Here is a 215,590-nt window from a genome sequence, read left to right on the forward strand (position 1 = left end):
CAGGATTTGCCTCTGTACTCAGTGGATTGCAATGCTGTGTGGTAGTGTCACTTGCCAAATAAGATTTCCCCTTTAGCACATGCATAGCTTCTTTGAATGTCAATGGAAACTGCATGCATTCATTGCAGGGAGACCTGCAGTCGAGTCTTAAATGTAATATCGAATCCTACAGCCTATTGTGTCATATCTACATCTGAAAACACTTTGGCTGGAAAAGCAGTACTTTCTAGAAAGCACCTATACAACTGGGAAAAACCAGCAGGCCTCTAAATTCCTGTTTAAGGTTGTCACTGACTTTATTGAGACTGTTTTTAGAAAGCGTTTAAAATCTAGATGTCTAAAATTACATATGCAGCACCATATTCAGGCTACAAAACAGTGGGCTGATTTTAAGACATGATGGGCATTTATGCATTTTACTGTTTTCGGATCTCAGCGCTTCTGAAAAGCAAGTCATTTTTATTTACATGCTTTGAACATGGATTTAGTGACTTAACGTATCCAACACTGTAAATATAGAGGCTAGGTTATTTTTAGACTTCACAATGTGATACTGGGCAAAAGGACTTTTGAAACAGAGATTACTGGTTACAAAACTACAAACTTGGACCAACATTTTTCAGTAACTGTGTATTTCTTTTTATTCAGGACATTATTTGGGAAGACTGAGATAACAAGTTAAAGGCTGGTTGCAGATGATCCTCAGGGAACAGATCCTATACCTAGAGGTCAGTTTTCTCCAGTGAAGAGTTCTGAGGAAAATTCACCCTCAGAACAGATTGAATTTTATTTTAAAGTATATGTAAGAACGGAATTCAGGATTAGTTGTACATGGAAAATTAGTTTCTTATTTGGCCTCTGAAGAGAGATGAATTTACATCGGTCTTGTAGAAGAGCACATGTTATATTTTGGAAAATAAATATACAATACAAAAAAGACCAGAAGTTTTAAGGCAAAAGAGGTTAATTTCATTCAGACAATGAAGTACTTAAGAATCAAGCTTTTCTGCTGGCCTCTTCAATTTTGTGGTGAGAAATGAAATCCTTACGTAGTGGAGGTAGCAGAAATTAAGAAGTCATCTAAATAAACTTTCTGGTCACCTTCAGCTGACAATCATATGACCAAAGCAAGTGACGTTCCTGTTGCAACCATGCAATAGTTGCTGACATTATTGGTATTAAGTGTCAGTTAACATCCAGGCTTGTGAAGCAGGGACACCTGGATGCGTCTTAAAAGCTTTCAGAGACTATTTGTTTAATAAAGTAGCAGTATGACTATTTGCTAGTAAGGTGACACTTCTAAAGCTCTACCTCTGGCATTTGTGGAGGTTCTTCCCAAGGTGTTTTTGCATAGGCAGACTCAGTATTAGCAGAGAAGAAGTAGGGTCTCTTGGTTTTGTGTTTTCTCCAGAATCAGAAATGAGATGTAGACCCTATTTTTGAAGTTATAGTCTGGCTGAACTTGTTTTCCATTTGGTGTTTTCAGTATCAAAGCAGCTGAAGAGTTTCTGTCTTGTCACAGTTAATTTTGCTGAGGAAAAAGATATGCCTTTGCCCACTACCACAGCAGTCTCCATGTGAAAATGGAGATTCTTCTTTCAGAAACTAAAGCCCAACTTGAGAAAGATTCAACACTATTGTTGTCACCATAAAAAAGAAAAAAATCGATCAAATTTCATAGTTGGGCTTTTTTTTTCCTCTCTCACATGTAGGGAACCAATTTCTGCACTCAGTTAGTGGTGCAAATCATTAGCAACCATCTTTAGTTAATTTTCACTAAATGGTACTGATGATGTTGCTGTTCTACTTTGTGACATTTCCAGTGTTTGCATATTTCCTGGTGATCCCATTAACTTCTAAGTTAATTGGAATACTTCATGGCTGAAATGTAGAAAGCCTGTAGTTGAGCAGGTGTTCCTTTTGTAAAGTTAGCGTAGAAGTACTGAATTAGAAGTGTAATTTCTTTGTTGCTGTGTCATCAAGATGTGTCACGACCTTATCTTTCAAAAGTTTTAACATTGTTCCCAAACAACTTTAAAAGGCTCTGCTTGTCAGTACCTAACCTCATTACATGAAATTGAATACTGTATCATTAGCTTAAGCAAGTATAAACTTTAGAACTGTAACACACCCAGCTGAAGAAGTGTTACTATATTATACCCCCCAAATACATGTTTCAATTTGACCCCTGTGGAGTGCAAAATATTGCAGTAGATTTCCTTGTGTAGAGCACATCTACTATACTACTGTGCAGTTGTTTTGGGGGATAATTTCTAAGTTTGTGATTCATTCTTGGCATTTCTTCCATTTTTTCCTTTAGCTGTTATTAGAGTCATGCACAAAAGATCCGCCAGGGAGCAGATTGCCATAGTAAGTACGTGTTTTACAGTATTTTTGGCAGGTGTACAATAGGTTGGATACTATTCTTTACCAAGTATGAGCAACAGCATTGGAAGTAATACTTGCTGGATCACTATATCCAGATTACACCATGATGAGTCTGCCCCTTTAATTTTTTTTATAAAAACTAATTTACTGCGTCCAAATAATAGTGAATTCAAGTACGTAACTCTTAAACATGGAGAATCAAAGACCAAATTTTGATGCATAGTTCCATCTTTGCATAAATGGCTGCAAGAAAAAATATTTTAAAATAGAAGGAACATTTCACTCTTGAAACATACTTTAGTCCCTCTTAATGTTGTTGCTCTTATTTCTTTCTTCACAGATTCACTTAGTTTAGAAACAGTCCACGACTAATGGGCTTGTTAGATGATTAACAGAAAACAAAACTCCTACCATCTCATATTTTCCACTTTACAAGAGTCCAACCATGCCATAGATATTTTCCATTCTCAGTCTTGATATCCTACAGATGTGGAATTAAAACTCCTTACACTATATGGGAATGCATCATGGAATTGTACATGTGTTTTTTACTTTACTGAGTAATTTCTCCATTACTTTAGCTACACTGAATGTGGGCATTGCGCCCAGTGGAATAACACTTGCTGTACCAACACTTATATGCCTTAATTCAGATAAAGCTTATCTGTCAAATCAAATAGAAACTGCCAGCATTTGCAGATTATTTACTTTTCCAAATTCCTCTTTTGCTTAGGATAGTGAACAGAACTAAAAGGAACAAGACACTATTGAATGCAAAGGTCTGGAACTTCAAGTTGTCTTTATAGTTCCATCCCCCTCAAAAAATATACTGCAAGAATAAAAGTAATTGGTGCAGGACTTCGGGCTTTTTGAATGGAGAACTAGGAGTATAAAGTTTATTTCCTCAGAAGTGTGGACTCCCTTTCATCTGAACTCTGACAGATGCTATTCTTCAATGTCATTTCACTAGGAAAAAAAAATATGTATAATAGAGAGAGTACACACATAAATACAAAGGCTGAAAGTTTTTTTCCTAAGGAAATATTTATCTTGATGTTATGATATTTGGTTTGGAACAAATAGCCATGATCTGTAGCCATAGGAAAGAAGAGGCATGGATGAGCAATATCTGAGGGAGGACAGATACAATCTTTTTGCTTTTTTCCCTGTATTGTATTTACTGTTAGAAGTGAAATTAAAATAAACAGCTATATAATAACGTCATTATCCTACTTGAAAGTGGAAGATAACTTGGGCATGCATGGCAAGGAAGCTGGAAACACCAAAGTCTGCATGATTTTTGACAGTCCATATAATGCATTTTAATTATGCCAACTTCCTTCTCTTTCTCCAGTCTATGTTGTGCCACTTACTCTTAGTATCTTGAACGGAAATGGCTGATATCTTATATTGTGTCTGCAGTGGCTGGAGTTTGTGGACATGTATTCGCATAAACTTACTATACATTTGTTAGTTATCCTAAGGCTGTTCCTTGCTACTTTGCTTCTAAGGAAGATTCATTAGCAATGGGTGTATTGTTTTCCATTCATGTACTTTCTGTCTCTTTTTTCCAGAAGATTTCTGTTTCCAGGATTTAGCATTGCTAATTCATTAGAACAGATTTTTTCTTTAAGCTTTCTGTTTATAAAAATACTCTGCCAGCAAACTGATTTTATCTACGTTTATTATTATGCCAGCTGTTCAGAAGCAGAGGTTAACTGTTAACTCCGCTTTGTTGAGAAAGAAGTGGCAAGTTTGACAAGTTTTACTCACTCATTTTTAAATTAATCATGCAACTTCTTATTAAAGCAGTTTTCAAGGAGTCACGAAAGAAACTCTTACACCATCTACAGTGACATACTTTTTCATGTATGTCACGTTCTCCCCAGGTTAATGGAAGAGACTCCTGACATAAACATGCCTTCATTTGGTGCCTTTGAATATGGCTGTGCTATTCTTTTTCCTTTAGTGGCACAGTTGAGCACCTTGGTAGCAGCTGAGTGTATATTTTACATTACTGTTAGGACAGATACAAAAAAACATGGGCTCCTTAGTAACAGACATCATCAAGACCGTCTGAGTCTTAATTATTTAAGACTGAAGACATTGCCAGTGGTGATTTGGCAGTGGCTCATGGGGAAACTCAAAGATTCTGTTAATTTGGATGGGTTTTGTTTGCTTTATTATAGACTTTAAGTGAGACTAGAATGGTGACGTGGGAGAGGACAGGTGCTTCCATTATGATAAGACAAATGCAGACTCCCCTTTTATTTCTTCTGATTTTTTTAACTAATCCTTCTACTGCCCTTTGAGGTTAATCCCTATTCACTCTGCTATGGTTACTATCAGTAAACAACTCCAAAGCCTTACATTCTCTGTGATAGGATTGGTGAATTTTGTCTGGCAGACTGGGCCATAACTTGATCAGTCTCTTGAATTACTAGATTGTTTCTTCAAAGGATTTGGAGCTTCCTTGCTATTTCTTTTCTGAGCTGTAAGAATGTAATTGTGCTGGTTGTTAAGTACGTACTACTATTATAAATAGTTAGTGGATTATAGGTGAAAATAAGAGCCAGGAATGCCTGCGTTGTAGGCCATTGTTACCATTGTCTCAGCAGCCTTGGGCAATTCACGTGTTCTTTCATTGTCATATTTTCTTCCATTTGTAAAATGAGATAATGACATCTATCCACCCCATGGTGTTGAGGTCAGGAATAATTAGCTAGTATCTATATGGTAGTCATTAAATAGTGCTGTATGAATACCTCCTATATTGTCTTATTTAGCTCAAACTGTAATGTTTTATGGCATTTGAGTTCCGCTTCTGCTGCAATATATATGTGGGCTAGCTGATAATTACATTGTTTGGTGTCTGGTGTCCAGACTGATCTCCTTTAACTGTACCATATCTCCTCTATTGAAATAGAGGCCTTGTCAGGGAGAGCATATAGTATATTAGCTTATATGGTTTGTGTACCATTGCCCTCTATTGGACAGCACTAGACTTAGTTAAAGTGCTTATCTTGTTTTGGGCTTGAAAGTTGGACGCTGAAAGAATACACCAAACATTTCTTCAGGAATCTGAGTTTTGAAAAAGGCAATTGCTTTGTCAGCAGTTATGCACTTCAGGATCTTCCCCTTCCTCAGCCATTAACAAAAAGATAACTTTAGATATCGCTGTTCATGGATACTGATTTAGCAATTCAGCCAGCTAAATTTTGTGTCAGACTCATCTGTGTCTTCATCAACTAAGGAAACAGAAGCATCTAACAGCTACAGCCTAGCCCAACCAAACAACACAGCTCAAGTTTTGGAAAAACTTGAGAGAGAAGAAACATGATAATATTCTATAAGTATTAGTGTTTAGTGACAAATTGACCATCTTTTAGCAGAAAATAAATGAAATTCACTAGCCAGTTTAGTTATTGCCACTAAATACAGGATTGCATGGGGTCTTCACATTGCTGAGTGTCCGTAACATGCTAGTCTGCTTAACTCTTTTATAAAAGAGGATAAAAATAAATATAGTCTCTTTGATTTTATTTTTTTACTGGCGTGATGTGCCAGTATGACTTGGTCAGGGCATGAAGTCTCCAGTGGCAGAAAGACATAATGGAATAGCAAGTCGGTTTAGAATACTGCTTAGCACTGTTGCCTACTAACTTGTCTTAGCTCTGTTGTCTTGAAGTCCGCCAGCTGTCTTTCTGTCTGTGCTAGACATTGGATGACAGGGACCAGGGTCAGGTGTTCCAGAGATTGCACCAGGCCCTAAAATGCAGAGGGGAAATAGAAGCATGGAAACCTACCACGTCTGCTTCTCTGTTAATGCATGATTTCTTGGGTTTTTTTTTCCCTTTTTCTCTTTGCCTATCTCACATCTTCTGTGGTCTGTGAGCATTCTGTGTATATGTAGGTGAGTGTTCATTATAGTGCACTGCTTGTTTGGCTTAACTATGCTTTTTCAGGAGGTATATATGCTTTGCCAAAAAATACAATGCATCTCATACACACTATAGTGTCTGAAAGGGATATCATGAATAATGGCAAAAATTTAAAACAGGAGAAAGTAATAAATATCAAAGTAAGACACAATCAGTCAAATTAATATCTGGGAAAAAAGTTACAATGTGCCTTGGAAATGCCCTTAATCCTCACTGTAGTTGTGAACAGTCCTAAAGCACTTTCATGTTCTCTGCCCTCTGGTACACAGTTGATGGCAGAGCATTCAAAGGAGTAGAAACTATTATAAAGGTCACCAGGAAAAATAAAGCTACTGTTGCTACCGTCTGAATGTTATCCATCCAAACACCTACCAGCTGCCATCCAAACCTGTAGTTATACTGCTGTTCATTTGAGGTTAAATACAGAGGAGTCACATCTAACTCCAGTAATACACAACCAAAACACAGTGATTTGTATCTAATTCTGCCAGGGTAAATAGCAGCTTATTAAAACACAGGAAGAGATGACTAATGATCTGTTCCTCTGAGAAACCTTCATGTCGATTTTGAAGAAGTATCTACCTAAAGTTCAAGATCTTTATGGATACCAAAATAACAACAATCGTCTCTTCACTATCCTTGAATGGATTATCTGATTTCTTGACAGTCCCTGTCACAAGTACACAACTACCCAATCTGACTTCTGCAAACCTAGGTGAGTTTGGAGTGGTGCAAGTATGTGTCTGGGGTCTTGGGACTTCATTTCTCATACCAGATCAAGTCTGGCTAGATGAGGAGCAAATTCAGGTGCAGCACTGCATTAGCGTGATTATATAGCTTCTGAGACTGAGCTGGCATTGCACGCCCAGGCAGCATGGTTTCAGAGCTATTAAGTCCTCTCAGAATTCATTGTACCAGGATATACTATAACACAAAAACCACCTCAGGTCCAGAAACAGAGGCATGTATTCTGTTTCTTTGTTTGCTAAGTTGCCTTTTTATTTTACTATCTAGCTTAATGAAGAGTTGCTTTTAACTTAACCATGTACTTATCCTAATGTGACCAAAATTGAAATTTCACTTCCCATAATAGCTTCAGCCTTTTTAAAAAATAATTTACATGCCAGAGATTTTGCAATACTTGTACTGAAGAGATGATACCTGTATATGTAGAAAGAGAGAGAGAGAGAGAGGGAGATGTATAATCACTCATCTTCCAGCACCCTCCACACTGTCAAAAACTCTTTGGTCCTAATCTGCCCAAATATCCTGTAGACTTAGCATCCAGTCCACCTATTTTAGGCATTTATTTGGGGATGGAGTTAATTTCTTTTCAAGAATGCCTCTCCACATTGATTACACAGGGGGCCAAGACAGTAACTTGAGCCTCAACAGAGTCCCAACTGAGATAACTATCCATATTTCTGCACATTGAAAACAGCGAGTTCCTAACAGAAGATGGCGTTAGAAAATCTGATTAATGCTTCTTATTGTTTTGTCAATCACGTTTTTTAAAACGGCAGGCTTCAAAATACTACAGAACTGCTGACACCAGTTCAGTGCTTGTGAATTCATGACCGGTTGTGTGTTGTGTCCTGCACATTTCTATGTGAGGTGAAATCCTTGCCCTGCTGACATAAGTGGTAAATTAGTAAAGCTTCCATTGACTTAGCTGGGATCAGGATTTTGCTCCATGTGGTCAAAGGATTTTTGTTGCCTTGTTGTTCTGTTCTTGGTGTTTCTTTGAACTGCATTTTTTTCTCAGGGCATTCTTATTCAGGAGGTAAATTTATCCATTTCTACGCTGATCTTTTTATTTTACTTTACTACCACATGGAAAAACTCTTGGAGTTTTAAACTGCCAGAGGACGTAAAGAATGGTGGAGAACTCCCCAGAAATAGTGGAGAAAATAATTTTGAACTTTCACATAAGACATGAAATTATGTAGATCCATAGTGGGGAATTTCTTGAAAACTAGAAAAGTTACCTATTTGTTTCTCGTCTTTTAAAAAAATGGCACCTGAGACTATTCTTTTGTGCACGGAAGTAATTCACCAGAAAGCTTCAATTTAAGCTCTGTGTTCCAATATACAAACTATTTAATATGCAAGAGATTTGCATTTAACTGTAAATATTAACTGTCTTGAACAGACCTGAATGTCAGAGCAGCTGATGAGCACCTGATGAAAAATGCTGTGTGCTGTTTATGCTTATAAGCTTTTCTGTTAGAGAAAATTATTAGAAATACCATAGAGTTGAGCATATGCTGACTTTATGTTGATTCTTGTTTTCCAAAAATTACTGATTTTCTGAGATTAAACTCAAGTGCATCCATTAATATCAGGAAGTGATTGATTAAAACTGAGATGGGTTAGCAAATTGTTAACAATATTGAAAAGTGGCAATTGTTTTATAACTGTCATAGTCCCGTGAGGTTGTCCATGCTGGAAAAAGATACCAATGCATCCATTATTCTGATTCTGAATGCCATAAAGCTTCTTATTTTCCATTTTTGCCTTGGGCAAATTCTGCTTGTCTACAGCCTGCTTAAAATTATTGTTTACAACATACAAAATTATTTTTCCAGTAATTAGCATATCTTTCCTTAGGTTTCTTTATTTATAGGGAAAAAATAAGTCATGAACCTCTGCACTATTTAGACAAAATTGTCCTCAGGTTTTGGTTTATTTTAAAGATGAAAATAGTTCTAGGTATTATTAATAGCTAGGGTTTTATCAACACCTTCTTTTCTGTATGTGTCACTTATATTGTAACCTTCTAGCTGTATTTGGACTGTACCACAGCACAATATGTTCTCCTAGTTCTCCATTAACGTTTATTAATTAACCATTACCTTTCTTTCTCCAGGAAAAAAAAAAACCACCTTAGGCGTGCATGCACACAAACACTCCTGAGGTCATTTTGTTCTGAATATAAAATACTTGAGTCCTTTTTTTAGGATTGAAAATGTGTGAACAAACATCAAACACTTTACAGCATATTGAGTGCTGTTTCTGACTCAGCAGCAACACAAGACTTTTTTTTAAAATCTGATAATATATCCAGTGAACAATGTTCAGTTTGAGGAAAACCAGATACTGGCCTGGAAACATCCGCCTTTCTTTCTGGACTTAAAATTACTCATTACACTAAATATTCGTTCCACCAGACTCACATTCAGTAATTGAGCTGTCTGCCACACATTTTAAACGCTCTTAAATGTTGATGAATGCACCAGAAAATCTAGGGCATTTCAAGAAACCCAAAGTACATTCTCTGGAGGGTAAAACATCATACAGAACCAATAACTGTTCGCCTGTGTAGTGAGATTTTTAATCTGTTGCAAATTACTGAAGTCAAGGGAGTTACGTTAAACTGTGCATCTGGTTTACGCTTTCTTTCTTTACGATATATTTAAAAAGTTACCAAAGAAGAATGAAAATGTAACCATGAAAAGGAATAATACTGAGTCTCTTACAACCTTGTAAACCCTTTGTAGAGCAAAGCTATTAAAATGCTATTGTCAAGCTTTAACAGTTCCCCAAGTTTTACATGCATCAATCATTTTTCTTGTATTGGGGGCAAAATCCTGCTTGCTTTACAAACACAAAAACTACTTTGTGATTCATTTCACATAAACAGTGAAAATTTCATCTGGCTTTTCACAGAGAGATTGTACGTACTGTCCTTATTTCCTTAAGAGCTATTCACCCAAATAGCCTGAGTAGTGTAAAGACTGGGTTCACAATTTATTCTCAGTAGTTATTTCTTCTTTAAATAGTATGTTTCAATTAAGAATAAACAACAAGAGAATACAGCAGTGCAGCCCTTATGATCAAACCTACAGGAACTAAACAGAGGTTTAGATGCATGTAAGGTAGACAAGTAATTGTAGTAAGTAGATGTTAGGTGCAGGTTTTTACAGTGGGGATGAAAATGTTCAAATAAAAACTGCTCTGACCATATTACTTTACCTGGATAGATTGTGCTTCGCTGCGTTTCCTTCCTCTGCTTAGTCAGTATGAAAATGAAATTCTACTAAATTTGACAAGTTGCCATTTGACCTGATGTTGATTTAAGCTTCTAGAACCTCTTATCAGCACGAGGTCACCAACAGGCAAAGTCAATGAATCTAAAAATGGTGCAGAAAAAAGAGATTAGGCTTTACTTGGGTTCAGATTATTTAAACAGACAAACAAGAATTTAGGGAAAACAAAATTGTTTCTCATCCGATTGGTCAAATCACTTTATTAAATGATACAATTTACATCTCTGGCATGCACTCTCAAATAAAGTGTCCTTTGCAGTGAACAAAAAGTCTTTGGAAGTGAAAAGCCTTTTATAAAGATAATACAGTCGTTTGCTACTAGGCAGAAATGCAATGTGAATAGATATTTGGTTGTGTTAAAGCAAACCAAAATGAAAACAAGAGTTGTGAACATCATCATCTAACATAACTAAAGAAACTAAATTTTCAGTTATATTGTGTATTCAAATACTCTGCATATTAACAGAGACACCTCTGAGGGTGAACACAAAAACAACGTATTTAAAATATCAAGAGAATTTTTTCCTCACATTTACTGAGCAGATCTGTGCATTCAAAAACAAATGTAAGAAATACTTGCATTAATATATTCAGAACTCACACACAACAATCACAACTATTTGATAGAAAGATCCTTTGCTAGTGGAGGAATGGGGTGAAGAACAGAAAGTGAAAAATGCCATGTGGTTCTTCATAAAGCTCTGTATGCATTAATATTTCATTTCGGAGTCTGGACCTGCAGCTTCCATTGAAATCAGTACATTGTCTCAATCTGGTTTTAGCCTGATTTCCTTTGTAAACAAGGCTATGTGATCTGTCTGCATGCCTGTGTGTATGTCTGTCCTCCCATTAATAACTTTGAAAATGTTTATTTGTTTCATTTCTATGTGGCAGTGGAATAGATCTCAAAGACAATCCATTGCCCACAGACTTTGTAAAAATAGACAGCTGGGCGGAGGACAGATACGCTTACCAGTGTTGCTATTGAGGGAAATGCTGCAGTGTGAACTCATTCCTTATTAGATATGAGAGAATCCATATGGGAGAGAGAGCTAGTAAATCCTCAGCAGGAGGAGATAAAAATCTGTAGTAGATTATGTTAAACACCCAAGTTAATCTACGATAAGATACGAAGCCACATGAAACTCAATGTCAGTAATTCTCATGTTCACAGAAGTACTTAATGATTAATTCCTTCTTGTGAATAGAAGAAAATTATAAGGCTACACTTTGTTTTTGTTAGGACATTGACAGAAAGTCAGTGATTCTGTCTGAAACTGTCTGATTCTGCCATTCTTACATGTTTGTTGCATATTTGGGGGGGGGCAGTGTTAGAGCTTGATCCTTGAGTATGTTTTTCTGTATTGCTATGTGATCACAGCATTAAATCCTTTTTAATATCACTTTGTATTAGAGCTTTTTTGTAATATCAAAATTTAAAAATACTTTTGGCAATTTTTAATTGCATGTACCTTAAAATTAAGCACACATTTCCTTCTGGTAGATGTATGACCTTAGAATTCACAACATTAGTTTTGATGAGAATTCTAAAGTTAGGCATCCGATTCTGAGAATTAAAATAATTGTATTGGGTGAAAATATGCCTTACTGCAAACTCATTAATCTGGTTTCCAGTTTAACAATATAAAGGATACAGTTCAAAACAGAAACCTGAACATGACTTGGATACTGGGAATCATTTTATTATGGTAACATGGAGCACAGTTCAGCAAAATATGTAACCATTATATAATTTTCAGAATGTAGGCCTTCTGTGAAATACACATGCGCTAGTATTTATTGAATAGTTAAGGCCTTGATGACTTTGAATTATAAATTTCACTGAATTTCACTTTGAATTATAATTTCACTGAAACTAAGTGAAAACTTGACATGTACTTCCAAGGAGATAGGCCTGGATCCGAAGACAAGCCCTTAAGGCTAATGGGACTACCACAGCCCCATTGGTTTCAGTGGGAATATTCCCAGTCATGAGAAAAGGGGACATTATGGGACTCTGCAGAGAAAAATGTGGTTTTGCCTGTGTGGCAGGAAAACTTACTCTGATTATGTGCGTGTATGACTCTGAGGCGCAAAGCTCATTTTCAGGCATATCATGGCAGCCTTGTTCATGTAATTTTTCTAAATCATCTTTTCTTTGCAAATTCATAATTTGTGAAATAAATTTGTAAGGTGATCTAGCAATATGATCCTAGTTTAAAGGTTTACAACTCCCATGTCTTCATTTCCTGCTTGCTCAAAAGGATCAGTTGATTTCAGGGAGACTTCTGTTTGACTAGAGAATTACTGACAACTTAAGTTCATTAAGGGTATATTTTTCATGTAATTATTTGCTCTTGTGGGAAGTTCCAGCTCAACTGAGCCTGGGTTTAATTTTCCTCTTTCCTTTATACCAATTATATTTTATAATTGCTATAATGGAAAATTCTTTGCAGAAGGGCGTATTTTGTAACATATTCTTTCTTACTGCGTATATGTTTTAGTCCTTTCTAATCTAACCACTTTACTCACAGCTGACAACCTTATTGAAACTAAGGATAGTTAACAGTGCTTCTGCAGTAATTTTAGTTGGCTGTGCTTGTCAGATCCTTGAAGAAAGCCCCACAAAAGGACGAGGATGCAGAGCACTTTGTAAAACTTCGGGTATTCATTTAATGCTTTAACAACATCTAAACTACCCAATAAGCTTGGAATACATATATTTTTAGCCACAAATTTCTATTGTTTAAATAAGCTGTAAATGCAGGATATGTATCACCAGCAAAAATTATTTACCATCTCTTCAGATCCATCAAGATGATAGTTTAATTGTAACCAACCGTCCAAATATTTGCTACTCGTACTAGACTCATACCGTGTAACACATGTCATAAACCCTCTTTCACATACCAATTTCTATGTAGAACAGGTATTGTTCTTGATAAACAACTTGTCTATGTCTTCCAAACTGTGAATACAAATCAAAAGCTTTCTAAACATTGAGCTACCTAGATACTAAGAATAACTGCCCAGCCAGTCAGATTACCAGACACTGCAGCAGTAAACGTTCAGCAAGTAGTACATTTCGCAGAGAAATAAAGGCTGTTCAGCCTCTGAATTGTTTGATAGTTTATTACAAAATTAACTTGCAATCCAGTTTAAATACACTCTAAATACTTTCCTCATCCTTTTTGTTGTTCAATTATCATGGTACTGATTTCCATTAATAACACCTTTCTTCCTGTTGTGTTCAGATTATTTGATTAATTACAATATGTAAAACTTCATTGAAACTGTCTTGAAAACCATCTGAAATGGATGACTGCATAAGATTGCATATATCTACATGTTGCAGGGATTCAGGTACCATGACCACAGATGTATTTTAACTGTTACCACAGTAAAAACATTCATTGATTTACTTTCTTGCTCATTTAAAAAATGCAGTAAAGAAAACATATGGCAAATAAGCCAGTGCTTCCAAGTACTCCACTTCCATTGGAACTTTCCCAAGTCTGGTTATATCTAGTACCTTGGAACTCAGATGTCAAACATACCCAGAAAACCTGCAAGATCCTGTAAAAAACTTCTTGCCTTTAAAATGCCCTTATTTTACTTTTTTTTTTTTTCACATTAACGTAACTGCAAGCACTTGTACTGTCTCCATCTACACCCTTTCTAGATTTTTGTATCGAGTGCATTGGTTGCCCCACTTTCATCCCACCTCTCACCCCAAGAAACGTGTATTTTTGCCTTTTGACCAACAGAACAATCTGAGGTTAGGTGTAAAACTGAGTCTATTCTAGAGGCTGCTAGCCCTGCAGTCATGTGAAAACTGTGCTCCATTCAATTTTGCCTCCTCATTTCTTTAGTTCAGAGATTGTCAGGCCAGCAAGAAACTTTCCTTCTCCAACTCAAATCTAAGGCTTGTAAAGCTGGAAGAAAGGAAAATATGCCAGGCCCTTCAGCTGCTCATGTTGGACGCCTCCATCCCCTTGGCTGTGGATTGTAGTTTGACTCAGCTGTTGACAAGCAACAGTCAGACCTGGAATCCATGGACATTGTATCAGGATCTGTTCTGGACCGTTGACTGCAGTAAGCATACTGCAGCTGAGAGCCAGCCTGCGAGGTGGCACTTGGGGCAGACAGGGAGCTTTTGGGCGGTGATACAATACCCGATTGCTTCCCTCCCAATAAGGCTACACTACCACTTGGGGCTGGAGGCTCATAAGAAACTTTTTGTTTCCATTCATCTGGTGGCTCGGGAAGTGTTTTCCTGCGAGCAGCTGATACTACGTTAGCAGCAATGGATTCCTGCATATTTTGGGGCCCAAAAGCTTCATCCACTAGGCCAAGAGGGGATCTTGCTGCTGCTTCCCAGGGAGTCAGTCTCTTGCCAGGCCTGTCGGCTGCTGTGTCGGGCTTGCTGAAGTAATCAGGGGCAGGCTGAAATAGAAGAGGAGAAGTAGGAGACATGGCTCGAGAAATGAATGAAGGTCTCCCAGGAAGTGATAATGAGCGTCCACTCCTTCTTTCCTAGGAAAACAAAATACCAAATACAGTTACAGTTATAAAACAACAAAAAAGGAAGCCCCTTCTCTTCACGTCCAAACTGGAACGACAGACCCTGAAAGCACATGACATCCTGGCAATCCCTTTTTATGTCTATGGGTACTTTTTAATACTTTGCTTTAGTGGAAAGAGGGGAGGTATTAAAAAGGGGGCAGAAAAAGAAACAGGAACAAAGACAGAGCAAATTGAATTTTTGAGGAAAGTAAATAGACCAAAGACAGGCTTTTACTGAAAAGGTGCAATTACGTTAGCAACTGTGCAGCTTTTCCACTACTTAGCTAGTGTGCCTTGTTTGGAAAAGACCATTCTTAATAACAAAACAGGAAGTCATGTTGCGACAGTTCTGTGTGTGTTTACAAGATTCTTTCTAACATGCAGGCACAGCCTAATTTATTTGATAATAGGCTCTGTCTAGGACATCTGTCCGAGAACATATCTTTCGCAATCTCCTTTTAAGAAAGGCATTTCTTACTCTAAAATTATTAGACTTATCCTAGTTTTCAGTTTTCAGAGCACATAAATGAATACAAAAAATTAAAGACATTAATGCAGTCATTCACTTAATATCCTTACATGATGCTACTTAACCTGGCTTCTTTAAAAGCCAATGCCCTCAAAATTTCAGTACATTCCGACCCATTTATAGGAGCAATCCATTCATATTTGACAAATCCTAATCTTCTTAGTAATGCAGCACTTTGAAACAGAAACTGTGGTCATGAGAAGGTTCTGCTGCAACAGTCATTTGGCAGCGTATGAAACAGGTACAGCCTTTTCCCCAAGCCAGACATGTTCTTTGTGTTACACAGACAAATTACATTGTTCTTACTGATTAGTCTCTATACATGTGGTTCCTAAACTCATTGACTTACACCCATTGATTCATATCCTGAGGTTTAAATGCCTTTAATTCTGAAATCCGGTGTGAAATTCCAGGCTCTTTTGCCAGAGGCTTTGCTAGAATTTCATTCAAACAACATTGGCCTGTGTTACTTTTCCTAATTAGCTTCCAAAACTTAAAATAGTGTGAGCATGATCTAGATACCAGCCAATAGGTATCTGATCATACAAGGTATAGCTTATCTAGCAAAGATTCACATAGAAATGTCATGTTTCACAGGCTTTTCTGTCACGGGATCTTGACACATTTAAGGAACTTAAAAGACCTCTGCTTCACACAGGCTTTTAAGTTATGTTTTAATATCAGCCCTGTATATGAGAGATGGAAACTGAGAAAGAGACTACTGATTTCATTATTTTCAGTCAGTTTGGTGGTACTCAGTCTGAATCTCTTAAAAAAAGTGTAGAGTGACACACAGAGGTTATGTGATGAGAGTTGTGACAAGTTTCACAGCTAATGCTTTATAACAGGACTATCCTTTCACGTCTTAGCTATGACCAGCTATTCCCAGTTTGCAGTTCCAGTGGGGAAACTCCCCAACATTATTATTCCTACCCCCACATACTTATGGCAAATGTTCATGAGGTTCTACTTCTATCCAGAAAAAAATACTTCATTTTGGGCAACTTAGCTCAGTTAATTTTTAAGAATCCTCACTCAAACATTAAAATGTGGCTGATCAGATCATCACATATAGACAGATCCCAACTGACTACTCTAAGATGGTAGCATATACAAAGCAAGAATTATCCATTTGGAAGGTAAGTGAATAAAAGAAAATATAGAACTTTTTTCCCCACAGATGAAGTTATATAATGTCAAGAATGGATTTAAGTTTCTCCATGTCTTCACCTAATGGGAGGGATTTCTTTTTCTTACCTGGAAAATAAGGGTCCAGGTAATAGATTGTGCTTGGGGCCGATGGGTGGCAGACCAAGATAGGCCAGTCAGAATACTTCTCCTTTCTCTAATGTATTGCAGTTTCTTTCTTCACTGAATCCACAGAAAAGAGCTTATTCAGCAAGCCTGGTTAGTGCATTTTGTTTAAATTATCGGCAAAACTAAATTTTTTTAAAGTGCAAAATCAAAATAGGTATGCAAAATGAGATACAGTTGCTATTGGAAATTAATCTGATAACCTGAACCATGAAACTAAGAAGATAAGATTGTACAGAGGGATGAAAAAGTTGATCAGACAGGTTCACCTAGTTAGTCTACCTGTGTTAACTGCTCTCAGGAGGGTTCTAGAACTTTGTCTGTGCTGAGTAGACAGAAAATTTCACCTTTATTTAATGGAGAATCCAGTTCCAAGCCCCGTGAGTACTTTGTAGGATTCCAGAGATGCAGAGGGAAATGATACTGCTGAAGGAAGTGTTGCATAAAATATCTGACATTTCAGGACAGTTAGATAAAGGTAGTGTTTAGTCTGTCATGTCTAGAGAAAAACTCCAGAGTTCATCAAGTTGCAGAAGTATCTTTTTGGCCTAACCATTAGTGATAAAGCAGGAGCTAATTTTCTTTGACAGAGTTTAATCAGAGAATGATGAGTTATCAAGTGTATTTCACTATTTGTTTAACAAAACGGGCCATTCTACTATGTTATGAAGGTAGCAGTTTAACTTGTAAGAGCAGAAATAGTGTAGACAAAATTAAACATTCACATTATGGTGAGTTCTAAATTTTTTTAGTATAGGTGTTAGATCAGATTCAACAAAATCAAGATCATTAATGGAAAATAAGATATTATTCTATGATGATGGAAACTATTCTACGGATAGCTTTGCTATCATATAAGGCAAAGAAAGGGAACTGGCAGAGGAGAGCTAAAATGACCTCAGAGAAAAAGCCTCTGTATGAATCAAACGATACAGTATACAGGAACTAGCACAGAGTTTTGACAACCAGATTCGGCGATGAGTGTTTACTGGCTTGAGAATCTCCTTAATTGGAAGACCTCAATGAACAAGTGTTTGTACTTCAAATCATATCTATCCACAGCACCTCTAGTGTCATATAAATCATAAATTCAGCATGCAAGGGTGATGGTAGAAAAAGCAGAATCTCAAATACTGATAATCTGGAGAATATTATTATATCTTTTGAATTGATCCTTATGAAAAAAAATCAAATAATGCAAAATACTTTGGATATGGAAGATTTTAGTCTCATAGGCAAATAAAAATCTTTTCTCCATTTTGGTATGAGATTCTGCTTGGTTTATTAGCTTTTGTGCAGCATGGGTCTGTATTTGGCTAGAATGTTAGGCCTTGCAGGAAGATACGCAGTCAGCAAACTGGAACATCAGTAGTGCCTTGGGAATGAGCTTGGTTATACTAAAATTCTTTGTATTAATTTTTTGTTTTGTTTTTAACTTTGGTCAGGCTCTCAGGGATAAAATGACTAGGTAAGAGTCCAAATAGTTGATAATGTCTCCTAAGGTGAAGAATGTTTCATTATGTAAGGATGGCTTTCCTTGGCTCTGAATAGGATTACCCAGTGATCACTCTATTAGATGAAAACATCAGTGATGATAGATTTTTTCAATGGAATTCAATTTACAGACTGCCAGGTAACCTGCAGCGACTGTAACAATTTACCTGGCCAGTGAGAGATTGTGCCAACTTATCTGGAAAAAAATATTTCCTTAAAAGTTGATAAATATTCTCCTTTCCTACCTCAGAACCCCAAGATAAGAATAGTTATTTCAAGCCTTGTCCATTTTGCCAAAGTACTATTTGAAAGTACTGGCTTTCAATTTGCCAGAGTAGCTTATGCATTTTTTTCATTGGTCTCCTCGATCTTGCATATTTATGTACATTTCTAGACTTCATCTTAATAACCATCATCTGAGAGACTTCATTCTGACAGAAAAACAGACGAGGTTATCCAAAGAATGCCCCAGTGGACTGCTTTGTTAGGTGCCAAGTGTCTTGTTTGGAGACTAGATACATTGGGTACAGCGAACACATTCAGTAAGATCTGTATCACTGAAGAAAATCAATGATTACTTCCTTCTGGATGATTGTTCAACCCACATTCAAATCACAGCAACAAAGTTCCTGCTGCAAGATCAAACTGTCAAACTATGGTACTGTCAGCTGGATGATTCTCATCTGTAAGCAGTTCTTTAGCATACTTGGTCCTGTTTTGACGTTCCCAGATCATTCAAATTCTTCTCCTTTCCCACTTGGTGGCTTGTATTTAGATACAGTTCTGTTCTGATGATAGGCTGTTTTTTAACTTTAAAATTCTAAAATGTGAAATTGCATATCTATTTCCTCTAGATTTGGTAAAGTAAGGATTAATCTCTCCTTCCATGAAGGAAGGGCTGAACAGTGTGTGTTTTTAACTAAGAGTTAGCTTTTTGGATTGTGAGAGGGCAAAATCTGCAAGGGCAAATAGTGTTCCAGATGATTTACCTGGAAAAAGGCTGAAGTACTTTGTCCATTCTATAAGGGTCTGAACGAATTTGAGGAAAAAGTTAAGAGAGAGGCCCACTTACTTACTAATTTCCAGTTATAATGTTGTGTCTGGCTGTGTGACTTTTGATGGGGAGGAAGAGTGGACCAATAATTGTTGAAAGAAGAGGCTATTGATAGAAGGAGCTGGCTGAATTCTCTATATTTCCCAAAGAGAAGAAGTCATAACTATGCTGAAGGTGGGTAGAAGAGGGTTTGAAGACTCAGAAGATCCAAGAAGTTGAAAATGTATTTGGCTGAAGTGAGCCTTAGTTATTTTGAATTACAGTCTTCCTAAAATAAATAGCAGTTGTCATCATCATCTACATTCCCATAAGCTCAGAGAGAATGAAACAAAATTTTATATTAATTTTATTTTTAATAAATCTAGGAAAATTAAATATCAGTTTTGGCCTGAAACAATTCTACTAAGTTTTGTAAAGTGGCTGCAACTTGAAGCAGTTATAACCCGTTGGATTCAGGGGAATATTTTTCTAATTTTCATGTCTGTTTTACAGAAAAATACTGAATTTCTTTCATCACCCATGGAAGAAATATAGCAAATGCATCAGTATGCCATAATGCCTCCGTGTTTACCTTGAGGAGGAGGAATTTGGTCTCTAAGCCTACTGACTGCTAAGATTGTTATGGTAGTATCTGTTGTAATAAAAGCAATCCAACAGCACCCTGCACAGCAGATTTTTGTGCATTGCACAGTGACATACTCTTTCAATAATTTATTGAGTTAAAAAATACAGTATTTCTACCTACCCCAACCTTATTCTGAAATTGAATAATCTTTGGCTTCAGAAAATGTAACATCGCACATTTTTTCACACTCTGTGGTAAATAGGTTATAAGCACTTGTAGAAAAGCATGATTTTGCTAAAATATAAGTGTATCTCAAATGCAGGAACTGAGAGATGATCAATATTGCCTTGTTTTCATTGCAGTTAGTTTTTATTATTGGTAGTGGTGTTCCTAGACTGAAAGTCTAGGTCTGAACATTTCTAAATTCAAAGCAGATCTGTATTTGATAGTCATATACTGATTTCTGTCACTACTTTGGTGTTCAGCCTCTTCAAACTAACAAACACAAAGTGTGGAATTAAGGCAACATTTAGTCACTAGAATTCATCATTCATTTACTGGACAGCAGCAGCCAGACGTAGTGATACTTTCTATTATTTTCCCTTCGTGTTTAATTCTTGGAGATGATACATCTTTTGACGAGCATGTACTAAAAAGAATGCACAAACCCCAGATTATAAGTGAGACAGTGGGAAACATGAAGTGCACATAGAGAATAATTATTCTACCCTCTGTCTCCCTGAAGCTACAAGAAGATCCTAAAAAGAGGGGCAGAGATTTTCTATTCTTCTTCCCACAAATCGAGTGAGAAGGGAAAGAAGAGTGATATGCTACCAGAATTATTATATTATCACATACATTATATTATACATCCTATACAGTGATTAATTTGTTCTTTTCCATTGCCTCGTGTGAATGTTTTCAGAGGGAAAGATCTTTTCTACAATAGTTCTGGAAGGGAAAGTGATTCTTAGATGTCAAGAAGAGGAAAGGCAGTTCAGAGCTGTCCATCACCATCATAGAATCCTAACAGCAGCTGCTGACTGGCTCGGGTGTCTATGCAAAAAGAATAAACTTTAGGTTTAGGTTAACATTGATCTTAAAAATGCAAACTACTTATAAACTGGTCAATGAGCAGTTTATAAATGATGCACAAGATTCTTTGATATTTATAAGCTGTGTATTAATATAAACTAAAATGAATGTAATATTACTTCCTAAAGAAACTATTTCAGTATATAAGTAAATGAATGTAAACACAGTACTTACAAAAGGTGTATGCACATATAGATCTATTTAATGTAAGTAGAAGGAGTGCGAATGTGTACCTTTGATTCAATAATATCTAAATCAATAGGCCAGAAAAGTTGGTTATTTGGAACTTAACTGCTATTTCAAATTTCTTGGTAATTATGAAAAGCTGAAAGACAAAAAGAACAATACTTTGTTTCATAAAATAGTGCAAATTTTAAAGGCAAGAGTCAGAAAGATATTTTTCATTTTACAGACCAAATGGGAATGCAAAATACTACGTAGTGAAATGATTTCACAATAACTCTTTTTCCTTTCTCAGGTGGCACATCTCCTTAATAAGTGAAAACTGTTCATATGTTTACATGCTGAAAGTGCCTTTTCACTGGTTAAGGAGACGTATATTACGTTTTCGAAAAAAGTCAAGAGTTCTCTTTTCAAAAGTAGGTTGGACTCTTAATAGTCCAGTGAAACACTCTGCAACATAGACTCCCACCTGATTAAGTCACACGAAAAACATTGACCTAGGTGTCTAAGTCATTAAGGCAGTTTTATTTTTATCTTTTCATTATAGTCCTGGTCCTTAATCCCATATCAAAGCATGTTCAGTTCTGGGTTAACATTAGCGCCTGGCTAATGTTTACACAAAAAGGGGACAAAGGAGGAGGAAGTAGATAAAACAATTGTACTATCTCAAAAAATGACTCTGTCTTTATAAAAAGCCCAGAGTGATGCATTTTTCATTTTGCTTTCTATGGGCTTGTAATGGCTACTGCAGTTAGAGACCAAACCGCTGAGAAAATGGTAGGACAAAATCAGTAATACTTGATTTTTATGCCTTTTAATTCTTTCCTTCTTTCCATTTTTTTAAACGTAAAACAAGCACTTCAGATTTGTAAACTGAACTGTGTATAGAAGGGAGACATATTGTTAATCTTATTACAGCTTTTTTCATCCCAAACCATTTACAATTTAAACTTTATGTAATGAAAAAATAATTTCTCTCTGAAATGCTGCCAGCTCTGGAGTAAATGCTGCAGCTATTTTACAATATGAATACCAAAAATTTTGAAATAAAATGGAAAAATCATATTTATTTGAAACTCTGGAAATAATTTATAGCAGGCTAAAATAGGAATGCAACATTTTCATTAATGGGGATACTAATGGCTGGAGAGGCAGGGAATCTTACCTGTCTAACAATTAAAGCCTTGTCAGTGGCTGTACTGAGACCAGTAATAGATTAGAATCACATAGTTCATGTCTGATCCTAACTTCCTCAAAGCTGTCTTGTCAGGGCTTGCTTTCAAAAATTTATAGGGAATTTTAGAACTGGAACCTAATTTATTCTAAGTTTAGATTGTTTCTAACTGTGGTATTATTTCAGGTGAGAATAATCTTGTTTTCATCATTAGTATACAAACTAATGAAACAGTTACTGTCAACCATCTTACGTAAGCTTTGTGACAAATTCTGCTTTTGACAATAAAGTCCTTTTTAGTTGTCAAGTAATGGTAGAAGAGAAAAGTAAGATATTAGAATTAGGCCTTCACTACTGCAAAGTGCCTACATGGAAAAGAAACCTAAGAGTGCTGCTAACAACCTGTCACAAATTAGCTATTCAGTTAGCTCAGTTTGCACCTGTGTAAATGAAAAAATCAGTGCTTTCCATTATCATTTAATCTTTATCCATATACGATTATGAAAATACAATACAATTATGCCTATAAAAAGCAAATGGCTGAAGCTTTTTGGCCATAGGCATCTTAGCTTTCCTTGGAATAGTTTATTTCTTGTCAGGAAGAATATTTGCTGCCACCTTCTGGACTTTTATATTACACAGCTTAGAGAAAGGTCTTAGAAGATAAAACTTTGTGAATGAACATTTGAAAAACAAGTGCAAAGTTGGTCCTAGCTTCTGACCTCCTATTTTGTATGAACAATGAAAGGGTTTTAAGTTGATGTGAAGTAAAGGCTAATGATATTTTTTTCTAAAATCAAAGAAAATAAATACTAATTATATTGTAATACTTGAAGGTGGTGGCACTATTGTTGCTGAGCATATCCAAACTAAAAGATAAATTATCCAGTTCCTTATAATTTTCTTATCAAATCTTTCAAAGTGAAATTTTCAGTCTTATTTGTTTGTTTTTTTCTTATTTACCTCATCCCAAATGATCCAACCATTTCAGATGCATTTCAGCAAAATGAACCTATATAGTTCAACCATTTCAAAGAGTGAGAGTAGGGAAAAATGCATGTCAATGACAAAAAATTCTAGCGTCCTTTTCCTTGAAAAATGGTACCACTACATGCTTTAGAACTGGTTTGAGACTAATCTTTGTATCTGAAGTGTCTCGTATTTCCAAGCAAACTTGCCTATGTGTGTTCAAGCTGAGAGCCTTATATAGGCTCAATAGGAGCACCTTGCTTTTTACAGCTAGTTCCTGAGAATTCTGTTAGCAGCGATAATACTTTGCTAGGCAGGAGGATTTTATTCATAATTACAGGTCTAAGCTGCTGTAGGCTGTGATGTCTTTGGACACCACAGAGGAGAACAAGGAGACTGTCCTTGTGCTTTCTCTGCCTGTCTAAACTGCAGGCTATGCGTACCCCCGCAGGCAGGAGAAGTCACTGGGGTGTTCCACAGCTCCTGCGCTGGCTGCACAGCTGGGTTTTCATTCACAAAAAAGTAGTGCATGCAGGCGTATGGTGCATACCCATGTCTCTTCCCACCATCGGGTCCGGACCTGAGGCTGCACACTCACTGATCAGGACTGACATGCACTGCAGAGCACAGCTGCCCCTTGGCAGAGCCCAAGACCTCCTGTCTGGGCCCAAGCAGCCTCAAAGAGGAGAACGTCTGATTTGGGTACGGGGGACAAGAAGCAGACTTTCAACAAGGTAGAAGAAACAGACAAGGGAAGGTTAGAGAAGAGAGTGGACAAAGCAAACCCAGGAGCTGGTAATACTTGATACAGAAGGAAAATCTGTATTCAGCACGGGGCTGGAGAGTGATGAGACTAGGACCTGATGGCCAAGGTTCCTGAGCTTGGGTGAGAAGCTTGAGGAATGGAAAATTGACCTGCGTAGCTCGCAATGAGGCCACAATGAGGAGACCAGGAAAAGAAAAAGATGAAGAAATGGGGCAAGGAATGTACATTTGGGGAAAAGAACCTGTGCCCGCTACTGTATATTTTCCTCCAGAGTTCCAGGGAAATTTCTTCCCCAGAGGGATGGAGTTTGTCCTTCCACAGTCCCTCTGCTGTCAGAAGACTGTGAAGCCCTGTTGGAAACGTGTGTCATCCTCCCAGTGCTGATTCACAGGCAGAATGTCAACATGTGTTTGCTGCCAGTTACTGTAGCAGCATGATGGCAGTTGTCTATGGTGGTTTGAGCCATGCTGGAGGACCCTGTTGGTTACAGTACGCTACACAATAGTATTCCGGGGTTTGGTTTGTTGTTCTTAGAAAACCCTTGGGTCTTAAACGCACAAAGCTACCTTGAAGCAATGCTCGTGAAGTTGGAAGGTCAAGTGTTCAAAAGCTATGAAATGCAAGCATCATTGCCCAGTGCATGTGCATTTTGATAAAATTTTAGGATTTCTGCCCCATCCAGTGCCGTTTCACGGCTTCATTTAGGAAATACTAGGATTATATAGCAAAGGAGTATATTGTGCAAAAGGTGCTTTTACTTGTTGGATTTCATAGCTGGTCACTGAGGATTCCCTTTCTGAGCTTCCACCTGGAGACCTGTGATCTGTTAACACTCACAGACTGATGTTAAGGATCACATACTTTGATACAGTAACTAGTTCATATGCTACTGGACTCTGAAGATGCTAAGTGCCTTGAACTTGACACCCAAGGCTACTGACTGTCCTAGTATCAGTGCCGCAGCTTCATGCGTTATTTACTCATTTGTAGAATGCAGTAGCGTAAAAATGAACTGTGGCTTCTGAATGACGTAGATACTAACAAAAAAAATCTATGAGGAAATAATTCTGCATGAAGAGCACGCTTTGAAGAGTGTACATTAAGTAAGGAATGGTGCTAAGCACGGAACAATATCAAAACAAAACAGTAAAGAGCTATTCGTCAGATGAGCAGTACCATTCTGTGCCCTGAATTGAGTCTGGAGTCCTACAGAAAAAAAAAGCAGATGATGACATGATTACAGGTGTTTTGGCCACACAAACACCCAAGGGGGTTGGATTAAGCTGATAGAGGCAACATTAATTCCAAGTGCCTCATTTTGCAATCCAAACAGTAGTGTTTAACATTGTTTTTTCATAATTATATATATATAGTGTCAGGTGCTTGCTTCAGTACTGTTCCTGTAGCAGTACCAAGTCTGTCAAGTTTCTCTACCAAAACACCTCTCTGAAAGTAATCTTAGGATGAGAAGAGTTTATAATTTTGTACATCTGAAATGCTCATCAGCCAAACAAGCAGCAAGGAAGTATGCGGAAGCCTTTTCTGAAGAAACTTACAGCCCAGTTTGGTTTGTAAAAGATATTCAGGTAGCATGGCTAGGACTGGCAGAAATATCTGTACATATCTAAAACTGTTTACTTAACCAAAGAAAATTAAACTGCAGGCACAGTTTGAGGTTTTCTTGTCACCTGCTTAGGTTCCACTTTTAAGTTATAGGCCTGATGTGAGAAAATTACCAAGACTCTAGGAAGAAAATTAAGTGTACCCAGATGCCTATGCTTTGCTTTTGTCACAGTATAAAGCCACGTACCAACAACAACCTGCACAGTGAGACTATAAGAAGTACCGTTCTCACAGATCAAAGAAATAATCACTAGCAGTTATTGATGTTTTTTGGGAAAAAAAAGGGGGGGGGAGTTTCACAAAAACTTTCTTTGAAAAGTTGAAAATATTTGTCCATAGGTCGTTACTGTATGGAAACTTTTGCTTCTAATATAAATGTACTGAATTCTTTGCTTTGCAATCAGTTAAAACTCATACTGAAATCAACGAGTGTTGTGCTCCATGTCACCCTTTGTAGTCCAACATGTGTTACAGTGATTTGGAATGTATTTCATTTCTGTAATGTTCCTCCTTTTTTTCTGTTTGTTGTGCATTCTGTGATTTCTTAAATCAGTTAAAATCTATTGTTTCAGAGATAGATGGAAACATCAAGAAAAACACTCCATCTGTTCAGCAGTTTAGTCTTTACACCTATTTAGAAATGACCTGGTTACTTTCATAGCAGCTTATCTTTCAGTTGCCTGGAATTATGAGGGGACTCTCTGTTTTAAGGTGTCTGTCTTAAAGACATACAAAAGAATCAAGGATTCTTGTTTGGAAACAATGTTGTTATATTGATTACCCCACACAGGAAGCCTTCATCCAAATGGTCAATCTGTAAGCATGGTTCAGCAAGTTATTTTTCTCATAGCTGAGTTTCCTCAGCCTAAGAGAATGTGCAGTTATTATAACATACTACCACATAAGTTTGTACAGGTTTCACATCCACTGAAATTAAAAACAGTTTGTCAAGATCATTACAAACAGGAATAGATTTTTTCCTTTGAAAACTGCAGAGGATAACAGGAGACTTGATTAGCGTGCTATATAAAGAAAAAGTCTTTGCCTGCCTTACTCAAGGAAGCAAATGTTAAAACCATATCATCATATGGTTAGTGTTTGCTTGTAAAGGAAGAGTTCAAGTCTGCTTCTGTAGAGATCCTTCCAACGTAGTATTTCACTGAGCTTCAGGATTTTTCCTACTTTTTAAATCATTTGATAAAAAACCTGAAGTGCTTCCTGTCGTAAGCAACCAGCCTGAAGAGCACTTGTCAAACATAGCTCTCGAGTGACTCCAACTCCTCCCTTATGGAATCACATGCAAAGGTAATGTTTACTATAAAGTAAGAACGGTCATTGTCATGGGTACTATGAAGTTGTGACGGTGGCACCAAGCGTGCTATGAAATTATCAGGCTCACATATTTTCCAGGAAATCCACCGGCAGTGAGTAATTCAGAGCTTCTGAATCCACAGGTTTTTGAAGATCTTGTCAAGTTTCTTCTTTGTATAACCTTTCTATTTCAAGCTCAGGAGAGTAATTATAAAATAACATTATGCCAAGCTGTGTAATTAAGATTTGCACTTGCCATGCCGAACTGCCAAAGCGATCAGTGGAATCCTGGGTGTTAGACTTCAGGCAAAGAAAGTTGTATCATGTTTTGTTAAAAAGGCAAGACTGGAAGAGTGGATCTTTTTAGAACCAATCCTTTTTTATTCTTAAAGCTACAAAGTCTAGAAAAGGATCCTGGAAAAAGAGAGGAGAAAGATCTTGCAAATTGTTAGTTGCAAAAAGTGCTGTCATTTCACTGGTATCTCCCTACCTCATAGCGTACAGAGGATTCCCCGCAGAGATGCTGGAGCAGCAGAGCATGATGGTAAGGCTGGTCCTTTGCTGAGGTGTCATCCTGGATACTTGATAAACAGTGCTCCTCCCACATCACATCATCTGGTGTCAAGTTCTCTTTATAGTTGCTTATAATCTTTTATCAGAGTTCACCTTAGCACTTTTGAAAGCTCTCGTGTATAGGAGCTATCTGAGATAACATGTTTGTAGATCTGTTGTCTCTCAGAGCAATAGTCTATTGATAGGGCCTGCTTTTTTTTAAAGCTCACTTTTTTCTTTTTGCTGGGTATTAGCATTTTGGTTCTTTCATAATATCTTTTTGTAAATGGTGGAGGAAAAAAATCATGCCCAGTGACGTGAGCACTCTGTCATGCAAGAATAGTCTAGAAAATTTCAACAAAAGGCTGGAAATAGTCAGCCATCTCTGTGCAGAATAATTAAACCCTTCTTGCTGATTGTTTTCTTCTCTTGTACCTTCAGTATTTCACGATCCTCCGATAGGTATGTTATCCTGTGCAGTCTCTGCTTTTTTCCTGGAGTTTTCTCCCCACTGCTTGGCTCCCTCTAATTCTAGTAGTTTTTTCTCTCAAAATTGCTGCTCTGCCACTTAGCACTCATTTTCCTATCTGAACCACACACCAGCCCCTCACTTCCTAATTTTTGGAGCCTACTGATACCTCAACCTCTTAGTATTTCTTTACTTCAAATACAAATTTGTGTGAATTCTGAACATTCGTTTTAGTGTGGATAATAACAGCACTCTGCCAAAAAGAAAATAAACTCATTGCCACATGATTGCTGTGGTGACAGCAAAATGGGTCACTGCAGTTTTAGGGCTGATTTTGTGTCTCGACTCTTGAATGTCTCCTATAAAATAAAATTAGATATACAAAATAAATAAAATAAAACTAGGTATATAAAATTAGGGTCAGTGCAAGAAGACTTCAGACAAAATTTAACTGAAACCTCCTTTTGATGGCTGATCTCAAAATGGCATTGGCTTGATCTCAAAGTGAATTGTCAGTGTGTCTAGGAGAGAATTGGGCATTCCCTGCTGCAAGTCTTGACATGAGTGTATGGCAAAGTCCCACGCCATCGGCCAGGCGCTTTTGGAACCAAGCAGCTTATTGTCACTGGATATTGTCACATGTCGTAGGACACTGGCAAAATTATTTCTTCCATAAGAAAGCAGAAAGCAAAAGAATGAGGCTTACTTGTAAGAGATGGTTATGTTTACTCTGTAAGTGTTCCTACAGAAAAAAATCTTTGAAATATCTGTTTGTTTCATAATATGTTATCTTTTGCTGAGCAGGACCATGGTAAGAGTGGTTTCCCTAGGGAAGGGGGAAGAAGTTAAGCAGTTCTTTGTTCAAGAACTAAATTTTGTCTTTTATTTTTGCAACAGAAATTTTAAATTTTTCTCTAAAAGCTACTCATCTCCAAAGCAAAACTTTTCAATTCAGGTTTTGTAACAACAGGTTTATAACTGAATCAGAAATTGAAAGTATAGAAACCCTTGATTGAGGTAGCTGTTTTCATGAAAAGGCTGTCTAGAATGTGAGATCCAAACTGGTGCAGTAGAATACCTCCAGTACGTGCTATAATTAAATGTGCTAAAACCAACATAAAACACTTAAATTCCTCTTTTAATGTGAACATACTGGAAGTATTGTTATTAGGGGTGGCCTAAAAGTCACTGTTAAATATGCTTACATACTAAACATAACAACTGCATCTTGGTAGCCTTGTCATATTATATTAAAATAACACTAATTGCTTTTTCAGAAAAACATTTAGAAAAGCTCACTGCCCTTTCAAAGTGAAATTTCAGATGGCTCCTCTCTACACAAACCGTTCATTTTCTTGACATTTCAGCTATGTTTGACATCATCATTAGCTTTTAATTTGGACCCATGACAATGAACAGCTCAACTTCCCTCTAAATATCTGCTTCACAAGAGATTACATTTTGGATAAAACTGTTACTTTAAGTAGGCTAGTTCTCTGAAATATTAATAAGAATTACAGACTTACCTGATTAGTAAAGAGTCTTGAAGCCAAATTGGTTCCAAGCACTATGCATGTAGAATGATGTGTGTATATGAAATGGAATTCAGAGTTGGACTTTGAATGGGATTTTCAAAAGATCTTAGCTGAGTTAAGAGGACTAGTGTCACTGGGGCTTTTGCTTTTGACTCTTATTGGTGCTTTAAAAAATCCTTCTGTCATTGCTATAGGCCATATGAAATACTTGTATTTGAATAACAGCAAAAGATCCAAATGTGATCAAAATCCAAATTTTCAGCATAGGTGCACTTCCTTTTCTTTTGGACAAAGTAAAGAGAAGATAGGCTGATAGCTATATTTTATATTGCTATCACAGAAGCTGACTTTTTGCTTGTTGCTGTAAACTTGCATATGATTTAGTTGACTTCCTAAGTGAACTTTTGGGTTGTGCTGAAAATGGAAGAAATAGCAAAATGATTTTAAAGATGGCAATTATGCATTTCTGTCTTTCAGGTGAACTTAGTTCTAGACAGATGACTTGGGAAACTGAAATGTGCTGTTTCAGTCCACAGCTCTCCTCTAGCTCCTATTAACTTGACTTCTGTCTTTCTGGAGAGCTGATTTCCTTTGGATGAGAATATATCCTAGCTTTACCTCTTGTTTCTTCTGCTGATAATTAGAATAATAATGCTTATTATTTCTTACTTGGAAAGTGGTATGCCACGTAGGCATATATAAACCTAGAAGTTAGATTTCAGTAATCCACATATTTCACACAGGATGCTCAGTAGCTGGTGATGCATTCCAAAACTTACTGACCTGAGCCTGATATGAACTGGTGGCCGTGCTGTGTAAGCCAGTAGCCACATGCATCAACATCCACACTTGTGGTGGAAGTACAAAACTGCTAAAAATCTCTTCACGAAGGAAATATTCTTGGGATGGTAGGGTGAACAAGTACAGAAGTGTGATTATAACTTACAGATGTATTTTACAGGAGGTGACTGTAAGGAAAAACATGTAAGGCAGTATGAGGCTGATGATTGGATTTCTGTGTATCTCTCTAGCAGCACTACTTGTCTTTGGTAGGGTATCTTTATTCAAGCAGATACTAGTATCTTAAACTTCTACCTAAAATAGTATATGTAACTTCAGATAAAACTTTTAGTAGAGGGGAAGGAAGGAGGAAGGAAAGAGAAGGGGAAGGGGAAAGGGAAGGGGAGGGAAGTGGAGGGGAGGAAGGAGATTTCATATTAACAGGATAGCATAGAAAATAGATTTCCCCTACTGTCAGTGTGTACATGTAAGTGAAAGAAAAAAATAGCAACCAAACCAAAGAAAAAAACCCCAAACAGGCAGAGAGGAAAGGGACAAGTTTAATGATAGAAGAAAAATACAGATATTGACAGTGGAAAACAGATAGAAGGGACATCTCCAAAGGATTAAAATATTGCTACTTTCTATTTCCAGGTAAATGCGGTGTAATTCTTTCTTGAGTTTTCCAAACTTTTTTTTTTTTTTTTTTCAAAATTTCCCACCATTCTCCTGAATTTTAAGAGGGAGAGGGATCACTTGGCTATTTTCTTCTAATGCAGTCAGTATCCCAATCCAAAATTTAAAGGGGAGAGTAAGATTTTGGAGGTCCAAAATTCAAAGGATAGATTTTTATTGGCTTGATTAGACTTTGATTCCAGTCTGCTTTCTGCATGTACAACCAAATGCATTCTTCTCAATTTTGCAGTTTGAGTTACCATCATGGGACCAAAATAAGGAGATTTTGTTCATACTGGGGAATGTTTTCTTCATCAAGATAGATGGTTCTACTAAATCCCCTATGATATAAAAGAGCCATAACCTGGTCTGTAGCTAGCTGGATGGTAGTTTAAACAAATATATCAACAGATTCTGCCACCTTTATTCACAGACTGATGCTTTAATCTTTAGCTTCACACTTGGGGTGGATTTTGATACCCTTAGTTGTGTGAAACAACACCTTGTTTCAGACCTAGCACCACTGATGTTAACAGGACTGCTTACTGAGAAACATGCTAAACTATTCAAAGATAGCTCCTTAATTTCAGCAAGACTGTGTATTCACTGCAGTATTATACAGTAGGTTTCAAGACCACAGACTCCTAAGAGTTTTCTACAGTAGCAGTATTTCAATACTTAGTCCCCAATACGACAAGTAAAAGGTGAAAGTATAAGACCAGAGTAAAAAGATTTAAAGTGGGAAGAAGCACTGTAAAGCCCCAAGTGAAAATAATAAAATGTGTATGAGAGACCAATAGGAAGACATGGTCATATTTATGATTTACTGTTAAGTGCTAATTTCTGTGACATAAACTACTCTGGTTGCAAGAATCAGTACTCTTGAATATATGTATCCCTTCAGTTCTCAATCACTGTGCTTTCACAAGAAACTATTGCATTACATTGCAGCTGGAAAACCCAGCTCATCTCTCTGACTGTTCAATAATTTGGATTTACTGGCTTCTATCTTACTTGCTGGATTCAAGGCAAACGTTGGCTAAAAATATGTCTGCACTTGGGATGTCAAATTTCCCCAAAATGGGAAATCTTTAACAATTTTTCCAGCTGTCTTTCCACCTCTTTCAGTCTTCAGAACACTCCAGCATCTCTTACAGGACATTCTCTGTGAAATCACAGAGGCAATTCATGATTTTGGATCACAGCTGATCCACATAGCTTACAAACTAAGCCCCTGGCCGATCAACCAGATTCCTGTGGAAGGACCTTTGAGCCGGGACAGATTCTGTCTGAATTCAGCGGGGCTCTGTGCAGGCCAAAGGTCTATCCGGTTGTATTCTGCTAGTGATCAGTCAGAGTCTAATACTGTATCTATTTTATGCTATGTTAGTAATACATATTACTATTAATATCATTTAATAAGGCATGTCTTTTAAAAAACAAAGTCTTCAAATCCCTAGGTCATTAGGACATAGTTGGCGCGAGGGGCAGAAAGAAAGCTCTTCTCTATTCATTTGACATACCAGGAATATTGCTTACTGTGTTTCTGTTGTAGTAGTCCTAAAGCAAAAACTTAGTGTCCTGCTTACTTAATACAATGGTATCTATTCATTTCAGGATGTTATGTGTATAAAGCATCTGATAATGTGCATAAACGTGCTAAAATTTGTATCTATTTTGATTCCTTAAAAAAACTCAAATATTTTGGACCCAGATTTGAGGTGATACATCTGACGTTATTAAGTAAGCTAAGGAATACTATTGGCACTGTTTGTGTGCCAGGTTACCACTGCAAACAATTGATTGCAAGCAAAATGGACACTAAGTTTCAGCTACAAGGTTTACTCCTCAATAATTGATGGCTTCCACACCTGTGCAGTGACGCCAGCTTTCTTTGCTGAAAATTTTGGCCTCGGAGCAGTAAACAAAGAGGATGTGGTGGTTTCTGGCTTAGAAAGTGCAGAGTAACCTGTAGGTGAATATGATTCATTTACTGGGATAGAGGCATTTGACTGGAACGAAGGTTGTGAACTGTAGGCTGGCACAGAGTACACTGAAGATGCCCGGACGTTAGTAGGAGAGCCAGCGCTAGGTGGTCTTAAAGGTAGAGCTTGCTTTGAAGTGGACAGCTTCGATGTCTGCTTAATAGCAAGGCTTTCCTTAGTGCTAGGAGGTTGAAAAGTAAATAAAGATGCATCGAGTTGATAAGGTTGATGTTTCATAATATCCAAAGCATTGAGACTTTTCTTAGGTTTTCTTTTTGTAGTTTTGGTAGCAGCAGTGGACTTAGAGGAGGACTTGGTAGCAGCAGGAGGATAAGATGGGCAGTGGATGGGATTATAAGCAACAGGTGGAGGTGCTCGGACATTAGATGAATATTTCCAAGAAGCTGGTAAAGATGGAGTTGGAGATGAGGCTCGTGCCATGTTTGCCTGCACAGTCTCTGAATCTACCACATACTTCTCCATTCGAGAGTGCCTTCTGGCAAATAACTGTGCTCCTTTTCCACTCATAGCTGGTGGCATCTCAAAGGGTGGCTTTGTTCCTCCAGCACTTGGTGTGACTGGCGTTGTCTTGGGTGTATGGTTTGGACTCGCTAGGGTTGCCTGAGGCCCTTTGAAAGGACCAGCTAGGTTGAGAGTACTTGGGGGATGGGCAGGAGAATGAGGATACTGTGGAGATTTGAGTGGTGCAGGATATGCTGCCTGAGGTGAGGCTGGTGCTGGGAAAGAAGGAGCCTTGTTAGAAGCCACAGCTGGAGGTGACCAAACTGGTGAAACTGGAGTACCAGCAGTAGGAGAGACCTTGAGTGAAGGCTTTGGAGCAACAGGAGGAGGGGCCTTTTGTTTAGATGCTTGAGTCTGCATGAAATTGCAAGCTTCTGCTCCCAAACTGAGGTAGTCTTCTTCAGGTCCTGACTCAAAACCAGCTCCAGTACCTTTTTTGCCCTCTGCATTGTGTACAAGGGACAACAGGGCAGGATTAGGACTTACTTTGGGTGTTTCTTTGAAAGTGAACATAGGTTTTGAAGTGCTTCTTCTCTTTGCCTCTTGCAGTATCCCAGTTCTTTTGGCTGGCACTGCAATCCTTTCATCTCTGGATGCTATGTGTTCTGTTGGCTCAGTGGGTGACCACACAGTTGGGGCAGCTCTGCTGGCTACAGGAGCTGAAACAGGTCTGTATAAAGCCTCAGGTGGTGGGCTAACAGAGCAGTAAGGAGGTGGTGCTGGTATATCTGAAAGAGGACTAGTGACATTTCTTGTGGGTGAAAATGGTGCAGCTGCTCGGTTTTGAACCCCAGAAGGGAAGGGTTTAGCTGTTTTATTCAAAGATGCTGCTTTTTGAGCTTCAGAGGACTGAAAAGAGAGGTTTGTGTCTGGTGCTAAGCCAAAGCCATTTTGTTGTACCATTTTGCTATGATTCTGGCTCATGTCTATGTAGCTTTTGCTCACACAGGTCTGCTGTCTTGACATTTCTTCCTCTTTTGTTTGATAGACCGAAGAGCTTACTTTCTGGAAGTTCTCTGACATGGTGGCTTCCCTTCGTTGCTCTGTATGCGCTGTGCGTGCCTTCATCTCCTCTTGCTCAGCTGTAATCTGGTCCATCCTCTGCCGTCTCTTGGCAAACATGAGGGCCCCTTTACCTGTGCTCTCTGGAAGTGTCTGCATCTCGTCTCCACTTTTTGTCTTCTTTTCAACCTCAAGTAGACCACTGTCCCAGTCAAATGTCACGATCTTACCGTCGTTGTCAATGTCAGAGAAGAAATCTTCATCTATTTCTGACTCGCTTGTTGCAAGCAAACTCACTTCAAAAGTGTTTTCTTTGTCCCCCTCTTCACCTTCACCTTCTTCACCCTCGTCTTCGTCACGTTCTAACTCCCCAGTACCGTAGCTAACTAAAGTATATTTCCTCGCCCTTTGACGACGCTTCTTGAACATCAACACCCCCTTGGAATTGGGATTGGGAGCTGCTGTCAGCAGCAATGCAATACTTTTACATTTAGATTTGGCTTCTTTGACTTGCTTCTCTGACAGACTCTCACTTCGTCGGAGCCCTGTGGAAAGAATTGAAGTGCACATTTAATTGCATGCAGCCCAGAAAAATAAGAGGAGACTAATAACAAATAGTTCTGCATTTATCTATACTGAAATTTACCCACTGTTCCCTTCCCCCATATTAAAACATTTATTTTCTTTTGCATGGAGAGGTCATTATACTTAGGCTTTTCCCACAGTATCAACTGTGTTGTAAATTCCATACCCAGCATTCCTTAGAGTCACACCCATGCAAGTTCAAAGGCTGCATCACTTTCTTTAGGACTTTCTTAGTTCAACAGGAACATTACATGTGTCTTTATTTCTAGCGTCCTCGATTTTTATTCCCATAAGTAATCTCAGCAGCAACAGGCAGACGAGATTTTCTCATTTATTCAATTTCTGTGGTCTGGTATTTACCAAGTGTTTGACCACAGTTCCTAGGCTTACAGCAGACATTCCCAGCCAGCCAGGCCCATGGCTGCTTAACATCTGAGACCAAATGAAACTGAGTGTATTCTGTCTGATGGTGGCAGCAGCTTCTGCCATTTATGTGTTTATTTTACTCATATGCATCACAAAATGTGTATAGTTGATAAAAGTCGTTAGGCTTCTATGTATTAGCTATTTAAAAGCAAATATACATCCAAAAAGGCATACACAGAAACCATTAGTGTTAACTTTCAGCCCTGTGGAAGACATGGGAGTTTGGCCATGGTACTCAATGAAAGCAGGTTTCAGTCTTTTAACAAGCATTACTTGCCTGAATCATAATCGAAAATTATATAGGATATCACAGCTCCAGAATATTTATTTTGAAAATGTGGCAGGAATAAGTACACATTTAAAAACTGAATGGAGAAGGCTCAACTAACTTCTCAAGAGTATTTGCTAGCATATATCAATGATACATATTTCTTAAAGCATAAATTATTGGTTTTCATCGAGTCATGTGGAACAGGAATAGATGCAGCTGTAAAGCTGATAGATGCACTGTACATCAGCATGACTGCTGCCTTGTTATGTGACATGGAGCATGTCCCTCATGGGGCAACGCTAGTCAGGTGGTGTTCCTGTTTCTTTCCCTTCCTTATATTCTACCACCGCATCTCACGAATGACAGCCTCAATAGCTTCTCCCTTTAAAAAAGCTAGAATTTAAAGCTGTTACTGCCTACATCAATGGTCCCCTTCCACTTAATTTCAAAAGGAAAAAGCGTGCTTCTGATATATGAAAATAGAACAGTAAATTATTTAGTATCTTTTGCTAGTATAAATAAGCAAACTCATTAAAGAAAGCCATGTGACGTATTTTCTATTAATGATCCTTTTAGCCATGTCAGTAGATGGAGTCTGATACCTCTCCTATTAAAGACAATTGCAGTTTTGCCATTATGCCAGATGACAGCATGACTGGACCAATGGTTCTCACAAGAACCCATAAAAGAGAAAAGAGCATGGCACACAAACCAGCAATTTGTAATGTTTTATTATAAGAGGGCCAAATCACAAAATCCTCGGCTCAGTCCTTTGACAATCCAAATGCTTACAATAGTCACTGAAGACATTTTCCACAAGTGTGGGCTTTAGTGTTAGTAGAGTGCCTCTGCAAACAGAAATGGTCGCCCTTCAGCATGTAAGTTCTACACTTTCAAATAAGCTACTTGCATCAGCAGTGAGTGTTTTTCTAGGAAGGGGATTCAGCAGGTACCCATACAGTTCTGTGGAAAGAAAAAATTGAAACTTTTCATTTTGCTAGCGAATTTTTTCTTAATTCATCTGAATAGTTACTTAATCAATAGTTTCAAAAGATGGCAGAAGAAATGTTACCTGCTGAGGTGAATATAATCTCGTTACTATTTACAGAGAAAATTTCTGCTAAAGAGATCGAACACCTATAATAAATGTTCTTCTCTAGTTTAGACTTAAATGCTGCATTATAACTTCTAATTTTACAAAAAACATGCATAGTATTTGCTGCACACAGATTATTCCCCTGTGCTTGGCAATTTGTTTGTTCTAATATGTAGACAGGATTTTACAAATAATAATAATAATAATAATAAAAGCAAACATTTTTGTAGTTTATATCAGTGGTTCCTAAGGATAATGACCTGCCACTAGATTAGAAGGAATTGAGATTGTCATAGTTGAGATGGGAAAAGGACAGAATCTGTGTCCTACTTGAACGCAGAATTTATCATGTAAGATGTAGTTCATTGTTTGTACTTTTGCCTTATAAGAGAGGCACTGCAAGTAATTGTCTAAGAAAGACAGTCACAGTCCCACAGTTGGTTCTAACTTCACAGCCAAAATGTAAAGCATGTGCACTTTTCTTTTATGCTTCATTTAATATGCCAAAAATATGTGGATTGCATACAGACACTTAGGCATAAGTAACTGCTTAATCCACTTGCCAATAAGATACAAATGGTTATCATGCTAAAAATATGCTTACAGAGGAATTAGCAGTGGGTTAGCAGACTAATTCCAACACTGCATGTGAAATAGCTTGTTGCTACAGTATATCACTGCACACATTCAAGCACCTTTGACATACTGGTACTAAATCCCCAGACAGGATTCTTAACATTGTTGGGAAAGAGCAAGCAACCAACAGAAAGGTCCCAAATGAATAAAATAATAAATAAATAAACAAACAAATAAATAAACAAAACTTATCTACACTCAGTTAATTGATATTGGATCCAGTTGCAAGTTTGCTTTCATGTAAACTTCTTGGGCACATTTTGAAGCTGACTTCTGGGTATGGGAGTCAGAAGAAATAGCATGTTCACTTCACAGTCCAGAGAAGACTGACAAAACTGAAAGGATCATGTAACAGTTATACACATGCTAGTGTCTGTCAAAATCTCTTCTGCAGGCAATCTCAAGCTTTTCTGCTAGCCTTTTTTATTAACTTTTAAGAGCAGTGGTATGGCTTTGATTTTAGATGATGCAAATGACAACACAAAGTTTTTGCTATAAAAGGAGAAATCCACAGGATTCACTTAGACATGTGCAAGCAACTTGCTTTTTTGTTAATATTCTACAGATTGCCTCTGAATATACATTAGAAGACCAGCCAAATTCAGCCCTTTTTGGAGATGGAAGTATTTTTAGTTGGACAAAGTCATGAGTTAATTTCAAAGTGGAAGTCTACTAAGCAAAGTTATTCAGCACAGTTAAGGCATGGGTATACCCTTGGCTCATCACCAGGAGCATTGTATTACCCTGAAAAAATATATAAAGCAAGAACAGAAACATCGTTTAAAGAAAAAGACAGAGGTAAAGTTCGAAAACTACAGAAAAAAACTCTAAACTTTTTTTTCTAATGCAGTCTAAATTCTGTTTAAATGTTTATGTTTAAAGTTACAAAAGATACCCTCAGGCAGTGCAAATGATTAGATGGGACATACTTACTTGCGTGCCTCGCCCTGTGCTTGAGAGGTCTGTGATCCCTTTCCGAGTGCTGGTCGTCTTCTCCGTGCTCTGTGCCTTCTGATGAGATTGCAAAGGAGAGGAGGGAAGGAGGTGCTTCTGACTGCCCTCCTTCCACTTGAGAATCAACACACCCCCTTTCGGTTAAAGACCTGGGTGCTTCCTTCTCCCTGTCTGAACAGTCTAGGATCACCTCCACCCTGGGGAGAGATGGAGCTGCACCTTGGATCCTCTTGACCTCTTTGCCACTAGAAAACTGGACTACTTTGCTTGACCACTGGATGTTGCCCTCTTTCATGCCCAGGGGAATTGCGATTACAGGGCTAGTCCCATCTTGTTGTATACTGGGTCCTCTTCCTGACGGGGTACATTTTTCTGCCCCTAAGAGAGTCACAGTAGGAGCATTGGTGCCCTTGTGCGCGTCATTTGAGAGGGACAACTGCAGCTCAACCATAGTACCTGGCCTTCTTTCTTCAATCTTCCCTCTGAAAGCAGCCTCATCTGTCACGAGCACTTTGGAGGTGCCTATCACTTTAGGAGTAATTCTGTGGCTTTGTGTGGTCTCTTGTTTTGTTTCAGAAAAGTGTGTGTTGCTTTCTCCTGCTCCCTGGTGAGTCTCAGTGTGTATCTCTGTGATGCATAAATCTCCATGGGGTATCTCTTTCGCTGTGTTAATTTGCAGTGTAGTACTCTCCCTATAGTCCTCATTTTTTATGTTATCGTGCTTTCCATTTTCTCTTTCAGCACTCAAGGTTTCATTTATTCCATTGGAGGATCTGCACATACATAAACAAGTAATTCAAGAAATTAAGCTGCTGTAAGCACAGCAATTGTAAGTACAGTTACAAAAGCAGTTTCTGTGTAGTATTTTTCCCCTATATTAATTGTGGTACCTGATAGCAGGTCCATTTAAGTAGAAGAATTTTCCCAGAATGTAGAGGTCTTAAATTGAAGCATCTTTGCATCTTTCAAAATTCTTCAACTTAACGGTTCACTAAGAGGGAAATTACACTACTGTGGTAGAACTATGATCCTATTACCATCCTTCTGCAATGTGGAATTATATCATTCCTAACATCAGTATGCTTTCACAGACACATTTCTGTTAGAGTGTTTCCAGACAAATGCTGCTGAGACTTCTGGGACAATACTTCTTCATATTTCACATGTGCATGAGAAAATTAACTTTGCATGACACCAGAAGAGTGGTTAATTTTTGGCTCTGTGGCTACTGCTGCAACTGTTTTAGGCACCATCCTCACACGTAGTTCCTATCCCAAATAGTTTAGTCTCTAAGGAATAGATAAGTACAGGATGAGGATCAGAGGGAGGTGAATGAATACTTAAAATACACATTCAAAGAATTCCTGTGAGGATCATCATCCTTATATGTCATGGAATAATTAAAACATTCTGGGCCTATTCCAGTGATCCAGTGAAAAAGGGTAGTGAACCCATACAATATTTCCTAATTATTAAAAAAATGTATATTTCTGACTGGCAAATGTTACTTTGACTTCCTGAAGCCTACTGTATACCTCAGTGTACCTCCCTTTTTTAAACTATTCATTCTCCTAGCCCAGTTAGGCTGTTTTACCAGTGTTAGAATTCCTAGTGTACTCTCTAGCTTCTTCTTTCAGTACTCTGGGCCATACTGACTACTATTAATTCAACAAGAAACCTTTTCTGTACAGCAAGACTGCAGCATGTTATTAAGGCTTTCTGTTGACTAGAAAGTAGCAAAGCACTTTTTCAAATGAGGGAAGCGGTAGGTACCCTCAGTAAAGTATTAATATCAAGTATTATGGAGGTTTCTGAAATCAAAAGTGGGTCCCGGGTATTCTGAAACTTTGGAACCCCCTACAAAGAAAGGCTGGAAGAAGCAACAGAAGAATAAATCTGTCAGTGCACTGAAGAAACTTCAATATCACTTGCTTTCCTAGCCATGCAGCATACTGTTTGTAGCAGTCTGGGTCTGCCTCAAATAGCACGAAATGTGTAACATCCATTAAACCACATATGGAGCTACATAAAGGTCAGACAGATTTTAATTTAGGGAGCTCCTTGTGAGTGCTGCTGGATTCCATCATATTATGCTATTTGGATGATCAATTGTACTGCTCTTAAGTCCAGATAAATTGCAGAAATCTGTAAACATTTCCTTGTAAGATATGAGACTGGGGGCTGGGCCAGCTAAATGTTAGCCTTTATTGGTAGCTGAGTGATTGTGTGCATGTGTGAGAGAGAAAGATTTCCACCTTAAAAGGCCCTTGCTACTTATGGATATGCTTCTACTCTATATAGACATAAATGTGTATCCATGCGTCAAGAGGCAGAATATTGGGTCTGATCTCTTTTTTGTCATTTAAGATTCTGTTTTGTTAAATTGTTATTTTTGTTTCAGGTCTTTCCAGCTCACTGCAGGAACAACACCCCTGGTGTAATTCCGGGAAGGAAGCAGAACTCATGGAGGCGGCATGGCAGGGTTTGTCTCAGAGTCATGTTTTACTCCCTACACGGTGCATTTCATTTCGGTATGCACTGAACACACTCCCTACTTCCCCCTAGAAATTTTCTTTCTAGACTCAGCAGTAGCCCAAGAGTTGCTAATGCTGATGTAAAAAGGGCAGGCTAGCATTTCTGTTTCTGTCCCCACTCTCGATGTTTCCCGGATACATCTGTTCAGCATTTGTCGGGAAGGTCAGTAAGATGCTCCCCAACATGGCATCTGGAGAGTGCCTGCCCTGCAGGGTGTCTCTTTCCTCTGATCCTGTAAACCGAAGATTTTGTGGGCACTGCTGGTCAGTAACTGACTGTGGTTTACAGGGGATTGGGAAAACTTTTTGTAGACATCAAAGGCCAAGTAGCATTTTAAAAACTACTTTAAAAGCCTCATTTTCCTCCCAGTAAGCTTAGTAAGAGCAGAATTAGGCCAACAATGAATGCCTATGAAAATCTCATCCTTCACAGAAATAGCTCAGGAACAGTCAGAAGCTTCCCAAGGAGAAATATTCTTCCTTGCCAGCAAAAGATGCTTGGATGTAAAGATCACCACTGGAACACCACTTTAATTAGGCGTTATTCTTTCCTCATGATTTCCAGCGTTTTCTTGAGAGGGCTGCTAACAAGTGGCTACTCAGGAAAGGAAGGGTTTGCTTCTCATTGCTCTTAGAGGATGCTAAGACACTTCCTGGAAAATCCTCTTGGTGGTAGTGCTGAGGGGACTACTACCCACAAAGGAGGTGGCAGGGGAAGAGAAGTATTTCAGTTTATTCTCCCATACCCTGGAAGATACTGACAACTCCAGGGGCTGCGAGTTGGGGGAGATGAACTGGTGAGAAGAAATTCAAAGATTCTCACAGTGAATTCCTTTAGAACGTTTTAGTCACTTTCAGAGTGTTGAGCAACTGCAATTTGCTTAAAATTTCTAACAGACACACAGTTTCATTCCATGAAACACTGAATTATGTGGTCTAAGCACTCTGTTTTGGTTCTGATTTTCATGACATGTCTTGCCATTCACCGTGCATTCAAGCAGGGGCAATGGAGTGAATGGAAGATGTGCTGTCACTTTCAGCTAGAGTGTACTGTGGCCTTCAGACCAACTGAAATACCAGTTATAGAGCAGCAACAGGCAGGAGTCAAAGCATATGGAGCTATTTCTATGGCTGCAAAGAAGACAGCTGGTCAGCCACAAATATCATTTTTACAAGTGCAGTTCCAGTAGTCATGTTATGAATTAAAAACATAAGAATGCAGATATCACATGATGAGCATTCAAATGGTACTGCTGAACCAGAAGCAAGAGCTATGCACTATGGAGAAGGTAACCTGTAATCCTCAGCTATCACTGTTCCCCTGATCTCATCACATTGATCCATTACTCAGCCCAAGACAACATGCACAGACAGGCCATGCAAAATGTCTGTTATTAATAAAATGAATACTCCTTGAGAGCATCTTGTTTTGAAGGCAGATTGTAACTTTGAACTACTAGACACTTCAGGAAAGTTCCTTTGTGCAGGTTGCAGAAACCACAGAGGAATTTCACATGCTGTTTAGACATCCCTGGTAACCAGAGACAAGTGCCTTTGTTGCACCAGAGTCCTTTCGGCCTTTCCAGTGACACTGCTCTGTTAGCTGTTGTGATGAATCCTGACCCCTTCTGTCCTCCTGGTCCTGCCTGTGGGAGAGCAGACACAGGGAACTGCAGTAGCTCAGGGGGGAGCCATAATTCCTTACAAGGAGTGTGGAAGTCTCCGGTCTTTTCTTCCTCTTCTTACCCACACTGAAGGCAATTCAGAGTTCATCTTGTCTGAATTTGTGAAGTCTGGGGAGAATGTGCTTACTGTAGGTGGTTCTGAACTCAAGATTGCATGCATTACAGTGATGACAATTACAGAACAGTCATTAGAATAGAACGGACTGATGTGCAGTGAGCAGTAATGCTGGCTTGCTTGCAAATTTACATGAAGGTTCTCTACTCTAAGAAGCTCAAAGCATTTTCAAAGAAAACTGAAATTCACTATCACTATTCTATAAATGGGGAAGCTGAGACCCAGAGAGCTGTAAGTGACTTGCCCCACCTTCATCTAGTGAAGTGTTAACAGTTACAGAAATAGAATTCATGATTTCCAGACCCTCTCCCTCTCCTGTAACACATTTTGCCACCCAAGAAGACCATTTGCCATGTCATCATCAAGGCATATCTGCATAACACACTTTCTCCATCTATACAGCCTTTGCTTTTTGTAAGCCTCACTTCCCTATCTGTGGGGGATAACAACACTTCACTACTTCAAAGGGGTGGAAAGAACTTAAGACTCTGCAGTACGCAGATATGGTAGTGGACACCTTGCAAGTATTAAGAATACTTAATAAGAAATAAAATTGTTACATTTGGAGACTGTACTCTTAATTCTGTGTCTGAACTGTACTGTTCAAATTATATACATGAATTCCTTCAGATCAAATACTCTGTCTTCCCTCCCTTTTCCATACAGACAAGCAGAGTTACAGACATAAATAAGAGGACTATCAGAAGCTCACAGTATACGTCTGCAAAATGAGTACATTCAAAACCAGCATTTTCCACGTGGTTCACTGAACAGAATTGCACCAAAGCATTCTGAGTATTCCTGTACCTCTTGATAAGCATCTGCAGAACGTCAGTCAGGCTTTCCATCAGAACGATAACTTCAGCGTAGGTTAAGTCTCCACAAGGCTTGCCATTGATAGACACCACCTCATCTCCCTCACACAGTCCAGCCTTAGCTGCTTTGCTCTTGCTGCGAACCTACAATGAGTCAAAAACAAATTCCAAATTGCACAATTAGCGTTCATTTGAAAACAGCAGCAACCATGTCCTCAACTTACTATTGTCTGTACAAAAGAAAAAGGATCAGTATTATTGATCATAAATTTCTAGTAACACAAATTAATAACTTGTCCCAGTTGAGGTTAATACCGTTCTGGCCAGTATTAACAAATACAAAAACTTCGGCTGTACTGAGCTTGTGAGCTAGATGTCAAACAGGCTGGAATTTGTTTTAAAAAAAGGGAGACACAGAAGTTTGGGACAACAATCAATTGATCAGAGTTTAGCAGAAATGCAAAAAAATCTTACTTGTTTCTCCCAAAATGAAAGACTACTAGAGCTGAAATCTATGCCAAGATTTTAAAAGAAGAGCGTGTAACTTCAGGCTCCTCTGGGCAGAATGACAGTATCTACATGCTGTTAGAGCTGTAGGTACACAGACCTCTGGTATAGTGGACACTTTTCCTTAGATGCCCAACTGTAGGTTTAGTTGCCAAACTATAAACATTTGAATCACTGGAGATCCAAAATCCATGTTTAGTCATCTGAGTAAGTGCCCTGATTTATTAAAGTTAAGACACGCCTGTTATGGTTTAACCTTCCCCATTAAGAATTCATTCAAGAATCTTGTGCAGCTTGGTTTTTGGTGTTTCACTTCTTTTTCCCCTGGCAGCATGTTATAACTTACCATAGTCTTTGTATAACAAAAAGTAGACAGCTTTAACACCGCTCAAGGTATGCCATACAGTTGACTGCTATTTTTAAAGTACATATTTGGCAAACAGTGTGTTATACTAACCAGGATGCTTGCAGGAGTCTATTTTAGAATGACACATATACATAAAAGGGCTGTCCTTGGGTTCTTTGCTATCAATCTTCTACCTATTGGTGTGAGTACTTTGGCCTTATACAATATTCAGTTGGCGGGTCAATATGTTATCCTTATTATTTCTCATAGCATTTTCTTGAAAATTTTTAAAGAAGTAGTATAGTTGTACCACACTCAGAGCAGCAGAGTCAGTCCCCACTGACTCTAGGAAAGTTACTTCCGATATACACCAGATTTGAGGGTGCAACTGTCCCACAGACCCACGGAGTTATCCCCAATATACTGTTAGGCCACTGGTCTGGTACCTAAGATGCATTTCTGGAGACGACTTTGAAAAGTTTGTTGGAGTCAGGATGATATGTGGAATAAAGAGTGAGACTGCATGTTTTTCTGTGGCGGGGCCATATATCTTTGTTGTTTCAATTTATACATACCCATATGTCATATTATGGCTTTTAGAGCAGTGAAGAAACAGAAGCCTGGTGCATACAGAAGCCAGTTTCTACCTTGCAGAGTTAACATTGACAAATATGGAGTGGTATGCTGCTCTGTTTATCTCGCCTTAGGCAAGAGCATAAACATCCTTGTACTTTGGGAAGAAACGACAGTTTAAACAGTGTTTAGAACATTTTGCTTCATATATGCACTAGGATTTGGGTTGAGGTTTTGTTACCGTTTTTTTAAATAGGAGGGTATGCTATTAAAATTTTACAAGACATCTTGGGCCTGAATGTAAACATTTAGTGTGGATGCTAGGAAGAATTTAGAGTGAGTCTTTTTCAAAAAACACGTAAACAGCAATTACAGCAACATGTGAACTCTGAAATAGCATAATGTGATACCTAGATTGTGAGAAGAAAACTTGTTTCTGTTTCTTTATTAAGTGTCTGAGAATTTGGGGTCAGTTCTGTCATAGATTACCATTGCAGCTGCCTCAGGAGAGAAACTGTTACCCATTCTATAACTTCAGTGATTTCTGTCAAAAAGCAGAAGTACAAATGTACCATGTTAATAGGTCTACATCAGTTGCTAGACAGCTCAACCAGTTTCATAATTTTTTAAACAGACTCCTTGGTAGCATCAAAGAAAATAGACAAGGGCATTGAATTTCGTTTTAAAGTTCTTGAAAGGGACCTCTCAGTCCATTTTGCTACCTTGTGAATTGCTGAAAGATGACAGTTGTGAGATACTTGGACCTTCATGCAAAAACTCAGCCCCTTCTTTGACTAGTCACGCAGGAAAGAAATTACTGTGAGTCGCGATACCTCACTCTCTGGTAGCATTGCAGTTTATATGCACATTAGAGCAAATTTCCTGTCAGTATTATATTTCAAGGTTTATCTACATCAGTCACACCTTTAACATGATTTTGCCATTGCAGATTCACACTGCATGTGCTTTACGTATTAATGGTTCTCCTGACTCTATGTAGGCCTTTTTCCCAGCCTCCCCCAGAGGCACCTGTGCCTCCCGAATTTGAACAATGTCTATATAAAATCACCTCAGTATTATCCTTTTTTTTTTGGTGTTTCTGTTGGGGGAATAAAAGGGAGGAGAGAGCACTGACAAAAAATGAGCAAGGGCAGGTTGTATAGTAAATTATAGCAGAATGCTGCTAGGGTAGAAATATACCATCATCATTTGTGTTATTTTAGCCTCAGGATATCACCAGGTTACTCAGCAATATGTAGACTGCCTTGCCAGGCAAGCTGTAATTGTTTCTGGTTTTGTTTATTTGTCTTCACTGGAAACCCACAAAAATGAACAAATGATTTACTCATGTAAACCGAAACTTTTCAGATTTCTGGGGGGAAAAAAAGAACAAAAAAGAAAAAAAGAAAAGAAAAAAAAAGAAACCAACAAAAAAATCCCAAGAAGATTTGTGGAAAGCAGAATCTTCCTGGTGAAATATGAGTTTAGTGGACAGTTTTCTCTCAAAGGAAGTTTTGGCAGAAAGCCTTTGACGAGCCCACTGAGAAACAAAAGCTGCCTTTGTTAGCAGAAATACAACTTAGTCACACAGGGGACAGTAAGAAATCTTCATCCAGCCCTTGGGAACTTAAAGCAAGGCATATTTGGTTGTAAAGCAGAAGAGATTCTTCCACAACTAGTGATTGCTCTTGCCTTATGGCGCAGCCCAGGCTTCCTCAGTTACTCGTTTCTCCTATCTGCTTTGGGCTGGAGTTTTCTTTAGGAAGGAAAAGTGTTTTTTCCCATAAAATTTGTGAATGGGATCTCACTACTAGAAAAACATGTTTGTAAAGATTTTCTTAGTTTTTCAATGCTTGCAATACCGGTATAACACAGCGAAGCTGAGCCTGTACCACTAGTGCTGAACCCATCAGGACACCAGTTGCTCCTGGGGTATGTTGAAGAGCTTTAGCCCACTTTCCCCTGGTGCTGCCTGTATTGCTTTTCTGCTCCCCCTCAGTCAGGACTCTTCCTTTTTATTAATCAAGTTATATATCATGTGCTCCTTAGAATTCTTTGGTTTACTTCCAATCACAAAATTTCCAGTGAAATGGCAATGGAAATATTTACTCTGAATTCCAAAAGTTTTAAGGAAATCATTGTACAAGGTGTATTGGTATTGCAACAGTACTGACCGTAGTCAATGCTGTGCGTGCTCTGCCCATAAGGAGTTTTAGAATTCTAAATTTTTAACAGTATTAAACTGTTGTATATAAATAGTTGTACATAAAGACTTCAGGTTATTGAGCCATTTGTTATAATAGTCTCTAATTTCAGGTGTTTAGATCACCCTTGCTAGAGGGTGTGAAGAACAGTGCTGGATTACTTGGACAATTTATCCGAAGTACGTAATTTCTTTTTATTCCCAGATTACTCCTATATCCAGAATTTCCCGCTATCAGGAGTGCCCCTTGCTGCTTAAAATGCCAAGTGCTGAGCAATTCCTCATATCCACAGAGATGTTAATCTTAGGGGAAACTTCCTTTGTGAAGAACTTAGCCTGGATGCTCGCTGTTATCTGAGCACCGCGGAGGAGCCAGGACTCCCCTGTGAGCAGTGCAGCATGAGCCCGCACAAGCAGCAGCAGCACTGCTCCCCGGGACAGAAGGCCACGGGGGCTGGTGGAGGGCTCCTCAGCCCCTCACCTGGCACCTATTCACAAGCAGCTGCTGCAACGAGGGACTGAGGACTGTCCAGAGGCTCTTCAGGAGGGTCTGTGAAGACATGGGCTGGAAACTGTGAGTGAGTAAGGTCTGGGTGCCGTGATGCACTGGTGAGAGATCACATCCCAAAGGCACAGGTATGTGGGGGGAAAAGCGTGGGATAGTAACTTACTGTGGGTTGGTGGTAGCTGTGGGATGCTGCTGGGGCTGGAGTAGTCACGGGTGCCTGTAGCACATGGCAATTTCAGTTGGTTTCTTAACCAGTGAAAAGATGAATAAACTGAGGGAGACACAGTGGCTGTGTTCCTGCTAGTGTGGGGCAAAGGAGGGGTTTTGTAGAGAAAGCTAACGCTGAGTGCCCAGCCTTCGTGCTGTGTATACCATACTGTTTTTACTTTAAACTAGCTCTAGTCTCATCCTGTCGCCTGGAGACTCCTTGCCAGGTAGCAGGTATTAGATCTGCTCCTTTGATTTAATCTGAAAGCCGTTTAGTTTGTACAACCCAAAACTGTTCGTGCTGTGAAACAGCATATGGTAAATCAGGATAATAGGAAAACTTGTTTCAAAAAATGTAATCCTGATGAAGCTAAAAAGCTGAAGTAGATGCACCTGTTACTTGTGTCTGCAAGTGGACGCACAGACAGCAACTGGGGCTCAGCTTACCAGCTGATGATCTTGGTTGTGTGTCTGAGCCCTATAATAAGCAGATCAGAGGGTTGAGGTATGTTGAACCTGGTAACAAGGTCAATGAGTTGTAGTTCGAAGCGAGGCAAATGGACTTGAGGACACTCTGCAGTCCTGGTTCTCCAATTGCGCAACTAAGAGATTATTAGGATATTTCATAGTCTTGCTTTTACCAGTGACTTTTGGGAAGGATGACGTGTATCTTAATCTTATTCTGGCATGCTGCTAGGAGTACACACCTGTATCTGGGATGTGTGAGTGATGTGCTTCAGATGTAGCCTGACTGAGCAATCAGGTTCAATGATTGCTCAGCCTGACTGAGCAACCAATCTGAGAAAATGAGCAATCCGAGCATAAGCACAATCCGTTTAGCCTAAGCCTTTATCTATTAAAGTAAGACTTCTGTGGCTTTATAATATACATATATTTGCACAGCGATATTCTCAATTCAAAGCAAGCTTTCCAAACCATGAGTTATTCTCAGAACTATTTACTGATCCTTTTTCAGTTTGCCAGCAGCTATTAGACAACAGAACAGAAAATATTGCCACTGGATGTAGTGGAAATACACTTCCCTGCTATTTAAGGACCCTTGCTCATACAGACAGAGTAGTTTCTTTCATTGAGGGGTCACCTCTGGAAAAGCCTATTCAGTTGAATATCCTATCTGATTCCTGAAGCCTCTTCTGAACTGTTGTATGGCCCTCAAGGCTTGAAGCAGGTTTCAGTGAACGTTATTTACATATGTAAGTCCTCAGTGTTAGTCTTGAGTCTTTGGTGGCTGGCCTTGTGTTTTGTTATGATGAAACATGTTGCCCAAAATAGCATGGCTTACCAGGCAAAGGGGACTTTGTAGATCAGTTGTCTGTCTTAACTAAAGTAGTAAACAATAATAATGTCAGCTGCAAACTTTACCAGCAGTGACTTTGTGTTTTCTTTTAGACTGATGATTAAACATCAATAACAAAGGGTGAAGAGTGCTTAACAAGGATATGTCCTTTGACTACTGTTTTGCCCCTGTTGAATGATTTCCAACTTAAGGTTACCTTCTCAGACCCAACAATTAGCCAGCTTTTAAAGCAGTATTTTTTACTGCAGTAGCAAACTGTGCCCCTAGATGGCTTGCCATCGTCAATAATGCAGAACTGTGTTTAAGAAATATCTATGAAATAGTCTTTTTTAAATAATCATTAACCTTAATCTTGGGATTACAACCCTTATTCTGTATAGTCACTTCAGTCTCACCATTAACTAATAGAGTAGCTTTGTTTAAATGTGCCTGGTGTTGAGGTCTTTTAAATTTTTCCCCACCAAAGTGGTGACCTATTTTCTGTTTAGAAAAAAATAATTAGCCTAGGCCTTCCCATTATACAGAAATGGTGTAGTATTTTTTATTCTATAAGCAGGTTCTGTCTACCTGCTGCTTTACATGACTTTCTGCATGTAACATTAAGATTTTAGTATCTCTCTTCAGGGGTTGTCTGGCAGGTAACTGAGTAACCATTAGTGGTTTTTTAGTATGAGGAGGTTTCTAAAGGTTTTTTTTTTTCTTTCCCCAGGTTATGGCATGTGATCCTTACACTAGTTTGAGGTGGGAATATGCAGCTAGGTGGTAGGCACAGTTAAAACTTCTCACTTGGTGTCAGTACATTGTTTCACACTTGTAAGCACAAGTATCAGTTTTGTCTATTTGTGTTGAGAACTGTTTCTGGATAGAGAAGTATCTTGTGAATGAAATGACTGGTACAAGGCGGGTTTTAGTTTTCCAGAAGTACTGATTCCTTTACTGCTGGAAAAAATGCAGGTCTGAGCATAGAACAGGATGGCTGGTTTCTTAGATACAACTATTCTATTGTATTGTCAGAGAGATAAAAAGGGGGAAGAAGCAGAGATAATAGGTATCAGTATGCAGGAAAGGGGGAGTGGGGCTAGGAGAGTAGAGACACTGCCTTTTCTTTCTTTGTTCATACTAGTATTAGAGCAGCAAGTGGTTGATGCACTCTTTTCATAAGTAATAGTTTCCCTAAAAGAAACAACTTCCAATTCTAACTTTTGACACCCTGAATACAGATCTGATGTTTCTTAATCTAAATCTTTTTGGATACAGTCAGATATCTTAACTTTAACAGAAGGTAAAATTAAGTTAAAAATCCAAGTTAAATGTACTATGTACTAGAAATAACAAGGAATTCAACTGACTTGAATATGACCTAGTCTTGGCCGTCAAAGAGGTGGTGATTCAAAGTGATTCAGAAGACAAGGGGCAGTGATGAAGTGATCCAAAATCTAAGCAATTAAACAAAGTTGTATTCTGCTTGCTGACAAAGTGGCAAATAGTACTACATGTGGAAGTACACAAAGTGTATGTGGAACTCAGCTTTGCCACTTACTTAACTAAGTACAACATAGTATTGCCGCAATTAAAGGCCTGCCTGCTAGTTGCTGCAATAAATTTAGCTAGCTAATGTGTTTCTCTTAAATGTGTTTAAGGCCAGCATAAATAAGTTAATGTAATCAATACTTAGTTTAATTTTATCAGGCATTAGCTCATACTTTCCAGAAGTTACTTTTCTCATTAATTGATTAGCTAGGTGTTAGTCATGAAGTTCAGGATCAAGGATCAAAGATCAGTGTTTCCTGTAGACAGTATTTAAAAAAAAAACACAAAAAAGGCACTTCATCTCTTTTATTATAAACCCTACAGCAAAGGGTTTATAAACCCTAAAGCAAAGGCAGTGGCTAGTAAAAGTATTTAAATATATTTAAAAGTTATCTGTCAATCTAATAACATTAACAATGTACAATGCTTTATTATGAGCAGGAAGCAGAAGCACTGAGTGGCACAACTGTTAGTGTATTAGTGGGTTTAGTTATATGAAATTAGGGAATTAAAATGGAGTTAGAAATTAAGTGAATTCAGGCATGGTTTATAAATTGGGGCTCTAGGGCCCTGTTTTACAATGTTTATGCATGCAGGAGTTCTTTAGACAAAAAAGTAACCTTCAGTTAGTAAGCTTTTTGGTTTTTAGATACAAACGTCTGTACAGTAAGTTAAGCCTACCTCATAATGTGTTTGGGTGTTTTAGGAATCTCTGTAGATCCTTTAAATAGCTCAGAGACTTCAGGCTGGTAAACACTGGTCTTGCTAAGTCAAAATCCGGGGTCTCAGCTCACAACTTAGTGCAAACCAGCATTTGCCAGAGCTCCTCAGTCCAGAGCACCAGCCCTTCCACCGACAATGTTCTGAACCTTCCCAGGCAGGTGGTGGGACGTGTGTGAGGTACTGCAGAGTCACATAATCAATAGAGGTGACGCAGTGACAAACTCACATCCCTTCTTTTTGTTTTTTTTTAAACTCAGGTTTACAATGAGAACATCCAAATGTATTTCCATCTTAACACTTTCTTCCCCATCCCCAAGCTTTGCCATGACAAGTTATAGCATCATGGGCTGTATAAACGCAAGTCTTAAGAAAAAGGTGACCTGTTTCTCCTTTGCATGGACTTCATATAGATATTAGTATCCATCCAGAAATTCAGATATGAATTCTCTGTTCTCTGGCTATGTAGCCATCTATTAAAATATACAGTCAGTGACACAAGCCTTTTTGTGACCTTTCCAATCCATAAGGATCCAGTCTTTGACTTCCATCTCTAAACCTGCCACTATTTAAAATTGTATTTATAGTTTTAAATGTCTATGTTTTGTCTGCTTTATCTGAAAACAAACTGTCAGTTTCCAGCTTTAAATCAATACCTCTGGAAACAGATATGGCCTGTCAATTAGCCTGTAGATCCTGTTTCATACAAAGAATCAAGGCCTTTGCTGGAATAACTCTATTTAAGATGCTTTGAGCTACATCATGATTTGGAAGCTAAGTCATGACTGCAAGTGGTAGGCTGCATGCTTAAAATAGTGAGGCAATCTGAAGAAAAAAGGCAACACCACCCCCACCCCTCCCCAAAACCTGATAAAACCATAATAAAGTTAGACCACTTGTTTTACTGGTTGATAAATCTAGGCTTGTTGAAATTAGCATGTACTTCTGTGTTATTAATATCTATATGAACGTGCCATTCAGCTCTTGAGCTCGCTCTGGGTTTTCAAGCACATGGAATTAGTACCCATACAACAGTTTATCTGTTGTATAGACAGATTTAATGCGTAATAGCTTTAAGTTACATGGTTAACATGCAACTCCTATTCTAACTCCAGAATAACAATGCTATCTTCAGCAAGAAAGCAAAAGTCTCCACAGCTATTACCTTGCCAGATCTTCCACATACTTTGAGAGCAATGTTTTGAACACTACAATTAAATTTGTCTAAAATTCGTCTCTTTAATACTGTGTTTGTGAAGGTCATCGGTGACACCCGGCTATTGGAGATCAGGACGTGCTTCAGATAGACAGCTGGGAAAATCTAAGGTCAGAAAGTATTTCGTTTTCCTGGTCCACGTGTCAGGGTAACAAAACAGGGCAAGCTGCAGTTGGTTATCAGACCTTGTGCCCATACATGAGGAAAACTGAATGACCTTTGTGTTCTTAGTTTCCTCTTTGAATATGTATATAAAGAGAAAGTAGTTGTCAGAGATGAGCAGAAAGGAAAGAGTCATCAGATCTTCAGAAAGGGAATTTGAGCCACTCGCAGATTTAACTGAGTAATGGTAGCATAGTTTAGGAGTTCTTGAGAGGTTTTCAAAATGATATAATTAGGAAATGTTCTTACCTAGAACTCCAGTCTAGGGTTTGTGTCCACATAAATTCACTGGAAATACCAGGTTCTGGTCTAAACTGAAGGCCTGGCATTTTTGGCAGGCCACAGCTCAAGCTTAGGGATTAAATTTTAAGCAAGCTGGGTTATATACTATTGAGATAACACAGTGTCATAGACTGGAGTTTGAGTGGGATGACTTACCTGTGTAGGAGTATTCTGTATACAGACTCTCAAAATCCATGATGGCTATATACATTTTTCTCTTATAAAGGGCCTCTTTAGAGCTGGTATACCGAATTCTGGTCTGTTTTCATTAGCCATGGCTCTATTTGAGTATGAGTCTGCTGCAGGATGTGGCTTAAGCTGTTTGCATCCTTGCTGCCTGGAGATGAGTCTGCATCAGGCTGATACCAGTTCCCATCCCCTTCATACTGAATTTCTCCACCAGACAAGCTAGTTTCCTTCAGACTCGGTCACAGTAAAAGCCACAATGTAAAGCCTTCAGACAGGGCAAATTCATCAGGAGTGTGAGATCCAAGCCCTCCCTAGCTCCTCTGAATGTATGGGCATGCAATAAGCAGCCTTGCTCCTAGAGCATGTTAGATGCTAAAGCTTGAGTGCTGTGACTTTAGCTAGTACAAGTACAGATAGTATAAGTATAGTAAAATATAATTTTCTATATTTTACCTTTAAAGTCACTGTGTCCCATTCTTTGGAGAGCGTATGTAGAATTTGCACAGTAAGACTGGTAAGACCATGCAAATGTCTGTTAATTAATTGGGTTGAACAAAGATGCTTCTAAGCTATCTCCTGAATGCTTTTCCTGAGAGAGGAAGCTTTGAATAATGAAGTATCTTTGGCTTGCAAGGTAAGCACAGAAATATTTCCTGTCACCAAATTCTTCCCAGTAGCAGGATAATGATATTGGGAATTTGGCAGTTCAGCACACTCTTTTCTGCTTCTGGTCTTAAGGGAAGGCTCCTAGACACATCCACTGTTGTAGAAATGGCTTTCATGTCTGTCCGTAAAGCTAATTATATTTCTAAATGGGTTTTAAAATGAGAAAATACAACATTAGAGAGATCAAAGGAGAAATGAGTTAATACGTTCAGACATATTTTGTTACTTAATGTTCTTTAGTGTCTAATGCAATTCTTGAACTGTTGGATTAAATCTAAAAAGTCTTTCCAGAAGGTGAGGTAGGATGTTACTCTTTGAGTTCATGGAAGTACTACCATTGATTATCACCAAGATCACCGTTAGAAAAGTTGAACAGTGGTATAATACTATGGTAGCTTATGGCAAAATATGTGATATAGAATGTTAAGCTACATAAAGTGAAGGTACTTTTTAACTTCAAACCCCATTGATCTAGTTGCCTGAAAGGTTCTGGCTTTACTTACCAACTCACAGCTAAAGCAAAACTTTAATCATGGTTTAATCATGTAAAAGTTCATGGGACATTCTTGTAGAGGGGTGATGGTACCATCTAGTTATTGGTTTACTTATTGTTTAACTCTGTCTCCAGTCAGTCCTCCTGTTGCACTGTACATGTGAAATCACACTTCTTGAGCGCACTGGTTCAGTTTGGTAACTGTCATCTCCTCCTTCCCATAATGTTCTCTTCGTAATATATTCAACAAATGCAGTTTGGTACAACTTCTTGTACGTACTGTTGTGGGAGGGTTAAAGAACATGTTTGACCATTTACATATTGACGGAGCACTTGTGCCATTTGGAACCAGAGAGCAGACTGATCTCAGTGAAAAGAAAAGCCTGCTCAAATTCCCAAAAGCTTTGCCTAATGTACTAGTGTATCATCTTGCTAGTGGTTGCCTTTCTCTGGCAGAAATCCAAAGTTAGCAGCTGAAGAAGGGATGAGATAATGACCTCTGAAATATTGATCTGGTATGCTGGCGACGCAGCAAATTTCCCAATAGTGAGCTTGGGTACAGCACTTAAAGTCTGTTATTCATTTTGTACAACACATCTAGTGTATAGCCTGGGTATAGAATATCCTTTTTGGGGTGTACTACTGCATACTTGTAGTTGATGTGTCAAAACTAAAATGTTGTGCTGATTTTCTTTTTCACTAGTGCTGCTTCTGAATTGGTGAACATATGATAAGGAGAGGAATGGTGCTGTTGCCTCTCAATAGTGTGGCTGTGCATTGTCTGCTCTATTTCCATTCCCCTTTTCTTCTTGCCCTGCTTGAGTAGTGACTGGCTTTATGCTTCCCGGCTTATTTTTAAATCCTAATCAACTTAGATCTCTCCATGAACATTGTAGCTACATTTTCATTTCTTCTTTCCTACCGTACCCCTGTGCAGAGAGATAATTGAATTGTCAATGCTTCTTTGGGATTGAGAAAATAATGCATCTTTACTGAGTGCTTTCATATATAGGTAGCATCAAAAGTCTTTTAACTTCAGTATAGCTTATGGCTTGGAGAAAAGAATTTCTGTGATGATAAGGTTAAGGGAGAATAAGTAGAGAATAAAAATGTCTATATTATCTGCTGCTGAACAGTTTCAGGCAACACTGGAAGTACTACAATAGACAGTCCTTGTGGTAAGCACGTCCACTGCCTAATCTTGGGCTGAACTCTTGTCACCGCTACAGCAGTGGAACTGCTATGTACTTGCACTATTAGTATGGTCTTAAGACCATGCACTAGGTGTTTCCAGTAGAAAAAGTGGCACATTTCTTATACCAAAATTGCAATGAAAGGACAGGTAAATGAAAGGTAAAAAGCAAAAACTGCCATCTGAAAGTATTTATCTTCTGGTGGTGCTAAGATAATAATAGGGTATATGCACACTGTTACAAAGAGAACAGCATTTCTAGCCTAGACTCGTGGCTGCTGGTAGAAAGCAGCAAAGGTATGTGAGACATAACTGAAAACTTAAGCACTTTCAGACCTGCAATTCAGTTTCTTAAAAAAAAAGAAAAAAAAGAAAAAAAAAAGGACCGGATTCTTTTTCTGTTCTTCCTCATAAATGAGAGGGAAGGGGGAAAAAGTGGCCACATGCTTCCTCTTTGTTCTACTGTGAGATACATGAGATGAGGTATATTTTAGTCCATTCTGTTGAGTTTGTATCACATCATTCAGTGCTGTAAAATGAAGATGTATGGGCTAGCTGCAGAACTGGGAAGTGGGATAACTGTATGAGGAAGATACTGAACAGGTATGCCTGAACCATGCCAGCAACTGCCATCCTCTAGAAGAGGAGTTGCAGGTCCTTGGACGCAAATGGAGAGGAGGCAGAAACAGAGGGTGGGGTGCTGGAGTCAGGAGACTGTCTTCAGCTCTAAAATACATTCATCCGGCTTTAACTGTAAACTAGAACAAACTGAATACATACTGTTAAGTGGTTTAGGAATAAGCTGTTTTAAATTTCTCAGACAAAATCTGTGGTGCCATGGCAAGTCCTTTAGAAAAAGCATGTTATATCAACATGATTACAAGTTTCCCTGACAGTTAATCTTGTTGAGAGAGAACTCAAATATGCAGTCTTCCATAATCATTAATTGCATATTCCTGATTCTTTGAGTCACCATACTGACTCTTCCTTAAAATATAGTCAGAGCTGACATCAGAACATATAGTTACTTTTGTTTATCCTTTTAAAACTGACACAATACTTGATTTTTCTAGGCCTCTGACACAGAGCGCCATGTTCTCAGAGGCCTGTTGAGACCACTTCCCAAAATTCTGGATGTAACTTAAAGAACAAAAGCTCTTACTGCTTTTGCGGCATCGTCAAGTGTGAAATGTGCTGATGTGGACACTGTTTTCAGTTACAGGTGGCAGTGTGAAACTGAGGTTCCAGACTCAGACCAGGATTGGAGGAACAGCCCAAACTCGGGCATTTTTGCTGTGATGAGTAAGGACGTCAGCTGGCAGCTGATTCTTGGAGTGGGTTATGCTGGCAGAGCCCTAGGGCCTAATGTGGGGTTAGTAAGCATGCTTACTGTTTGCTGCATTTCAATAGTGGAAACTACAATAATGGGAGGACGAGTGTGTGGATCCAGGCTGTGCTATTTTGGCTAATAGTTTGTAATTTTAAGCTGTGAAATCAGTTAGGATAAAATTTGCACTGGCTTATTTATCCGTGCTGGGGGTTGGATGGGCCATCCCTCAGTCTTGACTGGAGTTTGAGTTATAGGCTCCAGAGCCAAGGCTACAATTGGCACTAGCACAGATACTGCGGTCAATGCTGAGAGGCCAACTTACCGTCTCTGGTTAAGGCAGAATTGTTGCCAAGTTAAGGACTTGTTTGGTTTGAGTTCTTCTAACTTGAGGGCAGTTTGAGGGTTTCAGTGCTACTCATTGCTTCTAACTCACTCCTATAATTCCGGGCAAAGGGACAGGAGGGCAGAGCAGAGTTCACACTGAGCAAGCTTGCATTCAGCCATCATTAAATGGGTCCCCAGTTTAATAGGTAGTTCCTTGCTTTGCCTGGACTGCTCTGGGCTTTTGTGAAGTTTGGAGTTGTCCTGAGGTTTGTCTCAGGAGAACTGAGGCAGGCCTATGAGTTTCAGCTGCAGCTAGTTTTCCTGTGCCTCAGACCTGTAAAATAAGCTACGTAATCTAGGATTCACTAAATTCTCAGAAGTTGTTTATGAATGAGGTTTGAGGCAGATTTTCAAGTCCCAGCTATGACTGATTACAGAGCATGCCAGTTTTCTGCTAGGACAACTTTTGGCTGCCCTTTGGCACAGACTTGAGCAATAGTAGAGGGTGCATCATCCCAAGAACGTCATTGGGAGCTTCAGACCACTTTTGGCATCTTCCTTGCTGTGGGTCAAAGGTAGCAAGGAAGAGAAGAGAGTCTATTTGAATAAGAGAATAGACTATTACCAGCTGGAAAGTTACCCAGCGCTGTGATAAGAACAGTGCTGAGATGTGAAAATCTTTCTGTCTTGGCGGGAGAATGGTGAGTTTGGAGGGAAAGAGTTTGCTGGAGATCTTTTTACTTTCCTCAGTTTAGTCCAAAGCATGTTTGTGTAATTTGGTGGTTTGGCCTGTGGCCTGCCTTTCAGACTAAGCAATGTTTAGGGGGGGGCACGAGGGGTGTGGGTTTTTTTTGGGGTGGCAGGGGTGGGGGGATGACTGGCTTCTTAATTAGTGGCATACAGGCCATAAATCCATCCTACTAGCAGGCAAATGAGCCACTCAGCTACTAGTGTGCACTTTGTCAAACCCACTCATTCCTAGCTTCATATCCTGTATCAATTACGCTGTCCTGTGTGGCTCCCCTGTCTCATTTTCGCCCCATTGGTCATCTGCCCAAATTCTCTTGAAGCGGGGAGATGGGGAACAGGCAGAGAGGGAAAGGAGGGAGGGTTCTCATTACAAATCTAGATATGAGACGACACATTTAATCCCCAGAGCAAAACTACTCCAGTGACAGTTAAAATGAAATCGTTATTCAGTCTCCTCAGTCCATTCCCTGAAATGGTATTGTGGATGACAATCCCTTAACATTATGTCATGAGTTTGCAAATATACAAGCATGGCATATGATCATCCTCCCAAAAGGAATAGCAAAGGCAGCAAGAAGAAACAAATGCCGTCTTGCAGGTTTCTGTTTCAGTGAGGGCTGTAGCTATCACTGTCAATGATGTCAAGGTTATACTGAAATGTGTGCCAAATCATGTATTTCTTGCTACTTGCCTCACTGCCGAGGCAGCAATTCAGTCAATGCCAGAAAGATCATGAGGTAACTAGAAGCTTTGCCTCACTTCCAATGGAGAAAGCAGTGGCACTGTGTTTATTATGAGAGCTTTCTCTGTGTACAATGCTCAGCACAACTGGGCCAGATCTCAAATTACAGTGTAGGGGGGCTTTTGGGACTGCATTAGCACAAATGAATCAGATTGTTCAAAGAAACCAAATAACACAAGCATCTGGTAAATGCAGCATCTAGATAATATACATTAAACAGTTATTGTATTATGCACAAATAAAGTGGCCAATGCCTAATCTTCAAAGGAAAGCACAAAGCTCCAAGTCATTGGAGAAGTATGAATCAAACATTGGCCCAAACTCAGCTGAGAGCTCAGTACAGGGACTGAGTTCCAGTTCCCATTATTTGCAGTCATCGTTAGCTGGACTGTTCAACTAAATAAAATTTACAGTTAGACCAAAGAAAATGGTCCTCTGTGAAAGCTGGTGGCTTTATTTACCAGGATTTCACATTAAACTCCACCATGTTGTTCTCTCTTGAACTATTTCTATTTCTTTCACTTCTCAAAATAAGTCAGCTAGACTCAAGCTTCTCTACTTCCCTGGAAAGTTCTCTACTGACCAAATTTCAGAATTGCCTATTTCACTGTTTCACCCAAATTTCACTGTTCCCTGACATTTCTCTACTTGCCCAATTCCTTATATCTTAGACAGTTTATGGACAAATTTATATTGGCTAATGGCTTTAGCCATGAAACAGAGTTTCAGAGAAATTTCCCTGGACTCACTATTTAAACAAACAAACAAACAAACAAAGCATGCAAACTCAGTTATCTGTCTTCTAATTTACTTAGCATCCCTCATGCTTAGGGTATGATGTTTTGAAACAACCTTTTAAAACTGAGGGCAGTATCAGGCCAACCCATCTTGGTGCTTAGAAGGGAAAGCTCTGCCAAACTGGGTGAATGTTTTGTGAACGCCAATATATAAGGTTCACGTAGAGGCCTTCCAGTGTTGCCTGGCTGCTGTCCTGGACAGCTCCTTTTTTGTGACTCATCGGGGAATTTGGATGTTCAGCAGCCTCACCTCTCCCTGGTGACTCAAATAAAGCTGGCCAGAAAAGCAGCAATGATGGCTCAGAGGGTGGATGTACACCAAGGCTATCCATGCCTACCAGGGGAGGTCAGCGGTCTGCTTCTGGTTTGCTCTCCCAACAGAGGAGACAAGGTTTCTGTGCTTGTGCTGGAGGCCCTAATGAGGGGGAAAATGGTAGCTGGCGACTCTCAAGAATCATAGAATCATAGAATCATAGAATCATTGAGGTTGGAAAAGACCTCTAAGATCATCGAGTCCAACCGTCAACCCAACACCACCATGCCCACTAAACCATGTCCCTAAGCGCCTCATCTACACGTCTTTTAAAAACCTCCAGGGATGGGGACTCCACCACTTCCCTGGGCAGCCTGTTCCAATGTTTCACCACTCTTTCAGTAAAGAAATTTTTCCTTACATCCAATCTAAACCTCCCCTGGCGCAACTTGAGGCCATTTCCTCTCGTCCTATCGCTTGTTACTTCGGAGAAAAGACCAACACCCACCTCGCTACAACCTCCTTTCAGGTAGTTGTAGAGAGCGATGAGGTCTCCCCTCAGCCTCCTTTTCTCCAGGCTGAACAACCCCAGTTCCCTCAGCCGCTCCTCATAAGACTTGTTCTCCAGACCCCTCACCAGCCTCGTTGCCCTTCTCTGGACACGCTCCAGCACCCCGACGTCCTTCTTGTAGTGAGGGGCCCAAAACTGAACACAGTATTCGAGGTGCGGCCTCACCAGGGCCGAGAGAGATGTTTCCAAAGCCTCCAGGGAACTAGGAGACAAAAGTATTTCCTCTGTGGGCTTTGCCACTCGCCTGATAACAACACTGAGCAAGTTATTTAGACCTGTGCTTTTAATCGAACAATTCAAGCCCATAATCTGCCATGAAGATTTCCTTATCTGAGTCACAATTTTTTTTAGGCTTAGAATATATTCAGAATTTACCTTAGTTTAATTTGATCAAGCTTTAAAATGGTCATAGTTGAATTGACGCAAACCGTCACAGAAAAGTCTTCCTTCTTTTTCAGTGGCTTAGTCTGAAATGGCTTTAACCAAAGATAATTATAAAATAAATAGGAATAAACAAGTCTGTTGCAAAGATTTGTCACCCCCTCAATCCTTTCTTGTGTAGGCAATCCTTGAACCCATTTGTCAATTTGTGCATGTTTCATAAAATTGACATGGAGATTAGTATTCATGAGCTGCCTTTCAGCTCTTAAATAAAATACTGTGTAAAGCTATGTATCAGAATTCCAGTGTGGGGCCAACTAGAGTAAAAATGAAGTATCTTGCAAGTAAAACATGAGACTTGCTCTGGAACTGAAGGCTGAAAGATCCTCTGTCAAGGTAGGCTAGAATCATATACCCATCTCCTCATTTGGATTACTCACTTGTATTTGTTAATTTGGAAATAACAGCACTTTCAACTTCATGTTAAATATGCTGCCAGGGGTATTATTACAGTGATGGAAGAATAACTTTTTTGGCATGGCAAATGGGTAGTTGTAGTCAGAACATTGAGGAAATGCTGTTTTACTCAGACTGTAACTGTGGAAGCTGAGCCAGATTTCTGGGTCCCAAGTCAATAGTCCGTCTGTGGCTGTTGCCCTTGCACAGTTGTGTCTCAGCAAGTCTGACCCAGAGGTGCTGAGCTCTGTTTAATACTCCTGGACTTAGTGCTCTGAAGAATTAGACCTCCTATTCTTACAGGCATGCTGGCAGAGTTGGCTTTTTCTATCCCTGACTTTAGTAAGAGCAAGTAGTCAGCATCTTCAAAAGCTGGACCAAGAGGACTTGTGTTCTCCCTGCCCTTTCCTTTCTGTGTATTCCCAAGAGGAGTGTCTCCCTGAGAACTGGAAAAACTGCTACACTGACGTGCAAGATTTCTGTTTGCTTGTTTTCATCTGTCCTTCTGTCCTCAGTGCAAGTGATGGGCTTAACTCAGGGTATCTTGCCCAGTCAGGCAGTCTGGGAAAGGCTGGCAGTTGCGTACAAGGGCAGGGGTGGGGAAAGAAAGGGTGTTATTTTTGCAGAGCTGTAAATCCAGCACCTTTCACCAGTGCTGCATTCTTTTTTTATTGCTTGTTTCTAAGAAGCTATTGCTGCAACAGCACTGGCTGCAAACAAAATCTCATTTGTTCAGGACAGGTTGTGCATTTTGCACACTTGTGGGACACTTGGAAATACAGAGCGCGCTTTCCAAAAGCTTCAGCTTGAAATGCAACAGTTTCCATGCTGCCTGGAGCTTCAGTGTCAGAGAGATTTCTATTTTTAGAGAGAGATTCTACTCGAAGAGCTATATAAGGCTGTGCTGGGGAGACCATTACTTTTTTATAATATATGAGAATACTTTTTACTCAGTGGGGGCGAAAAATTCTGTGTAAAACTGGAAAACACAAAGATACTCTGACTTAGATATCTTTTGCGGGGAGAGGGAACTGAGATGAGAACTGAAGACCCAGTATTTGGTTTTTAATATTCTAATTTCTCTCAAGTTCTTGAAACAATTGCTTTAGCCATTAAAAATGTCGGAGAAGGCTCTTTATCATGAGTGATGATGCAAGAGAGAAGAGATAGTTCCAAGCACGGTCTGGTGCCAAAAGACAGCTTACTTTGCCGACAGGTGACAACACTGGGAAAACCCAACAAATTACTGTCATGTCCTTCATGGGAAACTAGGTAAAGCTTGATGTTACAGATTCAGTCTTTCCAACTACAGTTTTCTTAGTTATCTTGAGTACAAAGTGCACCTAAACTGCTTGGGTTCTGCAGAAAAACAATCAGATGGAGTGGTCAGGTGGGCTAAGAATAGTAGTCACAGTTAATGGCAGAAGAACGGAGCAGTGTCTGAAATGCTGGCTTGCTAGGGAGCCACCTTCTGAAGCCTATTTTTTCCTCACATAGAATCATCCAGGAAACACATAACTTAATTACCCTTAATCCCTATTTTTGTATGAATAGATAGGAAAAAGGTCTGAACAGAATTGGTTAAACCTGTGTTGTCATTTAATTTTCTCAATGTCATTTCTGCTGCGGTTTTAAGAGGAACTGTTTGGCTTCTAGGTAATAATTTGTCTATGAAGCACAGGAGACTTTCTGGTCTGGTCAAACTTTCAGAGGCAGCCCAGGTAACATTGGTTTTAGCAGCTGTTGCCAATGTTAGCACAGCAGTTGGGGCCAGTATGGTTTTGCTTGGGTAAGGACTAGATGAGGTAACAGACCTAAATCAAGGACACTGGGTCCATTTCTGCTGTAGTCTGACACAGCTCCTGCGATGAATTCTACTTTGGAGGCAGGACTGAACTGATGCTGGTCTTAACTTGTCTTGGGTTTCTACTTCTGCTTTTATATTGTCTTGCTAGCTGTGACATAACCTGTTTGGCTTCCGGTGAATAAAATTATGAACAGCTAGACTATCTGAACTAGGGGTGAAAAACCACAGCAACTGGAAGTGATGTCTGCATTCCAGTACCATAAGGAAAGACAGCAGTCTTGTGTCATGCAGAAAATAAGACAGGGCAGACTAGTTGGTGGCAAAGCAGAAGCATGGGCAGCAATTGCCAAATAGTCTGAACTAGGGAAATTCCTTCATCCACCCAATGCACTGAACCAGGAATAGCAGGAGAAATAACACTCTCTACTTTGACGTTTGTTATTCAGAAGAAATAAAATTATTGGCATTGAAATGTGCATTTAGAATGCCTTTGAATACACTGACATACTAGTCCTGGCTTATTATTAAAAGTACGAGAAGCAGTTCAAGTATTTTGGGGAACTACCGCTCTAGCCAAACTACTGTGCACACGGGTACCTTTGCAGATTTATTGGTGAAATCAGCTTTATATGCTAACTATATTGCTTTCGAATATAGGGCAGGAACAGAACAATTGGATGGCACTACTGGCAGTGTGGGCATTTGTTATGCTGTAAGTACAGGGACTGCAGCTAAAGGAAATAAATTAGAAAGAGATCTGTTAGCTGAAGAGGAGGAGGTGAACTGTACCAGCTCCGTGTGCTTTTAAACAAAGCAACACTGCCCCGTAGCGGCAAATGGGCAAGAACGTGAGTGCTTTTTTTGGTGCAAACGTGCCAGAACAGTGTGCTGTTACTTCGTCATTAGAACATCTAGGAGCGGGATGCGAGCTGTAAAAATTTTAAGATAATTGCAGGAATTGTAAGGGATTAATCATGATAAACTTAAGGAACTTGGTCATAACTCTACAATATGGTTCTGCTAAAGGCCTTTATCAATGTCACGTTCATTCCTGGGGTAGCCCCACAAAAAACAGCTCCTCACCCTTCCCAGTCTGTGTCGAAGCAACTAACTCGGCTTTGAGCCGAAACTTTCTTCTCCCTTTCTCCTATGAAGTGCCTCTATACCTTCCCTTGCCTCACTGAGGAAGCACCCAAGAAATCTTCCCATGGCAGTCCCCTCTTCCTTCCTAAATGTCATCAGTACTGCTGGCTTACTCTGCAGCAAAGACATGTTCCTAATTTGATCCACTTCGCAGCTGTCTGAGGCAGGAATCCCAGGCTGCCTCTCGCCAGTTCCTAAACAGTTTCCTTCTGGGATTAAACAAATCTCTACGCTGTTTCCCGAACAAGTAACTGGTTGAAGTTTTAGAGGTTAATTCTGACTTTTGTTGGCTATGCATTCAGATGGCAATGAACTTCATCCTTGTCATTTTTATTAATAAACCTAGCAATTTTATGATATTGAAAATACATTTGTTAAAATGTTGTACATCCGGTCAGTCAGTTGCCGTAATGTATTCTCAATTAACTTTTTCAGCGTGATTTCCACTGAAAGTTTCATGCTCTATATGTAAGATACTGTTCTGCACTTGCATTTGTCTTCATTTTGTTAGCTGTTGTACAGAAGGAGATTAGAACTGGTAATTGCTAAATAAATAAAAACTTCCATTTGATCAGCACTAACTGTTTAATAATGACATAAATCTATTACATACAACATTTCCATTTGTAAAATGTAAATACAAACACATTAATATACAGTTGCGTAGTCCAAAGCAATAATAAAGGGCTATAAGCTCCAAGGTTAACTTTTGGACCAGAGAAAGGGAAGTCTTAATTGAGGTAAGCTCTCTTTTTGTTTGTTTACAGCAAGGTATATAAACTTGTGTCGCGTGAGCTTTTCCCGTACATCGGTTGGGTATGTTGAAGAAAAAAGTTGAAAGAGCTGAAAACCAAGGAGACATGACTTCAGACCTAAAATTTTAGTCATCATCAATTGATCATCTAAAATGGTGAGTACAAGGATACATATTTGATCATTCAAATTGGCTTATCTAATTTATTTGCAAAGTCTTATTTTATATTAACTTCAAAATTTGATTGAATGCCATTAGAAACTGACTCTGCAATTTTTTTCTTTAACTTCATTCTAATGTCTATCTCTCATGCACCTCTAGATAAGCATGCTTCTATTTTCAGTGCATAGTATCCTCCAGTCATGTCAGACAATAACATATTCTGCAAATTAAAAAGAAAAAAGTCTTTAAAGGATATAGTGAGCAAGGTGGAAAGCCCAAGCTGTTCTTTAAGAGTCTCTGAAAAAAGCAGCATCTTCTTACTGAAATGCTGCTGTAGGAGACAGATAAGATTAAGCAACACCATTATGCTGTAAACAAACACCATCAGTCTGTAAGTCGTGATTGTACAATGATTTCATCGGCCTCCTCTACATAGCTGAAGATTAACTCAGCAGCACAAAATGCGTGATGTTACAGAAAACAGCTCTGGTGTGTGTGTGTTTGGGTAAGCCTGAATTTAGTTAAGGATAAGGATTTGTTTGAAAAGCCGCTAACTTCCAAAATATTTATAAACATATTACTAATCCTGGAGTCCTTTTGTGTAGCTGTTTTAGAAACGTATTTGCCATCGTACTTGTTCTGAGAGTCCAAAACAAGAAGTGAAACAAACTGGGTAAAAGAAATGAGACTGAGGGAAAATGCTAAATAATTATTTTTCTATCAGAGTACTTCTAAGTTCGGAAAAAGCAACTGTCTAGGCAATGCTTGTACTTCTTTTATTATTTATTCAATAGTACGATATTTAAGATACTAGAATGGTGTGAACAATGTAATGTGGGCAGATGAGCATTTAAAAAAAATAAAAAAAGAAAAAAACCGAGGGTGGTGGTTAATATACAGTCCCCAGTAGGAGTTGTGTATATCCTGTTGCCCAGGAAGGTGAAGCTCAAAACTTTCCACGGTCACCGTGAATTAGCTAGCCCCGGTATCAAGGAAGACTACTCAGTTTTTATGAGGCCAGCCTTGTAAGTGTGTTACTCGAGCATTTTATACTTGTTAGTCTTGCTACAACCAGGCTGTAACAGCTCCCTTTCACTTCTCAAGTATTCACCCTTTCAAAATTCTTGTCTCAGACTAAATAAAGATTTCTGATAATTTCTTGAATAGTATGAAAATTTCTTTCAAGCAGAGCAGAAGAGTCTTTGGGGTTTGTATCTTGGATTATTTTTTCCCCACACCCTCCCCTCCAGTGTCTGACTTCAATATTATCTTTAATGACTTCCTTTTGGTAATGTGTGTTTGTATGTGATCATATGTGTTTGTCATTAAAACTATATTTGTAAACATTATATATCGTGAACACCAGGTAAATGTGGGAATTTGTTGGCTTTTCACCCCACTATTCTTGCTTTCCTGTGATATGGAAAAAAAATATGGTAAACATTATATGGGATTGTCATAAAGTATACATCTAAAACGATAGATGACACTATTAAAATTCTACTTTAACTAGTTTAACTTCTATGTCTAGCTTTATAAAGTTGGTGTGGATTTTTTAAGTATGGTAACCATTCTTTTCTTTTTAATACGGTGGTCATATTCCTTTGAAGAAAAAATATACATCAGAACTGTACACACAGAGGATCAAAATTTCCTTATATAGAGGAAGATATTTTTTTATTCTGAGAACTATGTTAGAAACCATTCAGTAGTGTGTCAGCAGAAATAGCTGGCTATTGTCTGTGTGGCACAATCCTCAGGGTGGGGAGTTTCCTCTATATGTCTTTCAGAGCACCAAGATAATAATGGTAATAACAGTTGTGTGTAGGTGATCATGGCCATGGCCATGGTGGCTTCGGCCACAATAGGGTCACTGTGTATGACAGTAAATCTTTTTTAAAAAGTGTCAGTGTATAGAATTCCATGTTAGAGGTCTGGATGCAAACTATATGTATGCTGTAACTGACAGGAGGACAATAACTGATCTCGACTGGGCTCTTTAGGAGGCCTTGTGTCAAAATAGAAAGTAGTTGAAGTAGCTGATAGTGATGATGAAAATAGCTGAAACTGTCATTCACCAGCCACATGTACAGCTAAGACAGAGTAATGTCTAGGGAAGAGGCCATGCATTTTACTAAGACAGTAAAAGCAGTTTCTGGAAAGGGAGGAAAGACTGATAGCTACCTAGCAGGGAATGGGCAGCGTTCAATATGAGTCCGTAAAGATGGTTTTCCAAACACAGTCTGAACATGGCTGCTTAAGAAGCAGCATCAGTGAGGACTCTTACAGAATACAGCGTATGATAGTTGCTTACAATGAAATCTATTTTTAAAGGAATGCACAAAAGCAACCCTCAGTGTAGAGTACTTCCTGAGGATTATTAATTGGCTGGTGTTAGCTGCCTGTCTTCCTCATCAGTTTCTCTTGGCAAGTTACTGTGATCCCCAGAACATCTTAAGCTGCAGTGTGACACTACTGCAGTGTGAATTACACTATTGGAATAGACATGATGATATTGTCACCAGCTGCTATCTTGAGATAAAAATATACTTGCCATTTTCACCTTGTTACTGCCCTTGTTACTGTTGTTATACTTCTCATGAGCTCAGTGACCTAAGTACCATTACCTTATGCCATTGCATCTTAAATACATCAAATATTTATATACAAGTCACGTCTTTTTCAGTGCAGTCTATGCTGTGCTGAAAATCCCCCTGTATACTAAACACAGTTGAAAAGCTGCTTGCACTTTTAAAATCTGGATCTATATATCATGTGGATCACCACCAGAAGGCCCAAATACCTCTTTGAACAAGCTAGCTTACGTATTAAAAGTAGGATGGTGGAATTCGATATTGCCATTGAACCTCGAGTTATTTTACCTTATAGGAAGGTGAAATATTACAGTGTTTTAGTGGGTTTTGAAGAGCTTGTCCAGAGCTGGAGCATGTGCTTTCCATTGTACTCTATGGACACACCCGAAGTCTTGGTTTCAGATGTTGGCATCTGATTAGTTGTCTAGGTACCTTTACAGTCGAAGATGACTACATCTCGCTTTAAGTAAACACCCATGTTTCATCAAATGAATGTATTGACTAGATCTTCATTTACTGTTAGGTCTGAAGTCAGGGTGGGGTTTTAAACATTAAATGTTACTGAAGATCCAAGACACTACATGTCTCAATTTCTTGATAATTACTGACTTTTTTTACTCCTGTTGCTTGGGTGCACACATATACTGTGCCCTTTGTACAAAGCAGTATAATGTAGTTCAAACATTTTACTTTAATGAGATAATAACAAAGACCTTCACTCTAATTGCATGTTATTTTAACGGAAAGCTTTACTACTAGTACAAAGTTTAATTCTCCTTAAGAAGCAGGCGAGACTACTACTTTCTTATTACAGGTTTTCCAAGTCAGGTTATGTTACAGTTGGCTTGTTAAGATAAGTTAAGTTGTTCCCTAATGGCTTTGCTCTCATCTCAAGCAGTAGAGGGCAGTGAATCCACTACACAGAAAAATAAAAATGTCTGATCATAGGACAATTATTATTCTCTTTCCTTACAATCACGCTTCCTAGTCATTCCCTATCAGAAATGGCCACTGTAGGGCACACACAAAGTAAATTACAAATCTGTGTAGGTATTGTGATGATTTTTTTTTTACTTAATAGACCCAATACAGGCACAATTCAATAAACTATGATTATTTTTTAAGCAGCTGTTACTTGCAGACCAGAGTACTGTTTGCTACCCTGCATATGTAGTTTAAAACCATCCCATGAATTTTTAGTTGTTGTCTTGGTATGTTGCAAAAGGGAACAGAGAAACAAGGCAGAGGGAAAAAGAAAGGGAGATAACGCCAAAATTAAAACTCAGGGAAAGTAGTACTGAGGACATAAAAATATATTATCTGCAGCTACAGTTCTGGGTGGCTTTTTTGTAATTTTCCATATATGAATATTTTTTGACAGACATGAAATATGAACACTAAAAGCTGTGTGTTACGGGGGGGTTAAAAAAAACCCCAAACCCAATCTATCAAAAAACCCAGAAAGCTTCAGACTTTTCCTCATGAAAACACAGATATTCTCCCCAAAACTACTGAGTTTAAAACTCAGTTTTCCAAAGAGGAATATTTTGATATGAAATATTCCAGCAGCTATATTAAAAGCCATCCTAAAATAATTTCTGATGGAAGTATAGCACATTCATATTGCACATTAAAAGTATTGCTACTTATTCAGTCAGTACCATTTTCACATTTCTTAATACTATTTTTACAGTCTCTTTAGACTAACAGTAAGAATCAGAAGTTTGATCTAGCTGAGATAGGGACATTTTATCTTTTTTTTTTTTGTTCTCGCTATGTCCATTCTGATACAGCATTTTTTGTGTTTCTCTGTCTTCTCACATGTTATTTGATGTGGGGACATAAGGATTTTCACCAAATCTCTCTAGGCAGGAAAAAATCCCCATGGGATTGAAAATTGGCTGTTATCATTAATGACAGATCTCCTGTGAGTTTCTGTATTTCCTTACACAAAGCATACCACGCTTTATTGCAACAAGATTCCGTCTTTGATTAGAAGACTATTAATGTTGTGCTCATAGACACCAGGGAAGGATTTTTCTTACAAGCCTTTCAAGGCATTTATCATTATTGTCTGGCTGCACTTTGCAAGGTTAGACCCTTTAGAAAACAGTATGTTTTTTTTTTTAAAAGTAACATTCTAGATTCAAACAGTGTTATAGGCTTATGTCATGGATCCTCTTCTATGACTTTTTTCATTAATCGTTCAGTGAAGCAAGAGTATACACATGAAGTTGGCTAATGAGAGCCCACTGGGTGTGATTGTTGGCATTATAAAAGAGCCGCATTCAAAATGAACTGGAAAACGGAAGACAAAAAGTGAAATGATATAATTCATTAGGGTAGTGCAAACTGCTCTACTTGGGAAAGAGAATTTATAAAAACAAGAAGTGTCTTGCTGACACCAGTTCAGCTGCAAAGGTTCTGGAGGACGTTTAGTGTGTTTCTAAACTAAATAAGGGAAGACTGGGGCGGGAGGTAGGTGGTAGGGTTTTTTGTTGTTTGTTGGGTTTTTTTCCTTAAGGAAAGAGGGAAACATGATCCTGGGCCATATTAATAGGATAGCTCAATCTGTAGAACATGGGAGGTAATTATTCATCTTTATTTGGTGCTGTGAGTACTCTGTCAAGTTCAGAAAGATGTGGGCAAATTGGAAAGGGTCCAAAGTAGATCAGCAAGTATGCTAGAAGAGTTAGAAAGCATGACCTTTGAGGAAGCTGTGGAGGAATTTAGTGTATTCAGTCTTTCTCTTTTGGAGAAAAAAAAAAAAAAGAGATGTGAGGGAGGACATAACCTCTTCACAGCAGGAAACTATTATAAAGAAGGCAATACAATTGTTTGTTCTTGTTTGTAGGCTAAAACCAGCAAGAAATCAACTTTACAGCAAAGAAAATTTAAGCTTACATATTCAATATTTCTGAGGACGATGAAGGACTTCATTAAATTAGGGGTCCTGGAAACTCTTTCACTGGAGAATTTAAGAAGAGTTTAAGCAAATTTCTGTCAGGAATTGCCTAGGCTTATTTAATCCTCAGGGCTAGAAGCTGGTTTTCAGTGGTTCTCAAGTGAATTTTTACTCTGGCTCCAAGTTGTAATTCATGATGACTGAGGTTTTGATAAAGTCCAATTGCAAGAGGTCATAAGCGTAGTTGGTAGATATGGGGTGGTTTTGGCTCAAATCAGTGAAGTATGTAATCTCTCAAGGTGCAAGCAGCCCCACGCATCTATGATCAATGCTAGCAACCATCTAAATAACCTTATGGGAAGGGGGAAAAAACAGCCAGGAGGCCAGTCTACAGGACCTTACCGAATCTGTAGTTGCCACAGTAACTGGAAAGGCCCATACAAACATGTCTTGAATTGAACTCTAAACACAGCCTTGTTTCGTCTTAGAGATATTTTTGAGAGAAAGAGTGCCTATAACATGAATCCTTGAAAATGACAGCCAAAGCAGGACCATTTCACCCGTGTCTGAGAAAATAGCATAATAGAAGATAAATGCATTCCTTTCTAGAACAACTTAGCACAGAGCTCCTTAGACTCCATAAGGTCCAGACTGATTTTACAGAAGAGGGCAGCAGCCACAGAAGAGAGTGTATTATATGATCTCTCCCATTCTTTTTGAGTCAATGCAGGAAGCTATATTCTGTGCCAGAGAGGACTCTGCAGTCATCTTGAAAAGGTTACTGCACTTGCATTAGCAAGCCTGTTGGTGACTATAACAAGGTCTGGTTGTGAAAAATAAGACTCATATAGCTCCCAGTGCCTTTATCAGTACCTTTCATCTAGACTCATGTGGCAAAATTGATTTCAGATCACTTCTGCTATTGGGAATGTAATTACCTTCTAAAGTATGGCTAAGATGAGTTAAGTGGCAGAATGATTCAATGAACAAGTGCTTCATTTCTTTCCTGACCCAAGTCCATATCTAATATAGAGAATCTGGCGTGATTTTGACGTCAGCCTAATCCCCTGCAGATGCTTGTTCACCTTGCATTTGGAGAATACTTCAGCATTATGAGTCATCTCTATTGAAGAGGCCCTACACACTAAAAGAGCAGATCAAGGCTGAAATATTGAGGAGAAAACAGGCACACACAAAAAAACTTTTGGGAAGTCTCTTCTTGTTACTGTATTTGTGTAGTGAGATGTAAGAAGAAACCAAAACACTTCCTGGCACGGGTAACGCAAGGTCATTAACTATGTCATTTAGCACTGCTGTCTGTTCACTTGATCGATTACTAGACTTGCTCTGAGAAACATTGTGTCACAACAGCAGCACTGGCTTCCTATTTAGACTGTCTAGTACCAAAATGGCATGAGATTTTATAAAAGACTAATGATACTTGTAGGTAGTCATTGCATATGTATAAACTATAGCTTCGGCTCTGAGGAATAAGTTCAGGAATGTTATGTACTGCCCCTCAAGTATATACAGATACATGTGGACCATGAAATGCTAAATTCTTTCCCTACAATTACTTATGACTAATGTAGAGATTTATGCTTCATCCAGCTCTGTTCTTCAGGTTTTCCTTAAACTCCTGTTAGGGAAAGGTAACAGAATCTATGTATTTAGAAGCAGCATAGCATATAAGACAAGGGAGGGGGAAAATTGGCTACATACAAGATACATTCTTATAAGGCACCACACCATCTTTTAACATTTACTTGTAGTCCAGCTGGGTATTTGTTATTAAAATGTCTTCTCAAAATCTCTTGTAATAAACCAAGTAGAAATCTTACTTAGATGGCTAACTTACTTAGATGAAGTTGGCTTAATTATGTCAGTTGTTGTTACAAAGACTGCAACAGTTTCAAACATGATGCATAAAACCTGAAACTACTAGCACTTGAAGATACACCCAAAACCAGTAGTGGAAGGGAAACTCAGTTTCCTGGCCAATTCTGACAGCTTTCTTCTCTCCCTCTGGGCATGATGGTACCTTTGCATTCAGTGATATCACCTTCAGAAGACCCTAGTTATCTTTTCTTATCAGAGAATCCTCTTGCTCTGTGATTATTCTGAATTATTCCTTGCCTTATGGTACATTACAAAAAGAGGAAATACCTGAAGGCATGCTATGCTGTATGGATTACATAGCCTTCACAAGGCTCATCTGCTCAAATTCACATCCTGAGGAAGATGAGGAAATCATCAGCTAAGTTGAACACACACAAGGCACTGGAGCTTGCTATTTCTGACTGTTACTGTTAATGATCTTCATCAGGTTCAAGGCCCTTAGACTTCTTTCTTCTATACCCCTGCTTCTCATTTTTCTGTAACTCAAAATTCATGACGACCCATGCCAGCCACCTGACTTTCTGCAAATATCTTTGTTTCTTGCCAAGCCTCCCCTTACGTACAAAATGGCAATTACTCAGTCATTTTTCAGTACCTATTTTTACTCAGCAACATGGGGTGAGGGAGGAGGGGCTGCTTTTAACCCAAATTCTAGGCAAAATGATTTAGTTGAGATTTTTGAGCTCCTCTCTCCACACCCTGTTGTTCAACTTGAGCTCAGAAAATTATTCCAGTCTCAAACGCTGTGTATCACAAGAAACAAATACTATCTGAAGAGGTTGCCTGTACCCTCTGTAATTCTGCAGTTCCTAGCGTAGCTCTCGCTGGAGTTCCTTCTAGGGATGATTTTCTACTGTGGAGGAAAATTTTAAAGGTGTAGGAAAGGGTGCTAGCTTCGTTCTTTATTTCTGTGGGAAATGGGGGAGGGCATGAGGATAATGGCATCTAATTTTTTTCCATGCATGCCTACATGCAATGTGCACGTATCCTGGCCTTGCAGAAGCAAATGAGTAAGTTGAGAGAAATGTCATGAAGGCAGTCACCCTGTCATCAAACGTGAAATAAGTTGGCATGCAGAAACTTTTCCATTCAAAGTATTAAGAGTTTTTAATTATAAATTATTTCAATAATGTTCAAAGGAAATATAAGAGGTTCAAGCCAGTTTTGACTACCCTGTGCTTAGAAGAGCTGAGAGTGAGTTCTTCAGGTTCTGAACTGAAAAATTTTTCCATTTTCTTCTGGAACAACATTTGCTCTCTGCACCTCATTCTTGTCTGTTTTCACACTCATTTGAGATGAAGTGAGAAACCTTAAACACAGATATTAAGAAGTTTTCTTACAATTTATCACCCTGAATAAGAAGCATCTGGTTCTGAGTGAACTAAATTTATGGGAGAAATCAGAAATGAGATGACATCTTAGAGCAGGGCTATATCTTAACATAAACAAATAACTCATATTTCTTTTGGAACTTTGCTGTCCCAAGCCAGATATGAGAACAAACAAGACATTAGTTATATTTCCCAGTATGAAAGTCCCTTAAAACAGTCTACTGGGAAAAGTGGGTCTGAAAACCACTGGCATTGTCTCAGCCTAAGCTATTGGGGTTATGATGAATTAAAAAGGATAACATTCTAATTTTAGCAGAGTTTTAAGTAGACTTGTGAGAACTCAGAAGAGGATTGAGCTTGCTTACTCATATGGAAACGACTGTTAGTTGTGGGTTTTTTTCCTTCGATTAGATGCATATTGATTAGGACATTGTCACACATCCCATGGTCTTTTCTGCAGGATAAGGAGATGATCAAAGAAGAGCAAAAGGCAGCTATTATCCCTTTCTACCTCTCAGTACAGCCTGAGAGAGATGAGTTGCAAGTGCAGTTCCGGCAGGGAGCTTGGCAGCCATCATGATGATCCTGCGGACAGTTTCCTTGCATGTTATGTGTTCCTCCACAGCAGATTGCACCCAATAAGTAAATGAGCCCTCCTACCCCATTCCCTCATCAGGAATTTATGTCAGAGTGTTAGAATGTAAAGGATAATAAGCTGGATTTGACATGCAGCTGGAAAAGGCATTGGCTGTGGAAGCTATATGCAATGTAGAAACCCAAGAAAAGGCAGGGCAAAAGAAATATCTTTTCACTTACCATCTACGTAATGGCAACCATTGTCAACCATCTATAGAAAAATGTCCCTTTACTTAGATTTTGCTCGCCAGATCAAGCATTTCCCTTACTTTCCACTTAAGGCATCTCTAGCTATATTTTGTTGAATCAGCAGTATTTCCTTTGTTTAAAAGAAATGAGTCAACCCCATAACAAAACATTCCTCACTGTTTTCCCTTCTTCTGTTTAGCTGAAATGTGCAGGCTTGTTCTGCAAGCACAGACTTCAGCATTTCCAAAAGCTAAAGGTCAGCCTGAAATCTCACAGCATACTTACTGTACAAAAGCCAAGCAAGGAAATGTTCAAAAAGTCTTTGGAGAGCATTATCCTAACATATAAACTTACAGTCCCTCCAATCCCATGTGCCTCATGGCCTGTATTTTTTCTTTTTTACAAAGGATGTTATTAATATGAATTTCTTCGTATCCTGGAATCTCCAAATAAAACAGATTTAAGAGATCATTTTTCCAATTCTTCCTTTTTCCACAAAGAACGGGGATACCACCTTTTAGGTGAACCTACATTGGCTGTTTTAAACAGGTTGGATTGTTGTTTTTATTTAATGGTGAAGTTAGTTATTTTTCCCTTAGACTGTATTTTGTGCTCAGATACCTTCTTTTGTGATGCATTCTTAAGGTAAACAGACTAGGTATTGAATACATACTTTAATATTCTATAGTTAGAGTGGATGGTCTTAGCAGCGCTACCTGTCCTTTGTAAATCTGTTATCAGGGAACACACTGGGATCTCCCTTGTCTCGAATAGGTGACTTACCCTGATGATAAAGATATTTATTGACTTTTTTGCCTGCTTATCACTGCTTAAAGCTATCAGGGAGAGTTCCTCTCTGAAGTAGGTATAGAAAAATATAAGTGCATGGACACCCACACACATTTTCAGATTACTACAATTGCTGCTGAAAAGAAAATGCTTCCAACAAATCTGCTTATAATTGGACCTGACTCAGTGCTGATTATTCCAAAGCTGGCTATAAAAATAGATACTAATTCCAATCAGAATTACTCATATTCTGCTGTGAGAGAGTGTGACTTACTCTTTACTATCTGTAATATTCAACAAAAAGTTGAAAGTAGTTGTGCAAACTGATAAAAGAAATACATTCTTTCAGTAGGAAAATTGTACTGAATGCATCTCAGTAGTACTTGGACAAGGTTTAGTGAAATGGGAAATTGAACAAGAGAAAGATTCCCGGGAAACTGTTGTCTAAATATGTCACAAACAAATGGGATTTTGTTTGTTTGGAAGCCTTGTTCCTCGTGGTGCACTAAAGCTAAACAGCAGGAGGTGAATCTGTAAATCATGTCAAGGAGTAAAGCAAGTTGGAAAACTTTAAAGTCATTGTGTACAAAAGTCCTCATTAGCTCACTAGTGGTTTTTCGTTGTTTTTGTTTTTTTCTCTCCAGTTAAATCAGATATAAACAGACATGCAGTATGGGCAAAAGCTTGCAATGGCTACATTGGCAACAGAATCCGCCCCGTATACAGCAGTTTCACGTTCCGTTTAGAGACTACAAACTCTTCTTTCCAAACTTTTGTATAAGCTTCCATTCTGATAATTTTCTATGCTAAAACAATTGTAGTTAACGCTACTTGTTGCCTGCATTTTCATAGGTAACTCTGCCCTTTTGGTACTCAGCATTAGAAACAGCAGCGCTGTAAGATCCTCTGAAAGGATTGTACCGATTTATATCCTCAGCAGTGCTCGACAGTTTGTGTGTGCAAGGGACTTCCGAGCTTCAGCTCAAGCTCCAGGCCTTTGAGTTTCCATCATCACTACTGTAAAAGATAAACGTATGATTGACAACCAGACCATGCTGGCCCGGATCTGGGATGTAGCACTCGTGTAAATCCACAAGGAGCTAAGACTCAGCCAGACACCAGGCTGCCAGACAGCAGGCCTCATTCTAGTTCTCTTTGATGTAAAATCACTAGCTGAACTCTGTAGAAAGTGATACGTGTATAAGATTAAGGCAATAATTTTTAATGCTTTACATCTACATTACACTTTTAAAGTTTAACAAGACTCAGTTTTTTTATCTCTTTTTTTCTCTGATGGTGAACCAGAGTTTCCTCTGCAAGGCTAAGGTTATTAACTCTTACCATTTTAGCATCATTATATCATTCTTACCTACTCACTAGAGTCTCCTGCTGCTAGAAAGTCCTTTGCTCAGCTCTATTTTCCTCTTTTTCCATGTTTATCTTTTATGTGGGTACATTCATTGCCAAGATATCGTTATCTATTTGCATATTCAACATGATATCTTTTTTTATTATTATTTTAACCTATGTCTCCTAGAAACAAAAAAAGAAAACAATCATGTCTATGTGTGGTCCAGAAGATGGGAGAAAATTACTGCCAGGTCTCTGAGCACAGAGTCTTTATACTAGCTTGGATTTATTCTAGCTTGGACTAGGTCTACACAAAAAGTGTTGCTGTCATAACTATTTTGGATAAGATTATTGCAAAAAAAAACCAAAAAGCATGTTTCCTCCTTGAGGTAAGCACACTAGGAAACCCCGATATAGATGTCGCTATATTGTCCTAAAATTTCTTTCAGTGGCATAGTTTGAGCACCTTACAGAAGGTGCCACTATGCTACAGAGAAACTTGGGAGATATTCATTGGCACAGTTATGCTGAAATAGCTGTGGGGGCAGAGCTCTTCTGCTTTAGAGAGTCCTTAAATTTAGTGGCTGTTTACTGTCTCCTAGTCCTGGTAAAAGCAGGGCTTTCTCTGAGTTTCCTAGTCCAGAAAGGTCAGCAATGTCACTGCCCCTTTGCTGAAGATAGGAAGGAGTGAGATGACCCAGGCCTTGATCCTATATTATATGGACAAAAGAAAGATCGTGGTTCCCACACAGAAAGTAGTAATGCCATGCAATCATCTGCTTCGGTGCTTACGCACAGGTGGAAAAGAGGGTCAACACCTAGATCTAACTGCAGCCCCTATTGTAAATTTCCTTTCTAGACCCCATTAGCACCTAGACAAGAACAGTTTTGCAATTCTGCATGTTCATTCACCTCTGGCCTTCTCAGAACTTCCTTTGTAAATCACTGATTTTTCCCTAGATGGTTCTGCAGGCAAAACTGCCAGGGACTTGCCAAGGACTTGCTGTTTAGAACCTGTTTAGGTGAATAGCGAGCCAAGAAGAGCAAGTTCTGTGGGACATGCAAAACGAAAAATTGCCACATTAGCTGACCAATTTAGACTTCAGGACTGGGCCCAGAAGGGCAGGAGAAAGTAAACTTAAGCTTATAATTTCTTAAAGAAACTGTAAATTGGAAGTGAGATAGAAAAGAAGCTGAGGTTATTTTAAGCTGCACACTCTGCTAAAGAAATACATTGTTTGGTGGCATAGAGCTCTGTACATGAATCCAGCTCTGAACATTAAAGAGAGATGATAGAACCTTCCTGCTGTTGTTCTGGTGAACAGTCTATGTGAAATAACCATTGTGATTCTTTACAGTTTATTTTTTCCACATCTTCATTTCTAAATCCTAAACTCATGGCAGTGGTAACAAAGCATCTGTACCTGACTGGCTCCAGATTTTAACTGCAGAAACCTACCTTTTCCGTTGTTGTGGTCACTGGGACTCAGCATTTCCCCAATGGTCTGTGTGTGTACTTTTTATTCTGTCCTGTTCTTTCTCTAGTATATACAGAAGTTTAACACTTGAAATCGCTTTAGCAGATTAAATTTAGGACTCAAGTTATGACTCTCTGACAAAAGGTAAAAAAAGAGCGGTGTGTTTTAGATGCTGAGAGGATGTGCTCTTTGGACAAGTGTAACAAATACCGCCGGCATTAAGTTGTAGGGTCTCATATGGTCATATGAAATCATTCGGTTTTGTGGCAATAGAATCCATATAAAGAAATTTTGACTTCTGTTGGCTCTATTTTATGTTTCACTGTGTTCACAGGAATGTAATTGTGTACTGGCTGACAGTTATATGTGCTGTGGTTCGGCCAACTATATCAGCATGAATCTAATTCTAAGCAGATAGCCTTTGTGTTAATTAATGCTTGTGTATTTATACAAATTATGTGCTTGAGCACTCCGCTGGGTTATGACTATTGTTAGTGCATGTCATATGCTACTTCTGGCTGAGAAGGTAGATAGGAATCAGTATTTATGAGTTGTAGATTCAGCCCCAAAAGATCTGAAAAACAAACCTTCCAACTTTTTTGAGAAAACTGGTCTTTCATATGCATATGCACAGCATAACACTCCATGTTTTGTTGATTGCTTATTTTTATTTCCACAGTACATGCACGTATATTGTTGTATGTGTATTCTGCAATTGCTGTTGTGTAGCCTGTGCAAAGATGCTTGTTCTATGAACATAACATGCTAATGTTTAAGAAATCAAATATGACAAATTAATACTAGTAGCTTTATCTTTTACAGATGTTTAGAAGAGGAAGGTAGATGTGATACTTGTCCTTCATTTAATTATGAACTCTTAAGTATGTAGCTTTTATAGCTTCACATTTCAAAGTCACAAGCATGGCTGCGAAAACTTAAGTTTTGCCTTCTGTGTATATGTCCATGTAAACAGCTTACATGCTTGGAAATTCATGTTGAATTTGAATGAACTAAAACAAACCTCCTTGCAAAACTCCATTAAAATTGCTCTGTTTCACTTGGTTCCACATGAAAACTGAAGAAACAACAAAGCAATTTCAGGCTCATTTGAAACAGAGCTGAGGTTCTCCTAGCTTGCTTATTTGTGAAAAGGTTTGCGCCGCTATATGAAATGCAGTACTAAAGTCTATTATGGATATTTGGCATTCCTTCAGGTGATCCCCACAGGAACATTTGCTTCCTACAGAAAGTGAAACCACAATTTAAAAAACAGTATTAAATTACTTTCCTGTTTTTAAAGTGGTTTTTTTACATTTTTTTAATGTAGAATTTAATGTTCAGGCAAGGTTACAAGCTCTTTACACTGATGGAAAATTAGTAAGATTGAATTTCTTTCCAGGGCTTGTAATGGGTTCCTGTCTCATAATTCAACGAACAGAAGTATTTTTGCAGCTAGAATTTGAACTATTAGAGGTTCAACTGATTTTATACACTGTATTGTAACTGTAGCGGCCGCATTATGCTTAGGATTTATTATATGAGGAATTTGCTTTTAGCCTTGGGGATAATTAGCACTTCACAACCTTGAGAAAACATACACACGCTTATGGACAGAAGATAAATCAGAAAATCTGTGTTTTGGTTAGTGTTTTACAAATTGAATCTTCTGTCTGCATCTTCTTCTTTAAAGAAAAGGTCTGCATGTCTGACAACTTTCGGGGGGGGGGAGTTTAAGATAATTTCTGTGGCCATGGTTAATACATTCAGAGCCTGAGATTTTACTCTATGTGCTGTAATTAATTTACACTGGTTTGGAAGTGGATTATTATTGCACGTAATTGCCAATGGATATCTACTGTGAAAGTCAGAAAAGCACATAACAGTATGTGGTGCTCGCAAGTAAGAAAATAGCATTCAGCATGAGTTTGCTAACTAGAAGCCAGAAACAACAACTATAATAAATTACATATTATTATATTGGAGGATCACTTGCACATTATTTCATATGTTTTATAATCACTCTGGATTCTTCTTGAAAGTACTGAACAGTGATAATTCTATGATGGAGTTGGGGATCTGCTGACACTTTAAACTTTAGAAATGCTTGATTTCTCTATCTGTTAGAAAGTTAAGTGCTAGGTAAGACTTTTTTTTTTCCCCAGGATGCAGAAAGATGGATAAAAAGAGGTTAATGTGGATATGAAAAGTAAAGCTATCATTATTAATCAATTTCCATGAGTATCCCATTGGACTGAATCATCTTCAGTAGGATTTCAAAAACTTGAATTGATACAAGGCCTGTATTTGATCAGAGCAGCTGCTGTAGAAGGAAGGAAAAGGGGGTTGGGAATTTAAATGGAAATCGCAAAACTATGATCATTAAAGATCTTACCAACTTTTAATAAACTATATGTGAAAGCCTGAGAGCGCAAGACAGGGACCAAACCAACAAGATTTCTTTTGTCCTCTAAACGAAAGGAAAACAGCAGTAATGAAGGTAGTGATCACCCACAGGGAAAGAGAATTCACAAAGGGTGGTCTTTTGTTTGGGTTTAGGTGCTCTGTATCACTATGTGATGTGGCTAGGGCCATAGTTTGTTTTATGTCAAACAGCCCTGTATCATATTTGTTGATCTTGTCTTCAAATGGGTAATTAATCCGGAGCAGTTCCTCACAGTTCCTCTTTAACGATTGTACAGTTACTAGTGGTGGCAGTTGTTGCCTTCTTTTTTTTCTTTTTTTTTTTTATGACTTGTCCAATTCCCCACAGAGCTTTGTGATTTTGCTCTTGCATTCTCTGTTCTTTTTTTTCCCTCCTCTCCCTTCTAGCCAGCTACTTTTGGGAGGGACAGGAATAGCCACTGACTTGAAGTATATGATTTCATCTCCTTATAATCCCAGGGAAGGTAAAAGGCAGTTTACTTCTGAAGAAGCAGCGAGTGGGAGATCTCGTCTTCTAGGAAAAGATGGTTTTGTTCTTGCATTTAAAATGAAAATTACTCTGCTCCTCATCAGGAGGAATGCTTGTGATTGTAATAATTGTCCTTGTTGACAGCACATATTTTTGATGTTGTGGGAGAGCACAGAAGAAGATGTCTGCTTTTACAGAGACAACACTGAAAGGTTCCTTCTTGCCTAACTCACAAGTCGCTAGTCAGACAAAGCTTTACACAGGCTCCACGCTGTCTCCTCTATATGATGGTCTTGTGTATGAAGTAAACCAGGAAAGAGCAAAGTGGACATTCATTACTCCTGAGATACTGAGATTCTCACTTTGTTTATAAATGCTAGGATTTTTCTGTTTTACTTAAAAAATGTATAGATAGAATACATATAATATATAGCTAGAACAAATGTCTCACGAAAGGGCTCTTTCTTAAAGGAATAAATGTGGCACTCCATACTTCATTCTCGATCTTGTTTTTGATCTAGCTGCTAGCGTACTTCACAGTTCTGTACCTGGTTTGCAGCTTGAACTGTGATAGAGAGACGAAGTTTAAGAAAATGTGACCAACATAAAGATGAGTTAGTGTAGTCTTAGTAAAGGCTTTTTGTGTGTTTGGGGAAAGCAGGCAATATACTAGTGCAGGGTTACAAAGATGAACTTGTTTCATGTGGCTTTAATCAAATCTGGGATGTCTGGAATTAAGGGTCATCACCCTGAGAGGCACCTTGAGAAGAATTGCTGTTTCAAATAAGGCCATTGCTGACATGAATGTGGACTGAAAGTTATGCTTTGTTAGAAACCAGGCATAACAACCAAACCAAACAAAACAAGAAAGAAACCCCACATATCAACGGAATATCTCAATTTGTATTTTACAGTAATTTATAGTACATTAAAGAAGGACGATCGTTTCATTGTCCAAGAAAACAAGAAATTTAACTTGTTCAAGCACATCTAATATATTATACAGTAACGATTCCCAACAGTTCTGTAGCCAAGCCATACTTGAAAAAATTGGCAAGATTTGTTCTCTATTATATCCACTTCACCCTGCTCCCGAAGTTGGCTGCAGCGTCCTCCTTGCCTCTGCTGACTGCAGCAATAGCACTGAACTTGGGCTAATAAATGTGGTTCCACCTGACTGAACGTGTCCAGGCGGCTCCTGTATCCCTCCATTGTGCTTCCCAGTACTCCCAGTTCCAGGACTGTGATACAGGGGCAGATGAACCAGCCTTACACTGAACTGCATGGCCTGACAGACTTCACACAGTGGGGCTCCTTGGTGTGCCTGGCTTTGTATATATGCTAGACCCCGTATGCAGAGCCACAGCTTGTCAGGTACCACAAACTTCCTCTGGTAAGAGCTCATTTTAGGTGTCTGATAGGTCATGGGGCATTGCTCTCCATGTATTCTAACAGGGAGTAGATAAAGATTAATCAAAACTGAATCTTCAGTTGATGGTAAAAGGAGCATATGTGAGTTAGGTGTGCCAAGGGTCTGCAGGATTTGGATCAGAAGTTAAAGCTACCATTGTTTCTGTCAGTGATGCTGGGTGGTAGCGGTATTCATTTTTTGAAAAAAGAGATTAAGATAACATTAGAACCCCCGAATTCATGTGTTTGGTCTAGATTTTGTGTTCGATTTCATCTTCTGAAATAAAAAAAAGTTGGACACGTACAGCTTAATACAATGCAGTTTTGCCAGGTCATGGGTAGTTGTTGCCCACTTGTTGCCTAGGTATCCTGAGTACAAATAAACAAACCATTCAAGGTAGGCATAGTTCTGTATGGTGGGAAGGGCTGAAATGTTGTTCTGGAAGACTTAAATAAGCAGATGAAAATAGGTTCTGACACATTATACTGGGCTGTTCTGGCACAAAACTAGCCTTGGTTTTTGGCCAAAAATTATATCAAAATTGTGTTAGGATTGAAAAAATGAACTCATCCAAGGAAAAAACCTCAAAGATAAGACTGCAATAACATATGACAGTCCTCCGTGTAATGCTTCCACCAAGCTCTACGGTGTCCAGTTACTTGTTAACGAGGATTGTTGGATTGTTCTGGGAGGGCAGGAGCAGTCTCCCTCACAGTGACCACAGGAGAACTAACAGCACAGCTACCAGTAGGTCTTTGTAAAGAAATTTCTATGTGCTTTACCCATTGCATCCTTTTGAGATTCAAATGCAAGTTTTAGCAGGGAACTGGAAGCCTGAAGTTTCTGGTTAGCTCTCTTGACATGAAAGACTTCATGATGAAGGAAGAAGATCAGAAAAAGGGAGGAGGGAAAGCAAGTATCTATATGTGGCCAAAAGATAGTTACACATTTAGGTTCATTTGAATCTGAATCTCTAATAATTTAAAATTGAACGTTTAAATTTACATTTATGTAATGTGGGACACAGAGAAAATAGAAGAAAAATGGCAAACATCTTCTCAGTGTTTCCACTTATTTACCATTGTAAGGGAGCTATCATGCACACTGTTGAGGAAGCCCCAGCCATGTCTAGGTGTTTGCTCTTTGCTAGGAACGACGCTGCCGGTGCTGCTGTCAGGCAGCTTGTCCAAACTGTTTTCACTTCACTGTGCACCACGGATGCTCTGGGTGTATGAAAGGCAGTGGCCTATGTCATGGGATAGCATAGGCCTGACTTGTACTGAGTAGCATAATGTTCTTGACACAAGCACATAAAACACTGCAGAGCACATCTGGGGTCTCTTGCTTTCCAAATTCAGCTGCACAGGAGGAACTGTAACTTTTTTTTCCCAGAGCATTGAATACAATCCAGCCCTTCCAAACTGCATGCTTAGAACATTTCGGTTGTATGAGAATTTGATACACTGTCTTGAAATTTATGTGCATTACTATTTTGTGTAGAAATGTAGTAAATCAGTAATACTAGCAAATTCTGTCTGAAAGGTAGCTGCCAATAGACTGCTTTCTTTAAGAGTCTAACAGACCCTTTACAATCCTCCTTATGGACAAGTGGTGAAGTAGCATCTGTGACTGCATTCTCATACTGCACTTGGAATGAAGCTTATAGTCATTTTGGATCAGCTTGCACTTACAGTATCAGACCCAAACAAAGAAATCTAGACAAAAAAATTTCCTAAATAGGACAAGATGGTTACATCGGTTAATGCTGTAGAATTCAACGTGCTGTAGATTGCCAGGATGTGAGTATATTTTTGTTTTTACTTCTCCCTGCCAAGCCTAGTTAAATACTGAAGCATGCCGTAATTGGATATTGCTATTTGCAAACATCTATAGGTGATTTTCGCTGGGAATTGGCAACTTTACTTCTGTATTTCATATCAACGCTTTCAAAGATGTGTTTGGCTGATGGTTGTTTGAATGCATAATACGTAAACTAATTCCATTCAATTTTTCATGCGTATACCGTACTATTTTATGACTTAAATCGTTAAGCAGTTTATGTATTGGGCCATAAAAATGCTTGCATGACTGTTCCCGATGCTGTTTTCATTTGGGGTTTATTTTTGGTGTGAGGGGTAGAAGTGATATTAGGATTCTTTTAGAAAAGCCTTAAGCTTATTAAAAAAAAAAAAGAACTACCACAAAAATCCCAAAACAAATTTGGCATCTCTTCAAAGGTATCTCAACTGTACAGATGTGTTCCTGTTATGCAGTCCAAATAGTTTTCTTAGACCCCCCACCCGCTGGCTGAAGTAAACTTACTCAGCTGCATAAATGAAAAAGAATGTCATACTGAGTATGTTTGAAGGCTTGTGAACCAAGTTTAATCTACTGTCATTATCATTTATATCTTCTTGTGCACACAGTATTTGTAGCAAAGCAGTTAATACATTTAAATTACTGTTCTTCTGTGTTTGATAATCCTCACGATCCCAGACAGAACTGTAGTCTCCATTGCGTAACATGGCTTTCCAGTACCTTTATCCAGAACAGTTTCTTTCAAAAATGCCTGTTCAATTAGTTTCCTTAAAACACCTGACAGACTAAGGAATGAGAAATGTCAGGAAAGATGCGTATATGCCAGTAAAGTAAACGGGGGAAGCACAATAGAGCTGTTTCACGTGGTAGAAATTGCCAAAAAGAGGACCCTAACACCACAGATATTTGATATATGTGGAAGGATAGAGGAGAAGGACCGAAAAGACAAGGAGAGAGTAGAAGAAAGTAGGGGAACACCCAGTTTAGGAGGTAGCTTAGCCTAAGCAATGCAAGATGTTTGAAGACAGATTTTTAGACAAAGATTATTTAGAAGTGGATTATTCAAGGACAGAAGTTGTATGCTCATGTCTCTGTATGCAGAAGGAAATCGGAGCAGCACACTACAGGTGTTAGAGCCTGGGGAGGGACAAGGGAAAGGTGAGAGATCAGATACGGCTCTGACTGCAGAATGTGTTCAGAACTGATCCACTTAGTATCTCAGATGTGATGAAAGGCAGGTTTGCAGATAAAGAGCAGTACTTGGAAACCCAAGGTCATAAATATTTCCAGAAAAAGCTGTATCTGACTCATAAGTTTAGATCCTGGCCTGTAATGCTAAATGGGACTATTCTGTGTGGACTCTCAACTCATCCCTACCCCTCATCAGCTCCTTCTATCTGCTGCAGCAATCACTGGGACCAGCTCTTCCACTGGAGCTCTTCAGCATAATTCCATTGCCATTAATCAGTACTGCTGATCACATCAATACAAAAGCTAAACATGTTTCTAAAAAGAGTTTGCTGGAACAGTCCCAGGCCCAAGCTAAGAATTTGGTCCTGGCATCCAAATGCCTCAAAATCTATTAAGTGCAAAATTTTACAGCCATCTCAGCCATATTGCAGAAGTCTGCAATGGGTCGAGATAGGAAGCTTGTATATTATTTCTGACTTTTTGGTTTGGACTCCATCTTTAGCTCTTTGGGAGTACGCAACTGGTCATACACTTTGGTTATTAGTAGCTATTGTCACTCTTGTTCTGTGCATCAGGCTATTTTTTTCAGAAGTAATTATTGCAGTTACACAACAAGGTTTGAAACTAGCCGTGCTTTCTCTTGCAGTTTTAATTTTAGATATTCTAAGGAGCGTGCTAAAAAATGGTGTTTTACAGATGTGGCCATATCTTGCATGTGTACTGTCAAAAATGGACTAGATGATTGCCATTTAGTATTTTGGCTCCTGGCAAGAATTAGATATTTGTCAGCACCACTGGTCCATAACCAAAAAAGGTATTACTTGGAGAAAAAAAAAATCTTTCAAACATTTTCAGTTTCTGCTTATGATTGCAAAAAAGCAAGCAGAAGAACATTTTAAATTGTGAGCATGGAAATGTTCCTCCAGCAGAATTAGCTGTTAGGTTTTCTTCCACAATGATTGGTTTAAATCCCAGTGCTCAGGATGTTAACCTTTGTATAGGAATTCACATTTTAGAAGGGAACTCATTTAAGAGCATTTATATTTATTAATTTGAACTAACAGAAGTATTCTCACCTGTATTTTGTTCTCATGCATACTGAAATACGTACTGAAAGCCTAGGACTGTTTTTATTGCTTTTCTAAATTGAAGTGTTTAAGCCTTCAAAATACACCAAGTTGGAGTTCTGCTGGTGCTGTGTGCAATTTTGTGTTGCTACAAGCTAATACTGCTAAATAATGCAGAGGAGAATTCAGAAACCTGTGGAATGGAGCACTAAGAGGAGGCAGCAACAGGAAAGGGACTAGGGAATAGGACTTAACTTTCAAATTGTATGTTTGACCTCTGTCAATCATTTGCTTTGCACTGGGAAAAATATAAACTAAACCATTGGCCTTTTGCAAACTTCGAGAACTCTGCTTTGCAAAAACTTGTCATTTTGAACCTTTGAAGGAAAGGGGAACTCAACTGCGAATTCCAGAACAGTTTGAAGTAACATTTTTTATAGACTATCACTACACTTTCTTTGGAGTATTTTTCTCCAGGTACAAAATGTATGTTGCTTCCTGCTCAAACCTTTTTGAGAAGCTTGTTTCCTTCAGTTCTCTTCATTAACTTGGGTTATCTTCATTGTTCTTTCTTTTAAGCAGGAAATGATAATTCCAGAATACCACCCAAAAACCAAGGTACTTTTTTATTAAACACTAATAAGTATCTATGTTGTCTCTGTAGGACACTGTATTATTCTCCTGAATATATGACCTAACAATCTCTTGCAAGATATGACCTTCTCTTAACTCTTCTCATGTATCAATACATTTTTTCGCTGTGATTTTTCACTCAGACATAACTATCTACAAAATTTACTGTCAAACAAAAGAAGTCCAAGCAGTAGGAAAATATACTCCTACGTTGTTCAAAAACCCCACTTGTATCAATTACAAGCAGTACTTTGTCTCTTACACCCAGTTTCTTCCCATATTTCTGGCTTTAGTATGAAGTGCAATGCCTGTTATAAATTAAAATCAGGTATTTGCTTGCTGATGAATACCTATACCACTGCTGAACAAATTAAATCTACGGTCTTCAGGAAATGCTCAGGATGCTTCCTTTTAAATAAGAAAATCTCTCTCATTAAATCAATTAGTTACCACTTAGAGCAAAAATGATCCAGGGTATCTGAAGGTATTAGTAGACTGTTGGGTTATTTCTACATGATTAGGGTTATATCCTGGCCAATCTGGAGTCGTTCTTCTAGAGCAACCATTGCCCTCTCTGCAGGTGTTCAGCAGAGTCCTCAGCAGAAGAGGGAAGGAAGAGTTTGCTCACAGTCCTATCCTATCATGCTGTTGCTTCTGTTTTCCTTTCATCCACAAACTAAGGCGGCAGCTCCTCAGTCTGTAGGAAGTGAGTCCTGCATCACTGCCTGCTATGGATCCTGAAAAATGACCATTGTCGGAGGGGCCACGGTGGGCCAATGCCACGTGTGCAACCCTAAACATAATCATGTCCTCAGCACGTTTGCAACTGTGCAACGCGGTGGCTCATGTTAGACAGCACTAATAACTGAATATACTATAAAGCAAATCTGTGAAGACTCCGATTTCTATGGTCATACCCGTTTCTGATTTAGGGGGCCTGTTTATTTTAGTAGTTCACTTAGTTCTACTGATGCACTCTAATTGAATTCAACTGAATTATTTCCCTGTCTGCTGCCAGCCTTCTTCCTCCCACAACTCCATGGCAACCAGGTCCAGGATAAGCCTTTAAAAGAAGCACCGACTCTCTTCTGCAGTCCTTTGCAATATCACTCCCCTTGCTCTCATGCAGAGCACTAGATGATAGGCAAGGAAGAGCCTCCTGTCCCACCTGGCCTCCCATTCCTGGCAGCAAGACCCCTTGCCCTCCCCTCCAAAATACTAACCTTGCAGGTCCCCACACTGATATGCACTGTGGGACAGTAGTAGCAACAACAACAGTTGCACCCATACCTTTTTTTTAAATATGAGATCTACAAAACATATTTTTTAAAAATCTATTAAAAATTTCCAAATTCTAAAATTCTGTCTAGCCACAATCTACTGCAATGGTAAATTATGGCTGCAACTGTAGATCTCTCATCATCAAAGGTACCTCATAAAGCATCAGCAGTGCATGTTCTCCTTTACAGTATAGCCTGAGCTATACTGTAAAGCATAGAGTCATCTGAAGTTATGCAAGATTCTTGGGTTTGCAAAAAACTGAGTGCTTGTGATACATCCATGAACCTTGTTTGGCCAGGACATTCTCAACTGATCAAACATTAGCAAGGTGGAAGGGGGGTGGAGAGCGCTTTGAAGCATTTTTTCTTTTAAAATTTAGCTTTGAAGACTACAGGATATTCTACATATATTCAGAAGAAGATTCAAATGCAGTTAGTCTCATGACAATTTGAAATGTCCAGCATTTTCCTGTAAAATTCCTAGGAATGGGAATTCAGATACATGGACAGTCTTGCCAAAATACTGTCCTGTTTTTGCTTTCCAAATGTGAAACTCCCATTGAAATCACTTGGTCACTTTCTATTAACTTCAGCCTCAGTTGGAGCAATCTTAGGAGGAACACTCAGGGAAAAGTTCCATAGTGCTACAAGCATGAGCAATTAAAAAAAAAAAAAAATCCTACTAGCACTTTTGGAAACTTTAATTTCTATAAATGGCCAATATTGGACACGCACTTTCACATCAAAATGAAGCCACGTAATAATTGTTTGATATTTAAGGGAACACAGAATATGCCTTGACTACAGGTGATGAATGCAGCAAATTCCTTTACAATATATATCCACTGAGGACAAAGTAAATAAAAATCTTTAAAAGTATTAACAGCTTTGTATTGTGACTGACAAATTATTGTCTTTGTTTAGAGTGGAATAATTGTAAATTATTTATGCATAATATTCTTTGGACTGCACACTGAGAAGTGTCTTGATCTGAAGCTACTGACTTATCCCATGAAGTTTTATTCCTTTAGGGTGGCCTATAACTTTAACGTGAAATAGTGTTTTTCAGTACACTGTGTTTCCCTCCAGATGGTTTCTACAGAATTTTGGCAGCCACATGCAACGATTAGCATGGTTGCCCTTCTAATCTCACACACTTTAAATAGACAAACCATATTCTTACAAAAACTATTATAGACTGTTCCGCAGATCTTTAACTATCAAACTGTGTTTGACTATCACAATAAATAGAATATCCTGACCCTATTGCTTGGGGTTTAGATAAAACTATCTAAGCACTTAGCTATTTAAAGAGAGGATTATATAGCAGACTCTTATAATTCATGGTGCTGTGTACAAATTTCTCTTGCTAGAGTAGCAATATGTAAACAGCTACAGTCAGCATTCCCTCACCCAGCTATTGCATCTTGAAAATACATACACCAGCTAGCATGCACTTTTTCTGTGCATATTCCTAATATTAACAATCACAAACCCTATTAAAACTTAGCTTTGTGAGACATAAGACCAGTCTCTTTCCCTTTTGTAAATTAAAGATAGGATACTTGAGTGTTGCAGCACACAGGAAAGCAGAACTTTAAGTGGCATGTTGGAGATCTGATTTCATATATAAAACTGTAAAAACTAAGACAGGGGTTGTAACGAAAGGATACAATATTTACTTGAATACTGCCTCCTACTTCTGATCAGCCTCTCCTTCGAACAGTGAGCAAAAGCTAGAAGGTATGAGACTACCTCTCTCAGGTCCTTATGTTATGCCAAAAGTTTCAAATGATGAATCATAAACAGTAACAATTTTAAGATGGAAAGGGCCTTCTTCTGTGCTAACTTCACTGTTGCGTCCTTTAAGCCATTGGGGAGAGAGTAATGCAGGGAATAATACAATAATATTTACTTGTAGCATTTGCAGTCTCTGATGTCCACAGCATAGCTGCTTATGTCATTAATGTTTTATTTGAAATAATTTTATTATTGCGAACAGTTTGACTTACAGTGTCGGGGTTTTGAGGAATTTCCAAGTAGCTGAAGTACGTGGGGTGCAGTAGAAAAGTCATGTTATCTGTGCATAGCTAAGTGAGTGATGATTCCCAAGTTTGTTGTGTGTTTTTGGCAGTCAGTGATTTGGACTGGTGGGTGCAGGAGCTCACTTCCAGGCCAGACCAGAATAAAGTAAATGTAAAGTTTGCTTATGAAAGGAGATTTCTGTCTTATCTATAGAACTGAAACTAGGGGTAAATTCTTTCCTGACCTTTTCCCCCTTCCCTTTAAAACACTACAGTATTATGTTGATTTACAGCACTCTGAAAAATTTGATATTTTTCTCTTTAAAACCATCCTTATCGTGCCCAAAACAGAGGATAATTGGGTTTGGTTTTATTAAAATCCTTTCTGAACTTTTTACACTGTAGCTATTCTTCTCAAATGAGTCATACAATAACCATTCCCAGTTTGTAGCCAGTTCTCCAAAGAAGCAGAAGAAAAAAGAAACAACTTCCTTTTAAGGGAATGAGACCTGTTTGTAATGATAAACCTCTTTCCATTTCTATTTGAAGACATTTCCATAACCCAAGAATTGATAGTTATAAAAACACTACCTACTTTATTTGGATTACAAAAACATTCATAGCTATAGAACATTGTTTAATGTTAGGCTAAAGCATCTGTATATACACCCACACATAGGGGTACTGTTGAAATTACACGTGACATGTCAAACGAGCAGCTAGTTTACCAGAAATCTGTAAGAAACAGCTTGGAAATTGTTTAGTTTCATTTTACTTAATATTTTAAATAAATGAGTTTAAACAAAGAAGTATTTAATATTTATGTGGAATGAAAACAGTTCAAGAGTATGTAATTGTACAAGCTAACACAGCAGTTTCTATTAAAGTGCTGTATGATTCCCAAAACTCATCATGCTGCTTGAATGCTGGAGTATTCATATGTTCTTAGAATTTGGGAAAATATCTACGTCACACATCGCTGCGACAATTTCTGTAACCTCTGAAAACCACTGTTATTTTAATAGCAGCTATGTTGTACATCTACTCAATTTCTGTCCACAGAAACTGTAACAGGTATTTAGGTGCCCTCACTGTGCATTTCATTCTCAGACTGTGGTCCTTCCAAGCTTCTTCCATTAGCCCTGCGACTAGTAACTAACAATTTCTCTAGTACCACATGAAAAAAGATTTAAGCATTAAAAACTTGGGATTACTTGTTTTTTTCCTCTTGTGGGCGGGATCACTTTGCAATCCAGAATATCCAGAAATGTGTTCTAATTTTAATGAAAGCTGTAACTCGGGTAAGAACCAGATTTCAGTATCTGGTACTGTAAGGAAAATAGCATATGTCATGAGACTCGCGATAAATTTTAAAAAGTTGGCCAGATAGCCGTGGTTATTTTATGTGTTTTTTTAAGATACCTGACTATAGGTAAAATTTTTTCAAGATACTAGTTTTAAATGTGTAAAATGGGTGTTACTGCATACAAATTAAAACATTTCACTGGATGTGTTACTTAGATGGGAAATAAGAATAGAGTTATAAACTAGCTAAGGGTTGAAGGGGAAAAAACCCTGATATTAAATTTAGACACAAAAGCAGAGATTAATTGTTTAAGTTGTGTTGCCATCCATTTAGCTCTGAACCCCTGACACTATAGTTTATTAGAGAGGTGGAGACAACAGAATTCTTTGTAACACGGATTTATATTACCAGAGGAGCTACAGCAGACTACTTCTGTGTTGTTAAAATAAATTAATCAAAACCAGCAGGGGAGCGTCCTTGAATTACAATGGTTGCATTATTCAGAAACTGTAAAGATTGAATTTTTAAGGAAATCCAAATGGCATGTAGCTTGGGAAAGAGCCAGTTGTTTTTTGATGCTGCCATTTTTAAGTTTTTAATATAAGAAACTGGAGTATTGTTACAAGCAGATCTTTGGCATACATTTTCTATGATTTTATTTAATTATCTTCCTCTGAAGTATTATTATTATGTATTAACCCAAGCACAATATGGCATCTCTCATCCCAGATAGATTCTGAAGTACTTTAATGACCTTTGGCCAAAATCCGTGCAAGCTTGAAGACGTGTTGGCTAAGTCAAGGATGCAGTTATATACACAGAAGGCTGCAGCCCACACATTCACGAAATGCAGCAATCCTATAGCAAGAGCACCACTATGAGTGCCTTCTAGGAGGTAAAGTAATATTTTCCTAACAAAACTTTCAGAGAGGAAAGGGATACAGGGTAACTAATGTAATCAGACCGTAGGCACAAGTTGGAATTTGGTTGGGACACCAAAAGTAGTCTCTCTCCTGCAAATGGATTTTTAAAAAGTGAAACTACTGCAGGTGGTCAGAACCCTCAGGTACACATTTCTTGGTAGGATTACTCAGGGGCTGACTCAGCAGGGACATGGCCACGTACTGAATGCACAGCGTTAACTTTCTGCAGCACTCTGGTTTTGTCAAGGAGGAAGGGCCTTGAAAAAAGAAATCTCAGTTTGAAGTGGTATTATTTACGTTTGATGCACAGTGTTTAGTTTTACCATAGATACAATTTTTATAAAAACATACTACTAAATATGACAGACAAATATCACCACTGTTGCTAATCCCATGAAGTGATGCATAGCTCACAAATGCAGAGTATCAGTCAACTGTGGTCTCTAGGCACACATAGTAGATGTATGGGTACATCTCCATTTCCTGAAGACAAGGAACTGAAGTGTGAAAGTGTCAGTACCTTAGATATTTTTATAATGGAAGAGCACATGTAAAAAGCTTTGTGTTTTTTAAAGACATCATAGTTCCTGTGCATTATAATTTCACTGAACTTCCATGTAAATGTTGAAGTCAATTAGTGGGGACAAAACCTAGGACAAAGTCCTACTTGCTTAATTAGTTTAAATTAAGTAAGTCCTGGATTTTGCTGCTATCGAACATTCATATTTTGAAAACTTAAAGATCTGATACCTGCTATAAGAGTATGATAGTTCTGAAGAATACTGTGTTACCCCAAATTACAGTCATATTCTCCCATGTAACCTTTTTTTATTCCCCCTGACCTTTGTTGGAAATGCACTACAGTTCTTCTAGCGTAGCGCTGTCAGCTTCTGGAGAGTTACGCCACAGAGGTATGGCCTATTCTATACAGTGTTATTGAAATAAATGTTAGAACCTGCAGTCATGATAGGCTTCTATTCTTTTGTCTCTTCTTCCAAAACTATAAGTAATAGAAATAAGGATTAAGAAAGATAATTGAAAAATGCTATGGGACTAAAATAAAAAAGGTTTTCAAATCTTACTCAGATGTTAGAATAATAGTAAGTTTTAAAGAATTTTCTAAAAATAACAACAAAAGAAACAAGCACATGCAAATGAACAGGATAACCTTGACTGTATCAAACATCTGGAAAATATAAGCACACATAAAAGAGCTACTCATTTTCAGGATTTAATTTAATAACTCATCCCGTTCAAGAAGATTAACATGTGACTACAAAATACCTACTCACCATCAGAATATTTCACCCCAACATAGTTGTAGAAAGTTTTTTGACAGCCCTAGTTATATTAGTTTAGGAAACAGCATTTCTTTTCATTTTGTGTGGCTACTGTTGCTTCAACTTTGCTACAAGATATCCTGCATATTTTTCAAATATTAAATGATGCATCTAACTTGGTTGCATTGTTATGGCCATATGGAACCTCCAAGTAACCTTAGTATGTATAAATCCAAAACCGTGCCAGATCTTCATGACTTGATTTTTAGAGTGAGCACTGCCCTTACTACATAAGAAAGCAACACACAACTGTGTCTTGTACAGAGTTAAGAGGCACTTTTTGTAAGTACTTCTGAAATTAAGGCTCTGGCAGCTACAAAACCCAAATCCTCCATGTAGTATTTCCCTTTAGATCTATGGAAAGTCCTTCAACTCCCAACAAAGGTGAAATACTAGCTTAAAAACATGAGGCACAAGCAGAAGAGGAAATGGAAATCACTCTGTCTTCTCTCATATGCATTGTGCTGCTTTCAGAACTTGCTCGTGAAAGAAAAAATAATCTGAAGGAACATCTGACAATACGACAGCATGGTATTCATGAACGATTGTTCAAAGGAGTGTCAGGAAACCTGTGGTAATGGCAAAGTCAGCCCTGATCTGCGGCACTGTTCCAAATGCCAAGCACCAAATAAAGGGAGTAGAGGCTAGGAGGAACTTGTGAAGGCACAGCTAGAAACTGAAAAGACATTTATGTGGATCAGTTCTGTAATTTTGTATTTGTTTCCTGAGCAAGTGCTTCCCTATGATTCACGTTACTATATTATACATTGGAAATTGATGGGTGGTGTAGCTCCTTATCTCATGGCACTGTTTATAGCTGTCTAAGAAACCTTTACAGTCAGACACAAATTTCAGCGTATTGGTGATGTAAGAAGTAATTTAAAAATCAACTGAAGACCAAGAGTGTCATTTTAAGCAACTGTGAATAGGAATGTAGAAATGTACAGTGCTCTTTTTCACCTGAAAGAAGATAATCTGACTCAGATTGCCTCAGAAGACTTACGACTTTGCTGACACCTCTTTTACTAATACAATTTTGAGGGAAAGGCAGTGTTATATGAACTGCTAATATATTCTCAAGTTTCTCTGGGAAGCACACTTTTTAAGGATTGCGTAGTCTTTAAACAGATGTCACAGGTCAGCACCTTCATAAATTAAATTCAGTGTCAGAATCAGTGTCCAGTTTCCTTTTCTCTTTATTATTTTGCCCTGAAACTTACCTTTTTCTTATTAACTTAAGCCTAATAATTAATTTAAAGAAAACACAGAGCAAGAGCATTTTAATGTCACTGTATCAGAGGGGATTGCTTTCCTGTTCTTTTCTTTTTGCATGGAAGAAACCAGAAATCTGCACATTGAAGTAAACCTTATCTCATCCTCTGTGCCTGAAGAAAGAAGCCTTGATGCCAGAGATTACTGTAGTTTGTGAGAAGAAAGAGAAGACCAAGTCCAACCTCTCCCCTCATGCCCCCCACCCCATATTCCACACACGTTGCATAGGTATTTTACTCTGTGAAAGTGTTTATCCGTGACTGACACCACAGGAGTGCAGCAAAGCTTTCTGCGTTAAAAAGAGGGGTCCAGAGATGGAAGGGATGTTTCAACAAGGACAACCTCAGCAGGTCTGCAGACACATACTTGCTTCACAATAACCAATATTAGCTGAAGGATGGAGTTGGGGCCTGCTGCTGAGAAGATTTTGCCTGAAATACTCCTTAGCTGTGTGCTCAGTCCAAGCAAAGCAGTCATACAGATACATTTCTGACCAGTCAAGTGCGGTTGTGGCAGGATCTGTATCTGAGATACTGGTTTAGATTGTGACTAATTGTGTTAAAATGATGGAGAAACTAGAGGTACACAAGGCCTAAGGGAGCCAAATGAAATGAAACCCGAGCACATGTAAATATCGTCTGGCCTGAGAGTATCTTACAAATGTAAAACTAAAGAAATCAAAAAAGTTCAAGGAAGCTTTTAAATGAAACGAAACTCACTTGGGCCAATGTGTAAGTTTTGCTTTAAGTGACATACAGGTATAACATGAGATTATGTGGATCCCTAAGGGAGAACACTGCTATCCGTAATACTATATAACTATAAAAACAGGGACGACTTTGTAGCATATTGTTTCCTCTTCCAGTAAGGAGAAAGATATACAAGAGTCCTACAATGTAAAAGGGACTGGCAATCACAAAGAAACATATTCACACGGTATTTCGACCACGTGCGGACCGAAGATCTTCTCCACATATTAAACTCAGTCCCACAATGTGTGGATTACTAAAAATGTTATGCTCATTGGAAACTGTTGATGCCAGACAGCACAAGTCTCATTTGAAGACTTACTCATAATGATCTGATGGCAACTTATTAGAAGCAGCTTTTTAGTTGGATAACAGAGAAGCAAGAGGCACTGCATAGGACTGAGGCAATAGGTCACTCCTACAGCTATGACTGCGACTGTCTGTGCATCCAGCATGATTGATCCAGTCACTGAAACCAATTGTGTTCCTTGTTCTTGATGAAACACACCTGCACATAAACATGGAACAAGGAATATTTTCCAGCCTTTAAAAAAAATGTTTGGGTCTAGAGCAGTGAAAGGTTTTGGGGAAAGATTTGGCTTGGCTCTCATTTTTAGGTGAGTTCAATTGCCATGCTCTTGCCTAGAACACCTGAAAAGAAAATATTTTTCATAAGAGGAAGGGTTCCTTCCCACCCTTTCCAGTTTCAGCTAAGATTGTGCTACAACATGATCCCATCGCTGCCTCTCTATTTTTATCCCAGGACCCAGCAGCTGATGAACCATGCCAGGGTTTAATTCTTCAGAGCTGGATGATGCAGGAATCCAGAAGGCCTGAATTCAAGCCTGATTTGAACAGGCCAATGCATCTTTAGTTTTTGCTTGAGTCAATTAGCACCCAATATCAATTTGTGCTAATTCCCAGTCTCTGCAACTTTTCCAGGCCTCTTATGCAAATCAGGCCTGGAAGCAAACAACAAGTGAATGACCCAGAAGGCTGGTACGGGGCTGGGCACCATTGTTCTCAGGCCATGCATTTCAGTGCTCCATTTGTTCCTGTAGTAACACTAAAAAAAATGGCAGGCCACAAAGATAACTATCTCCTCGGGCTTAATTATCGTACCCTTTGTACTGTTCTTGCCAGTGTAGAAAAGGAGGCATTCATGGTCCTCTCACTGCATTTAGATTCACTGGATTGTTTTTCACTGTTCCTGTAAATATAGAGGAAGAAAACTGTAACTCTGAGAGTTTGGGAAATTTTTGCTTTTGTAGAATGACAAGAGGTTTTAAAGTCAAATCCTTTTTGTAGTCAGAAATTGTGCCATGAAATCAGAAATCTTTTGGTAACATTATCCTCGTGATCTGGAAAATGACTTAAAAATGTAGCACATTTGGGAGCTGAATCAGGGCCTTTCAAATAAAGATTCAGTCATGAAAAAATGAGTTGGATCACACCTGTACTGATCTGTTAATTTAAAACTACTCAAGTAAAAATGGGCTCAAGCTGCAAAACTCAGGCAGATTTCCAACACCCTAGCTGTTCAAGGATGCATTCTTGGATTTGGTTTTGGTGTACTTCATGGGAGTCTATTCTTTATCAGATTAGTAAAATAACCTGGTTTTAGAAGAGCTAATATTACAGACTGAAGTCATGACTGAAAGTGAGGGCAAAGAAAGGAAAAGCAGGATAATGAGGAATTTAGAAAAAACACCATTTTAATATAGCTCAAAATTCAGTTTAAATTGGTTACAAGACCTGGGAGGCTTTGTACGTCTCTAGGACTCCCAGTCCTGTCTGCTCTGGCTATTGTCAGATTGGGCTGGAAGAAACTGAGGTTTGATACAATGTTTTTTTATACTCTTTTTTTATTCTTATTTCACTGCATGTATTCTATAGTCGTGTAATATTACTACTGAATGTTCATAATATGGTATAAAATAGGTGCAGAAATATTTTTCTGTTTTCTCTTTAAAGGATTATGACTGCCTCTTTCTTAAGGCCTTCTGAAATATTCCTTTTTAGTTAGTTAGTTTTTTAAAGATCAAAATGTGTCCTAATTATAGTGTTATGAAACCACAAATCAAGCCCTAGTACAAATTTATGGAGACCTCCTTAAGGGGATTACATTCTATTTGTATGCGGGGAATAATAAGTAGAAGTGAAAGGAAGATTTAGAATGATTAATTTGGTATTATGTGATTCTTGACTTGTTTTATATACATATTTATCTTGAAGGCATTAATTCTACACTTTGAAATTATTTGGTCCGGGAGGTACTGAGCTGAACAATAAGTAGCAGCTTCAGTAAGAAAACGTTAAAGCTAGCAACCAAAATTTCTCCAAGGTGTAACTGTCTTTACATTCACTTACCTATGATTTTGGGGATTGTGAATAAGAGCACCATCTAGTGATAATCAATAATATGTCGGTATCATGAAAAGGTGATTATTCAGTCTGGACATAAAGGCACACTGCTAATTCACTTAGCAAAGGGATTTGGGGGCTTGAAAGGAAACAGTGTTCCAGTTGTGATTTCCAGTTCAGTTTAATGACTAGTATCTTCCCCTAGATAGTCCTAAACATGCGCAACAGATCTAAAGACTAATTTTGGCTGACAGTATGGATACCATGAGATAACACTTTAAAACTAACATTTTGTTTCATAAACTAATGATGTAATTTTATTATGTATTATTGTAACAAAACCCACAAGTTTGTGAATGGCTCATTTTATATTGTTCAGCATAACATACTTATTCCACTGACTAAGAATTTAGGTGAAACCATTCTAATTTGCCAGGTATCAAGTTTTTTGGAAAGCAAACAATTTTGAAACTTTGGGCTTTTTTCAGTGAAGGATGTCAAACAGCCGCTCCTCTCTAAGGATCTTAGGCATTAAATAGTATTACATATTATAATTTGCTTAAAACATCCATGCTTAATGATAGTTTTTGTCTAATTTGAAGAATTTTATAAGTGGGTCTTACACTGTCCATTCTGCAAGTATTATTTCAGTGTGCGGGAAGATCATTATGAATATATGATAATATGTAAAGATATTTATCCCTTTCAGATTATTTCCACATGCATCCTCTGTAATTAAATCAGTGGCTTATGGCAGCTAGTCTTTGAAGTGATCTCTGCAAAATAGGAAAATGTAATTTGTGGAACAAAATGCTGATCAGTCTATTCCAGCCACATCTGTTAAGCTCTAGTAGTTCAGAGATTTCTGTGATGAGAGAGTTCATGCAAAGCAGAAAGTTTCCTGTATTTCTTTCAGTCCAAAGGAAGTTCACTGGAAGTGGTGGCCACTATTCCAACCAAGTACAAGGTTTGAAGTCTGAGGCATTGTTTGCCCACAATTTTCAGTGAATTCACTGAAAGTGATGCTTGAGTAAGTAGCTGTACTTGTGTATTTAAATAAAAGTGCTACCGAGAGAATGGTAAGAGAAAGCAGAGCAAGAATTTCTGGCAGAGAAGACAAGGCTTTAGAGAGGTAAATAGAGAGATGATCTCTTCAGGAGCACCAGTGGTGGTGGTTGAGTAAAGCTAATAGAACTCATGATGTGATTCCCCTTGATTGCAGTACATCTTGGAAACACCTGATATTATACAGGTATAGACAACCGTTATAATTACCGTTACACAATTCTCCATGTAAATGCTTTTCTTCTGGAAGAAAAGCAGGTTTTTTGCAGGACCCTTAGAGCCTTTCCAAAGTGATGTCAGTTAAACTGTTGAAGATGCACGTACAAGATGGGTGTGCCAACACAAGGAGTTACTGTCTGACTTGTCCAGCCACAGCTGTGCCTGCTGAAAAGGTTGCCACCCACAGCTGCTCAGCACTCCTCTCTCTTTCCTCCTCCCTATCCTAACCTGGAGGTTCTACACTTGAAATCTTACAGATGAGCTGCTCGTATGATTGTTCCCTGAGCTCTCAGGCAAAATGAGGTGAGTTAGCAAAGCCCTGGTATCTAAATAGTTTAAGAAATACTTGCTTATTTCAACCAACACAAGCCTGTCTATTTGCAGAGTTGAAGAAAGCAAGAGGGCAGTTACAAGTAGTCCCTTCAACCAGTGAACATTTGCAACTGAGAGATATGTCCACAGTCTAAATTTTCTCCTTAGCTTACACTGACACATTATCAGTCCTGTAATAAATGGCCTCTAGTTTCTAGTAATGTCAGTCTAGTACCTATTATTAGCAATCATTTCACTCTCTTATAAATATGCAAACTGAAATGTCTTCAACTCAAGTGAGTATCTTTGTCCTTACAAAGACTTCCAAGACAGCTTGGAAATGAAACGTACAATTACCAAATAACTTGAAAAAAGTTACATTATTTAACAGTGTTATTGGAATACCCCGAAGTCTAGGGTTTTTTTGTTCCTTTGAAGGGAATGACTTCTGCTAGACACAGAAAATTGTAGTAAGTAGATCCCTAGCAAAAACGGCTACACCCTTCCCAATGAGGATTTTTATTCATGATATCTGCTTCTAATTAAATAACTGCACTATATTATACATACTAAGGCCCAATCCTTTGCCCTTTGAAGTCAATGGCAAAGCTCCCATTGAGTTCATGGGAAAAAATGTAACTCCTTTGTTAAGGCTTCCTTTATAGCAATTTCAACTGTTAGGTTTTTAAAACAAAGATTCAGCTTTGCCACCTTTGCCTGCAGACAACAAGCAGTTCCTGATACTCCTTGTATTAGGCAGAGAGTACTAGGAAGGGGAAATTTGGTCTTATTAAATTATGTTCCCCTGTCATTCCGTTTGTTTTTCTTTCTGTTACTGTAAAGTGCTGCAATGGACATATGATTGTCTTGCATTATCTTTATATTAGAAACTTTCTTGAAATTCAGTATTGTAGCAATTTATGCCATACGTGGCATGTTTATGCTATAGAGAACATATCAAATGAAACCAGCAGTATAGAAAACCATAGCTTATCTACTTTCTTCATAGTTTTGACCCACCACCAGTTCATCTGCTAATGAACTGTAATATAAAACATGCTTACAAAAAACAAAGCATCCAGCTTCCTAAATGGGACCATATTTCTAAAATATACTTACAAAAAGGCAAGTTTATAAAATAATGATTCTACAACTATGCAGTCCAGGATGACATAACTCTTTTGAAGCAAAAGGTTACCTGTGCATTTGATGCCCCATCCCAGATGTAGGAAGGAGATATCAAGTAAAGGAGGAAACTTAAAGGATTCAAAATACATTTCTGTGGAATTAGAAAGAAGACTTGTAGACAGTGTTTCCCTGCTAAACAAGAAAAGAAGATCCTGTGCTGTGCCCAGGACTGCAGCACATGATAGAGCGCTCAGGGTATGAGCCCATTTGCTCTGGCAAGCTTAGAGCTAGGTTTTTGTTAAAATTTACCTTCCACATAAGCAACAAATAAAGCAGCCAATTCTTCACTGTTCTTAGCACCCCACGGAGAGCAAGGTGCTGAGGTGTTTTGAAGATTTGTGGCTTTCATGCTCAACACCATGTTGTATTGGCAGGCAGCCAAAAAATAGCACTTTGATTTTGGTGCACACTGAAGTGTTTCAGTCTAAATGTGCATTAGTCTCATCCTAACATCCACACTGACTATGGACTACGGATTCTAATGAAATGGGACAGATGGGAAAAATTACAGAAAAGGAAAAAGAAATCCACTGTGTGACTTGTGTACATTAGATCTGAAATTTAAAACCTTCAAGCTGATATCCAGGGGCTTTTTTTACTGCCAGTTTCGTTCCAGCCAATGAACAGTGCTTGTAAGTACTGGTTGCAATCTAAACGTTATCATCTTTGTCCATAGTTAATTCCATGCACAGAATTGTTCCTCTTAAAGTTGAAGCTATCTCTGCAAATCAGTCTCATTTTATAGAGTGCTAAGCATTTAACCGATGAAATATGGTCCCTTAAAGTAATTTCTGCTCTAAATATTTCTGCTGTAAATATGAAGAACACTGAGTTCTGTATTTGGAAGAAAGCCCTTCCATGATATGCATAAATTGCTAGCTGTATCCTCTCAAACAATCTGACACAATCCTAACGGGCTTTGTAAACAACATTTCCTGTTGTGATATTTTAATGTGAACATGGCCAAAAGTCTTACTATTACATTCACATTCACAATAAGAATGCAATGGCAGAAAATACAGAACAATGAAACATAATAATGTCATGCAGTGTATTTTAAATGTTTCCAGCAAAGAAACTGAAAATTGAAGCAAAGCTCTATACAAAGCAGCTAATCTAATTTAGTAGGAATACACTGTTTGGTTTTTTTAGTTTGTTTAGTTTAAATCAGTGTGAATTATGTTGTTCATTCTATTCCATTGAAAACTCTCCTAGCATGAGAGTTGGAAAAGTATCTATTGGAAACAAGCGCAAATGAATACTACCATATATCCAAAGCATGCTTGTATTTGCCTAAATACTGTGGAAAGCGTGCCAAAACCAGCTTGGTATGTAGTTCTGTATATCCAAAACAGGGTATACAATCATGTGCTAGTTCAGCCTGCAATTTTTAAACAACTAGATGGGACTTTAGTACTGAACATTTCCACTGGCACAATAGCCGTAATGCAAAAGTTTGAAACTAGAAAACGCAGACCCCCAACCTTTGGAAGTATATATAAACCTTTGCTGGTAAAGGTGTATGAATTTTTTTTCCTCATTATTTTACTAACTAGCAATGGCAGATTTTCAGGAACAGAGTTATTTAGCAGTGGTCTATGTTAGTTAGATTTTGGGAACTTCAGTTTGTTCCTTTGTTTTGTAAAATAAATTAACCTAATCTCTATAAAGCCCAGCTTCTTCCCAGTTTGTCAATGGAAGTTTTGTCATTTACTTGAGTGGAAGCTGAACTAGGTCATCTAAACATATGCAAAAATGTATTGGTTATTAAATTGGGTCAAGGCTCATAACAGGGTCAAAATCCTCTCCAGAAAAGATAGATAAACCCACAATTTTCCACATAACTTCTTATGTGAAAGAATACGTAAATATGCTTTACAGGGTTTTCTGAATATCAGCAAATACTGGCTGTGTCAGATGGTCTGAAGAGTGAATTTGAGAATAAGAGTTTGTCCAGGCTGCAAAGACAAACTATGTTTGGAAATGTATTAGCTAGCAAATTTAAACAAACAGTTTTAAATACAGTCCAAGTAAGGCAAGTTGTGTTTAAAATCATGTAGGTTAACTCTAAACTCCCCTCCTGTGCTGCCAAAGTTCAACTACCATGTTTTAAACATGGCTTGCTCTGTCTACTGCTAATGCATAGTTGTATTCAAAATCTGTTTAAAATGTCAATTTATACAAATAAGGAAGTATCAGCAAGGTCGTGTTAGCTCAGTACTGAGCCTTTACACAGCATGCTGAGCATCTTCATTTCAAACACAGTAGCGTGTAGTGAGATCCTACTTGACTACGCAAAAACGAGTATATTTTCAGAAGCAGACGGCACCAAAGCACCAACTCCAACTCCAAGATGACTTTTAATGTCATCTGGAGATGATCTGAAACACAGAAGAGTCTCCTACCTCCATCTTACTAGGAGGATGGTGCTCCTCGCCCATCAGTGCACAGGCAAGCAAGGGAGCAAAAAACCACTGCTTCAGCAACTGATGGTTTGTACTCATCTGTGTGACTTAGCACTGAAGTGAGCTAGGAGCACAGGTATAACACAGCTATATTTATCATGTCTCAACTAGAATATAGTGACCAGAATGTCAGCTTTTACTAACCTAGTTTTTTCTGCCTGGAAGTGTGAGCATTTGCCAATGGTGACAATGTAAGAGAGTGCCAGGGACCTGAAAAAGTTGCCTTAAACCCAGCAGCTTTGATGTGCTTTGTGGGTGGACCAACTGTGTGCTAACATACCTCTCATATATGTGACAGTGACATGCTTTGCCTTACCTCAGGATCAAAAGCATAACTGTGCTAACATGTCTTATCCTTTATTTTTTTTCTACTAGACTAAGTGTAAAGGTCCACTTGATGAAAGCCACTTGGGGTTGTTCTGCGTGTGTCAAGTATTTTGGATAAATGCAGGGAGAAAGTCAAACTACCACAACAGAGCCCACCTCTGTACATATCCAGCATTAAGTAATCATATTCAGACATCAGTGTTTCACACTGTTGGTTCAGGTTGTTCGCAAGTCTTTGAGTTTCACTTTCAGTTGCAGGTTCCAATGAATCCAAAATGATGAAACCCAGACTTGAATTGAAATCTGAGCGTTTTGATGGACAAGTGCACAAGGCTGAAATGACCAGGCAGCCGGTTGTCACATGTCACTACTGAGCCAAAGGTAAAACTACTATTTGTGCAGCAGCAGCAGCAGAAGTCTATTTCAGAAATTGGCAAAATAGTCACAAACTCTGTAAGTTTTGCAGGAAGCCTAGTTGAGGCCATTGGATTTGAACCCTGAATTAGCAAAGTATTTCACAGGATTAATTCGGACTATAGTTAACATTTACAAGACAATGGAAAATTGCATGATATTTGGCATGTTTGGAAATAAGAAAATGTCCATAGTAGAGCAAAAATTTTCAGGGTGCAAAATCACATTGGTAAGAGTTTCAAAATATCCATTAAGTTCTTTCAAATAAGTTAGCATTTTAGAGGATAGGCATTGTAACTGTAGTTATGCACTGGCAAACTGGCATGGTAGAAATTAAAGGAAGGGAAATGTTACTATTTTATTTTTCTAAAAATTTAGTTGAAAAAAATTGCTGAAAAAGTACCTAAAATCTGTCAGCACTTTAAAAAAACCCCCGCTGTGTTTCTCCATATGCAACTACTTATTCTGCTGCTGCTGATAATCAGGGAGAGATCAGGATGAATGCTGTCATAGATATAAAGTAGGACAACATGATCCCCTTTGAAGATATCTTTCTTGCTGAGGTGTATGTATGTAGAAATATCTCTGTGTATACTACATATAGACCAGAGTACTTCTGGAACGGAGGTGATCTGAATTCAGTAACGAGTGAGGCACCTTGTCTCCATAACATTAGTTTCCCCAATGTCTCAAGCGTGAAAACCTACGACACAACTGATCATATGGATTTTTAAGCATCTGTTCATTTTTACTTTTAGGGTATTGATAGGAAAAAGAGGACTGAATTTCCTCTGAAGTGCTTAGAGATCTGAGTCATGCAACGTACCGCCCTTGAATAGTAGAACTATTCAGTTAAGTTCCCAAACTTAAATTAGCAAGACTTTGACAGATACAAACAATGAGTTCATCAAATTGCTGTTTGGTGTAGGTAACAAATATGCTGAGAGTAAAGTATCTCTATTGCAACCTGATAATTTAATGGAGTTACATCATGGTTGAATTATAAATCTAAATCATCTATAGGACAACTCTACCTGTTGCAAAAGAGATGCTTCTTAAAGGATATAGCTTCATTATATATAACATAACTGGTATTGTTAAGTATTAGTAGAAAAACTCACAGGACTTTCTTTCAAATGCCAGTCCAGAAAATCATACATTATTTTGTACATACAGGTTTTATATATTTTAAACTAAAAACTGCAAAGAAATTTACAAGAAAGAAAATCGATGATATTCATTAAAAAAGCATTCTTTCATATATCTCACAGTGGAAACAGAAAGGACGTCACGTGTCACTTTACGCTCATATATATCTTGAATTCTTAGCCATCTAGGGTCACTGTTGTACTGAGATTTCCCAACCGTCTCCTGCTTTGGGAAAGCTGTCCTACAGTGCAGTACTGACATGGTTTAGTGTCTTGGTGCATACACAGCACAACTGATACAACCAGTGTTTTCCTTAGCTTTGTACTCCCGATTATCTTTTTTTTTTTAAATAACATTCATTTATTAGATATCCTGCTTAGCACAATATGTCTTTTGACGCAGTCTTTAAAACAGATTTTTTTAAAGTCATTAAGGTATATGTGGACAGTATATAGAATATGCAAATTCTTTTTAACTGAAAATAAATTTTTATGAAGCATTTACAACATTAGTGGACATAACAAAGTAAGCTGATGTATGGAGCTAGGGTTGGGAGGAGGAGGGGTGTTAAACAATTTGTATGCCTCTCCAGAAAATGAGTCAAATGTTTTCAAAATTTACATTTTGAGTAAGAGTTAAAAATGGACAAACAAAATGGTACTTTGTGATACTTTAAAAAAAAATCCATTTGTTGCAATCCCACATCTAATAAATTACTGAAATGTCTTGAATCTAATTTAATGGTTGTAAAATCATTTGCTGATGAAGATTTCCTATTTTATGCGCTGGTGAGAAAAGATACCGAGGTATTTCTTGGGAAGGCAAAAGGTTTGTCTCTATCTCTCTGTTAACACTTTGCATGATAATGGAAGACAATGCTTTATACTACAGGCAAAACTCTCATGGATTTTAGCGAGAATGCTACTTGCATATATGCTTTAAGAGCTAGGCAACAAACAATGGGGGGAGGGTTTACGTATTTTTCTATAAATGTAATAAAACAATACTTTAAAAGACATAAACTGGGAAAAGTTGCTTCTGGCATTGAACTGCAGTGACTTATTTCATTAGCTTTAAAAACAGTATGTTTCCTTTATCAAAACGGTAGATAAGTGTGAATTTGGGATTTTTGTATCCTGCCACATTTTCAAGGCTTATCTCATTTCCTTCCATTTCACATCCCTCTCCCCTTTAGATCTGTATCACAACCACTGCTCTGCTCATGACCGGGGCCTAAGTGCGCGTCCCTCTGCAGCAGTCCAGGGGTATACAGTGCTCAGGTTGTGACAGCAACCAGGCGAGCAACCCCTCTGCTGCTTTCCCAGCTCCTGTGAGCTGAGACCCAAAAGACAGAAATAACACACTTCTGACAAAACCTCGGCTGGTGTAAATTGGCAATGACCCACTGGTTCCATGGAGCTACGTTAGTATGCACCAGTGGAGAAGCTGAACCTTGAACTGAAAACAAAACCAAACCAAACCATTTTTTATTGTGTTTAGGAATCACAACCTTTGGATTTTGCAGCCAGTAGGAAAATTACTATGTGCTAGTTGGGTAATTCTTTATTCTTTCATGAGTTATTAGATTTAGTTTTCACAGATAACAGAATAAAAGCTGAAAACATTGCCTCTCCCCAAAAAGGGTCACACACAGTGTAGCTGCAGACCCCCCACCTCGCTGTGCCTCAACCTCACGGTGGTGCCTGACCTGGAGACCCATGTCTGCGCGCCTCTGAGAGAGCCCAGGCTCCCCAGGGAGAACGGCGAAGCCTGCCGACAGAGTGAGTCCCAAAGCAAGCTGTGGCCTGGCAACTCTAAGTTTCAGGTTTTCAGCCAGATATTAGTGTCAATTTTCAAATCTCCCTGATCCTGACCAACTCTTAAGCGTGGAGAAATGAATGATCTGGAACTCATAAAGCACCCAATCCACCACGCTTATAACACTTATAGATGCTGATACGCGTGTACTCTTACAAAGGGTGTTCTGAAGTATTGTATTACGTGGCCTTTTGATTGGGTTCATTTGCAAGGAAACAAACTCACGCTTCTTTGATTTTTTTCCTAAAAATACATATTATTATTTTTCTAAATTTAGATGTATTTTACTGGTGGATTTTCCCATTAGAAGTAAGGCACAACTGTTACCATGGATCTAGTTCTCAAGTCCCAAATTTTAGTGGTAAAACAGAACCCAGACCTAAGTGCCACAGTCTAGGATGTGATTATGAAAAAAAAAAAATTGTGTAGCCCATTTTTATGAGGAAAACTAAAGCTTAATCAGAATCTTGTGTTCAAACTACTGTGCTTTTTACTTTTGGTTTTATGTAATCAAGGCCACTCGCCTTTCACTGTTACTTACAATTTTTTAAGTTCTAGCTACAAGTTTTCACTAGATGGCAGGATTCCACTGTCATCTATTGTCAGTGGCTTGCAAAGCAACAGTTGCTCATCGGTAGGAAAAAAATTTAAACACGTTCAAGTTTTGCAAAATATAAAACGAAAAAACTTAACAGTAATGAGAAAAATTATACAAACACTCAATAAATCATAGCTTTATTACTGAATATGATTAATATTATGGGCTGGAAATCATGGAAAATAATAGTGAAAGATGTTCTTTTCTTGACAGAGGAACTAAAAGGACCTTCTTTTATAAGATGAAGTAGACTTACTGTTCCTGCTATTTGTGAAAAAGTTAACTGATCCAGTAAATTAAATTTAACTAATTAATAAATATATTGACAGCTTAAGAAAGCTAGCGCTTAAATAGCTAAACTACTTATCTAAAATACTATATCAAAGCACAAAAAACTTAACACTCAATGTACTGGATTACCAAGATACTAAAAGGCGATAAGATACATTTTAATCTCTCTCCCTCAATTTAACGAGGCAGAATTCATCATATGATGACGAGTCCCAGTATCATTTCAGCCAGTGGTATTTTGCTGACCTCGGAGCTCTGGACAAAATTTGTCCCTCTTGTCTAGGAGAACAGAATGCAGCTCCATACAGTTACATAAGCCTTAATAACCGTGACAAATCTTCATTGTTGCACCAGTGGAGAAGCTGTTGCAATGGAGCGAGCACTGCTTTTTAACAAAACTACTTTTTAACTATTATTGTTGCAACTTGGGGTTACCAATTCTTATTTTTTATTTATTCTGAATTTCTACTGTCTGTTTTGCTCTCATTTTATACATGAAGATAATTTATGAAGTGTTCAGTAATTTTCAGTGTTGCTCATGAAATCTAAGAGGGAATGTTTGGCATCTATTAAAGCTGCTTCTAAGGCTGGATAACTTTCCAAAACCAGAGATAACTCAGTGTAATGCTTTCCAGGATTCCAAAAATAGTAAGAACATTTTCTCATGATAGAGCTGTATTTATTCTATGCCTAGAGTAGAAAAAGTATCACAAATAGATGACTGAAACAGCATTTCCTAATATGAGATTAAGTTTTGCGATATGCCGAGTGCATTCAAAAACATAGAGCGAATCAAACAGGAGCTGACAGGCATACATCATTTCACAATTTCAAAGCATTAGCATTTAAGAAAATGTTTGCAATACTTGCAAGCTACCAAAAAGTAATCATTCCTTTTTATTGAAGCAAACATAATCAGCACCTGTAGAATCTCTGCAAAATATGTTAGCAAATTCAAATGAGCGTCACAATAAGATCCACACCAACCATTTCACTGGAAGCAGTATATATTTAAACAAACTACTCTCTTCACTCGTGTTCACAAAACACCGATAACATCTTTCGCACATGATCCTACCTTGGCGATTTGCAAAGGCTGCTTTTGCTCCTTGCCACCTTGCAATCTAAAGCCCCAAGGCGCCCCTCCACTCATAGCAATGCAGAGATAATCCCCTGTGCCCATTTTCCTGGTGCAGTTAGGCAGCATTCATTTACAGAAGAACATGAAAAATTTGTCTTGCAGATGTTCAGTGAGCTGGAGATTCGTCTGCCAGGCAGAGCTGGAGACCCAGAGCACCACACTGTTGCTGCTGCTGTGTACTGCACTAGCGAATGCAGTCATTCAGAAGAATGTAAGAGCTCCCTCGGATCGAGGGCACAGCCCACTCTTTCGTCAGATTTCTACGCTCAGCCCACCTTCAAAGTAAAGTAAGTAATGTTGAGAAAATGCACACAAAGAGACTCGGCCATGAGGCAGAAAAGGCTGTATTTAAACACGACTCTCGTGACAGCTAAATCAAAACAACAGCAAAAAGAAGTGTACATTTCCCAGTGACAATTTAGGATGTAAGTTTACTTTAGTAAATGGTGCCAGACGTTTTAAACTCGTAATTTACCCATTTTTTGCATTCATACTCCAAACAAAGAAGAAAGCAGAATCTCGAGTGAAACATCATGTACATCCTCTGAATAACTGATACGCTTAGATTGAACTAGGTTTATGATTTTCATCTCTACCCCGCATGCACTTTCTGCAGCACTGCAGGTATGCAAAAAAAAAAACCAACCCAGAAGAAAAGCTTTATAATTTCCCTGTCTTGGAATTGCTTCTTTTGCTGGTTCTCTCTAACCTCAGTATAGTTTAACATGCACTGCTATGACCTGAATTATTATTGGACCCTAATAATACCTGTTCTTATGCAGCCTGTTGCCTTTCCTACCAGAGAGGGGAAGAGGATTAGCGGAATGAAGTATCAGATCTCTCTACTGATGTTATCAATGGATGATTTGCATTGTGTCATTAAAGGGGAACCTTACTATAAGCATGGGGAAAAAAAAAGATTCAGTGGGAAGTTAATTTGCCGGTGCCTTACAAGACCTGGTTCAGTTCTGTTCCCCATTGCTGACTTGGGGTAACGCAGACTGTAAACAGCTGAGCTCCTCCAGATCTAGTTGGAGTGCTTTAAGAGGTGACTGCTCTTCAGCAAGGGATGAATATTCCCCTAGCTGAGTGTTAACAACTGACAGCGTAAACGCTCCTACTCACCTCAGCCCAAAGTCAGCTCAGCTTAAATCACATTGCATTTTGAACTAAGCTGGTTCTAAAGGAGAGTGTTCAGCAGGTGGGCAGAAACATCTGCTGAATGTTTTGACAAAAATGACAAAACAGCTAGACTAGTTTCTGAAACAAACACCTCTTGCTTTGACACCCAGGTTGCTGGGGGTTGATGTCAGATTCCCACAGGCTGAATTCCACCAAGGTCCCTGTACTATGTGTTTTCAGTTGGCTGGTTCTAGGTCTTCAGAGATGTCAGGGCAACAGGAAACACTCAGCATTTAAGTTACACAACTTTGCACCTAAGTAGCTGGTAACCGTTGAGGCTTTAAACCTAAGCCTGTGTGTCTGTCAATTAAGTGTTCCTGGAGTGATGCTTCCTTACACTACAGCAATGTTCTTTAAAGACCATTAGGCAAAATACCAAGGTAGAGACAGGATCTTCTCTTAAACTGAAATATGACGGCTGGAAAAAGTAGACAGGCTTTTAGGCGCTTGAGTCCTTCATCAGGCCTCTGAAGACACTAAGGTAACCCAAAGACTGGGTGGAGACAAGCTGCCTAATCAAACAGAGGAAAATGTCACTCACTAAATATCAGGATTTAATGGGAGGAAGAGTGCTTTCTCTGTTGACTACAAGTCAAAGGCTCTGGAGAAGCAAAACAAGCACAGCTTGCCATATAATTAAACACTTAGGGAAAACACTATCAGAGAAGCCATACTCAGAAAGGGAACAGTCTTTAAAGGAACTTTGCTAGGCAATCTCTGAGTGAAGATGCCTCGTTTAAAATAACTCAGTTCTAGGTGGTTAACTGCTTCTTATTATCTCGTGCAATGTTGATTTGTTGCTATAGCAGACAGTTTTTTAATCTTTCCCTAGGCAGAATCTTGCTTTAGACAAAATTCTCTCCCTTTTGCCTAACGATGCACATTTTTATAGATACTTTTATGACAATAAAATTCTTAAGTATATAGCTGCAAAAAATGGCCTATGACATTCTGGTAAATAAAAAAATAAACATTTTTTTTTTAGGAAAATGAATCACAAGATTATCAGCCCTTCAAATGTTATAAATTTATGATGAAATGTATATGTTTAATTACTGTTAGGGTGTTTTGAGCTTGTGTTAGGCTCTTTTATCATTTTGGTAAAAAGGAATAATCAAATCTGATCTCTGTTTCTGAACTTCCTCATGTACTTATTGTAGAAAACAAGTTAAGGAGAAACACCCCTGCATTTGGATGGTCATATATCTGATGGGAATTTGTACTAGATAGAGATGCTTCTATCTCCTTTGACCATATGACAGAACTGTGTAAAATGATAAAACAGAACAATCTTGATTAGTCACTGCTCAGCTGAAAAAATAACCAGTCAGAACACCAGGATCTGTTTGATTTTGTTGTAGGACATAGATGAAATGTCTCCATACAGCTGCTGAAGTATCAGTAGTTGGTGTCCTTGAAGTTAATCCCCCACCACCTATGTGATGTTCTTAAGGCAAAAAAGCAGAGAGAAGCACTTGAAATTTGATTGACATAGCGAAATTGTGCCAATGGTTTTGGCTAAAATCACCATGTAAAACATTAGAGAAATTTCTCTTAAAAGCAAAATTAACAGTTGTCTACAACATTGTGAACGAGTTTTTTGGATCCTTAAAGTTGAATACTTTAGTGTTTGTTTAATGTTCTACTGGCTTCTAATCTGTGAAATCTATGTGGCGCTCTAGAAGTTGAATCATCTTGTGGAAGTAATGGCAACAATAAGTAACATTGTTGGTGCTGTAAGATCTCTGCTCTCCACAGAAAAATTCTTTTTTTTCTGCTGAGTTTGTTTAGATATTGTGTAGTACTAATTACTTCAGAACAAGTTGTGAAAAGAATGTAATATTTAAAAAAAAGAAACCACAAAAACCAAAACCAAAATCTTTAAACTAAGAGTAACCCAGTATAATGACAAAGCTTTGGGGACATTTAAACCTGATACATTTAAATGGATATAGGATTCTTTGCTTGAACTGGCAAGAATTGTGGTCCTGACAGGAGAACAAAGATAGGAAAAATAACTTTTTTCTAGTCAGTATGTTGAGGGCGTTTTATAACAACAATTCCAAACAAATTGCTGCTTTTTTTCTTCTGAGAGGGAATTTGTTGCTTGTTCCACAGTAAGAAAAACGTTTGAAGTCTGTAACTAAACTATTCCCATGATGGGGAGACCCAAAGCTTCCTATGTCCTAATCTAACAAATAATACTCCATAGGCATTAACAAGTCCCATTTGCCTTATATGACTTTCTTAAATGCTTATGCCGCAGCATATCTTGCTTTTTAATACTAGTCTTATCGTGTTGTACATTCTCTGCATCCTTTGGGATTTCTAAATGCTGGTCAGCAACTGGACATCATGATAAAAGCGGAGTCATTCATGGGGTTTATGACATTTTGGTCTCTGTGGTCTCTATAGCATAAATAAATTGCATAAATTCTGACATGATTTTTGAAATCCACTGAAAAATTTAAAGCTAATGGCAACCACAGCCACTTAACCACTGCCACCATCTCCATTGTTTCACTAAAACCTAAAGATCCAATTCTAGGCAACAACTGACAAAAACTTTATGTCACAAAAAATAACTTTATAAACTCGGCAAATGGCAAATGGCAGAACTCACCCAACATCTATCTGTGCCGAAATGCAGGTAAAACTTTGGCTTGAATCTGATCTTCTATGATGAGATCTGTATGAAAAAATTTCCCCACCTGCTCATCTGCTTTCAAGAACTGCCAGTCAAAAAATCTAGCACATTAGCCTTGATGAGCTGTGATAAACTAAGAATAGCCATACTTAGACCAAAGTGAGGCTGTCTACCCTAAAATGTTGTCTTTGATAGCAGGTGGAAAATGGTTGCTTAGGAAAAAGAATAAGAACATGGAAAATGCACACTACTTTCCGCAGGTGGCCTGCAGTGACTTCCACTCAAAAACTTCCTCAGCTGGATGCAGTTCCTCTGTACTTAGTTATGAATTTCTCTTCCATGAACTTTTCCATGTGGTTTCCTCTTGAGCCCACATAACTTTTAGTATCTGTAGCTTATCGTAGGAAGCCATCCCTAACTACATTGTGACATAAAGAATCACATTTTCTTCTTTGACTCTGGATCCTACAGATTCATTTGATGTCCCCTGCTTCTTGGATCAGAGGAAACTGTGACCAAGCAATCCCCAGCCACACTTTCCAGGCACTTATTTTATAGACCTCTTACATATCCATCTCAGTCATCTTTTGTGAAGGAAAGAAGAATAGAGTAATTACTCATTCTTTATACAGAAGCTGTCTCATACCTTTCATTATCCTCATTGCCTTTCTCTACATCCTCTATAGTTCTATATCCTTTCTGAGGTGGGGGCCTGGAACGCCACGCAGTCTTCAGACTGCAGACAAAGTTGGGATTTATACAATAACACGATGATGTCATCTATTTCTCTAGTTGCTAACCCCAACATTGCTAACACCTGATTTGCTTTTTCAGACGCTGCTGAATTGATGTTTTCATGGAACTATCTTTTAAAATCTTGTCTGATGATAGTCAGTTCAAAGCTCATTGTTTTATATGTGAATTAATGTTTTTTTCCCCAATGTGTATCACTTTATACTTCTAAGCCATGTTATGGTATGGCTGCTTAGTTTTCTCAAAAGCCTTTGGTGAAGGAATTTGTTGAAAGCCTTTTGTAAATCCAAGATCAATCAGATCACCCTTATCCACATGTTTTTTGATCCCCTCAAACGACTGCCTTAGTTTGTGAGGCAGGACTTCCTTTTATGAAAACCTTTTTAACTCTTCCCAGATAAGTCATATTTATCCAGATGTCCACTGTTCCACATTATAGTTTCCACCTATTTGTTTTGTATAGATACCGGGCTGACAGGCTGGTTGTTTTCTGAATCTCTCTTGGAACACTTTTGTTAAAAAATGGCATGCTCTAATCTCAGGTAACAGTTTTAAGTAAAAGTCAGCTATTTCAGCCTTTAATTCCTTTAAAGCTCTGTGTGGTCTTGGTGACTACTTCTTAATTTTATTTGCCTCATCTACTGTCACTTCTCCATATATTTTCTTTTCTTACTGTAATAGTAATTTATGATTCTGAACAGTTTTACTATAAGTGGATTTATCTAAAATCTAACTTAAATCAAGTAGTTCTGCAGCTGAGTCCAGAAGACATTCTACAAATGTGAGAAGAAATAAGACGTTTGTTCATCTTTCATTCAGCAGTAAAAGAAAAGCTGTCATTTCACCTGCAGTTTCCTACAATAGTATCCTAGGTCTGTGGATTCTTTAAAAATGCAAACCTTTCCACCCATTCCTTAGTAATGAGGAAGAGAGAAAGGGAAAGGGGATATCGTGATCTCTAATTTATGGGCAGCATTTTACGGCTGTAAATACCCAGATGGTCTGATTTCCTCCTTTTTATGCATTTCATTTTCTTTTCCTATCTGATTTTTTTCACATAAAATCAACATAAGCTAGTTCCCTAAAAATGGCGATTTTAACAGCTTTCTAGTAACTACCCAATTTATCGTAGGATGTGATTTTAGCCAAATGGGAGAACCAGCAGGGGAAAAAAAAAAGAAAAAAAAATGACAGTGCTTGTTTGTTTGTTTGTTTATTAATTACATGGAAAAAAACACTTGTTAATATATAGCTAGTTTAATGGAACAAAAGAGAAAATCACAGCCATGCCACTTAAGAAAACATGACGTACAGTCTCTTCCAAATGAAGTGAAAATGGCCTCTTCTAATATATCCCTTCAAATTAGATTTTTTTTAAAAGTGGCTTCTGCAAGCTGGGTAACGTAAGGCAACACAGCGTATGTTACTGTCCTAAATCATTGCCTAATAACATTCCTTGTTTCGTAGTAGTACAACTCAGTAGTTGCATAAGGTAAAAGCAAATTTTGAACGCAAAGCTAAACATCATTTTCCCCACACCTTACAGAAGTATAAAAATACATTTCTGCTTAATTCCTACCCTTAGTTTTTGTTCTCCTGACGTTAGAAGCAACAAGGATTTAATTGTCAAAAAAGGTATAAAATGACAAAGTGAATGAAATATATTGATGGAAGGTTCGAATGCACGGCTCCAGCTAACATTCGTTAAAGCTGATTGCTCTTCATTTTTTCCCATCAAATTTCTCTTGTCCTACAAGAGAGATTAATAGAATCCAGATGTTTTGATTCCATGAGGAACTTCGCAGTGCACTGCCAGCTAAAGAGGGTTTGCTGACTGAAAGTACAAACATGGAGTGGTAAAGGTACTAAAAAACAGTAATACCAAGTTCTTAGTGAAGAGAAAAGTAATTAAAAATACAAGTCATAGATAATTATTAGCTACCTCTAAAGCCAGACGGGAAAGCTCTGCCCACACTCCTAAGAGGCATGAGCAGCTTCTCACCAGTAAAGGTAAAGGCTTCAAATTTTAATCCCTAATGTGGATTATTAGGCTAGGTACTGTGTGATAGGTTGGAATTTGAGAACTAGTTCTGCTTTGTTTTTTTTCCCCAACTTCAAGACTGGCAAATGAAGTGTAGTGGAAGAAGCAGAGAAATGTACTGAATCTGACTCTGGTGTGAGAAACCACTTTCTCAGAAACATAAAATAAATCCGATCATGTTTTAGAACCTGAGATAATTCTTTCTCTAAGTGGAAATACAAAGGATTGCACTGTCATGTTCCGAAAAACTGTAAGTCTGCAATCTGCCAAGTGTAAGGGGTAATGCAGGACAGCGCTCAACTAAGCTTCTCTCGGAGGGGGAAAGTAATTTGCTGTTGTTCTCTGCTGGAAACAAATTGCCTCACCTCCACGCCAGCTCGGCTAAGGTTAACAAAGTTGTGGACATTGAGGAAGAGTCAAACTTTCGCCTGTTTATCTTGCCCCTACATCTTTGTTCCCTGTCGTGTTCTTAGTAGGATGAGTAATAGTAACTCTAGCCACAAGCAAAAGTTTATTAATGCAGGTAGCCCATGGCAGAGGAATAAGAACTCTGTTCCTCTTAATGGTAGATTTAGCAATGGTCACAATCCTGCCTTTTGTTATTAAGTTAAAGTATCTCTCTGTGAGTCCTGAGCTGATTGCACATGCAGTTAATAACAGGCATTGTTATTTGACAGGTGTGTTAGAGCACACTCCCAGCATTTATATATGCTTCACTAAGAAGACAATGTGAGTCAGCTGAAAATGTGAAGTTTGCCATGCCACTACCAGGAGGGTATTTCTCAGCACTTATGTTAGTGGGTGTCATCCTAGATGCTTGTAATGGCTTTATCAGTATGATTTTAGGATCTATTGTGGAAAAAAAAAACAGGCAAAAAAAGCCACTTTCCTCCAAAACACAGAAACAAAGTTGATATCCTTGAGCTTTACTGATTGATAACACAATAAATAGAAATTCATGCAGAAGGAGTTCCCCTGTAACTACAATTCACCATGTCAGGATGTAGATTGATGAAGATCTGCTCTCTAAGTGTATGCCTAGGTGGCAACATATCACAGGCCCTCTGTAGCCAAAGACCTGTCACCATTAAATACAGTGAGTAAAAATGTATGGGTAACTCGAGTAAGGAGCCAAGAGTTTGGAGAAGAGAACTCCGATGTTTGTTTCTTTGGTGTTTGTCCTACCTGTTCCTACCACAGCCAGTCCCAGATACTCAGGAAATACCTTCCTGAACTACTGGCTGAAGAGAAATAGACTTTTTTTTTTCTTCCTGGACTCTCAAAGTCTTTTGAGATTCCAGGTGTTCATACATGGTCCCACCACGTCCCAGATGCACACTACGACAGGAGCTTCCTTTCTTTCTCCCACTCCTTTATATAGACCAGGCAGTTCGGAAGTACAGGTGGTCTCAAAGCATCCAAGGGGTCTTGGGAAAGGGGCCAGTAAGATATAGGGAAAGACAAGGATTTCAGAATGTGTCCAAGAATCAACATGCAAAGTATCTACAAAGGCTCCCCAAGATTCTGTTGTGAGGAAAAAGTAAAACACATTCACTGCAAGATTTGTGAACATGGAAAAAATGTTTGTGACACTGGAATAACTACCTGTTTCTTGTTAATGTTGAAGGAAGGATTTGGGCTAGAATTCATGTTTCCAGGTGTCATTCCACTGCTGGTTTTACTTATCACTGTGTTTCAGCAAGCAAGAACTAATTTTCTCTTGGGACTTGGGGAGACTTTTAGGTGTCTATCTCCATTTCATTTTGATTCCTAGGAGATGGGATGACTACATTTTTGGCTTCAGTAGTTGGGAAAATTCTGATAAAAGATTCTAAAGTAAAAAAAAACCCCTATTTATGTGGTCTTTTCTTTCTGGTTTTGGCAGGGAAAGGTTGCATCACATTCTTCTTAATAGAGCCTACAGGTATCAAAATTTATCTTCTGTGCAAAGGCTTTTGAGTCTTGAATGGAACATGCATGTAAGTAGGTGTTCAATGTTCCTCACCTGTGCCATAATGCTTCACCCTGCCCTTTGAATTGTCATTTAAAGGTGGCGGTTAAGTAACACAACACCTTTTATCTATCTGTTCATCTTAGACAGTCAGCTTTTATGATCGCCCCTCTTCCTACTGAAAGAACCCAGTGCAAACATTTCATGCCTACTTATTGGGCTAAACAAATACACCATGCTAAACTCTCTTCTGACGTACTACAGTGAAATGAATCAAGAGTAACCATATCATATTCAGTTAGAAAATATCTTTTAATCATAGCTGAGCTATGAATTAGGCCCAAATAGTCTACTAAATTTTGAAATGATGGTTTAATGTGGAACTGAAGATTGAAGAGATCTTGAAGATTTAACATTAGTCTGATGAATACTCACCTGCATCAAATTTCATCTTTTAAATTTTGTTTCCTGTTAGCTAGCATAAAAGTGATTAACTCCCTTTGACTTGTTGCTTTTAAAGAGCTCAATGACTGATTACATGCATGGCCGCAGTCCAGCATAAAAATCAACTATTTTGGCGTTGCAGTTTAAAGCAGGTATTGTTTGTCACTTGGAAGGCTCATAAGATTGAATTTATCAGTACTGAAAACAAGAACGAGAGAAGCAGAGGAACAATTGAGTTATGGTACAGTATGGGTCTCGGGAAGCTTGGGTTCTGTTTTTACACTTGCAAATTCACATTTAATTTTTGGTCTGGGCCTGTAAAATGGGGAAAATAGCCACTACACAGTGTAACCTTGAGAAATCTGCTTGAACTTCTGAAAATCTCCGTTTGTAGTTTGATAGTTTGAATCCTCCTGTAGTACCCTGTTCTTCCCTCTTTCCTCTGTATTACAAAATAAGCTGTGAGATTTGTAAAGCAGTTTCCAACACTCACTTTACAAATACAGCGAAGTATTTTGTTCAGTGTCCGTCCAAGCGAGTCTCATGTTGGTGGTTCGAACTACAGCATCTAGCAAAAGGACAGTGCATAAAAAGTTGCTATGGCATCAAGTTACGTCTGGATAAGGCTAACAGCAGTGCTCGCTCTTTGCATCTGGATGGTTCTGTTTAGATTTTTACCAGAGAAACAGTAACAACAAAGATGACACAACAAGGACCTCCCTGCATGAAATCTCACCCCCCATGCAAATAACTGCAATAGATTAAAAAGCAATCCAGATACCTTCATTCCTGGCTATAGGAACAAGAATTCCAACTCTCTGCTTTGATAACTAATCCCTTTCCAAATGGAGCCGATTATATGAGAAAAGTCTGCCCTCCAAAAACACCTTGATGTTTAACCCCTGCTGATCCGACATCCTTGCCTGTTGCGCTGCATCTTCTTGCCAGGAACCAGCTTCCAGACTTCACAGCTCCTTCTGCCTTCAGTACAGGCTTCTGCTTTTGGTGATAATCTACTGTTTAGCTGGTCTTGGCATGGATCTGCCAGATTTCCAGACAACTGCCAATGTCTGCAAATCCTGAACAAGTGTTTTTCGTGCCTCCGCAGAGCAAATCTAGTATGTGTGCTGTGACACCAAGCATGATGTAGAATTTTGCTCCTGTCCTCTGTTACTTTCATGCCAGCTGCATCTCCTATCCCTTTGTTGCTTCTATCGTATACAAATAATGTGATGGATTTCTTAAAAATTTAATTCTGATTTTGATTTAATTCTGATGTTTATTTTTGTTTATGATGGGGAAGGCATCAATTAGTTTATACTAAAGGTACCCAAATAGCACAAATCCAGTATTTTGAAAAATACTCTTGTAACCAATACTGATATTTTTACAAATGACAGAGACGCTTTACTGGTATGTAGTACCTCTATTATTTTGCTATGCTGAGGTAGAAGACTTTTTACTTCCGCATTTACATTCCGTGTAAAGCAGAAGCACGGTGAATGTGAGTGTGAATAAACATAAAAGTATTTGCATCTTAAGTAATTTCAGAGTGATTTTGAAGAGCTGTTTTTCTTATGCAACAGATTCATTCAACAGTTATGAGTATTTGTCAGTACTAACGAATAGAAACCAACTTACCCTGCTTGCAATATCAACTGTTCAGAGAAAGGAAATAATATCATGAGAGTTGTAGTAGACAATCAGTTGTATGGAACAAATATGACTTACTAACAGTAGGACTATGCTCACAGTGCGTTGAATGATCACTAGCACTGGCTGAAATGCAACTGCGTTATTAACCGGACAAACGGAAAAACCACACTTTAAATTCATCCCATGTCTGCCAGTGAGAAAACTGAGTAAATCAATCAAATAGCTAGTTTGCTATGAAGAGTTAACTCAAACAGTTACTTTTGTTTTTTAATGATAGTAAGCTTATTTGAGTGCTCTTCTATAGCAAGACTCCACTAACACATCAGAAATTTTATACATGAGCAGGAAACGTAAAATGAAAGCCAATGAAAGTAAAGCTACTTCAGATGCTTTTGAATGTAAAAGTGAAATATATCTAAGTTTGAGAAATTCCATACATTCAGCAAGCAAACATGGAAAGGATCATATAACTTTCTGCTGTCCTTTCTCAGACCGATGGCTTAATGTTTATTCACAGTACTTTATATGTCATACATTATTCATCAGATTATAGTAAGAAGTTCTCATCTTTGTTTTTATGTTACAGTTTGTTATGTAGCAATTATGGCAGGGTAATCAAGTCCTGGGTTTTTTCTTTAAGAACTGGTAGTGCAATCTTCCACTCTCATGCATCTTAGACAGTACTAAATTAATTTAAAAAGATAATTGAAATTCCCCAACTGAAACATCACAGCAGTTTTCTCAGAACACCATATCTATCTCCTGTAAATGTTCCAGATCAAGTTGCCAGAATGTTGATTTCATTAGAAAACCAAAATAGCAACAATCAGTGAGAGTAAGCAGAAGAGCCTCATGGATTGCAGATACTGAAAAATCCAGAGGCTTGAACTAGCCAGAAAGTCTTTTTTAAAGAAAGCAGCCACAGTCAGTTTTCTAAAGCACATTTGCTTTTGTAATGTGTGACTTGCATAGAACTTACCACATGTGGACCACAGAGCATTTTATAATCATTTCTGTCTTACTGAGTTTCAGGGAAAGAAAGTGGTTTTACCTAATAGGGACCAACCTAAGAAGAAATGAGGACCTCGGCTTTAAGGCAAATGCCCTTTTCACAAGACCCAACGTCTCTCCTAGGCAAATAATAGCATTAAATACTCTTTCACTTGCGTATCAGTTTTCTTCCCTAAATATAATTTTTTGCTTTGCAAATATGCCATTAAACTTTACCAACACTCTCCAAGGTAGGCAATGAATGCCCTCTGTGGCGGTTGATTTTTGTCCTCTATTTGGGGGAGATAGGGACCATGAAGACAAAAGGGTCTATCATTGTGGACTCGCCAGTTGCCAGTGATGTTTTAAAAGGGTTGGGGCAGGGAAGGAGTGACGCACTCCCAGTCCTTCCTCTCTTCTGCAGGGTATAACAAAATGCAGCCGTTTCTAGGGTGGAGCAATGCAGCTGTTCAAAAGCTACCAGCAACTGTGCAAGTGCAACAAAACGGCCCAGTTCGCAGCGGGGAATAGAAAGTAATATTCAGTCTAAATGAATTTGCAGATGAATTCAGACAGACAGAATATAAGGTTATGAATTGGAATTGGATTTAGACTCCTTCTCATCTAAAAATATTTTGGAAACTTTGATGAGCGCAAGGTGTCAGGACCTCTGTTTATGGTATGCTGAAAGCGGCCTGAGAGGTAGAACAGCCTTTACCATCGCTGTGGAGCAGGAGGTCAGTACTCAGCAGGAGGGAAAAGGGAGAATCACTTGCATGATCCCTGTGCTCAGCAATCCCTCATTGCGTCCCAGGGGCCCCTCTGACTGGCCAGGCCCGATTTTGGTTCTGGGTGCTCTGACTCACCACCCGCTCAATTAGTGTCTGATCTTGCAAAAAAAAAAAAAAGCTGAGGAATTAATTCTTCCTTTATTGTGGCCCCATGCCTGAGCTGAAACAGGACGAGGTGATAGTGGAGAGTCACTGTAGGAAGTATCTATTAACACTGGTTACTGAAGAGAAAATACGTATAGCAATGAATGTACGTCAAGGATTTTAACATCACTGTGTTATTTCCCCTGAATAACAGCAGCTGCATCAGCCTAATATTCTGAAAACCCTTTGCTCTCTGTGTTTTCATTTTATATAGGGCAGTGTTTAAAGGGTGTACTCCAATAGTATTTTCTAATTGCCATTGAGATTGTTTAATCAAAATATCAGTATTCACTTCTGCTGTACCCTTATTTCTGTTTCTATTGTGCTTAGTTTTTTCTATTAGAAATGTAACTGAGTCACAACACTGATGTATATCTTCTTACAGTAGCGTTGTTTCCTGAAATATTACATCTTTCCTTTTTCTTCATGTAGCATTTTTTAATCTGACCTCACAGTCACACTATTTTTTTTCAGAAAAACATAATCCCTTCAAAATTTGATTCTTTTTTACCAGTCTTTGCTTTCATTTTAAACAAATACAACCTTTGTAAATATTAATTTCCATTTTTCTTGTAAAGTGCTTTACACTAAACTGTAAACTGTTTTCCATAGAGCTTAACTATACAGTAGACAAAACATTAAAGAAGATTTTAGTGATTATATGTAAGCAAGACAGGAAAAGAAAGTAATAATTTTGTGTAAACAGCTTTTAGGACCCTTCTGATGTTGTGCAAAAGCAAACCTGTTGCTTCGTCTGCAGGACATACAAATGAAATTAAAAGGAGAAAAACAGTTTCAACAAAAAAAGCCTTTTAAAATGTAGAATCTTCGGAGTTTTATGAAGTATTATTCCTTGCGATGAAATAGTCTTTTTTTTAAAGAACATACCCAATATTGCCCACATCTTCCCCCAGAGAATGGTTTAGAATATGTTTTTTAAAAAAATCACATAGCACTGAACTGCAGGTATTTGTCTTGTCACAGCTATGTGTTAACACAATCAATGTTAACTGCTACAAAAGCTGTACTATACTGTCATCGTGAGAAATACATGCCCGTAGCTCAAATGCATCACGGTGTTGTTCTGATTCTTCCTGGCAGCTTGTGCTAAGGCTGTATTTTAAGGACATCCTCTAAATGAAAAGGTTAGGTTAGGATTTCCCGGAATCACACATTGCCTTAATGCAATGTGCTATGAGATAGAGACATGGAGTTCTGCACAGTTTGTCCATGAGAGGCTTCTATAGACCTCCAGTAGTAACTTCACGGAGCAGATCAATCGCAAATGATTAAAATAATAATAAAAAAACCCCTGGTCTCTCAGAGATTTGAGTTAGCCTTCTACAGAGCCTGTATTGGTTCTGTATCCAATAATCTCCCAAGCTGATGCATGACTATGTGTTTTCTTTGTTTCAGAACTAATAGAAAAAATTGTAGTGAGAACTTTAAAAGTGAGATTTTAGAGGCAGGGGATTTGCTATTTTTTAATATAGATTAAAAAAGCACATAGATTTAGACAAATTCTTCTATTTAATTCACCAGCACTAACTCCAAATTAGGTCTGAAATATGTGAAATCACATTAGTTTTCAGCACCATTGCATAGGTACAACTTCGGGATAAATTGATTGTTAAGAAAGGTAATTTAACCTACAAGATCTTCATTATTGATGATGATAGAGAAGAAACCAGTCTGATTCTCAGATTTTATGATACAGTTTAATTAAAATGATTTAATTAAAATGAAGTGACAACAGCTTAGCAATCCTGCAATCTCATTTTTATGAAATTACTTTCCAGACCAGGAATGCACTTAAATCTTTAATGATGTTTCCACATTTCTGAAATTGAAAACCTTAAATTACTTTTAATGCTATAGGTGGAAACTGTAGATGAATACTACTTGTAGCTTCAAACATCCATGACACGCTGGGTGCCTTTTGTCTCAGCATTCCAGGCTAAAGGACAATGGAAGCGAAGCTGCATCCTCAAAAAAAGAGGCGTCTTGATCCATTTCCAGAGCCGGCCTGAAACAGGGGAAGAACAGACAATGCCATAGCTTCTCCTTGCTATCTCTTGCTGATCTCATCTTTCAGTTTCACAAGAGCTGATTTCAAGGAGGAGAAATCTGATAGTAAGTATTCAGTGGCCAAGTAAGTGCACGGTCCTTCAGTGCTGAATTATCCACAGCTGCTTACTGTTAGTAGCTACGAGCTAGACACAATGGGACTGGTGGGACAGTGGCCCGCCTGTCTCCACAATGAAATAGCGAGTGTCCAAACTTAAAGCCGCTATTTTCCTCAGTGGCATGGTATTTCAATAGAATTTTGCATAACTGAAGGTAATTGTGTGTGTCCATATAACCAGCAAAAGAGATAGGGACAATGGGTGAAACTACAGCGCAGCAATGATGAAAGGCGTTGTTTCGCATCCTGCTTATGAAAGAGTCACTGGTACTCTGCAGCCAAAACCACATCCAGTTTAACTGATGCTTGTCACCTCGTGGACTAAATTTTCCATTCTCATTAGACAGTTGTGAGAGATTTGAAAGGTTTTAGATTTTCTCTGACGTACCCAACAGTATTGGCTCCGATAACGTGTAGAAAACCAGCTTGTATTATTCGGTGGTGAATCCAGCTCTGGATAGCAAGAATGAAGACGGGTCAAGACTTGTTCTTGCCCACTTTGTGTTGCTTGCTGAGGCTTCTTGCAAGTCTGTCATGTAAAGGATGCCCCTCTGTACCTTCATCTTGACATCTGTTTCGAAGGCACTGGGATTGTTTTCAGAATTATTTTGTATAGTAATGAACGCTTTTGAGAATCTTGTCTGAGCTTGCCATTACTGAGATTTAGCACCATGTAAAACTATTCACTACTCTCAAGAGCTTTAAGGTTGTAGAACAAACACTCAAAGGATAAGAAAGCCTATGAAGCCTGAATTCCAGATGCATATGAGTTATGAAGCTGTCTTTGAGTGATGACTTTTTTTCTGGTTGCTAATCCTCTGCCACTTTCCTTTTTTTTTTTTTTTAGCTTCACCACCACAATGAATGTTTGTTTTTTGACTGGGAGGAAGAGTCGCTTTACCAATACACCTTTCTCATGTTACTCCTATGTTTCTACTTTGTTAATTAGAAAAACATTGACTCTATCCTGTAACCAAGGTAGTATTTTTAAATGCACTTGAACAGTAAGTAAAACCAGAGTATCCAAATAGGTGAAGCACCTGCATCATATTTCACTCTCATTTTACATATATATATGGCCACAGATAAAAATGTGTTTTTAAAGCACGTATGAGGAAAAATATCATATTTTTAGGACCTTTCTATGTTTAAAGAGGAATTTGACCCCTAATGTAGAAGGAAAAATGAGTTGGTGGTAACAGTTATAAGCTGCGTGCGCTGTGTGCACTGCTTTCTAGCCCATCTCATCAAGCTGCTCCGTGTCCTTCCCTTTAGGACGCCACTTCAGCCCTGCAGCCCCCGCTGCGAGCTTTTTTCCGAGCCCTTCACCGGTGGTTTCCGAATACCCGCGGTCGACGCTCCCGGCCGCCGCGGCGGGCACGCAGCGGCAACGTGGCTCTTCCCCGTCGCGTTCGGGTTGCGGTGGTGGTGGCTCCACCGCGGTGGCTTTCGTGCGAGGCGGCGGACCGACCCCGCCGGGCGGCTGGCGCTCACCCTGCGCAGCCGCCCCCGCCGCCCCCGCCACCCCCGCCACCCCCGCCTCTCCCCTCACGCTCCCCGCCGGCAGCCGTTGAGGGCACGGCGTCGCTGCCGGCAGTGCGCAGGCGCCGCCGGCGGGGCCGGGCGCGCTCCCGGCCGGGGCGGGAGGCGGCGGCGCGCGGGCAGGCTCAGACGTGGCAGTCGGGTGAGCGAGTGTCCTCGAGCGGAGGCGCGCGCGGGCAGGCGGGAGGCTGCGCGCGGCCCCCAGGTAACGGTCCTGACGGCCTCCCCGGGCCCTCGGTCCGCCGCCACAGCCCGCGGGGGCGGGCGGCGGGGATCGGGGCCTGCCGGCGGGGCGGCGCTCGGGTGAGCAGCCGCGGGGGGCGGCGGCGGGGCCGCGGCTGTGCCCGGCGGTGCGGTGCGGTGCGGTGCGTGGCGGGCGGGGGACCGCCATCGGAGGCAGCCCGAGGGGCGGTGGGAGAGGGCAGAGGGGCTGCGGGCGCCCTGCGGCAGCGGGAAGCTGGGGGGAGCTGCCCCCTACCTGCGCGGAGCCGGGGAGCCCACGTTAGGCGTACGGTGCCCCCGAGCGCCGGCGCGGGGGGCAGGCACGGGTGCCCCGGCGTGCCGCGTTCCGCCTCCCGCGGGCGGGCAGACGTGTCCTGCGCGGAGCGGGGTGGTCGCGCCGACCGAGCAGCGAGACCTGTTGCGATGTTACAGTGGCTTAAAATTCTTAGTTAATGGGGATAGAAATGTTAACTGTTCGCAGGTTTTGCACTGAATTGGAGTGAGTTTAAGCTTACGCTTTCATAGCTTATTCCAAAATGTGTTACTGAAAAAAATACACAATGTAATGTGTGTAGCTGTATCCCGTTCTGTGTCTATGTGTCTGTGTAGGTACATGCGCACACCCCAAAGGTTATTTGTCAAATTGAGATTGCAGCATGCCTTGGGGAGGGGCAGCACCTCTTCCTAGACGATATGATACCGAGCACAGTGTCTCTGAAGAAATACAAAGTTCATAGCTCTCCTTCAGTTAGCTGAGAACGTGATCCTCTATTTTTGATTCCGTTACCCTACTTCTGCATGCACATAGTGGAGTTTTACATCTTCGCAGAGAAATCAGTGCAGTAGAGCAGTGCATAGGTACAGCAATCCTCTGGGGAAAGAAGAAAAAAAAAAAAGATGACAACGTATTCTGTAATAGCGGTAAATTAAATCGTGGAGAAGTGCTTGTGTTAGTGTTGTTCCTCAGGCTATGGGGTGTAAGGTAAACTAGTGTTAAGAGAGACAGAAAAAAGTTTTCATGTCCTCCTGTGTAGTGACACTTGTAGTAAACAAACCCGGGGAAGATGTGGGTTTAGCAGACCCTCTGATCGTTCTCACACAGTTTTCAGAGTGAATCTGTATGTCTCTTGTTAGAACCTGATCGCTAAAACTTTAGGTGATCAGTTTCTATTGACATGTTGGGTGTTGCCTCCCAGCTATTTTCATCATGTGTTGGTATATATACATATCTTGAGAAGGGTTTAAATATGCTGAATGTTAAATAGAATCTGGAACTGCGTTTGATAAACTTAAATTATTTTGCTTATGGTTAGAGTTCCTGTCTCTCTCCAGCACAACCTCTGCGTGTTTATACTGTCTGTGGGAAGTTTGACGTGGCAAGATTTTTTTTGTGTGTGAGTGAGTGACTAAGCTGTGGAGGAAGTCATTTCCCCTGGATGCTGTCGCAGCTCAAGGTGTTGGCTGTTGCAGCTGCCTCAAAGTGAAAATCTTTTCCTTTATATAGATGTAAATTATATATATGTTTATGCCAGTGTGTAGGTAATTTAGTGCTGACTTACTGTCTTTTGGAGCAACGAAAGCTCACACTGCCACGTCTTTTCTGGTGGGGGCGGGGGAGGGAAGAAAGTATGGCTGGCAGCAAGAAGCCTCCCTGTTTAAACATTTTTTTTCTTCCCTTGTTTGCCTTGTTAACTAAGAAATAGAAGACAACTCCCTAAGATTACCTATCTGAAGCAGTTTAATACTGCAACTGAGAAACCTTATGGCGCCTTGAGGAGCGTGGCTTACAGGATCGCACAGGCAGTGTGTGAGGAGGGCTAGGCCCTGTACCCAGCTGAAAGTGATTTCTTGTCTGATGTGGAAGATTAGTGAAACTGTTGCGATTGGTTTTTTATTTTTCAGAAATGTATGTTTAATATGAGAAGCCTAGAGATGGGTTTTCTGATAGGGATAGCTTTTCTCTACTGACATGTGCCGGTGCAGCATGAATTTGTCTGTTGTGATCTTGGAGCTCCATGTAACTTTGAGGTGCCTTTGTGCGTGCTTCTGGAGCACAATTCCTGATTTACTTTCATCCAGTTTGCACACTCAAAGATCACTCCGTGGCTCCAGCCTAAGAATGTGAAGTATAGGTGGTTGGGAAAGCTATTTCAAAGGAACATTTAACATTAAAATGCTAGTTTATATCATGTATCGTTAGTTCTTTAGGGATGCTTGACCTATGTACTTGGGACTCTGCAGAAGTAGTAAGTGCTCATTCAGGGTTTGGATCCTCAGCATTTCTCAAAACAGTTTTAATTTGGGCATCAAGAAACTTAGTGGAATTCTGTTTTTGTTAAATTCAATATGAAGTCAAAATAAAAAAAATCTTTCTTACACAGAAAAGAGAAAGCTAGCTATCAAGGCTGCAAAGCGTACAACTTCAACAACTTTCCAAATCCCTTGGTGGCAAGGTCACTGTATCTGGTCTTATGAAATACAATAATCCGGTTTAGTAATGTAGAATTCTTTACGTTTCCTAGTTCTAATCTTAAATGATTGCAATTATCAGGATACTCCTTCCTGAAAGTTCCCTAAAAAGTTTCTTTTATCCTGCTTAACAAAATTGTGACTGCAAGAAAGAAATTGAATGTCTTGTGAATGCCCTCATCATTACAAAACTTTTTCTGGATTCCTTTTAATCAAATTCTGGTTTGGGGGGGGGGGTGGGGGGTGGGGGTGGTTGGTTTTGTTTTTTTTTTTTTTTCTTTAACAACAACAGAATCAAGATGTGAAAGCTTAGGGAAAAGATGCCTGGTAATAGCAAGGACAGCAAGGTCCTTTTTTGCCCTCAGATGTGTCTTTTGTCCTTTTGGGAACACAGTTCACAGCCTTTTAAAACACACAAAGAGTGAAGACTATTAGCAGGTGTCACTTTCTCTTTTGCAGATTCGTAAAGAGGACCCAATACTTGGAATAAGAATATTGCCATCATGAGTCAACAAGGCTATGTTGCAGCTCCTCCGTATTCCCAATCCCAGCCAGGAATAGGAGGTTTTTCTGCAGGTTTTGGACCACCTAATTCTTCACTTCATTATGGGCATTACGGGGACCCTAACTCCTCATACTCAGCATCTCAACCAGGTATGAAATTGGCTTAAAATGTGTCTTCAGAGTCTACTTTTCTATGAAGGCATTTTGTGTCTCTTTCTTACTCATGTCAGCACAAAATGCTCAATTTTACACTGCTACTGCAACAGGATCCTGCACTAGCTTTGTCTGTGTTATTGTTGGTGCTCAGATGTTGATGTAAGATGGGTATCTGACCTTCGTGTGTGAATGCTTAATGCTGTATTATGCTGTATTATGAGTAATACCTAATACAGACAAATACAAAAGGGGCTGTTTCTGGGAATAGAGAAATGTTTCTGAACTCATATGTGTTAATGGCAAGCAGGCTCTCAGAAATGGGTTGTATTCTTCACAGTAGGACCCCTGTCCAACTGAATTATTGAGCAGAAACTTGCATATGAATATGAGTTGGTGTTCTCCTGCTTAAGTTTGCTTATTGGGTGATGTATTTGGATAGTGAGTGGTAAGTAGAGCCCATCTGCTTTCTAACTACTCAGGACGCAGTTACTTTCTATGAGGAAGGGCACCTTGGGTGCAAGCAGATTACAAGCAAAGGGGATATTTGCTTTATTTCTACCAGCATAATCATGCTACAGGTAATGTAATTGACATCCAACAGATAAACATGACTGTCTCTCCTTTGCTTTTCATTAATTTTAAGTTACTGATATATGGCTTCAAATCTTTCAAGAAGGATAATATATGAGTATATGGTGGCTGAAGCTTAAAAAAAAAATAATTTGAGAGCATGGATTTTAAACCCATTTTGCTGTAAGTCAGTCATGCTGGTCTAATTTCGGTAGAGCCAAAGTGGGCATGCTAGACTAGTGAATTGGGGCGGAGGAAAATATCCAAAGAGTAAGGTTTCCTCTTCCCTCTGTAAGTCTACTATATACATAGCCAAGATAGGGAGACAGGGAGAGGGACCATCTCAATGTTTTGCCTGATGTCACAGGGGGAAATTAGTTAAAATAGTAAAGATGTCTGAAGTATTCTCTAAAGCATCTAAAAAAAAAAGTATTTGTTAAAATTTTTAGTAACGTTTAGATTATGATAAGTTACATTAAATTTAGTATTTGAGATGGTGGAGTAGGGTAATGACAGAACTAAGTATCTAAGTATATTGAGGTTTTTTAAGTATTCTGTGGTGTCCTTGATTTTTGTGTTACCATGAAAAAAGAAAAAAGTTTTACCCAGTTTCTCTAAAACTTCTTACTAAAGACAGCAGGAGTTGTGTTACCTTAATTCAATGCTGAATATAGTCAGAAGATAGAACTACTTCTGGTAATAGGCTTATTAGAATACTTGGGAAAAATACCAGTTTTGGTATCAAACGAATTTTTGATGTTAGAGTAATCTAAAGGTAAATAATTCAAGAAATACAGGTTGAAAGCTGTTTATTTAGCACTGCTGTTTACATAAATGATAGTCTCTTTGCAGTCACTGTTCTAGATCTGAATTAAGAACCATTTTTAGCATAGGTTTACAGGTTCTACATGTGGAGGCTTTTTTTTTTTTTAAAGGTTGTTCCAAGTTTTCTTTCTGACCGTGGTCTCTGAAATCAAAGGGACCTCTTGCTTCTACCTATAAAGATAATGGTGACAGGGAATGACCAGTATCCCAAATTGAACTGCAGGGTCTGTTCATTCTTGCTTCTTTCTTACTGTCCCTCTTGGGTTCTTTTGCTGGAAAGTTACCAACTACTCTTTGCTTCCTTTTTACTATCAGTTCTTTTTCATATCTGCTTCTATAGCTGACCAAAAATCTGTCCTTTCTTATGGAATCCCAGAATGACTGAGGATGGAAGGGACCTCTGGAGGTCATCTGGTCCAACCCCACCGCTCAAGCAGGGTTGCCTAGAGCCTTATTGCTAGAGCAGGGCCGTACCCTTGTATTTCTTGGTGATCTTGTGCTTTCTTACAGTGTTCTTACATAAAAGTACTACTTCTTTTGCAGGTGTGTCGAAATCAACTGTGCCTTTTGGATCTTCAGCTCCTGTTGGGCCTCCACCACCTGGTACACATCAATTCAGCCAGACCAACTTCCAAAATGGGCCCGGTACACCAGGGCAACAGCCACATAGGTGACTTTCAAGAATTAATATGTGAGATCTAAGCTATTTGACCTCTGTTACCTCTCTTCGTCTGCTTCACTGACATTTAAGTATGACATCCCTTTTATCTTCAGCAGTTCTGACTTACTCTAATTCTGAACTGGATCTTCTGGTTCAGTTCCCTGTGACGTTAAACTGCCAGATCATACGGTGTGATCTGTAATCTCATTAAGTTCCATTTTACAGCAAGTCAGGTCTTTATCATGCGTTGTTATGATATTTTATATTAATATGTAAAATATTTTTAATTATTCTTTCTTCTTGATCTTAGACCCCTTGCCTCAAAGCAGCAGTAAGGTGTTATAAGTGCTGTTTGATATAGGAGTTGCATTATTTTTTTTGTTCACCTTCTGAGGTCTTAATTCTCCTTTGTTGTGAGGTACCAAGAAGTTGTTATTTACAAATTAATAGTTGCCAGCGAGTTTTGACTAGAAGCTGGTGCATGTCTCTATATCTGTAGTTTCCCCCCCACATCCCCCGCCTTGTTAGGATGTCTTTGCTTCATTGTTGTGGGATCACAGCCAAGGCTCCATAGGGAACTTTAAAGACATTTTATAATGCAGTTTTGTTATACCTACTCTTGTGCTTAGGTCTGAGATTGACTATGAAGAGTTTATTTGAAGTGCTGTTGTCCTGCCTCCAGAGGTCACAGGAAGAAGTGAAGGAGACAGGAGTGGCGAAGGCAGAAAGTAGGGACAGGTGGAAGCTGTAAAAAGAAACCTTGGAAAAATGATCATACGAGGGGATAGCCAAGCTTTATTACACAGTGGTTATATTGCAGGTAGTTATAAGTGAGTAAATATGCTTAGCTCTTTTATTTAATTCTGTCAAATGTTAATTATTTTGCTCACCTCCCAGGAGTGGCGAAATTAGTTTGTGTACCTCTAGCTATTTTAGTTTTAGCGAACTTGACACCGTTGAACAACATTTTTGTTTTAGTTGGTTGAAGTCTTAATCTGCTTCTGTGCTTTTTGGTTGTTGTATAGTTACTTGTGTTCAAATAAAGCCCTGTATATGTTTTATTATGCATCAAAATGGGGAAGCCTGTTTGTTGTCTGTATGTTATCACTGTGTAAAGGAGGACCCAAAAAAACTGGTGATCAATTGTAAAAGACAATGTACTAATGCACAGGGAGAAGTGGTTGTTGTCCTGAAGATGTAAAAACAGGGTGAACAGAGTCAAGTTGACATGACCAACCCAGCAAAATACTGATTCTCTTTCCTAGCTTCCAGTCATTGCCCTGACAGCTGCATGTCTACTGTTTTTTACCTGAGCTTGTTTTATTCCCAAACTGCTGAGAGCTGCTATTCTAAGGCCAGGAAATTTCCACGTCGAAATTTCCACGTCAAAATTTCAAGGAAAGTTAATTCTATTTCTCTTGATATAGCTAGGCCCCTCCTCAGTTTTAGAAGTGGTCATAGGAAAAATCAGTGTAGATCTTCTTTGGGAGACAGCCTGAGATCTTATTTTTCCGGAGTGAAATAGTCTGGTAGAAAATATCTTTGTAAGCCACATGTGTGTTACCTCTTTCTTTTCTTTAGTTGTTTTTCTTGCATTCATGTTTTTCTATATCTGATAATCATGAAGCAGTTTTTCCCTACCTGCATCTTCTTTTTTCCTCTACTACAGGGAACTCCTTAACAGTTTCTCACTTCATTTTGCTCTCTTCGCAGATTTTCTTCCTAATCTTCTTCACCCATCCCCAGTAGGGAATGTACCTTTATGAGTGTGGAAAGGGGATGGAGTGATGCGTTATGTTCAGAAGCTTGTGTTTCTTAATCTTCAAGCTTTCATATAGTTATTACCACTCTGTCTTTGCCATGGCATACTCACTCTTCTTTGTTTCTAACAAGTATGCAAACAAACATGTACTGTCTTTTGTTTGTTTGTTTTAAACAAGTGTGCATTCTCTCTGTGCTTCATGACTATTTTAATACAAGTATACGTTTTCTGAGCAGAACGTGAGCAAACTCAATCTGTCCTAATTAATTGTTTCAGCACCACCCTTGAGGAGGTATGAGACCTTCTAGAATTATGATTGATGTAATTTTTTGCATAACTGCACTAATTTTTCCCTTTAGGTTTCAAGGCCCTCCACCTCCAAGCAGTACAGGACCTTCCTATCCTCCCTACAGTCATCAGTCACAACCAGCCTACCCAAATACTGCATCCACTTCACCTACAGCACAACTTGCTAACCAGCTCAACAGCATGCAGATAAATAGCTATGGTAATCAGTTTTATCTGATCTGATTGACTTTTTCTCAGTTAAAGCTATTAAGACTATGATAATTAGAAACTTACTGAACTTCTATATAAACAGAAAATGAAATCTTTGACCACTATAATTTGCTCAAGTTCTTAGAATTTTTTTTTTTAAATCTCATCCTACTCCTTAAATCAATATTCTTGGGTTAATTCTGAATTGATGTTTGATGAACCTTCCATAAAAGTCAGCTATCTTATCAGTCATTTCTCAAACTACTCGGTGATCCTGTCAGTAACAGCCAGTGCATGAGCAATAATATGCAGACAAGGTTTCATTTTTCTCAGCTTTTTAGAGTTTCTCTCTGTTTTGAAACTATCTTATTCTTTTTTGTCCAAATCTTATAGTTTAGTTTTTTATCTAAATTTATTTGCATTTATTTTGAGGTTAAAACATCTCAAACCTAAGCTATGAGGTAAAGATGTGATCATGTGATTCTTCCATGTAAATTACCTCCCACCACTAATTTTCTGTTTGATTGTATCTGCTTTTCCTGAGTATTTCCTGGTGAAATTCACCATTTCATTTAAAAGGAATGGAATTTAGTTAGCATCTTGTTTTGCTCAGGTCAGTGTGTTTAGGAGGATGAATTTTTTAAATGAGGATCACTTTGGTGGGTGATACCTTTGTAAGATAACATGTAAAGGTGAACTTTTCAGTTCAGGCTGCATTGATACTGTATCACTGTTCCTACCCTGGCTTTAAGAGTTGCTGATTTGACTTGAATGAAGCCTGCATAACTACCATGGGTCTGACCCTCTGTACAATTGCTTGTGAAAACTTACACTACCTTCACCTTAGAAAAGTTAGTTTAGACTCGACTTCAACCTTGATGTACTGAACTGCAAGTGCACAATTAACTCAGACCTTTTTATACAGGACAAAGGGTGGCCCAGCACCTCTAGAGCACTTCATATATAGCAACTCATATTATTTAGAGCAAAATTTTTTTTTGCTTCCTGCCTTCATTATATTGCCTTCAGCAATAATCATGTAATGTTCTTGCTTATCGTGTTACACGCTGGAAGGTTGAGATACCCTTCAGACCACTGAAGACGCAGATTCTTTACAACTCTGCTTCTGTGTTGGGTTTTGTTCTGATTTTTCCTTAGCTGTAAGTCTGAGTTGGTGTAACTTGACAGAGTGCTGAAATTCACAGCTTGTAAAGCTACTGGAGTGATGTTTGTTTGTACCCGCTGAGAACCTGAGCTTGTGTTTTGCATGTGAAATTTTTTTTTCAGTTAACATGTCTGACAGAAGATGCATTTCAATATTTGTATATTAACACATTGGTCCTTTTGCTCCAAACCTAATTTTGGTTATTTTTTTAGCTTTCTTGAAAATGATTTCACCGTAACTCTTTGGGGAGAAATTTGACTAAAAAAAATGTAGGTTTTGTAAAGTAATAAGTATTTACAGATTGTAAGTCTCACCCCCCCCATTTCCATGGTCCTCTTAATTCTAATTGGAATTTGGAACTTATAAACAACAAACTATTCCTCACTAGTGTGTACAAAATAATTCACACGTTTCATCTTTTAGCATCAAAACGAGAAGATGGTTGTAAATGAGGTAAAATGAGTGGATTTATCTTCCATTGAACCTGTCATGGTGAAATGCAAATAGACTAACAAAAACATGCCACATAAGGGAAATTGATTATTAAGCAAAAAGAATGTTGTTTCACATTATGAAATTAAATATTATTTCAAAAGCAAATAGTGATTTATGTGTATTCTAATCAAGAATTGTGAAAAGCTGGCTTCCCTCTCTCTTTCCCCATCCACCCCAGCTGCAAGGTGTTACTGAAAATAGAGCCAAAAGAAATAAAATTGAATGTCTGAATCAGTTCAGACTTAAACTATGAGGTCAGATTTGTTATGTGAACAGGCATTCAGAATCCCCATAATGCAGCATTGTCAGTATGGGATACAATCCTGCCTATATATTGTAAATGTATTGAGCAGAAATAGAACACCTTCCACACAGAGTTAGTAGGTTATAATTTTTGACTCAGCTGACATACTTTCTTCCTCAGGTCCTGGCACTACTCCGAGCTCTCGCATGTCTTCTGGGCATCCGGCATCTTTTCAGGGTCCACAACTACCACCACCAACCCAGCAGCAAATTGCTTTACCACCTGGATCACAGGTTCCTCCACCAGCAAATAACGTTAATGGCCTTTGTGCTCAACCATCATTGCCTCCTGTGGCCAGACAAGATGGAATCCCTGGACCTGTCCCCCCAGATCCTAACTTGCAGCAGCTTTCAGGACAGCCTCCAGGGCCTGGATATTATCCTCAGCAAGGTAAGGAAGGATGTTTGTTACGTAACTGAAAACAAAACATGCATGGAGAATCACTGGTGGAACTGCGACCATTCACGGTTGATGTTCTGCTGAGTTGGAAAAATGAAAGTGTAATCCTCTTTTTGTAGAATGGAAAGATTTGCGTTGTAAATCAGTACATTTAAGGCAGGCTATGCTTTTGCTCAAAAGTTTAGCAATCTGTTGAGACTGTAACAAGAAAAAAGACATTACTTTGGATCAGAAACAGAATTATTTAGTTAGTAATGGGTAAAGGCATGACATACTACAGAAAGGAGTTTTTCTTAGGCTCTGTAAAGGTATAGGTTGCTCTCTGTCTTATAGTACTGTCTGTCATAAGCAGCTTTCAAAAATGCTTTATTGTAGCCATAAAGAATTGTAACTGAGTACAGTGATTTCATCTGACATAGGGTGAGTAAAACAGTTATTTTGACAACTAAAAAGCCAGCTAACTAGACCAGTTTGCATTGACTGATGTGAGGGAGGAGATTCTCACTAATGTAACGTCCTGGTTTGAGTAGCTGTGGTAATCTCTACTAACCGTCCTACTTGACATACACCTGAAAACTTTGGAGCCATAGTTCTCACACCTAGGCTTATGCTTACCTTTAAAACACAGACTGCATGAGCCAAAATAATCCATTTCTTTTACTTGCTGAAAACAGAAGGGAAGGAGAAGTTGCATTTAGCTGAGTAAGAATGAATTGAATGGCAAAAGTTGATGTTGAAAATTGGTAACGCGACTTAAATACTTTAAATGAATTGTCATTTGTAACTGCAGCAAACTATGGTCCTCAGATGGCAGGATCTCAGCTGTCTTATCCTGGTGCTTTTCCTGGGGGTCTGGCACAGCTCCCAGGTCCTCAGCAGAAGAAGCTTGATCCTGACTCTATTCCAAGCCCAGTAAGTAATGTGGCACTGATTTTTTTTTATAAAAGTAAATTTCTGCTGCATTTAAGAGAAAGGAATGACAATGCTAATATTGTATTTATTTTAGTTGGTGGGGTTTTTTTGTAACATAAAATTGCACTTACATGGCTTGGTTCACAAGATATGTTCCAATTTTTGCAGTTTCTTAATTACATGCAGTTTTGTACTCTGTGCTGTCAGTTTTGGATAAATTAGTGCATAACGTTAGTTTTAGTACTGAAGAGGCTTTATAACTTTATCTAACATGGGACTTACCCATGACTCTAAATACTTTAACAGGAATTCTCGACAGGATTCTTAGTATGACAGTGAGCAGTACTGAAGGATTACTTGCATTCACTGCAGCTAATCACCTTTCCTTTTCACTCTGGAAAGTTTGAAGGCTTAAACTTAGTAACAGATAGACACCTAAAGCAGGATTTGTGCAGAATACAGGTACATGAACTCTAAAACTGCAATCTTGGAAATGCTGAGAATTCCTATGCTCAAAAGCCACCTCACCGTTGGATTTCAGGAGTTTCCCAGACAACTAGAATTATTTGCCTGAGCATCCTTCCAGCTGCTGCAGCCTTGTAAGGATTTCAGTAGCTTGGAATATCCTTAATGCTTAAGCTTCATACAGGTTGAAGAGGCTCAGCTGTTGAAGCATGCCTGAACATGTACTGGTGGGACAGTGTCTCCTCTTCTTAGAATGGTGTTAGAGAAGGAGAAAACAAGGTTATGATCGTGTCCATCTTTCTTAAATAAAGTAGTCTAATTGTTACCCAGAGGAATAGCTAGTCAGATGCAGGCTGCATTTAATTTCTTTATTGAGAACAGCTGATTGAAACAGAGGGAGAGAATGTGCTGGACTCATGGGGAAAACACACTCTGATGCACACACTTTTACTGGTTCTGGCAATCATTCGGACAGGTCAAAAGGTCCTCGGAGAGTTGGGATTCTTGAAGCAGGATGTGTCCTGCAGCTTTGACCTAGAAGTTTCTACTTAAAAAAAGGTATTAACCACCACACTGTAAGCTAGTCTGGGTGAAGTAATCTTCTGCTTCTCTGCTGAGGCAGTATTGCTGTACAGGATTTGTGTTCCACCGAGATGAGGGAAAAGCACGTGTAGAAGCCTGACACTGTGTAGTAGGGAGCAGCCCTGCTTCCTTAAATTGGGATATTCTTGTGTCCTTCTAGAAAAGAATGTTTTATCCAGTGATGGTTTTGATGTAAAATCCCCAGAATTTTGGAAAAATGCTTGTTGATAGTCACTTAGAGGTTAATGTAGCAACTGTGGTTGCCTCTGTTAAAGGCAATTTTTGAGTTAATATAGCTGAAAACCATTGTGTAAAAAAAACTAAAGTGAGTGTCTGTATAATTAACAAATGCCCTTAATAGGTCAGTCATTCCTAGTGTTTCAGTATGGTGCTTTTTACATAAGAAGGATAAAATGGTCTTGTCTAATTAAAAAAAAAAGGGGGGGGGGAGAAGGAGGTCTGGCATGAAAGCATGGACTGATGTCTTGTTTCAATTACGCATGTAGAATAAACAGCCTTGACTATGACAGTGATGTTAAAATAGGTTAAAAGGTTTGTTTAAGCAGCACAGAGAGGATCAAAATGACATGTTTAAAAGAAACATGATCTGGGTCAACGTCTCTAAAGGGCAAAAAGCTAATTCAGAATGAGGAATAAGTATGACCATGTGTATTTCTCTTGTTATATTTACATTATATAATTACAGTAGTGTTGCCAGATAAATTTACTTCTTATCTATAGCCATTGTTGATTTATATTTTTCTTACATATCTTAGAGGTTGATAAGTGCTCTGACAACATCTATGACAACTAGCATCTGGGCTTTGTCAACAATTGTTTCCAAGGACAATGATATATTTAGGTCAGTTAACTGCAGAATACCATGGTACATTGATCCTTTGCAGAGCTAAGTCTGAAAGTGGTTTGCTTTTTTCAGCCAGCGGACTTTTTTAGAGCAAAACCTTTTTCCTTCTAATGCAAGAGTTAGCAGTAAGTATACAAGCCAAGGAGGCAGGGAAAAGTAATCAAGCAGAAGATATAACAAGCTCTCTGAGGAATGTATTGTATACTTAAATTGCAATACAAAAACTTTATTGAAAAAAAAAAATGTTACAGGCCCCAGATTATTTCCAGTGCGTTAGGAAATACCTCTTGGACAACGATCAATAGATTCAATGCGACTAATTTTGTTTTTCTTCTGTTTGCTTTCCAACAGAGGCTTCAGAACTTCCCTAGCTATTATTAGAAATTCATGTGCAGTGTAAGGATACAATTCTGTGAGATACCAGCAGCAGTGGCAAAGCCAGTTTCAGAAATTCCCTGTCTCATTCCTCTTGCCTCTCACAGCTGTTCAGCTACACTCTAAACTAGATTGCTGAAAAGACAGCTTCTTTGAGGGAAGAGGAGCAATAATGGTATCATCTCAGTCATCCGGTTTATGGTGTGGAACAAAATACAGCTTTATATAACTTCAGTTATGTCCTGAAAAGTATCAAACTTAGACAGGGGTGAGGGACTGTGCAGAAGTGACAGGGGAGGAAGTACATGGGAAAGGAATTTGTTCAGTAGTAAAGCCAGCTTCATGAGCGTTTCATGGTATTACATTGTAAATTGCTATAAACTAGGCTTCAACCGGAGTAAATCTGTACATGATCAGAGCTGCCTCATTTTAGTAAAAGTTTTCTGTGATTGCTCTCCTTTACTTTCTTTCTAGGAGGAAGCTCACAACATGGTAGTCTGACCTAGAAAATGAAAACCCTGAGCTCCAGTGTTGAAATACTACCTAATGGCCAACAAGGCTTTTTTCAGGAGTTTAAATTGCTGCTTTCTAAATGGCAGTGCTGAAATATAGCTCAGCTAGGAAGGTGATCTGCTACGTAGATTATTGTTTATTTCTTAACCATGCTGTGCATGGAGCCTAGTCAGGAGGAATGAGGGCTAACCCCTCCCACCGTTGCAATCTGTACATTCATTTATGAAGAACAGCAGCTGGCACAGCTATGGTCATACAAAAGATAACCTGGTATATATGGCATCTGAGTAAGGTGATGCAACCTTGCACTTGGGAGAATGGAAGGCCAGATTCAGTAACAAGGACTTATTTACACCATCACTCTCCTCAGTTTGCTGGCTAGCCTCACTTGAAAAGGTCTGTCCTCCTAGCAGTCAATATACATACTCTAAAAAAAACCTCATTTGTTCACTGTATATAGGTCTTATCCACCCCAACATGTAGTGTTACCCCTGAGTTCCAACAGGCAACAGCAGCTGTAAATGAGTTACACTGCTCAGCTGTGTGTATAGTTTCCTAGTTGTTAAGTGTCCATGAAGCCTGTATTGTGATAGTTTTATAGCACCTCTGTATAAGACAATGTCAGTAGTTGTTACTTGGTGTAGATATTAGCATAACTGTTTATGAATGTAAATGCATGGCTTACCTATCTCACACTGTTCTTGCTTCTTATTCATCAGATTCAAGTGATTGAAAATGATAAGGCTTCTAGGGGAGGGCAGGTCTATGCTACAAACACAAGAGGACAGGTTCCTCCTCTCGTCACCACAGACTGCGTAATCCAAGACCAAGGTAACTGTCCTTGTCATTGATTTGGGACTCTTTCTAGGTGAAATTGAATATAATTTAAAAAAAAAAGAAAGACTAAATTCTTACATTTCTCATCTGAAAATGATGCTTCTTACTCTAAATTGGACATGAAATGGGAAACTCCCTTTAAAGAAAAAAAAAGGGGGGGGCAGGGAGGGGAAGTGGGAGTTGAATTCTTACACCTTGGGTTAACACCTCCTCTACCCTTCCTGACATTTAAAATAATATGAATAGTTGAGACAACTTTTCTTTTTAACTTAAAATTTTTCAAGGTTTTAAATTTCAAGTTGAAAATCCTTTTTGGATTCTTCTGAAATTTTAAAAGATGGACACTAGAAGAAGCAATGAGACTAGCACTGTCACGTTTTAAGATACGAATTTTGGAAAATTCTATTCAAGCGATTGGGGCGGTGTACAAGCTGTCTAGTTGACTTAATTTTTTCCTTTGGCCAGTGTTATCTGCCTTTGCCTCTGCCTAGAGCCTGGAAGTACAATATTCCATGTGCTGCTCTTGACAGCAGGCTTGATATTTTAATACAGATTAAACTGATGGTATCATTTAGTCCAGCATTAATTTATCAGTGCTTGGATAAACTGTATAAAATGTACAAACACATCAAGATTTTTTGGCATTATCTGAGAATGGGGTAATGCAGTTCTGATGAACCTTTCAATAAACTGAGCAGAGCTGCAGCTTGATGGTTAAAAAAGGAGCATACGGGAGCCGATTTCTGAACTCCTGTTGCCTTTCAGTGCTCCTGTCTGCAGTGCACAGCACAGTTTCTCATTGAGGGAACTGAGCTAAGTGTGCTATGAAAAATGGCGTGGTGATTTTAGCACACTATATTTTGCAAGATAAATGAGCATGGTGGTGTTAACACAGATACACTGTTTTCTGAATCAGAGCTAGCTCATTAGAGCAGTCTAAACAGTAGGTATCAGTCCGCAGCATTTCTTTATATACACTGTTGACATTTCCACTGGGGATTTCATCCATATTATTTTCTTTTAAGATCTTAGATATGATAAGTTTCAAACTAATCTCTATTGAGATTCTTATTGCAAATAATTGTGGGGTTTTTCTTGATATGTTTAAATCTCGGCTTTAAACTCAAACAGCAAGAAAAGGTTTACCCACAGGGAGGGGCAATGGGCTGACATATAAAGAGGAGAGATGGGCAGAAGCTTGCATGGGAGGAAAAAAGCATGTATTTAATGTAGCATATGCACTTGTTGCTTTATGTTGTTGATTTTTCTGGTTTGTGTTTGGGACGGGCGGGTTCCTTTTAACAGCCTTTCATTCTGCATGCTATGTTGGGTGTTCTAGGCCACGCCAGCCCTCGTTATATCCGATGTACTACCTACTGCTTCCCATTGTCTTCAGATATGGCCAAACAGGCTCGCATTCCACTGGCAGCTGTCATCCAGCCTTTTGCTATTGTTCCACCAAATGAGGTAAGGACTAACTGAATATTAGTCCTATGTGGTTTTGTCTCCTAAATATTACAGACTTGTTCTTCTCTGATTGGGTTAGGGGTGAGGGTGTTTTACCTCTGACTGTGAAGGAGTAAGACAGTAGAGAGATGGCAGGAGACTGAGATGCACTTTGGTCATGATGCAACTTCAAGGGATAAAAAAATCTTTGTTTAGAAAAGGTACAAGAGTGATGACTGTGTAATCTGAACCACTAGGTTCCTGGTGTTCCCCCAACTGCCTCTAGTTTATGCCAGCTTTGTCAGTTGCTTGCTCTGCTGGAACTCCATAGGTATAGGCAAAGACATCAAAAAAGGATGACCACAGACTGTATCAAGTTAATCTTAAGATGTGGACAGTTACATTCAAAGAATGGCATTTTTCCGTTTAGTTCTTTACAAAATAATTTAATTTCAGAACAGACTGAGAAGATAATGGTATTTTCTACTTGGATGAGCTGAGCCATACAAAGAAGACAAATGTAACCACCCGTTTTTGGCACACATTTGGAGGCACTAACCTGGTCAATTCCTTTTCTCACATTACCATCTCTAATAGCCCTTCATATTCCAAACATATCCCTAGTTCTTCTTCAAAGTATTTCTGCAGGTTGGCAGTATCGTGTGGTCGTAAGACAGTTACCCAGATTTCCTGACATCCCTGAAGGATTTTATCAGTAGCAGGGATAAAACCGGTTTTCGAGTGCAACACTTAGCCGCATCATCTGTAGGATCATCTTTCTTGTTCTTCAGCTCCTGCCTCTTCCATTGCACAGCTTCTAAATTCTGCAACAAAGGTCTGCAGAATGCATTTCCTTTTCATGTGCTGCACTAATTTACTTTCAGAGCATTGTTTGCTGGGAAAAAAACAGATTCATGAAAGCTGTAGTATGTGATTGTGTCTTCAAAAACTCCTCATAAAATGCATGCACAGAAAAGCCTAATTAAAATCACAAAGACTTTCAGTGCTTGGTTTTGCAGTCTTTGATTTTTCTTTAACTTTGTTTTATTACTTGTAAATTCTTAGGGTTGGGTTTTTTTTAAATATGCTGGAAAAAAACAGATGTTGTTCTTTATCAGGATGGATAACTTCCAATCCAACAGACCTCTGTAGTTTGAATTAAGAGTATTATTTTAGCAGGGTAGTATGTAGTTATCTTTCCTGTAGTCCACAGGGAAATAGGATGTATTACTTACGGTTCTGCAGATACCGAGTCTCACCATTTGTCTGCTAGACGGCAGTTTGGGGTTTCATTCCAGTTCTTGAGGGGAATGTGCAGACTTGGCTTGTTGCCCCCCCTGCATTTTCTCCTAGATGAAACTCCTGCTGTTGCTTCTCCATCCCTTCACTTTACCAGCCAACCTTTACTCTTTACTACCTTTTATCCCAGTTTGTGTGCCCAGGTGGCACTTAGCAATTCTGCTTTCATGTTGGCTCTTCATTTGTGCATCTTTCACTTTCAGTCTGCCTCTAGTCATTTATGTCCTCCGTGCATGGCTTCCCTGTCGCCTGCATAGTGTTTGGATATGGTGATCAATGAGTTGCTAAAATCTAAGTCTCTTCTGCATACATAAATTAGCAGTATGTACAAACACTTGTACTTGGCCAAGTTCAGGAGGGTTTTCCCAGGGTTGGCAAGAAGATGTACTCAGTGACCCACCCGTTCTGAAGTGTTAGTGCTCTCAAGCTGTTGGAAAGGTCAGTGGAATTCATTAATCTGTAAAGAGCAGTGTATTTTTCCCTAGCCTCTTTCTTGGAAGAGGCTAAAAAACCTCTGAAAAATGTCTCTCAAAGTTGGCACAAGTCCAATGTGGAAAATATTAGTCTGAACAGTTACAGCTTGGTAAAGTTATAAGAACTGAAGAGATGGTGTTACAGTAGGAAGTGCTGGGCAGTCTTAGCTGAGGCAGTTTTTCCAAGGCTTGCCTGCGCCCTTTGTCTTCACTGCTGCCGCCAAAATAAGAACTTGCTCTTAAGATCTTCTAATAAAAATGGTCTTCCATATGGGACTTATAGCGACTTTAATTCTGAAAAGCCACTTAATTTGAAAGAACTGGGCTTTTTATAGAGGTAAAATACATTCAGGGGCTTATGTGTGCTTCTGAATTTCCTAGTATGGTGCATTCTGCCTGGAACTAGGGACTGCAAGGCACAGAATGTTCTTCGTTTCAGAATATCTAGCCTATCTTATGGATAGTGCCTTTTAACAATGCCTACAGGTGATGCTCATCACATGTTACAGGGTTCAGTACAAAGTGGGAATCTGTCTAATCTCTTTATCTCTTGATAAACAGCATGTTGTACATAGTAACTGTTTAAAATAATGATTTTTTTCTTCTAGCCTTTTAATGAATAGTTTCCCTTCATTCATCTTTGTTGCAGCTTCAGCTGCAGATATGTCTCTGTTTCTAATACACTCAGTGTTAACACCCAGAGAATTTCAGTTCTGTTTCTTTTCAAAGGAGGAGGAAGAAAAGCAATGGCTACAAGGGTTTAGTGGACTATGGATGTGAAGTGACCACAAATGGTTTGTGCAGCTGGTAATATGGTTAGGAACAGCTGAGAAACTGACCTGTCTCACTTGAACTGTAAGGACTTCAGCAAATCTACACGACACACATAATCCATTGTGATGCATACTGCATAGACCATGCCTTTCTGTGTTAGTAAAGCCATATTCTGTGTTAGTAAAGCTGTATTTTAGAAGCTATGGGCTATCAGGGTCATTCAAGTGACAATAGACTTATGAGTGTTCCATAAATATAATTCTTAATTAATTGGTATTTTGCTTTGATCATCACTTACAGTTGAGGATGAATTTAAAATAGTATATAAAATATATTTGCATTTTCAGTGGTCTGTTGCCATAGAATTCATGTCTGTCTGTTCATTTTTCTATGCCATTACTGTACTAAGACAGAAAAAAGGAAAAACCTTATCTTACTCCCATTTCCAAATAATACGAGGATTCAGTGCAGTCTTCAGATGGCTTGTTCTTCCTTCCTGGAAGCCAATCCCGAGTGTGGATTTTGATTCATTGAGAGGATTGGTTTTTGCATTGATGAAGCATTATGTTCTGTCCAGGTGACCTAAATGATATCAAGAGAACTGCAGATCGTATTTTCTCCTACCCATGCTTTGTTTGGTACTGTATAATCTGAACTGCAGCAAAAATTTAGTAAAAGAGCAATGAAATAGCTAAGTCACTGATAGAAGTGACTTAGTCACAGCTAAGACACTGATAGACACTGATAGAACTAGATATGTGTATGAGAGGGAGAGCATAATTGTACAGACCTTGTTTTCTTTCTTAATTGAACACATCCACCATTTTGGTGGATGACTTGTGAATGGTGTTACATGTTGGTGCCAGTTGGAGGGTTGGGTGCTCTGATTAGTGTCTCCTTCTGAGTTTACACTTCGACCATCAGAGCGAAGTGTTGAGCTGTTCTTGGTTGTGCAGGCAGCGGGAAGAAGTGCCTGAGAGATTCTTCATCTAAAGCAACTGGATAGGAGGGAGTAGGAAAAGGTAATTGGGGTCCCAGAGTTGGCAGAGATGTGTGTGTAATGGAGATTATAGGAATCACTTTGCTGTCAAACCTGTTTTGTTCTGTTACTCATTGACAAGGAGATCCTATGAGAAATTCTGTTTGGAGTTTACTGTAGCTTCTGCAGGTTAGCAGCATTTTCTTCTGCCAATTAGATATTTTTCATTTGTCTCTCCTTTCAGATTTTACTCTGAAGAATCAATAGTGCTCCAGCTGACAGAGCCTGGAACACTCCCTGAAGTTTTGGAATTAATGTCTGTAATGAATTTAAAAAAAAAAAAAAAAAAAGCTGTCAATTGCATTCATAGAAACAGTAGTCAACTGGAAATTGAGCTTTGAGGATTTGTTTCTTTTGACTAAGAACACAGGGAGATGGAGATAAAAGATCCTGGGAGCTTTCAAATAAGAAGTTTAGGTTCAGTGACTTAACAGTAGTTTTCTCAGAAATACTCTTCCAGTTTGGAGGTCTATCGTGGGAAAAGAGAATTCGGGATTTCAGCATGTCTGAAAGGCAGATTTAAGTTCATTAGTCACTGTGGGTTCTTTTGGGGAAAGTGGAGTGTCTACACACAGGGGCTGGTGTGCGGTCTCCAAAAGTGAAGTGGGAATATTAGCATACTAAGTGAATAATTTTTTTTTTTTAACTAAGGTCTGGGGAAAAAACTCTCAGGAGCTGAGAAATACACAAACAGGAACAGGGGCATCTTCTGAAGACGTGTACAACGGATACCTCCGTTTCCAGTAAAGAATGGGATACAAATTATCCCTGCGGGAGAAAATAAGAACACAACATAAAATCATTATGGTGCTAGATGAGGATGTTAAATGAAAAGATCTCATGCATGTCTTTGAATAAGTGTAATGGGGGGGGGGGTGCTAGGGGGGAGCCCCAAAACAAACAGGGTTTGCCCCTGCAGTGAGAAAGAACAAATTCAAAATTACAGAAATGTAGTGGAATGAAAAGACGAAGATGCTGTTGCTTTATACCCTGCTAAAAACTCCCCAGGCAATTGAGACCTGGTGGAGTAATACTGTGTCTGAGAAGTTCCATAGCATCTAGAAGTCTGGTGGAAATTCTGAGTTGAGAGGACACAAGGCCAACATAAGTGAATACAAAGCAAGACATAGAAATATACCTATACCAGTAGGCTGCAATACCGGTCTTCATGTCAAGAGAGGAAAGCTCAACTCCACAATGATTTATGGCTGAAAGAGTAAGAAAGATCTGATGCAGCTAAGATGCAGGATTTCAGGTGCTTACATGTAACCTGGGAACTGCACAATGAAAACATTCTAGAGAAGCCATTATCAACATTTAAATAGTAAAACTGGCCACACTGAAGAAAAGTTCACAAAGGAGGCTTTACCTCAGTAATGTTAAATCACAAGTGAGAGCGAATTTAAGACATAAGTAGAGGCCATTCAATAGAGATCGTTCTAGGGTTGTGTTTGATATCCCAAGAGCAGCGAGGTTAGCAACACTTGGCATATAGGCACCGAGCTTCAGAAGAGCAGAGCAAGTCAAATGGATTTATTCAGAAAAGCCCTCAAGGTGAAACTTAGAGTGGCAAAATCCATGGAGGGCACGCAGTCTCTCAAAGATTACTACAAAAAACCTCCAGCCAATCTAGAAAATTATAAACTAGTGAACATTACCTGTATGCTATGTATCATTTGAAACAAAGGCTCTTAAAACATTCATGCCTTCCTCCCCCCTGCCCGGCCCAGTGTCTTAACAGCTCTAGATATTTCTGAATCTTTACCAAGTCCTTATTTATTATTTCTCAGAAATAACAGTTCATTTTCACTCTCCTGATTTGGATGATCTATGGAAAGTATTTGTTTGTTATAGATTGAGAATACAGTATCGTTACTTGGCAGAACTTATTTTTAGTCCACCAGTGCTTTAGCAACAGTCTATAAAAATAAGCTGGCTCTCACAGTTATCGTCATAGACCAAGCCATACATGAATTTGTTTTGGAGATGTATGAATGTTTCCAGAGCCTGAATAAACCATGTGATCTTGATTTAACATTTAATACTACTTGCTAACAAAAGGTAGTTAAGAGTATTCCATGTTGTAAAAGCAAATATAAACAACTCCAAATAATTATCTATAGTCTTAAATATTTAAATATCTAAATTACCTTCTTCTTTGCTCCTGAGTAACTGTTGTCGTCATTCTCTACCATGTTATTTCCTATTTATTTGAAATTTTTTTTTTAGAAATATTCATTGGTGGGAATTTAATATTTCACTTTTCATTTTCTCCTCAGTTAATTAACTAGTTAAAAGATAAAATTGGAATGGAATTACTTCTCAGAAATGCTGGTGTTCATGAGCTAAAAGCCATTTAACCTTTTCAGGATAGGGAACTTTGATGATGACCAATGCAGCTGAGGTGTCTGGAAAGCCATGGTTTTTACAGGGATGATAGTACGGTTTCCTAGGTGGAGCTGTAAGGTTAGCAGAAGCTAAAAATTGAGTGAGGTGAATAACTAGCACATGATGCAGTGTTAAAAATATTTTTTTTTGTTTCAAGAACAAAGTCAAGTACCAGAGTGCAAATTTTCTTTTAGACCCCAAGTCTGCTCTTTTGGGTTTTAAATAAGTCATTCAAATGTTAAATAAATATGAATAATTAGGGAAATCCCCACACTTTTGCAATCTACCCTGGGCTCAGTGGGGACTCAGGTTCTGCTGTCTGTATTCTGTAGCTAGTAAGAAAGGCGAGCAGGCTGTAGCTTTAGTTTGAAGCATATTTTTATATAGACACATGCATTTATTAGTGGTTATGTGCTCATGCAGAGCTTTGGTTTGAGGAGAGTGAGGAATGCTTAGTTTGCAGGCAATATGAAACGATTCAGACTAAACATCTTACTGCTCCTTTCTATTAGGGATGTGTTAAAAAGCACAGACTGCAGAACAGCTCCTTGAGGTGCTTGCTGATAACATCTACCCACTGTAAAAAGCCATCATTTTTATTTTACCCTTTCATTTCTGTCTTTTATTTAGTTATTTATTCACAGGAGGCCTTTCCCCCATATTGCATGAGAGCTTTTGATGAGGGACTCTCATCAAAAGACTTTTTTCAAAAGGAATACCTTATATCGACTAGGTCATGCTTATCTGCATGATGGCTGACTCTTGACGGAACTCAATAGGTCTATGTCATGACACCCCTCCGCAAGAGCCACATCAGCTCTTCCTCTGTATGTCCTATTTATTTGTGTGTCTTTTTATGTTCTCCTCCATTGTAGTATCTACCAATTTGCTTTCTGCGGAAGTAGGACTTGCTGGTCTGTAGCTCTGGGATCACCCAGAATTCTATGTAAAGTTTCTTTTTGTATTGCTGCCTTCTTTCCTTTTGGGTGCTGAAGCTGATGTAAGCAGTTGGTTTAGGTACAGTTCAGAATTTCACACTGTGAGTCTTTTTAGACAGGAATTGCATGGTTAGACAGTAAAACTGTCTGTACTACTAGTAAGCTTTTTTTAAACTATCAAAAGATGATAGTTTTAAGAAAACTTTCTGAGGAAAAGGTTCTGAAAGAGATTGATGACAGTTTTGCCCTGCTGTCTGTTTTGAAATGTCTCACCCTTCTCAATGTTGGCTTGTAACTTTGTAATCCCCGTATGTACTCGGGGCTTGACACGAGTGAGATTCCTCTTCATATTCACGACTGCTGGAAATGAAATGTCAGAGCTTATTGAATGTTTAATGACCTTTTTCCTTTGTGTAGACTTCATATGACCCCTTATACCTAGGTTATTCAAAATTGCTTCATGTCTGTTGACAATACTGGACTTCTCTCCAGTGTAGGTTACAAAAGCTTCCTCCTTTCGAATGAGTACTCCACAGCAAAAACAGCAGCTGTTGACCAGTGAGGAGATAATATTTTGCTATCTCTGAATTGTAAGTGGGACAGATAGCTTTGCGTGCTCAGCAGTTCTGGTCTCTGGATTGTCCAAGATCCAGCAGAGAATGATTTTTGTCAATGTCTGTGGCCACACTGTCAAAGTAATCTGTGCTAGTTGTTATGTTTTTCTAAAACACGGTAAGAGTAGAAGCCTTGCACATGCGATATGACTTAATAGTTAGGACACTTAGTCTGACCACGTTGAAACGCTTTTTCACCCTACAGGAAAGGGGGGCTGACCACCAAGCTATTTGCCAGTTTGTACAGAAGAGTTCATTGCCTCCATTTAAACTTCCACAGATAAAGTCAGAGGAGCAGAAAGAGAGCACATGCACCAGTACCACACTGTAGATTACAGCTAGGCCAGATAGTTTCAGGGTAGGGCCATGCTACCAGATATTCCTCCTTGTTCTTAGGACTGCCTTGGTATTTTTACAGCCAATCCATTGTCGAGCTCTTTGGAACAATCAATCCATATAGAGACTGTCCAGGTAGTATAAACTTGTATCCTGAACTCATTGCTGTATACCATGCTGGGAAGTGTGAGCCTAAGCACTACTGTTTCTTCCATTTTCCAGATATTAAAATAAAACAAGTTCCAAAGCATCCTTGTTGATGCCTTCATTTGGGAGAGAACTGTGAGACTCTGGTCTCGTAGTTCTGAGTCTGCCTGGACTATGGAGCAGGATGGGTATTTGACAAGCTTTGTTGCTCTGTCAAAGCTATTTTGGTTTAGTTTTTTTCAACTAGCTAGCGCCAGGTTAATGTCTGGGGTTTTTGCATAGCTCCTCTGGGGTGCCTGACTCTCCCATGCATGATATGAAGAGCCCAGAACCCTCATGCATCTCAAGGTGCCTCACCCGGAAAGTTTTATATCCCTCTGGAGGCCAGTGCCTGTAAGCTAGGTTTCGCAATGCCTAATTTAGAGGTGCGTAAATTAGATGAGGCTTGCTTTATGGAGTATGCCCCGTGCTAGTCTGCATTTGGTAGTAAAGCATTTGGAACTGGATTGCTTCCCAAGACTTCATCATCTAGGAGAAAGTTTTTTGTTAGCCTATTGGGCTGTGACTACACTCCGTAACTAGAATGACCTTTCAGAGCCAAATTTAGCAAAGGCTTTGGCAGCACAGTTTTTCCTAATTCAAGTAAATTTCCTGATTTAGTTTTTTCTGCCTTTTTGTTTTTAGTGTAGGTTTTAAAATACTCTTGAAGTGTACTCTTTAAAATATTTCTGTAGTATGTTGTTCCATGCACCAGTGTTGTAATGGCAAGGAGGTAATTCTGAAAGAGATGGGGACAGTGACTTGAAATTTGACATTTATATAGACCTTATTCATATTGTAATCAGAGTTCCTGATTATTTTTTTAGAAATTTGAAATTTAGACTGGGAAAATGCCTTCTGAAGATGTTGTAATTAGTTTCTGGTAAGTTGGAGACTGTTCTTCAGAATGGTAATAGCAGAAGAAAAACCTGACTAAGCCACAGTAAATACAGAAGGGAAAGAAAAAGTAACATTCATATCCACTTAATTAGCTGGGCAACAATATTGATAATTTGTTTTGCCAACAGAAATGACACTTAAGTAAAAAATTACTTTGGCTATAGCTAGATACTGCTAACTCAAAATAGCTGCTTGAGTGGCATCTGCCGTTCTGTGTGTGCGTTTTCCTCTACGGACTGTGCGTTGGTCTCCTGAAATGGTGTTTGTCTCCTCTTATGCACTGGCCAAAGTTGATCGTAGCAACAGCAGTAAATTAAACATTTTAAGTCTGTACAAGCTCTAACCTTAAGCCATCAGGGATGTTACTCAGTTACCTTGGAAACTTCACAGAGTCAGAGCGCTCTGGTATTTAGTAAGTTCAGGAGGAAAAGTTCGTGTTTGGCTTTTTAAACTGAAGTTGTTACTGCATTTTTAGTTTATATGTATTTTACTTATCTGTGCATGTTAGTGCAGGATTGTATTTTGGATGCAACCATGTCAAGTGTGTAATTACATAGAAAAAATGTTTTTTAAAGTTGAATAGGAAGCTGTGTTGGGAGGGGTTTGTGGTTGGGTGGTTTGTTTTGGGGGTTTTTGTGTCAAAGAAACATTGCACATGGCCTAATCATAGCAGGCTCTAATGCTGTCCTGTAGAAAAATAGGAGAGACTAAGCCTTCTTTTACAGAATGTCCCTTCATTGATTCTGTGGGAAGGGAAGTGCCTCTTCTTGTAGGACAGGAAATAGGTGGAGGGGGCTGCTTTTTCATATGGTGTTTAACAGAATTAGGTAACCCAAGCTTGCTAAATAGAGGCATAGATTGCCTCCTCAGCCCTAGAGTAAGGGAGCAATAGAACAAGTCTGTGCCCTTTGCAGGACTGCTTAGCTCATAACTCAGTTTGGCACAGCCCCTTACTTGTGACATTCAGCTATAGCTCGGTGTTAATAAAAGAGAGGAGGGTAGTTGCATACAAACATTATTAATGTTTGGAGGTTCTGGAGTCTACTTGAAGCATCCCAGCTATCATAGTAGTGAAAGTATTCATGGGAGAGATACTTGGAGTATGAACATTCCTACCTGATGTGGTATTTTTAAAGTAACAGCTAGTTTTGCTATTGACCTTCAAAACTAACATAGAAAGGACTTGACTTTTAAAAAGGGTATTAAACTCATCCCAAATATCCTTGCATCAGAGGTGAAGATATTCAGTGCTGCTTTTTGTTCACATAGCAAAAATTCTCCTTATACTTTCTGAGTACTCCTGTAGCAATTGGCTAGCTACAGTTGGCTTGTGAATGCAGCATGACACTTTAAGTTTGCCCAGTTCTTTCTGATTTCAGTGGAAATAAATTAATTAGCCTTAGAGGCATGTTTACTAATAAACATTGTTCAAGAAGGCCTGGAGATAAGCAGAACTATTTTATCTACCTCCAATTAAAACACTCTTAAACTTGTCTATTTTTTTTTCTAATTAAAGTTTCTTTCTTTAATATGTTTGGCTGCACAAAAATAGGAGCAAGAGAGTTCCTATTGTAGAAAGCTCTCAGGAACGCAAACATGAGTAGTCGGTTCAAAAAGTCACAGTAATGCCTTCTAACAAAAGAGAAACAACTCCAGGTTTTCAAGAAGGAAAGAAGCCCGCCATTCATCAGACTTTCATGCGTGATCTTAAGTCAGTAATTGCTTTTCTCTCAAATGCTGAAAAATACTCTCTCTATATATACACACACATATATTTACACCCACACCTGTCTACCCACCTAGATATGTGTGTGTGTACATATAAAAAGAAAAAAACCCACATATTTGGTCTCTAAAGTTGACGATAGCCCAGCAGGCCAGAATGGTCCTGAAATCCAAAGTTAGGTTAGGTTTTGGTTTTGTTCTTGCTACAAAGACATGAATAACATTGATATGATGTTCTTCTGATGCAGAATTTCATCTAGGAGAAGTGTTGCTTCAGAGATCACTATGCTACATTTAGATTTATTTACAAACTTAAATATTTGTTCCCTAAACCTAGAGCTGCATGTTCCACGAGTACTATTTGGAGTGTTGCTTGATTGGCTATCCTAAGGATATTCTAGAGCATGTTAGAAATGGTCACAGCTGTGTTTACATTAAATGGTCTTTGACCTTCTAAAACAGAATTGATATGCCAATTTACCCGTTATCTTTGTATGTTATAGGCTGTGCCTGTATTTTAAACTGTGGTGTTAGATTTGTCATTTATTTAGAAGTCTTGAAAAATGTTATGTGAGGGTAAACTAACATTGATGTGACCACACAGCACATGTAAAGGACTGGGCCCGTCAAGAAGAAGTCAGTAGTAATAGTATTTGGAGCCCAAATTCTCTCTGCTATTTTGAAGATCCTGCAGAGCTCTCCTGAAGTGATCTGCAAAAAATAAAAATGATGCCTGAATGAGGTGTGTTTAAGAGTTCTTCTTACTTCTGTAAAATATATTGCTAAATATCTTTTATTTTGTTCTGTGCTGAATGAATTTCAAGCCAGACAGAGAACAAATCACTGAAAATCAAACTTCTGATTTTGTTGTGAAACTCCAGTGATCAATAAAGCTGGACTACCTCCCTTGTAATTATTACTTACCATTTCTGTTGAGAAGCTTCCTAAAACTTGCCTGTCTTATTTTTCAATGGTTTTACAGCTAGTGTGACAATCGTACCTAAAAACCTCAGACAAGGACTACAATGCTGGACCATGTGTGATACTGGTATGTGGGAACTGGAGCTGTGGCTTAGTACAGGCATGAACCTGCATCCTCTCATGTGATTTATCGTGTGCATATTGCCCTCAGGGGTGCTAACACGAAGGGGGGACACACGATATGACAACAACAACGCTGTCCTAGGCTAGTTTGGCTGTCTCTTACACCTTCCTTTGTCCTCTTCTTGTGTATGTGCCTCTGCACCAGCTCCCGCTCTTGCTAGGATGAGCATAGACTGGACTGAGGCAGGTCTTGCTTAAGATCTGATTGTTTCAAAGTGCTAACGTTTTGAAAGTCTGTTGTTCAGCACAGTTTCTTGATTATCCAATTTCACACTCCTGCTTATATCATCAGTTAATCCTGGCTGCTGACCTTCACTTGAGATACAGCATGTCCATACATCCAAAGAACAGTCAGCACTTCAAAGCTGAGAAGTGCTGGAGAGCGCTGACTCGTTAACACTTGGTATTCCTGGCCTGGGATCGTGACCAGGAGAACTTGTGGTGCCTCTCTTAAGCAAAAAAAAAAAAAGTAAACTTTTTTTTCCATTTTTTGTCTCCCCCCTGCCCTGCCCCTTCTATCACCTGTATGATACGGAAATTCTAAAGAAGTAAGCTAACTAATTTTGGTGTTTCTTTACATCAAAATTTTATCATTATTACATGTATTTTCCCCCCCATCCTCAAACTTTTAAAAATCCTTCTTCTCATGTTGAATAGAGTATCCTGTATTTACACTCTTCACACTGCCAACTCTGTTCAGTTAGTTGCAATACTCCCCTTAAAAAGGGAATGCTGAGTAAGGATTTCAAGGATAGTCTGAGGTATGACCCTCTGAAATCAATAACTGGCTTTCTGTTTATTTTTGTACACACTGGATCATATCCCATGTGCAGTGTCAACTTGAAATTCACCTACAGTATTTTTTGTGCTGCCGTGTATTCAGGTGAATGTCCAGCCTGGGTCTGGAAGATTTTTGAGCAAGAAGGTTTGAACGTGCTTCTTGCATTTTTATGTGGTGTGTGGAAAGGAAAAAAAAAAAAACACCAAACCAGGTTATAGCGAAGAGATACTGCATCACATGGTTGATGCTTTAGCCGTGCTGCAGTTATGCAAACAAACAAGGAAATAGATGAAAAAGCACTGTGTTACGGAAAATACTTGAACCTGCTGTGAACCCTGCAGAGGAGATAGTCCAAATAGGCTTGAGTCATCGGCTGAGGAGGCTGATAGCGTTCAACATCTAAAAACGAAGAATAGGCAGAATAATTTTTGTCTTCAGAGGGAATGGCTTCTGATAAAAGACAGTAGGAACATCACAAAGGGAAATACTTTCTTGACATTTTAATGCGAATCAGTAAAGCAACTCAAAACCGAGGGATTATTTGTAGACTGGTTAATCTTTCTCAAAAGCAATCTATGATGTTATAATAAAAGAAAACAAACCCCTTCAACAGTTCTAGGAAACAGAGACAGTTTGTTTCATGACCTAGTTTTTTTTTTCCAGAAACATCAGTGTTACATTTCAGAATTCTCTTTGATTATCCGGAGGAGTTTTTCCTCATCTCTTTACTGTACTAATTAAACGCAGGATTTCCTTGGGGCAGTGGTACCACACTTGGCCAACAGCCTTCTCCTCTGTTCATTAGGAAGCTATATTGTATAGTGTACCTTAAAATTCTCATAGGAATATTTTAATAATTAGATTTGCATCAATGTCAGTGTAAATAATAACTCTAGAAACACAGCCTTTCTGAATTTGTTGTCCTGGCAAACTGCACAGCTTGTCTGTTTAATGAACTGTCTGGATTGAATAGTTGGCAGTTTTGTGTCTTTGTTTCTGTTAATCAGCCATGCAAATACAGTGTTTAGTGTTCGCTGTACGTCAGAAGTATAAGATATTTTATCTGCTGTAGTATTGCTGTTCGTGGATATAATTTTAAGGAACTGTCATATTGGAAGTCATCAGGAGTTAGGTATCTGCAGCTCTCCAAACCTGTGAGATACTCTTCCTTTTGAAACAAATAGCCCTCATCTAAACATGTCCTGAAATCTTAGATCCCCTAAATCTGGGGTTTTCATGGGGCGTGCTTTCAGAATCGTTTGCCCCGGAGATAATTTGCAGTTGGAAAGGCAACTTGTCACGTGTAGTATACAATGTTACATTCCGTAGAGTGACCCTCCATGTCTTCCATTAGTAATGTTCTTCAAAAGTGTATAGAAGAACTGGTGGCAAGTTCCTCTTCTTGTGGGGATGAGTAAAGGTGTGATAGAGATGCTGATCTAACTGAAAACTACATTCGTGGAAAGAGTTTTTGTGTTCCTCTTGGACGTAGCCAGACCTTGCAAGTTGTGTGGGCCTCTGTTCAATATGATAGCATTCCTGTTGTTTCAGTCCTGGGGTGTTAAATGCACCTAAACGATGGTGGAGTCAAACTACAGGCAAAAACATGGCTCCTAATGTAGACTCGTCACTGTACTGATAGGGTCTATGTCAAGGAGTGGATAGGAATCCGCCTTGGCTGTGGTAGGTAGGAAAAGGCAAAGATGAGGTGCCCTGTCCATCCCACGTGGAGATTTGTCTTGCAAGCACAGCTACAAAACGTTTTCTTGCAGCCCAGTCTATATGCCAGTCTGGCAATGAAAACAGATGCTGTATATATTTTACTGTGTTGTGTGATAAATGGCTAGTTTTCTTCAGTGTTTGTGTATGCCTCTCTTGTTCTGCAGAGACACACTCTCTCTTAGGTTTTTCTCTTTAGAATGCCTTTCCAGAGATGTGCCATGACAATCTTGAGCTTCATCACAGTCCTTACTCCTACACTTATGATTTCCAGCTGTGGCCCTGATTCTGCAATGTGAATACGGAGATACTTTGCAGACATCACAGGGAACCCTCAGAATTGGGTCAGGACTTCATTTTTATAGAAAGCAATAGTAATTCAGCTTTCTCAGGCTTTAAAGCGCAGGTTACAGTCCCTTTGGAAATTTTTACGGATGTATTTCATCTTGGAGCTGTGCCACCACTGTCTATCTATTGCTTTGTGATACTGTTCTGACTCCTGAGGGATGTTCTTGCTGAAATATTTCCAAAATAAAACTCTTGCTATCCCAGCTATATTTGGACTAATAGTGGGATAAGTTATGGTTTATCAGATCGGCTTTCAGGACTTGCAGTCCAGTGGGGCCCTGAGGTTCCAGAGAAGGGAAAGTTTATGCAGGTCTGTTACAGCATTTCCCATCTCTTCTGCCCAGTCCTCCTTTGCTTTAACCTAAAAATACGATGTTCTGCCTCCCAGCACAACTGATTCTTTCTGCCTCTCTACTCTTTTGGCTTACGTAGAAGGAATCGCTTTTATGCATCCGGTTCAGATTTAGGCTACCAAGTATTAGTTTGGTCACTGGTTTTTAGAAATACTTATATTTTGGTAGTGCTGGAACGCTAACAAGCAATACGTAGGTGTTCCTTTTTTGTGAGGTCCGTCTCTGTTCTCGATTAGGTGGTCCAAATAGGCAAATTGGACAAAGGTTTGTGAAGACATGAGGGGGAAGAGAGGTGTAAGGCCATAACAAGTCCACAATATAGCCAATGTCCAAATAGTTAGGGTAGTTATCTAACTCGATTCACTTATTATTGGTAGAGATTTAAGAGAGGAGAGAAAGAAAATGCTGATACTTTATAGGTGGAAAGGCAAAAGAAAAAGGAGTATTGCATTTGTTTAAAACAAACAAACAAAAAAAAAGATTTTTTTTTTATTTTTTTATTTTATCTTATTCCCCTGCTGCTATGAGAGTTTGCCACTGACTTCTATGGGACCATAAACAGATCTCTGCTTTATCTTCTGGTATACAGTGACATCTACAGAGAGTGGAGCACATCAAACAAGACTTTCCCATTTAGCACCATGTCTTTTTTTATGACCGTTGTTCTTTTTTGTATTCATTAGTTTAAACTTATTACTTTACTTTATGCTTTTTAATGCATGTACAGTATTATTTATCTCTGTACATTTCCATGGAGATCTGCCTATTTTTTTTTTTAAAAGTTACTTCACCCTGACAGAAGTTATTTTGACAGTTGGAAATGCAATAGCAGTTTACACACCCAAACAGAAATGACTTTCTCTTGATGGGTAGAATGTCTAGTCTTACGGTGTAACGCCCTGGAAGATTTCAGCCTTTTTGAGGTAAAGTTTCTTTCACAACTGTGTTGTTCACATCAAGAAGTGGGTTTTTTGATGCTTTCGGTCCGAGTGCTTATTCTGAAACTATCATACAAATAGCTTTTTCATTGGATATGTTCATTATTGATGTAATGTTTTAAATTATTTAAAGAAAATACTAAAATGTAAATTTCATTTAATTTCAAAAAATTCCAAATGAATAAATCAATAAAGGTACACATAGGGCTTTTTTTCAGGATTTTTCTTTGTTAGACAAAATCTTTAATTCTATTGGATGCATTTTTGGTTGGTTTTGCTTCATTGATTTTTTTTTTCCCCTTAATTTTTTTTTTTTTTTTTACATTTCTGCACGCTTATTAGGAAGAAAAAATAGCTAGCTTCTGCAGTATGATTTTATTGGTGTTTCATCCTTTATTTCTCTGGGCAAGACAAAACAGAATCCAGCCTAGTATATGTTTACAGAACATTGCCTGTGAATACTATTTTCTTAAGACTTGAGCACGTTTTAACCTCGTGCAGTGCACGTAGTCTCAGTAACTTCAAGACAACCATTTAATGCATAAAGTTAAATGTGCATGTAAATGTTTGCAAACATAACCCTTAGGCTACTGAGGCTTGAACCCCACATTTTAAAAAGGACTTTGTAATAAGTAATATTTTTTAAAGAAGCTTAGAGGGAGGGGAAAACTAAAATTTCCACTCCAAATATGAAAAGACAAGGAAAAAACCCCATTATTTTTATTTCTGCTGTCTTTCAATAGGTAATTTATTAAGTATGTGTAAGAATGTGGACACCTAGGCTCTGAACTTCATGGCATTTAGTTTTTGATTGTTCTTGTTCATGCTTTTCATTTAAAGGTCTTAATTTTGGTATTTCAAAATATGATCATTTGGGGGCAATTTTTCTTTGCTCTTGGATAACATTAAATATAATCAAAACAAGGTTTAAAATTACTAAATCAATGTGTATAAATGCATCAGGAGTTGTTTTAGTCTTGTTTTTTTTCCCCTATCAGGTCAGATACTATAATAGTATTAACCGCAAACCAGATCCAGGCCTCATTAAACTAATACAGCAGAATGATAATCAGAAAATTGCCAAGTAATGAACAAAACCCAGAAGTTTTAAAACTTATAAAGCGATTGTGGCTGATGAGCAGGTTTTATAGCCAAGGCTTTCATGTCTGAAAAATGATCCTGATAGTTTGCCAGCTGACATTATTGGTTAATTTGTGTTAAATGCAATTTTCATAGAAGAAAGAACACAAAGTAAAATAATATCTCAGTAGAGTGGGAGGGAGCACTTAAAACCCAGGTAGTAAAAATCTACTCGTATGTATAAAATCTTTGGCAAAAACATTAAACCCTTTGGAGAAATAAATGAGTAAAATAGTCTCTGTAAAATATAAACAAACAATAAAATGTATGTAAGCAGTGAATGCCTGAAGGACATGAATGATTTTCTAGGTATTCATAGACTGTTATGCTCCAATAAAAGATAAAGTGTATAATAGATGAAATATTTCCTTCCGTAAGAAGAGACAGCATAATTAAAAAAAAAGGTGAATATGCTAGCGGTAATGTTTTAGCATTCAAAGGCTGTCAGCATTTTTCCTCTTGTAGAGATCTGTTACGTGTCCAAACTCTGGATTTCTTATTCTTACGTTCAGAGATTTTTAGTTGGGATTGAAGGGAGTAAGAAAAAAAGAAGAATACAAAACATGTTTATGCTCTGTAGAGTTTCACAAATAATTGAGCAAACTTCCATTTTTATAGCAATTTCAGGTATGACTTTTCTAACATTAAGTATAATCACAGGAATCTTTCAATTGCTGCAGTTATTACTGAAAGAGGCATCTGGAAAATGTCTTCCATTAGCTGTGGTTTTTGGCAGAGGCTGTAAGCAAGCATGGTCAGTGTAATTATACTGACAAGTGCTTGAGGTACTGTATTTGTTTGCTGTATGTACTTTCCTTCAATAAATATTAGTATTTCTTCTAAATCTACTCTAGCTGGTGACCCTGACAACATTTAAACGTTAGTATAGCATGTAACGTGGCAGCATTGAGGGGACAACATTTAGGACAAAATATTAGAAGCTTTCTTAGCAAATACCTGTTTGAGAGACTATGCAATAGATGAGCAGCAATAGATTTCTTCAGGAAAAGCTCAGTCTGACAGAGAAAGCAAAATACCTGACTCCAAGCAGATTTCTCTTAGTGAGCTGTAAAAACCCTTTGCCAGAGAAAATCGGCTTGGAGCCCTAAACTTCCAATGGTTTCAAAACTTTGTCGGCTTTCAGTGTGAATCCTTACTCTCTTTCTGATAAATGTCAGAATACGGCCTGTGAACTTGTAAATTTGGCCCCTCAGGGGACCTATGGGATTGAGTGAACCGTACTGCGGATTTTGGGTAAATGCTGAACAATGAATGATCTCTTGGTCAGGGGATCTCTCACAAGGGTTAAGTGCAAGTAGTAGCTTTCTAGCTCGCTTGGTTTGGTTTCAAGTTTGCATTGCTTATTATAACTTCGTGTACCTCTTCATCTAGACACCTCTTTATGTTGTAAACCATGGTGAGACTGGACCAATCCGATGCAACAGGTGCAAAGCTTATATGTGTCCCTTCATGCAGTTTATTGAAGGTGGAAGAAGATACCAGTGTGGATTTTGCAGTTGTATAAATGATGGTAAGTGATGTTTCTCTCATCTGTGATTCATACAGATTCCATAAAGCTAAAAAGACACCACATCTCTAAAAGGATTTTCTTGACTTGCTGAGAAAATAGTTTAGTGAGGTGCAATAACTAGGCCTATTTCACAAATAAAAAAAAATACTACCTAAGAAGAATACGTAAAAACATTTGTTCAGTACAATTTAAAAAAATAAATGCATGAAGAATAATGCTGATTCATGGAAGTCCAGTCTGATACGATCAAAACTTTACTTAAAAATACTATGTCATCATAGGATACAAAGCTAACTGAAATTAGTATTGCTAACTGAATGCAACTTCTGTGTGGAGAAAATCAATTTCTTCAAGAAATCTAAATGTCCAGCAAGAACCAAATATTCAGAACCATGTTAGCATAGTCCTGTCCATGACTGTGGATGCAGTGGTTAAATAACCTATTAATCTTGCTGTGACAAGTGTTGGTTTTCACAGAAGATACCATGCCATATTTGTTCAAGTGTGCTGCATGTGACTCATAACTGTTCTTGCGCTCTTGGCTAAATCCCAAATCTTTGCCAGAACTAGCCTTTCTAGACATTTGTATCAAGCTGGATTTCCTCAGCTGGATCACAGCGGTATAGTGCTTTCCCTAATACAGTAATCTTTTCAACTCTGAAATGTGAACCTTGACAGACTTGTTCCAACTTCTTTTCTGCCTGACGCTCAAACGTTTGTGCAAGCATAGCAGATAACAAATTTCATAGTTTGTTAGCAATTTAAACTCTCATAAAGAGAAATTTAAATGCATTGTGAACATTTTAAGAAAGACATTTAAGTTGCAGTGTCATTTAAAATCATGCTTTGTGTTACTACAGTGTCTTTTACCCAAGTCAGAAAGCATTTAAAAGAAAACTTTAACGAGGACTAAAAATGGCCAACAGACTAGGTAGATATTCACCACACTCACACACACATACACTTTTTACAGGCAAAAATGTGAAAAATAAGCATTCTAAATATATATTGATTGAGGAAAGAGGAACTAAAATCCAGAGGCAACTCTTCCCCGGTATGACTAGCTGTGTATAGATCGTTGGTGGCAAACCCACTTGATTTCTTAATGCTTTGGAGTTCTGCACCTTTTATCTGTAGCTGCAGAAGGTTCCCAATAGAATGTGCCCAATGTACTTTGCTGTACAGTAGGCCAGGGTTGTGAACCTTGCAGAGCTATTTCCAGTGAAGTGGTATTTTTGGATAAAACAGTACAGGCTTTAGGAAAAGTGCTGTTTTTACCGCAGAGCTCTGGCTCCGGTGACTTGAATTAAGCTTTGAGTAGACTGTATCTACTAACAAAATAGTCACTCTCAAGTCTGTATCCTGAGGGTAACACAGGCTCCTGCCTGTGGAAATGACCTGGGTCAGTTTTACCTACTCAAGCCTGACAGTGTAGAGGTGGGAGAATATGGACATTTATAGGGGAATATGCCCTATCCTCCAAATACAAAAGGAGCTGGCATTACTAGACTGTTGTGGGTTTTTGTTTGTTTGGGGTTTCTTAAGCCAATGTGGAAAAAAACCCCAAACATTGCAACCTGGGTAAGTGTTTAAACTCTTCCCTTGATCAGTAACAGAGGAGCCTACATTAGTACGTTGTATCTGTTGAAAGAAGTTGTTGGATTGTTCCCCTCCTCCCCAAAATATAAAGGTGTTTTCCTGCTCTTGTGTTGGCTTTTAGTCCCTCCATTCTTCTTTCAACATCTGGACCACATTGGCCGACGGGTAGACCACTATGAAAGGCCTGAGCTATCTCTGGGATCTTATGAATATGTTGCTACTTTGGATTATTGCCGAGTGAGTATTTCCAGTATGCAAACTAATTTACAATTTTATGTCAAAACAAACAAAATCCTTTAAATACCTACAGTAGAGTAAATGTGCTTGTAAGCTGAATATCAAGAGTCCAGGAATGTTCTAGAAAATGTAGAGAGATGCAGAGAATTTAAGCTTACAATGTTATGTTTTGTTCTTTTGTGCTGCAGAGTATGAGACTAGCAAGTAAGAATAACAAATAGCGCAGCAAAGTCATGGATCAGCAGCCTTTAACTGGGGCGTCTGTTTGGTCCTAGCTAGCATGTTGCACTGTTCAGAGGCTATAGTTGAAATCCTGATGCAGTGTTGCATTTTTAGATGCGTGTCTTCTATTGATCTTGAAGACAGACACACGCCTAAATTGCCTTTCCAATATTGAAAACCTTAGCAAGGGAATTTGACCTTGTAATCTTTTCCTGGCAAGAGTAGTTTTGGTATTCTGACCAGTAAGTAATGGTAAGTTACAATGGAATGGGTTCTCTCTCCTAATATTAACTCACTGAAGAACTCAGTCCAAAGCCCACTCAAATCACTATAAATATTTGTAGTTGATTTTATTAGAGAACTGTATTTGATAACTTCCGAAAGCATAAATTACTTAAACTTTTCAAACTTTAGCTCATTTTACAAAACTGCAAGTGTGACTTCATCTGTCCACAGTATGGGCATATTTTTCTGTTCTTGCTGAAATCAGAATTTTCTTCCTGTCAGTGGAATTGAGGTCATGATAAGGTTAGGAAAGGCGACTGGATCCTACAAAGTCTTGAAGTAGATACCAGTAACTTCCTCAGAGCATCGAATTATTGCTGGTATGAAGAAAATGAACAGGTTTAATTCTGCTTTCTCACTAGGGTACTGTTCCAAAATCCAGTGAAATCCCTGAGACGACCTATATAGATTTTATTGAAATCCGGGTTAAACCCCAGAACAGGAGAGAATTGTAGTGAGGCATTACAGAAATACGGTGCGGGATCCTCAGTGTACATCCACTGTAGCTCCATCAAATTCGGTTAAGCTTTGCTGATTTCTGGCAGCTAAACTTTTGAAAACTCGTGTACTGAATGACTGTGTGCCATTTTCACGGTTCTTTTTCTCTACTCCAGAGTGTAACACTGTGTGATGCAGTCATCATCACAATGCATCTTTCAGTGCAGTGGCTTTTGCCATATAGCTTAAATCAGGGAGTTTCCTTGATAAGTTATCCAGTATGGTCTATCTTCTTGTTGCAAAGACCCGTCCATAGACTTACTAGAATGTTACAAAGAAGAAATCCCTTACGAAATTAAGACACTGGAAATGCAAAGTCATTAAATTTTACAGAAGTTAACATTATTTTATAATTAATTTTTCATTTTGCTCCAAGTTGCAAAGGTTTAATTCTCTTATAAATCCAGTTTAAGACCAGAACTGAAAAGTCATTTCCTTTTGTGCTTATCAAATGACAAGGATGAACAGCTACAAAAAATGTTAACAAATACCAGCTGTTTTGCATTATTGCGCTCCTGCTAAGCGGATGTGGCAAGAACACAAGTCCTCGTTTCTACCATATATTTGTCAGAAATTACGCAGGGATTCTTTCTAAATGGTGATGTGATACAAGAGTTTAGAAGTAGTGTTTGATACAGTTTTTGAAACTAGAGTCCAAGTACAGTAAACAGAACAGCTTTTAAAAATACTGCCTGGTTTTAGTTCACAGGAATTAATCCTGATTTACATTATTCAAATGAAGTGAGATCAAGGGTATAGTGTTAAGTTTAGTTTAAAGCGTGCCAGGGACTATGGAGAAGTCATAATTCAAGGGTTAGATGATTTTTTTCTTAAATGGAGTTTTCTGAGGTTTAGTTTAACAAGTGTAATTTGGTTAAGTGGTCAGAACTCTGTATATGAAGGCAGTGAAACAGTGTAATGGCAAAGCTGTCCTGAATTTGACACCAAGTAATGACCACTACTCGTCTTAATGGGAATTAGGAAAACTGATCTTAGGGAGTATGATGATTACTGTTGCTATGTTCACTTTCTATGACCTTCTTCCTGGGTACATCTCTAAGCATTACATTGCTTTATTTGGAAACAAAACCCCTTCATCTTACTTTTTCTTACTTACAGAAACTTGTGCCGGTAGTGTATGTCACGGTTTGTATGCCACTTACATTATGAATAAGAGGAATTCCCGAAGGAATCCATACCCGCCCAAGTCACTGCTGTATATGCAGCAGTTGCACACATTGAATGTTCCTCTCTCATGCTTTGATTATCTTACAGAAAGTCAGCTTATTCCTGAAAGTACAGGTCAGCTGTCCAGAATGCATTGGAGCATGAGACAGCAAGACAGACAGACAGGATGCAGATGATCACCACTTAGTACTGCTAAGAACTGAGATATTTTAATTCAGGTTCAGTACCTAAGTTGTATTTTCTGTTTCCAGATTGGTTAGAAGTCACTTAACAGTTGTTAGAGGCAAACGCTAACAAAAACTGAATTTAAGCATTCACATTATCAAAATGGTATTGCGTATTGATATAGGGAATGCAACAACAGTATGGGTACAGAAAAAAGCCAAAAGGCAAATTTGTTTAAACACTTGAATTCCAGCAGAAAATGTTTGTGTTTCATCTTATCTAATAAACTGTTACCCTTTACATATTTTATTCCATTAGGATGCTATTTTCCAGTAATAATGTTTTATTCCAGGGGTGGACTTCACCCAATACGTGTCAGCTTTCTGCAATAGTTACTATTTATGATCCATAGCATTTTTCAAACAACTGAACACTGTATTTAGTTTGCCTTATGGTACCACCTGTAAATTTTTTCAACATAACAGGACACTGTCTAATTTTCCCTGTGAATGGTCATTTTTTCTGTAGAACAACAAGCCTCCAAAGCCACCAGCTTATATCTTCATGATTGATGTATCGTACAGAAACATAAACAGCGGCCTAGTTAAACTCATATGTGACGAACTGAAGACTCTGCTAGATAAGCTTCCAAGGTAAAGAAACATAAGTGTGCTTTGCTTAACTCACTACACTGCAGTTTTCATGCAGCTTTGCATGTTGAGAGGTGAAAACAAGCTACAGAAAATGTCAGAATTTACAGTACAGGCATTTTTGGGTGGTAGTGACCAAATGTTAATTATAACACTGCTGGCAGTTCTTAAACTTTGATGTCTGGACTTACTGTATGAATGGAAAGAATCTGTCATACTAATTGCACATGTAGCATGCATTCTCCTTTCTTGTAGTGAACTCTAGTGGTATTATCGGCCAAGTCCCAGCTTGTAGTTTTGACTTTACTTGCTGTAGTTCTGTTTACTGCAGTGCTGCTTTTGTCATTAAATTAAACAGGGAAATATCAACACCAGAATAGTCAAGAATGGCAAGTCTCTCTAAAGCCATAGTGGTGGTGGCTTGTATCTTTAGCTCTTACTGTTAATTAGCAAAACTTTTAAAGCTTCTTGCTGTGCTGTGAGACTGTCCTGGTGTGTATCTGAGAGGAGAACAAATCTTGTAGGCAACAAACATTTTATGAAATATAGCACATTTGCTTTGTGAGCATTAAACACACAGTAGTAGTATAACTACTGATCAATATTAATGACAGTATATTATTTTAGTGTAGTACAGTTTTTAGTATAGTATATTAGTATAGTTTTCACTAAATATGTTCATTAAAGTTTAAATAATACAGACACATAGTTAAATGAGAGCAGTGAAAGACTGAGAAATTAAGTAGACAAGATGTTTCTCAGTGAAGGCATATAAAAGTATTGAAGGCATATAAAAGTATTGAAGAACGTACAGAAAGAAAATGCACTCCAAATAACAATACTTGCAGAGGGAGAACAGAGAGCAAAGTGAGGAAGGGTGGGAGATGAGATCCTTAAGCTAATCTGGGATACGTTAAAAATCTTTTATCGTATGTCCTTCTGGGATCTCTGTGCATGAAAGAAATTCCAGTCCAGGGTGGGGGGTTAGTTTGTCAGATGCCCATGTAAGGCCATCTCTCAAGTACTTTGTCATTGAAGATTACACTGGAGACACAAGTGTTTGATATTATCCTGAACATATCTCAGAGCTTTCCATCAGGATTGGTCGTGACTCTGAAGATAATAAAAGGCATGAGTGTAGTAACAAAAAGCAGTTGGCAGTTTAGAAACACCTAGGCTTGAATAGGGAAAGTTGAGGAAAAATGAAAGCAAGCGTATCTACATCACAAAAAAGACGCATTAATTCTTCTCCTCACCAGCACTCTGCAGAGATCTGCTGCTAAATAATTTGTTTGCAGGGCCAAAGTTTTCATGTCCACAGAAAAAAGCAATAAAAAAAATAAAGAAAGGGCAGGCCCTTCAGTTTCTTCAAAGACTCGCCTGTTATCTTTAAACAATATTAATTTAAAAAAAAAATCATAAGGCATTCCACCAGAATTTGTGGTGAAACTTTTATTTTGGTGCTGAGACACAAAGGTCACTGTGTGTTCATTTTCTGTTGCTGGACAAAGACACCTGCAAAAATATTCTGCTGTTACCACATGAGGTGAAAACCCCGTGCTGGGAATTCACCCTGTGCTCTTATCTTTAAGAGGAAAGACTTGGGGTAGCAAAGCGATCTGTGTCACAGAAGGGCCATTGGTGTAAAGGCCTGTGCTGGGTAAGCCCGTGAAAGTGGCTGCGAAGTGAGAAGTTAGAGGTAGCAAAGAAAGGATTAAGGCAGGTGGCTCAAGACCTGGTGTTAAGAACTTTGTGTTTTTGTAGACTTGCAGCACAGCAGAAAACCCATTATTTGCTTGCTTGAAATTTTAGAGCAGACATTTTCAAACTTACATGTTCCAAACCAGAAACCCCGGACTCTGTATTTAGAGAAATACAGAGAAATGTGTTTATAGAAATTGTCTTTATGAGCTTAGAAAATCAGGCTAACTAGTTGTGCAAATATGATTTTTAGGTGCATAATTAAAAAAAAACCACCACATTTGAATGTGTTTCTGTACATATGATCCAGACTTCTCATTCTGAGGCTTTAAAAAGAACTAAATAGTGCATGAGCTACGTAGGCAATCGGCTGCTACATTTACAGCTAATCTTTAAAACTACGATAGAAGAAATTGGACGAAGTGTGGCAGTACAGACTGCCACAGGTAAGAGCAGTATTTGAAAAAATTGTCCCAAATACCTGCTGTGTAACAACTTTGGGACTACCAGGATGATGTGGATACTTCTCTTTGAAGTAGGAGAGTGCTGTATGTGTAGAAAGTTAATAATACCTTGTCCTCATCAAGCTCCTGAATGCTCCCCGTTAATCACGTTACTAAGAAAATAGCGTTTGAGTGCTGGGAATGATCAGAAATTTACATTCAAAAATGATGCATCTGTTTGACTTAGCGTATCTTGGAGGAATTATTTAAAACGCTTCTTTATGGAGTGTGTTCAATATAGAATATTGATTTGGTTTAGATCAAAGCAGCTCCTTTCTCATCCAGCTGTGTTCCCATAAAAAATGAATGGTAGATTAACATTCTAGACCGACATGAGAGTTAAAGATTGTAGACGAGAAAAATTATTTCTCTCCCAAGCTCAAGCTTTTACATGAAGCTTGTGAAACTGCTAATGACAATCTTTTTTTTTTTCTCCTTTGAAGCCAAACAGATTTGATAGCCAGGAAGAAGGCTGACAGTTTTTTCTATTTGAAAATAAGCAAGAATTGCCGTGAAAGTGTATTTGTGTTGTTTCTCCTCTTTAGTTAGACTTTTGATTTTGCGAGCATTTGTGAAGTCATGAAATGCAATCTGTTGGTTGCAGTGCGACGGGATGGAGGCCTTGCCGTTGATTTTGGTGGGGCCAAGGCTTCATACTCCTTCGGAGGATAAATATTTTCAAACCCTGGCTGCTTTACTGTGGTGAAGGCTCAGGGTGACTGTTAACACTCCCTTGTTTCTTCAGAGGTTAGAGTGAAGAGTAAATAGTAGATTTTTTTGCCCTAAGTGCCTAGTAATTGGAAATACTATGGTAGGGCTCCGTTATTAAATTCTTTTGGTGTGATAGTAACATCTGTATGAGTCTGTGTGCATTATGGTATCCTGTTTGTCAATTAGCATATTTCTTTGTGTTAAATTTTTTACAATCATAACCTTCCGTGAGTGACTTCTTTTATAAACTGAAGAAAATAAAATCAGCTTGGCTATTTCTGTGGTTCCTATTGCTGCAGTCTCAAAGAACTTTGTGGTACGTAGTTCTACATCCTGGTGAGATTAAACAATAATTCTTGCTGTTCCCCTTTTACAAATGGAAACTGAAGCACAGAGAAATTAAATAATTTAAATAATTTCCTCTGGGGTTGTAAATTAAATCAGTGGCATAGCTGGGAATTGAATGAGGATTTCCAAGTTTCAGTACTTTGAATATGAAACTCTTTCAAACATGCAAAAGCATTAGACTACAGACTCGGTATTTGCTGGTTTTGTGACATCGCACCGCAAGTTAAGTAGGCTGCTTAAATGTTTGATGTTGCTGTACAGAACATGTGGGCTGACCTGTGGTAATTGCAAGGACCACAGGCTTCCTATCTGGCATTTTTCATGCTAAAGGCTTGGCTTGTCATTTACGAGAGGAGCACCCTGCTACAAGAAGGTGCTATTTTATTAGTAATTAAGAGCAATTTTTTTGAACAGGATTGCCTTTTGGGGAAGAGCTCACTGAGCTTAGGACTCTAAACCTGGTAAGGGTCTAACCAGCACTAGTGATGACACTGCTACTAATGGCAGAGCGGGCTACTGCTTAGAGGAGTTACCTCCACAAAAACAGAGGCTGAGCCTGCTGCCTGCGGTGTTCCTGCAGGTGTAGCTCACAGCAGCAGTTTGCTAGCTTTGGTTGGCCTGGGAACTTCCTAGCAATAATGAGTAATTTCTACAGTGTGTTTTCTGCGTGATACACAGCTGTGGAGGATCTAACAGCTTTTGCTGCTTCAAAGTAGTCCTGCTGAAGCAGAAGACACCAAAGAGACCAGACATTATTCAAGCCTAGTTGCTATTCTTACTAGGCATCAATCATTAGTGTCACCGAATTACTATGTATTCTAAATAAAGCTGATTTTCTGATTGTATCTTGTAACTAATTTTCCTGTTCTCTCTTTTCCATGTTTTGAGGACAACATGGTTTATTCTTTATCTTAGGGACTTTTGACTGCTTGGATGGGATGCAGTTGATAGGGTTGACGTAAATATATATTTTTTAAAAAAGTAAATAATACAGCAGTTGATTTTATCAGGGTGTTTTAATTTGAACTAAGGCAAAGATTGAGGCCATTACATCTGCTTGGTGGTTGTTTGCTTCGTTGCTTCCAGTACAGATAAAGATCTGAAAGCAGCCTTGCATTTCAAAGGAATGCTTTTATTGCAAGGTCAGAATTGCAGAATTATAACCAGTTGTTTTTGTTTTTCTTACAGAGAAGAGCAAGAAGAATCCTCAGCAATTCGAGTTGGTTTTGTCACTTATAACAAGGTCCTCCACTTCTTTAATGTAAAAAGCAGCTTAGCTCAGCCTCAGATGATGGTGGTCTCAGATGTTGGAGAAGTTTTTGTTCCTTTGCTGGATGGTTTCCTTGTTAACTTTCAGGAATCACGATCTGTTGTTATCAAGTAAAGTATAATTATTCCACATGTGAATAAGATCTGAATGCTTGTGATAGGCATTAAGCCTTTTAGTCAATTGTGTTATTGGGTTTTGGGGGGTACATGTATTTATTGAAATACTTTAGAAGCCAGCAGATGCTTCAAGTCATATATTTCCACCTCTGAGACAAAGAAAAATTGATATCAACAACCCCCCAGTGCTGAATTTGAAAGCATATTTAGGCCAGGTGTAAACCATGCGTCTTCAGCTGTGCTTCTGCAAAAATGGGAGGGGGGTTGTGGCTGTGTGCCGTCTTGCATGTTTTTCCTCTTGTGATGTACATGATGCACACCTGGATATGATCTAAGGACTCTTAAGTCCTTACAGCACATAGAACTCCTTAATTTTTAGCTGTTTTTTATTTATTGCACGTTCCTTTATGTTAACAGCTTTGAAATAATGCATCTCATAGAATTGAAAAATTCATATTTTGTTTTATTCTGGCTGGAATCCTAAGAAATTGAGCAATCCAAATTCATGGGTTTTTTTAAATACAAATTTGCATGGAAAACATCTTCCTGTGTGAAGACTTGGTATGTTATGAGGCATGTTTGGGGATTATCTCAAATACGCTAACCAGTTGAGACACTGATCCTTTCGTCTTTCATAGCTTGTTGGACCAGATTCCAGAGATGTTTGCAGACACTAACGAGAGTGAGACCATCTTCGCTCCTGTTATCCAGGCTGGCATGGAGGCACTAAAGGTTAGAATGTTCCTCTCTGTAAGAGAAGCAGCTTTTTAATGAGAATAAGACTTGGTAAGCTGCAGAAATTCCATTTGCTAAAAGCCAGTCCCAAGTCCTCCTACAAATCACAATGGGAAATTAGAAAAAAAAGTCACTGATTGTTTCCAGCACTAATGTTCTGTTATTCTAACAGTACGTTTGAACTGCTTTAGCCAAAATGAGAACACTGACAAGCATAACATCTGTTTCCAGATTTTGCTTATTGAGGGAAACCAGTCCCTAAAGTCTATTCCACATAGAATAGATGTTTAGGAGAAGATGAGGAGCAGGAGTTGTTCTCTCGTTCAGCAGTTGAGAGAAGTAAAAAAGTGTTTTAGTTACTGCAGCAGAACTAATAGATACTCTGGATGTTTGCACAGACATCCAGTCCTCGCACGTGTGAAGGGCACGAAAAATCAGTGTGAGATACGGTTTTACCCTGCCTATTCTCCTGCTTCTGCTGACTTCTTGTGCAAAACGAGATATGTATGACTATTTATGACTGAATCGGGTTGGGGGGTTGGAGGGTTTCCGCTTAACCGACAAGTTCTCACAGCTTGAATACAGCTGAAAATGAATCCACAGGTCAAGATGCATCCCCAGTTGCTTTCTGTATGTCCGGGACATCCCCTAAAGTGCTGACATTTCCATGGAGTGCTGCCAATTAAAAGAATGCCACCGTGGTTCACCACAAGATTTGTAGGGGCAGAGAACAGCCAGTGGTGTTTTAAAATAGTTGATTTATCTGCGAGCTGTGTATAAGTAAAGCATGAACTTTGAGTAGCTGAATTTGTTGAACCGAAAATGCACAACATTTCTCAAATCTGTTTCTTAAATATTTAATTAATACCTGTTTTCTTGTTATTTATTCATACTGCCAGAAGGTATGTGTGCAATACATACGTTTGGTTACTGCTTCCGTCAGAATGCTCTTCCCTAATACTTGACTTCTACAAAACAAACTGAAGGGCCATAATCGTAAATTTCCTTTGATGTTGGCTATAAAAGCAAGCAGCTCTTAATTAAGCTTTTTATTTAGCTCAGTGCTTTAAAAGTTATAATTTGTAAGGATTTTCACTGTGTACTATTAATATCCATATACATGTGCTCAAGAAAACAATTCTTGTCTAAAAAGAATAGAATGGATTGTGATCCTATTTGAGATGAATTTTAGTACGCTTTTAGAAATAATATATATACATTTTAGAAAGTTTGTCAAAAGCAATGTCAGTAAGCCCTGATGTGTATCATGACAAATAGGTATTTGGTAAGTCTTTCAGTCTTCAGCAGAATGCTTCTTAAAAGGAACTGAAGAAATTGGCATTCGTGATTAAAGATAACTATGCTTGAAATATTAGGGGTGAAATTTCAGCTCTGTTAAAAGTAAGATACTGTCTTCAATTGCGTTTCTGCCATAGCAAAGATTTCTAGTTTTCCCAGAAGAATGCCGTAGCTTATTTTGAAATGGGGAATAGCTTTATCTTGTGAACATCTTAAGATCTGGAGGAGAAAGAGTACCAAAGCTGATTTGTGTCTGTAGTCTTGGGTATTGCAGTTTTAACCTGGATGTGCGGTTAAGTCTGGAGCAGGAAAAGGACAAATCCCTCTTTTCCTCCTTCCTTCCCTTGACCTTCACCCACCTTCTTCAATACTTGAAGACCTCAGAATTGCTAATCAGTTTTCATTTCACTTTGCTTTAACTTTTGGTCAGCCCCGAAGCGGTCAGGCAGCTGGACTAGATGATCGTTACAGGTCCCTTCCAACTGAAATAGTCTAGTCTATTCTGTTCGTTCACATTAGCTGTCTCAATAGTAAGAGTAAGCGATAAACTAGATTTTCTAAATTTTGGTGAAAAGTTTGTTAATAGTACAAAGGTGCCCGTGGCACTGCTTCTGTTGTTACTCTCTTCTTTGGAATTCAGGGTTTTCTGTCAGTAGTTTGTCATCTCAGTAAATATGTTCTCATTAGAGTTCTAAATAAGACTAGAAAACTTGAATAGAACTGGCAGTTAGTTCATTTCTTAGTGACAGGAGGAAATGTTCATCGCAAGTTTTGATACTCCTCCATTTTAGTGTAGATTTGAATGTGGAATCTAGTACAGGAATGTGATCGTTGCTTGTCTGTAAAAATGTAGTGAACGCTAGTGTGCCTGAACTGAAAGAAATAATTTTTCTGTTGAATTAAATTTCTTTTTAATTTTATCCAATTTAGTATTTGTACTTTTGATGCTTGTTGCACAATGCTTGTATCCAACTGGAAAGTCTCCAAGAGAGGTACTCCCAGTTTCGCCCAGCAAGATTTTAGATTCCTGCGTAGAAATTACTGTAACAATGCATCAGCCAACATACCTGTGTGCTAGACTATTTACTGACATAACATTCCCAGTTTGTTTCGGGACTTACTTCCATCAAGTTTTGGGTCTCTAAATGAATTATTTAGCTCTGAGGAACTTACAGGAAGTATACACTGTTCTCTGAGATACCACAATGTATTAAAATTAGGCTTGTTTATCTTAGCAGCAATAAGTATGCCAATATGGTGTCTTTGAAACAGGCTGCAGAATGTGCTGGAAAGTTGTTTATCTTCCATTCTTCATTGCCAACTGCGGAAGCACCAGGGAAGCTGAGAAACAGAGATGACAAAAAACTACTCAATACAGATAAAGAAAAGGTATTTTCTACTCTGAGTTAACAAGGGACTGCTATTACGCTGAATTTCTCTAATAGAGCCTTGATCGTTTTTCATTTATTTCCTTTTACAAAGATGTGTTGTTTAATTATCTAATATTCCCACTCTCACTGTGCCCTGATTATGTAGGTATATTGATATTGGTCCAAAGTCAAACTACAGTAGAGCAGCCATTCCCGTCAATAAAGGAAACGCCCCAGCAGCAAATAATTCCACCCATCAAGAGCCTTTGCTACCTGCCTGTTTGGCGATTTCGTTCTCTAAGAACGTGCTGAGTTGGTTCCCTGCATACGAGTATATGGGCAGGGGCAACATGTTTTTAATCGAATCCGTGCCTCACTTACAACTTCCACTTCATCATCTTTTTTTCTTCAAGTGGGCGTTTGGATTGTGGTTGGCTGCCAACAGTCTCTAATGTTACGACACTTGTATTTTTTAATTCTGCGCAGACACTCTTCCAGCCCCAGGTAAATTCTTACGAGGCCTTAGCCAGGGATTGTGTGGCTAATGGCTGCTGCGTGAATTTGTTCCTCTTCCCAAATCAGTATGTGGACGTAGCCTCCATGGGTCTTGTCACAATGTACACTGGAGGAACACTGTACAAGTACAACAATTTCCAGGTAAGCGATCCAGGTTTCCTGCCTTTCAGATTGTAACACCTGGGGATTTGTTGTTTTTCTTTTCATTTCAACGTGTGCTTCGATGTTTAACACAAAAGTAGAGTGACTCTAGAAAACTTACTTATAAACTCCAGGGGATAAAATTCGAACTTAGAAATGACAGATCAGGCTCAAATATATATCTTGAAACAGTAAGAAGCTGGTTGGTATCTTAACATTAAATCCACTTACTTAAGTGGATAAGTTACTTAAGTGATTAAGTGAGCTGACTTCCTGAGCAGGGAAGTCAGTTACTCCTGTGTATACAGATAAAAATGCTTATGATAAAGAGCCAAAAAAAAGCCGTAACACCACTTGTTTGTTCAAAATTTCATGAGAATCTCTCTGGGAAGTAGGGGATTTTCTCCGTGTCAGGAGCTGACCTGCAAAAGCATTTTTTGGGAAGTCAGCAAGGCTACTCTGTAATTCTTCAGGCTGTGCCATAAAATCCTAGCTGGGCTGCAAGGTTAAGCGCAAGAACGGATGTTACTGGAGATAACTTGATTGAATAGAAATTCTGGATGTCCAAGCCTAGTGATGAACTGGTGGACGCTTGCATAGATATGTTTCTGTTAACAAACCAACAATCAACATTGTTTCTCTCTTTTTAAAGGGAGAGAGAGATGTTAAATGTGAAAAGAACAGATTTCATGGGGGGGGTGGGGTGTCACAGGGAGGGGGAGAGGGTTGTGTTTCTGCTACGTTGCTGCCATCCAGTGGGGAACTGCAACTTTTGCTTTGCGTTTCTAGCTCGATGCTGACAGCCCACAGTTCTTAAGTGACCTCAGGAAGGACGTAGAAAAAAAGACTGGATTTGATGCAATAATGAGGGTTCGGACAAGTACAGGTAATGGTACCCGTTGGGAATGAAAATAAACATGAATGCATATGGCAATATATAATTTTAAATAATATAGTGCTGTACAGATCACTTGTAAGATCAGGCTAACTGTTTTAACTTCATTATGTACCTCTTGAAAAGTAGTTGGATAGACTGATAAAATGCATGAATATGTCCTTCCTGTCTGTGCCTCCATAATAATTCATTTTCAAATTTGAGTAGGGCTTCTGATCATCACGCATGCACCTTGGATGGCAAGTAAGCAGTATAAAAAAGTGTTGCTGCTGGACACTTACGTGTTCCTTCATTTTCATACTTCAAATAACATTACTGTGTCTGCTTTTCAAGCATTCATTCTTACCTCAGATGCAAGTATTTGAGAAACATACGCACACAGAGTGGCCAAGTCACCAGCACAAAGGGTTCTGGGTGGTCTCACAGTCACCGCGCAGCTTCCTGGCCCCATCAGCTTTTCCCTCTCACCCAACTGTCAAAAAATGCCATCGGCAAGGACAGTTGGTGGGGACCCCCTGAGGCTACAGATCCCTGAGGGAAAAAGGTTCCTGTTTCAGTGAGCAAAATTGACTGACCATCAAAAGAAAGTCACAAAATAACATCAATTTTATTTGCCGTTTTTAAATAAAAGGACACGTTTGTTTTGTTTTAATCTGGCTGTAGGTTTCAGGGCTACGGACTTCTTTGGTGCCATTTACATGAACAACACCACAGATGTAGAGATGGCAGCAGTGGACTGTGACAAGGCAGTGACAGTGGAGTTCAAACATGATGACAAACTGAATGAAGACAGTGGAGCCTTAATTCAGGTAAAAAAAACTTGCTCACCATTTCATGACGTTACATGTAATTAAGAACTTCTGCAGCCGTAACAGAAAAAAGGTTACGGTGTAGGACTGATGGGAGCCAGGCACAGCTTGCACTGACTCTGGTGACAGACTACCACTAACAACAAAAGGTTTTAAGCAACTAGCCAAAGGTTGCGTCTTACCTCAAAAGCACAAACAATGCCCTTCATGACAGTTAGTGTGTTCACCTACCTCTATACTGAAACACTCACTGAGACCTTGTCAGCTATTATTTTTTCCGTTTTACTAAATAAGTTTATTTGGAGTACAAGATTAATTCCTACTTATATGGAAACTGCTACTGCTGTGGCGTTCCTTGTGACGTCTCTGTTCCAGAGCAGTTCTCTGTTGCTAAACATCACTTCCAACCCTACGGACTGCTCAAGACCCACCAGCCATGGTAGCTGTGCCGTGAAAGTTCTCACCTGCAAACTGTCAGCTGGCTGCCCTGCTCCCTCGGGCTCTTGGTACGTGAGTGCTAGAAGCCCCACAGCACTCGCCTGCTGGCATCATGACGTACTCTGCGAATGATGATGAGACATGCAGCGCCCTCTCTCCCATGCAGAGAGGGGAAAGCCCTCCACGTTCCTCTGCTCAGCTGGATAGCCCTGCAAGCTCAGATCAGGCTGGCCGCAGTAGCACCGCTAGCACAGGCATTTTGCCTAGTGCATCAGGAGCGTTGAAAAATGCCAGGCTGGTTCAGAGCTAATTAAATCTTTGCTTCCCACCTTAGCCCACAACGTGGGACCTCAGTAACAGTTCTTGGCAACGCCACTTAGGCAATAATTGATATTTCTCTGAGTAAATTGCCAACAAACAGACTTGCGATACATCTTTTGTTAGGAATGGGAGTGTCCCGCCCATTATCAGATAATGGGAGGTTGTTGTTTACTCTTCTAAATGTTTAGTCATGACCTTTTTCTTATTTAATGACAGAAAATGTTACAGCTTGCAAGGTTTTAAACTTAAGCCACGGAATTACCTGAACTTTTTATTTCTGTTCTGCTTGGCTTTTAGCTTGCCCCTATAAATACATGTCATAGGTCAGCAGTTAATCCCTGTATGAATACAGCACTGTGAAACATACAGTTTGGTATGTCTGAAGTCGCTTCCTAGAGCCACGGTGCAGCAGTGACAGGGATGTATATGCCACATAGATACTGCATTTACAGCTCTCTCATATGAGGGATACCTGCGGCAGTAGCTAATGCAAGGCAGACTACAGTAACTTCGAGTCTGTGTTTGCCCTGCAGGGTTTGGATCATATATTATATTGAAGTAGAATTGGAGTCATAAGGAAGTGCTTAAATTACACCCTCAATTTTTAATATGATGGTGTACTACTATTTAATAATAGCCCATGGTAGATGCAGGATACAGGGATCAGCAGGACGTCTTGTTTCACTTCATAAGCAACTTACTCACGTAAAAGGAGCCACTCAACTTTTTTCAAGATTAGGAAGTTTTTCTGTGTTGTTTTTGCCAAGAGATAATGTCATGGGCAGAGTACTTCTCAGCAAGCTTCTCTCTTGTATGGCATCTTTCCAGATAGATACATTTATTTGAGCTGTTCAAATACTACACAATTACAAAGCATGATTTACAAATTTACAATCGGTGGTCTCTTGTTTTCAGACGATACCATCAGTGTGTAGCAAATGAGAGTAATGAGCCTTTCAATCAGTCATATTATTATTTTTTATAATTTTAAGATTAGTAACTTTTATTATGTCTAACATACATACTTCCATAAAAAATACAGGTATGTTGGTCCTATAGCTGACGGAAGCACTGAAGCAGCACTGCAAGGCTAGGCTGTCTTCAGAAGTAATTATATGCCTTTTACGCACAAAGTAGGTGGCTCTTGCATGACGGAAGCTTTTTGGCTTAAAATAAAAATAAATGGTAATTTGCTCCTCTGTTGCAGTGTGCTGTCCTTTACACATCAATAAGCGGGCAAAGAAGACTTCGCATACACAATATAGGTTTAAATTGTAGCTCCCAGTTAGCTGATGTCTACAAGACTTGTGAGACCGATGCGCTTACCAACTTCTTTGCTAAGTCAGGTAAAGTTATAGACTTATACAGACCATTTTTGTTTCCTTTTTTTACTTTGGGGTGGAGGAAGGGGAAGGAAAGGGAGCTGAAGTGATTACCTAGTGGGAAATCATGTTTTGTAACTTGCTGCTCCAAGCCTGAGCAACTCTTGAGGTATAAAATTGAAAAGACAAATAGGTTACATATTTTAGACATACTGCCATAAAAGTAATGCTTGTGAAGGTAGCTGGGAACGTGTGATGCACAAAACTGTAGAGGCACAGCAGTGGAAATGGACATCCTGTCACAGGGTTGGACCTTGGGGGGGGGGTTCTGGCAAAGAGGAATAAACATCCTCCAGGATGCTGTCTGTAAAAGAGACTACAAAACAGCCATAGACCTCAGGTTAGTAAAATGAGAAGCTAGCGGAATATAGATGCTTTAAGAGTATGTGTCCATCTTTAGCACGCTCTTTTCTGCTTCTCTATTTATTTGTAGCTTTTAAAGCCATTCTAAGCCAACCACTGAAGATGGTCAGAGAGATCCTGGTCAATCAGACAGCTCACATGCTGGCGTGTTACAGGAAGAACTGTGCCAGCCCGTCGGCAGTAAGCCAGGTAAAACCCATCCGACCTCAGTCCTCCCCCAGCCAGGCTTTGCAGCAGATGAACGACCACCCCTGCAGCGTCAGCAGTGCCAGAAAGGAAAATTTCAGGGCAGACTTTCCTTTTCTTTCAAATATAATTAATGACAGGTGGGATTCAATGGTAGCAATGACAACACACGGAGGCTCTTGTTCCGGAACAAATGGCAATGCTATTGAGGAAACTGATGATCTTATTCACACAAAGGAGCTTAGACAGCCTTTTTCTTCCTGCTGGAGTTATGTGCTGACTCACAAAGCTTTCATTTTTTCTTCTTATGTTGTTAAAGATTCTAGCATTCTAATTTTTGACAAATAAGACTGTTGTTGTCAAAAAATGAAAATAACATTGTATCTTAGTAAACAATCTGAATTTGCACGTAGGTGTCTCAGGTGTGCTGGAGTGATGAATACCTGATGTCTAGATGGTGCCAAACTCGGGGGGGGGGGGGGGGGGGGGGGGGGGGGGGGCGAATCCGTGGTGATTAAGATAACAGTCTGCTAACTAACGCCTCTATTTACCAAGGGGTAGTAAGAAGCTCTAGGAACCTGATTACTTGTATTCCACACTACTTGAAAATTCTCTCAACAATAGACATCTCTATTATTTTCAGCCCAGTCTTTTATATATTGAGAGCATTTGGGGAGGTCCAACTGAACCAACAGGAAGGTGTTTTCAAATCCTTTCAGCAACTGTTTCTGACAAAAGTCTTTTTCTGTTTCAAACAAATACCCAAAGACGGCTGAACTAAATCCAAATCCTGTAAGCATTTGCATTTAATTTCTATTTTTCTTGCAACTCTCAAAATATTTCCCTATCCATATCATCTCCTCCAGATTTTGAGGCGCTTTAAAATGGAATGGTTGGCTTGCTGACACTTTTTTTGAATGACAATTGGCAATTTTGTACATTAATGCTGAAGTTAAACAGGAAGGCCAAAGGACTCTGACAATGTTGGAGGCATTTGCTTTAGATTAGTTCCTTTGATCTCCTTTAAACTGATCTCCCTTAAATTTTCCAATTCTTGTCGTCGTCTTCTTCTTGAATGTAACGTATAGATTAGAATTTTTAGCACATCCTAATTATATGACTTAAAATTCAGTGCTGCAGTAAAAGCAACAGTTGTTTCCTTTTAAATTATTCACCCTTACGTCCTGGTGATTCAGCTTAGTGAAAGACTAAGGCTTTGACATACTGCGCAATGCTTCCAATAATCAAAAGCCTGGGCAATGAATTGTTCAATGTTAGTGAGGGCCAAATATGTTAGAAACAATACCAAAGAGACTGTGGACCTTCATTTCCCTCCTAAATTGTTCAGAGAAAAAACAGCCGCTTTTCCTATGTGACGCCCCTTTAATTTAGTACCTAAAAATGAGCGTGGGTTACAGGGAGATGACAGCATCCAAGAAGATGACTACAGTCTATAGGGCAAATGATTTCTGTTGGATTCTTATTAAATGTATTAACCATTCAGAGCTGTCATGGCTGGTTTGAAACAGCACGTGTAAAAAAGTTTCCTAGCTTTTTCTCTTCAATCAAAGAAACCAAGCAGCGGTTTATTTAAATGTTTGAAAGTCCAGCTCTCGTTCCCCAGCACACGGGATATATTAAACAAGCAGCTTTCTCTGCCTCTCAGCTCATCCTTCCGGATGCAATGAAGGTGCTGCCAGTGTACATGAACTGCCTGTTGAAGAGCTGCGTCCTAGTTGGCAGACCAGAAATTCCAACTGACGAGAGGGCTTACCATCGACAGCTGGTCATGTCTATGGGGGTAGCCGACACACAGTTGTTCTTCTATCCCCAGCTTCTGCCAATTGTGAGTGTGGTGTTTGCACATCTTCTCATTTTCAGTAAAACTGTTTTCTGTATGCTGCGATTTTGTAATGGTGCAGGTGCAGAAAAGATTCTGTCTGCTGGGCAAGCGTTACACTACCACGCTGGGTTACTTTTTTACTGTGAGGTAGTTGCTAGTTGAACTACATTGAGGAGGGAGGGTAGAACCTCTATAGTTTAATGGAAAATGGGGAAGTAACATTATCAATCATTGACATCAGCCTCCTCCAAGAATCTCGCTGTACTTTTAACAAGGTTTTTGCCCAGGCTAATGAAAGATGCCAGCTTTAGTAAAGATCAACGCTGGTACGCAAGTGTCTCCCCACTTACGGCAGGTCTTCCTTTGCACGCAGTGCATTAACTGAAAAAAGAAGCGGTTTCTTTCTAATTCCTCTAATCTGGAAAGGAACCACTAAGATGTACTAAACTTTTCAATAGTTACTTTTCAGTATCTCATTAGAGCTTTAGTCACCTTGAAGTCACCACGTCTCCAACTCTTGTGTATTTTTGCCCCGCAGCACAGCCTGGATCTGAAGGGTGACACTGTCCCAGCTGCCCTCCGCTGCTCTGAGGAACGCCTCTCAGAAGGAGGGGCCTTTCTTCTGGCCAACGGTCTGAGCATGTTCCTGTGGCTGGGAGTCAGCACGCCCCCAGAGCTCATCCAAGGGCTTTTCAACGTGCCGTCCTTTGCACACATCAGCACGGAGGCTGTGAGTAGATGGAGACTTAGTCCCTTTTTCAGAATTTATGATTTAGTAAGACCAGACTGCTAATTAGAGAAAGAAACTAAAAGCAGAAACAGGTGACCGGCAGAAGGTATTAAGACACCAGAAGTAATACATAAAACTTTTTTTACATAAAGCTTTTACACTCTGAGCACTTATGGGCGAGAAGCTTTCACAACATTTTTAAACCACCTTAAACTTTCACTGTTGCAGATACTAAAGTCCTATTGAATGTGTATTGCAAACATTGGAACAAAACACTTTGCAACAGTTAAAGTTTCTCCTGACAGTGAATTTTCATATAGTGATTATTTTAAACTGAAAAATAGCTTAGACAGATGAGTCTTTAAGATGAGGCAGATGAGAGACACATTGTTGTGCAGGAGATGGCCTTTCCCAGTGCAGAATGAAATCCACAGTAACCTGGATCATAAGTACCAGCAGCTAGTCTTGTATGAATTCATGAGAGATGTGACTGGACTATAACAACCTGCCACGCTTTCATTCTAACAGACATCACTGCCTGACCTGGACAATCCATTTTCTAAGAAACTTAAGTCAATACTGGAGCATATCCAGAGCCGAAAGCCCTACACCATGAAGGTAAGACTTCTCTCTGCCTCAACTCAGTCCTCATACCTGTTCTTTGACACAACTTACACTGGTAGCTGTAAAAGGTTTTACGTATCAGGAATTTCCCTGTATGTCAGTGAGTGTGTAGCATGCATTGTAGGCACAAGCATCTCGTATGCGCTTAATTCTTAATCAGAAGATATTTTCAGAGGTAGTCATGTCTAAAGGTTACCATTTTATTCTGCAGACCTTAATTCACACTAGTCTCTCTTTCCTGTGTTCATAAATACAGCTGCTGAAATGTGGAGATTTATTAGTTTTGGGGTTTTTTCCCCCCTCAACAGCATACGGTAATAGATACAGGAAAACACTACTGCCATTTAGTATGACTGTATCCTAAAAATACGTCTCTCTTATCGATAATTTTCAGCTGATTATAGTGAAACAACGGGAGCAGCCAGAGATGCTTTTCCGACAGTTCCTAGTAGAAGACAAGAGTATTTATGGAGGAGCTTCGTACGTGGATTTCTTATGCTGTGTTCACAAAGAGATCTGCCAGCTGCTCAGTTAAGGAAACTCAGTCTAACTTGTCAGTTTTTTTCCGATTTTGCAAGAGGGACAGTCGTTGGTGCCTGAAGGCTGGCCCACAGCTCCACCGTACCCAGGCATTCTGCTGTGCTTTAGTGAACCTTTTCTGTGCTCTTCTTGTACAGTTTCATTTCACACAACCTCTCACTACTTTTAGTTTACTTATTAAGCTGTAGAATAGGAAGTTCTGCGCTCAGGTATTCATCTTCTGGGAGTCCTGACTCTCTCTCTAAGTTGAACTGCCAGATTTCAAACTGTCAACGCTTAAGAGCATATGGTATGCGTTTATTGAAATATAATTTAGAAAACTCTTTAATTGTTCCTTTTGCTAGTTGTAAGTTGTACGAGAGCCAGGAAAGATGCTAAAGATCTATACAGAAAAGGAAAAAAATACAAAACACTGTTGTGTGTTCACATACAGCGAATCAGGAACTGGCACACAGTTGACTCAGATTGGCAGTAATCATGTAGTTCAATTGGAGTACTTCAAAGTCAGTCCTTCACGTAAAGCTAATCTCTGAAAAATAATCCCCTTTTTCCTGGAAGGGACAAGCATTACTTTCTACAGAAACAGAGCTCTGGGTAACCTTCCACACCCGGGGTTATTATCCAGGACACAAAAATGCCTCAGGTTATAACCAACTGGACTTGAGTAAGTTTAGCAACAACGGGCCACGGAAAGAACAGTAATCAAACAATCCTTTTGCTAAGTTTGGCAGATGATAATGCCACACTCCTATGGTACAATTCTCTAGTCTTAAGGGCAGCAATTAATTTTGCATACTATTTAACTACATTTTCGAAATCGAACATGTTGGGTTTTATTTAGTGCATTTGCTAACTGGAATATTCCCAGTACAACTTCGATACGAACATCTGTCCCTCAACGTTTCAGCGGCAGGTCAACTGTAAGACAGTTGACACATTAACCAAAGGTTATTTGTGGTGCTATAAAAAAGAAAGCCTCTTGCTTAATACCAGTTCTATTACAGTGACCTCCTCTCTCACATGACTGATTTATTCGACAGTCACCGCTTTGAAAAATAAGCCTCTGCTCATATCAGTATTTACGGTAAAATTTAGAGAAGCCAGAGTCTTTGGAAGAGCTGTTTACCTCAGATACAAACAGACTGATGAAGTATCTTTAGGACCAACGCCTCTGCATGTGAGGTTTGAACTTTTCCAAACTTGAAAAGCTATTGTTACAAAAAGCAGTGTTTCAAAGAAAGCAAAAAACCCTCAAAAGGAAGGATAAGAGTTGGGCCTCATAAAAAAAAAAAGTGCCTTTAAACATGTTAATGGTGTCGCTACTTAGTGTTAATCATTTTACTATCCCAGATAAGCAGTCAAGAGGCATATTTTTTGGTTTGATAGCTTATCAAAACAGTTGTATCCTTGTGCATTGACTGAGAGCTCTTAAAATAAGTGGCTATATTACGAAAGGATCCTCAGACTGAATTCAGCTGCGAAGACAAGCACGTTTTAGCTGAAGCCATTACCCTGTATAAAAAGTATTTGTTGCCATTCCAAATCAGTGAACTTTGTAAAATGACACCAGCATTTGTGTAAAGACATAAGCAATTATTAAATACAATCATCATGTGTGTGTTTATTCTTTCATATACTAAGTAAGTTTTTTATGCCTCTGCCAAAAACTATCCACACCTCAAACAGTAGCACCTAAAACCAGTACCCCAGGTCACTACAGAGGGTGTTTTAGGGCAACTAGCAATGGAAACTGGCTTCAGGGCTCAGGCAACTCCTCCCCCTGCCTTTCCCTGTAAGCGCAGCAAGACAACATTCAAAGGTGGTTAGGCTGACTTCAGGAGCCAGGGAACATGGCAAAGTTCAATTAGCAACAGTAACTCCTACACAGCATAAACAATGCCATGCATCCAACAATTAGTAAAGACCGCTGTAGGTCACCTTCTCCTACTCTGACTTTAGAGACTGGCAAGCTTACCTGGCATTACGGAATTTTCAGTGTGTTTCTGCTGTTGGCATCACCCCCAGTTACAGGTAAGGAGACCCACTCAAACTGGGTCTCAAATGTGCCAGAACAGCCTGGCAAGTAAAGCTGTTTTGGAAAAATCACTTACCAAGCGAGTCAGGAAATGGGAAGATGCGGCAATGCTCACATAGTAAGGCAGTGTAATGAGGGAAACGTTTGTGCTCAGCTGCTGAACAAAGTTCACCTCAACAGCAATGAATGAGAGTTTCCCCTCAGAGGTAGGAAGCTGGTGAGCGGCTCCTGCCTCAGCCACGCTTGCTCAGAACCCATTTCCTTACCTTATTCCATGGAGTTTGCCGATGGCCAGATCACGTCTGCACCACAACCATGCGCATCTTCTACTTGGTCAGTTCAGGCCACGCAACCAACACTTACCAACTGCTTTAGGGCAACCTGTTTTACACCTAGAATTCTGGAGCAAAGCGTACACGTCACTCACCTGTGCACTGGCAAAGCCTACAGAGAGCCAGGATTTCAGGCACAGAGGTTGTAGTAAGACAAAGCTATTTATACTCGCATAGCTAAGTCATCAGAGCTCTAGCCTTTCACATAAATTTTACCTACATTAAGCCATCACAACGGCTAAACTAGCACCAAGATACAGACACGCTGATACAGCAGCTCTTGCAGCAATCATTAAAGTTATCACACAGCCGTATTACAAGTGCAATTCTTGTCTCCAGCACAAAGGGCGGGACTGTAATATTCAACTCAGGTTTACAGTAGTTAGGCCTTTTTTATTTTCTTTTTCCTTTTTAATTGCTGCAATAATTATACTCAAAATTACTTCCATGTTTTGCCACAGAACTTACCTACTGCTTGCTTTTTCACCCATGAGAATATTATGAAGAGATTAGTAAGCATTCCTCCATGTTATTAAGTTGACCTTCATCCTGTTACGCTGGGCAACTTCTACAGCAATAAAGCTGCCACCCACTTTACCAATTTTGGAAGGAGAAATCGTTCTTTCTACTATATACAGAAACAGCGGGCCTCATTCTCTAGCACTTTCAGTTACTCAATGTATCCTTAAAAAGCCACATTCAAGAAACAAAAGACTTACAGATGTTTCAGTGTGCTCCATTGATTCTTTTCTAGAGTGCATTCTGGATATTTCTATCCCCTGCCAAGGATTTTAAAATATTTGAGTATTCTAAAATTAATCCCTTGACTTAATGCCATTTAACTTCCGTTGTCAGATCAAAATTGTTCTTTAGTTTGCAGCCTTAATTCCACTCCACTGAACAAAGCGTTCAGTAACATACGCAACGAGCCCGCATTCACGATACTGCGCTGGGGAAGAACCTCAGAAAGCCCGGGAGCATTGCCCGCTAACCCACACCACACATCCAGCGTTTCAACCAACTTCTTATAACCAGCAGGGTCGGAAAGTGGAAGGAATTCTCAAGCTGATGGCTGGATTTACAATGATTTACAGCTGACCGATGTCTTAAAATCCCTTTGAAGCTAAATGCCGAGACATCCCGAGTATCTTGTCAGTGTAATCGTCAAATCCTTCACTTAATTCACATAGGGTGCAAGATATTCAAAGTACTATAAGCCTCTTCCAGAATGGAAAGACATGACAAGATCCAGACAGGCATCCCACATCAGATTGGTGGCATTTAATAAAATTGGAAAGGAAGAAACTTGTTAGGCTTTTTATCTTCAAGGATAGCATGCTCAAACTAAGTCTTCATTTACTTGTGGTAAATGAAATATTCATCAGTTCACTGATTATAAGCGTTATCCTCCTCCTTCTGTTAAAGTGTTACAACTGAGAGATTAACTGACAACCGGTAACAAAATTAAAAGCTTTTCATCTCCAGACTCCACTTTAGATATGGTGGTCCAAATCAACAGCGATTAAAAAAAATGACCAGATGTTTTTACTGTATAACTGAGGGGGGGGGGGTAGCGTCTCACTACAGTATTTTCTCAGCATCATCTCCACAACCACAAGTACGTGACACGAAGCCTTTGGGTACACGCACCCACGCACTACTGTCTTACCTGTACAGGCAATCTGCCACTGTCGAAACACCACCTTCAGATTACGACCGGCAGGTATCTTTCTTCATAGAGGACATGTAGAAAGTTGTATTTCCTTGCCCGTTAACCTCAATTAAAAGAGTACGGTCAGTTGCTTGTTAACGACATGTACATTACACTTCCCTGGTGAAGTTTGCCCATCCAGACAGATGTCATATAACGCTCTCTGGAGCAGTATTCTTTTCTTCCTTACACTACTTCAGCTATTTCAGCTTTGAGGGAAAAAACCTGAGAAACCTAACTCCGCATGCTCAAGAGGGATTTATTTAGTAGAAATTTTTTTTTTTTTTTTTTTTTTTTTTACAAGACCACATGCAATTCATTTCCCAAGTCACTGAAGCCTTGAGCAGCACCCCGACTTCTGCAAACTGATACAGATGCACATCTCAACCAGTTATTTTTGAGTCTCCTCTTCAATGTAGCCTAATCTTCTGTGTTAAGAGTAGCCTAAGCACCGAACTATCAGCTATGGACATATAATTAAAAGGGGCAAATGGGAATTAACAATTTCTACTAATTGAGGGAAAAAAAGAAAAAGAAGATTTGTCACTGGCACAAGAGCAACCTTCCTAAGGTTAAGTGTCTCCAGTATTTACTTTTTGAGTAAGAACATGAGTAGGGCAAGTTTTCTTACTGTGGCGTGTAACTTCCGTCGGATGCTGTTCCAAGTAGTCTTTGGCAGACCCCACCGACAGTCAGATGAGCCCTACCCTTAAAACACCCCCTCCCCCAAATCCAGTCACTCTTCAGATGTGCCAATATAACACAGGAGGAAACAAGATGTAAACAGTAGGTGAGTTTCATTTGCACTGCAGCAGCCCCTTACTAAGCACACTACCAAGGCCGCAAAGTTGGCCGGACCCTACAAAAACTTCTGTGCTAAGATTTCACGCCCCAAAGAAGAGTTACTGCCTGCTCTTTTACAACAGTAGGGATGAAACCACAGTAAAACTTAGCAATTCCAAAACCTCAAGGAGCACAAACCCACAAAATGTTAAGAAAAATATTTCAACATTAGCTTTGATAAACAAGTTTAATAATCCACTACTTTACAGGACAGCTATTTAAAAGCTAGGCTTCGATAGAGAAACATTATGAGACTTAAAAGCCAATTTTCCAAAATCCACACCTAAGACTTTGAGACTTCAACAGCCAGGTTTGTTCAGTCTACCAAGTATTGACCAAGAAGTTCGGAGTTGTAGTTTTGCTAAAAACAAATATTGTACATACCAAAGTGAATCGCTTTCACTTCATGCCATACTCTGGAGCTGACCACCAACAGTCTATATCCAACGCGCGTAATGTCCACAGGCAAAGCAAAACACTTCGATTACGGCGCCCTCATTACCCAGGTGATTGTTTTCAGGAAGCGCTCGCTCTTACGACATCGCCTCACATTTCCAATACAACCTCCAATGGGGTCCTTCTACTACTTACATTGCAATTGCTCTGCAATAAAACTGGTTTTCCCTACCAAAGAATGAGGCTATTACCAGACGCTGGGCGAAAATCCCTACTCAAGAAGCAATCCAGACCTATGGAGAAGCTCTGGACGGCATGTAACTGCACAACTTCTTGCTTTCCATGAAGCACAACACACGACTGCACAGAATTACCACTCTCCCCACTACAGACATGAAAAGCGAGTGCACATACACCACAAGTGAAAAATGAACTTGTTCCCTATTCCCAGGAATAATTTGGGAAATTTAAACCAAATAAGAAAAAATAGAATTCTATTTATTCAATCTGCTCCTTGGTTTCAGAGAAGTTAAAATAGGTGTCAATATAGACACAGCACTTTTTCTTCCATGAATAAGGGCGTAAGTCTGCTATGGCCGTGCAATTCAGAACCGCATTTCATGCCCACTCCATCATATTAATCCAAGTCGGTCCAAACCTGAACCCCCGAAGGAGGAAGAGGAATCCATGTTCTGGAGAAAATGACAGTTAATAAAGCCCACAGCTTGCAAGTTTCATAAGGGAAGAGCAAGTATCTTCACTTCAATCCCATCCGTGGTTTGAAGAGACGGTGCTCTCTGCTTTGACAAACAGAAGCTGCAGGAGGCTGAGTTTAGTGCCGTCGGGTGCAGGACCCTGCCTGCCAGGTGAGGTGATGGGCCAGGCCGGTCACTGGAAGGCAGACTATCTGTAACTGCTTGCACCAAGAACAATTTTAAAAGTCATCTAGCTTGAGTCCCCAGAATAATTCACTTTAGCAAAAACAAGACCAAGAAAAAGATTCAGAGATGAGGCATAGGACCGGGGGAAGAAGCAATTACCTAACAGTCTATCAGCGGGTGGGGAAGCCTCCTCTATGGGTACCTCCACGTCCCCCTCTGAAGCCACCCCTCTCACCCCGGAAGTTAGTTCTGTTCCTCTCTCTGCCCCTTTCTCCTCGGCCTGCTGAAGTCCCTCCTCTTCCTCCTCCCCTTGGAGCACCACCTCCCCGGTCAGACTTGGACTTGGGTGGTGGTGACTTGGGCCGAAGTCTCTCAATCTCTTCGGTACAGCCGGTCAGGTGGGAATTTGGAGCTGTGAAGTATGAAGAATACGTTTCTGCATTGAAATTGCTGTTTGTGAGGGTGGGTCCTACAGTCAGCCAACCTAAGGAACGAAACCAGAGTCAACAAAAGCAAGAACAAACTTCACGCTTCAAGGCCATTATTGCCTTTTTCCTAGTAAATGAACACTCAAGTGATGGGGACAGACACTTACCTACACGTCACCTGTACTGAACGGAATGAAAAGGTCACCTCTAGGAAAGCCAGAGTTGTTGAAAAGTTAAGATTTTAGTTTGATATTTCTAAGGGCTGCTTCTCTTTTTTTTTTTTCTTTCTTTTTTTTTAATTACATATGTCTACGGGAACATTCCAGCTGTGGTTTCACAAGACCCCTTCCTCCTCCCTTCTACTTGTTTTTACACCACAGCCACGTTTTCCAGCCCCTCTGGGACCAGACTGTAAACCAGATCAGTAAATTCATCTAGTTTAAAAATAATGTCGTGCTACTCCTCTTCTCCCCTTTTTAAAAGGCATTTAAACTTGAATTAGGTAATTTTGTCTCCAGAAACCAGTTGTGACAGTGCAGCCAGGAGCACAGCACACTGGAAGCACGCTTCTGAAAACACAGTAAAATAACAATGCTGTTAAAGCCCACATGATATGAAAATAGAGCTTAAAGAGTTAAATTAACCTGTTTTATGCACAAACATTCAGTGGGCACTTCAGCTTCACCAAGTGAATCAAGGCAGGAAGACATTTAAAACAAGCACGTTCCTATTTCTTCATATTATAAGCTAAAGTAGCATTCGGACCTAAAATGGGGCTCAGAACACTTAAAAATGTCAGTGGAAACTGACTTTTCAGTTGTAAGAAAAATGTAGTTCAGTGATCTCAACAACATGCTTATAAGGAAAACAAGAATAAAAAAACCCCAAGATCAGTTCTTTAACACTGTTCTGTTTACCCTGGCAATTTACGTAACATTTACTGTGTTTCCTGCACATAAAAAAAAAAAAAAAGAAAAGAAAAAGAAGAGAGAGAGAAAAAAGGAAGAGTCTATTTGTATTTGTTTAGGTTTTCATACTTCACAGAGCACTGTGAGGATTCACGAACAGTAATTCTAAACTCAAAGTGCTAATCGATAAAAACACTGTGCTCTGCCAACTTCCTGAACAAAGAATAAAGGGAAAAAGGCGTCCCTACTGCTGTGATGAGTATAGGATTTAAAGTATGCAATGCAATTCCAGGGTAACCACCCAATTTGAAAATACAAAAGTTGAATCAGGCTAACATGACCCTGTCAGACATCAACATGTAAAAATTCACCTACAACAGCATTGAAGTAATACCAGAACGATGTCTTTCTACAAAACAGAACAGCCCCCCTACACACCCCCCCACACCCACCAGTAACCAACAGAATTAAGACTGACATCGTCATTAAAATTCAAGCTGAAGGCCAGTCAAAGAATAGGAATGGCCAATAATGACTACTCCGTAGTTGTATGAGCAAGAGAGAAACAACATCTTGACATTTATTTAGGTAACTTATTGCTTGCAGCTTGTATACCGATACACATCCTATTCCAACTGCAGTAAAAGAATAAGCAACATTTTTTTTTTTTTTAATATCATTAGCATTCACGTGCAGCAAACCAGGCCTTGGATGGACTTATATCCATTTCTCCTCTGTCATCCAAACTATTAATCTCTAGGGGAAAACAGAATTACACAAAACTGCTGAACGAACCTAAAGCAAGTGCAGCTGTAGCACTTGCCCCACTCACATGCCCCCCACACTTACTTTTTGAAAAGGGCATGCTGTTACCATAAATTGTTCAGAGTCCAACACTCACAGTATCCATCAGTACGTGAGGTATGGCTACACTATCCGTAACATGAGGTATAAAGTCTGTCAATTCAAGCATTCATTGGTAGTTGAAAGAAACAGGACTGTTGAAGTGCATTTCACCTTCGGCTTTAGGGCAGAAACGTCATTGACAACTGATACAGAAATCAAAAAAGGTGTCAAAACAGATTTTATTCTTCTAGTCTGTATTCTGCTGCAGTGAAAGTCCTTCACCACTTACGCATGATAAACTGGAACAAATAAAACGCAGTTACCTTCAATCTGATCCACACATTTCTACGCATTTTTTATCACGCCAGATGCAGCACCCAGTGTTAAGATGCTGGGTCTTCAGATACTGGCCACAGGACCAGCACTAAACTCACAGTGATTTAAAATCAGTTTAAGAGAAAGAAATCACGCTTTGAGAAGCGTAAAAACATCAACAGGCGAAAATATTGGTTAACAAAAAACTTTCTTCTGAAAAAATTGATAGAATTGGGAGTTGTCGCAGACTTTCAAACAACACTGCTTTGTGACCGACAGATCTTCACATAAACCAAAAATGTATCTCCTTGAGAATCGTGCATTAGGATTAACCATTATTGCCCCAGCTTCCATCAGAACCCATCAAGTGGCCTCAGATGATGGAAGAGGGTTATTAAAGTAAATTAAAATTTAACTATTTGACAAAAATAAACATAACAGCTACCTGGCCGAATTGTACTGTCTCTTCCGAAAAGATGAAGACGTCGCCGTCCAAGGCAGAAATGCTCAATGATGTGAAAAATCTCTACAGGTTTTTCTATGTTGCCGATTTCAGGCTCTTCAGTGATGATTAGGTCAATGTCAACATTAGCATGGATGAAGTCACCATCTGTACTGCGACGCACAGTTCCTTTAATGCCCATGAGGCAGTGCTCCTACGCACACAGAACACAGAAGAGTACATGTCACACATACCGCTACAGCCCAGATGTCCGTGGTTTGAGCACGATGGATAGAAAAGGAAATTCTAGGCACAGTAGATCCCACTCTTATACAGAGAAAAGTCTGAAGCATGAACTAGAAGAACAGAACAAGCTGGAGCTACCAAAAGAGCCTCTTGAAAACAAAGCAGAGAGTAGTTTAAGCTATCCGGCTTGATGAACTACGCTACAAAGTGATAAAATTCAAATAGAGGCTGAGATAACGATATTTAAACTTCTTCAATTACGGCAAAGTTAGAGCTTTAAGTTGGAAAGGCTGAGAAATCACCACAAGGGAAGAGAGTACAAGGGGATGGCAAGAATAAAGGAATAGTTATTAATTATGATTAATACTTGTACCAGCTTTCTGATCCTAACTTTATTCATACAAATAATTTTCGAAGTTCTCTGTCATAAAACAGCCAGTCAGTGTAAATAAGATGTACTTTTTCATATTGTACCTGTTACAAAAGTAGCCTTCACCCTCAGATTCCCTCCTAGAAGATATCACTGCATCAAAAAAGTAAAACCACTATCAAACTTGTCAATGCACTCTCAGTCAACTCCATCAGCATTAAAAATGTTTTTTAACTGTAATATGCATTGCTTTCCTTTCCTCTAAAACATTGTAGATCAATTTAAGCGACTAGTATGTAGAATCTATGAATGAGGAATCACCATAATTGGTACAGGATGAAAAGAGCGTTCTACATACTCATTTCCGAGTTCTGTTTCTGGAAATACTAAGCTCAGACGAGCGATTTTCTCCAGTGTCATAAACACTGATTCACTAAGCGCCACCAGATGGCTCCCAAAAAAGTTGCAGACAAGAGTATGTAATCATTTTCAGATTTTTGGCATGGGTTTTAAGAGTTAGTGAATAAATATGAAAGGCAGAATAGGTGACCTATCTATGCAGTTGGTCAACTGCACCCAAGCTACAGGGTTTTCGGACCTTAAATTTAACTAAATAAAAAGGCAGAATACTGCTAAGCAAATTACCCATCAAGCAAAGCCTCTTAAATCTAGTCTTTAAAAGAACTATCCAAAACATTTTATTTTCGTAACACATGGAATGTCATTCATTAGGACCTTAGATTCTGTAACAGGTGGCACAGCATAAAGCATCCATCTAGAGAGATGCCTAAACTAAACATAATAGGATGGCATTTGCTGTTGTAATCATTGGTAAACACATCTTGCACAACAGACTATTTATTTAGTCAGAATAAACTAGCTCAATTGTCAATGTTTATTATAAATAGTGACCTCAGCCCAACCCTTGCTCAATAAACAGAAATTCTCTAATACCAGAAACTATTCTCCTCCGTTAAACAAAGACATAAAGTCCCCCCCAAATCCTCCTGTGTTAGTTTTAACCTCTCCCTCATGAGTGAGCTGCACATATTTGCAATACTATATGCAATAAACATACAATATTTATACTTATAAATATTTATAACTGATATAACACACTTTCAAACAGACTTCAGATTAATGTAAATGCAAGTCAAAGAAAGATTCCAGATATCTTAAAGGGAAGTTTATACTCCTAAAAAATGGCAAATCTGAGCCAGAGTTGGGGATGTTTAATACTAATGAATGATTAATGAATGTGGAATGAGTCCTGAGGTTAATGGCACTTTAATATATTAAATTGTCCGCCAACTCTCTGTATTCAGTAAGACTGCCAGTTACACCCACATATACCCAAAACAATTCTTTATTAATCCTATCTACATTTTTCTTAAGTTTTTGAATAACATACTTTTGAGTCTTTTAAATCAGAATACTTTTTTTCCTCTGCACCTTCTTCAATACATGTCCTCCACAACACATCCCTAAGAAGCTGTTTAATTTAAACCAAGCTGACCGATTCTGTCACTTGCGCGTTACAGTCACCTTCAGGAAGTCAGGAGACGCTGACTGAGCTGTGGTCCCTAACAGTCCTCTATCTGGTTCAAGCTCTGGGCACATACCTGCACGTGTGTTTTCAGAACCATTAGCCAGTCTTCCAGAGTTGTTTTTTATGACCACATCCATTTATAATCTACAGTTTTAAAGACTTCTTTTGACATTAAATTTAGTCAAATTCTACTGCTAAGTTTAATTCCATTCAAAAGGTGTTCCTCCACCAGCAAGTTCTCCTCCAACCTGGAAAGGAGCTTACGTTTTACACAAAAGGTGTTGCTAATTGACTAACTGCTTATTTACCATTCACCCGTAACCGAAACAACCCAGAAGTAAAAAACATTGCAACGTACAGTAACATTTTCTATTCAGTTTCCATCTTCCCTCTCAGGATTTCATTCTTGTGCCATCAATCTACGAACCCTCCTCAGCTACCTGCATTTCAACAAGGCTCAAATGAGCGTCACATTTAGAGGACTACAATAGAAATTTACCAAGCAGTGTTAAATGCAGATGAAACTTCTATACCTCACACTGACTAAAGTCAAGAAGGGGACAGAAGTTCACCATTCATCCTGTGAACATGTTTATTTCCATAAATGTACTTTGCAGAACAGAACTCTGAAGTCCTTGCGTCTGCTTTCCTGAAAGCACGTCACCAACTGCTGTGGAGCACCAGGTGTTTCATTAGCATAAAGAGACAGGATGGGAACAGAGGAGAAATTGAGCCAAACCTTTACCTTGGTTCTTTGGAAAACAGCCTTAGGGTCTAGTGTCTTGGTCTTTCCAGGATTGTTCTTATTCGTTTTAATCCAACAAATGTCCTCACATCTTCTGTAACCCCATTTGCGTAGACACTAAACATTACAGACAGATAAAACAGTTCACGCTACACCGAAAACTAAAGTAACCTAAACTGAACACTCATATAGGTACTTGACTTTTCTTAAAGCATAGCTGGAAGAGAAATTTGTCACAGATGGATGAAACAGTTTACTGGCACGACTGTACTATGTTTTGTCAAGCTGCCCAAAAAGCATAAAAAACAAGAGGCTTAGATGCACATCGACTTGTCTGCTTATCACCCTTTTTTTTTAAAAAAAATAAAAATCTGCACAGATATTTTTAATATCACTGCACAGATCCCCTACGGAACTCTGCACTCAATTTTTACCTAGTGACACTTAAATTTAATCAAAACCAGCCTGAACAGCATAGCTATCAGCTGCCTTGGCCCTGTCTCAACTAATACCTGCAACTCTGGTAGTTTTTCACATCAAATGTAAAATTCTATAAACGAGAAGATAAATAGCCAAAAGCCTTTGCTACCATTTTGTGGCTTTTCCTATATCTGTAAAAAACCCCACCCCAACCCCCCAAAAAAACCTTACATGACTTTTTAATCCTTAACTCCTGTCAGTGTAGTCTTGGAAAGGAGGAAATCGGGCATTAAGGACTCAAGCTCACTTGGCTATTGCTGTGTTCAAGAACTGTCCAGCTACTACAAACATGCCTGTGACCAAAATCAATCTATCCAAAATAGCTACTTTAACCAACCTCAGAATGAAGAGCAGATAAAGCAAACAGATTAGTAACCGCGTGTTGTCCTTTAACAAATGCCATATTGTTTTAATAGAAAGCACTGCTCAAACGAAGCAAAGAATGTTTCAGCGCAGCAAGAGCCAACTGGAAATTCTTACTGCACGATCCCCAACACAAGCAGTGCTACCCTGGCATACAGAAAGATTACTCTAAAACGCCAAGACCGTATAGGGAAGTAAAACTTCGTAGAGCTCACTAAGAGTAAACCTACTTAAACTCCAGGTGTTTTCTGAAAATAAGCAGTGCTACGCACACAATTTTATCTCACTTTATGAAACAGTAGCACCTTTCTACCAGCATGACTATTTCTGGCAGAAAACTATTAAGACTTCTGTTAAAAAAAAATAACGTTGTAAATGCACTCAACACAGCAACCTGCTACTGTGGCAACATGCATACATCAAAAACAAGACAGCAGTACAGCTTTCTAGACCCTATAGAATTATGCTCCCTCACATAGTCACAGCGACTCATCTGGAAAATAACAGTATCTAAACAGTTAATGCCAGATACACAAATTTATTTAATCCACTTAAAATTATATATCCTCTACCACAGTAACAAAACAGCTCTCAGCAGTTACCGTTGAGAATTCTATACAGAAAAAGTCAACGATAAAAATAAACTCTTAAGCCTGTCTCTGATAAATTGAATTAAAACATCATCTTACCACTCGGCCAAGATCCAGACCCTCGCCTGAACCGCACCATAGAAACACAAATGACCTTGGGGCTGCAATTTCTTCAATTTCCAATTTCATGATCTAGTAACAATAACAGTAATAAAAGTGTTTCTGAATTAAATAAAAATCACCAATTATATCAGGAAGAATACTTAATAAGTGTTGAAGCATTATCACAAAAACCATCAGGAAGCACTTTTATTAAAGATGTTCGTCTGTATACCATCCACAGCCATCCTCTTAAAGTTGTTTTCCAGAAAGTAAGTTGTAAAAGTTACCTTATCAATACCCAAGTGCATGTTTTCAACATAGCTGATGACCAGCTTAATTATTCTTTTTAGAATAATTAAGAAATAGAGAAGATATATAATATCTTATATAATAAATATATATATTATATTTAGAATAATACAGAAATTCTATCTGTATAGAAAATTCTAGACTTAAAAGACTAATACAACCCATGTGATTCCCCCCCCCCCCCCCCCAAACCTCTGCTTCATTTTATCATTCCATTGGTAGCAAAAAGATTTAACAACAGAGCAATAATGCTCTGTTTCTTTTCAGCCCTGGAGTTACTTACGTGAAGCTTGTGAAGACACATTATTAAAAAAAAAAAACCAACAAAAAAACCCACCAGCTTAATTCCTATTACTATATAGGAAAGAAGTTCTCTCCATTTTCACTTTCAGGAAAGAAGCAGCAAGAATTTATCAGGACAGTGGTTCAACAATGACAAATGAGTAACATTCAGGATGAAATAACTTCAGATGCAAAGCATCTGTTACTCATTACAAGCTGAAAAGATTCATCTGTAACTTGGTAACACATCAAATCAAGCTTCATTCAATGCCACTGTGAAGAAAAATAATGCAGTAGAAGCCGTTCTAAGAGGCTATAACTCCCAACTAAGAGGATGACTCCTGACTCCAACACTTCCAGTTTTTCTGTTTGGACGGAATGTTTCTTCCCCCGGCAACGCTGCCAGGCACCACTTTCACCTGATGTAACAGAATGGCTAACACAGAAGCTACCTATTCCTTAACATGTAGTTACCTAGTCTCTCATCACAGGCATGAATGCCCTTGTTTTCAAATTCATTCCTTAAAGGAGGACTGAATTTTATTTTGTTCTCATGATCCTTTAGTTTGACTGATTCACTTCTGAAGTTGTGCATGTGCAGGTTCCAGCCTAAGGACAAACTAAATCTAGGTTAAAGTAACACCATCATCCCCCTCCCCTAAACTGCATAGAACACAGACAAGAAAATCTCGGCAACAACTGCTTCAATCTACTGATTCACTCATATTATGACAATTTTGCTGTTAATGCAGACATAGTCCTGCATGCCTTTCAAATAGGGTCTCTAAATAATAGGTATTTATTAGTTGCATATTCCCACCCATATGCCTGAACCTAAGAATTCCTGACATGGTTATGCAAACATTTTTTTAATCAGCTATTCCTCTCTACTACAGATCACCTGTTTTGTTGTGAGGGTGGGGTTGTTGGGGGTTTTTTTGGTTCATGGTTTTTTTTGTGGGTTTGTTGTTGTTTTTTTTTAAATGAGTAAAGTGTAGATACATAGAATAGAGCCAATTTATCACTATTTGACATTAGCATTACAAGTTTTTTATTTCATGCCCAAGTGAAGGAATTCTCCGGTTCAATCTTGAAGGACAGGGCAACTTGGCAGCAGGCTTTGTGTCATCAAATTGTTACACTTGATGACATCCAGCACTTCACAGCCTCCAGTCCTCAGCTTGCTTTTCCAGAGCTGACTTTATTGAAAAGGTAAAGATACAGAATGGAGTTACTTACCCATACATCTTGAGTGTTTCCCTCTTTACGAGCATCTACATGCATTACTACAGAAAGAACTTTAAAATCTTTTCTCTGACTCAATTCTCTAAATGTTTACTAGAGCACAATAAAACAAGAGCACCAACAGCGATCTCGAAAAAGATCACATCTTGCACATTAAGATTTCTCCTTGTTCCCAAAAAAGGGTCAGAAATCAACACGGCTTCAAAAAAAACCTTTGACGTGACTAAACAATAAGGGAATACATAAATACAAGAAAAAAAATCCACAAGTAAGGTTTATCTATTTTGTTAGGCTTCTCAGGATTACAATTGGTTTGACTGTTAAAATTTCCTACCTAATCAATACTTTGGAGAAAGGAGGTACGTCAGGGAAGCATACTCATCTCTCTTTTGACTAGAAGACCAGCGTATTAAAAAGCATACCTTAAAAATCTCCGAGAATTTCAAGAAGGGAATATTTACAACAGATATTCTGAATTTCAACAGCAAAAACCAAACAGAAAGGAAAACTAATGGAATTTGAGAGTAGGGAGAAAACCCACTATTATTAGATTTCAGTTTTCAACCAGGCTCAGGGAGAACAAAAAGGTATATTTAATTCATTAAACTCCTCAAAAAAAGTCTTTTAACACAACTAGTGTAGGCATACAATATAAAACTTAGTTTTTATAAGAATCTAGACTTTTATTTAAAAAACAAAACAAAAAACATATCCCATTTTTCCTTAAAACACATCTCGCAAACATTTTGATACCAAATTAAATCCTCAAACTATTTGCTTAAGTACACGTATGAAATCCTTTTCACAGCAAGAAAAATACTTACATCGTCCCAGGTCCAGCATTTTTCATTGGCAGTAATGCCAGTCTCTCGGTAGTATTCTTCCAGTGGTGGTTCCAGAAGAATCACATCAAATTTAGACTTCAGTTCCCTAATATCAAAAGCTTCCAAGTCCGCTTGTAAGTACCTGTTTAAACAAAAGATGATAGAGTGCTTGGACAAGTTATAACAGTGGTTTGAAAACTATACTCCACACAGCACGTCTGCGTAGCCAGTTAAGAGTGGGGTCTCCTGTGTAGTTCATATAGCTCACATGCACTAAATCCAGAGGAGATGCGTAACGCATTCTCACTTAACCTAGGCTGGATGCTGTCGCGTTAGATTTTTTTAAAAGTCATCTTTCTCTCAATAAACAGTTTTTTAGGATTCTAATTTAGCAAGCAGGAAACAGATGCCCACACAGACTGTACAACAATATCCAGTACAGAATCACTGAACTTTCTGTACGTCCATGGACTATATAGGAGAAAACATCAACATTTAAGAAGCAAACACTCACTGCCTGGCTAACAGACTTGTATTTTGCTTCACTTTGGCAAAGTGGCATATTTTTAGAATTGCCATTTATTATATGTTATGTTCAGAAGATTCTGAATACTGGAAATGTGGTTACTTTTCATATAGTAGAAATGTATTTCTCTACCCCTACAACAAAACTGTAATTCCCCCACACATTGATTTTATTAAATGCACTCAAATGCACTCTTACGACTGGCCTCCACACCTGCCCACCACTCACTGCTGTATCACCATCAAAAAAATTACACTGCCCTCCCCTCAATACCTTCAACCTTAAAAAAGCTGATTAGCAGACCACCACCTGCCCCTTCCTAAGAAACTGTCTGGAAGAGATTATTATCCCGTAAGTGCATTTGGTGTTATCAGAAGGCAGCATCTGATTACTATTTTTTCCCCTTTTGTGCTTTCAGGCTAAGAATGCCAAACTGCATCTAACTTCAAAATAGCAAGTCGAGTTTTGCAGTTTGTATCTCAGTTGTTCAGACAACTATTTCCGAGTTTTTCATGTGACTATCATGAAATAATGCGATTTTACTCGGTACAGATTAGGACTACAGTGTATTAAAAGCATTAGGTTCACATTCAGGTAGGTTCAAATTCCTGAGAGTAACATGCTGCATGCTTATACCGTGTCTAACGTTCAGCAAAAACTCAGAGGTAATTTGAAGTTAATAAGACAAATCACTTCCAGCCAGCCTAAACTTTTTTTTGGTCTTAAACTACGAAGTAACATCTGATTAATGGACACTACGATAATAGATGAACATTATACAAAAAAAGCTGTTACAAGAACAACTAAGGTTACGTTAAGAGGCTGATTTTTTTTAAAGCTTTTCTTGTTATTGTAAACTGTATGATATCATGAGATTTATGATCATACTATGTTCTTTTAGTTCCAAATTAAAGCCTGCAGTCCAATCACTTGACAGTTCGGTCTTAAAAACCAAAGCTTTAGATACTACAAATAATCACACACTGGAAAGAAAATCTAGTTTATATACTATATTAAACATCTAGATTAAACTAACAAAAACAAACTGATTTTATTCTTCTGAAGTTTCAATTGATTAATTTGTATATACAAACAGAAATAGAAAATGTAAATTCTGAGCAGGTGCAAAAGATAGAGATTTGCAAAGCAGACAGCTCACTTCAAACAGGTCTGGAGAAGAAAGGCATTTTCCACAAGAACACTTACATGGGAGGAGTGTTAGATTTAGATATCAGCTCATCCTTCAACCTGATGAGCTCTCTAAGTTTTGGATATTCTTCAAACCTATCTGCTAAGCCTAAGAAGAAGAAAACATGAAGTTAACAACTACTTAGAGAGTAAATCTGTGTCAATTAAGCATTGTCCAGTATTCTGAATAGGTCCAAATGTTAATACTTGCCCCATTTGAATTTTTGTGAGAACAAACCAAACTCTTCAAAGCAGTTTTCACAGAAGCCTCCTGCCTTCGCCCAGTTAATTACGGCTGTTACTGAATGTAGTGCCTATGCTCTAATCTTGTCTAGAGCACTGCAGCGATCAGGAGTTCACAACTCCTTTTATCAGGAAGAAACAATCTTTCATTTAAACTAAAAGTGCCAGAATGATGAAAGTTATTTTGTTATCCCCCCCATCCATAAGTTTATATTAAGATCTAATTAACATTCATTTACAGAATATTCTTATTTAACCTTTGAAGACTATTTCTAAGGTGGCAACTGGGGTGTGGCTGGTTCCCTTAGGCAATCCTTGTATTGAGATTTGGTACTCTGGTGTCAGTCACGAAGATTTGAAGACATGTACATTTATTTATTGGGTTCCTAGGCTTAGCTTCATGACGTTAATTTTCAAACCTTTCATAAGTACAGAACGCAAGAGGGAGAACCCGAATTAGGTTTTCTGCAGCAAACTTTATAAAAAAAGAAAAAAACAAGCAAACTTTTTAGTATATTACATTCACCCTTCAAAAAAGTAAGTAGAAACAGTATGTTTTTATTATTGCTAGTAGTAGTATCAGCACAAACCAAAGAGGTACCATTCCTGCCTCCCAAGCAGTATCAGTTCATCTTTAGTAGGCATTATTTACAAAGCTTCATGTTCATTTAAATTTACAACTTTAAATGGTCCTAATCCATGGAGGAAAAAAAAGCCCACACAAACCCCCAAACCCTTCATCCCTCTCCTTATTTTAATTCAAATTTCTGAACTCCCAACCCTAGCATCGCATGAGTAAAAGCAAAGTTCTTAGTATCTAACCTTATTATCTCTTATTACGTGTGCATAAAAAAACCAAAAGTTATTTTCATTTTTTTCCTTAAATACAAAACATCTTAAAAACAACACTGTGTTCTTCTGATTTCCACTGCTGTGTTGCTTCCAGCCAGTGCAAGTCAAATATTCCTGACCAGCAGAAACGGAAGCCAGTTATCAGCAGCCAAGCAACAGATGTAAAAGAATTTTCAATCAAGATGACTTCAGTTGTTAAGAAAAACAAACACACACAAAACCCACAGGTCTCTCTTCCAACAGCAACATCAAAAAGATGTAACTGGGTGTTCTGGAACCACTACTTCTCTACAGCTTTCTGTAGGGTCGTGTCCAATTACAAAGTAGCACCCAAGCAGAGTTTTGATCTTCACGTCGAAAATGCATGCTAACCAATATGCAACTTGACATTCCTCGTCTCTAATAAAGACTAACTAGGCTAACTGCTGCTGACGTTCATTTCCATATTAACACTCATGTAACAATTTGTCATGTCCCTTCCCGATTCTTTATGCAGCAGAGTAGTCAGAGTAAGTAACATGGGCTGCTATTTCTTCATACTCATTTCAAAGAACAGTGTAGAACTATTTCAAGTACGTAACTGTGAAGCCCAGATGCTTTTCAGATGAAGACATAACTCAGTCAAAACAGCCCATTTTTCATGCTAAACATCCAGATGTGTTTCACAGAAGCATTCACAAAATATAGAGAAGAAACAAACTAACTGCCTCAATAGGCAAACAAAACCTCTTTGGGCTGGCATCTATGTACACAACACACCCTGACAATCTTAAACTTGATAAAATACAGAGAACTGTTGCAGAAAACTGCAGAGGGAGGTGTCCTGCTTTTTTTTAAAACCAAATAACTACCATTCTGGGAAACAAGACCAAACCGTACCTTAGCTTTAGAAAGATTAACTTCAGGCCTAATAAAGTAAGTTTTCACTAACAAGTTCAGTGATGGCTGGATGAACGTAAACTTACAACATCCTCTAAAGTCAATAATATGTTGGGCCTTCTAATGAGTTGTCAGCAGTTACATAATTTAGCTGGTAAATATTATCCATATTGCTTACTGACTTACATTTAAGTATTTTCCATACTTTACATGCTACATGCATTCTTGGAGGCAATACAGTCCAGGAAACAGCTGAACTGTAAGTCAGTTATTTAAATTTCCAAAGGTTTCAGGATCTGCTCCCTAGACTCATCTACTTTCTGGAACAAGAAAAGCTTAATTTTGAAGAAAATCCTCCTGGTTAAATACTTTCAAATAAAACCAAGAGTAAGAAGAGCCTTGGTAATAATCACCTCCTAAATGATTAAAAATAAAATCATTCATATAAATTTATACATTGATGTGTATTCACACAGAGAGACAAAACTACGAAGTATACGTGTATCTACATTTCCCAGTAACTATAAGGATTTAAAAAGGGGAAGAAAAAGAAGTGCTATTGAATAAAATGAGTTATCTTCAAACATATGTCTGACTATGACATACCAACATCTCTGATGAAGTTCTGGGGTCTGTGTCCTGTATCCACAAAGTGTTGGCAGTAATCGTTGTGTGGATTTAAGCTCTGAGTACCCTGGAGAACAAAAGGGAGTTCAGCAAGAGCAACGGGGAGCTAACTGGACATACACACACACTACATGTCTTAGTCTGACAAATGAGAAATAACAGATTTATTTTTTTTCTTCTCCTTTTCAACATGCCTTTATAAGCTAAACCAGTCAGGACCCTCATTGTGTTTTTAGTTCCAAATCAGGCCCACCATTACTACGGTTCATTGTAGGTTGCCCCAGATCTTTAGTCAGATCAATGTAAGCACTAGTTAGAGTCATATCTTTCACAGGAAACTTCCGTACTTGTGAATTCCAGTCAATTACTTCATCCTTTAAAAGTTGTTATTTCAAATACCATCAATTGCAGAAATAGTTTAATACAACTATGCCAGCTTTGACTAGACTTCTAAGTGCAAAAGCAGCTCACCTTAAGAAAGGTACTGGAATCTTTGTAAATCTCTTCTTCATAGGGCAGGTTCTCTTCATCTTGCTGCAGCTCTACTTCATCCTTGGAAATAAAGCAGATATTACAAGTATGCAAGATCATGCTGTTTCTCTCCTCATTATGATTCTGCCTCTTAAGGAAAGAAGTGGGCTGCCTACAAACAGAAGTCTCCTAAAACAGCAGATCATGAATGGTTCCAACTTCAGTTTTGGAGGGGAAAAAAAAAAAATTACCTATTCCCAAAAAGGTCTGCCTCTCTCTCATTAATGAGAGGGTTACAGGGCAAGGCCTCTGAAAGAAGAATAGAATAAGAAACCCTTCATTTCTAGTCCCTGACAGTGTAGGCAGTGCTTTACAAGGTGTAGAAGTTTTAGTTTTTGTCCCAAAAAATTTCACTCCTTGGACTAAAGTAAATGATACATTTTATTGAAGTTCTTCTGTAGTAGAACCTTTGAACATTTATACCTACTCAATCATCTCTTATGTTCCAACCTTAGCAGCTGAAACCATCTTCTCTATATAAATCTGTTAAAGTCCACACTTTGCAAAAACAGCACATGGTACAAGACAGTATTTCATTTGGACTGTCCTTAAGAGTAACTTTAAAATTCCCATTTCGTAGTCTCAAAATTTACAGAAAACAGGAATTGTATTGCAATTTTTTTCCCCAGTTAGTGTGTCACCAACTGTTCATTCATCAGATTTCTGGAATTCAGAGATCTATCACGCTGACATACTCTGAACATCCAACATAGAACTCAGAGAGAACAGAAACAGAAAAGAGATTTGCTTCTTCATGTCACTTTCTGTTTTCCCATTGATCCTGAAACAACCCAGTTTATACATTATATATAAATAAAACTGAAGAACCACTAAAGAATATCATCCACCATATTTTAGTAGGATGCATATGCTCTTTCATACTTTACTGATTACAACAGAAATCTTAATCAGTTAATACAGTGCTTCATGTGAGGAGAAAAGCAGTCTCAAGGCTGAAATACTAAAAAAAAAAAAAGACACTTTAATACACTGAAATAAAAGGAAAGATGGAGAACCAGATTTCGCACAGAAAAGAGCTCAACTTCTCCCCCCCAACACACATCTTAAGTCAAAAGATGCAGAGAAGAGGCTATTATTACTGCTGCATTTACTCTATGCTACATAAGCTGTCTGAATGCCTAATGAAAAACTAAGTGTTCTCCCTGTTTTGATCCCTCTAGCTGTTGAAATCTTAAAATAGGCTCTGTGTTCTTTCCAAATTGGAGCTTTGAACCAACTTCTGAAATGCCTGCTGTGATTAATAGGTCACAGATTCCCCCTCCCCATTATTCAGGTGAAGAACTTACAGAGATATAGTCTTTTTGTTTGTTTGTTTAACCAGATCAAAAAGAGAAATATTACTATCAGAAACAGCAACAGTGTTTACAACGAAAAGGAATGAACAGCAGACAAGCAGCAGCAACTGTTATTCAGGCAAAAAAAAGCTGAAAGCTTGAGTTTTACTAAAAACTGCTTATGCTATCATAAGCTTACACCTGTTTCCCCTCTTCCATCTTCCTCTAAATCTTAGCCTTCTGATGATAAGCACTTGGTTAGATACCTACTTCTGAGTCATCCCAGTTCTCTTTATGCCTTCATAAGTGATTTAAAAAAAAAAAAAAAAAACAACAAAACCAAAATAGTCTCGTGGCCACAAACAAAAAGCCCACACCACCAACTTTCAAAGGGGAAAGGACACAGTCCCAGCAGAGACAGGATGAAATTAAGAGTAATACAAGATACTAGGTCCTTGTGCATTAATCATCCTTGTTTTCCAAATCTGGTATATTGTTGCCGAGTTCGGGAAGCAAAAACTACCCACAATATTCAAGCATATAGTTTTTTCAAATGACTAGAGATACATTAAGCAATTACGATGATTCAACGGAATAAGATTTTTCCAGCCTCCAGAACAATGGCATGGAAGCGTTCCAAGCTCGCAGGCCACTGCTTGCAGAAACGAAGTAAAAAGGGACTGTATCAAATTAGGCTGGCAGACAGCAAATTTGAACCACAGGTATTTTTGTACTTCATACAGAGTTAAAACTCCGGAACTCTTTGCCAGAAAACACTGTTGATACCAGACATTTATACAGGTTCAAACACCTTCACAGTAACCCATCTTCACCAGCAATTACAGCTAGATGGCTCAGGGTCCAGCTAGAGCAGTTGAGGTTTGAGGACACATTCATTTCCACCAAATCTGAAGTCGGGGCACAAAAATTTTAAACCACTTCAGAAGGATTAACTGATACCATCGCGCAGAAACCAACACTGCAAGTCAGGGGTTTAGAGACATACGAGTCACTTTACATCAGAAATACTTACCTCAAATTTTCCTAACAAAATGGACAAACTTGCAATATTTGTCAGTAACACTAATAGTTAAGTCTATCATCACTTTTGTCTAAGAAGTATTAAACACAATCCAATAGGGCTTCATACCATAAGGATCTAAATTCTTGTATCAGTTCATATTACGAGACTCAATTTAAACAGGCTCAAAGTACTAATGAAAAAGTTACATGAATACAGATGGGATTTTACTAAGTTCTTATCTCCTTGCCAATAGGGAATTAGCAATGTCCGCAGAAAACAGCTGATGACTCCACTATACATGTTCTACTTAAGGGTTTCAAGTTTCTTAGATCTATTCATCTGCTTGACTGAAGTTGGTCCGAGCTAGTATTATTAAAATATTCTTCAATTTCAACGACACAGCAAGAGTCTGGCCACTTGCAAGTGGTTACAGCCCACCTCAGGGTAAGTCTTCTCCACGCTAATGAAGAAAATGTTAATGATAAGGTTGATATGCTTTGCCAACTGAAGTGACTTATCCACATATATTTCACAGAAGAAAAAAATGTGTTGTTTAACCACACACTTGGTGAAGGAGTGAAATAAACTGATATGAACTGATCACTAATGTGAACATAAAAACCCCACTTCACAAACAGTGCATGTACTCTGCAAATCCCTTCTTTAAGATGGTGACTTAATTGGTTTGCTAAACAAGACGTACAGACTAACACTTGGCATGTTAAAAAGAATGTCTGTCCACTTACAGACAGACTTTAAAAATTAGTCATCAAAAAATGTCCTGTCATACATTAACTTTTTGTTTTAGTAAGACAGAAGTAAAACAGACATTATTACAGAAAGATTTATAAACCTGAACACAAATGTAACACTACCAAGGCCACATATTTCAAAAATTACTATTTTTAGGCATCTAAGAGAACAGCAGACGCTGCATTATTTCATAAATGCACTGACCTTGATTCTACTTAGCCACAGAAGCAAGGTTATTAGGACAAGGAAAAAAGGGAGAGGGAGGATATATGCTGCAACAAGATCACAAAGCAAATCAGAAAGACAGCTGTATCGTAATCATGCCTTTGTTTAACCTCCTTTCTCTACCACTCATCTTAGCCAAAACATCACATTAGAGATGAAACAAGAAAGCTGTCAAATCACTCTTGGATGAGCATTTGAAAAATGAAGGGCATGAGAGTTTGACAACCACTTGTTCTTCAATGGCCATGGAGGCATTTTGTTTTTTAAACTGAGCTCTTCCTGGATATTTTGGATACTTAAAGCATACCTCAAACCGAGCCTCTTTCTTCCATTCCCTTAGAATCCCTTCATCCATCCATCCATCCATCCTGCATTCCTTTGCACTTAACAGGCAGGTTGGAAGACACCCTCAGCCTCCCTGTACCTCATCCACTGGCCTGTGCCCCTTGCTAAATGCAAGCTTTTCTTCTGACACAAAGCAATTCTGGTCAAGATTTTTTTGTGTGTGTGTACCCAAGCGCGCACACATTTTACCACTTCTTCCCACACAAGATGGCCAGCCATGGCACACTGCCATTCCCCGTGGGCACTATCACCTAAGCCTACCACCTCCTAGGAGCAGTGCTAAATTAAGCCTCCAAACATTGGGTTCTGGTGCGTGTACAGTTCAATGCACCTAAGCCACGTCTGAAGAGAACCACTTAGTGCCTATGCCCCCTCTCTTAGATCTCTGCAGCGGAAGACATCAAGGGAGATGCCACCGAGAGATGTATACTTTACAATATCTATACACATTGCATCGCATTTATTTTTATTTATATGCACACACATATATTTTATAAGTCTCTCAGAGACACCTGAACACCAGAGAAAAGTAACTTTTTCCTTTACCTTATATTCTTCGATCTCTTCCTCATCAGCTTCTCCCTCATCTGGGTATTTGCGCTTTGCATTTGGTGCAGAAGTATCATAAGCAGCCCTATAAACATCCAAAAAAAAATCCTGATATGAAACAGTTTCTCTCTCCAGAGAGCACATTTCAGAAATCTCCGATAGTCTGCCCTGACTACATGTTTCTGTTACAAGTTTAAAATTATTTTGAAACTTTGTACATGAGAAGTTGTTCCTCTCTCAGTATATTTGAGACCGGCACAACTTCTTAAGGCCAGGACTCCTGAAAACAGCTACCTCGCTTCCTCATTTTGCTCTTCTAAAATGTACAGCTTGTTTTAACCAAAGCAGTCCATCTACAAAATTAAGCCTGCTCACGCAAGAAAATTACTGTTACACGTGAAAATTCATAAGCACTAGCTACTCTGTCCTAGACATGTCTATTGTTCCATAAGGACTTTTAAATTAAATTGCCCTGCGACTGCTCTTAGCAGCAGTATAAAGGCTCTGGAACAACACAGACGACGTACTCTACAGTCACACCTCAGGTTTGCTCCACGGTGGCTTTTTAACATAGGAAGCAAAAGCTAGCCTTCATTTCCAAACTGGTATTAGTAGTTAGTGACTAAACCCTACTACTCACCTCATCCAAAGTTCAGATTTGAGGAATTAAAGCATTTTCCTTCACCGAATTGTGTGCTTTTAAATAAACGGCAAGATCTCGTTTTGCTCTTTGGAGCGCGATCTCACCCCGCCTCAAGGGCTTGTACCACTACCGGCCCCCTCCCTTCCAACAGGAGCTGGGCACCGACACTGACCTGCACGTCTCTCTCGTTTCGGCGATCTCCCGCTGGTCATCTTTACTGTTCAGCACGGCACCGATGCTGTCCGCGTTCTCAGCTCCTAACTGAACAACGGGCAAGGCAAGTTCAAGCCGCGGTTACCACCGATTAAAGAGACCCAAACAGTAACCACCAGGGAGCCGAAGGGCCGCTCCTCAAACTCGACGCACCCTCCTGTCAGCCAGGCCCGCCTGCGGGAGGGCTGGAGGCCCCCGGCAGCGACCACCTCTCCCACCGGGGCCAAACCGAGCGCCCCCCCCCCCCCCCGGGCTCTCCGCTTCCCGCCGCCGGGCACCCGGGGGCCAGCGGCGGGACCGCCCTCTGGCGTTACCGGCGAGCGGCCGCCACAAAGGCCCCCCCCAACTCCCCCCCTCGCCGCCAGCGGAACCGCCGCGCGCCCGCTGCCCCCTCCCCGCGGGGAAAGGGCGGGGCCCACGCGCTCGAGCGTCCGCCGGCGGGGCCGGGCCCGGCCCGGGGGCGGCGGCCTCGCCGCCCCCGCCCGCTACCTGCTGCGCCAGGAGCTGCCGCCGGAGCTTCTGCCGCTCCCTGATCTCCTGCAGGCGGCTGTTCATCGCCGCGCAGCCGGCCTCCTTCGCCGCCGCCCCGCTTCGCCGGGCTCCCGCCGGTGCGTCACTTCCGCCCCCTCTTCCAATGGGGCGGCGGCGGCGCCGCGCCACGCGCCGGTGGCGGCGGCCATGGCGGTTGAGGGCAGCGGAGGCCGCGCCGGGCCGGGCCGGGCGGGAAGCAGGGCTGCCCGCCGCCCCCGGCCCTTCTCGGCACCGCCCGGCTGGAGCCGCGGCGGACGGGGCCCCAGCAGTCAGGCGGCGCGGCGGGGGTCGCCCCGCGGGCCGGCGCGGGTCCCGGCGGCGCCCGAGAGGCAGCGTTCCCCTTCACAGCGACGGCTCGCCGTGCTTGGGGGCGACCGGGGTGGGAACGTGGCGGTCGAGCTCAAAACTCGATGGCTCTGACCTACGGATAAACCGGTTCTGAAGTGTGACGTGGTGGCCTCCAGATGGATGGAAATCCGGTTTCCAGATTCTTCAGGAGTCGATGAGCAGACTACTTAACCTGCTTTGCCGTAATTTAAGTGTTCTTCAAGTACAGATGTTAAATTCGTTTTCACTCAACCATTGCAATACGAGTTTCATCGCTCACTCCAGGCAACCGGCCGTGCAGAATCTGTGGAGAGCTCTTTTCAGCAAGGTTTGCTCTCCAGGGCATTTCACAGCTGCGGCAGCTTACTGCAATTTGTTCCGTTTCAGGGGCCCATAATCTTTAGTTTTACATGCAACCGTTTTTCTTCATCATTCTCTCCTGAGGCCAGAATGCTACTTCTCTCCTACACGCCTCTCACCCTGGGACATCCTTGACATCCTTTTTCAGTATCCAATGTAGTTATTTGTAGGTTAAACTTTATGTTTTGCCTACATCTTTCTGATTAAAAAGTTGCGGTTTGAGGGAGTTCTGCAAAATCTTTAAAGCGTTTTTCATCTGGTTTTTGGTCTCTTTCCTGCTTCCTTCTTTCCCCCCTCTTGTATTTTGTTGTCTGTTTTTGAATGTGTGTAATTTATATTGCATGCTGATTTTCATTCTGACAGCACTTCCTACTACAACAAGAATGAAGATGGAAATAAAGGCCCGCAGTCTGGATTCAGAAGCTGTGCAATAAACTTCAGTTCCTAGCATCTCACAAAGGGAAACTTAACAAAAGAATAAAGAACCATTACAAATTATCTAAGCAGTTGTAATTAATGCTAATGTTTGCTCTCCTGAAGTAGACCAATTTTTCCCGTAATTGTCAGACCCAAAGACACGGACAACACGAGCTGAAAAGTGACGTTCAGCTCCCTGTTACGTGGAGCATGGTGTTCCTTCGCTGGTGTATCAGTGCCAGACGCCGCCACACTTTTGTGATACAAGCTGTTACTCTCTTTTTTTTATGTGGTATATATGGTATACATGTCAATGACGTTATGCAGGTCAAACTTAAAACTGAGAAAGATGCGCAAAAAGAAGGAAATCAGAGCAGTGCAGACGAATGCAGAAACTTTCCAGCTACTCACATTTCTCAGTGATAGAACGTCCTAGAAAAATGATGGCACTTTTAAATGTTAAAAACCCAAAATACCAAGAGGTGGGTTTTTATCTCCTTAGGGAATACATTACTAGTTATCCTGTCCTATCTATGGAAATGTTATGGAAAAAGAAATGCTATCTCATAGCATACTGCTGCGCGCTCCTTTGATGTTGTTGGCTGTAATGAATACAGTAGAAGTCCCTGCACAGTAACACAATCACTTCCTCCTGGATGTGATATGATGAAGTTTGTGTGAGCCTGCGCTCCGTTTTTAGAACTGGTTGCTAAGACGAGCTAATCTTTGCAAACACTAATGGCTAGGAAAGATGTTACGCTACATACGTACACTGTTTCAAAATAAAAAGTTTCAAAATAAAATTTTTGCAGAATGCTCCTCGCCTTTCTTCTTCTCTGTGCATGCTGTGGTTTTGGCTCTCTGAACCTTGTATGCAGTCTGTGGTCAGTTTTTTTCTGTTAAGTATCAGGCCAAATTCTGCCTGTCTGGAGTCGAGCTACACACGCACATGTACTGTACCATAAGCCAATCTATAGGTTTGGGTTTGATCACTGATATTGGTGTTTTGATTACATGCTGATTTTCTGTGGCCTTGAACCTTATCATGGAATCATCAAAAAAGAATGGAATCCTCCAATCCAGCCTCATATCCTGGTGTCATCCCTGACGTGGTGTCAAACCTACAAATACGCAGCGCTGGAAATGCACCAGCCTCCCTGGGCAATCCATACCGGAGCTTCGTGGTACTTACATTCAGATTTTTCTTCCTAGTCTCCAGTCTAAATATTTGTTGCTGGAATTTATAACCTCTATTCCATACGGACAGCAAGAGAAATGCATTTCATACTGCTTGCCATGAGCATGCAGAAGTTTATCCGCTTCTCCTCTGCAACAGCCCTTAGTGTCTGGGAAGACCGCCGTCGCATTTCTTTCCACCTTGCTGTTCTGCACTTCTGATCCTTCTGCCTCCTGGAATCTCATCTAATCGAGTCAACTCCTTCCTGAATGGCTATTCCCTGAACTAGGTGTTCAGCTGCAGATGAAGCCTTTACCAGCGCTGTGTGAAATACAAACATGATGTAGCATGTGCTGTAGGCTATCGACCTGTTTGGGGATCTCAGTGCAGCTTTCCTTTTTTTGGTAACTAATGGCTTCGTTGAGCTGCCTTCAACTCCGATTCATTATCCAGATTTTTTTCCTTCAGATTTATGAAGCCAGTTGTTTTCTCATCCTGTTTTTATTTAACTGATTATTCCTGAGTACATTGCCTTTCACTTCTCTTTATTGACCCGCATTCATTCTTTTTAATTATTTCTATTGTTGCGATCATTTTTAATTCAAATCCTGTCCTCCAGCATACTTGTAACTGCTTCCAACTTCAAGTGGCTGTCTCTGAATGTAATAAGCAGACATTCTATGCCACTTTGTTTAACCATTTATAGCATTATAAAATATTTACAAAACACAAACAAATAATGGTAGAATTCCACCCCCATTTGGGACTTGTGTTATACTGACATATATTCAAGTCTAGTCTACTCCATTTAGCAAAAAACTGCTAGCTTATTTTGTGTCCATAGAAATGACTGTAAAGGTTACAGAGGATTAGGCCCCAGCTGCTTAATTTATCACTGTTCTCTCACCTTAATTGTTCTTCACATCACAAACCTCAAACTAAATTATGCCCAATTAGATGCTCAATAAATTCACAAATTAAAAGCACCAAATGGACCAAACTGATGAAATAAAAGAGATCTTAAAACAGACGATTAGAAAACGGTTAGCATGGACTAACATCACACTCCTCCTATTTCATGTCCCTTTAGCCCATGCTTTTAGTCAAGTACCTAGCTCTACCTCTTTTAAAGTAACTTTAAAAGTTGGTAACCTCAACTTTGGGGCCTATTTTGAGTAAGCGATAGTATCCACAACACCCAATGATTGTGGCTGCGCATGCTTTTCTACCTCTGCCTTAGGCGGTGTCCCTACAAGACGGCAAATCTGACTTCATGAGCATATTGCAAAAACACTACAACCATAGATCTGTACGAACTCACTGTAGCAGTTCAAATTTTGTTTAAAAATCTCCCAGAAGTAACTTAGTAGCAGCGAAGATTTTTATTAGGCCAGTACTGCTTGTCCTTAGTCAGCCAACATACAGCCGAAATAGAGCCTTCATAAACACACCACCACACGCTCTGGATAATTTGACAGACATGTGCTGCGATTTCACACTTCATCTAGATCAAATTTCATTGCCACTTGATCCAGTATTGCACATGTCCTTTGTAATGGACATGAAGCCTTGATGTTGCATGTTGCTCACAGCACGAGAGCTGCTGCCTCTGGACCAACTGATCATAGCCTCCTCACTAACCTGGAGGGGACTATTGAAAGGAATTTTGGAAGAGGTTATGTAGGTTCTTTGCTTTTGCATAGCATCATATTTCATTCTACTTGGTCAGCAAGAATAAGTAACTTGCACACAAATGTTTAAAAAATTATAAAAATATTTCTAATTCCCCTACATGGAATAAACTCATTTAGTTTCTTAAATGTTCTGAGCAAAACATTGTTCTGGCTTCTTCAAGCAGTATCCAACATTGCCAGAAGAACAGCAGTATTGGCGTAGAGCTAGAGAAGCTTTTTGAACCAAACTTTGTTTTGCAGAAAAATGTGGATGGGTCAAGAGAGCATTTTAAGACCTTGCATTGAATTTGTTAAACGCTGGGAATGAAAATGATTCCCGCTTTTAAAAATTCCTCTGACCAACATGTTTTGTTCTAGAAATGTCACAAACTACCCAAAATATAGAATATATTCTTAATTCAAGACATTCTGTTTACAGCTATTTAGACTGGACATGAGGAAGCATTTCTTTACCGAGGGGGTGGTCAAACACTGGGACGGGCTTCCTGGGGAGGTGGTCGATGCCCCAAACCTGTCCGTGTTTGAGGCATTTGGACAATGCCCTTAACAACACGCTTTAACTTTTGGTCAGCCCTGAAGCGGTCAGGCAGCTGGACTAGATGATCCTTGTAGGCCCCTTCCAACTGAAATACTCTGTTCTGTTCTGTTCTATTCTATCCTATTCTACAAATTCATTGTGTTCATTTCTATACCAAAAGGCAAGATTTAGCCTTTTTATTTGGGGTAGGAAAAAGCAAGCAGTTTTACATTTTTTCTTTCACCTATTGCAGAAACTTAGTAGCCACTTGTCCATATACTCCAAGGTAAACAATATACAGCAGTGGAATTCAGAACTGAGAATTTGCCCCGTGGCTCCCAGACAGCCTGGGCATTTTAACTCTCAGGAGGACACGCACAGTTGTACTGCTCCGTCCCAGCTCACACGAGCCCACCCGCCATTAAGAGTTCCACTGACGTCACTGGGGCTATTCACACAGAATGGACAATGCAATAGTATTAATGTGAATAAGGTTGGCACAATATGACCCTAACTCATCTTCACTACTGTAGGATATTGTGTATTTTTTTCTGGAGCTATAATGACTTGTGTTTTGATATATCTCACTATCAAGATGTAGATGCTAGGCATACGTGATTTCAGAGATGCTACCTTGCATGCTATAGTCATCCACATAGCTTGCCAACAGTTACATACATATTTTAACAAAGAGATTAACACATACTTTCTTTTGACAAATCCAGTCAGTCATGGCAATTAATTGACAATCCTCCTTCTAAATTAGTAAAAAATTTAGCCAAAACAGTCCCCTGAGACCCCCAGTCCCACTTCACTCAGAGATCAAGCATTACTGGCTTCCCACCACGTTCAGAGAATGTGTTGAAATACAGCTGGCTTTTTAACTGAAACGTCTGTATATATGCCTCAAAAAATAGACTGTGAAGAGGGAATGGAGCGCAGCTTTGTGTTGTATTGCATCTAGCCCTGAATTTACTCCTTCTCATTTTAACACTGCCCCCAAATTGGCCCCCTTTCTCATTTTAACACTGCCCCCTTAGTGAGGCAGGAGCAAATCTCCAGTAACTATATGAACTTCAATGATATTATTTGTTCTAATGCTGAGCTGAATTTTATCCACTCCTCTCAAGGGCAGTACAAATCTAATTACATGACATCTGCTGGCTTTATTATTATAAATCAAAGTGTTAAAGAAGTGTGAATTTGTTATGCTTTGAATAACAAAGAAACATATTTCCATACACCTTAGTGTTCACTGACTTACAGACTTAACTCTAGAAGCACTGAGATCAGAAAATACTATGTATCACTTTCCTGCTTTCCCTGCGTTTCGCACACAAGATATACTGCCAGTTTTATCTTACAGTCAGAAATTGTGTCCTATCATGCTTGCAGAACAATCCCATACATTTTTATGTTTAAAAATCGTACTTGTGCATATTTTGTGTGATTACAGTACCCTTACTTTGTCTCAGAGCTGTTTTGTTTGTACTAAATAGCAATAAAGGTGACTAGATGATACTATACAGAATATTACAGTATATGTAATATACTGTAAACAGCTTTGTACACTGAAAACCTCGTATGTCTAAAGTCTTTGTGTTCCAGAAAACTCACCTTATATATTACCTCATATACTCAGTGCTTTTCCATTTTAAATTTGTTTTCAATATTATTTAATGTTTACCTGGATACCTCCATAGTTAATTAGATGGAGGATTTTGCATCAGCATATTATTTGCACAAAATATTTAAAAACTTATCCCTGAATTTACTGTTTATCTTCTTTTCCCAGTCTCCCACTTACTTACATGTTTTCCAGAGCATTTACAGTGTTATCAGTTAACTGTGGCTTCTATGAATACTCCGTTTTTCAGTATCTACATCTTAATGCTTTCTCATTTAAGTTTATAGCATACTAAGTGAAACAGCTCCTAGATCTGCCACTTACTTCATGCCAGTTCACTATCCATTGTGTTTTCTGTGAGGCTGTGCAATAAACCAGATCAGGAAAAAGATCTGGCTGATCTTTTAAGCCACTTTGGATTATTTTGCAGCAAATGTGCAACCACAGCTTCAGAAGCACCAGAAATGCAGACAGAAGGCAGTAAAGAAATATGAAA

General features: G+C 39.0%; 3 protein-coding genes and 1 long non-coding RNA gene across 8 annotated transcripts; 2 read left to right on the plus strand and 2 right to left on the minus strand.

The window, feature by feature from the left end:
- Positions 1 to 13,986: 13,986 nt before the first annotated feature.
- Positions 13,987 to 109,744, minus strand: SYNPO2 (synaptopodin 2). 2 transcript variants are annotated; one of them, XM_076337305.1, is made up of 5 exons: positions 109,625 to 109,744; positions 43,651 to 43,802; positions 38,489 to 39,282; positions 32,904 to 35,086; positions 13,987 to 14,914 (listed from the first exon to the last, which is right to left on the minus strand). In XM_076337305.1, exons 1-5 carry the CDS (start codon positions 109,727 to 109,729, stop codon positions 14,351 to 14,353), a joined length of 3,798 nt encoding a protein of 1,265 aa, XP_076193420.1. In that variant the 5' UTR covers positions 109,730 to 109,744; the 3' UTR covers positions 13,987 to 14,350. The 2 variants fall into 2 exon arrangements, with proteins under 2 accessions (XP_076193420.1, XP_076193419.1); XM_076337304.1 differs by lacking the exons at positions 13,987 to 14,914; positions 38,489 to 39,282; positions 43,651 to 43,802; positions 109,625 to 109,744 and adding an exon at positions 37,752 to 37,827 and having other exon boundaries at positions 30,900 to 35,086.
- Positions 38,969 to 47,641, plus strand: LOC143159848 (uncharacterized). 2 transcript variants are annotated; one of them, XR_012995233.1, is made up of 4 exons: positions 38,969 to 39,027; positions 39,251 to 39,338; positions 40,911 to 40,991; positions 47,493 to 47,641. It is a non-coding gene; the product is annotated as an uncharacterized LOC143159848 (long non-coding RNA). The 2 variants fall into 2 exon arrangements; XR_012995232.1 differs by lacking the exon at positions 47,493 to 47,641 and having other exon boundaries at positions 40,911 to 41,085.
- Positions 109,745 to 109,800: 56 nt separating the features above from the next.
- SEC24D (SEC24 homolog D, COPII component) lies at positions 109,801 to 183,941 on the plus strand. 2 transcript variants are annotated; one of them, XM_076337303.1, is made up of 23 exons: positions 109,801 to 109,974; positions 129,164 to 129,358; positions 131,303 to 131,429; positions 133,542 to 133,690; positions 135,765 to 136,034; positions 136,834 to 136,955; positions 140,475 to 140,586; positions 141,932 to 142,059; positions 160,486 to 160,624; positions 162,345 to 162,460; positions 165,347 to 165,471; positions 169,920 to 170,111; positions 170,756 to 170,849; positions 173,424 to 173,540; positions 174,008 to 174,178; positions 174,968 to 175,064; positions 175,737 to 175,882; positions 177,849 to 177,987; positions 178,457 to 178,575; positions 180,239 to 180,418; positions 180,954 to 181,145; positions 181,674 to 181,763; positions 182,164 to 183,941. In XM_076337303.1, exons 2-23 carry the CDS (start codon positions 129,208 to 129,210, stop codon positions 182,302 to 182,304), a joined length of 3,117 nt encoding a protein of 1,038 aa, XP_076193418.1. In that variant the 5' UTR covers positions 109,801 to 109,974; positions 129,164 to 129,207; the 3' UTR covers positions 182,305 to 183,941. The 2 variants fall into 2 exon arrangements, with proteins under 2 accessions (XP_076193418.1, XP_076193417.1); XM_076337302.1 differs by lacking the exon at positions 109,801 to 109,974 and adding an exon at positions 126,167 to 126,218.
- A 3,457-nt stretch (positions 183,942 to 187,398) lies between these two features.
- Positions 187,399 to 209,053, minus strand: METTL14 (methyltransferase 14, N6-adenosine-methyltransferase non-catalytic subunit). 2 transcript variants are annotated; one of them, XM_076337308.1, is made up of 11 exons: positions 208,934 to 209,053; positions 208,404 to 208,492; positions 207,586 to 207,673; positions 203,338 to 203,418; positions 202,846 to 202,933; positions 200,284 to 200,374; positions 198,552 to 198,693; positions 195,889 to 195,981; positions 194,357 to 194,473; positions 191,450 to 191,660; positions 187,399 to 188,919 (listed from the first exon to the last, which is right to left on the minus strand). In XM_076337308.1, exons 1-11 carry the CDS (start codon positions 208,997 to 208,999, stop codon positions 188,678 to 188,680), a joined length of 1,308 nt encoding a protein of 435 aa, XP_076193423.1. In that variant the 5' UTR covers positions 209,000 to 209,053; the 3' UTR covers positions 187,399 to 188,677. The 2 variants fall into 2 exon arrangements, with proteins under 2 accessions (XP_076193423.1, XP_076193422.1); XM_076337307.1 differs by having other exon boundaries at positions 187,399 to 188,991.
- Between the last annotated feature and the right edge of the window lie 6,537 nt (positions 209,054 to 215,590).

The sequence above is a fragment of the Aptenodytes patagonicus genome, chromosome 4 (genome assembly GCF_965638725.1).
Source record: "Aptenodytes patagonicus chromosome 4, bAptPat1.pri.cur, whole genome shotgun sequence".
Taxonomy (NCBI): domain Eukaryota; kingdom Metazoa; phylum Chordata; class Aves; order Sphenisciformes; family Spheniscidae; genus Aptenodytes; species Aptenodytes patagonicus.

Bases quoted from the DNA above. Each gene is read 5' to 3' on its own strand.
- SYNPO2 (XM_076337305.1), bottom strand. From the start codon at position 109,729: ATGGGCACAGGGGATTATCTCTGCATTGCTATGAGTGGAGGGGCGCCT. The intron at 39,283-43,650 runs GTACAGGAATAC...ATGTATGTGCAG, and splicing joins CTGCAGATGCTTATCAAGAG to ATCCTCCAATGGAATAAATG. The intron at 35,087-38,488 runs GTAAGTATGTCC...TTCTTTCCACAG, and splicing joins GCACAGGGCGAGGCACGCAA to GGCTCCGACGAAGTGAGAGT.
- METTL14 (XM_076337307.1), bottom strand. From the start codon at position 208,999: ATGAACAGCCGCCTGCAGGAGATCAGGGAGCGGCAGAAGCTCCGGCGG. The intron at 191,661-194,356 runs GTAAAGGTTTGG...CTGTGTGCGTAG, and splicing joins CTGTTTTCCAAAGAACCAAG to GAGCACTGCCTCATGGGCAT. The intron at 188,992-191,449 runs GTAGCTGTTATG...TTCGTTCCTTAG, and splicing joins AGACAGTACAATTCGGCCAG to GTTGGCTGACTGTAGGACCC.
- SEC24D (XM_076337303.1), top strand. From the start codon at position 129,208: ATGAGTCAACAAGGCTATGTTGCAGCTCCTCCGTATTCCCAATCCCAG. The intron at 131,430-133,541 runs GTGACTTTCAAG...TTTTCCCTTTAG, and splicing joins CCAGGGCAACAGCCACATAG to GTTTCAAGGCCCTCCACCTC. The intron at 136,956-140,474 runs GTAAGTAATGTG...CTTATTCATCAG, and splicing joins CTGACTCTATTCCAAGCCCA to ATTCAAGTGATTGAAAATGA.